General features: G+C 42.1%; 12 protein-coding genes across 19 annotated transcripts in view; 5 read left to right on the top strand and 7 right to left on the bottom strand.

The window, feature by feature from the left end:
- The window catches only part of rad51b (RAD51 paralog B), a 151,537-nt gene extending 97,750 nt beyond the window's left edge, over positions 1-53,787 (bottom strand). For 4 of the 5 annotated variants that reach the window (XM_079527030.1, XM_079527029.1, XM_079527028.1 and 1 more), the window contains exons 1-9: positions 53,599-53,787; positions 52,679-52,792; positions 52,235-52,339; positions 51,301-51,437; positions 50,332-50,451; positions 49,637-49,820; positions 40,616-40,658; positions 20,739-20,857; positions 13,570-13,648 (exon numbers count right to left, since the gene is read on the bottom strand). In XM_079527030.1, the coding sequence (XP_079383156.1) occupies positions 13,570-13,648; positions 20,739-20,857; positions 40,616-40,658; positions 49,637-49,820; positions 50,332-50,451; positions 51,301-51,437; positions 52,235-52,339; positions 52,679-52,792; positions 53,599-53,682 (985 nt within the window). In that variant the 5' untranslated portion in view covers positions 53,683-53,787. Of the gene's footprint in view, positions 1-12,002; positions 12,080-13,569; positions 13,649-20,738; positions 20,858-40,615; positions 40,659-49,636; positions 49,821-50,331; positions 50,452-51,300; positions 51,438-52,234; positions 52,340-52,678; positions 52,793-53,598 lie in introns of those variants that run through there. The other variant, XM_079527031.1, reaches the window with a different exon arrangement.
- Positions 53,788-58,163: 4,376 nt separating this feature from the next.
- Positions 58,164-70,903, top strand: crip2l (cysteine-rich protein 2-like). The gene is made up of 8 exons (XM_079525956.1): positions 58,164-58,280; positions 60,993-61,087; positions 62,745-62,802; positions 63,566-63,697; positions 63,998-64,066; positions 64,367-64,461; positions 67,508-67,565; positions 69,679-70,903. Exons 1-8 carry the CDS (start codon positions 58,238-58,240, stop codon positions 69,741-69,743), a joined length of 615 nt encoding a protein of 204 aa, XP_079382082.1. The 5' UTR covers positions 58,164-58,237; the 3' UTR covers positions 69,744-70,903.
- Positions 70,904-73,074: 2,171 nt separating this feature from the next.
- LOC306940767 (uncharacterized protein) lies at positions 73,075-79,246 on the top strand. Its single transcript, XM_079525954.1, has 2 exons — positions 73,075-73,872; positions 76,569-79,246. Exons 1-2 carry the CDS (start codon positions 73,429-73,431, stop codon positions 77,004-77,006), a joined length of 882 nt encoding a protein of 293 aa, XP_079382080.1. The 5' UTR covers positions 73,075-73,428; the 3' UTR covers positions 77,007-79,246.
- An 18,192-nt stretch (positions 79,247-97,438) lies between these two features.
- On the bottom strand, positions 97,439-120,294 carry zfand3 (zinc finger, AN1-type domain 3). The gene is made up of 6 exons (XM_079526937.1): positions 119,699-120,294; positions 114,159-114,199; positions 110,662-110,868; positions 110,173-110,238; positions 103,874-104,062; positions 97,439-101,586 (listed from the first exon to the last, which is right to left on the bottom strand). The coding sequence occupies exons 1-6, from the start codon at positions 119,764-119,766 to the stop codon at positions 101,432-101,434; spliced, it is 726 nt and encodes a 241-aa protein (XP_079383063.1). The 5' UTR covers positions 119,767-120,294; the 3' UTR covers positions 97,439-101,431.
- A 515-nt stretch (positions 120,295-120,809) lies between these two features.
- Positions 120,810-136,678, bottom strand: btbd9 (BTB (POZ) domain containing 9). 3 transcript variants are annotated; one of them, XM_079526227.1, is made up of 11 exons: positions 136,577-136,678; positions 134,315-134,539; positions 132,645-133,008; positions 130,953-131,220; positions 130,429-130,648; positions 129,432-129,551; positions 128,836-128,945; positions 128,261-128,450; positions 127,200-127,307; positions 125,279-125,357; positions 120,810-124,284 (listed from the first exon to the last, which is right to left on the bottom strand). In XM_079526227.1, the coding sequence occupies exons 2-11, from the start codon at positions 134,497-134,499 to the stop codon at positions 123,994-123,996; spliced, it is 1,935 nt and encodes a 644-aa protein (XP_079382353.1). In that variant the 5' UTR covers positions 134,500-134,539; positions 136,577-136,678; the 3' UTR covers positions 120,810-123,993. The 3 variants fall into 3 exon arrangements, with proteins under 3 accessions (XP_079382353.1, XP_079382352.1, XP_079382354.1); XM_079526226.1 differs by having other exon boundaries at positions 136,456-136,596; XM_079526228.1 differs by lacking the exon at positions 136,577-136,678 and adding an exon at positions 136,440-136,458.
- A 5,632-nt stretch (positions 136,679-142,310) lies between these two features.
- gpr63 (G protein-coupled receptor 63) lies at positions 142,311-147,704 on the bottom strand. The gene is made up of 2 exons (XM_079526692.1): positions 147,222-147,704; positions 142,311-144,087 (listed from the first exon to the last, which is right to left on the bottom strand). The coding sequence occupies exon 2, from the start codon at positions 143,968-143,970 to the stop codon at positions 142,672-142,674; it is 1,299 nt and encodes a 432-aa protein (XP_079382818.1). The 5' UTR covers positions 143,971-144,087; positions 147,222-147,704; the 3' UTR covers positions 142,311-142,671.
- Positions 147,705-148,770: 1,066 nt separating this feature from the next.
- ndufaf4 (NADH:ubiquinone oxidoreductase complex assembly factor 4) lies at positions 148,771-152,240 on the bottom strand. Its single transcript, XM_079526693.1, has 3 exons — positions 152,030-152,240; positions 151,796-151,890; positions 148,771-149,746 (listed from the first exon to the last, which is right to left on the bottom strand). The coding sequence occupies exons 1-3, from the start codon at positions 152,175-152,177 to the stop codon at positions 149,435-149,437; spliced, it is 555 nt and encodes a 184-aa protein (XP_079382819.1). The 5' UTR covers positions 152,178-152,240; the 3' UTR covers positions 148,771-149,434.
- Positions 152,241-153,141: 901 nt separating this feature from the next.
- dse (dermatan sulfate epimerase) lies at positions 153,142-176,760 on the bottom strand. Of its 2 annotated transcripts, none has more exons than XR_013792029.1 (7): positions 174,469-174,507; positions 173,649-173,899; positions 168,217-168,470; positions 161,531-161,770; positions 158,649-158,856; positions 155,049-157,903; positions 153,142-154,751 (listed from the first exon to the last, which is right to left on the bottom strand). XR_013792029.1 is itself a non-coding variant. In XM_079525770.1 (7 exons), exons 2-7 carry the CDS (start codon positions 174,670-174,672, stop codon positions 156,151-156,153), a joined length of 2,913 nt encoding a protein of 970 aa, XP_079381896.1. In that variant the 5' UTR covers positions 174,673-174,721; positions 176,596-176,760; the 3' UTR covers positions 154,846-156,150. The 2 variants fall into 2 exon arrangements, 1 of the variants encoding a protein (XP_079381896.1); XM_079525770.1 differs by lacking the exon at positions 153,142-154,751 and adding an exon at positions 176,596-176,760 and having other exon boundaries at positions 154,846-157,903; positions 173,649-173,902; positions 174,469-174,721.
- A 410-nt stretch (positions 176,761-177,170) lies between these two features.
- nt5dc1 (5'-nucleotidase domain containing 1) lies at positions 177,171-253,789 on the bottom strand. Its single transcript, XM_079525358.1, has 12 exons — positions 253,109-253,789; positions 252,128-252,219; positions 251,515-251,586; positions 251,111-251,220; positions 250,371-250,450; positions 249,590-249,671; positions 207,456-207,630; positions 199,951-200,048; positions 194,178-194,299; positions 185,631-185,804; positions 182,354-182,522; positions 177,171-179,409 (listed from the first exon to the last, which is right to left on the bottom strand). Exons 1-12 carry the CDS (start codon positions 253,199-253,201, stop codon positions 179,297-179,299), a joined length of 1,380 nt encoding a protein of 459 aa, XP_079381484.1. The 5' UTR covers positions 253,202-253,789; the 3' UTR covers positions 177,171-179,296.
- col10a1b (collagen, type X, alpha 1b) lies at positions 241,076-249,446 on the top strand. Its single transcript, XM_079525356.1, has 3 exons — positions 241,076-241,160; positions 241,987-242,113; positions 247,028-249,446. The coding sequence occupies exons 2-3, from the start codon at positions 242,002-242,004 to the stop codon at positions 248,881-248,883; spliced, it is 1,968 nt and encodes a 655-aa protein (XP_079381482.1). The 5' UTR covers positions 241,076-241,160; positions 241,987-242,001; the 3' UTR covers positions 248,884-249,446.
- A 201-nt stretch (positions 253,790-253,990) lies between the features above and the next one.
- frk (fyn-related Src family tyrosine kinase) lies at positions 253,991-268,877 on the top strand. The gene is made up of 8 exons (XM_079525357.1): positions 253,991-254,697; positions 258,297-258,418; positions 259,188-259,351; positions 260,032-260,200; positions 260,589-260,747; positions 264,495-264,676; positions 266,668-266,833; positions 267,178-268,877. The coding sequence occupies exons 1-8, from the start codon at positions 254,255-254,257 to the stop codon at positions 267,384-267,386; spliced, it is 1,614 nt and encodes a 537-aa protein (XP_079381483.1). The 5' UTR covers positions 253,991-254,254; the 3' UTR covers positions 267,387-268,877.
- An 18,076-nt stretch (positions 268,878-286,953) lies between these two features.
- The window catches only part of LOC306940771 (inter-alpha-trypsin inhibitor heavy chain H3-like), a 14,601-nt gene continuing 13,196 nt past the window's right edge, over positions 286,954-288,358 (top strand). The window contains exon 1 of the mRNA XM_079525958.1: positions 286,954-287,088. The gene's annotated coding sequence lies outside the window, so the exon portion shown is untranslated. The remainder of the gene's footprint in view (positions 287,089-288,358) is intronic.

Here is a 288,358-nt window from a genome sequence, read left to right as displayed (position 1 = left end):
ATTTGTGAGGGAATCAACATTTTAGGATGATTTTATGAATGCTATTTCTTTTAATTGCCATTTTAACGGAGATAAAGCCAAAAATATTTTCAGTGCATGACAGTGTGAATCGGGTTTAACTCTAGTCTAACCCAACCCCATGAACCTAATTTAAAACTAAACGCCTAATCCTAACTCCAACCTGAATCTTTTCCTAAATCCTTTTGAACCATTAAAACAACCATTTCTCTTGTGACGAGGACCCCCCCCCCCCCACGCGCACACACACACACACACACACACACACACACACACACACTGCTGCCGGTAATAGTTTGTCGTTAGTCTTAATGCTGTGCCCACTGAACAGGGCTGCCATTATACCACCATCCTCAGCACTGAGTCTGCGCACGCACGCACACGTGCACGCACGCACGCACATAACGCTCTCCTTTTCCTCTCTGCACATAACCAGACGGCCGTGTGTCTCTCTCTCTGTGTCGTTATGTCCCTCTCTCATCTGTTACACTCTCACTATATCTCCTACCTTGTCTCCCTCCCTATCCCTCGTGTCTCATTCTATTTCTCTCTCTAACCCCCTCCCCCTCCCCTCTCCCTCTTCTCTCATCAGCCTGAGGCCTCTATTTTTCCTCTCCATTGATTCTGTTTCTGTCTCCCTCTCTCATACACCCGTGGTTCTCAAACATGTTAATCTCAAGGACTCCCAAATTGACGTATGTACTTGACCACGGACCACCATCTGAAAAGATTTAGCGCCATGGATCCAATAAGAGAACATCTGCATTGCTACAATTTACTCAAAGTTAATCAAAAAGTGTTCAGTTTACGTCAAGATGTTGCATACATTTTCAAATAGACAATATTTGGACACATTTTGACAGATTTGGCTGGGGTCCCCCTGGAGCGCCCTCAAGGACCTCTGGGGGTCCCCAGGCCCACTTTGAGAACCTCTCTGTTGTTGAGCTGCTGACTTTTATGTTTCATCACAATAGCTCTGCCTTCCTCTCTCAGATGTATTAGTATTATTTATGGTGTCTGATTATGCTGATCATCTTGCATGTTTTGTTTCTAGATTATTGTCTCCACCAGGCCGAAGGCATGGGGAGAGAGTATGTTTTGCACTCCGTCCGTGTGTCCGTCCGTCCGTGTACAGCTAATCTCCGGCACCGTTAACCCGGTCGATGCCAAATTTTGCACACACTCCCTGGATGCCAACGATGAACCTCTGCCCCAAATTTTCCAGAACGGCCTGTTATAGCGCCACCAGGAGGCCAACTTTTGAAAAACACATTTTTTTAGATTACTCCTCCAGATTCTGTCCAAAAATCTCGCAAATCGTTACACACTATCTCTATAGTCATGTGTTCAAGACGGATCTGTCCGATATTTCATATTCCATCCTAATTGGCTAACATTGGCTTTCAAAGTTTGCAGGATTGGCCCGTTTTGAACAAAACGCCTCAAATCATGAACACAGCGTGCAATTTACGTGAAATCTTTCACAGACTTTCCTACTAGGCTGAGGGATATATCCCACCCTTTTCACATTGGCCTGTTATAGCACCACCAACAGGTGGATTTTTGCAAAACACATTTTTGGAACACAAGAAGAAATGGCACCCTTTTCACATTGGCCTATTATAGCGCCACCAGGAGGCCACAACCTGACCTGCCCTGGTGGAGACCTGTGCCCCGAGGGCCACTTTATCTAGTATGTTTTTATGTTGGGGACCACGGATGAAATTTGTGCATTGTTTGCTAAATCCTGTGTATTTACAATGCATTACATGTTTTGTTCATTATTACATCCATTCCAAATAAACAAATAAATTAAATGAACTGGAAAAATCTCTCTCTCAGCCCATGGTGACATAAGTGGCTGGACATTGGACCCAGTGATCGCTGGCAGACTTCCAGTTGGGTGAATGTGTCTCTCTCCGTCACGTTTAACAGCCGTGACACCGTGCTTCCTCGCTTGCTGGCCCACTCTGCAAATAGGAAGCACTGCTGCTTGACCTACTGTATGAGGAAGAGGTGCAAGAGGACGTGTGTGTGTGTGTATATATGTGTGTGTGTGTTAATTGAACAGCAGGGGTCTTCCAGAGGGAGGATGTGGTCTGCACTGTGTGTTTGTCGGCTGTCATGACTGGAAAGTTCACAGTGCACTGAGTACAAAGACCGGGGGGGTGCGCAAAAACACACACACACACACGCACGCACGCACGCACGCACGCACGCACGCGCGCGCGCGCACGCACGCACGCACACGCACACGCACGCACCCTTGGTGTTATTATGCCCATTTGTGACTCTGAGAGGGTACACATTCAATTTGGTTACATAAGTACCCTCTCAGAGTTAAACACTGAGGATTGCCTCTTGGCATGTGGACCAGCACAGCAGTGTTGAACACAGAGGTGTGGTCTGTGGAACAGCACAGCAGTGTTGGCCTAGAGGAGGAGGAGGAGTACAGGAGTACAGACGAGGAGAGGAAAGGACCGAGAAGGAATGACAGTGGCCAAGAGAGAGAGGAGCATTTTACATAATGTTCCGTGCACGCACGCACGTGTGTACGCCGGCGTGCACACACGCACGTGACCCACAGGGAGAGACAGCTAATCCCGGTTAACAGCTGGTGCCTGCAAGCCACATCACAGTGGTCATTACCAGGATGTGTTAAGGAACACTCAGTTTAAACCGGCATGAATAACCACTGGCCGACTGGCTGACTGACTGACAGACAGACACCACTGCTTGCGGTGGGCAGTGATTATCCAACCGTTTCTTTTCTGTATTTTTCTTTTCTTTTCTCTCACGAAAAACTACGAAACGATGGAGCTTGCAACAAAACAAAAAGAATCTCACTCATTTGTTTTTACACCTAAAGCCGATTCTGATTCTTGCACATATTAACGTGGAGTGAGCCAAAAGGAACGCTTCGGTCCATGGAAGAATGAAGGAACCACTTCATGGTCAGAGTTAAATTAACAACGGATTTTACACAGAACAACTTTGCAGACGGGGGCACACAAACAAACCGCCGAGGCATACACAGTACCTACTCATAACATAATAGGCTCGCATATGGCTCATAATGTGTGTCACATGACATGTCGTCTCGTCTTTCTTCACCGCGCGGTGCAACAAAGCTGAAATTCCTCAAAATTTAAATAAATAATTCCCCCCACCACTCCCCCACCCCATTAAACAACATACACACAACGCAAAATCCTCAATGTACATTCATCCCTTTGTAACTCTGAGAGGATGTAAATAAGTAACCAAATGGACCCGTTACATTTGCCCTCTCTCAGAGTTAAATTGACACCTTTGTGTGCCTCCTCGCCAGGCTGGATGACAAAACAACCACACCGAGTCCTCCTGGCGCCATTGTGGCGTCTGGGCACCGAAACACAGCTGGACTCGAGACAACATGTCGGCCAAACATGAAACTCCTTGGCGGCTCACATTTTGATAACGCTGGACCACACATTCAGCACTGCAGGAACAATTCACCCCTGGGACCTCACCATCCTCCATTGTGACCCAGTGCATTGTTAAATGTAACTTAGTTACCGGTACATTTGTATGTTATTTGCATGTTATTGGTCTGTTATGGTCATTCAGAGCTCTTCGTGTGTTTCTGGTAATATTATATATTGGCCACTCAATTGTTATGTCCGTGGTAAAAATTGAATTTTGTCTACCACAACTTTCAAGCCAACATGGCGACGACTCCTGCTCTGAGTCTAAACAATCACCGCAGCATCTCGTAGAGATGTGACTGGGGGCATGCGAGGCTTCCAACAGAGTAGCTGCATGACAATGTTGATTTGGTCGACTAAAACTATGACGAAAAACGTTCGCCGACTACCTTTTTTCACTGACGTAAACTAAATAAAACCCAAATAAAAACTAAGCTGATGACGACTAAAACTAAGACCAAATTTGACAATTTCCTCAAGAAAAAACTAGACTAAAATGTTAGGGAGGGACTATAGTGGAGAAGAGACACAGTTGAATTAAAAGACAAGTATCCTATATGTTAAAATGTCCTAATGGGATGGCGGGTGGGTGGACCATGGGTCAACAGCCATGTCATTATGACTCAGACATAACCATAAACAAACCCCATACGTCTGTGTCTGTCCCCAAAAGGGACACAGACAAAAGGGTACAACGGGTTCTCTTACAAAGCCCCCAACACGACTCCGACATATTGATCAGATCGGCGGTGCAACGTAGGTATACTCTAGATGTGAGGGCCACGTAGTAGCCCAAACTTCTAGCGTTTGACAATATCACAAATGTAATCATTTAATAAATAAATTACAACCACATTTCGAAAACTTTCAATTTGTGCGACGCAACGCATTATGAGGTTATAGATCAGCAATAATTTTTGGTATAACATATCGAACCCTAGTGATACGTAATGGTGTGTATATATATATACACATACACAATTACGTATCACTATATATATATATATATATATATATATATATATATATAAAGCACTCAAATCACAGTACAGCCAACCAAATATAGCTTTTTCTATTTCTGGTACAATTTAGGCATTTAGCAGACGCTCTTAATCCAGAGATATTTACAGTAAGCAAGAATAACATTAGTACCCCAATCTACATCATCAGTGCTCACTGCTCAGTGCTACATACTCTCAGAGACCCGTAAGGGTCCATTTGTACGCCTGGTGGTCGGTAGTTTGCTGTAGTAGAGCATGGCCAACTCTCCTTCGAATAAAGATAACAAACAAGCGATTGCATAAATCCATACATACTGTGCTGTACATACATTACATAAATTATGCATCAGAGGTGAGCCTGTATCAACCAGGCTGAGCAAACAGCCCAACTAGCTAACATACCTCAGCTGCTAGACTTTGCGGAGAATTACAGTGAGAACGTGCTGCCAGATCGAATCATGTTACATTGTTGTCAGTCAGCAAGGAGAAAATATGTGCGCACCACATTTTTGCATAAATCAGTGGAGATGGGGGTTCGTCACACACACACACACACACACACACACACACACACACACACACACACACACACACACACACACACACACACACACACACACACACACACACACACACACACACACACACACACACACACACACACACACACACACACACACACACACACACACACACACACACACACACACACACACACACACACACACACACACACACACACACAGGGCGGAGAAGCAGTCCTCAACACTGGGCCATCAAAACAGGTGTCCATTCAAGACACGCAGACGCGCGTATCTGCCTGAGAAAGCACCCGGTATCAAACTGCAGGTTTGAAACATCTCCGTTTTCAAACCCTTGCATTCCAGAGGTTTTGACATGTGTTTCGCGGTCACCTTGCGACGTCTTAATGAAAAGCAGAATGTGGACTCGCACTGCGAGGGGAGAAAAGAGGATTTTGAGGGAGAAAAGTGGGGAACACAGACTGAAGGAAGTGAAGTGAAGTGAAACTGAATCCTACAAACAAATCCTTTTGGTTTGGGACCACAACATGACGGTGCCAGCAGCAACGAGGCCTGGGAGTGATCTGTCAAGGAGATCAGGCTAGTCAAGTCAGTATTCCATCCTCTGTAATCCAGTTTCTAAATAATGTGTTTGCCTGGTTTTACAGAGATACATTTTTGCATATAAATTCCTCTGTTTTTAATATACTTATACTACTTTCTATGCAAGTTCTAAGAATATGAATATATGGTCGCCGTTAGGAGAAAAGCTTTACAACATTGTTCCAATAGATGTCACAAGATTTTCATTGGTCACACACACACACACACACACACACACACACACACACACACACACACACACACACACACACACACACACACACACACACACACACACACACACACACACACACACACACACACACACACACACACACACACACACACACACACACACACACACACACACACACACACACACGAATATGAATTATAATACAAGTCTTTACTTGCAGACTTACAAAAAACAACAACAACATATCTACGTTGTGCGATTGTAGTTTGAAGAATGAAAGTATGAAATAGGGCTGATGAACTACAGAGATCCAAGGTTTCTGCTCAGCAGCGACAATATACCCGAAGTTGATTAGAACAGTCTCACAACACTAGAACTATGAACCCATGTACAGAACTGCCAGCAGTCACCTCTCCCCTGCTTCCTTTTCAAACAACGGTTAACCCATCAAGACCCGAGGCCGCACCCTCCGTCGGTGTCACTAGACACAGGTTCTAAACCACCCTCCGTCGGTGTCACTAGACACAGGTTCTAAACCACCCTCCGTCGGTGTCACTAGACACAGGTTCTAAACCACCCTCCGTCGGTGTCACTAGACACAGGTTCTAAACCACCCTCCGTCGGTGTCACTAGACAGGTTCTAAACCACCCTCCGTCGGTGTCACTAGACACAGGTTCTAAACCACCCTCCGTCGGTGTCACTAGACACAGGTTCTAAACCACCCTCCGTCGGTGTCACTAGACACAGGTTCTAAACCACCCTCCGTCGGTGTCACTAGACACAGGTTCTAAACCACCCTCCGTCGGTGTCACTAGACACAGGTTCTAAACCACCCTCCGTCGGTGTCACTAGATACAGGTTCTAAACCACCCTCCGTCGGTGTCACTAGACACAGGTTCTAAACCACCCTCCGTCGGTGTCACTAGACACAGGTTCTAAACCACCCTCCGTCGGTGTCACTAGACACAGGTTCTAAACCACCCTCCGTCGGTGTCACTAGACACAGGTTCTAAACCACCCTCCGTCGGTGTCACTAGACACAGGTTCTAAACCAGGTGCATCAGGGGTTGTATAAGAATAAAAGTTAAGGGTTGGGATGATCGTAAAGAGGCGGCTTGCACCTTTTGTCTGGAGGTGTGACAGTGGCTGTGCTTTGATTTATACGGCTCTAGAGATAGCAGTGGTGGAAAAAGTGCTCACACTACTAGCAATACCATGTAAAAGCGCACACACACACACACACACACACACACACACACACACACACACACACACACACACACACACACACACACACACACACACACACACACACACACACACACACACACACACACACACACACACACACACATTCAATATCTTAATTAAGTCAAAGTGTTAAAATACAGAAAAGCAATCAGTATGCAGAATTCCCACAATTCAGAATCAAAATTGGACTAGTATTTATTAAGCCCTATTTTATAATAATGTAGGAGATTTTTGATTAGTAATTCAAATTGAATTTGTTCTTTATATTCTATAAACGTATAAACGGCCAATCGACATAAGCCCACGATGTGTTGACGTCACTGAACGTCCGTCCACCTCCATGAACGTGCTGCAGTTCCAGTTTTGGCCAGCAGGGTAGTGGCAGCTTCAACGTTGGACAGCCGTTCTGGGGGCTTGGTTTCGCCACACGACAGCGGCTAAAGACGAGGTACACAAGATAAGTTAAGCCTAAGTTGCTGACGCATCTCTTTGCACCAGCCCCACTGACAAAAAGGAGGCTATGGGTTATGTACGACGCGCCACCATGCTGGAGGGACGACAAACAAAAGGAGGCACTGTAACGTTATCGCTGCTTTCTCCGCGACGGGACAAAGGGTGATCAAATTATACTATAGATAGAGGGATGAAAAAGATCATGGGTTGAGGAGGACGACGAAGTGTTTAATCCTCACCCCAGGGCCTGCCCAAAGAAGAATGGTCTAGCTGGTCTCCATGTCATGGTCCCATTAATAGCCGAGTCACTGACGACCTCGCCTACAGAATGCAGAGAAATCACCCCAGCGTGGGAAAAAAATAACACAGCGAAACAAAATTATCTCCAGTCTCTACTGGAAAATCTATTTTCTTTGTCTTTTTCTTTTCCTTTTGGTGAGACAATGGGGTTTCCGCATCTCCCATAATGCAACAGATATTTGTGCCAGGTCGTGCTGCCTCAGTGACAAGATGGGGCAGAGCAGGGGGACTGAAATGGTGCGCCCCCCCCACCACCAGGAGTCCAGATGGACCCTCACGGGTGTGGCTTCAAATTGCTACACCAAAATATCACACTGATAATGACAAAATTATAGAAATGCTCACTGACATATGCGTGGTCCATTTGGTTCCCAACTAAAAACAAATAATTGCTGGGGACCCCCCTCAAGGATCCCTGGAGGTCCCCCACCTTGAGAACCACTGCGTTAGTATATTAGCTTGATCAACCGGTCAAATCTGTACCTCATTTTGTGTGAGAGACTAGTCTATCACGTAGCGCTTTTTCCCCCCGCATATTCAGATGGAAACATCATCCTGGAGCTCGCTCATGGAAAAGCACGGTCTGCTAAATATCAACCTGCCTGATGTGTTCATCCCACTGACACAATACAAATTAGCTTTACTTCATCATCATTGTCTTGTACAATATGGATTTCACTCAATACCAAAATTGCCCTCCTGCCAAATAAAGTACTGCTTTTGCCTGGCCTGTTTTCAAGTGCTGTACAAAGCTAGAGAAGACAGTCAGCCATGCAGTCTACAGTTTTATTGTATACCGTCTCATTTTGAGACCAAATTCATCTCTGTACATCCACACTCACTTCCATGGACCACGGCGACCATCTCAATAATCGCTTCAGTTCAGACTTTTGGTTGATTACCGGTACTTCTTTGTCTGACGTACAGCTGGATCAACATGGGGTCAGTGAGTCAGGATGTTATTAATAGTGCATAATTTTCAGGCCACTGTAAAATCATAGGCTGTCTTTGTTTTGTTTTTTGTGATTGATCTCTTTTCAACTCATGTGCAGCCTGTACCTGTTGACAGTTTTAGAGAGTACCGGTAGTCATATTACTATCATCATCTCACCACAGTGAGATACCAAACTATCCAAATGGAAACAAAACAAAACAAAAAGATGTTTATTGTGATTTTGGGTTGACTGTGTCCTTTTCCAAATGACGTCAACTGACATCGACGTTAGCCAAGACATGTTCTCAGCCCCGTGAGGTCTCTCTCTCTCTCAGGTTCGTCAGGGAGCATTGTATTCATCAGTATCCATATGGAAACATCACCTTGGAAGCCTCTCACGGAAAAGGACAGTCCACTGAATATTCCAGAACATCCAGTCGACTGGAGACGGGAAGGCAATGAAACAGGATCCTCTGCCTGCTCTTCTGTTGGCCAGGGATTATCAACTTTCTTTTATTTATTTCAAGGACCCCCAATTTAATGAGATTTCTGTCTTTGAGACGCAAAAGTAAAATGTAGTTATAAGAGTTATTTATATAATATATCGGTTACAGATTTATATTTGTAAACAGTGACTCATCGTCATAAATCTGCAACCCAATCCAGATTGGAATCACACCGGTTTGATCAAGTCTGAATAGCAACAAAGCCACAAAAAATGTTTTTGCAAATCAGATTTTGAACCACGTTCCTAGTTGGTTTGAAATGCTATTCTAATCAGTCTGGACACTCGGACAAAGATGCCTGATTTAAGCTTTGTTGTACAACGACGGCACGACACATTCTAAGCTTGTAGATCGGTTATTTTTGGACGATCCCGTTGTATGCCTATACGTCCTATACAGCCGCTGGTGCAGTGACAAAGATTGCCCTCCCCGCACAGTCTCCGGCCCCTGAACACGGTCAATTGTGCATGTATAGACGAATCCATGGAGCAGTGCCCTGTAGGCCAGGTGTTGCTAATCAGTGCTGTGGTGTAAAGCTGCGCTTAATGGAACACCGCAGCTATGGCCACGCCCAGGGAACCCCTCCGTGGATTCGTCTATAGACCACTGTTTCTCAACATGTGGGTGACAGTAGGATAGTAGGTGTACAGTATGTAGTGTGTGTGTGTGTGTGTGTGTGTGTGTGTGTGTGTGTGTGTGTACTAGAGTTCCCAAATTCTGCCCGAATCCGAACCCAATGTTTTCGGGCTTTTTATATAACAATAAAATGGTATATTATGAAGATGGTGCTGACTGGCGTTTCACTTTTACTCTGTGATAGTTCTCAAATTCTACCCAAACCAAATGTTTGCCTGGGCCGGGCCAGGTCTCGGGTCGGCTCAGTTACGGCCTTAAAGGACCACTTCACCACTTTTCAACCTATCTTCATATAATAGGTCCTCACTAATAATCATGATAAAATGGCCTGATTTTTTTCTACTCAGTCTGTGTCACATAGGAGGGCTGTGGGCAGTTTAGAAACAGTCCTCCAGTGACATCATCATTAGGCAGTTTTTTTTTAAACAAAAATGTTTAGATTTTCATTATCGTGAGAACGATGGCTTCCATTTTCGCATTGCAACTTTTCAGGACTAGAAAGCCTGCAGTTTCTATTAGTTTCTATTGTATTCCCCATCAATGATGTCACTGGAGGACATTTTCTGAACTGCCCACAGCCCTCCTATGAGACACAGACCGAGTAGAAAAAAATTGCGCCATTTTTTCATGATTATTAGTGAGGACCTATTATATGAAGATAGGTTGAAAAGTGGTGAAGTGGTCCTTTAATTTTCAGGCCCGTTGATAACTCTAGTCATCATCTAGTCTGTATGTGCGATGACAGAAGCCTGTGAAGAGCTGCTCTGGAGTTCTTGGGAGCCATTCCCAGAATTGTGTTTCTGTTGGAAATCGTAAATGTTTCAGAGCAATCTCAATGTACACTGTGCCTGCCAGTTTCACATGTAGAGCAGGATTCTTACAGCTTCATTCTTACACTTTGGTTCACACTGTGTCCCGATGCGTTGCGTGCTTGTAGATAGACTATTTCCACTATCATTGCTTTTAAAATATTTCTTAGAAACTAAATAGGGAAGCCAGGGTTAATTTGGCTAAAAGATCACCTGCTATTAGTAAGCATTAATAAAGCAGGAAAGCACATGCCTCCGTTTCTATTTTCTCACTTTGGTGTTTGTGGGATCAAGGGTAGAAGATTTGATGACAACTTCGTTTCTCACATTTCATCTGGAGGCGATATGCAGGCAGCTTGTGAACCTGGACTACGGTTCATACGAGAGATTCAAATAAACACCGCTGCTGTTTTGATAAATGTCTTTTTGAAGTGAAAATGACTATGGAACACGAGGCGGCTCAACCATTCTGCAGTTCCCATCAACACCTCCTTCGAGTTCGCTGCCAGGTATTGATAACGACGAGTGATTTTTACAGCACATGGTGAAATGGAAACCCCAAAAGTGTCCCACAATAATATTCCCAACGTCACTTAATTGAGACAAATCGGGTGTTCTAAACTGGCCGTCCCTCAGCCGCACTTTATTACCAGAAATGAATTATGAAACACAGAGCTCTCGTAATTTAGCTGTCCAAAGAAACCCAAATGCCAGATTTCAATTTTTTTTGGAAAGTACAATGACGAGGGTACACATGTGTGGGTAAACCACATGAACTGCAGTGTCCCTATTCCGGGGGCGAACATCTGGCAAAAACAGACGATTTCCAAGCTTATCACACGTCGAGATTCAACTCGTGAGCTGGGACATCGGCTAATTTCAGCAAAGACATTTGGTGTAGAGTGAAACAAGGAGGAGACAAAGTATATAGACCGCTGTGGGTGGGGGACCCCGGGCTACTAAGTATAATGTTTAATTAAGGGGAAGAAAGAGTGTATTAGAGATTAGAGCATGTACCACCCACCACCCCACAACCCCTTCAGCAGGCGTGACAACCGATGACGAGTAGTTAAGTGTGACACCCTGGCCGAGGGGATTGTTTTGGCTCGCTTGGTCTCTGGTTTCATTAAATGATTACATTACCATTCCCGCTCCCCTATCGAGCACACATTGTCTCCATTTGGGGCAGATTACGTAACGCTGGTAATTGGGGCTGTGGGACAGACTGTCCGCCCATTGAGTCAGGCAGCAGTTCACAGATGTCTTGATAGCGGCCTGTCAAGACATCTGTCCCTGCTATGGTCTCCTCAATTTGTCATATACAGCAGTGGTTCTAAAACGTGGGGTCCTTGAGGGGTTCCAGGGGGTTCCAGGGGTCCCCAGCTGTTTTCAGGAGGAATACAAGAAAATAATGTTTGGTAGTTAGGAACCAAATGGACTATTATGGGACTGTAATGCTGCGTCCACACCAGCAGATGCAAAAGATACAAAACTACACAGCATATTTGTAGCTTTGTATCTTTGTAGCTGAAGATGAAACTAGCTAAAGGCTTTGTTATCTGTTGTAGCTTTAGTAGCAGCTACAAATGTCGGATATATCTTTGTATCTTCATGTCGTTGAAAGTTTATAGATGCCATAATGCTATGGCATAATGCAGTGACATCATTGTCGAGTCCTTGGTATCCCTATCGTAGCTTTTCCACGTGTGTTTATCACCACGAGCTGTATTTTGTCACAATCACCTCGGTTTGCGCTAATGAAAGACTAAACAGGATTATAATTTCATGTCAACATTCAAACACAACTCACAACTATCAGAAAATGTAATCCAGGTAAAGTAATGGCATCAGTGAGTCCTGACTTGAAGTGACAGATGGGGGAGAGAGAGAGAGAGAGAGAGAGAGAGAGAGAGAGAGAGAGAGAGAGAGAGAGAGAGAGTATGTGTGTTAAAGCACCTTCACAAGATCCTGCATGCCTGGGAATTCGCTTATTGTTACTGCCTTCAGGATTATTTATGGGACTGCCTGGGAAGGCCAGGCTGGCAGAGTGCGCGGAGGGGAAAAATCGCTGTCACCACACAACCGCCTAACTGTATACGACGGGGGGGATTATCTCGGTCCCCTTCTCCTCAGTGTTCATTTAACACAGAGTGTACAAATGGACTGCGGGTTAATTTGGTCCCATTTGTACACTCTCTGTGTAACAGACCCGTAAAGGGCAGTCTGGACCCGGTGTTGAGAGAGATGCAACAACATACCTAACTAAAGTTCCTGCCCACCACAATAATGGAGCTTGCATTTAAAAACAAATTTCGCCCACTGATTTACTGAGAATGAAATATATAAAAAAAAAACCTGATTCTGATGGAGACTGGGGTTCGACTCCCCGATGGTGCATCCGGCTTGGCCGGGCGTTTCAATGAAAATGATCGGCCGCGTTGTTCACGGGAAGCCGTGTGGGGGAGGGGGATCTCTGATCATTACTTGTTGTGACTCCTACTGGAAAACTTGTTTCTGGATTTTGGGACTAGAAACCTTGCCACTCTATCGGCATAACAACTAAATTGGGAAATAAATACAGAAATCTAAAAAAAAAACACAACCGAAAAACTGGATTATCTCCGAGACTGAGCACAGTAGGCAAGTGGACGCCATTACACGACACGTGGGGTGAGGATGAGGTCAACCATATCACACAGTTGCATGATATTGGCCAAATAGACACGGACATGGACATGGAAAACAGTCTGCAGGGTTTGTTGGCAGGTCAGCTAGCTTATATAGCGTGTGTTATTATTCGCATTCTCCACGGTATGTAACACTAACACTAACACACTCACACACACATGCACGTCTGTGTGCTGGCCACTCACCACTTAGACAGATGCCCTGCTTCTCCACCGTGTAGTTCAGCACAGAACATGCAGCCACGGGTGACTTGGCTATCACTATCTGGAGAGAGAGAGAGAGAGACTTGACAACATTAGTATCTGCAATTATGCAGCCGATGTGTCCCAATTTTCGTTCAAACCAGAAGTCCCTATTTGGGCATGTATTAAAAGGTGAATATTCTCAACAGTATTTAAAAAACATCACAGCTGTGTGAACTGAGCAGTGCAACGATACATTTATTGTTATAGTTACGGTACTGTGCTCTGTATTGTAGTGTACTGTACTGTGCTTTGTACTGTACATTGATTATTTTTGAAAAAAAATCATCGAGAAATGACAGCGTTACCGCGTGGGGGTACGCGGAACATCCAGACCCCCAGGAACGCGCGCAGGGGGCCGGCCCAGTTCCGGCGAGCCTTCCCACTTCCGAAACGGTGGAGAAATGACAGAGTTACCGCGTGGGGGTCCCGGGAACATCCAGACCCCCAGGAACGCGCCCCTGGCGAGCCTTCCGGCGTCCGAAACGGCGTTACCGTGTTGCAGCTTGCAGCTCGGACACTTACAGTACACAGACATAGGGACAGTCAGTTACCATGTGGGGGTCCCCGGGGGGTCCCTGAAATATTCAGACCGCCAGGAACGCACCCAGGGCTTGTACTGTAATGTACTCAGTGCCACTTTACTCTGTGCGTGTGTGTACTCTATTGGCCATTTTAGATGTTGCAGCTGTCCGTGCACGCGCACACACACGCGCACACACACACACGCACAACTGCACGCACGCATGTATGTATAGACAATTACACATAGCTGCGTAATGGAGCGGAGGCACAGCTCAAAAATGACTGATCTACAAGCTCTGCTATTTTTGGAACATTTTTGACACAGAATATAAGCACTCCTCTTGCATTAGAGCTATGTTGACAAATCAATTGGTCTTATGAACCTTAATTTATCCATTTTGGGTTGGGCAATACTTACCCACCAGTTGAAGTATGCCTGGTGGGTGGTGATGGGTGGTTTCACTGTACAAGCCGATTGTACTTAGACATGGCTTAATCTTTGAGACAATAAACTAACCTGACCCCCCTCCCGAGTCAACGGCGGAAAGATGGTGAAATGGGGACGAGGATTTACGATTTTGTCACTATCAGGACATATACTGTAACTCGGACGGCGCTGAGTCGGTTGAAGGTAGCCTGGGGTCCACCTATGCTTTCTATGGCATAGGCAGCTCCGAGCAGGATCCGCCGGGAGAATCTAGACGCATGAGACTAATTAATTAGAGCGACAGAGAGAGAGAGGTGTGTGTACGTGTGTGCGTCAATTTAACAAAGGTGCAGACGATCAGAAATCAGCAGAGAGTGATCAACGTTTGCGCTACTCTATGCCGAATTGAAGTGGACTCGGACCCATACTTTTTTTTCCTCCCTGGAAATAAAAACGTCTGGGTTTCCGAGGCTAGTTGAAGGTGACTTCGCAACGTTCGGCACGGCAACTCGCTCGTAGTTCAAGTCACCTTCAGACGGCACGCCTCCGATAGTGAAACAGAGTGCACCATTTTCAATGTGACTGGTTTTCCAACCGTACTGTGACATATACACTGCTGAATGGTTGATTTTAGTATGTATTATCGTTGTTTGTACATCTCAAGCTCCGACGTACTTATTATTAAATAATTGCAGTGAGTTTGTGTTCGTAGTCACTCAGCAAAGGATTATAGAGGTTTGTACCTCTAGCATCGTCAGACTACTTTTATTCAAAACGGTCCACAGCACATTGCTTGCATATTGTGCAAATAAAACAATATAAATCACAAGTGGTGCATTGAGAGTCTGACCAATAATACACAATGTTTACATTGGCAGCTCCGTGGTGGTGTTTGGCTAGTTAGAAAACCTTGGAGATGCAAGAAATGCCTAAATTAACTTTGGCAAGGCACTGCGTTTGTTCGTTTGGTCCACATTCATTGCGTTCTCATTGACCCGCCCAAGCAGATATAAGTCTATAGTATGTTCCAGGCTTCAGGTTTTGGGTTCAAACTCGTGGCCTATCGCTGAACTGCTTCACTGACACTGCTAGGAGTGTCCCAAACCTGTCCATGTCCTGTCTTAAAGGATTCACTTTCAACTTTTCATAGTGAAAATAGCTAATCTACAATGAAGCTTTACAGTTGTGAACTTACAGTATATAATAGCTATTTTGGCTATTCGTCTTATGATGAAGTATGTAAGGCTTAAGTGATTGTGAACATAAACATAAAGATAATTTTACAGTGCTTACGCATCTGTTTTTTTAACAGTGCGGCTCATTTCTCATGAATGCATAATAGTGAATAAATGAATAAATAACTAATGATAATTACTTTAGGTTTAAGGTTCTGACCACCCAAAACTGAAACCAATAACAAAAAAATATTTTGTCAAATAGAAACTAAACCAACATGAGTGAAAACCCTGTCTCTCTATACATTGCAATTCAAATGTTAAGAACGTAACTTCAAAGTAAACCAAGTCAGACCACAAAACTCAAACAATCACGCCCCAGACTCGTTCGCCTGCAGTGTTTCTTTAGGTTTAAGTTGTTAAAAGGAAACGCAATTCACGCTTCACACACATGGAGACATGTCCATCACGGTAATGACATGTTATTGTGGCGGCTGCGGTTTTTCAAAACGCACGACACACACACACACACACACACACACACACACACACACACACACACACACACACACACACACACACACACACACACACACACACACACACACACACACACACACACACACACACACACACACACACACACACACACACACACACACACACACACACACACACACACACACACACACACACACACACACACACACACACAGTCCTTCAGCTCTGCATGCCTGTGAGAATCAACTGAGACTGCATTATTCACACCGGCCTAATTCAAGAGAGGGGTTGGGGGGGTGAGGTGGGGGGTAGCCAAAATAACTGATTACCGACCACAGGTAATCTAATCCACTGTGAAATAGCAGTTCGAGTTTATTTTTAACCAGAAATCAAGAAAACAGCAGACATCTGCAGCCCGTTAGGCCCTAAGTGGAGATAAATGCTTGGGTTCGGATTGCCCCCCCCCCCCCCCAAAAAGCAAGCCCATTAACCGGGCACTGTGGTTGTTTTTCTTAATCCAAGACCCCCGCCCGCTATCATTCCACACCACCACCATTTCAGCTTTAAATATTGCTTCAACATGTACTTAGTGCTTTGGAATGGTTTCTTAATAGCAGGCAAGGAGATGCTGGGCCTATAGCCAAAGAACTATCATGGAGACCCGTAGTGGGTCAAAGTGACAACTCAACCCTCCTCTAAGTGGAAAGGGGAGGGGGAACAGTCATTCTAGCACATTTCTCTTGATTCATAATCTAAGACGCCCCCCACCCACTGCAATTTAAACATGCTGACTGCTTCAACATGCAGTCTCTTGTGCCTGGGAATAGTAGTATAGCGAAAAAATAGACAACTTTGGCCAGAAAACCTCTAAGTGAGCGGCACATGTGACAGCCTATTGCAGTGGTTCTCAAACCTTTTCATGTGAGCGCCCTCACATTGATACATATGTAGTCTTGCTTATAGCAGGAAAGATATCCACATACTGGGAAAATCTAAAGTAAATGTATGGGTTTGAACAGTGGAGAAAACCAGCACCAACATTTGAAAACCAATCCTGATGTCGTAGCAATATGAAGGACCGCCCGAAGCACCGCTTCTGCAATGCGGTTATGTTTTGGGGACGGTTTTCGCCCATTCATTGAATTTAGACGCCACCAGAAGGAGAAAATCTATAATGGCCTGGCTATGTGAGACTACATACCACACCACAGGCCCCCATTTCATTAGATTTGATCTCAGGGACCCCTGAGATGACAGTTGCTGATTGGAGTGTGAAATGTATGATCAAAACAGTCATTTTTATATGATAAATGAACTTACAGTAAATCAAATATCAGCGAAATTAGACTACTTCCCACTTTGCTTGGGACCCACTTAAGGACCGATATGGGTCCCCGGACCCTGCTTTGAGAAACACTGGCCTGGTGCAACAGAGTTCACCTTGAAGTTCAAATCCGAGGTGGAAAAAACGATTCAGGCAAATTTCTCCTCATTGTTTTGACGTTAAGATTGTTGCAGCGTACCGTAAGCCTGTGATTGACCCAAGTTTTCCAAAACAATGAGTCACATGACTGATCTCCTCATTATTTCTGCACCGTTTATAGCTGTCTACTGTATGCAGGAACTCTGGCCATCCTGTTTTTGCCCCCAATTATTTCCTGTTCTTATGCTTTTGTTGGTGCCCACGCACCGCCAGCAATGCATTCTGTCTGCTTTAGATCATGAAAGGGCTTTGGAGTGCAGCATGACCTGAGAAAGAGCCGGAAAGGCATTGGTTGTGAGAAAGAAATGAAAGAAATAAAAAAAATAAAAAAAATACTAATAAAACAAAACAAAGGTGGCTTGTAAAAACATCTCACCTTCAAAGAAGCTTGACAACTATCATGTCAGGTTTTGGCCAAAACCACTTAAAGGTAGGGCAGCAGATAAAGGACAACAATATCAATTGTTTATATATAATTATTATGTGGACATTACTTGAAAATTATAAGTTCTGAAAAGGTGACATGTCATGTACAGTATGTACATAATGACATGGAGGGAGTTCAGATTGAAAATTGTTCTTTCATTTAAATTTCAGCTTGACGTCACTGTGAATGTAGGGTTTTTTGATTGATATGTTTATTGACAATGTTTACATGTACAGAAAAATGCACATAACCACTATCAAATGGATAAATGCATCAAATGGATAAATGCAAGAAGGCCAATGAATGTGTATGAGTGTATGAGTGAGCGTGTCCATGTGAGTGTTTTAGACTAGGTTAGTCCATTCATCAGTAAATCCCAGCAAGGGGCTTGTAGGAACATCGCACCTTGAAAGAAGCTTGAAAGCAATGAACAAAAAAGAAAGAAAAAATCCAGACAAGAAAGAAAAATACAAGCAGACACTCAATGACAGCAAGACTCAACAAGGGAACAACGTTGGACCAAAAGCACATTCATGAAGAGAAAGGGAAATCAAATCTGTAGCCAGTGATGCTAACCGACCAACATGGGCATGTTGGCATCTTTCAGAGGTTTGACGCAAATACTTTGCTGCCCCGCGGCACATCTGGTAAACGTATGCAAGCTGTGTGGTGCTGGCCATGGGCCAATATGCCACTCTAAAAGCTGTGAGTGATTTAATGGTTCTCCTAGAATCCGCGGAGAGAAACAGGTATACGGTATCCTACTGACCACTGCTCTACACTAAATCTCATTGTCGAAAATAAAGTCTGTGAGCTTGTAGCCTTGTAGAGCTGCTACTTCTGTCCAAAAATATTCACATATTTTTTTGAGTGGTGTAAACCACTCCTACAACTGGCTTTGTTAGTCTGTGCAGAAAAAATGAGCATGGTTGCTATGTTCACCCTGTTCACCCGGGTGTGATTTCATTACGTCAGACATGATTTTTGAGTGGTGTAAACCACTCCTACAACTGGCTTTGTTAGTCTGTGCAGAAAAAATGAGCATGGTTGCTATGTTCACCCTGTTCACCCGGGTGTGATTTAATTACGTCAGACATGATTTCATTACGTCAGACAGGCTTACACCTTACACCACTCAGTTCACACGGGTGTGATTTTTAATGTTCACCTATTATGACATGCTCACTGCTCAGTGTATGGATGCTAGGCTCATGTTTTTAACGTTTCAATTTACAATTTAGGCATTTAGCAGACACTCTCAATCCAGATAGTCCGGCAGATGGGGTGGGCGGGTGGGAAATTTGGTATATAGTCTTTTTGATTGGCCTAAAATATTGTCTATATACATACAATCATGAATCCACTTGCTGACCGGCTGTCGGTATTGGGTAATTTATTTTATAGGCCGGGGTTTCTTGTGACCCTACCATTAACATACTATGGCGGGCAAAAATGTCAAACTTTCCTTATGCTTTAAGTAATGACGTCATGACAAATGTGATGAGATCAGCACAAAATGTGATGAGGTCAGCACATTTGAGTGGCTACGGCTCATTTTAGAAGGAGTGTATTTTGTGCGAAACTAATGCTTGGAGTGTATTCAGAATTCCCCTAGTTTGACATGTCACATGCTACTTAAAGCATAAAGGAAGTTTGACATTTTTGCCTGCCATAGGATGTTAATGGTAGGGTCACAAGAAACCCCTATAAAAAAATCCTATCGAAGAATCTCCCATACCGTGGGCAGTATTATGTGTGTTTTAAGTACCAGGTCTTATTACTTAACTTAAGACCTGGAGGCGTGATCAATGCCATTTGGCTATTCTGAGTGGCCAAACAGCATTGACCACGCCTCCAGGTCTTAAGTTAAGTAATAAGACCTGGTACTTAAGACACGCATAATACTGCCCTGTACGTCAGAGGTTCATGGAGCTACTGTCACTGTTCCTATGATTAGGAAGACTCTGTAAAACCTGGTAGTCAGGTAACCATCGGGGGTTTCCCCTATGGTTGCCGTCTGGTTCCTTGAAGCTTCCTTTGTAATCTTCAGAGTGTGCCGCTCTCGCATTTCACTCCATGGCGGCTGGGTTTCAAGCGGGGTGACAATAGGCGCAACACTGGAGCATGCCCACTGAGCACGACTCTTCAGTTCAAGTGGGGTGTGAAGATGACTGCGTCTCACTGTGGCAAAGAGCAGCTCTCACTTAACGGAACTCAAGTAGAGTAACTTGAGTTCACTCAGCAACTGAGTTTCCTCTGTGGAAACATGTTTGACAAACAAAACCACCTTTGTCTCTCCGCTACAGTACAGTACATCTCCCTGTCTGCCTTCCTTGTTCTGCTTGCCTTTCTGTCTCTGCCCATCTCATGTCTCTCTCAACCCGCTCTTCGTACAAGTCTGTCCTTGTGGTACTCTCTTCCTTTATGTCTATTTTGTCTTTCTCTAGCACTGATCTCTCTCTCTAACACTAGAGCCAGGATTTGTCTGATCCCACGTTTGGAGAGTCCTAGACCACCAAGCCTGAGTGTTCACAATCCTGAGTGTTCATTTAAAGGTGTAAAAACGTTCCTCACCTGTCTCTGGTGAGAATCCAGATATTGGACGATGAGACGCGTGTTGACCGTGTGACTCCATGTGTTCCCAAGGGCTGCCGTCACAAACCCAGAATCCCCCTCTTCAGATGGGATGGAACCTGGAGGAAAAGACAGACAGCAGAGGAGGTGAGCAGTGGTATGAACCATGGATTCTCAAACTTTGATTTAGTATGCATTAGGGCCTAATGCATACCAAATTGGAGTAACCTTTTTGGCATGAACTGCCATGTTTTTATTTTCTTGATAGTCGGTGTGCCAGATATCAACATTAAAGTTTAATTATGACAACACACAGAAAAATCCAAGCAAGAAACTCTTTCTAGAATAAGTTACTCATTCACTTCCACTGCTCAAACCACTGTTCCTGTCGGGTGCAGGAAATCAAAGTGGTGAACACCCGGATGCCACGGGTAATTTTAAACCCGCCACGCATGTCAGGAGCCACGGGTGATTTTTAACCCGCAGCACAGGTGTTGTCAGACTAATGACTGTAGGACTGTTGGTATGTCTAACCAACGTATGCACCCCCTATAAATGGGGGTACATGCTCCCTAGGGGTACGTGAGAGAGAACCTGGAAATTACTTTTATGTTGTGTTATGTAAGTGACTAGCATAATATTATTGAATAGAAAGCAATACTTAGTTATTTGTCATTATGTGGTCTTATTCTGAAGATATTGACATAAAAACTGAACTCAGATGTTATGGCCACAGTTTAAAATAAATCTGCTCAGATTGCAACGCTTTCACTCCATTTCTTATTTGCAATGTTATATTCTTCAAAAAAGTGGGTTATCATTCATTCGTAGTATCATATGTTAGCTATGGTTTTATCTTGAAGCTTTCCAAGCAAAATGTTGTAGTTGGGTAAAAGGAGTGCTTGGATTCAGAAATCAGGCAAAGGCGGTATTGAGAACCACTGCTTTAACTCATGTAGCTCTGACTCTGCAACTTTCTGCTGAACAGTGCCGGGTCATGAGTGAACCAGTGTTGATTTTGACAGCAAATTTAGATTTTAGTTTTAGTCATAGTCTTAGTTTTCATTTAGTTTTAGTCACATTTTAGTCACCTGGAGCGTTTTAGCGTTAGTCTAGTTTTAGTCGACTAAATATCATAAGATTTTAGTCGACTAAATCTACAGTTGATTTAGTCGACTAAAATGTATTTTGGCAGGCCTTGATACCGTCGTAATGATTTTACACTTGCTGAAAACAGCCGATCTACAAGCTCACATGTGAGCTTGTAGGTCGGCTGTTTTACTTACACTGGATCTCTTCTCCACTAGTCCCTTCCTAACATTTTAATCTAGTTTTTATTTGTTGACGAAATTGTCAATATATTTAGTCTTAGGTTTAGTCATCATAGCTTAGTTTTCATTTAGTTTCCATTTACTTTTCGTTAGTGAAAAAAGGTAGTCGACTGACATTTTTCGTCATAGTTTTAGTCGACGAAATCAACACTGGAGTGAACACAGCCTGCATGGAGGCTCATCGCAGGGGTTCAAAGTCACCAAACAACACGTTACAGCTGTGTGAGTCCTGTATTGTCCCGCCAATTTTTAATGAGGCTTGACCGAAGCACAACACAGCATTAACTAGAGTGCTACAGCTGGCTAGCACCTGATACTCTTATCAGCTCTGACTGCCTCTGTGTGACTATGACCCCCGCAGTTCACATGACAACTATAAAAACCAAGTTACAAGTCCAACAAGGAGGAGACCATGCATGAGGTGTTTTTGCCATTATCTTTACATTTAAAGGGGAGGGTTCAGCATGAGCATGTGTGCATTTATTTAGTGTTGCTTGTTAACATTAATGTTCCATAGATGTAATTCATCATTGACAACATGTGAAGAACAAATCATGTGGATCTCAGCATCCACATGGAAATGGCGTGGCTTGGACTTCATGCTTCCAGCCTGTGGGTTATCACAAGCTGGAACCATGATGTGGTTCTCAAACTTAGGACCCTCCCTAACTCTCAGAGTTACAGACCTGTAAGGGTCCATTTGACACCGCCTCAAGGAATCCTGAGGGTCCCTGGACCCCACTTTGAGAACCAGTGATATATGACCATAGAGTATATATATAATAGAGACTGAACTGGCGCGAAGCTCCGCCCCCCCAGCTATTCATGTCAGTGGAAGTTGCTCAGTGGCGTTTTGAAGCACCCGGAAGACTGCCGGAAGTACCGTCTCAGAACGTCTACTTCCGCATTTGACCACCAAATTTTGGTGGTCAAATGCGGAAGTGCAACCGAGCGCTCAATGTTAAAGCCCAGCTGCACGGGGTTTCCCGGTCATGAATCCACGGGTCCGCCTGTAGTCCCTCCTCCTACCACTAGGGAGGAGAGCTTCAACGTTGGAAAGTCTGCCTGCCCCCTTGTATATGACATTGTGAGATGGAGGATGACTGATTTAAGCAGTCACACCTGGTCAAACTAGAACTGGACTCAGAGCTGGGTGTGGCTGCGCACCTGTTGTGCATGGACTTGATCAAGGCACAACAGGTTAAATCATCTGGAGTGGTTTTTGTGGAGTCATCTCCACAAAAACACTCAAGATAGCCTCTGTCCGGACAGTGGAGAGCTATCGCCTCTCCTGTGTAAAATGTCATGCGTTGTATTATTCCTTGCAGATGGAGGAATAAACGGTCTACTTAAGAAAGATGCCCTGTGTTGTGTCCTTCCTTGCCCTGGGGCAAGGAAGGACACAACACAGGGCATCTTTCTTTTTTTTTGTTTTACAATTTTATTTATACATTTTCAGGTTTAAAGACAAGAAAGTAGACCGTTGTGTCCTTCCTTGCCCCAGGACAAGGAAGGACACAACACAGGACAAGGAAGGACACAACCTGGGGCAAGGAAGGACACAACACAGGGCAGCTTTCTTAAGTAGACCGTTGTGTCCTTCCTTGCCCTGGGGCAAGGAAGGACACAACACAGGGCAGCTTTCTTAAGTAGACCGTTTATTCCTCCATGTGCAAGGAATAATACAACACATGACATTTTACACAGGAGAGGCGATAGCTCTCCACTGTCCGGACAGAGGCTACCGTATCTTGAGTGTTTTTGTGGAGATGACTGATTTAACCTGTTGTGCCTTGATCAAGTCCATGCACAACAGGTGCGCAGCCACACCCAGCTCTGAGTCCAGTTCTAGTTTGACTCAGGCCAGGTGTGACTGCTTAAATCAGTCATCCTCCATCTCACAGACATATCTATGATGTACAGTATGACCTTGGGCAAGGTTTCAGCGCAATCAGAGTCATTTGACTTTCATCATTATCACATTTTTTGATAAAAAGTTATTGTAGATATTTCAAAAAGTATTTTAAACCAGCCCAAATTGATTAAATCAACAAATTACCAGCTGCATTATTAGGTAGGAACCAAAATGCTCTAAGGCGAAACTATTGTGTTGTGAGGGTTTCTGAACTGTCCAAAGCTGTCCTTATATCAGAAATCCTTTTACCTAGAGATGGACTGACTTGGAAATTCTTCGCCAATACCAATACTTGGCCGATTTGTTATTAATCATTATCCCTATTGTGCCAGTTTAAGAAAAGCATCTTCATCATAAAGAATAACCTCATCACATTAACTTTTAATTGCACAAATTCGATCATACAGATTTTTAAACAAAATACAAATACAGATGACAGTTAAAAAGGCAAGTATCACCCGAAAACCGATGTACAGACGATAAATTGGTGCATCCCTACTTTTCCCTAACACAACCCCAGGGCTCTCACACTGAACGTGCCTGCCCTGGTCCTTCATGTTTTGTTTCGGGTTTTCTTTCGGTGTGCTAAGCAGGGATTGGCCTTCATCAGTGTGAGCATCAGCAACTCTCACTTCCTCTAAATATTTCCTGGGGAAACGTGCGTGTGCGCGAGGAGAATGGGGGGGGGGGGGGGGGGAGGGGGTTCATGTGACAGAAATGTCCCTGTGTGCACCAAACAAAAGCTGGACTCAAAAATTGTACTTAAGTACAGTACTCGAGTAAATGTACTTAGTTACTTTACACAACTGGTTGGAGGGAGAGAGAGAAAGAGAGAGAGGCAGCAGGATGGAGAGGCAGACTAAACAATCTGCATGTGTCTCCGACCTCCCTCTCGGTTCCCTGGAGGACGTGAGGTTGTTATCAGCATGCTGCTCCACCTCCAACACAAACACTGAACAAAACCCTGGCCACTGGCCTCCACCTCCTCTGCTCACCCCATCACCATCCAACTGCCGCTATCCTCCTTTCACCTTCCAGGTGTGGGGTGTCATCTTCACGTGATCAGTACTGTATACTGTTGTCACCTCTTTAAAAGGAAGCACAACGACGACGGCTGGGTATACACGTTTGTCCTTTGTTGTAATTTGTAAAGATATGGAGAAGAAATAAAAAAGTCATTTCACCCATCACTTTTGTAAATGATATTCGTCTAAGTCTGGATATCGCACCAGGAGTAAGAGTGGGTGGTAACAAAAAATTTATCCATCCACCTTTCACTCACACAGCTGATGCCAATGTTCACTTAACTCTCAGAGAAACTTTAATGTTTGCTTAGGGCACTAAAAGACGAAGTAAGAGCGGGCGACTGGGCACCCCTCACACGAGTGTGATTGTTTTTTACAATTAAAAACAAATATCCGGTGCTCGGCTGAGGCTGTGGTAAAGCAGTAAAAGCACACAACTCGGACAGGCCGAGTCGAATTAAGGTGACTTCCCAATGCATTTAAACAAATCAATGTGATTTGTTTTAAGTTAAGTTTAATCGACTACATCGATTAGACTGACTATTTTATACAACAGTGTCACGTAAAAATAGTTAAAATAACCGTATCTCAACGTGTTGCAAAACAATGAGCTTGTAGAGGTGCTTCATCCCTTGTCCTTCTACCTTCTATGAATACTAGGGGTGCACGATATGAAGTTATGACCGATATCCCATCTCCAATTATTTGCAGGGTCAAATCTGCCGATACCCACATATATTGTAAATATGTTATTTACTGTATACCCTGCAATCCTGAATAAACAAGACAGTGAACAAAAAATCTGACGATACCGATTTTGACAGTCACACAGTCGGCATTTTTATGGCCAATATGGCCGATTCCGATACCGATTATATTGTGCATCTCTTTTTTTTCTTTTTTTAAGTTTGTTTTTTGGCTTTTCTGCCTTTTATTGATAGATACAAGTGAATATTGACAGGAAAGAGGGAGAGAGACAGGGGGAGACATGCAGAAAAACTGGACCGGACTACGCAGTAGAATGAAAAGACAGGACCGAAAAGAGACAATGTAAACTACTGTATACTGCATACTGTTAGTGTATTTAAATTATCTACTATAGACCAATTATTTGTTTTAATACAAACATTGAGACTGTTTAATGTAATCAATTCCCAACAGATCCCCAAACATTGCTGTTTTGGGGAGCGTTGGTTTAAGTTCATTCAACCTCCTCTGTGTTTTGACTAGCGAGATGCTCCTAACAAGACAGACAAGCAACCGTGTCACGGATGCGACCGCTGTGAGCTTAAAGGTCTGCTATTCACGGCCGCTCTCTGCTTACGACACCTTCGCGGGATGGAGCATAAATTAGGCTTGATGGGCTGCAGCTGCACGAGCAGACTCTGCTGCCCCGTAATTTCCCCTGGTCTTATGACAGCGACTGTAGGTGGGGTTTTGATGACAACTGCATTGAATGTTGATGTCACTGAGCAGTATGGATGGGGATTGAGGGTTTTCTTTTTGTCTGTTTTTTCTTTACTTTTGTTCATAAGAAAAAAATCATGTATACTGTACCAATTGTATAATAATTTATAAAAAAAATATTATTTGACAAACAATGAATGGCTATTATTGTTTACACACCACAAAAACCAAGGATTACATATTTCATGAGCGAGAGATCACAGTAAACATCCTAAACATTCTTCCTCCATACTGGAAGAAAAATAGCAATTGAGGGTTTGATAGGATGCATTTTTAAACGTGAGGCTGCGACCACATTTACATTGCATCTTATGAGCAACAGGGTTCATGTGGTGCTGGCCTGTGCACAGATACTGGTCATTATCAGTGTGAGTAGAGTGTGACATCGTCTGATAAGGGGTCTATACACACTAGTGACACTACTAGATCTTATACTGTAGGTCAATGGCTCTTAAACGGTGTGCCGAGTCTTTGGGAGCACACATTTTTATTGCAGTATAGAGAAATGTATGTATGTACATTATTTCTTTAGTTACTTTACATAAACACATTAACTGGCGGGTATATTAATTAATTCTTCCGCCACTGCCGGTGTTTTTCAGTGAAGACCGCTATATTGTCCCACCGGGACATGAGACGTGAATCGGATGTAAACAAACGCTGTGCAAATTGATGGGAAATAGTCTTTTCTTTCACCTGGAAAATACATTTTGTAACCGCGATCATCAATTCTTTAGTTATGGGTCGTTGACCAAAAACTCAATCTGGGAAAAGAATCCAAGATAAATGCATTTTTCTAAATCTGATAACGTGGAGGCGAACGGCAGGCCAAATGTTCACCTCCGTTTCATTTCTGGTTGTATCCTTTGCTTAGCGACCTAGAACCATTCATACGTTGGCCAAGAGCACGATCTATCATAAACCATTGAAAAGACCACATGACTGAGATCTCTGTCAATGGCAGGGAATGTGTTCATACTGTATATCAGTACTTTGTGCACACTATATCCTCTTTTTCAACCTGAGTGATATGTGTTGTGTTGCATTGAGACAAGTTGTGAGCTTGTAGATCAACAATTTCTGATTATGTATTATAATATCTGAATATTATATACTTATTACAATATAATAAAAAAGGCTTATAGTGGTTACATTTTATTTGGCGTCAGTAAATAAAATAAAATGGTTCACAAAGCTATGAGAGTGATCATATTGCGTTATAGATTAGGCTGTTTTGCATGTATATGACTAGAGGTGTGCCTTGAGATGTTGGTGACCCTAAGCCTAGGGTACATTTTGAAAAGCATTGCACTAAGTCTAAGATATGATCATACTCGTATACTGTACAGCGGGTATATTGTCTTGGCACTTGCCCAGACCCTTATCCTCGTGGGTGGCTGCTGTGTTGTAATGTTGGTGATCTAATGTAAGCATAGAAGCTTACAGTATTCTGCTGTATACGCTCATTTCAAACAACTTTGGAAAAGATTGCAGGCTATCCTCCAACTTGTAAAAATGTAGTGCCAGTATAAAATGTTAAGACTTCTCAACACCCCGGCTTGAAGGCGCCCCGTCGACAGAATCGTATCTTGAGGCGGTGTTTTGTTTCTCTTTACGGAAAAAGGAATGGATAAAACAATATCGATGACATCTGATGAGCGCAATGGTTCTCAACGTTGTCCGGGGACCACGTGGGTAAAAAAACCCACGTGGAGCTTACAAATGGACCCGTATAAACATCTTATCAAATGAGGTGTCTGTCTACTAATGGATATCAAACTGGGGGTCCTTGAAATCAAAAAGTTTGAGAACCACTGATAGAACCCCCCCCTATCAATTTTGAAATCAAGGGAGCAACTTTGGAACGCATCTTGCCAATAGTTACATCATGGCAAGGTACACAACACAAATCTATACCTATTGGCATTGTGCTTTAACCACAAAACCCATGTGGTTGAGCGGAGTCCCGCAGGGCTCTATACTTCTATTTTCTGTTATTGAGGGGAAAGCTTTAGCTGAGAGTGGTTAACTGCGATTTTCACTCACAATAATTAATTAGCCCTTCACTAAATCCCACCCCAAAAAGCGATTGTCCAATGCCAACCCAAATAGTTTAGCAACGGTTGCTATGCAGGTCAAGCTTTCTTCACTGCTAACATGCCTATTGGACGAGATAATATCTTGTCCGGACGAGATAATATCTTGTACGGACGAGATAATATCTTCTCCGGACGAGATAATATCTTGTACGGACGAGATAATATCTTGTCCGGACGAGATATTATCTTGTACAGACGAGATATTATCTTGTACGGACAAGATAAAATATATTTTGATTGCATGGCCATTCAGGGGCTCCGTATGATCAAGAAGGGCATTCATTTTACGCAGAAAAAAAACACAAAAGGTGAAATATGGAGTAATGGAGATAAAACGTTTCTGCCCAGCAGAAACGATATACAGTATGATACTGTGTCCAAGGCTCGTGACATGTGCTGCAATGTTAATTTGCATAATATGACATCATGTTTAACCGCCCTTAACTGCAGTCCACATGTACAAGTTTACAAAATCTTCATCCATAATGGAGGGCTCTGTGACATGAATTAAGCCCGATTCATGCCTGGTTGCGCCAGAAAATAGGAGATCTACAAGCTCACAACGTGAGCTTGTAGAGCGTCTTATTTTTGGTATGAGACGCTGCACTGGCGTGCGACTAACAATAAATCAGGCGCTAGTGTAGTTAGGGGTTGACCACTGGATAGTTTTCTGAGCCCGGATGTGAATGTGTCGACTAATACCACATTGGCCTTTCCCTGCGTGTCATTTCATTTTGGTTTTCCGAGCATTTCTGGTGTTCCGAGGCTCTGACCTCTGGTTTTCTGGTCAGACTGGTAATCTAGCAGCTCAAGCTGCTCCTGCATTTGCACTCATTATAGCGTCACTCCAAAGAAGAGTGTCCGACTGAATGCCTGCAATGTGAAGGCCAAAAGTGTCAGAAACCTCATATCTCCACATTTCAATGTTACTTATATATTTTCGTAAACGAATGCCCTACTACTGTGTCATAGATGTGTCAGGCAAAATAGCAGGTCTACAAGCTCACAACACGATGTAGATGGCCCTTTTCGCCATTGTACATTCTTAATTTAAATGGTAATAAAAACGGAACGGTTTCGAACATACAAGGTTTCCACCCGACAGTGACAAAATGCAACTGGGGGAAAGAGGAAAAAGGCATCCTCAGTCATGCAGATAAAGCTGTGGGCAATGGAACAGTGTCACTGCGGGTGTGTGTGTGTGTGTGTGTTCTATACAGTGGCTCCCTTATCAGGGGTGGCGTACGGACAAGCGAAGGCCCGCGGGGGCTTGAATCACTGCAGTCTCTGTCACACGCAGTCAATGAAGGAGGGTTTTTCTCCGCAGACAAAGAGAGGCTGTCTGCAGAGCCTGTGACAGGTCGCACACCACTGGCCTCCTGCTCTCATTAAAAGCCCTACTAGGTCAAGGGGAAGGGGAGGGGGACAATGAGGGCAGTGGTGGAAAGTAGAAAGTACTTTTATTTAAGTACTCTACTGGAGTCGAATTTTGAGGTACTTTCTGCTTTCACTATTAAATTGTTTTATTATTTGTAGTTCTATTGTACTACGTACATCTCAGAGGGAAACATTTTCACTTGCTAGAATCATTTGACAGCTTTAATTATTTGTTATTTTGTCGATGTAGTGTATATTTTGGCTATTCAAAACAAAAAAGAGCTGATCTACAAGCTCACAAAGCACTCACGATGTGTCGCGATGCAACACGTTGAGAGCATGCAATTTTAGTCACGATTGACATTTTAGTTGACTTTAGTTGAGTTAATGTCATACATTATTGGCGATTTTAGGCACTGAACATACTGTAGGAACATATAAATAAATCATTTTCTATTTGGCTTTTAGGATTGCACAGTGCAGATATGACAAATAACATAACTATTACAATTAATTAAATTAATTTAATTTAATTTAAAAAAAAAATCTTCCCAAAATGAGTTAATAGCACAGGCAGACACTTCACATACTACAGCATGTCTGGAATACATGTCAGAGTTGAAATAGACATGTAAATATGAAATAAATGCTTAAACATGTAGCTAGGTATAAGACCACAGAAGTGAACCTTTCACGCCTGTTTTCTGCAACTCTATAAGCCATATCTCCAAAACTGGTGGGTCAAACTGAACAACCAATATGTCAATTTGAAGCTATGATTCCCTGCTTTCATATGACATGAAAAGAACGAAAATTCTAAAAAGGTCCAATGGCAGTCCCTCAGTCAAATGTGGTCACATATGACAGAGTGCTAACAAAGCGTGACAGATTAGCAGTCTATCCAGAAACAAACAAGGCGGTATCAAAGGGCGGTTGCATGCAGCTGTTTACAACTCAACCCTCAGACAAAGAGTCAATTATGTAGTTTAGTCTTTGCTACTCATTTTCTGGGTACTTCAAGGTCAGGTTTACATGCGATTGATTCTGCACTCCTGTTGGCATGTGTACATAATCCTTACAGTGGTTGTCTTCTTGCATCGTTGTTATTCTTGATCATTCCGAGTTGCGTGTTTACCTCCTATGTTTTGTCGACCTGTCCAATAAACCAAATATACAACCACAGACTACAGAGGAGGTGACCTGGAGGTATACATAGCTGTCCCATTTCAGCACCCTGCACTGCACGTTAGACACAGACAGAAAAACATAAATACACACACAAAACAATTGGAGAGCCTTGTTACTATACTTTTGCATCCCTATTCTGGGCAAGTCATAATAGGCGAACGCTCTGTGCACGAGCATAGCAGCAGATATACTGTACTGTATATGCATTATGCAATGGATGTTAGTCAAGGTTTGATCGATTGATTGATTGAATGTTTTATTTCACATTCTGTGAAAACAGCAGATCTACTAAACACGTCACAGCACGAGTTTGTAGAATGGCTATTTTTAACTAATTTATTTGGCATAGAGGGGGGAAGGGAGTGTACAGAGTATAGACTTCTGCGGGAAGTCTACTTACGTTTTGCGTGGATAAATTATATTAAACATTGTTAATTCTTTTTTAATGTCCAATAAATCAAATTAAGCTAGATTAGACAAGTCTAGACTAAAGTAAACTGAAATAAGCTAAACAAATCCAGCATGACCATATCCTAGCACTGACGCCTCAAGGCTTGGCTTTGCAAATAAGCAGCTGCAACTTTGCTACATCCATGCCCGGGTATTGGGCAATGGCTGATAAAGACGGCGCAAGTAAAAAACGTATGATATTGTCAGAGGTGGAGACCTTGTATTTAGATGCATTGTTTATTATTATTAACAAGAAATCTATTCAAAATGGTGTAAATAGCAATAGATCTGCTATTTTCAGTACATTTGTTGTTACACAATTTACGGGGGAGACAAAAAAGTATGATTATGGAGATACGAGGTTTCTGCTTGACAGCAACGATACAGTATGTGCTGCTGCCTACAATTAATCTGATTAATGTACGTCTGAGCATCTTGCACATTATCGTGATCTCACTCAGCCTAATACATTCTTAATGTAGTGTCAAGAAAAATGTCTTCAACCTTTACCGCAATCATTTATGTGAGAAACCAAAATGAGAAAATATGTGCTATTAATTATGATCCCCTCCTTGCAGCCCAGTGCTAGTACGTCCTCTGCAGTGGCGGCTGTGTTGTGATCGTCGCGATCGTGCTACGAGCTTGTAGATCTGTTATTTTTTGACAAATCATGAAAATGTGGCGCAAATCTTTGAATATATATTCTTTGCTTCTGTGGTACAAAACAATTCAGTTGGGGGTCGGTGGCCAAACATCATTTTGGGGGTCCTTGACATGAAAGAGTTTGAGCACCACTGATATAGAAACAGGTTTTTCAGAAACATCTGGCCTCAGGTCTTAATGGGTTAAGGACATGAACCCTAGCATCCCTATTCTTCAGAAACATCTGGCCTCAGGTCTTAATGGGTTAAGGACATGAACCCTAGCATCCCTATTCTGCTATAACAGGTGAAAGTAGACAAACATTATGTGAACACCAGACAAACCTTTGGTGAAAATAGGCAAATATTCTGGAGGGAAAAAACCACTCAAACAGGTTTGAGTGGTTAAAGGACCACTTCACCACTTTTCAACCTATCTTCATATAATAGGTCCTCACTAATAATCATGATAAAATGGCACAATTTTTTTCTACTCAGTCTGTGTCTCATAGGAGGGCTGTGGGCAGTTCAGAAACCCGTCCACCAGTGACATCATCATTAGGCACATATTTTTTTTACAAAAAAGCTAACCTGCAGTTTCTAGCTTGAATTCCCCATCGAATTAAAAACACCTTAAATATTTTAGTTATTTTATAGTTTGTCATTCACTCAATAGGGACCGCGCTCTCCCGTCACAAGTTGATGATGTTGATGAAACATGCTCTAACTAAAAAACAATTTAGTTAGCACATGTATTGTCTGTAATACTTCATAAGGTTAATAATATGAGCATCAAAATAATATTTTAAATACTTTTCATTAGCACATGCATGCATTTTACATTCCAAGGGGCTGGACCACACATGGACCCCATTTGGTTCTGCATCTTCCTATGTGACCTGCCACCTTCATGTCATCTCTTGAAAAATGACCACCATATAGGATTTGTGGTTGGCTCAGTTAAAGAGATGACCCAGAGGAATGTTCATGCCAAATTTCACACTTGTATCACCAAGTGAAATATCGTTCCCATTATCTGCTGTACTATAATGGGTTAATTGTAGAGCAGTGTGAGTGAGCACATCCTCTGCTCTTGCCTGTGCTGTGTTCTGCTGTGTTCTTCTAAGCCTGCAGTGTTGGCATGCCGTGCACTTGGCACTCCCACCGGCTATTGAGTTTTCACTAAATGAGGTCAGAGGCTGCTTGGTTTTTAGACCAGTGGTTCTCAACCTGTGGGCTGGGGCCCTGCTGGTGGGCTGTGAGGTTATTGTGAGTAAATAGCTACATAAGTACTACTGGGGTTAGGGTATAGATTAGGACTAAATGCATACTTTAGTCAAGTGCACTTATCTCCACACCTGCTAATAGCTCGCCTCTTTCATCAGGCTAATTGTCAGGCAGTCCAAGTGCTGAGTGCAACTAGAAATCCCCTGGTTTCTGCTACTCATTTCCTAATCCTAATGTGCTATACCTGCATACGTCTTACTATAATTTACACCCAGTTCTATCTTCTTTCTGTATCTGTCCTGTTTCATAACTGCTGTACTGCCATGACAATTGAATACCCCGCATGGGATTAATAAAGGTCTGTCTAACGCCAGGTTACAGAGTGAAACCTAGCATGCATCTGAACAACAAGCATCTAAATAACATTATTAGATTTACATAATGCTAGGCTATGAGTTATTTTTTAAATTCAGAGTGGCTTAAGCACTTAAAGCTGCTATAAGCAATATTATGTCGAAATTTTAATGACCTTTTTTTATTATTATTTTTATTCAGACAGCCAGCAATGAGTAAAATGCTCCCAAAAATGTCTCTGTGACACATCTATGGGCCACAATCTGAACATTCAAAGATGTTCCTAGAAGCTTCGTCATTGGTCGAAAAAAAACCCGGTCGAAATGACTAACCAATCAGGAAGTAGACAGGCAAATCGACCAATGGCAAAGCTTCTAGGAAAATCTTTGAATGCAGATTGTGGCCCCTAGATGAGTCACAGAGACTACATTTTTTGGGAGCGTTTTACCCATTGCTGGCTGTCTGAATACCAAAAAAAAGGGCTAATTCAAATTTCACATAATAATGCTTATAGCAGCTTTAAGCCCTGTTTTATAATTTGTCTATTTTTGAAACAAATTTAGAAAATGTTTGCCTATAATAACTGTGCCCAAAATAAGGGTGCCAGGGTTAATGTGGTTAAACTGCTTTAATTCCACAGACCATCCACATGAAAAGCAACAGTATAGTACACGCTGTTGCTCAATGTCAGGTCCAGGGTCCCCCAGGGGATCAAATGGACGCTCATGAGGGTGTACCAAGCCCCCAGTAAGGCTATCCAACGTTGAAGCTGCCACTACCTACTGGCGAAAAGTGGAACTGCAGCACGTTCATGGAGGTGGACGGACGTTCGTTCAGTGACGTCATGTGCGTAACGTGACGTCACTGGACCTCAAATTTGAGGTCCAGGCTTAACTTCTGCTCACTCGAGCCATTGAGTTATAATTGTTCTTCCGGCAGTATTCCGGGGGCTTCAAAACGCCACTGAGCAACTTCCATTGAAATGAATAGCGGGGGGCGGGGCTAACGCTCCGGTTCGGTCTCTATCCTTGTATTACTCTATGGGGTGAACACTGAACCACAGTGCAGAATGTTACTCTATGGGGTGTACACTGAACCACAGTGCAGAATGTTCGTTGGATCCTTTAGAGCAGTGGTTGTCAACCTTTTTCATATCAAGGCCCATTATTGTGTCAGCATTTGAGCCACGGACCACCATTTGATGAGATTTAGACTTAATGGCACAAAACTAAAGAATTTGTTATCGTTGGATAGGATTTTGTCCACAATTCTTGAAAATTAAGTAATGCCGATGTTTAACAATGATTTGTGGGTCCATTTGGTTTCATTTTACACTCTCAAAAGTTAAATAACTAATAAGAGTCCATTTGGTTACAAACTCTCCATCATTTAACTGGGGACCACATGGAACCCCCTCAAGGACCACTGGTGGTACCCGGACCATTGGTTGAAAACCACTGTTTTAGAGGTTGCAATAAGGTGGAAGTACTTACTATATATACACCTCATTATTATTATTATTATTATTATTATATACAATATATTTTTTACAAGTACTGTGTTTGAGGTACTAGCCAGTATCCAGACCAACCTTTTCTTTCAGACATATTATGACACTCATTGGGCCGATTCACTAAGGTGGACATAAATAACTGGTTAAATCATTAGTGAATCAGACCACTAACTAGCAATTGTTGTAAATGCCGGTACGTTCAAAATATTTCGGATTTCAGTTAGTGAATCGAATCCATTCCGTTTTGGGCCTCACCTGTCACACAATGTATTAGGTGACTTTCTTTTATTTCTTTATTTGACAAATAAAGTAACAAACCTAAGTGAACAATTAAAAAATGTTTTCAAAATGGAAAAATCACACCCGTGTGAAGTGAGTGGTGCAACTCCGTGTGGGGGTCCCCGGGGGGTCCCCAGAAGTTCCAGACCCACAGGCAGGGTGCGGTTCCGGCGAGCCGCCCCACGTCCGAAACGGTTGAAAAATTACAGAGTTACCGTGTGGGGGTCCCTCTACTGTACTGTCACTGTACTGTACTGGCACACCCAAAATCATCATATATATACAGTTAATATGTGCGTTTGTGTGTGTTAGCTTGCGCACAGGTGGTGAAAAACAACCATGCTATTTTCGTGCTCAGACCCACCCAGGCACACAGCCAGGCACCCAGCCAGGCAGCCACACACATAGCTTCGTAGCCACACACGTAGCTTTTTGCACCACTCAAAAAAAAACACCCTTTTAGGCCCTAAGAGTCTAAAAGCCCTTAGCTACACCCACCCAACCGGTAAAAAGGCACTTCTATATTGTTTCCATTGATCCCAACCATAACACAATCGATTATTAAAATAAACATGCTCTGAAAAAGCATGCAGTCATTTGACCACTTATCACAGCAGCCGTTAAGTGGACGGATGGGTGGGCCGTCAAAGAAGTTTGACCAACATTGCCTGCCTTAGAGCCCTGTGGTCTAACTGGGGGCTAAGAATTAAAAACATCAAATGTAACGTTGCGGCCTGGAAAGTGATCTATGACTTATATATATGATTTGGGCAATGCTTCAGCCTGATGAGAGCCCCAATGACATTATGTGAAAATAATAACACTAAGCTAGCTTACTGATCGATGCAGTCACACAGACTGACCTGACCCTCTTATACGTAGACAGATAGCCTCTGGTAGAGCCACACGTCTGTGATGCAAAAAAAATCAGTAGGGTTCATCCTTCGGGTAAGCATGACATAGTGTCATAGTAAATTGGACGGTGTTTTGACCAAAACGGTGTTTTGGTCAAATAGGCCTATCGTTGTATTAACTGTTGTACAACAGAGATCAATAACACAATTCATATTATATACAGTTAGTGGTACTACTAACCTAACTAAAGTCAGGTAGTAACTGAAGCCAGGACGACACACACAGACTGAGGCCCCATTCAGAGCCTCACCCAGTGTAACAACACAGGCTTGTCCTACTAAGTGACACAGGAGGCCCTGGGCAGCTCACTGAAGAAAAGCCCACAGACAGTGTGCAACCAAACAAGGCAACGTGAGACCTGGGCTACCCGGGGTGGAACAAAAACCAATACGCTGGGGGGACAAAGGGTAGAAGGGATGGGAGAAAGAGAGAGAGAGAGAGAGAGAGAGAGAGAGAGAGAGAGAGAGAGAGTGACAAAGAGTATAAGAGTCAGGAGGATGGAGGTAAACAGAGTCAAAGGGAAAGAGAGAGAGAGAGAGAAACAGAAACAGAGGGAGAGTGACAAAGAGTATAAGAGTCAGGAGGATGGAGGTAAACAGAGTCAAAGGGAAAGAGAGACAGAGAGAGAGGACGACAAAACGAGAGCATAAATAGACAGTTTTGGACATACAAGCGACCATACTGTGTGTTTTCTGTTACTGTTCAAGAAATGAGGGGAAAGAAGTGCCTGTGCTGCAATGCATCCAAGCCAGTTATTATTTAGTCACGTCAAGTAATTTTTAATACAGTACTATACCTTTGATTGGTTCAAACCTTATGAAACCTACAGTCACAAAAAAGTAAAAAATAGGTAGAGAAAATCTAGCTTTTGTGTGACACGACAAAATCTACGATATAATTTACAGGGGGGGAGGGCATACTGTAAAAACCTGAAATATGGAGATACAAGGTTTCTGCCTGACAGCAACAATATATAGACAGAGATAGAGAGGGGGGTGTTGCTGCCAGGGAGTGTATATGTGAATCTGATTACATAGAAGAATTGGATACACACCTCTATTGTCTAATACACTGTATGGTCCCTCTCTAACTGGGGGGGTGGGGGGGTCGAGAAAGACAGCAGGACCTCAGGGGAAATGTGGATTTAGAGGTGGAGACAGAGAATACGAGTGAAACGGGGAGAGAAAGGGTGAAAGTAGGATAAAAAAGAGACGTAGAACAAGGGAGCGAGTGTGTCTATTACATAACGTGTAGCGTGTTTGTTTTTATTCAAAGCGCGGTCCTGGTATAATGTTGTCCCAACATTCAGCGCCTCAGCCGCTCCACTGGGACAGCCCCAGACACACATACACAGACAGTAGATACTGAAAAGATACGGGAGATATCCACTGCCCACGGTGTCTGCTGAGAGAGTTCTTATCACGGGACTGTCAGCCACAAACTAGCATTTCAATGTTTTGGGTTTCCCTTTTTTTTTTTTTTTTTTTAACACCCAGCGGCTAGAATCAAAAGGTTTACCTGACATTATGAACCTTTTTGTCCTCTCTAGGCTCTGTGCGTAACTGTAGTCCCGGGTTTCCAGAAGGTGGCTTAACCCCATTGCGGTTCAGTTTCCCTTCATTAATTGGCTCAGCAAGCATATACACATCATTTTGCTTCCGGTTCAAATCTGCTGCCGACTCAGTGGCAAGCCAATCAAACTATGGAGATATGGAAAAATGAACCAGAACAGCAAACTGATTGTATTGCAAAATAGGGACAAAGATATATAAACGCCTCAATGTGTTATTCCAGTAACAGCAAGCTTTAGCCTCAACAATCCCATAAGTCACTGGTTCCCAAACTCTGGGTCGGGAACCATTTGTGGGTCGCGACACATACATTATTAAGGGTCCCTTTATTTTTTGTTTCCCACAGTTTGTTTTTAATTATTATCATTTCAAAACATTTTCAAAAAAGCAATAGATCTGCTATTTTCACTAGTTTGGGACCAGGGGAGATATCACATTTCTCTTTTGGTTCACAGGCTAAAAGTTTTGGAAACCACTGCTATAAGGTAATTAAGGTCAAATTTTGGATCTATCTGTCCACGTCAACAGGCTGAACTTCTTACCCGCCAACTCCCTGGAAGTGAGGTCGCTCTAGATAAAGATGCATGCCAGCGGAATGCCTAGACTGTCAAATAAACTGCATGGGCCATGTGCAATTGTGGGCCTTTAGGTCTCAATCTCAGAAGCATAATGATACAGTGCAATGTAGCTGTCATGGAAAACATGTATTAATAGTGAGGCACACAGTGAAATCCTCAGTGGTGTTTTATGTCAACCAAAATATAAACATGTAAATAGTAGAACATGCACACTGCACAGTTGTGCTTCCAGACGTAGGACAAGGGCAAAACCAGAAAGACTTGACCAAATGGGTAAATGTTTGAGGTCCCCGTGAGGAAATGGGTCATTTCCATGGCTAAGAAAGATTTTTAGAGCTACGTTTACAATTGGTAAAATATTCAGGTTGCCGTTACAGTAGGTTTTGGGGTTAGGGGTTGGCGTTGGGTTTAATGTTCTGTTATAGTTACAATGGCCAAACGGAACTGTAAAAAATGCATTTTAACAACAATTCGTTTTGACGTCCACACAGAGATATAGATAATGGAAAACATATACAGTACATGTAATAGTAACCTACACAGTAAATTCCTCAGTGTTCATTTATGCATTTGTTTTATGCAACTAAAATATAAACGTGTAAATGTGTGTGTGTATGTGTGTGTATATACAGTATATGAAATGAAATGATTATTATATTTACCCAGGGTATCTGGGCTAAGCTCAAGAACTTGTTTCCAGCCAGGCCCTGCTCATAGAACACATTTCATCGTAGTGGTTCAATGCCTTGTTCAAGGGCACTTCATTTTAACGTGTCGGACCGCTGATTCGAACTGGCGACCTTCCGGTATCAAGACCGCTCCGCAATCCGTTCGGCCACCGCTGCCACGAATATACACACACACACACACACACACACACACTACAGTAGTGCTTTCTAGACGCAAGACGAGTTACCCGCTCCTACGGTAGGTCTATCTATATTCCAAGAAGTCCCACGCCTGGGAATGTGAGGCAAAAATTCACCAGAATAACATGCGTGGTTTGTGGCCAAGTGGAGACGTGGGTTAAGTAAGATAACATGGAAAGCATTGTGCTGGTAGACCTCCCATCCTGGCTGTCCACAAAGATATTTTCTTTTTACTTAAGTAGAAATACTATTTTACTAGTAAAGGTACTGTATTAAAAAATGTGCCAGACCTTTAAAGAAAAATAGCCGATCTACAAGCTCACAACGCATTGCAAAGCGCTGGCTGTGAGCTTGTAGATTGTCTATTTTTGAATGTTGATTATAGTACTTTTTTTTAAAGATGTTTTGGGGGCTTTTTGCCTTTATTGTTAGTGGAAAGTGGAAACGAGGGGAGAAGAGCTGGGGCAAAGTTCATCAGGAATGGGACGGGAACGGGACTCGAACAGCGGTCACGCTGCATTAGGAGCCTAGGTGCCCGGAGTAAATGTAGTGTACTTAGTTACCATGGTTGGACGCTTTGCACTCTGGAGTTCTGCACTCACTTTGCAGAGAGGAAAGAGCGGACGCACGTCTCGCTTCCGTAGTTTTTTGATAGTGTAGGTTTGCTAGCACTTACTATGCCTTACATGCACGCAGGTTTGTGTATACAGTATATATATATATATATATATATATATATATATATATATATACATACATATACACACTGTATATATCCCAGTGGGTACGTCACAAGGATGTTTTGTTAAAAAATGTTATTCGTATAATTTTAATTTGTCAATCCATAACCTCAAACCTAACGCCAACCCCTAACCCCAACCTACCCTGAATATTTCACTAACTGTAAACTTAGCTCTAAAAATCTTTCCTAGCCATGAAAATGAACCATTTCCTCACAGGGACCTCAAAAATGTCCCCCATAAGGTCAAAGTCCTTGTGGTTTTACCATCCTTGTGGGGACTTTTGGTTCCCACGATGTGCGTAGTTAAACAAGAACACAGACGCAAACACAACTCACCTCGATCTCCGATATGCGTTGTGATCTGGTTGGTCAGGACCACCTGAGGAGAGGCAAAAAACAAACATATACAGTATTCACGGTGTGTGATGTAACCAGTCCTGCTGGGGGGGGGGGGGGGCAGAAGGGTGGCCAATAAATTTAGGGACAACAGTTAAGTCGTCGCTAAATTATTTAACCCAACCCAAGTCTGTCATCATCCCTCAATTACTTTACAGCTACAGTGACTTCACTTGCAACATGTGCCAAGTCCGTCTTCAACACCTGATCTGTTGCTTATGTCTGATTTGGTGTACCATGTCGTGCACCGAAAATAGCCCATCTGCAAACTCACAATTTGTTTTTGTTTTGAGCTTGTTTTGGGCTTGTACATTGTCTGTTTTCGCTGTGCGACACCGCCGCGCAACGAAGTATGAACCACCCTTTATTATGCCATGTTTTTAATATTGTGTCTGTGTGAGTTTTCTGTGTGTGTGAGTTGGCCTTGGTCACAAAGGCACGACTAGCAGTGTATGATAACAGTGTTTCCAGTAACAAGAGATAGTGTCCCAGTTTGCTTCACACGAATAAGCATAATGTAATCTTTTGTCAAAACGGCACACTTTGGTCTGAAAAATACGACGTATGCCAAAATAACCAGCCAGACAGCTAACTGAAGCAAGTTCATAAGTGATAAAGTTTCCCAGCGGGCCAGATACAATTCATTAAAATACAATAATACCATTCTATTATCCTGTCTTGTAAGCATTCAGAGAAACAACATTCGGTTTTGCATTCATTACATTTTTCTGGTTACGGTTGATTGTTCTACTTTTGATGGAAACACTGTCTGCTGCAGAGCTCTAACACGGCAGTTTTCAGTTATCCCATTAAAACCTGAGGCCGATTCTACCATCTTCTAAATCATTTTTCCGAAAAACGTATGTTGCTATATGAGTGGTGCTCAAACTTTTTAATGTTAAGGACCCCCAAATGAATATGTATATTTGGCCATGACACGTTGCAATGTGACATGTTGTGCGAGGTTGTACATCTGCTATGTTTGCAGAATGTTCACCCCAGAATAGGGTACTCTAGGGTTCATGTGGTTAACCACTATGCCATGCTGTGCCATCCTTTGGAGATTGTTTTTATGTGTTTCTATAAAAATGCCGTGTCTCAGGCTATTCAGGCTTATCTAGTACGATGTTTTTTCACCACAGTCCATAAAAACAGCAGATTTTTCAAAAGTGTAATCGTTGCTTAACTGACTTGTTCCAAGTATTTATCTTTACAACTTTTCAGAATGCATGTAAAACACATCTGGAGTGAATGGCACATTTCGTGTGGCTGCTTCGCCAGGTTCAGCCATTATGGTTACATAAGTGTCGTCACAAGCTCACAACGTCATCGTGAGCTTGTAAACCGGCTATTTTCAAATAGTTCAAGTATAATATTGACAAAGGGCAACGGCTAATTTTAAATGCTGGAAATTCTAATAATGTGGAAAACTGTACCAATGTTATAATGTCACATTCTCATAAACAATACATATATTATATTAATTCAGGAAATTGGTTTGAACGGCTACATTAAATGTGCCCCGCCCCCACATTTCCCATACTCAGAAGTCACTGAGTGGAAGAAGTCCAATGAAGTATAGGTTTAAGTGGTTAAGGACCTTACACACCAGGGGGCGTTGTTTTCAGGTCATTTTCAGGATGAATCTATATCATTACATGGCATGGTCTGCAGCCATTATTACACGTCCCGCACTGCCCCCTTACACTTGATGTGAGGCCCTGTGAGGCTCTGCCGTCCCATGAGGATGTCAGCTGTTGACCACTTAAACCCTGTACGTTGTCGAGTGGGGTCCCTCTATACTAGTGTATTGTCTGTTTTCACTCATTTACTGTGCATTAAATGCTGCTGAAAATTGCTGATCCACACGTTGCAGCGCGAATAGATCTGCTATTTTCCCCAGACGGATGCTGAGGTTTAAGTCATCTACAAGCTCACAACCATGTATAAATCAGGCATAATACATTCCTGTTGCAGTATCACAGTGGCAGATTCCTCTAGATGTTTTGAAATGATGAAACAAAACTCTTGGAGAACAAGACATGTTTTGTGCTGTTTCTCCTGGTAACACGCCTTGGCAGAACAGTATTGTTTTCGCACAAATATGCAGGTAAAACAATGCCAAACTCATATTTTGAGGGAATTTTGTGGTTGGTCATGCCAGTGCGCTGAGCTCATCGCATACATAATGTGCAGACAATGCATCTACACATAACTCATATTTTTGTCACAGTACATTTACACAGTGTTAACTAAGTAGATTTACTAATAAGTACTGTACTTGAGGTATTTGTACTTTACTTGAGTATTTCCAATACTTTTACTTCTACTCCACTACATTTCAGATCCAAATGTTTTACATTTACTCAAATATATTTATTTGAAAACTTTAGTTCCTAGTTTGTAGATTTTGATTATTATTTTTTAAACATACATTAACCACTTCAGCCCTATATACATTTCGGCCATTTGAAAATAGCCAGTCTATAAGCTCACAATGTGTTGCGATGCCGCGCATTGTGAGCTTGTAGATTGAATATTTAAAAAATATAGGGTTTAATTTAGAAAACAAATGTATTATTCTGTAATTCTGGACCACCTTGAACCTGAGAACTGCCTGGTACAACCTCAGTCTATACTGGGGAGGAGATCTGGGAAGCGAATGAGGGCTGCAGGGTATTTATGCAGTTACTGATGCACTTGCTATTAACTATGTAGCGCTTTGATTGATTGGTTGAAATATTTATTAACAGTTTGTATTGAGTTTGTGCTTGAAATGTACTGTAATTCTGCAAAGACTGTTAAATGTGAGTGGACGACCCAATTAAGCATTACACTTGTTTAAAGAGGGTCCACCATGTTCAATTCATCAAAACATTTAGAGACGTACAAATAGACACTTCTATATAGTCAAAGAACAGAACAGGAATTCATCATAAAGGAGGTAAAAAGGGAAAAGAAACATATACAGTGAGGGGAAAAAGGGGGGCGGTGGGGAGGGATTCAGACTTTACAGGGGCCAGTTTCGAATTGCAGCCGTCCGTAGGTGCCCTTTGAGAGCGGTTTTGAAGGAGTCAAGGGATTCGCATGTCTTAATGACTGTTGGTAGGGCGTTCCACATTTTGGTGGCATAGGAGCGAAAATAATTTAGTCCCTTGTTTTTGCCGAATCTGGGTTGTACATGGTTCGTTGCACTCCCTCTGGTGTTGTGGGTGTGGACTTCGTTAACATTAAGGAAGTATCTAGACAGGTACATGGGTATCTTGGTGGTGTACCGAATCTTGTGGACCAGACCCATTGCAAGATGCTGTACTCTGTCGTCTACCCTAAGCCATTCCAGCCTGTCAAAGTGGGCAGGGGTGAGGTGGGTTCCGGGGGGTGAGGCCAAGTAGGAGCCTGACCAGTTTGTTTTGGGAAGTCTGGAGCCTAGTTTTAAGGGCCTTTGAGGTGCTGTGGTACCAGGAGGTGCATGCATAGTCAAAGAAACGCAGTATTTGCCAGCATCCACCTCATGTTTGATGTGGTCGCTCAAATAGAGAACTGAATGTGTCAGTGGATTGGGATGTTCTGAAGCCAGATTGGAACTCGTACATTAATTTATTTGTGGCAAGATACTTTTCAACCTGTTCATAGACTATTTTTTACATCACTTTCGAGATGGAGCTTAGAATAGAAATAGGGCGGTAGTTGCCGGGGTCTAATTTACTCCCTTTCTTGTGCAAGGGGGTTACTTTGGCCAGTTTGAAATCTTGGGGGACCTGTCCCTGTTTGATGGAGAGGTTTACTATGTGGGTGATGATTGGAGCTATAGAGATGGCTGAGGGAATATTGTCACGGCCAGTGGCCTTGTGGGGTTGGAGGGCACTCAAAGTACCTCATCAGTTGTTACCATAACTAGTTTAAAATCGTCTTTACAAACACCTAGGTTTCTGTAGAAGGTTTTAATGTGCTCTACACCAAAGAGCCCAGAGTGGGAGGGCAGTTTGTTAACCAGAGTTGTTGCCATGTTTGTAAAGAAGATGTTCAAGTAGTTGGCCACATCAAGCTTGTCAGTGATGAGAGTGTCGTTCGATTTTATGTTTATGTTTGAAAACCTGGTTTTTAGTTTCTGACCGCAGCCTAGTTGATTGTTTAGTAGCTTCCGCTATTAACTTACTATTAACCTTACATAAGCCTTGCTACCCATGTACCCATAAAGCAGGAGGCCATCTTCTGTTTATGTAGGGGCTTGACGTGCAAATACATCATCCAGCCATTATGTACCCCTGGACATGATGCTATGTCGCAACCTTTGATGCGGAGTGCCAAGCAGGGAGGCATTAGGTCCCATTTTTGTAGTCTTCTTTGGTGTGGGCCGGCCTGGGAATCGAACGCTGGCCTCTCACACTAACCATAAGGCCACTGAGCTGGTTACCATTACCTTGGCTACTATTAACTATAAGAGCAGGGGTCCTGCACATGACAGACAGCAGAAGGTGGTATTTGTACTGGGCAGCTCCGAGGGGTGACTGCACGAGTGCACGCATGTTCACCCAACAAACCCTGCCTTGGATAAATAAAAGAGCACAGCTCTCTAAGGTTTCAAAGTCAGACAGGATGGTGAAACAGGGTATTAGCCCTGCAAAACTCTACTTAAGATAAATGTCTTTATTTACTTAAACCCTGAAAAAAAAAAGTGGGCCATGGCGAGTAACCTCCATCCCATTGTGTCCTTCTTGTCCGGGCACATTTCAAGATAGCGAAAGGCGGGAAAAAAAAGAAAAGACATGTTCTGGTCTGTTTGCTCTATCGAGTCAGAACAGCGCCCAGTCTAACCGCAAGCATCCATAATGTTAAAACAACACAAGTGCCGACACAGCACATTTTGGTCCTGAGCGCTGATCAGAAATCACACGGCAGATGATAGACAAAATGAAAAGAAAAGGGAAAAAAACACCCGGGGACATGGATAGGGCCTTTGGTTATGAAAGAGGGCTGAGAGAGATTATGGTGAACAAAAGCTCTGCGGTCGCCAAGCATCGCAAGTCTCCTGTTGCTACGTAACGCCAAGTACAGGCCTATGTAAGATGTGTACATAAAGCCAGACAAAGCCTGCTCTTTCCCTCAAGCTGAAAGGGTTTAAAGTGATGGCGTACTAACACCTTGATGGCAATAACAGCCTACACAGTAAAGTGTTAAAGCTGAAATTATTATTTGAATGAAATGACATCTTATTTCAACCAACCTGTATGGTAGAGTATGTTAATATACAATATAACCAGCACATAAGCAGTAGTATGCCTACTGTTCTATAAGTAGCACTGCCAGCTGATGCTCACAAGCGTAATATCTCCCCTGGCCAATTGCCTATTGAGTAGTAGAACTTTTACTACTTTAAATCTGAGTAAGATTAGATTTAGTTCCCACTGGTTTGTGGTATTTTTTGTCATTGTTCATTTGCACATACATTAAATGTATCCTCTATATTTTACCCATTTTAGGAGCAGTGGGCCCTATTAATGAAGCACCTGGGAGCATGGGGACACTTCAACATCTAGACTGGGCGACATGGCACTCCATGTCAGCGCCTCACCCTGGGTGAACATCCGTCTCCCCTCCCATGCCAGGTTAACTAAATAAACTGAAAAAATAAAAAATAAAACTGAGAGACCTGGGAGCTGACCACTGCAACTACATTCTTCCACACATGGCTGTCGGTGCAGCATTTTGTGCATCAAGTAGGGACACAGCTAAGGACATCTCTTCACTGAGGGAGAAGAGGAGTGTTTTGACAATCAGGAGGGGGTTGGAGGAGGAGGTGGCGCTATGCTTGAGAACCATTGGACTAAAGACTCAACATGGAGGCTGTCGACCATTCTGCTTTTATGTGGGGTCCCTGGTGAATCTGACGATTCTTCTCTACCGTTTTAATGTGAATGGCAGCTTTCACTTCAGAGGCAGAGGGATCTCAATGAACTGGTTTGTCAGCAGCATAATATTAATACAATATAAGCTCATATTAAAATTTGCTGTATAGTTTCAGAAACTATTAATTGCCATTATCACTTCATGTATATATACAGTGTGAATATGAATACACTCCATTGCTGCTGCACTGCAATTACACTTTAGTCATTTAGCATACACTTTTGCACTTGTATGTGTAACATTGTTGTTCTTTGTATTTGTTGTTCTGTGCAGCACTTTGGCCAACCTTGGTTGTTTAAACATACTTTATAAATCAAATTGACTTGACTCTTATCCAGAGCGCATAATCTCAATAAGCAGAGTAAGCATGAGCTCTAGTCAATAAACAATGAGGTAAACACACACAAGAGTGCAGAGAGAACAAAGTAGTGTCTCAAAGAAACTTGGACAGCAAGTAAACAATGAACCTAGCATCTGTCCAAACATGCTATCTAAATAGCATTCTTAACATTTGCAGCTGAGAAAAACAAATCTAAGAAACAGAAACATTAGAACACGCAAACCAAGATATATCTGCATAGTAAGTAAGCTAGCATCAAGAAGGGATATGAGAGTGCTATGTGCGGAAGTGCTATGGGGTGAGGTGGAGTCTGAAGAGGTGGGTCTTCAGACTACGGCAGAAGATTGGGAATGAGTCTGCAGTTATGACTGCAATGGGGAGATTATTCCACAGTTTAGGAGCCACTATCACTTATGTATACTTAAGTACATGTTTGACATGTGCTGCAAAGTCAGATGACTTACCGGGTAAGTGTCCATTTGCTTGTTCAAATGGATAAATAGGGCTACTTCACCCCTTTTTGCAACCAGATCTTATTTGAATGATGTTTAGGACACAATAAACACTTTCCTGGGGGTTTTATGTGTGAAATGTGTTTTTAGATATTTTAGTCATGAAATTTGTCATGAAATTGTGGTCTCACTTGTGTCCGGATAGCTCAGTCGGTAGAGCTCTAGCCTTTGGACCACAAGTTCATGGGTTCGATCCCGGGCACTGCCAACTCAGCAGCGTATGAGTAGCACGGCATGGTGCAGCAAGTCCTGCAGGAAGTACTGGGAGCTGATGGTAGGTGTGGCCATAGACATATATACATAGACGCCCCTTCCGGCTCTGAGGCGTGTGTCAAAATTGAAGGCACTATTTTCCCGACATTCCTTGCGAAGAATAGCGGAAGCAAAGCGGAAGCTTGTCAAGCTTCCGCGTGCGTAACATAAGTCCCGGAAAAGACGCGCTGTGATTGGCCAGTAGTCACTTGAGTGACAGCGAGAGACATGGAGGATTCACATGAGTGACGTCACTCGGGCAGCGACGCAGTCGCCTTCAGCAAATGCCTTCAGCACTTCTAAATAAGAAAGCTGCGGAGAACTGTTGCTTTGTGTTCACTCTTTTAATGTTTTCTGTTAGTAATCTAATCCCCCCTGGCTCTGATGTTGTATTGTTAATAACTTTGTTGTTTGTGTTTGTTTGTTTGTCTTGTTTTGTAATGTATATTGTCATGACTGTTATAAAGATTTGTTAAAAAAAAAAAGCCTTCAGCACTGCACTTCCGCCTTCATTGGGATACACGTCGCTCCAATGAACTGCAGCGGCAAATGAGGCGTCTATGTATATATGTCTATGGGTGTGGCGCTCCACCTCAGCAATCCATCTCCCAGCGGTCTAGAGCATTGTAACGGACTCCTGCGTGTTACCGGCTGATACCGACAAGAAGCCACTCCCGACCTACTTCTTACTTCCTTCCTGGACTACAAGTTTCACCTCCACACAGCCTCCCCCCTCCCCACAAGGAGCACCAAAGAAGTATGGTCATTGTAGGAATTCAGCAATCCAGTCAAACCCTAGCCATACACACGTTATGTTTCTGGCCATATGGTGCAAATTTCAAATTGTTATCTACTACAAATGCTATTAACATTGAGTGACTGCAGTTTCTTCCAGTGGTGAAATGTCCCTTTAACTGTGTAGAAATAATTACATCACACAAACCATTATCATCCATGACTCTGTCCCTGCTAGTCCTCTGCTTTATCATTATAATTCTTAGTGGACAATAGAGTAGACACAGCACCCAGACCAGACATATTGTTTATGGGTTACTGTTGGCATGGCCTTATATTAGCAGAGAGGATTTTAGTCCATCCGATATTCTTGTTAAGGCTATTCAATTGTGTAGTGTTCATCTGATTGATGTTTTACATTTTTACAACTCTCTGTAACAATGGGGAAGGTTTGTGTGACAACGCTGACATCTAGTGGTGAAAAGGTAGCACACCGCCTTACTGTGCTACACTATACTGCCCTACATTTTTGGAGACACTGGCTGTTCGAATTGCTAGGGTTGTTCCCTACTCCCTACTCCCCATAAGGGGATCCAGACTCAGTGGACTCTATAGTGATGATTTCGGACAATACTCGCTGTATGGGGAGCACTAGCCCTGACTGTCATGATGATTATCATGACAGTCATGGCGCAACTGCAGCCTGTTTTACGCAATCGCTACATTTACAGTCCAAACATGTATAGAAACATTCTGATTTCAAATATAAAGTACTCGCCACATGTGCCACGGGTGTTAGAAATTTGCTGGTACAGCAATTAGCATTGCTGCATTCCGCGTTGTTTAATAAAAAGCATTTTTGTCTTTTGTCTCGTCTTGCATATTAAAAAAAAAATCAAAAATAAAGAGTTAAAAAAAAAAAGCCTCAGCTTATAATATATTTACAGGTGCTATTTTCAGATAGTTTATTCGTCACGCTCGAGGAGTGTAATTCCTAAGCCAATAATTTGATGGCCGGCGGAAAGATGCTAATGTCTCCGTAGGATCTGTCTGGAATGTAACAAAAACTAAATAAATAAAAATATCCATAAACTCAAGGCTCCATGGGGTAATTGATAGAAAATAATGATTTTGACGATTTTGAATGATTTTTTGGGGGTGAACTACCCAAAACATGGTGAAAAAAAAGAAAGAAAAAAAACTGATGTTGCTTACCGGGATGTGGAACTCATGAGCCAGGTATTTGAGGGTGGAAGCCTCCTGGCCCAGCAGGTTGCTCCGCTGGGTGAGGTTCCCAGGAAGCGACGTGTCAAACTCCTTCCTCACTACCGAGGCCACAGAGTCCAGGATGATCAGACCTGATTTGGTGGAGATGATGTCCTCCTCCAGTCTCTCCACTCTGGATTAAGCACAACGTATACAAGACACATCAGAGTAGGTTGCCATCAGTGTGTGTACTTTATGTACTGTGCATAAGCATGGGCGCAGAATCAGATCCTGGGGGGGAACCAACCAATCAGAAAAATAAATGTTGTATTTTAAATATATATGCATGTGTGTGTTTTGTGATGATTTCTCAAGCATTTGAATTCATGGGACTGATTCACATATCACCCACTTGTATGTGGTCATGTTAATGTGTTTGTCGTTAAGCATGTAACGTCGGTTACATGTTGGTTTTTATACCAAATATAGAGACCTCTATGGGTGTCCCACTCCCCTCTAGAAATACTTTCTTGTATATTTTTGTAATGAGATCTGCGCCCCTATATATCATTGTATGTACTTTATATATAACAAAAGTATCAATGTTTATCTTTATGAATAAGGGTATCAGTAGTACATATCAGTGTTGGTGACCTCCAAAGAAAAAACTAGATAGTAAAGCATGTGGCTTCTATGTACAGTACCTGTTGAGAACATCCTGACAGGTGAGTTCCCTGAAGACGTGAACACGCCCAGCCATCTGCAGGACTTTCTCCCTGGAACAGAAGTAGTCTGGGAACCTGCTCTGGGCGATTTCCACCAACCTGGCATTACAAGGAAAACAGTACTAGTTAAAAGTGATTGGCAATAAAAAATATGTAGTTAAAATTGTATGCTCTAGTCTATATTGCGATAGTAATCATTGCTACAGAGTAGACCGACTAGTGTTTCTAAACAGGGGCAGTACGCCCCCCGAGGGGGAATTCAGAGAAGAACATCAGGGGTGCTGCGGAACTATATGCGCTTTTGTATTTTACAGTGCAATCATTAATAAGAATGCTTGTCGTTTGGTACCTGCAACAAATTAGAACCTTTTGATTGTTGTTGAAAACCTTAATAACTGAGTATGTATGCATTTACTTCCATACATTTGTACTGCTACTGCATCCTCAGTTTTGGATCAAGATGGCAAGAGGAAAATATCTAAGTGAATATGAATGAAATGAAAGAGATGTTTATTGGATCACAGATAGCAGCTTCAGTCACAAAGACTGTAAATTGTGGAGGTAAGTGCACCTTCAATAACCATGATGCTCGTGCATTAGTGCTGTATATATGTAACGAAAAAGAGCAACTATTCCTCAGGTGACTGCCACCATACATGAACATATTCAATGACTTTACCAGATATTCCATGACATGGAATATCTCGCGGCAGCGGTGACCGAACGGTTTGCGGAGCGGTCTTGATACCGGAAGGTCGCCAGTTCGTACCGGCCAGTCCCGGACCGGCACGTTAAAATTACCACCGCTGAAGTGCCCTTGAGCAAGGCATTGAACCACTACCATGAAATGTTCTATGAGCAGGGCCTGGCTGTAAACAAGTATCTGATGCTTAGTCCAGTTACCCTGGGTAAATATAGTAACTTTGCTTTGTAAGAACACAGGTGTACCTCTCTGCTGAAAAGGCAGACTCTGTGTCTATGTAGATCACTCCACTGTCAAGGCCTCCCATACTCTTCGGCAGAGTAGCCAGCACACTGAGCATCATACACAGCTGGGTTTTACCACATCCTGACGGACCAGCCACCTAGCAGTACACACACACACACACACACACACACACACACACACACACACACACACACACACACACACACACACACACACACACACACACACACACACACACACACACACACACACACACACACACACACACACACACACACACACACACACACACACACACACACACACACACACACACACACACACACACACACACACACACACACACACACACACACAAGTTTGTAAAAGTAATTATTGTCATTGATTACCCAGATAAACAACATTGATTTTAATAAAAAATAAAAATATGACGCGACAGGCTGTGAGCTTGTAGATTTGACCATTTTCACTATTCGTTGTACAACAAAGTATACAGGGCTTAATTAGTATTTTCACAATTTATTATGCAACAAAGTATATAGGGCTTAAAGGGGAAAACCACCCATTTTCAACATTTTACTATGTCATTAATATACCTTAGAGCTGTTGTGTGGAATAATAAAAAAGCCCCCCCATTCTGTGTTTCCTAGAACTGTTAAGTATGAAAAAAATCTTGTGCAAATTCCCATGTTTACGTATGTTGGCCGTGAATTTTTAATGACGTCTGCTCAAACTCACGTCTGCTCGGAGGCAGACTTACATGGGACCAAAGCTTGCGTAATGTGTATGTCATTAGATAATTAGATAATTCGATATGCTTCATGCAAAATCAATTACAATAGCACCAAACCTCAAATAAAATATGTACTGTTATGTGCCCAACATTTGTTAACACAAAATATGTTAAACAATCTATTGCTTGTAATGTTGTACCTCTGTAATTGTTCCCCGGGGGAGACCTCCGTGAAGACGTTTATCCAGCTCTGACAGTGAGGTAGAAAAACATGAATCACAGTTTTGCTTCCACAACTCCAAGGCCTAAAACAGAGAGACAAAAAATACATAATCAATATGTGTTGTCTTGTGACTTGCTGTAGCCTCACTATGACCTCACCCAACACTGTAGTTCAGGACTACAAATAGCGTTGCCATCTAGAATTATGGGTGCAAGGCAAATAAAGGTATTTTTGACTTATTTTCATTTTCAACGTGGTATCGCAAAGTTAGGTGCGGTATTGATGTTTCTACTAGTAAAACAGGTAAGATGATATTTGTCTGTGCAACAACTTTTACGACCAAGTCCTTGGACTGGTTTGGTGGATCACAGAAGCGTGGAGCTAGTATAGACTTGCTCGTCTGTGTGTGAAGGGGACAAACCGTGGTCACAGAGGGGGCACATTCTTTGCTGACTGACTGCAGTAACGCCAAGGCCTTGTCGTAGCTCAGTCCCGCCAGCCTCATCACCTCCAGCGGTGTGTGGGACAGCACTTCCTAAACACATCATCACAGGACAAACAGGTCACTCCAGGATCAGGCATCCTTGGGGGGGCTCAAGTTAATATTGCATCAAAATCAGTTTAATAATCACTTTAACCCTATATGCATCAGGGATTAAAAACAATATTGGGGAAAATTGTGGAATATCTTTGAAACATTGTACCAGCATTAAACCTTTCAATCAATTAAACATTATGGTCAGTGGCGATGGTAGTGTCACTAGTCATAGTAGCCTAGATAAATAATTAACCTAACATCTTATAACATTATTAACCTAACATTTATTTATATGCATTACAACATGGGCTGCATAGTTAATGAAGCCATGATGAATTGTAGAGACAGACAGTCACAGGAATAATAATAATACAACTTTATTCGTATGCAGCTGTTTTACAGAGCTTTTAAGATGTGCTCTTAATTGTAACCATGTTTTATTTTGTAAGAGGCAAACTAATGTTTGTTTATCTGTTCTGATTTGATGTTGAACTTGATTTGATGCTGTTTAATTTGAAAAATTAACCCTACGTAAAGTTCTGACATTCGGAAAAGTCAGTATATGGTGCTATTACGCCACCATTCTGGCGTTTCTACGACGACGGTTGACGCTATCTCAAGACTCAAGTTAATCTGATACAATCTGGGTAGGAGTAGAGCTACTAGCTATGGTAGGAGATAAAACCTTCGGGTTGCAACTTTAATTTAACTGTGATGATGAACCCGCATGAGTACACAACAGAGTTGTACATCCATACAAATCCCTTGACAGGGTTTGGTTTGTGCTAGTGCAGTAAACTTACCTTACAACTTTCTATTTGGTGGCGCTTGAAGCGCTCGCATATTTCGGGTGCTACACCTGTTCTTCTTAGTGTTTTACTTGCCATGACGCCAAAACTCTTATTTTAACTACCGGTAATCTTAAATTCTGGTACACGACGAAGCTGACATAAAGACATTGTATTTTGATTTTGTCTCTTCCTCATGCTGTTTTCGCGCATTGCATTGTGGTCAATGTAGTGTAGGTTTACATCAGGGTGGGTGGGTGACATTATGATTTAAAAAAACATTACAGGCAGTTAAGAGACACTTTTGGTTGCCATAATTGTTTTTTTTAATCACTTTTAGTTCTTATTTGACTATTTCTTGTTATTTGGTATTTTGTGAAAGTTATTTATTTTTGGATTTAATTACGTAATTTTCGGCCTCACGACCATATTATCATATAGGCCTACATACAGGTGTATGGTATCAAGTCAGCAAGGCTCACACAAGATTAATATGTATTGGTAGTTTGTTACACATATAGCTTGTAAGAAAGCCATGACTCGGAAATGGTTACAGTCTTCTACCACACCAACTACCCAATTGTCATACTTATGCACTGCTGACATTTTCTGGATCAGGGTCCACATCTCTTGCATTTTATGAGCATGTTTATTTTAATGATCAATCGATTGTTCTGGCTTGGATCAATTAACTATAGAGGGTATGCGCATGCTTAAAGTGAATGGCAAATCGAGTGGCAAAGCAACAGGCAAAGTGAGTTTAACATTGTTTAATGTTGTTTAATGCAATCAGATAGGACTTTTCTGTGTGGACATGGGCTGTCAAGGCCAGAAAGTAGTTTTTTGCCACTCAGTAGGCATTCCTGCATAACTTCCTGGTTTGATGATGATGTCACGCGCATACCCTCTATTGGTATCACAATGAAAACTCCTCTTTCAATATTGTAAAGAAAATATCACACTTGTGTGAAGTGAGGGGCACTTTTGGGGCACGCACAAACATGACATCACAGAGGGCAAGCACAAAAGCAAACCTAAAAGTTCCATCCTTCCAAAGCCAGGCGTTGGAGGGGCTGTAGCGCCCCTCAAAAATATACTGTGCAGTATTTTTATTTTTTTATATGAATGAATTCTCATTACAATTTTAGAGTTTTTGCAAGTATTTGGGGTCCCACTAGCAGTAGTTTGCATTGACCATAAAATCATGATCTCATACAAAGTTCCTGTCAGAGCAGCCTGTCACTGTATTTCACCTATTATTTTACAGAAACACCTCAGCCTTTGTACTACAAACATCCTACCTCGTTGACCAGGGTCTCCAAAAAGCCACTCATGGCAGGCGTCTTCCTGGTTTTTAGACAGCTGGTGGATGGAAATGAAGCTCCACCCATGCGGCATAATACCGCATCGGCCAGATTCCCGGAAACGCTTTCCCCCGCGGCATTCGGCATTCTGCCGTGTGGGTGGAGCTTCATTTCCATCCACCAGCTGTCTAAAAACCCGGAAGCGACGCCTGCCGCTCGCGACTTTTGTCATCTTCGTGACTCCACTGTCTGGAAGCAGTGTAAGTGTTTCTATTTAACAATGGGTAAGAATTTCAAATATGCTCAGATGTGTAAGAAATGGCATCAATAATCCAGATTCAGAAATGTCTCACCACTTGGGGCAGACCATATTGTGTTAATGTTAAAACATTCTGTAAAAGCTGTTAAGAAATTATTTAAATTACAAAGACAAGAATACAAATTGAAGTGGTGCACATTCTAGAATCCAACATGGTTGCCTGGAAAACCTTTTAAGTAGATTGAGGGGGAAAATATCTCCCCATCAGCGACTCATTGTTGGAGTCTGCCAAAACGAGGGACAGACCCAATCTAGTGATGTTTATTTTAAGATTAATGGATTCCCAGGCCCCCAGAGCTGCCTCCAGGGTAAAGAGTGCTACTGTGGAAAGAGTTCAACACGGATTCCATCTTTATTGGATGTGTTTATATGTGTTTATCTTATTATAAAATGATATATAGTCACCGACGGGCGGAAACCTTGTATGTCCAAAACCATTCAGGAAATGGAAAAAAATAACTTGTGTTCCAATAGATCCAATGTAGGCTACATAGAGTTATTATAGTCAAAGTTGTTAATATGGTTCATTTGTTATATATTCATTAAAAAAAACAGACACACTTAACACATGTATTTATTTGTCATAAATTGCACCAAAAAAATGCAACGTGTGTGTAATATTTGACAAAGAAGAACATTATATAAAAAAAAAAGAAACCTGGAGATACGAGGTTTCTCCCCGACAGCAACTATATGCACTGTAGCCCTTGGAGGTTTAATGTAGTACTGTTTGCAAAATCACAAATCTAATGTAATCTTGTTTACACAAGCCTTTTCTTTGTGAAGAAACAAGCCTTTTCTTCGTGAAGAACCTTGTCCATCCAACTGTTTAATTTCAGTACATTCAATTTCAAAGTCTTTTAACCATATAAGCCATATGTAGGCCTACTTTGTTGTCGGGGGTCACTCAAGGGTCTTTACTTGGACCCCTCCTCTTTCTTTTTTCCCTTCCCTAATTAAGACATTCCCAGAATAGGGATGCTAGGGCCCATGTGGTTAAACTCCGAGTCCATTGAGAGAGACCGTCATTTCTGATGGGGCCGAGTGCACAACACAGAATAAATAAATACAGCAGATAAGGAATAGGTCAATACGAAGCAACGAATCACAGTATAAATCAAACAAAACAAACACATGAAGATACACAGAAGTCTCTCATCTTGGACCGTAAACTGAGTAAGAGACGGGAGGAGTCCTATTTTAAGGTACTTTGTAGCAAGTTCCAGGAACATGCAACAAATAGAAAGGTGGTCTTGCCAAGCCAAATCACTCTTGCCTTGGAGATACTTTCACACACTTTTTCTATTTATGATACAATGAATTCCTTGGTTGTAATATGTACCAATTAAATAACTGCTACTGAAATTACAGAAAAGGCTACTGGAATTCATGACATGTGAAACACATTGAATGCATGCATGGTAGACCTTTGTTTCCCATAATAGGCGAACTGGCAAAAATAGCTGATCCACAAGCTCACAACTTTTGATATTGCAACGATTTGTGAGCTTATAGACCTGCTATTTTCAGTGAAAAGATTCCGTGTATGGAAAAAAGGAGAGGACCAAGTACAGACCTAGAGGACACCGGTCAATGAAGTATATAGGCTACAGCTACAGTGTTTAAGTGGTTAATAGTAAGTAACTAACTAACTAGTAAGTAGATATATGTCATATTGGATGGAACAATGCATGGACATGTGATGCTTGTTTTCTTTAGTAGTCACAGCCACAAAAGTTGTAAAACTACTGGAGTAATCTAAGATCAATCTCTTAGTTTGGTTTGTTTGCCTTTGCTATTTGCAAGTTGGTCTTTGTTTTTGTTCTTTTCTTTTCATGCACATTGCTTGTACGACGGTGGACATAATATTAGAGCCTTTAACTTAAAGCTGTGTTATGTGACTTTTGACTGTGTTCTGCTTTGTATAGACTAGAGAGAGACAGGAAAAGGAGATGGAACTCAGTCACAAAGATGATGAGATCATGTGGTCAGTGGGCACTAACTGGTTGATCCACTAGGTATCCCCTAATAAATCTGGTTTAATGGGAAGAATGTACAGTAGCCCGGACTGCCCCATGGGACCTGCAGAGTCTCACTTGACATTCCATGTGAAGCGTAGTGCTGTAACCTAACGACCGCAGCCAGGAAAACAAACAGAGACTTTCAATTCAGGAGACAGAGACGAGCTCGATGAATGTATGTCTGGGAGCAGACACCACTAGCATCCCGGATTAATCAGTGTTCCAAAATAGTGACACAGACACCTGTAACTATAACGCTGATAAACATCTCTAAATGTGAGGTATATTTATAGCTAAAATGTATTATAACAAAAGGTCATTCATTTGGCTGCTTCATTCAGTGGTAGAACTTAAGGTGTATATTTACTCAAATACTGTACTTTTTGAGCTACTTTTACTTTATACAAACAAATTCATTATACTTCTCAACATCTCAGAGGCAAAATAGGAGGGGGGGAGGGGTACTCCACTACAATTATTTGAAATCTTTATGCATCTGTAATTTGCAGGTTTAGATTTGTATTACAAAAGATTATTAATCCCATTAGACCATACTTTGGTTATTTGAAAATAGCAATAGAAGCTCACAATGCATCACACCACACCACGTAGCCTATATCTGCTATATTGACCATTTAAAAAATATTTTTGAAACAAATTGAGAAATGGAACATTGTGCCTAGAATCGTCGTTCTTTCCATCAGTGTTTATTACTTTGACCTAGCCTGGATCCAGCCCAAAGATCCCGCCCACTCTCTGAGTGGACTGAAAGCTACAGTCTGATAATCAGGCTAACTTTGACCTGCACCACGCAGATTTATACTAGCACCACACACCCATGTCCGTTTGCAAGAGATGATGTCACCGTGGAGGCGGGGTTATGTAAATCCAGGAGAATAACGCAAGGGAGGATGAGCTTTATTTCCACTACCTTAGGTGTGTCCGTGCTGCTGTCAATGATTTGAGAAGAAAGCAGAAATTCATATTTTCCTGGTTTTAATACATGGAACATGGCATCAAAATGTCCCAAATGCGACAAAACTGTCTATTTTGGTAAGTGTATGATTTTGTAACTGTTAAGATTGTATGGTATTTTATGGTACTGCTACCAGCATACCATGTCATATTATGTGATATAGATAGACAAAGAAGCGTGATTTTATTTTAACTGTTTGAATTGGGGATTTCACCAATAGCTATATCCCACCATAACTAAATGTATCACATTGTGATTTATGTATAGGTATTATTTCAGTAGGCTAGGACAGACCAATTCATAGCCTATGGTTCGATGTGGTTTTAATCAGGCAAATATATAGGTGCCGTATTTATTAATTATTGTTGCTTTTTTATGGACCCGAGAACCTGCAAATTATATCCCAGCCTGCGCAGCTGATCGCAGGTTTCGCATCTTGTATATATATAGCCTAGTGTTCGATATTCAAAGGGTTCAAAAATTCTGCGTTCAACGTTCAAGATTAACACGAGGATACGACACCAAATAATCATACAACACCGCAAATCGTCCACTCACAGCCACCACGTATAGGTGCATCCTCGGCCAAGCCATAGTGAGTTTACTATCTTTGGGTAAGCTTACAGTAAGCCAGTAAACGCAGGCTAGTGCTCTTGCATGCAAGGAGTTCACACAACATTATTATGTTGTGTGCGAAAAGGCTGACTGACTTGCTGACAGCAGTTTATAGCTTTTCATTTGGAGGCTGCAGGCAGCAGGCTCGATCGGGTGATATGAGTTTATGTTCTCACATAGCTAGACGAGCCCCCATGTTTCTGCATGCCAACGCCACGCCGCATTTGGTAATGAATAATTAATTGCCCTCACAAGCGTTATATGGATCGAATTGGTCCCATTAATTCCCCTTGAGGTCTCCTGATAACAATGGGATCACAATTTCAGCACTAACTGGCATGGACAGCTCCCATGAAGGAAGAAACCCCACCCTGAATGGAACATTTCTTACTGAATAATGAATATAGATCTATAATTCTAAGGGCGGGTCTCAGTGTTTTTTGTCTCTATTTACTTAGTAAGCCATGTTTGATGCACTCCCACATGTGCTATTTGTATTAGGATACTGTCTCTAGGGCTAGAAGACAAACATAATCTCTTTGAGCTCTTTAATGCAAAACTTGGACATTTAATTGTGTAGGCTAATTGTGCCTTTGTTGTTTGTAATGCATATCCAGGAGAAGAAACTAACTTAACATCTCAAAATCCCCTTTTTCATTTCAACAATCATTTAAATGGGACATTAGGGGAATTATTATAGCTTTGCTATTCAGATACACACATTTACCAATCTACATTAATACTTAGACTTTTACTGCAAAAATGTAAACTTAAATTCATAGAAACACTGTGAAGAGTTCAAGTGGCCTGACAATGGTCATGCTATCCTGGAATGATAGACTCCACAGAAAGAAGACTGTAGAGCAATAAAACTAATTCCTACATGGGAGAAGTAATGTAATTCAGAGGGGAGAGACTGAGACACGTGACTCTCTCCCCCTTGTGACATTCATCTTTTTAATTATTGTTTTGCTCCTGCTGTCAATCACATTATATTTGTCAGGTACAGTAGATCTTATTATGGATATTCAATAAGAGACAACCAGCATTGTGTTGAATCACGAGCCCCACAGAACAGTATACTCATGAACTCTTTATTGAGAAAAGAGAAATTGAATAGTCACAGCAGTCTAGTCATGGTGTAGTGAGCTGGGAGTCTGGACTGTGTGCAAGAGAAAAGGAGTAGGCGTAATCATCTCAATTCTATCTCTCACTTTCTATTTCTCTCTCTCTGTTTCTCTCTCACTTCATCACTCTCCATTGTACAGTATGCATGGCATGTCTATATGTCTGTGTGTACATCACACAACACACACTCAACTCGACCCTATATGGCTAACAAGTTCATTGTTTGCCAAGGCTGGCTTTGAATGTCACTCATCAGAATGCTGGGCAGTCCAATCTAAAGAGGAGGTCACATCTGGCTGTGCCAGTGAAGGGGTGTTGGGGGGAGGGTGGGTCCTTTACTGGGATATTTTTGGATGGGGTCACATACAAGGCTACAGATAACTGTCTGAGAGCCTCTCGTGCTAGATCATACTTTCCATGGTCATTCTCTTGAGTGAGGAAATTACATTCTCATATTCTTATGCATTGCACCACCCCTACCCTTTTACAAATATAAAGGTTACTGTACTCTACTAGCCTAGTTGGCAGGTTGACAACTACTATCATTTGAAGGTTCTGCTCTGTTTTAAAAATGTAGCTGGGTTCTTAATATAAGTGTTAAATAACTCCTTTCCCATCGCTGATGTGTTTGGTAAACAGAGCGTTTACAGTGGGGTTTAATACATTCTTTCTAATGTCTCATTTTATCCATTCAGGAGCGAGAACTCACACACAGGATACATGATGAAGTAGAATGTGCAGACAGAATTGGAACTGGAAGACAAAATAATTGTAGCTGATAAATGATCGTTGCAACGTTTTCTGCACTCTTGACTGGATAAAATTTGTATCCTGACCTGAAAATTGGAATATAGTTTTGACATTTTAACAAAAAGCCGGTTTGTTTGTTTTTTACAATTCACTTACACCCTCTTTAACAGGATTTTCAGCTCAAAGGGGCGTCTGTGTTTTAATCAAGGACACAAACCATGCTCTATGGAGCAGCCATACTAATCACTACTAGACTTTCCTGTTAATACCTGCTTGTTTTTTTCCCTCTTCCATAGCGGAGAAGGTGTCCTCTTTGGGGAAAGACTGGCACAAGTTCTGCCTGAAATGTGAGCGCTGTAATAAGACCCTAAATCCAGGGGGCCATGCAGAGGTAGGACAACCTGGAGAAAAGTCTGCATAGCACTGGAGGGCATTTCCAGGGCAGGGTGCAATGATGGTGGCTGGTGTTTATTTCCCTCTCTGTCCTCTATCCATCAGCGTATGACTTTGCTTATAGTTCAAGTACAGAACTGAAGAGTAAAGACTTGTCTGTAATGTGTTTTGTCAACTGTGGCGTTATTCTCTGCACAACATAGTTTAAGATGTTATGGTTGAGTCAGAGTGGGAAATAAACATCATCCATCAGCCAAAATAGTAATTAAAAAATATATATGGATGTTGCTTTTAGCTTTTATATTCTACCAGCCACTGTCATAACAAACCATTATTACTAGCCATGCACAACCTTGTGGCTGGATGTGTGGTCTGTATGTGTGCAGAATTTGTCAACAAGTTAATGTCACAAATGTCACAAAACATTACAGGTGTACAGTATAGTTAAGATTATAATCAAGGTCAGGTTTGAAAAACTACAGGGAGAAAGGATTCCGACCAAATAATCGGTTCAGAGGAGACTTTAATTTGAAGGTTACAGTGAAGATGGTTCTAAATAAATTTAAAAGGAAAATACACACTACATTTGAATAGCCATAAGCAGTTCCTCACACACCTCACACACAATCACCCATGGATAAGGAAAAACACTTATTTGACTCTGCTGAGATAAATGTGACGTCTGCCACTGCTCCAATTCTGGTCAAGTCATGCAGCTTGGATGACTTAACTGGTGAGTGAGTGATCCAGGAGCACACAAAGAGGCCTTTGTACATAGAGGGTCAACAGATACTGTCTAGCTGATACCATTTTATTTCTATTAGCATTGCTACATGATAACAAACGACCAGTAGACATTTCTCAGCAACTGTAATGCTAGCTTTTCGACTACTGGTACAGCTGATAACTGGTACCGTTAAAGCCGTGTTTGATTGACCACACATACAAAGAAATTGGTGCACTACGGCTACATGTAAGCCCATCCATGTTGCTGCTATGCGTTTAGTCCTTTGTAACTTTGCACCATTGAGCCAGCTCTTTGTTTCTCCAAATAACTTCAATTCAATTAAAATCAAGTTACCCTTGCACTGCTCCCATGAGTCACTCCTGCAGTCTCTACTCACTGCAGTCTTAATTAAGTTCACAGAAATGCTAAATGTGGGAAAAGAAGAAGAATTAGCTTTCTCACTCCCTTCATACACCACTAGTCAATGCAAGTTAAGATTGACCGGTCAACCCACTGAGGATAATACTCTCAGACAGACAGACAGACAGACAGACAGACCGACAGACAGACAGACAGACAGACAGACAGACAGACAGACAGAAGTTTATTTAATTTTATAGTACAGTAGGCTAAGACAATTCAATTCAAATGAGTTTTATTGGCATGAGAAAACATGTTTACATTACCAAAGAAAGTGTCAAAAGCATAATACAACTATTCAAGAACAAAATGAGTAAAGTATGTACAGTTGAAGAAACTTGCTTACAAAAATACTTCAAGTTCATTTGAAATACATGTATAAAGCTTTTTGAAACAAATAAGTTATTATCATGCTCTGGTTTTAATGTGGTTTCTATGCAGAAACTATGAATGAAAAATGTACTGGTAATGACTGCAGTGTTTATTTAACTCTGCCCTGCTTCTGCAGCACAGTGGGACGCCATACTGTCACAAGCCATGCTATGCTGCCCTCTATGGACCAAAAGGTATAGTTAACTTTCCACTTGTCAACTGTAAAAATATAATTTTGTTACTATTAACAACATATTACATATACAGTTATTGTATTATTATTATTGTATTATTTATAAAAAATCGCAGGGTCCCTATTCTGGGCATGTCATAATACAGTGCGTGACAGGGGAAATAAAAATGAGCAGATCTTCAACACGTCACAACATACTGGGTTTAAGTGGTTAAGAGTAAGACATGAGAGAGATGTCATCAGAAATTGCACAGTGATGGTTTCATTCCAAAATGCATCTGTTGAGGTAATAAAATGCTGCCAGAAGTTTTACACATAATCACAAACATCTATGATGTCTGCAAAGTTCCTAAGATGAATACAAAATGAAATAGTGATGTACATGTCCATAATCACGTTACGTGGTGAAGCGTCCCTGAGCAAGACTCCCCAGTTACTGTATTAATAGCAAACACTGCTCCTAATATTTGGGATGGGTGACAGATTTCATTTCACGCATGTGCAAGTGTTTAGTGACTAAATTAGAATGATTAATTATTTAAGACAAAAGCAACCTTTTGTAAGACACCTTCCGAAAAGCTGTACACTAACCATGTAAAGTGTGTGTGTGTGTGTGTGTGTGTGTGTGTGTGTGTGTGTGTGTGTGTGTGTGTGTGTGTGTGTGTGTGTGTGTGTGTGTGTGTGTGTGTGTGTGTGTGTGTGTGTGTGTGTGTGTGTGCGTGCGTGCGTGCGTGCGTGCGTGCGTGCGTGTGCGTGTGTTGTAGGCGTGAACATCGGGGGAGCCGGTTCATATGTCTATGACACTCCTGTCAATGAGGCCCCTGCCAGTGTTGCCACGGAGACAGATGCCAAGCCAGAGGAGGAGAGAAAAGCTCCCGTTCGGGGACCAGTGAAGGGTAAGAAACAAGACATCATAACATGTTTAAAAGTGTCTTGGGTACTTGAAATGTATTCTAGTATACATAAAGTAGTAGTATACATTATTATTGAGTATAGTAGAATCACAGTGTGATGTGTTGTGAGTTTGTATTATCTGCTGTTTTTGTATTCTTGGAAAAGTAATCTTGTAAACTAATTGAAAAGGTTTGAAATGATTTGCTTATAACCTAAGGTTAAGAAGCAAGAAGATTCATTAGCAAGGTTAAGAAGCAAGAAGATTCACTAGCAACATAATGCTGTTTTATGTTTCTCAAAAGCTGCAAGCTTTTCATCTTTTTCTGGAGGCCCCGATGTCTGTCCAAGATGCAACAAGACTGTATATTTTGGTAAGTATCGTAGTGTACCATCTGCATACACATGCATGCAAGTGTGTTCGTGCGTGCATTCTTTGCTGGAATATACAAAAGTACAATGACTAATTACATAGGTGACAGATTGTTGTTACCAAGGTCATGGTTATGTCTTCAGTAGAGTGTGTGTGTGTGTGTGTGTGTGTGTGTGTGTGTGTGTGTGTGTGTGTGTGTGTGTGTGTGTGTGTGTGTGTGTGTGTGTGTGTGTGTGTGTGTGTGTGTGTGTGTGTGTGTGTGTGTGTGTGTGTGTGCGCGCGTGTGCGTGTTTTTATGAAGCTGAGAAGGTGTCATCCCTGGGGAAGAACTGGCACCGGCCGTGTCTGCGCTGTGAGAGGTGCAGTAAGACTCTGGCTCCCGGCAGCCATGCCGAGGTGAGAACGTACTTTTCAAAAGATCTCAGTTTACATAGCGTATATAGAAGTGTCACAACAATGCATCACAATGTACACATGCCACCCCTGGGTATCAACAGTAAACACTATACTGGAACAGATGGAGGTTCCCACAGTACACCAAGAATAGGCTGTGAATAGGCTATAAAGATTATAATACAATGATGTGAGCATTCACACGGACGTTCTATAAACATGTTCAATGTAAGTGATCAGTGATGTGTTGAACATGATGCCCTGAAAATTTGGATCAATTTTGATTGGCTGTTAAGTTATGTTTTGGCTTATAACTCTTGAACCATAGGTTGTAAAATCAAAATTATTTTTGCCCTGGATTCCTTGGGTCATGACGCATCTCCCCATATAGGCCACGCCCATGTGTCAGGATAGATTTTCCGACATTTTGAATTTTCTTCAAAACACACTTTTATTTTCTGATTCTACAGATTTTGTCCGAATCTCACAGAAATCGGTACACATGATCTCTGGACCTATCGGACCGCGTTTCAATTTTTTCAGATTTTTTTCAGATTTTTTAAAAAAAAATTGTCCGTATCGTTCGGCCGTAATCGTCGTCCGAAGTTAGTGGGAGGGGCCTATTTTACAAAAAATGCCTAAAATCACGAACGGAATGTCCAATCCATCCCAAATTTGAATCAGATGTCGCGGGTGGTTTAATAAACCAAAAGCCAAAAGCGATTCCATTTTCATCCATAGGGGGCGCCGCAAATGCGAAAAATGTAACCGTTTCTTGCAGAAAAATGATTTTTGGGGGGATAAATCCCCTCCGAATTACTTACGCATGATCGCAGGGGTGACGCGACATTGTAATTGGCTGGCAATATCAGTAGGAGGGGCATATGTAAGCCACTGCGGCAACCACACTTTGCAATTTTTTTAAATTGCGGCCTTTCTAGTTTTGTTATAGTTGTGGTCTGGACTGGACATATCCATCCACAGTTACAATAACAATTATATATATATATATATATATTTTTGTATTGTTTATGGTGTATTATTGTGTATGTAAATTGTGTGAGTGTCTTGTAAGCCTGTGTGGGCTGGGCATCTTTTGATGTAGGACACTTTAATAAAAAAACTCTATCTATCTATACTTCACCATCAGACCTCATGAAGATAACTAATCTTAAGCCCAAACTGCACTAATGCAACTAGTTGCAACTCCTTGCAACAAAACAGTTTTAATGTCAACCACACTAATGCAACTAATTGCAACTGCCATTGGGGATAATTGTTGCAAGTAGTTGCTTCGCGAAACATTGGTGCTGTTTGGGTTTTACAATACACAGCATAAAAGCCTTTTTTGTATTGAGACTTAAGGGCAGTCAAGTTTATGTGTTTCAATATTTTTATTAAGCAGAAAAGACAAGACATGGACAATACATGAACTTATGACACCCCATGTGTCATAAGTATGACATACGACACATAAGTTCAACATACGACACTTAACCCATTCTGGGCTGGAACCCCCTTCTGTAACAGTTTTTTCTTTTTTTTCCTATTAAACACTTTGAGGTTCTCTGGGGGTTCAATAACAGGACAAAAACAAAAAGTATATGCAAATCATAAGATACCTATGCCAAGGGGGCATAGGGACAGAAAGTATATTCAGATCATAAGTACCTATTTACAGTTTCACACCAAATTGAGTATATTAGACATCACAATATAGCTGCCATCATCATCTTTTAGATTATGTAAGTCTGACCCCTATACCTCCACATTGGTATGTCGTCTAACTGGCCTCCTCGGTCATTCCAATACACATAACATTTGACCACTCATCCCCTATATGAGGCGCCAGAGGCAGCCATGCTTCAACGAATTCGGCCAGGTTGCCCCGTAGGACACATGAGAGTCTCTCCAATGGCATTAAGCGCAGCACTTTTTCAAACCATAATATAACACTAGGAGGGCTGTCATCTATCCATTTATGAAGGATTGACAGCCGAGCAGCATAGAGCAAGGCTCGTACTAGATGTTTGTTACTTTTAGTTAGTATGGTAATTATCTCTGCCCCTAATATGTAGTGAATTGGATCTAATGGTATTCTAATTCCGATCAGTTTCAGAATTTCATCTTGAATAGCTACCCAAAAGGGTCTGATTAGTGGGCATGTCCACATCATATGGCTGTGGGTACCTTGTCCACTTTTGCACCTAGGGCATATGGGAGAGCATAGGGGGTCAAATTTACTCCTAGTTACTGGGGAGATATGTAGTTTGTGTATTATTTTATACTGGGTTTCATAGGACTTATTTGAGCATGTTATTTTCTTTGCATTGAGTAGTATGTTACGCCATGACCCCTCATCTATTTGTACTTGGAGATGGTTTTCCCATGCTATTTTACTATTGTTAGTTGAGACTTTTTCCACCTGGAATAGGCTCTCGTAAAGAAAGCTGACTATCTTTTTGGGGAGAGTAGATGCTTTTATTAGGATGGATTCTACTTGGTTGGGGGTCGTGCACAGGCCAGTCCTATATTCTGGAACAGAGTTGATGTAGCTCCTTAGTTGTAGATAACGGAAGAATTGGGGTTGCTGTAAGTTAAATTCTGATTGAAGTTGTTGGAATGATTTTAGCACACCATCTTTGTACAGGTCTTTGATAGACAAGATGCCAGCATCTTTCCATACCCCAAAGCCTGCATCATGGCATGAATGTACAAAATCAGGATTTTTTGCTACCGGTGCCAAACAAGAAATATGGTTTGTTATGCCAAAATGTTTCCGTATTCTGTTCCATGTTTTTAAGGTATTTTTAACAATAAGATTGTCTTTTAGGCCAGGAAGTACATCAACATTCTTTATGAATATCAAGTCAGAAATAGAGACCGGATCACAACCATAGGCCTCTAAGTCTAGAAAGGTGGAAGTCAAGTTTAATGTCCTCGTGAGATAAACATATTTCCACTGTCATGTGCAGGTGATATAGAAATGTGAATACAGTAGCTTTACTACGAGAAATATAATACTTCTAATATTCTTCTTGTCTTGTAGCATGATGGACAGCCCTACTGTCACAAGCCCTGCTATGCCGTCCTATTTGGACCCAAAGGTATGTTATTATTCACTCATCGACCCTCCTTAAAACAACAATAAGTTTAAGAAATTATCTTATTTGTTATTTGTTAAGCTTCTAGCAAATTCATGCACACTGATAACAATGCAGTCTGACTACAATTCCATATTTCAACTTTTATTTGATTTAGTATATACCTCTGCACTAGTAGAGGGAACAGAGCAGCTTCTGATTTGTATTTCATCAATTGCAATTACGCACCTACACATCACATCATGCAACACAACACCTACACATCACATCATGCAACACAACACCTACACATCACATCATGCAACACAACACCTACACATCACATCATGCAACACAACACCTACACATCACATCATGCAACACAACACCTACACATCACATCATGCAACACAACACCTACACATCACATCATGCAACACAACACCTACACATCACATCATGCAACACAACACCTACACATCACATCATGCAACACAACACCTACACATCACATCATGCAACACAACACCTACACATCACATCATGCAACACAACACCTACACATCACATCATGCAACACAACATAACCTACACCTACACATCACATCATGCAACACAACATAATCTGCACATATGAAAGCACCACAATGAAAATATGTCACTGGCTTTTTTACATCTATCCTTTTGATAATGGTGTGACAATGTATGTCATTTTACATATGTTTTATTATCAATAGATATGTCAAAGTCATGACATTAGTATTTAAGCTGCTAAAATAACTACTCTATTTGTATAGGCCCACATTTACTGTACGTAGCAAAGGAAATAAAACAGTATCTTGATACCAATAGCATTTTCTTTTTTCGATTTACCTTACCATATTTCATTTAATATAATGCATAGTTATTTTGCCCTTCATTTAAGGGTGCTTTATTAAAGTCATGTAAATGTAACACAAAAGTAATATAACACATTACTTGGCACAGACGGTAATAATGTAACATATTACTTTTATTTGAAAGTAATAAGTAATATGTTACATTTTGAAAGTAACTTCCCCCACACTGTGTATACACGACACATGGTGTAAAAAGCACCATGACTGAATACCTCACTTCCAATCTCAGCCTTTCAGTATCTGCTAAATTGGATTACAGAAGCTGCAGCCTACAATGCAACATTGTCATGATATACTGTATAAGACAATGTGACAGATAGGCCTACAGAAGCAATAGCTTTTGATTTATTTTATTATTTTATTTGTATCAGGGACCATGTACAAAATACAATAATCTCAAGCAAAGAGAAACAATGCTTTGTACCAGATTTAGCTACTGTACTAATTTCCCTCTGTAGTCCCTGGGTAGGTAAACAGAAACAATAAGACACAAAACATTATCTCCACTCCAAGTGAACCAATAATTATAAAACTCAAAAAATCAAAACGGGCGGCTGTGGCTCAGGAGGTAGAGCAGGTCGTCCAATGATCCCTGGGTCGGCGGTTCGAATCCCGGCTCCTCCTGTCCACATGTCGAAGTGTCCTTGGGCAAGACACTGAACCCTACATTGCCTCCAATGAGTCGGTCGGTGTGAGCTCGCCACCATTGGTGTGTGCATTATTATTAAAACACCACCTACTGAATAACGTTACAAAATATTACAATTAATACTGACAAGACTGGTTACATAAAATCAATAATGTTGCATCAAGGGACAATCTTTACAGCTTTTCAGATTGACTAGGACTTTAGTTCATTCTTTGGTGACTTTAAAAGAAAAGGCAAATTGTGCAAACGAAGAGCCTCATTTAGAGATACACCAGTCACGTGAAGTAGACCTTGAAGTTCTGCTCTTTTGCTCAGAGCGAAGCTGAACAAAGCTCTTTAATGGTGGACTAAACGGTTGTCAGAATACGAAATTGAATTGTCAAAGCTTAACAGTTTAACAACAGTGATCTCCTGTCCACAGCATGCTTATGAAAAAGAGATACACTGTCAAATCCTTGTGTTGATTTAATCATTTGTAACTCTGAGAGGATACAAATGTAACGAAATGGTACATCTGTACACCGTTTTTTACTGTGTTAATTGATATAAATTATAATTCTTTGCATTGCAACTTCTTTCTCCATTTCAGGTGTGAATACTGGAGGCGTAGGCAGCTACATCTACGATGAGCCCGTTGTGGAGGCACAGCCCTGAACAGCAATTCTGCCAACTAGACTGACTCGTAAAAAAACAAGGGAGACCGTATAACTTGCTTCGCCGACGCCTCTGCCAATGTCTCATCTGTGGTGTTCTTCCTAGATATATAGGCCTCACCTTCACTTATTTATACTTTATGTTTTATGTCTGACTTCTGCACTGGCTGAGCAAGGATGCACATGTAACCAAAAGGATAAATGGTCAATTTGGTTATATCTGTACACTCTCCGAGTTTCAAATGCATAATAATAATAATAATAATACACTGAGGATGAAATAAACACTGAGGATTTTATTGCAAAGAAGTCATAGAACACAGACACACATGCTCTATAGAAACAGGGTTGATCGAAGTCTATCTCAAACCTTTCTGGCACAATGTAATATTTTATATTCATAATTTTAAAGTATGTTCAGACGTCTACAGTTAGTATGGATTCAAATTAATCTCTCGAGGTATGGATATTGATTTTATTGTTAGGACATACCCAAAGCATTACTTGTGTGTTGATAAATAAATGTCATGCGACACTTACAATTACAAAATACAATTCAATTGCATTTAGCAAATGTGCAACTACAAACAAATCCCTGATCATTTGAAAAGAACTTTGGAGAGCAATCCATTCAACCCACTGAGTGTGATTCTGAATTCTGATCCACCTGGCCTGATTCTCTTTGATTTGCCTTCTGCACACAGTGACACACATGATGAATTGATATACTATACTTTGATCACAGGGATGGATATTTAAATGTTTATGTTGAATTTGTATATTGTTTATAATATATTTTTGGTACCAAACAAATCTTTATACAGTAGAGTAGATCCTCCCTTGTGAAATAGACTTGCCTTTGAAGTATTCTTTCATTTTTATTTTTGTCATCTGCCAAATGAGTAGCCTTGTATGTGATGACTAGAGGAGGTATGGACGTTATGTAGTCAAATAACTTCAACTTATTGTCAGTATTTCATAGCCAGGTTTCATCCTGGGTCGGTGGGTCAAAAGAAAAGAATGATTGAGGAGACAATATGCACACAATAATACGTACACATATGATATTACCTTTGTTTATTATTAGTGAATGTTGTGTTTGATGACTCAAGGTCAGCTAAGAAAGAGTACAACTCATAATCAGATTTTCTACAATAAAGGTGTGGAACAAAACCTGATTTTCTATGTCTGATCTTTAAAACATTGTTTGAGATAGAATTAGTTTCATGATCCCTACCTAATCCAAACTATAAATCATTAAATTAAACATTAAATTCACTTTGTCACTCACTTTGCCACTCGATCTGCCATTCACTTAATACATTGGTATTTCATTTGAATAAATCCTGGCAAAGTAAAGAGTTCTACTCGACTGTAATAGAAAAGAAAATAGTAGACTGTAGCCTACCCGCCCCTTTTACAGGGGACGGGGCCATAAACAGGTTAGAGACTATCCCATAGCTCCGGGAGACGGTCGCGTCTATGGTCGCGCTGTGATTGGCATATTGGTTGCCAGGTAGCCTAATTACCAGCTAATTACCAAGACGAACAGCAGTTTGGAACTTTGGAGCAAGAGCATTTAGATATAGCCTATATGGAATGGTTTTACAGTCAGTTATGTTAAATATAACATTTTTAACAATGTTAAATATATTAGCTACAGCTATAGCTACATTGATAGTAAATAATAATACATCATAATAATAAATGTAATAAAAACACAATCCAATACATTTGTAGCCTTAGTATATCTATCTATCTATCTATCTATCTATCTATCTATCTATCTATCTATCTATCTATCTATAAATGCACCAAGCAAGTCTCTGTGTGTATGTCTGTACGTCTGTAATCCACGTAACTCGAGAACCGTTCGCCCTGCTGACTTCAAATTCGACACACGCGTTCCACACCACCACAGGGGGTGCAGTGCCCGGTGCCGAGTCGGTCGGACCCACCGTTGTCCAGAACCGCCCCAAAAAGGCCTCTGCCCGGGCTCTAGACAGGGCCTCTGCCCAGGTTCCATTGTGGAGCTGGCCTGTTCTGACATCACAAATATGTTCTGACATCTGCATAGACTCCATATTTGCGCATGCCTGACAAAGAACTCCATATATGGGAATAAAAGGTAAACATACATAATAACAGGGTGGGGCATGCATTTCCAACTTGCATCGTTCCAAGTACTGCACCACACGTACAGTACGTGTGTACCGTGTACGTCTGTAATCCACGTAACTCGACAACTGTTCCCCCCGTTCAAATTCTGTGCTGGGCTTTTGTGCTGGTTCTGACTAGCACAAAAGCCTCTGCCCGGGCTCTGGACCTGATCACCCTTACAGTATATCGCCATATATGGAGCTGGCCGAACGGATTGCGGAGCGGTCTTGATACCGGAAGGTCGCCAGTTCGAATCAGCGGTCCGACACGTTAAAATTACCACCGCTGAAGTGCCCTTGAGCAAGGCATTGAACCACTGAAATGTTCTATGAGCAGGGCCTGGCTGGAAACAAGTTATTGAGCTTAGCCCAGATACCCTGGGTAAATATAGTAACTTTGCTTTGCTTTGCCTGTTCTGACATCACAACACTTATTTGGGAATGCCTGACACAGAACTCCATATATAAAGGGATACAGAAATATCCATATACGGGCATATAAAGGGACACAGACATATGCTTGGAATGGGTACAACGGGTATTGCATAGGGCATAGATCTCCAACTTCCATCGTTACCGGAAATGCACCAAGTACGTACGTGTGTACGTCTGTAATCCACGTAACTCGAGAACCGTTCACCCCACTGACTTCAAATTTGACACACGCGTTCCACACCACCATAGGGAGTGCAGTGCCCGGTCAGTCGGATAGCCGGTTGTCCAGAACCAGCACAAAAGCCTCTGCCTGGACTCAGGACCTGATCACCCCTATCTCCATATATGGAGCTGGCCTGTTCTAACATCATATGCTGTTCTGACATCTGCACAGACTCCACATTTGGGCATGCCTGATAATGCGATAAAGAACTCCATATATGGGCATTTAAGGGACACAGACATAATAACTGGGTGGGGCATCCATTTCCAACTTGCATCGTTCCAACTAAGCAAGCATGCAGTGTCAGTGCCGCAGTGGCCAACGGCGCCGCTCTAGTTTTTTTTAAATTGTGTTTTTGATTTATTCATCTATTTAAATGTAGCCTATTTTTTATTTATTTAATTTATGTTTTTAACGTTAATTAATGGAAGATAAATAAAGTAGGCTACGTATAATCGACTAAGGTGGTTAGTTGTCTCCGTGATGGAGCTATAAAAGAGGTCTATCTCTCTCTCGCCATCAGCTGTTGCCTGCCAATCAACCGACAAATCCCAGGCAGCATATCCGTCCGTGCAGGCGCTGGGATGATAGCTAATGTTTTGCTGCTACGAGTAGGACGACAGCGTTTAATGCGCCATGGTCTGTAGTCTGCGTCTGTGAGATCAACAAACAATTTATCTACCGGGACGTCGAACACAATTTATCACCGCGACCACCCAATAGTAGAGCATTTCATAGTTTAAAAAAAAAGTCTCACTAGGGTGGAAAAAAAACGCCAAACCATCGATTCGACATTAGCTAACTGGCTAAACGAGTAGATAACTTCCGCCGTTTATTTGTCTTTGTATGTGTTTGACGTTTTAAAAGTCATGTTGGACGAACCGAACCACGACGACGCCGAGAACAAGCAGCCTCCCGCCGCGGTGTTCCTGAACGGAGACGGCCTGAATCATGTCGGTACTAAAACGGCAACAACAACAAGACAGGCGATGAAGAAGAAAGGTGGGAAGAAACTTCGTCAGACGACGACGTGTTGTCCTCCGCGACTCCAGCATCTCCTTCATCATCACCATCATCATCACAACCACCATCATCAACACAACAGCGTCCAGACGAGGTCTGCACGGAACCCCCACCACCCCCCATACAGCAACCATAACAACAACAACAACAATACCGTCTCGGGCGGCACCATAGCAGCGTTGTGCAGTACCAGGGCCACCACAGTGCAGTGTCTGCAGACCAACACCGAACCAGCTTCACAGCCAGCTGCTGCTCCTCATCACCTCAAGTTGGGAAACAACAAGAAAGAGGTAGCCTACAGCATGTTCTACCGTAGCCCCTTTTTGAACCCTGAGGGTACCGAAAGGGGCAAGTTCTACCTGTATCTGTGAGGCTCAACCCTTTTGTGAACCAATACAAACCGTTAATAAAACGACGAAATAAATAATTCTTAACGTAAATAAATAAACACAAATGAATAAATAAGAATTAATTTAATAAAGACAATAAAGACAAAGCCAACTCGAGTTGTGACAAATCATGACAACAAACACCCAAGAAAACACCCACAAAGTGTTATTTCTTGTGTTAATTATTTGTTCGGAACGAAAAATGGTGTTGTCATGATTTGTCACAACTCGAGTTGGCTTTGTATGAGGCTCAAAAGGTCTTTAAATAAATACTTTTTGAAATGTCTGAGGAAAATTAACGGGGAATCATTTCCTGGGCCCTGGTAGGGGGCGGGACTGCGACGCTCTATAGAATATTACAAATATTCTAACAGTCCTCCAACTCCAATTTGTTTTTCTTTTAGTCTAATACACCAGTTCTGTGAGGTCTCGATACATGTTAGTAAACAACAGTGCCACTTGCGGATGAACATGCCTGGCAATTAATTCAAGGACCATTGCACTGTTTTAATAAGTGTAAATTAGAGCACTTATTGCTTACATAGTAAAGAGATTGGACACAAGGACCCTCTTCCCTGTCATTATATGGTCTTTAATATCCTTTGTGATATAGAACACTATTTAAAAATCACACCTGTGTGAAGTGAGGGGCGCTCTTATCATCTTACAACATCAATTACAACATGATGTTTGTTTAAGCAACGGGTGCTAATGTTTAAGTCAATGAAGATTTATCTTCATTGTCTATGGCGTTTTCTTAAAGGACCACTTCACCACTTTTCAACCTATCTTCATATAATAGGTCCTCACTAATAATCATGAAAAAATGGCACGATTTTTTTCTACTCAGTCTGTGTCTCATAGGAGGGCTGTGGGCAGTTTAGAAACCGTCTTCCAGTGACATCATCATTAGGCAGATTTTCTTTTAAACAAGATTTTTTTTTACAAAAATGTTTAGATTTTCATTATCGTGAGAACGATGGCTTCCATTTTCGCATTGCAACTCAGGACTAGAAAGCCTGCAGTTTCTATTAGCTTGTATTCCCCATCGATGATGTCACTGGAAGACGGTTTCTGAACTGCCCACAGCCCTCCTATGAGACACAGACCGAGTAGAAAGAAATTGTGCCATTTTTTTTCATGATTATTAGTGAGGACCTATTATATGAAGATAGGTTGAGAAGTGGTCCTTTAAACATTGTTGAAAAACAAACATTAAAGCCATATGAGGGGAAAAATAACACTGAAGTGAGAGGCGCTAATATATTGAAGTCTAACTCCTGATTTAATAGGTGATGTAATGGTGATGTAAAACAAACATTCAATTATCTTTATTGTTAATGGCATTTAATGACTAATGTTTGTTTTAGGGAGTGACAAGATGACGTAAATTTTCCCTTCATTGTCGAGGCGTTTTTTAAAACAAACATTGAACTTATAACAAACATTAAACCTGTATATAGGAGCCCCTCAAAAAACACAAGTGAGGAGCGCTCTTATCGTACATCATATTGTAAAACAAAAAATCACACCTGTGTGAACTGAGTGGTGTAAGGTATTATATAGCCTGATCAGCTGTGTTCTGACTTAATGAAATCAGCATCAACCAATCAGCATCAACCATGCTCATTTTTTTTGCACAGACAGACAAGACAGACAGACAGACAAACAAAGCCAGTTGTAGGAGTGGTTTACACCACTCAAAAATCACACCTGTGTGAAGTGAGGGGCGCTAATATATTAAAGTCTAACTCATGTTGATTAGGTGAAAACAAACGGTGCAAACACAAACATTAAACGCCATTAACAATAAAGAGACAATATGACAAATTTTCCCTTCATTGTCGATGTTTTTACAAAACAAACATTGAACTACAAACATTAAACCTGTGTATAGGGGCTGGCGCCCCTCAAAAATATGAAAATAAATGAATTATTTATTAATGAATTACTGTAGTTGTCATGAATTCAACTAGACAGCCTCCGAGTCCTGATGCAATTATGATATAAAGATTGGTCTTCTGTATCGTCACTTTTAATTTATCACCAACAAGAATTAGAGGTATAGTTGTATACAAGATATCAATGTTTTCATTGATATCAATATGTCATCATGACATAACATGTCTATTTGCTCTAATTGTCTTGCTTCATTGTCAATGGGAATTGTAGGACAAAAATAGCCGATTTTCTCGTCCACATATGACGTAAATTCTCCATTGTCAATGGGAATTTAATGTTTGTAAGACTAACATCAACACTAATAGAGGGTATGCGCATGCATAAAGTGAATGGCAAATCGAGTGGCAAAGTGAGTTTAACGTTGTTTAATGCAATTATATTGGACTTTTCTGTTTGGATGTATGGCCTATCAAGGCCAGAAATTAGTTTTTTGGCTCTCAGTAGGTGTTCCCGCATAACTTCCTGGTTTGATGATGATGTCACGTGCATACTCTCTATAGCTGAATATAGGAGGGGCTAGCGCCCCTCAAAAATCAGAATTCTACCTAAATAACTGTCTACAGGCTACAGTCATTGCCTTTATGTTTTGGTATGAATTTCAGCTTGAACTGATTTTTATTTTTGTGTTTCTCTAGCTGATGAAATCAAAAGCTGTGAGATGTGAGCGGGTGGTCACGCCGCCAGGTGTGAAACATGACCACCACATATCGCAAAATCGGAACTCCCGGAGCCATAGGAGCAAGCACAGCCCAACCGCCCCCAGCAGTGCTCACTCTGTGAAGAGAAAAGATGCCAGCAATCCACAGAAGCTGCCTTACTCAACCCCGAAGACACCCCTCCGCTCAACAGACAATGTTAAGATAGAGGAGATATCCCCCACTGGTCATGTGAACCAAGAAGAAGGCGAGAAGATTTATGCTGGAGCCAAATTCAGCGAGCCCCCCTCGCCAAGTGTCCTGCCTAAACCGCCCAGTCACTGGGTTGGTGAAAACACCTCGCAAAACGGAGACCGGAGCCGAGAGCAAATGACTGTTCACTTAAAGTCTCTGCTAAAGGTCGAGGGTAAAGCATAAATGCAGTCTGACATGAGTGATATTCAGTCATATTCTGCATACTTGTTTAAAGCTGAAATGACCTAGTGAAAACTGTCCAAATTTATATCTGACAATTGGCAAAAAAAAAAGTCTGAATTTATTTTAACTGTAGTATATTTATGTGACAATTGGCAAAAAAAAATCTGAATGAAGTTTTAAACTATGGTATCGATCTGACAATATTGGTTAAAAAAAAGTCAGAAATTTGAATGTATGGAAATTAGATTTATCCTATAACTTACTGCAATAGAATGAAGTTTTATTACTATAGCAATTTTTCCTCATGATGCAAAGAAAGTAATTTAACCACCTGCCTTTGTAAACACATCTTGTAGATGCAGTGTCAGCATTGCAGAAGGTGTCGGTGACCTACTATGCCAACCATCACATTGTCACAACCAGCCTTTATATGTCCCTTTTGTTTTTGAAAGGGAACCCATCAGCAAGTGAGAATTTCAAAGTGACTAAAAGAAGGTTGGTTCACTTGGTTGGCAGGAATGTTGAAGATTGTATGTTGCCAGTAGAAATGAGTGTCTCCAATTTATGTTTACATTTAGCAGTGTGATGCATTAACTTTCATTACATATTGTTTTGAGAAAACGGCCTTGTGTTGAATCAGTTTTGTTTTTTTACTGAACTCGTGTAAATGTACATAGTATATTGTAGACCTAGGCCTATGTGTATATTTTCCATGTTTTAACTGAGATTCTAGTTTTGTTACTGAAGCTAATCAAAATGTTCCCCGTGAAATGGAGGCACTTTCTTACAGTTCCTTTAAATGGGTCGTAGTATCCAACGGGGCACATTGAATGTAAGAAGCATTTTCTTACAGATTTGCACAAGACATTTAAAACAACACAGGCATGGCAGGAAGCTAGCTTTAGCTTTTTCCTCCACCAGTCACTTTAACAATTGTACCAGTGAAGGAAGATTTTGGAATAGAAAAGGACTTCTAAACCATGGCTGGTTACCTGCCAAAGTGGATAGTGTTGAGTAGACAAACCTACCAGCTACAACTAAATGTACCAGCATGTGGCTGGTGATTTCCTCACCCTGAAAGTGGATGCTCATTTGTATTGTAGACCAGGATTCGGTGAGCCTTAGGTAGACTGATTTTAAGGCCTATGCAGTGAAGGCCAAATAACCTTCAGGGAGACCTGTGAAAGGTCTAGATTAGAATGACAATGTGAAAGTCTGAAAATCAAGGATTCTTTCATTCTCCATCACGATAACTGCTGCAAGACACCTGGCATTTGAGACCGAGTGCTATTTCCTTTCTTCTTAAGCACTTATAAGCCTGATTTACACAATTCAAAAAAGGACGATCTACAAGCTCACAAGAAACGTGAGCACATTGTGAGCTTAAAGATCTGCTTTTTTTTTGTTGGAAAAAAAGTTGTTGAAGAAATCTTGGAATGATTTTTGGTATAATGACATGCCCAGGGAAAAGTGCAAGTGTTTAACTTTGCAGCACTGATGTTTGTGTGTCTATATACTTTTTTCCAGGCTATATTTTCATTTCACTTACCTCTACCGTTAAGTTTAATGTAAAGCACTGATATGTTGTTTACCAAATACTGTATGTGAGTTTGTATTTTTCATAGTTTCATGGAGGATCTTGTCATTAGGGCTTTTCATATTGTGTTTTGCATTACCCTAGTATGGGCTGCAAAAGTATTTGGAAAAACACTAATTTGCAATTTCTCAATTGCAAGGTGCTCCATTTTCTTCAGGGAAGACAAATGTTCTCAACAGCCATTCTCAAGGGTATTCTAATGTGCAAAATCGTTAGACTACAAAACAAGTTGGAGAAATTATTCAAAAGTATTCAAACAACAAATTATATTTTCCCTTCTTGTCCACATTGGTAAGTACAGAAAAATGTGTGTAAAATCTGTCCATGTTTTTCTTCAATATACAGCATTCAACAGAATATCAGATGAGCAGCATAAGAGTTGGTCATTATTGTGCAGTCCTCCTAACCCAAAGTGAACAATGTACAGTGTGAAAGGCTCTATTACAGTATTCCATGTCTTATATCATGGAGGCTGTGATGTGGCCAAGATTTGGGGAATTGTATTGTAGGAAAGAATTGTCATTTTATTGCAGTATTTTAAAAATGATTTCTTTTCAGATATGTCAACACTCTCACGCCACAATTAGAAAAATGTTTGGTTTTAAGAGTTGAATCTAAATTGAATAAATATTGGTTATCCCTACTTTTCTTGCCTCTTTGGTTTATTGATTAATATTCAAAGTGGTTACTTGTGTTTTACAGTTACATTTCATCTAGTGTTTTAGAGGGAATATATGCACTCCATAGAGCTGACTAGAGAAAAGTAATTTTTTATTAAAAGAATAACCATTCAAAGCATATAGTTACAACTACAAGGTGCTGAAACCACAACATAAAACAAGAGAAATAAAACTTTAAACTTAACAAAGACATCCTAGTTGTGGGTTACATGTTTTATGTTTATCTTGGCAGGCCATTATATATGACCCATTTATTTATATTGACCTGTTCTCCACAGTAAAATGAATTATAAAAAGTGTGAATGGCGTTTCTAGGTGAAAGTGATTTTTTGATGTGCCAATATCTGCCATTGAGCCCAATTATAAATTCCTCAAATTTGAAAGTACTATATTTCTAAAACTATGAAACATTTCAAATTTCAAACATTTCATTTTCAGGCAAACATGTCCACCATAAGATGAACCTAAATAGGTTTGAATGGGGCTTCTAGGTGTAAGTATGTATGACTAGTAGCATGCCAAAGTTTGTGCTATTGCCATTGAGAATGCATTGGGCGTTTAAGTTAAATAACTCATAAACTACAACACATTTCAAAGTAAAAAGTTCCAGCATGTGATCTCCACAGTAAGCTGAATTATAAAAAGTGTGAATGGCGTTTCTAGGTGAAAGTGCTTTTTTGATGTGCCAATATCTGCCATTGGGGCCATTATAAATTCCTCAAATTTGAAAGCACTATATTTCTAAAACTATGAAACATTTCAAAGATTCTTTTTCAGGCAAACATGTCCACCATAAGATGAACCTAAATAGGTTTGAATGGGGTTTCTAGGTGTAAGTATGTAGGACTAGTAGCATGCCAACGTTTGTGCTATTGCCATTGAGAATGCATTGGGCGGAAGAGGCGACGGCAGACCTGGCGAGGCGGTTGAAGTGATCAAGAGAGACCAACGACGCTCTGGGAGAGGATCAGGAGGTGTGCGTGGCAGACGGCGGGGGGAGCTCGCCCACCGCGGGCCAGCGGGGCTCCAGGATACATAGAGAGGCTGCAAGTTTTCAGACGTGAAGATACAGACTAATCTCTTTTACTTTCGAAGGGATACAAAAAGGGAAGGGGGGGGGGGGGGGGTATATTGATGCAATTGAAACGATAAGTGTGTGTGTCACTATTATATCACTGAAATTGAATTGATAATCTGGGGGAATGAATGGGTTTCAACACACTATGACTTGAAATAATGTGGGATTAAATATGTGCAATGTTATATCACGGAAAGTTAACTGATAAGCTAGGGTTGGGGGGGTTATTTTCTACTAGACGCAACAATGCTGCATTTGTTGATACGATCGAGACGTACTACTATGCAAGACCTTTCTTTCATATAGCTGTCATCAGGGTTGAGGGCCCTCTAGCACAAGCAGGTGAATAGAGGTTATCCCTTAGTTAGGAGGTTGGGCAGTGGAAGGGTTCCACTGCTGGAACTCAGGTTTACAATGTTTTTTGACCATTTATGGTATTATTATTGTGTGTGTATTTTGCTTTTTCTGCCCACTATTTCTTCCTTTTCTCCTGAAATGTACACTCTGAAGTGATATTGCCCTGTTGCCCCTGTTAAGTGTTGACTTGATGCCATATGTAGTCCATCTGAAGAAAGCGAGGATTATACAGAGACATAGGAGATGGAGTCACTTGGAGGGGGCATGAGGGGGGGAGGGAGGGAAGAGGGGTGAAAAAAAAATCCTGTGAATTGCACTTGTGTCCTATGTATAAATATAAATGCTGTCTATACTGTACTGCTTTTTCCAAATAAAATAAATATTGTAAAAAAAAAAGAGAGAGAATGCATTGGGCGTTTAAGTTAAATAACTCAGAAACTACAAAACATTTCAAAGTAAAAAGTTCCAGCATGTGTCTCCACAGTAAACTGAATTATAAAAAGTGTGAATGGCGTTTCTAGGTGAAAGTGCTTTTTTGATGTGTCAATATCTGCCAGTGAGCCCCATTATAAATTCCTCAAATTTGAAAGCACTATATTTCTAAAACTATGAAACATTTCAAAGATTCCTTTTCAGGCAAACATGTCCACCATAAGATGAACCTAAATAGGTTTGAATGGGGTTTCTAGGTGTAAGTGTAGGACTAGTAGCATGCCAAAGTTTGTGCTATTGCCATTGAGAATGCATTGGGCGTTGAAGTTAAATAACTCAGAAACTACAAAACATTTAAAAGTAAAAGGTTACAGCATGTGTGCCCACAGTAAACTGAATTATAAAAAGTGTGAATGGAGTTTCTAGGTGAAAGTGATTTTTTGATGTGCCAAAATCTGCCATTGACCCCCATTCTGAATTTCTCAAATTTGAAAGCACTATATTTCTAAAACTATGAAACATTTCAAAGATTCATTTTCAGGCAAACATGTCCACTGTAAGATGAACCTAAATAGGTTTGAATGGGATTTCTAGGTGTAAGTATGTAGGACTAGTAGCATGCCAAAGTTTGTGTTATTGCCATTGAGAATGCATTGGGCGTTTAAGTTAAATAACTCAGAAACTACAAAACATTTCAAAGTCAAAAGTTCCAGCATGTCTCCACAGTAAACTGAATTATAAAAATCACACCTGTGTGAACTGAGTGGTGAAAGGTCTTATATAGCCTGATCAGCTGTGGTCACTGACGTAATGTCTCATTCCGGCCAATCACAATGCACCATGCTCATTTTTTGACGCACAGACAGACAGACAGACAGACAGACTAACAAAGCCAGTTGTAGGAGTGGTTTACACCACTCAAAAAGTGTGAATGGAGTTTCTAGGTGAAAGTGATTTTTTTGACATGGCAAAATCTGCCATTGACCCCCATTCTGAATTTCACTATATTTCTAAAACTATGAAACATTCCAAAGATTCATTTCCAGGCAAACATGTCCACTGTAAGATGAACCTAAATAGGTTTGAATGGGATTTCTAGTGTAAGTATGTAGGACTAGTAGCATGCCAAAGGTTGTGCTATTGCCATTGAGAATGCATTGGACGTTAAATAACTCAGAAACTACAAAACATTTAAAAGTAAAAGGTTCCAGCATGTGTCTCCACACACAGTAAGCTGAATTATAGAAAGTGTGAATAGAGTCGAGACACCCCGGCTCTCACCACATCACGACATGTTAGTTAGTGGCATGAGGATTGAACCTGCATGCCACAGGACGATGCACAAACTTTGACATCATTTTCTTTACCAACTGCACCATCACTACCTTAGCATGATTTCCTAGCGCTTTTATCTTTTTCTTTCTTCAAAGTAAAGTTTCAGAGTAAATAAAGTAAAGTAGGATTTGAACCTACAACATCTGATTAATGTGAACAGCCACTTAACACACTGAGCTACCAGGCTCTCTGTGTTCAGTGTTCTGTCATGGTTTCTCCTCTGAATTATCTGATTAACATCCACGATATGACTGACATTTTTATGTACATTTTTGTTGAGTTGTGCAAACCACTCCAACAACCAGCTTTGTCTGTATGTTCGTGTACCTGTCCACTCAAAAAATCACACCCGTGTGAACTGAGTGGTGTAAGGTTTTATATAGCATGATGAGCTGTGGTCTGACGTAATGTCTGACGTAATGAAATCACACCCGGATGTGATTTCAAAACTGGCTGTTTTTGTGCAGAGAAAATGACCACGGTTGCTACGGTCATCCAGTTCACCCGGGTGTGATTTAATTACGTCAGAAATTATTTTGAACATAGCAACCATGGTCATTTTTTTCTGCACACAAAAGCCAGTTGTAGGAGTGGTTTACACCACTCAAAAAGGAGCATGGTTGCTATGGTTAGTGTGTGACGTCACTGCACCACTCAGTTCACACGGGTGTGATTTTTATTTAGATATGTTGTTACATGTTCAAGGCAAGCCCAAGTAATCACTTAAAAAACATGCAAATGAGCTGGAGGCTTGATGCTGTTCCTAAATTTACTCAAAGACCTCAGTGCACTGCCACTCATATTCACACTCATATTCACACTGATCAATGGTTATTTCTAGGGATGTTAATAGTTAACCGTTAATCGATTGATCACCGTTAAGAAATTATTCAATTAAACTTAATAGTTTACAACAAATGGCAAATTCTGCTGTGCACTTTTAATTAAATTTAATCTCATACAAAGATGCCATTGCGTGGCCCTGTATCTCAAATGGTCAAATAAATATTTGATTAAGGAATATAATATGCCATTTGTATTATTTTTGTACATCATCAAAATGTTTGATGATGTACAAAATACAAAATTTATGATAGGCATTGTTTGTTGTTTTTTTTTACGCCGCTTGGTTAATCGATCAATAAGGTTATCAAAACATAATCAATGATCAATTAATGAATTAATGGATAATTCCCATCCCTAGTTATTTCCTTTGTAAAGTGACAGATTTCAGTAGTCCCATCCAGTTCTTCTTTTCCTTCCCCCCAACAGAACTGCATTTATATGGGAACTTCTTCCATACAATTCCATTGAATTACTGTAAGTAGTACATGTACCCAATACACCCAATGAGGATGAGGATGGTGTTGTATGTGGGGCCCAGTAACAGCTTAATAATACCCAACCACAACATTGTGTGCACCAGTGTTCTTTTGCTGGCCAGAGTGCGGAGGCTAAGCCTGGGCATGTGGGGGGCCTCCAGGGTGTGCGTGGTCAACGGGCTCTTCCTGGGCTTGACGGACAGGCAGTGACGGCACAGACGGCCCAGACGGCTTTCATTGACCATCTTAGATATTACGGAAAACCATTGGACCAGCAGGGCACTCTCATAACTCCTAACTGGCTGGTCGTCTGGGTCTCCCTGGTATTCGATCATCTCAAACCTCCGTAGTCCACTGATGATCTGTCTCCTGCCCAGGTCAGTGAGGATGGGTCCTGTCTTTCCATATTTACAGTCTACGTGAACGTGATCAAATAGTTGAGAAGACATGCATGCCCCGCATCCGTGAAAAACTGTTGTCTGAGCACGAATTAACACTTGATAGAACTGTCACTTTAGTCAGAACAATGGAAACGGCTATGGCTGATGCCAAGACGTTTATGGAAGCTGAAACGAGTCATGTTAATGCAGTGTACAGACAAGGAAATAGGATGTCTGGAACTCAAAGCCCCAGGAGGCAAAGGGAGGACAGACGAAGTGGAACCAGTCAGTGTTACAGATGTGGGTCATCAAGTCACATTGCTAATGATCAGTCTTGCCCAGCAAAGAATTCCAAATGCAACACATGTGGAAAAATAGGTAATTTTTCTCGAGTTTGCAGATCTGCTACAACTACATCAGTGAATGAAGTTGAACTGCCAGAGGTGTCAACAACAGAAAACCTGTTAGAGGGAAACTAATTGGAAATTTCACTCTCGCCACACCAAAATCCCAAATCTATAACAGTGAAATGCTAGTTGACACTGGGTCTGGTGCTTCAATAATTCCAAAAGAGATATATATGGAGCACTTCAAGAAGAGCAAACTCAGCCCACCTACAGTACAGCTGCAGACATACTCAAAGCATAAACTACCAGTACTTGGACGCCTTGAAACTACAGTCACTTACCAAAATAGGAGTGCTACCGGGTTTTTCAATGTTGTCGAGTCCGGCACACCTCTGATTGGGCTGGACTTGTGTGAAGCCCTTAACATTGAGATAAAAGGAGGACGTTTGGTGGAACCGCCACCTATAATGGACTGTGCAGTGATCTCCCAACCAGAACCTCTACTCTCACCCATGGATCGAAAGGTGGAAGAAGGAATTGGACATGCTAAGAACTTTGTGCATAAAGTGCAAATCCGCTCAGATGTGAAACCTGTCCAGCAAAAGCTTCGCCAGTCTGCCACTTTCAGTACGTGAGGCTGTCACAAAAGAACTGAATGAACTGGAAGAACAGGGAATCATTGAGAAAATTGATTCGTCTGAGTGGGTGTCCCCTATTGTTGTTACCAGTAGAAAAAATGGAAAGATCCGCATGTGTGTGGATATGAGGGAACCTAACAAGGCAGTGGTGCCTGACAGCCATCCCTTACCACTGATTGAAGACTTGCTGTCAGAGCTGCGTGGTTCTGTAATGTTTTCCACCTTGGACCTGAAAAGTGCATACCATCAGCTGGAACTGCACAAGGAGAGCAAAGGGCTTACTGCTTTCATTACACATATACCAGTACTGCAGGGTGCCTTATGGACTAAGTTCTGCTCCTGCTGCATTTCAGAAAATGATGAAAACAATTCTCAGTGGATTACAAGGCGTACAGTGCTACTTAGATGATGTTGCCATCTATGGATCCTCACCTGCCTCCCATGACACCAACCTGCAGGCTGTTCTACACCGCATTCAGGATGCAGGTTTGAAACTGAATACAGAAAAATGCCTTTTCCGCCAGACTAAACTGGACTTCCTGGGTTTCACCTGGCGGTTTGGAGCCTAATGATTCCCATGTCACAGCAATACTGAATGCACCTGCGCCTGTTGATGCAGCTTCCCTGCGTTCATTCCTGGGTCTCAGCGCTTGGTATAGTAAGTTCATGCCCAACTATGCCAGCGTGGTTGAACCTATGAGAGCCCTGCTGCGAAAGAACACTGAATTCACCTGGACTGATGCAGCGCAAAGGGGTTTTGAACAAGTTAAAGGCATGATTGCTAACGGACCTGCACTGAAACTGTTCGACCCAAATAAACGCACAGTGGTCTCAACCGATGCTTCTGATTATGGGCTTGGGGCTGTCCTGACACAAGTGAACAATGCTGGAGTAGAGGAGACTGTTGCTTTCGCCTCCCGTAGCCTAAGTGACGCTGAAAAGAAATACTCAATTGTGGAAAAAGAGGCCCTGGCTTGTGTATGGGCTGCTGAAAAGTGGCGTGTGTGGCTCTGGGGGAGGAAGTTCTTGCTACGCACGGACCACCAAGCGCTGACTACGCTCCTGACCACAAAAGGGAATAACCGGGCTGGTCTTCGCATAGCCAGGTGGTCTGCTCGTCTCATGGAGTTTGATTATGACGTCCAGTACAGGCCTGGATCACAGAATAATGTTGCTGACTGCTTGTCCAGGCTACCACTTCCTGGAACTGACATGGACTACACAGAGAGAGTGGAGTCAGTTGCAGCAATAATGACAGACACCGATGCAATTTCTATGGAAGATTTCAAAGCTGCATGCCACACCTGCCCTGTGTTTACCAAACTCTGCGCACAAATTCCCAAGCCATGGCCGGGGAGAAAGACTGCTGTTGACCCCGACTTACAGCCTTACTACATGATCCGTAATGAACTGTCGATAGTGGATGACTGTATTGTCAGAGGTACTTACCGCCTTGTTGTACCAGAGTCCCTGCAGAAACACTTAATTGATATTGCTCACGAGACCCATCAGGGAATTGTCCGCACAAAGCAACGTCTGAGAGAACTTTATTGGTGGCCTAAAATGGACGGACAGGTGGAAGCTCTCATCAAGTCATGCACTACATGTAGGCAAAATGATAAGTCGGCTGTGACCCACAGGCACAATGCCCCGCTGCATCCTGTTCCATTACCTACAGCTGCCTGGGAAAAGGTTGCCATTGACATTGTTGGACCCTTTGAAAATGCACAGAGAGACTGCAGGTTTGCAATTACACTGGTGGATTACTACAGCAAATGGCCAGAAGTTGCTTTTGTCACACACGTCGACACTGCGATGATTATCCAGTTCCTGACAGCAATCTTTTCACGTGAAGGAAATGTGCGGGAAATTGTGAGCGACAATGGTTCTCAATTTACCTCTGCTGAGTTCAAGGACTTTCTCAAACAAAGAGAAATTGTGCACCTGAGAGCATCTGTGTACTATCCCCGTGCTAATGGAGAAGTTGAACGGTTCAACAGGGTGCTGAAAGACTGTCTGCAAACTGCTTCAATACAAGGCATACCCTGGAAGTCATTCATACGATCCTTCCTTATGGATTACAGAGCAACCCCGCACGCAACCACTGGAGTCAGTCCATCATACCTACTCCATGGAAGACACATGAGAACAAAACTACAGATCCTGGATGTCATTCCTTCCACAGTGCATGAAGGTGCTGTAAGAGAGAGGGTGAAAGACAAACAGGAGAAAGTTAAACAGTACACAGATGTGCGGAGAAGTGCAAAACACCAGCACTTTCACCCTGGAGATCAGGTTCGAGTCAGGAAGCCATGGAGAGTTGAAAAGGGGGAACAAAAGTTCACAGCACCCCAGACTGTGGTGAGACAGAAGAGTCCCCACACGTACCTGCTGGACGATGGGAGGACCTGGAATGCATCACACCTGTCTGTGCTACCAGTGTTGGACACGGGAATGGATATGGACAGAAGACTGCAGAATCCCCAGCCGGAGATCAATGCCCGCCTAGGGACTGATGGACAATGCAGACCCCGTCTAGGGACTGATGGACAATGCAGACCTTCCAGGGATAAGAATGCTCCTGCCTGGACCAAAGACTATGTTCTGGACTAGACCTCAGGGGTTGGAACTTGCTTAGATAGGCTAAGGACTGTGTTTTTAAAAAAAAGAAAAGAGAAAAGGAAAAAATGATTGTATGCATCTTTACATTTTGGTTGACTACTACTATTTGTTTGTCTGTTTTCATGCATGGGTTGGTAAATTGGTTGCCAGCTAGTACAAAGCTAATACAGGATTATTTGCCTGCTGTGAATTGAATAGGCTACAGTGTTATGCAAGAAGTCATTGAGAACATTTTGTTTTGTGTTGTTATTAAGCTTTGCCTTTATTGAAAAGGGGAGATGTTGTGTTCAGATTATGTTTGGCATCCACCCACTAGAGGGTGGTAGCGTGGTGTGGGTAAGAAAAGAAGGAAGGCAGGTTGTATCCGCTGTTATGCATGTGGAGAGAGAAGTAAACAGACCGGTCTCCTAAATACTTGTCCCTGTGATTTATTTATGCACTAACTTAACAAATAGAGCGTTGCAGTCCCGCCCCCTCGAGAGACCCAGAAAATAAATCCACAATTGGTCCAAAATATTGTGTTTGTTGTCATGATTTGTCACGACTCGAGGTGGCTTCGTACGATGCTTAAAAGGTCTTTAAATACTTATTGAAATGTCTATGGGAAAAATGCATTGGGATTCATTTCCTGGGCCTGGCGTCGTCATGAAAGGGGGCAGGACTGCGACGCTCTATTGGGCCCTACCTGACCTTTATCCAGTAACTCAAATGACGGGTCATTCCCACCATCTGCTGCTATAGATTTATCTCTCTAGACTACAGTATCCTATACACTACAGCGTTCGATCAGCCTGCCTGCTCCTTCATTGCTTTGCCTGTCTGCTTCTCTTTGTACATCTTACAGGAAGTATATAGCTGTCCTCTGTTAGAACATAAATCATAATTTGGAAACTTTGACATGATTATATAGCGGATAGTGATGGAGCAAAAACTAGAAAATGCAATGCTGAGGTATAGAGGTCAATGACCTCTGAAGGGACTAGAGATCAGATATACGGTGTGATAAAACCTGTAATGTAGATTATTATGCTGAAAACCTTCATATCATAACATGCAGTGAATCATGTTTTATCCAATAGATTCAGATGCATAATACATGCATAAACTTTCCTTAATGATTATATCTTGTTTCAGTATTTATTTATGATGTATTTTCTTATGGTTATTAAGGTTATTGTAGTGGTCAATTTGTATTGGGGTGGGGTGGGGAGGGGTTGAGGGGCGCGAGACATGGCCAAAGCATTTCTGGGGGTCCCCAGCCCAAAACGTTGAGACCCTCATGATCTACTGGACCACAGGCTCTATTGTGTCCTCCATGCGCTTCTACAAATTAAGTTGTTTCAACGCAGGTTCAGGAGTAGAGAGACCACCCTCTGCTTATCTCGATCACTCCCATTCTCTATCACCTTATTACACCTGTGTTCCTAGTCCCACAGCCAATCACGTAACAATCACCACAGTATAAATACACCCGATGTTGCAATCGCATCACTTACCTGTTTGATTCTGCTTCGTGCCAGCAAAATCCCCCACAATCACCACAGTATAAATACACCCGATGTCGCAATCGCATCACTTACCTGTTTGATTCTGCTTCGTGCCAGCAAAATCCCCCACAATCACCACAGTATAAATACACCCGATGTCGCAATCGCATCACTTACCTGTTTGATTCTGCTTCGTGCCAGCAAAATCCCCCCCCCTACCCAACAAACCACCTTCATCTAGCTTTGCCCTTCTCTCTCTCTCCTTCTCCTAGGAGCCCGACTGACTGCTCGAGCAGAGCTACGGCAGTCGTCAGGCTCCCGAGACTACACGGTACACGCCCCCACCCTGAGTCTCGCACCACCTCATGCTCCTCATCAATACACATACATGTCACTTTAGCAGGTGTGGTCTCTTATTAGTGAAAGAGAAATATAAGACTAACATATGATCGATCACTTTCATTCTATAATCTTGGTGACCTCAGTAATAATGGCATGTAGTCTCTAGTTGGCCGTTTCAATATCTTGGCACTAGGATATTTGTGCCCACATGACTGGCTGACCTCTTTGCACATGAAGTGAAGTGTATCCCTGCATTTACCCATCCTAACTACCAACCGGAGACCTTCACTTTCCCAGACGGCATCTTTACTGTTTTTCAGTTCAGTTATGGTCCCCATTATACATTACATTTGATTTAATTCATTATACTACCATTTAACAGCACAGTGATTTCTTGTTGGGATATTAACGTGAATAAATTAACTACGACTCAAAAACTTGGTTTTATATTTAATGATAGAGAAAAAACAGAAATCTTTTAACTATATACAATATATACATACAAAAATGATTACAAATGTACTGATTCACATGACATTTGAAACAAAATGATTGAGAATTGAAATTGATTATTACAAATTAATTGATTTACTGCAAAAAAACAACAAAAAAACATTACTGATGTACACTCGCTCTATGCGGTCTCGGAGAGCCCACTCGGCTCCTCCACTCGACTCCACTTTCCTCCTCGATGGAGCAGTTTAACAATCGGAACGTTAACCATTTCCGGGTCAAGCTGGAATGACCCCGAGTGATCGAGTGGGAGTGAGCGAGTGGCCGAGATTTTGGGTATTGGAATTTGGCTAAAGACAAATTGACAGCAGCCATCCTGGCTCACATTGCCAGGGAAGACCACATCTACACGACCCTCCTCCTGTGCTCTTTTCACCGCTTCAGAATCACCATCTTGCTCAGTAGGAGTCACAACTGGGGCCTCCGGACCCTTCAAGCGGCGGATACCATGAACGCCATCTGCCGAAAAGATTGTCAGTGAACAAGATTATTCACAACAAGTAGCTTGCATAATCCAGTGGTTTTCAAAGTGGGGCACATAGAGGTCCCCAGAAAAAATATGTAATATGATAATATAGCATCACAATTAGTTTAACCACTTTAATCCATACAATTTGGATCCATTATCCATTCACACACACTCAGAGATACAGTATATGAACACTGGGGATTTTACAATTGTAGAGTGTAGATTGGGATCCCATAAATAAAATTAAGAATCAGGCTCAGTGATGCCAGGGTTGTTGTGCTAATAGATGTGCTGCTCAGCGTGTTCAGGTCCTGGTACTTTGTGTGGATAAAATATGCTCTTTTCTCTGATCAAGCTCTGATTTAACTCAACAGAAACCATTGCCTAACAAAACAACACTACTCTGCACTGATGTCAGGTCCTATTATAATGATTATGTCCATATTTGTCCATACATACTTCACAGACAACAAATGAACAAATGAGACCAAATAGAAACACACTATCAGATTTCAATTAACTTTTTTCTTCTCCACAAGAGTCCACAGTATAGAATGGGATCGCAGATATAATAAATAAGAGGGGCCCGTGAAATTGAAAAGGTTTTGGAATTTCTGGAGATCAGGATAATTGCATTAGCTAAGCTTAACATTCTACTACTACTACTTACCACCATCTGTGGCTGTAGAATCCAACCAGAGTTCCTTTATTGTAGTTTCCAAACTTTCCACTGAAGATTGGAACAGAATATCAATCCATGCTGCTCGTATCCTCTTGGAGGGGTGTTTCTCTGAACTTGTCAAAGTACGTTTCTCACAACTATTGGCAGCAGTGGAGTAGGAGTCTAGCAGCTTCTCTTCCTCCTGCAATGAGTGGATGTCTCTGGTGGTGAATGATGGGACTGTCTGGTCAAAGGTTAATGAACTGGTAAGTGTTTGGTGGTAGTCTTGGTGGTAGTCCTTCAGACAGAGGTCATCAGCATCGTCTGCAGAAAAGATGTCAATAAGTAAGCATATTAACAGGCAGCTTGCCCCGTGATGCCAGCCGGGTTCCAATTATAAGAGAATGATTTCACTTTTCAAGTAAATACAAGTATGTGAGGGATACAACGTGAGTAGTACTGGTATCATTCTCTTTCACTATAGAAGACCTCAGCCTAAGGTCTTCTATAGTGAAAGAAAATGACAGGGAGCTGACAGGACACAGATGCTCACCTAGATGAAGGAGGAATTCCTCTGTCATGAGACAGTCAGAATACTGGTTGCTCTTCTGAGTGCAGGCGCCGTATTCAGGCAGCTGACGAAATGGCTCCCATTCTGCGCACCACATTGGACTGCTGCATGCCACTGCTCCACGTCCTTTGTCACTATAGAAGACAGGAAACGAGAAGGCACAAAACATTATTAAGAGCACTAAGAAGAAATATATAATAAAAGGACATTTGAATACAATTTTAAAGAGTTAAGAAAGAGAATCTAAATTATAAAATATGAAAATACGAGAATATACTCACAGTGCAGATTGCAGAATGGGGCTTGAACTTGAAGCACAGTGTGTTACATATTGATCCTCTTCTGGAGAGAAGAGTGTCTCATCTAAGTCCTGGTGCAACACAGCATCAACAGGTGAGCTATGGGGGGGAAACAACAAGGCACAAAACATTAACATTAAGACTGACTAATAACCTGTAAAGTTGTGTCCTTTTGGTTTTTTGATTGATTAACTGTGAGTGGACGACCCAATTAAGCATTACACTTGTTTACAAGAGGGTCCACCATGTTCAATTCATCAAAACATTTAGAGACGTAACCGGTAACTATCATTACCCCCATGGAACCCCCTCAATGACCCCTGGGGGTCCCCAGAACCAATCTTGAGAACCACTGGTCAACAGATTCAATAGTGCACAGTCTGCACACAATTAGTGCAAAACCATAAAAATAGGATTGATATTTAATTGACACTTAAGTCAAGATAGTCAAAAGGGCAGTGCACTCTTTCTCCTTTTTTCAAGAATGTTATTATAATAAAAATAGCAATTCTGTTATTTGTGTAATGTGTAGGCTATACTGCCTACAAGTATGTATTTATTATAAAGAGGGCTTCACTTAATTGTGACAGGAGGAAGACGGAGGAGTGGAGGCAGGGGGCTTGGATTACTGACTGCGCACAGTGCGCAGGCATGAGCAGAGAGAAGTGAACGGTGGGGTGGTTGTTTATACCGCTGGCTGGCCTCTGGTTTGCGGCGCACCAAATGAGCTTCAGTTCATATGCTAAATGTTTTATAAATCAATCGGATTATCACACGATATCTGATTCAGCTATCGTGTGACTGCAACATGACGAAAACAGTTGCACAGTTGCACTGAGCCATCTCGTTAAACCCAGCTGGCTGCGATGAAATGAATAACCTAATCATTAGGCCAGCTAATCAACGTCATATAGTCACCAACCGTTCCATATAATTCTGTAGTGTATGATGACCACGCAATGTTACAGTCCACTGCAGGCTACAGGCTATTTGATTTACAAAATGATTAGTATTATAACCGCCGTCCCTCAGTGCGGCGGCGCTCCTCGTTATATGTGCCCGATTTAAAATAACAGATCTCTAAGCTGTCGAGACACGCCATGAGCGGGTGCGTGGATGGTTTGTAAACTTTGTAGGCTATGTTTGTTCTTTTGGACACCGAAAATGAAATGAAATCTATATTTACCCAGGGTATCTGGGCTAAGCTCAAGAACTTGTTTCCAGCCAGGCCCTGCTCATAGAACACATTTCATCGTAGTGGTTGATGCCTTGTTCAAGGGCATTTCAGCGGTGGTAATTTGAACGTGTCGGACGGCTGATTCGAACTGGGAACCTTCCGGTATCTAGACCGTGCCGCAACGGGGACGATACTTGGGGTCTTGGACATAGCTGCTTCACTTCAGAGGAAACTAAGGGGAGCTACTCACCACCACTGGAAATGGAATCCATTAGAATGATATGGAAATGGTACATTAACAGTCTAACGTGAGCTACATAAATCCTTTATTTCGGCGATAAGTCCATTGAACTCCTTTCTCACTCTCACACAGACACACACTGAACCACTGACGGCGCACGCCGCTGCGCTGGCCATGCATTAAAGTGGCGTTCTTTTTTCTTTTTCTTTTTCGGGCTTCATCGGGCTTCGGGCCTAACATTATGGAAATCTTTAGGGTCGGGCCGAGCTTCGGGCTGAACCAGTTAGGGCCGGGCCGTGCCGGGCCTCAAATTTCGGGCCCGATGAGAACTCTAGCGTGAGGGGGCATGACGACTATAAAAACATTTCGTCTCTGAATTAAAGCATCAATTGGTGGTTCCATTTATAGGCTAATAAATCAATAATTTAGTACTTCATATTTGGTGCCCTAAGCATTAGAGCACTGTACTATGTACGGCTCATTATTCTCGACATTTCTGTCTCTTATTTGGGTCCTATAGGTTTACCTGAAGGCCGCAGCAGAAACGAGTCTGTCTGCATCAACCGTTGCTCAGTTTCTCGACATTTTAAATAATTCCAGTTTAGGCGCAAACAAAACATTACAGTGAAGTGACTCGACTGTTGCTTGTTTAGACGATTAGGAGGGACGATTCCAAATTAACATCGTTATATTTGAATCTACAGGCAGCTGAATTCACCGTTAACATATGGCGGCACACGTTCATACGTCTTCCGTCGATGAATTGGCAAATGATCGCACATCCTGATCCAATCCAACTGCACCAAAAAAAGATAGTTTACTTTTTAAACACATTTGCAGAAACATAAAACACGCCATCGTCGGTAGACCTACTACTTACAGCACAACATGCAGAACGGTGCTGCTCACAATGGCTCCCTCGTCCTCCTCCTCCTCAAAAAAATTAAGGACAAGGTCATGTTTGTAGACTGTAGTTTCCTTCATCGTCTCCTCCTCCTCATTCTCCAGGATTTCCATGGGAACTTGTAGAATCTCAGTTACTGCGAAAAGCTCAAAAGGCGACTGGTAACGGTCAGTGTTGCAGAAGTGCGTCATGTTGAAGTGCATCTCTAGAGCGCAGCGAACAGAGTGAACTGCTGCCAACTTAAAACAACACTCTCTTCGCGGCAGCGCACGAGATCACACGGTGCTCGCGTTGTGATTGGCTGAGAGGAGCCGTCTGCGCAGAGTATCGCGATGACGTCATTCAACTCGCTCTGATCACGTCGGCTGTTGATTGTTTGGAGCTGTTTCGCTCAACTTGAAATGTTACGTTAAACCCAGAGTAATATAGTAAGAGAGAGCAATGTTTGGAACTATAGCCCATAGCACCCGCTTTGCGGCTAGATCAAAGCGTGTCGCTACTCTCCTACTCTACACTCTGGTTAGCCCCATATGTGCCCTCTCCCTACGCTCATTCTGTAGCTCCGAGATGAGGTCACACACAGGGCCCCTCCCACCCCGTTCAGAAACGGCGCATGTTTCCACAATTCCACGATTCTTACCTTTTCTAAACAATTAATCAAAAACGTGAAGTGGTGTGAAGGGTTTACACTAATTCAACGTCAACAACGGCAAAAAAAAATCCAACTTTAAACGGTTACGAGCTTTACAGTGGTTGGTTTAGTCAGCCGCTTCCATGTTTATCAAGGGATTTGTGCGTGTGCGCGTGCATGTCGACGTCATTCAACTCGCTCTGATCACGTCGGCTGTTGAATGGTTGGTGCTGTTTCGCTCAATTTGAAATGTTACGTTAAACCCAGAGTAATATAGTAAGAGAGAGCAATGTTTGGAACTATAGCCCATAGCACCCGCTTTGCGGCGAGATCAAAGCGTGTCACTACTCTCCTACTCTACACTCTGGTTAAACCAAACCACTGCCAGTGGTTGGTTTTCTATCTTTTCAAGGACGGTGGACCCCCACATTTGACCGCAAACGCAAACCCAATCTGAAAACATTTAGTGCTGAGATTGACGCGCGTGTGTGAGTATACGCGTAAACGCGCGCTGAAAAGCCTGGTGCAGGGCCAGATGGCTCAAGGCGAAGACTCTGACGTAGTTCACCCGGCGGCCATCTTGCTCAAATCTCGCTCAAATCTTGACGGATTTACAAACGGGTTGGTTTACTACAAACGTTGTCAACGTGGCTATGATTCAGGATGCTTATCTGCTTAAACCGTTTGAAAATCGGTTGAAAATTGAGCACGTTATGGTTATTTAAAAGTACATGCATTTTTGATTGATTGAAAAATGTATTAACAGTTTGCAGAATTACAGTACATTTCAAGCACAAACTCAATACAAAGGCTGTTAACTGTGAGTGGACGACCCAATTAAGCATTACACTTGTTTCCAATAGGGTTCACGATGTTCAAATCATCAAAAACATTTAGAGACGTACAAATAGACACTTCTATATAGACAAAGGACAGAACAGGAATTCATCATAAAGGAGGTAAAAAGGGAAAAGAAACATATACAGTGAGGGGAAAAAAGGGGTGGGCGGTGGGGGGGATTCACGTTCAGCTCCGTTCATGTTTTTGTTTTCCTTGGAGGAGCTGCGTTGGGTCCCCAAGTCGGCTCCGTGGCCGTACCTTGGCTGTGTGGCCGTGACCGACCATAGACACAATGTTGTCGCTCTCCATTGGCCAGAGCGCGGGTGAGCCATCTAGCTTTCTTATATATATCATATATATATGGGCAGGGCCACCGACATACAACTACAATAACTACAACTGCTACAAGATCTGCCTCACAATCACTTCACACTGCCACTAGGTTTTAAAGTGACGCACGCGCGCACACACACACGCGCGCGCGCACACACACACACACACACACTCTCGCTCTCTCTCTCTTTATCTCACCTAAAATAATTTGAAAATAATTTGTTTGGTGTGTAAACAAAGAAAAGATTAAGATGAAATAATGGAGATCACTTACAGAACCATCAAAGCCACACACACACACACACACACTCTCTCTCTCTCTCTTTATCTCATCTTCTTTTTTGAATGCAGATGAGATGATTCATTGATTGATTTCTACGTCCATGATTAGACATGGTAACGCCCCGCCTGCCTCTGGCGAGGCGAGGAAATAAATAAATAATACAAGAGAATGACAGCTTGGCACGCGCGACAGTAACTTTTATTTTTTGTATTAGAGGCAAACTAATATTGTTTATGCCGCTGGCCAGATCTCATGGACACGCAGTCACGCACACATGAACACAAAGAGTTTTAGTACAGTTCTTACTACAGTAATCTAATCTTCCTAGTTGCCTTTCTTCCTGTCAAGTGTAGCTGATATTGTTGTACAGTAAATGTTCTACTTTAATTATTATTATGGGGTGGGGTGGGGGAGGCAGAACTTGCTCATGCATTCATTAGGCTTCAGTATTCCAAAGACTTCATTCACATTGTACACCTTCAAATGTGTGTACTTGTCTCATTGTTTAATGTACGTCTATGCTGCAACCCAATTTGCCCTTCGGGGACACTAAATAAACTTGAACCTTGAACCTTGTCTTTAAATACAGTATCAAACAGGGTTAAAAAGCAGATCAACGTGAGTGAGCTTGTGGAGCTGCTATTTTACCTATTTTCTTTGCATGTATAAAATAACTCTATTTGATATATATTTTTAAATATATATTTTTTAAATGTCCTCACCTATTCAATTAAATAAAAAAGTTATAGAATAACTATAGATATTTGCAGCCCTAGTAGGTAAGACATAAGTATGGTCTCTTTTGCAACTATTCCACCGTTGCATTGCATCAGTATGTTAAAAGCTTGATAGTGTTAATAGTGAGACACTACATAAAATAAAATAAAATTACACGCATCACATCCTTTAATCCAGTTTATTTGTCCTCAGGAGAAAATGGAACAGGATAAAATAAAAAGAAAATAGGACAGAATTATGTTTTTTTTAATACACTTAACTAAATAATACAGCTATGCTAGGTGTAAGTAACTCAAACCGATATGAGGTTAAATAATCATTTTCTTTTAAAATTGTAACGTACAGAAAAGATGTTCCATTTCTTATTAGCAATCAAAATGGGGATCAGGGGTTGTTCATTTTCTCCAATCCTTTCAAAATAAGAACCAGGCCGAAATAGCTCCACACTTGAAACGAAACTCCCTTTGTCCCTCACTGGAGAAGAGAGTGGTGAAGAGAGGGGGGGGGGCGTTTATATTTACAGAAAATAGCAGATCTACATGCTCACAACGAAACTTGTAGATCTGCTATGACTATAAATTCAGCCTGATGTGTGCACAGAGCAGGAAATACCTTCTCATCTACAGAGCACAATGTACGGTTAACTCCCTGCGACCTTCAGTACTCTCAGCCTGCCAAGCACATACATACGCGTTAGCAACAATAAGAAGCCTACTACCAATTACATTTGTACACTTCATACTTGGATTTTGTTACACTCATGTTAAAACACACTTTCCCGGCCCAAAAAAAGAAAAGAATAAGACTTCTGAATAAAAGGAAGTTTACCTGTTAAAGTGAGCATGAGATTAATTTACCAGCCACACTTTAATTTACATTAACATTTCAGCAGTTAGCTGGAGGTAATGTCATACTCTGTGTGCATGATATTTAGCATAGTTGAACAGTATGAGCGATTCAATGGCGCGACAACACAATCCACTCTGTAGGTTACATTATTGCAAAAACTCATTTTCCCCATAAACAACAAAAACACTATCTCATCTCCCCTTTAATGACTTTTTAGCACTCTGAAATCTGTATCTCAAAAGACTAAAGCCTCCATCATTACATTGTCTGACCTGCTATGAGGGCTGAAAGGAGGAAAACTACAACAGTACCTTTCTTCAACAACTCTGAAATGTACGATGCATCTAAAATAGCAAATATTTTGCATCTAAGGAAATCATCAACTTTTCCTGAATAACAAAGTCAAATATTTATGAAATACCCCATTAACCAACTGAGCCCTATATACTTTGTCTTATGATGAATAGGAACATTAGCCAATCTACCCACTTTCACCGTGGCATCCCTACTTTGGGCACTTTTAAAAAAAAGACAATCTGAAACATTCCGGCATTTAATTTTCTGCCATTTCTGAGCATTTTTTAAACATTACAAAATATTTTGGATTTTCTTTTAAAAATGTGCTCAAAATATGGACACCAAGGTGAAAGTGGTTAAGAGTAGATGTTCGTTGATATATAGGAACTGAACAATATGCACAGTACAAAGTATAGGAGGGTGTCACGCTGTGTAGGTGCATAGAGAAATAAGCAAGAAACAATGGCTACGGAAAAAAAGAGAACAGCACTCAATTCAGCCAACAGTCTCACTAATATTTGAAATTGTCTCAGTGGACTGGGTAGAAGAGAGGTGGAAAATGGACAGCTGCATGTTAGCTTTTTAAAATAATTTGTTTGGTAAATAAAGAAAAGATTAAGATAAGAAATAATGGAGATCACTTAATCTCTACCCAGTACCCACAGAGCCAACAAAGCCTTAGCTATACAGCCCCCCCTGGTGGACAGCTGAGTTATTTGTGACAGTTCAAACTTAATTATAAATGGTGACAATCTCCCAGTAAAGCTAGAAACCAGAAACACAACTGTGAATCTGTGAGGTCATCAGAGTTGCCCAATATATACAGCCAAAAGACCTGTTACTTGTTACTTTTTAGAACAAAAAAAATCCTCCAAAGGGGTGTCGCTTATCTGGTAAACAAAACAAAAATCTCTTTAACGCATGTTATGTCATGCCTCAATACTAACATCGCAAATTTGAGGTTGGGACAAACTTCTTTTTTGTTTCTGGCTTCGTGGGACAGCAGTGAATCTGCACTAATAACTTATATCCTAACAAATGTACTTGTGTTCCTTCCCAAAGGTAAAATATCCACCGTTTTCAAAACAAAATGACACCTTCTTACACAGGCATAGCTACAGTACTTACCATTACACTAAATAATGGAACTTTTCTTTAATTAGTCAATTAAATTCCCTGCCATGCCAAATGTTTACTAATTTTCACAAAGAGGGTCGTCTATTTGTTGAAATATCTGCAAAAGTCAGATAAAAATCTTTTGTTTAAAAAAATAATAGATATTTACCGTTTTGGGCAACAACTCATAACGTATATTCTCTTGTACTCCTGAGAAAATGTCATTAGTGTAATGAAAATGAGGCCGACACCTCCCTTTAAGTCAAGTAGAGAACAATGCACAGTAAAATCCTCAGTGTTCATTTATCCAAGGACCCTTATGGGTCTATTTGCATAAACCCGAGGATTTTTACAGTGTAAACTTAACAGGGTGGAACAGGGTGGTCTGCCACGGGCACATGCCAAATGACAGCACGTCATTATTTTGTACACCCTCTAGTCCAGTCACTGGTGGGGAGTTGGACCAAAAAGTGTGTCTTGAGATGCTCTTGCCAGGTCGCAGACAAATAATAACTTTAACAGAGGAGTTATTGTGCTATTCTTAGCACGCCAAGTCCTGATTTTCCTGGTTTGTTCTCACAGGTGTGAGACCAGCTGCAAACAGCTTCTCCAAAAAGATAAAGGAAACCCAGATCTACTTAACATTAAACATGCCAATACTAAATCAAAAGACTTAATACCACTACACAGTAAAACTCTGAGAGCTTACAGATGTAACCTTACAGGTCCATTTGGATAATTTCGTATGCTTTCATAGTTAAAGAAACACTGAATTTGTCTGTGTACCGTTATCGCATTAACAAATGGCGCACTGCTCACAACCTGAATACACTCACATGACCGTGCAAAATCCAAACCACTAGGTTGAGATGGGACCACAACAGGGCGATACAATAAGGTTAACAGTTTTGATAGTCACAGGAAAACAGCTAGTCAATTTAGTAGTTTCCTGTAATCGGCCACTTAACCATGCACTCATCTCATAGAAAAAAAAGAATGCGGGGCTAACAGAGAAGATACACACCCCTCTTAAATTAATGACAACCTGAGGTTTGGTAATGGAATTCACCACATCCACAAAGTGATGTGGGGGGGGGGGGGGAAGTCTGCTAACCATAGATCTAGAGCGAAACGGTTGACGGTTCAGTGTCTGTTTTCGGTAACTTTTCTATAGTGATACAAGGAGTGTGAGCAAAGAAGAGGAATTTGCTGCGGTGGCTTCGCTCTGCAACAGATTGTGACCGACCGATCCTTCTCCACACAGAGTCCTCTTTGATGAGTGGCTGTGTTAATGCTGTGTGGTGTGTGTATTCATGTGTATACGACAGTGCGGCTCCACAGACTAGTAGCCACAAGGGTCCCTGCTCCAAACCCACACCCCCTGAGAGTGGTGTTGTCCACAGTTATGGTCCAAACAGCATTCCTGGTCAGGGTATCAAGACTTCAAAACAAGGACTGGGTCACACTCAGATCCAGAATTATAGGGTAAAAAAATGCAGGCTATTGCGATCATGCTTCCTCCCTTCACCAACCCTAAGTCCTCTGCCCCCCTTCCTTCCCTCTTTACTCCCTTCTCCAACATTTTAAGTGCCTCGTCTTTCTGATTGGATGGCTGGCTGGCCGGCAGGGGTGAAATTGCCCAGTGGTTCTCAAACTGCGGTCCAGGGACCCACATGGGGTCTTTGAGGTGATGTGGGTCTGTTACTCAAGAGTGTACAAATGGAACGGAGTGTCCATTTGTACACCGTCAGAGTAAGGATTTTATACTGTAGACTGGGGTCCCAGAGATCAAACTGGTATCAAATGGGGGTCCATGGCCTAATGCATATCAAACTGGAGAGGGATGCTTGAAATTAAAACGTTTGAGAACCACTGACACAGCCCGATCAGGAGCACTCCTCGCCGATGCGTTGGCACGAACGGCCCACCTTGCGGTCGAGCTTCACCATCTTGAGCACGGCCTCCTGGCGCCCGCGGCCCAGGTGGTCGAACATGCAGTCGTGCTGTTCCGGGAGACGGTGGAGCATGCAGAACACGTAGCCTGGAGGACGAACGAGGAAAGGAGAGGAGAGAGAGAGATGTGATCAACATGGAATACAGTTAATAGAAATCTCTGAGCGAGACTGTCTGCACAGGCTTTTTGTGGATTCAAAGGGAAGATATTTGGTGAAGAGGATAAAAGGGGCGGACTAGGTATACGATGTTGTCGATGGTCTGCAAGCAGAAACGGCAGAGTTCCCTGACAGAACTATCTGAATTTTAATCTTAATTAAAACAATAACACCACCAGAGGCAGTGCTTCATCATGGTTATTGGCACGGCTGTGCTGCGACATGGGCACAATGTGAGGTAGTGGCATTGCCCTGCAGAGCCGTGCCAATAACCACAATAAAGCACGATCTCCAGTCTTTTATTGGTTTTATACAACAGCACACTGGCACTGTCACTTCAGCATACAGTGCACAGTGATGTTTGATATCTGCTGCTAAAGAACCTGTTCCAAGAGACCATACACACAGCGGTCAGTTTCTATATCTGCAGCTATTATGCTGCCATTTAAGCATACACATAAAACTTTGTTTTATTTTATACCTGCTGGATCAGTTTCTATAGCTGCACAAGAAGCATTTATGCATTGCCATTTACATTGGGACTCATTTCTTTTCCTTTCCTTCCCTGGGCCAGGGAGAGGTCCAATGCGGCCCTCGAGATTATTTTCAAAAAGGAAACAACGCTGCTACTCCCCCACCCCCACCTGTCCCGCTAATGGCCCTGCTGTAGAAGGCTTTGTCTCTGCCCAGGTGCGGAATGTTGTCACTGATGGGCTCGTTAACAGTCTATTATAGTTGAGTTGTTGTGGATTACTCTCCTCACACTCTGATACAGCAGGACATGGAGAGGCTAACCATAGTTGTTACAGTTTAAATTCCCTTACCAAGTGAGGAATATAATCTATTTACACACAATAGAGCGTCGCAGTCCCGCCCCCTACCCTGGACCAGGAAATGATTATCCGTTCATTTTCCTCATAGACATTTCAGAAAGTATTTATTTAAAGACGTTTACGCCGCGGACAAAGCCAACTCGAGTCGTGACAAATAATTAGAAAGAAGAAAAAAACGGCAGGTTACAACACTTTTTTTGTTGTTTTTCTTCTTTGTAATTATTTGTTTGGTCCAAAATATTGTTTGTGTTGTCATGAGTTGTCACGACTCGAGTTGGCTTTGTCCGCGGCGTAACCGTCTTTAAATAAATACTTTAAGAAATGTCTATGGGAAAAATGCATTGGGATTCATTTCCTGGTCCATGGTAGGGACTGCGACGCTCTATAGTCAAAGCAAAGAGTTGCAAAGTGTCAGATTTCATGATGGCTACATGTCAATTTGCCATTTTGGATATTTTTGATAAAATAATGATTGCATTTTTAACTTTTTTCGAGTGGTTTATTGGGTCTTTTTTCCACCTCTCATACCAAATGTCTTGTAGCCTACAACTGTAATAGAAATAAAGTAAATTTATGTCAATAAACAGTAGAAAACCAAGCCAAGTGACAACTGTGTAAGTCAACGCACGTGAGTTGCAACTGGCCGCGGCCCTCATCAAGTCACCTTTCGCGCAATGTGGCCCTTGCCCCAAAATGAGTTTGACACCCCTGCTCTAGACACAATCTTCAAATGCTTTTGGCCAACAGTGAGTACATCAGTGCTGAAAAGCCGCAGAAAATAAATGAAATGTTCTGCCTATACTCACTAATCTTTTGCCTTAGCAGTTTCGTAAAAAGGTCCTACATTAATCAAATTCGTCAAAGCCCATCTAGCTTGCTGTTTAATAGAAATGGAAAAATGTTGATTTTAAAGATATTAAAATATTTCTGTGAACCAAACAGATGGCTTCCTGTGTAGAACTTTTACGGGGCATAATTGTAGACGAAGATTGTGGACTACTTGTCTGGCTTGAGAGACTAGCACTGCACTGACAGGTTCCAAATTAAAGGAAAACAATAAATAAACGAGAGTAGAAACATAATGAATGCAGATGCATCCATACATGTGGCCTGCACAAGACAATTAAGCAATTAACATTGCTTAATGCTTCTTCCTACTCCTTTTGAATAGTTTTTTTTTATTTTGGTACAGATTATGAATTATTTGCTTATTTGTTTTTAAAATTGCTTTATTCAAAATAAACATTTAAATCAATCAATGAAAGCAAGTTTGTTATTGTGACACAGATGGCAGAAGATTAATTTACGTGTTTTGATAGGAACAGTGACTAAAGTGATACGTGATAAAGTGATTTTGATCTTATGAGAGATATGAAGTACTGACCACAGCGACAGGAGCCCAGCTCTTGCTGTACCAGCTCTAGTTTGGTTTGGCAGCGGTAGCAGCGTCTGCGATTTTTCTGTTTGGGCCCCGAACCTCCAGGGGCCCCCTCCTGGCTCCCCGCCACCTCATCTTCTTCTTCTTCCGCCCGCGGCCGTTTCTCCGGAGATGCCTCGCTCTCTGGCCCTGAGGCTGAAAAAATAGAAAGCAAAGACGTCAGAGAAGATGAAATTGTGATATGTGTGGTCTATAGCTTGACAGATGAACAAACTTATTTTGGAAAAGAAAAAGGAAAGGCAGAACTCAAAAGTGAGGTACAACTACAATTTATAGATTCTCGCATGAGGAATCTGGGAAAGATGTATAGAGTCAGACAAATATATCGGCAATTATCTGTCTCTTTTTATGACATCGGTATGGTCAAGGGCTGATGACGTTTCAGTTTTACCACAAATTGCTACCACCCCAGGCGAGAACGTGGCGCCAGTGCACGAGAAATCCGTGAAAAACCAAAGAAGAAGAGCAGCCCTCTGACTAAACCAAGGTATATTAAATGGAGGTAAAGTCACCAACGTCATTTTCGCTATCACGCAATTCCAGACGGCAGATTCGTCGCACCATGGGAGCTAAACTGCACCCGGAAGTTCGGCAGAATGCACTGGAGTCAATGAGAGCAGCTCATGAACAAACACTATTTCTGAATGACTGAGATCTTTTGTAAAGCAATCGCTTATAAATAACAGAAGACATGTAACACATTATTGTCTGCTGTGTTGCGTTTCGATGTGTACACTGTGTAATTTTATAGAGGTATCTAAAGAGCAAAAAGTAAGTTTCTGAACGTGCCAAGTATCGCAAGACTGTCCACCGTTTCCTGTCTGGCAGCCAAATCTCTGTGCACTCTGTGCACATCGAAAAGCAAGTGATTAGAAAACAACCTGTGATAAGTCTTCTTTTATATGCCTGAACCGATTATATGACACAGGTCTCAATGGTTCATAAATAATGTTTGTTATGAGCTGGTCAAGCTTGCTCCATTCACTGCTTCGTATTCATGTAACTTCCGGTGCGAGATTTGGCTCCAATTAAAGTGTCATGGCGCAGCACTGTCACGTGACCATGTCACTTCCTTCTCCAATCTTCCTTGGACTAACCAAGGAAGCTTTCAGAAGGAAAGGGAATGGTCACGTGACTGGGCTGCGCCATGACACTTTCATGGACACTTTCATGGGAGCCAAAAACTCACGCCGGAAGTTCAATGAATACATGGCAGTGAATGGAGCCGGCTGGACCAGCTCATAACAAACATAAATGCTGAACAATTGAGACCTTTGTCATATAAATCGGCTCAAGGAATATAAAAGAAGACATATCACAGGTTGTATTCTAATCACTTGCTTTTCGATGTGCACATAGTGCACAGTATATAATTTTATTTGAGAATCTAAACAGCAGCAGGTATCCTTTCTGGCTCAGAGGTATCACAAGATTTGACTGACAGACAGGAAACGATGGGAAGTCTCGCGATACTTGGTACGTTCAGAAAGGTGCTTTGTGCTCTTTAGACACCATACCTCTATAAAATTACACAGTGTACACATCAAAAAGCAACACAGCAGACAATAATGTGTTACATGCCTTCTGTACTTATTTTCCAGAAGCAATTACTTTACAAAAGGTCTGTTATTCAGAAATAGTGTTTGTTCATGAGCTGGTCACTGAGCTCTCATTGACTCCAGTGCATTCTGCCGAACTTCCGGGTGTAGTTTGGCTCCCATGAAAGCATCCATGAAAGTGTCATGGATCATGTCACGTGACCATGTAATTTCCTTCTCTAAGCTTCCTTGTGACTAACCAGGAAGTGTAGCCGTGCTAGCTGGTGTTGGGAGAGATATATGGGAGAGGGGTAACCTCACATCACCAGGCTTTCCACCTCGGAGGAAAGCCTGGGCTGTGTTACAAAATTGTCGTGTGAACCGGTCTGGAGCAGATGATATCGCTACGTCATGTTGTAGTATTGTTTTGTAGTCATCAGGCAGTAAAAATCAATCGGATTTATTTTTCTTTTACATGAGTTGGGCGTGTTATAATGTAGTAGATTCTGGAAAAGCATTCCAGCAGACAGCAGACTGCATGCACATCACGTGCACGTCGGATGCAAAATAAATAAATAAAAACCAAAATATATATATATTTTTAATCCAATTTTAATAGAATCTCGTAATCTCGTTTTGGCAGAGTAGCTATTCACGAGATTTTCACTTTTCAGCACTGAGTGGGTTAATTGTAAATTGTAAATACAGTTTGTGTTTACCTATCAAAAGGTTATTTGCTAAATGTTCTCAAATAGTAACTTAACTCCATCTCTACCGGTGTTTGTCCGCCCCCCCATCGCGGTACAAAGGCACAAATTAAATCCGAAATGTGGATGGCAGAAAATCCACCAGGGACAGTGATTCTAGTCGGATTTATGGAGGTTTGAAAATCCTCCCTTCCACTGGTTTGCACTGTGAATATATTTGCAATCCCATAGCTGGAACGGTGGGGCGTTGCTATAGGAACCGGACCAATGTTAACCCTTAGAAGATGAAAGACGCCAATTGGCGTCTTCATCAGAATTCCGTAAATGATCAATGACGCCAATTGGCGTCTTCACAGTTTTTGATGAATCTAAACATATTAATATGCTCCGAAGCGCTGTTTAAATTCCTGAGCTTATATTCCAACTACATTACCCAGAAAACCCGTGTCACGTGACACACGTGTACGTGTTGCCATTGGAAGCTGGTCCCACCCCCTGTAAACAGTGGGGGCAGAGGGAGTCTTCATAGTTATCATTGTTTTGCCTGTTTGCCGTCTCGCCCGAGCGATTTTCTAGCAGAAAAAGTTGAAAGCAGTACTATTTATTTGAGCGAGTTTTGTGGTAGTAGTATTGATCCATACGCGTCCCAGTCGCCTTCTCCAGGCGGAGTAGCCCTGGTCCAGTGCTTACAGCGAGACTCGCTGCTCCCTCCCTCCTTTTTTCATTGTCTCCCCATCGTCGTCCGATGAGCTATACCGGGAAACCATTGAAGAAGACGATCGGATCAACCCGGAATGTTTTGAGGTAATCTTATTGTAGAAAATGCCCTTCTATAGTGATCAGAAATCATAAGATGATCGCTACAAATAGATGCTTGGATAATTACTACTACTAGTCAGATCATGACGCCAGAATGACTCACCACGATGGCCCCCAGCCATTAGCCAGCACCGAAGGTGCTGGCTAATGGTGTTGGTCGGTGCATTGGTGCTGGCTAAGGGCTGGAGGGGGGGTTGGTGTCGATTGGTTGGTTGGTGCAGTACAAATGTATCGTAGCAGGCATGCACGCATGGCAGTACAAGTATTTTATATTGTAGCGTGCCTTATAGGCGATCTGATCTTTAGAGTAATGTTCGCTCCTTTTATTTACTGTCTACAAAGACGGAGAACAAACATGCATCGTTTACTGAAGCAACGCGTGGTTATGATGACGTTGCTACAAGGATCGGAGGGGGGACGGGGAGTGAAGCTAACAGTAGCGTATTATATAAGATCTGTATGACGTTTCATTGACGTCTGAGCTTGCATGATAATTGCATTCATTGTATATTGTATACAATCATGATTGTACATTGTTTAGTGTGTCTCCGTGTGATGATGATGATGACGATGATGTCAGATAGCCTACGTCCCCCCCCCCCCCAACTGGCTATTGGCCGGGCTGACTACAGCTAAATGTTTATTTTTTATATATTTAGAACTGGCATCAGATGAGGAGGATGATGATGATGATGATGATGATGATGATGATGAAGACGAAGAGTCAAGACTGCGATGGAGTTCTCCGACACTGAACCGGATATGATATGATATGATATGATATAGTACTTTATTGTCAGTTCACACTGAAATTTGTCTTGCGACACAGCAGCCAAGTATGCAGAACACATATACGTACACACATTTGACATAACACAAAGAACAAGACAATTTACATACATAAAGACATGAAGACAAGAGCAATGTCCACCGCTTAGATTATCCTGTGGCTACTACGACTCCTGATTAAGCCTCAAGGTCGACTGGTGGACAAAGGACCTCTTTAGTCTGACCTTTTTGTATGCTGGTACACCATATCTCCTTCCTGAAGGTAGCAACCTATATTCTCCATACAACACATGCTTAGTATTAGAGGTGATATTCCTTGCTAACCTTAGGATGCTGTTATCATACGTGGATGTATAAAGTTTCTGAAGTTGTTGTCCAACAATCTTTGAACAAATGTTCAGTTGTTGCAGCATTTGTGACTTTAGGGCTGCAGACAAACATCCATACCAGGTGGTACTACAGTACTGAAGAACACTCATAATAACAGAAGTGAAAAACAAAAGAAGAATCCGTCTACTAGCACCGAAGGATCTTAGACGGCGAAGGAAGTAGATTCTTTGCTTTGTTTTCTTACACACTGAATCAATCTGATCGTGCCATGACAATAGATGGTCTATTACTACTCCTAGGTATTTGTACGAACATACCTGGTTGATCGGTTCACCATGAATAGTAATGGGGGATCTGTGTATCTCTGGTGGTGTACCAAAAACAATCTCTTCTGTGCATTCATTCATTCATGCATTCATTCATTTCAGTTGTTGTTTTTTTTAAATTTAGCCTACACACACACACACCGTCAAGAACAACTGGAATGCAGTGGTTTGGGGACACTGGGGAGTTTGGGGACAACTGTTTTGTATGTAGGCCTATTTATTTTCTGTAATATTTATTATAATTGTATTATGTTAGTCATAAAAAATAAAAGACAAGCTTTTACAATGAGTTAGACCTGTCATGGCTATTTTGTTCACTAGTCTGAGGTTTATGGTTTGACTAAGCGAGTTTCAACTGTGATTTACTCTGTAACGGTAGATGGTAAGAACCCAATTTTTTTGTTATAATACAGTATACATTCAAGTCTATATTTTGATACATATCATGGGCACAAAGTCATATCAAAACAATGTCCTTGGATGAGTTTTTTATCAAAACTGTTTCTTCACAACAGGTTTTTGAGATACATGCATGAATAGACACGGTACTGGTAAGACTATGTAAACATGGTATATATCAAAATGTGCGTTAGAATGTCTAATTTTACCCCAAAAAAGAATTGAGTTTATATGATGTTCCATTTCAGAGCTAGGGGGACTTTTAGCTGGATAGGTCAGATTGATCATGACTGACCATGCTATTTATAGATGGCAAAATATCTACAGTGGTACATGTGAGAAACTTTTTATTTTATTTTAATTGAACTAGACAACTCACCCTTTAAAATGAGATATTGCATGGCTATGTACGCCCAGCAGAAAAAAAGTTATTTAGAAAATAAAACTTCAACCGGTCATAACTTTTTTTGTTGTCCTAGAAACACTACCCAGTGTAAATGCAGGCTCTTTTAAATGGCTTCCAACACCACAACTAAACATTTTATCAACTCAGTTCATTTTTTTCCTGGAAGCAGACAAGCCAAGCTTTCTCTGAAGGTCTTTCGTTGTCACACATTCACAGCAGAGAATTTTCAATAAATCATTCAAAAACGCCATTCTGCCATAGAGAAGTCTAAAAACTATATAGAAATCCATGAAACTCTCAAAGAGTTAAAAGCTTCCGTAAGCATCAACCATTATATAGACGGAGTATACGTTGGGGTACGTATATATACGGACCTGGGATATGAACCCACCTAGCGTCGAAGTACGTAGATATACGGAAAAAAATAGTTAATAGAAACCTTTTTGGCCAAATATCTGTGAAACCATCCGCAATAGGCAGTCTAGGAATCTCGGAAATCAGGATTGGACCCAAGAATCTGGCATTGTTCGACCTCTAAAGGGCTGGGCAAGACCTACTCTGTTGATTGTCTAAACAAGTGATGGAAAAATGAAGACAACTTCCAGGGAGAGTTCACGCGCAGGAAGCCCCGCCTTTCTAGACACGGTCTGCCTTAGGTCGAGGCCAGGCTTTTCTCTTTGCAGACGAGTAAGGCGCGATTCATACTCCTATTTTAGAGCCGAATAAAAGTCGGTTCAGCGCTGTATAGCCTACAATGTGACGTCATTTGAGGTTCGGGGGGGCGGGTACCGTCCTTAAGTCGGCTCTTCGGTGCTACTGAAAAATTCTGACGAGCCGAAATCATTTCGGCACTACAGCGCCGAAACAACGGTAAAATAGGAGTATGAATCGGCCCCAAGGCTGGGAACAAGGCTACTAAAGAGCACAGTACCTGAGTCACGGGGGCGCTTTGTGGGTGTGCAGAGCGTTCCTTGGGCCGTTTCTGTACATGATACGCCTGTGGAAAATTATATTTGAAAGGTCATACAATTTATAGAGTTAACTTATATTCAAACAGTCATTCAGTTACAGTACATCGTTTGGAAACTTAAATAGACAGCTTTCTTTTCATTAATTCTATTATCTCTCCACCGTAAGAGTGATTGAACATTTAAAGTAGTCTCTTGGCATAGTACCATTAGTAGACTTGCAAGTCTCTCTCTAGAAACTGAAGATATCCTATAGCTTTCCGTGTTAACTTAATTTTACACTGTAACACTGAGTTATAGACCTAATAGGGTCCATTTGGTATCAATTCTTTAACTGGGGAGTGGGGACCCCCTGAAACCCCCTCAAGGACACCTTGGGGTCCCCAGGGTTACATGTTGAAAACCAGTGCCATAGAAAACAAGACATAAGAAGAGTGATAGCCCCATCTTACCTTCCCTTGTGCTGGGCAACGAGGGAGAGGGGTTCTCAGTCGATGGCACCTCCAAGGTGGCGGCTGAGGAGGACGACGATGAAGAGGACAGGGATTGGCTACCACTACTGCTGTTCATGTCGCTACTGAAGACAGGAGACTGGCTGCTCGCAGTGCTTTGGATGGCATTGGAGCTGCACTCCTCCTCTGGCTGCTTCTTCTCAATGTCTGGGGCCAAGAGAAGCACGTTGAATCAAAATAAGAATGTATAAAGCCTGATTGAAACGCTGTGTCACTTGCCGACAAGAACTGAGCTTCAAGCTAACAGCTAGCTCTTAGCTTAAAGTGCAAGACCACTTTGGTAGAGGTTTGGTTTGTGTAGTTACCTTGCCATGATGTAACTCCAAATGTAGATAAGAAATCAAAATAATTGCTCCAGTGATTAGAAATTGATCGTTCAAAATATGCTCCTCATTGACTTGCATTGTACACTGAAACAGCTCTCAAAGTCACTCTTTTAGTATGTAAACAAACAAAGTTGATTCAGACAATATAGAACATCACCAAAACTCGTTTTGTTTTTGTATTAAAAAAATTAACTTCCTGTTGATTTTACTATTTGAAGATCTGGATCCGGATTCACGGATCCGGTCCGGGTATTCTTCCTAATAAAAATGGCGAAATCAAAAGGAAGTTAATTTTTTTTATAAAAAAATAAAACAGTGCGAGTTGTGGTGATGTTTGTATATTGTCTGAATCAACTTTGTGTTTGTTTACGTACTAAAAGAGTGACTTTAAGAGCCGTTTCAGTGTACAATATAAGTTAACGAGGAGCATATTTTGAATTTCTAATCACTGGAGCAAATATCTTTTATTTCTTGTCCACATTTGGAGTTACATCATGGCAAGGTAACTACTAGCCGGGGGTCCACAGGCCCAAAAGCAAGGAATAGAGTTTAACCTGTGATGTCATGCCGTACTTTTTATTTGTGTTTTTTCTATTCATTTGGTCATTAGGGTCCACAGAGTGAGAGGCCTGCTCTGCCGGAAACACAGCAAAAAAAAGTTATGGCCATTTTTGTATACCACACCATAGACAACCTATAAAAGGAAACATTGTCCTAATTTCATTATGCTTTAAGTAGCATGTGACATGTCAAACTAGGGGGTTTTCATGATTCTGAATTAATTCCAAGCAATTAGTTTTACACGAAAAACACTCCTTTGGCTAAAAACAGCCATAGCCACTGACCTCAGCACATTTGTGCTGACCTCATCACATTTGTGATGATGGCTAAGGCCGTTTTTAGCCCAAGGAGTGTTTTTCGTGCAAAACTAATGCTTATGGATTCAGAATCATGAAAACCCCCTAGTTTGACACGTCACATGCTACTTAAAGCATGTTGCCTATATTGTGGTATACAAAAATGCCCATAACTTTTTTTTCGCGATTTTCCGGCAGAGCAGGCCTCTCATTATGTGGACCCTAATAACCAAATGAATAGAAAAAACACAAATAAAAAGTACGGAATGACATCACAGGTCCTCTCAAATTTTGGGCCCGTGGCTCCCCGACTATACACAAACCAAACCTCTACCAAAGTAATAAAAACATCTGGGTTTCCGAGGCTACTGCCAAAGTGGTCTTACTCTTTAAGGATTAAAGCTGCAATCCACAACTCTGTTTAAGTGGATAAAATACCTACAAATAAAGCACTGCATGTTCATTTACTTGCTCCATGGAGAAATTTTGATTATGTGGTCACTGGCCAGGGGAGGACCACTACTGGATGCAAAGTGTTATTACAGGAAGCTCAAAATTTAGTTTATCCCCTGCCAAGGCACAGCCAAGTTGTGGCGCTTGTGTGAGGGACCCAGGTTTGCATCCTGGAGAGGAAATGAAGGCTACAGATTGCAGGTTTAACCACAATCACTGTGATGTCTCCATTTTGGTCAGGTCATAGTCAAATTATTAAAAAAAAAATTGAATAGGGCTTAAAGGGGTTAAGCAAGACATACAGAGAGCACACAATCGGAGACAATAGCCGACTTCATACTAACATTTTGAGAAGCAGCTCAGTGAACATGATGACCTAGTGAAACATCAGTAATAATAAAAGAATGCAGATTTTGTGACCGAGGTATGAGAGTGCACTTGTCAGTGACTAAATATAGGAGAACAAGTAACCCAGAAAAGCTAGGGATATTTTCCCAGGGTTACTCAATGGCTAGGATTTGACACTGCCATGACAGTGTGGTAAAATGTGTGTAGAGTGTGGCACAAGTACTCCCACGTTTGAAGGTTCCTTGCCTAACGAACACTGAGCGAGCTGTTCTGAATGGGCAGAGCTTTTTAATATTCAATCATGCATTGCCAAAGACAATTTACAGACTATTTAGAATGTATTGTAAGGTGTGCTCAGAGATTATTATTATTTTTCTTTTTTAAGAAGAGAGTTTCGGCCTCTGGGGACTTCATCAGGTGTACTTGAATACACCAGACACACTTCAAAACTGGTGTGGTTCACACTTCTTCCGAAGCTGGAGGGCTCGATGGAACTATGCACTGGACAGCCTAATTTTCAGCTTTACCCTCTCCTCCAGACACTAGTGTAGTCTAACCCATTTCTGCTGGGCCTCTGCACTCATGTGCATTGAGTCTATTCTGAGCACTGGAGCTGTCTGTGATGGAAAACTCACAGGAGATACGTTGTGGGGTCTTCATTGTCTCTGGACACCATGACTGCCAGGGTTCAAGAACAAACTCAACTGAACCCTCACAATCTGGATACAGTTTGTTATATTTATTAGAAGTACACAGCATCCTCAAGTGGTAATATTTAACTCAAGAGTGTGTACATTTTAACCGCATCACCCCAATCACAGCATGAAGGTCAATTGAATTCATGATGTTTTGTGCAACTTGAAATGAAAATGGTAGGTGTAGGACATTTGCAGAGAGTAGCGAGCATCAAATGTTGCATACTCTGATTGGTTGGGAAGACAAAGCAAGCTTCACTACCAGAGAGATGCAGGAGACTGTACAGTACATTCACTTACTTTTATAATGTAACATTCACTTTAATATTTGGTTTGCGACGATGTTGGCGAGTTGCTCAAAACTTGTGAGGCTCGATGCAACGTGATCATGTTCAACAATTGTTGTGGCAAGCATAAACGGTTGGCTGTTGACTTCATTGACACTCACTGAAGTAACTGTAGCATGAAGCACTGAGCTTCATAATGAATTGTGTCCCTTGCTTTCAGGGAGGAAATGTGGGCCTCCATGACTCTTGATTTCCTGATGATTATTAATGTCACATCAACAGTGTCACTGAGGAGATATTCTGTTGGCAATGTTTACTCTAAAACAAGAGTGAATAGTTTGTGCCTTTGGCACTCAGCATCTCTATAGCTAGTTTGCATTCTTAGCATTCCACTTTGAAACTCGCTGGTACAGTCAGTTTGCACTTGTCCTGTGGCTTCTTAAATGTTGTCAAGAATAAGCAACAACTTACCGGCATAACACTTGGAGCAGAGGTTCATGGTTTTGCTAGAGCTGAAGAATGAGAGAGAGAGAAAAAAAAAGGTTAGAAACATGGAACGGCATAGATTGATTGATTGTCAAGTTACTTGCTCCAAGAAGACTCTCAGTTTTCAGGGTCACCCAGGGGTCTACACTTGGGCCCCTCCGTTTTCCCTCCTCTACAAATATCTTTGCCAAAAATAGCAGATGTACAAGCTTGTAGATGTATTTTTTTCAGAATGTATACCACATGTTCACCTATTAAGTATACATGCCTAAAATAGAGCTGCATGGGTTCATGTGGTTAAAGGTCCCACATTATAAAAAACGCCTTTTCAGTGCTCACTGTGAAGGCATTAAAACTACAGTACATCTCCCAGCTAGACCGGGAGACATGGCATTAACACTACATCTCCCAGGGGCGAACCCAGGACAAAGCAGAAGTAGGCTACATCTCCTAGGTGTGTAGGTGTCTTGGGGTCTCTTACGACTTCCCTGAAGAAGGAATGTCTAGGGAGCTCTGCTCATCCTGTTGCTACTCCTGACCCAGATAACAATATACAAATGAGTATGTGAACAGGATGGAAATTTTCCCCATTTACCATTTTGTTTTTATGTCAGAAATAATGATGCCACTACTTGACTCCAACAACACAGGGTTGTTATGTTGCCACTCAGAGTAGTTTAACTACACACAGGATAGTTACATCAGATGGGCTGGGTAATTAAACAAGAAAATATATTGAAGCCGATATGAGAACCAAAATCCGACTTAATCTTGCTCATATAGGTTACTCAAATATATACATACTGTACTATGATGATATATACATCATGTAATATATATATCTTTATTATCATTATTATTATTATAATAATAATAATGACCGTAAGAGGCGGCTGTTCATAGCTACTGTGGCGTCAGTACTGCTGTATGGGGCCGAGACATGGGCCCTCACAGTACAACAGGAAAAAGCCCTGAATGGAGTCTACACAAGAATGTTATGAATGGCACTAGGTGTCACATGGACGGACCGCATCAGAAATGTGGACCTCTATGGGGGACTACCACAGGTCACGGACAAAGTCAGAGAGAGAAGGACGAGGCTGGCAGGGCACGGCGTCAGGCACCCAGAACTTGAGGAAAGTAAATCGACTCTATGGGAGCCAACCCAGGGCAAAGCCAGGAGGGGAAAGAAGCGTACTACTACCACCTATGTAGACGTGCTGCGGCGCGACAGCTTGGCTGACAACACTGCAGATCTCAAGAACCTGATGTTGGATAGGAAATTGTGGAGGGCAGCGATCCAGGAATCCTGAGTTGGTGTTGGCTAGACCTCACTCTCGCAGTAACTAACTAATTATAATGAACTGAATCAATTAGTCTGATTAACCACTTAACTCTGTATTACACCTTGTTATACAATGTAATGGTGGTGGGCAAAAAAGCTTGGCTATATTTCCTCTTTTATTAATCGTTTATGAATTGTAGTCGAGGCACAAGTTTGGAATAATTGTAATAATTGTGATATTGATTTTGTCACATTGCCACATCTTGTGATGTTTTGTCTCGAATCTCGGCCCATTTCTGGTGCCACAGCATTTGGGTCGGTGTGATGGCTACGGGTACTGTGAGGGAAATAAATAAGAGGGCAGTGGGATGATGGATGAAGGCCAAAAAAAGTGAGTGGCATTGCAGGTGACACAGGTTACTTATGAACTACATTATCACCGTGAGGAATGTTTAACTGGTAAATATGGCAGTGTTCTTTATCTCAACTCACTGTCAAATGCTTAACTGTGTATGTACACTCTGCTGGCCAATGAGCTGCTGGATTAGTACGGTTGGTTAAGTGTATCAGTCAGAGGAATTACAGCAGTAATTTTATGGCTAAGACACCTTCTTCACCACACAGAATTTCCCAGCTCTGTGATTTGAACATGCAACCCTTTGCAAAAAAACAAGGTTTCTGCCCGATGGCAACGATATCCATGATATGGAAATAGGTTTCCATTCGTTATTCTTTTTGCTCAGACTCGATAAAACCGGATTGAATTCTGGATAGGCCAATTTTTTTATTTGGGCTGCCAGTCTGAACAACAGTGTTGCTTGATACTTCATGTGAGGGCCTGTTGTGCCATGTGTAACTACACAATGTGACGTTGATATCTCTACACCACTGCCACTCAGATAAATTCCTGGAAGTGGATACCATTATCCAATTTGGATAAGAAACTGTTAAGCTTGTAAATGCATGACAAGGTGCTAGGAGAGAATAGTTTAACCACACACACACGCACAGCTACCGACATCTCGGATTGAAATTGAATTGACAACATATTTTGCAAGTTAGCCGTTGCATCGTGCCATATTGTAGGGCAGAACACATGAGAATAATACGGATGGATCACTCTTTGTGTTAATGGTCTCGTATTAGAAAAGATTCGTAAATTTAGCTCCAAACATAATACGCATGCTCCAGCATCCTGCTTTACAAAGGACTGCCACTGAGGTCTGATAGCTACAATAACAACATATGGAAATCAGGTACTGCAGATTACTCCATAGTTTGTTTTAAAGTGGTAAGAGTTCTTCCAAATTGAGTCGCTGCTGCTGCTACCTGCATGTACTGTATATCTGTGAAGACATGTTGCATTGCACTGAAATTCCCATTTAATAAAAATATAGGCCTATGACAAAGCGAATACATTTGATCTCACCGCAAAAATGTGTACGGTATTCAGTTTCCATTCATTACCCCCCTTTCTATAATAACAATTATTATTGTAATAAAAGTACAAAAACTATTTTTCTAGCATTATATAAAAATGCCTATTAAATGTTACAAAATCCAGATGATGGGACCCTTTGTGTACTAAAATAAATGAGAATGATACAATTCAGGTATTTCCTTTAGTCTAAAATATCTGAATAACATTTTGAAAATAAGTCTTGCTTCAATTTTCCAGAGGTAGGTCCAGTCCCCACCTTCTGGACCTCTCGTCCACACTAACGGCAACACAATGCATCAGCCCGGCTGTTTCTGTCAGCCGTGAGCCCTGTCAATAGCTCCGAGACTGCAGCTCCATAGGCCTTTCATCATACCATTGTATCTATATATGTCTGACCAAATACACTAAACATAGGGACGGCCATAGGGTCAGGTACGTGGACAACTGGACAGGGACAGGTACGTCGACACAGGGACATTGCTGTTCCTTGGAGTGGTTGCACCACTCAAAAAGAAAAGAAGAAGCGCTTTGTGGTTTAAAAGTTCTATACCTTTGAGGTAAGAAGGTGGCGAACTTTAAAGAGGATCCAAGGCAGCTCTGTGCAATTGAGGTAGAAAAATCCTTTATTTCATTTATAATTTAAAAAAAACAAGGATTTAAAAAAAAAAACTCAGGGTCAACTGACTACCCATTTTCGGGTACTGCTGATGTTGAGAACCAAAACCACTTGAACCCTAGTATCCATACTATTGGCATGTCATAATAGGTGAACATTTGGCAAATATACTGTAGGTCTACAAGCTGAAGATACGTTTGTGAGCTTGTAGATACGGCTAATTTGGGAAAAGATATTTTGTGTAGAAGGAAAAATGGAGGGGACCAAGTATATTACCTGTATGCTACAGGGGGAGGCCGGTCAATGAAATATATAGGAGCTACCGTATGAAGACATGACCAAAACAGGGATGTCAGGCTAATAATTATAAGACCAATGCATTGTCCAACGTGGGGTTTGCATAGTCAACACTTCCTGCCCTGGTGGTTATAGCTTTAACACTCATTATCATTAAATGATATCATCTCCTGGTAGGCCTAAAGCATGGACTTTGGATAATGTCCTTACATGTGTATGTGGGAATGTACTTAAAGCACTGAAGACATGTTTTGTCCAACTATTACACAAACATACATGGCCAACCTAGCCGAACATAATCCTGGTATAATAATGATTTGCAACACTATTTGTGTTTACAGCTGAGTCATTGGTTCAATCTAATGCTATCCAGACTGGTAAATATAACTACAAGGGAGAACACTAAACACAGACAGTAATAGTATTATATAGAATTAATTTCCCTGAATAATCCTTTCCTAGCATCTGGTACATCAATAGGCCAGTTAGGCCTAGAAATGTAAGTCCAGTAAAATGATATTTCCAAATCAAATATACCCTAGTATGTGTGCTGCCAAATGGTTTCTAAGAAGGTGTGCATATGTAAACCAGCCACTGGTTGAATGAAGGCAGCTAATAACTCAAATGTTAAAATAGATTTGTCAGAGTTGGATTAGTAGCAACAACACAAACATATCAAAAGGAAAACAAAAACTGTAAAATGGTGTTGAAGTTACTATTTGTATTCTATGTTAGGGGGTAGAATATGGGGGACACAGGTGTTATTTCTGAGACCATAACCATGCTGCCATTTGCGTCACCTGACATTGACAGGTGTGTGACAGATCGGCGTTCCCTACCCGAACAGAACGATTCGAGGCTGTATGTTTTTAGGAGACAAAATAAATTCGTCATGTCATAAGGCGGATCGATTAATGCGTCGACTGTTGACAAAAATCTCGGCATTTCTCAAGTATAGCACAGCCAAATGTTTGCTATTGCCACGGCTTGACATTAATAGTGGATTTACATCCGGTATGTAAAAGACATCGACCACTTGACAAGAAATAATGCATTAGTGACACAAAACAACTCAAATGAAGCCCGGAACACCGACATTTCGGTATATATTAACGCGTTTCTTTACCAAAATATGTACATTATTTTGTCTCAGCCATGGTTGTTTTTCGGTCGACAAGTGACTCGGGAGGGGGTGGGGGTGAATTTAAAAGGAACCTGGCGACAATAAATCATCTCCAATCTTTGGATACGTCACCTCCTGATAAGCAAGCTTGAAAACACACAAACAACGTCAACATTAGACGTTTCATATCCACACTAAACGGACAGCAGCAGTTTGGTACAGTTAAAATACAGTAGATAGTATTTCCAAAGCCAACACAAAAAGGTATTAACTTCCCAACCCCCACTCGGCCTCTCTGCACAACAGAACAACAACAATGGGGCTTTGGTAAAGGCTACTAAACGCCGTGAGGATATTATTTTTTAACAGTTTAGCACGTTTTATAACGTCAACCGTGCCTGTTTTTACACCACAATGAAAACAATAACACTTGTTTCGAACGCTTACATAGACGATTGTGTTCTGTTTGAGTTGAAAGGTGCAGTCACTCTGGGTGTGCTAAGCGGCTAAAATGATCCCCCACCCTGATGAAAACTCCACGAGAAAATGTTTTAACATTATCAAATTCAAACAGCCCCACCACCCAAAAAAGTAAAGAACTACCGGTCTACAAGCCCACAATTCGTCGCGATGTGACCTGTTGTGGATTTGTAGATCGGCTATTATTTTAAATGGGCTTAAATGACCATCACGGGTCCCGTTTGAAAACATTGTCACAACACGTTAACGATCATAAAAACCCCGTAATGTTGGTTTTTCTTACCCCCAGAATCCACAGGGACATCGGGGTGGTAGACTGGATGCTTCGCTGCGTTCACTCGTATCTCCCATGACTGAAAACAAAACGATCCTTCCCTTTACGCGAGGCTGGAGGATGTGTCCTGGGCCTGTATGCAGGCAGTGTATGTTTGTATGGAGCTCCTTTCAGTCTCAACGGAGCCGTAGTTTGAAACAAATAGATAACAGTGATAAAAGATCCTCTCCGTTTCAGAAGTCCCTCAACAATAAAGCAACAAAGCCACGCCAAGAACCGAGGAGACGACTCGCGTCGTCGTCGAAGGACTCCAAATCACGATCGGTCTTTAAAAGCGGGTTTAAAATAATAAATAAATGGATTGATCATTCGTTCAACCGTCCGTCCTCTCACGGTACTCAATGGGATCAGCTGGACGCTTCGACGTTTACGACTACGAGCACTGTATGAGGGGAGGGGGATCTGTAACTCCCAAACTGCTATCCGATGTTAAAACGCCGAGAAAGAAAGTAACAATGTAATGTAACGAGTACGTTAGATAAACGTGGGAGAGAAAGAATCGATAGTGTCGAATCTTCCCTTGAATACCTTCAAAGGAAAAAAATATATAATACAATTGGCTTCCCTGTTTAGGACCTCCCCATTCACACGTCGCCGTATGGGTGGTCCTAAATGTCAATAATAATGACCAGTAGCCTAAGTTGTAAATAGTACCATATTTCTCCCTGGAAATAAAAACGTATGGGTTTCCGAGGCTATATTTACCCTGGCCTGGCGTCCTTATGGGGGAAATTAAATGATTATTATTTTTTTCTTCCCGAAAACAGCTGATCTAAAATCTCACAACACCATAAAATAGAGCTTAAGTCGTTATTGGCGAATGGGAAGCTGTATCCTACAGCAATACAATTTATTTGCGACGATTACTCACAAAGGACTGTGTAGGTCTTCACTGGCACTGCTGAAACGCTTCTTGTTGATTCTAAAATGTTGTAATTTACTGGGCAGTTTTTAGCATGATGAAAATGAAAATCTTAATAAAAAACAATTGTTTACTAATGCATTGCAATAAGGCCTTTTACTGTAGCAAGATAATTTCCCCGAACCAGTAACAATACAAACCCAGCATCAAATTTATATTTAAAAATTTAAACATTTGCAGTAAACAGGGAATCTATGAAATCACAGCAAAATGTAGAGGCAATTCATCGAGCATAATTACACGCTGGCATTGCCCAAAAATCTTGCCGTTTGTATCACTGCTCTAAGTACAATGTATTTAAAATAGCAGAAGTAGATACATCACCAATGTTTAGTGCTTACTAGACATTCTCAAATATAACAGAGGACAGAAGGGTAACATATCTCAGCTGTATGTTAAATGGCAGTGAATAAAACAGGTAAACTCCAGGGGCTGTCAAATGGTTTCACACTGGTAGCCAAATTCCACTTCACATCAAAGTCAGGGCCCATTAAATAACACATTGTCTTTTGAAATATCTTTGTCTGCAACCTTGTAAAAATGTGTAGGCTATTGATTTAGGCCACCCAATGAACATGAATAACCAATGACAACAGTTGCTTTATCGTATTATGAACAGGCTACACAAACAGGCAGGAGGCCGTCAAACAAGAAAATAAAATGTTAATGGTCAAAACTATTTTCTACAACTAAGTAGAAAATCTCAAATCCAGCTCTCTGATTCAAATGGAACAAATCAAGCAAGGACTTGCCAACTAATGAATTTAGTAAAATGTTGAGGGGAAGATACTAGCTTTCAACAACTCAGAGTGCAACATCAGAACAGAGAAAATGTCAAAAGAAAACAGGAAAGATACTACATTCCTAATAGCTTAAAACAAAGATCCCCCCCCAAAAAAATATACAACTTTGCAATGGTTTTATCCCAGTGTATTAACCTACAAATTAACTTATGAAAAGTATTGCAAGTACACAAGTGCTTGAATAAAAATCACCCCAATAGCCTATGTAATGTAAGGGTACAAAAATCACACATGTGTGAAGTGAGGGGCGCTAATATATTAAAGTGATGTAATGGTGATATAAAACAAACGGTGCCAACACAAACATTAAACGCCATTAACAATAAAGAGACAATATGACGTAATAAGTTACATTATGACATTTTCCCTTCATTGTCAATGGCGTTTACAAAACAAACATAAGAGGACAAGAGATAAGTATACAAACATAATAGCTTTTTAGTTTTACTTGCATTACACCATTCAGTATTTTTTAACAATACAACAGTATTGTATGCATAAAATACTTAACCATAAAGTAACAGGTGAATACACTGGAATAAGGACACTGTAAATTACCATCATATCCCAACTACCTACCACACAGACTCAATGGACAATTTACGTAGATTTGATAGAAAGAGTATTTCAGTTTTTAAATTAGTGTGGTAATGTACTAAAAGAGAACAGTTCCAAAATCCAGCACTCCTGCATTGTTCTTCGGTGCCAGAGGACCATAAGTATTATCATCGTTTCAGTATACGGTCACTGTCGGGCAGAAGCCTTGCACCACCATATTCTCATGTTTTTTTCATAAATGAATTAAGAGATAATAGCCGAATATTTACTATTTTTGAACATTTTGAAAAAAAATAATCTATATTTTTTTGAAAATGTTTGCTTATAAATATCTAACAATTGAAAAGTATTAACAGGATCCATTGGAATACAGGTCACCCCCCTTTCCTGAACAGTCACTTTTTGGACATGGTTTCCACCAGACAGTGACGATTTGAGTAAAATAAAGTGACAGTTGCGTATCAGTCTAATAATCCATCCTCTTTTCCTTAATCTCAAGTGCATAAATAATTTGGTCCGTTCTCCACAACTGAAATTAAACACTAATCATAATCATCAATCATACTACACTTCTATGTGCTAATTAATTTTCCAAAATCAATTGTGCTAAGCTACTCAAGTGTTTAGTAGTTCTAAATTAAGACAATTAAATATTGATTTTAGTTTTGCTTGAGGCATGAATTGAAAGTATCAAAAAGTCAAGCATACCATTTTAAGGACCACAGATTGGATTTTTGGTCAGGAAAGACTGTTGAATACTGAATAATTTTAGGTGCATATAACACAAATAACATTGTGTGTTTGCATAAAAATATCATGGGATACACAAGTCAAACAGCTTCAGCAAATATTTTGTTCTGTGGTCCAATCTTTGGCGGTATGCCCATATTGCTGTGTACCTCATCTTTGTACAAGCAACATAAATTCCTCTTTTGTACTAACCGTAAGTTTTGATAAGTGAAAATGTCAGTGCTGTAGCACTGCCAGCTACTGTAACGTCTTCACAAAAACATGTATGAACAAATTCTGCCCCACAAAGCAAAGGAGCATTAACTGTGTGAATAGTGACTTAGAAAAATTACCTTAAAGTTCATCTCCTGTCCTGCCAGAAGTGTGGTCGGTACAGAAGTGGTTTGTATCAGTTACTGGTACAATTTGTCCAGTTATGAAATCGAAACACTAATCAAAAGAATGGACATTTAAAAATTCACAAAAATAGTTACTGCTATTTGTCTTTGTAGGGTGGAATCAACCAAACAATGTATTCCCTTCATTCGGTTTAAATTCTGGCGGGACTGGAACCCCACAGTAAAATCCTGAGTGTTTATTTAACCACTTAAACCCTATATACTTAGCTGACCGAAGTCCTCCAAGGGTCTATACTAGGCCCCCTCTGTTTTCCCCCTCTGCAATAAATATCTTCGCCAAAAATAGTTGATCTACAAGCTCAATATGGGGTTGACCATGGGTCTGACTTTGAGACTTTCTATTGGAGTTCTAACTGACTGGAGCATGGCATGTTCTGTGTAGATTGTACAGTTGTATGAATAGTGCTGCTTGCTTATCGAGGGTAAGGTCCTTAGAGACCGCTTTCAAACTGTGATCCGGCATTTGCAGACACAGAATAATGTGTTGTGACGCAGTGTGAGCTTGTAGATCTGCTATTTTCTAAGGTATCAAGTGTGTACAAATTACACTTGTAGAAGTTACAAGTGGATAAATTCACACTGAGCATTCTACCTTGTACATGATGCTATACTACGGATACAGTATTGTCGATGGTCGCGCTGCAAACGAGATCTGTGGATTATTGCAATGACACAAATACCTAGCAGCATCTTCGCAGTGCTATTGGAGGGGAGTGGGAGTGACAGTGGGGGGGCAAGGCTGTGCAAAACTTTAATGGTCTGAGTTCTCTCCCACACCTTCGAACCGAGGAGAGACGTGGAAGAGGATTTCTCTCAGTGGTCGTTGTGGAGTTGCAAGGGGGATGAGGAAGAGGACGAGGACGAGGAAGGCTGGGAAGGCTGGGAGGGCTGGGAAGGCTGGGAAGGCTGGGAAGGCTGGGAAGGCTGGGAGGGCTGGGAGGGCTGAGAGGAGGGGTGCAGGTTGTGTGTGCGTGGAGGCCGCGGCGGCCGAGGATGTGGGGAGGAGGAGGAAGAGCCGGCCTCTGGAGTATCCCGGCCTGGACTCCCCTCGGTGACCTCGACGTCCAGCTGGGCCGGACACTCAAAGTGGACACAATGGAACACCTGCGACAAGGAGCAAAGACAGAGTGAGACACCATTTAAATATACACTTAAACTGATATTTATTGTCTCCACCAGCCGAAGGCATGGGGAGAGTATGTTTTGTACTCCGTCCGCCCATCCGTGTGTGTGTCCGTCCGTCTGTGTGTGTACAGCTAATCTCAGACACCGTTAACCTGTACAGAATATCTTGACAGGAAGTAGGAATGTCTATGAGGATTTTTATTAAACTAAAACTTTACAGATTGAAAGAGTATAATTCAAGCTTTCTGTATACAGCTCCATTGTTGGTGAGTTTCCATCCATCCATCTTCAACCGCTTATCCGTAGTCGGGTCGCGGGGGCAACAGCTCCACCAGAGTGCTCCAGACTTCCCTCTCCAGAGCAACATTAGTGACTTCCTCCTGGGGGATTCCGAGTCGATGTATTTCCTCCAACTGCGCCTTGGTCTGCCCCGGGGTCTCCTCCCAGTGGGACGTGCGTCGAGGACCTCCCTAGGGAGGCGCCCGAGAGGCATCCTAACCAGATGCCGAACCACCTCAGCTGACTCCTTTCCAGGCGAAGGAGTTGGTGAATTTGACGTTGTTTAATACAATTAGATAGGACTTTTCTGTTTGGATGAATGGGATGTCCATGGGAAGTTGCACCTAGTTAGCACCTTGCTGGCAAGATGGCCGCAGTTTGAATATTGTCAATTGCCATCAAATGCGTAAGAAGAAATGGCACCCTTTTCACATTGGCCTATTATAGCGCCACCAGGAGGCCACAATAACATGACCTGGCCTGGTGAAGACCTGTGCCCCGAGGGGCACTTTTTCTAGTTTATTTTTTAACCCTATTCAAAATGTAACAAAAATAGCCAATCGACAACTGTGACAAATGTGAGCTTGTCGATCAACTATTTTTAAAGACATGCCCAAATTAGGGACGCCAGGTTGAAATGTGACCAATATTTTGGTCAGGCTCTACATCGATGACTCCCAAACAGCAGTCTCACCTCGTTTGCAGTGTTGTGAGTCCCCACAATACGGATGAAGGAGGCTGGCTGCTTGTCAAACTTGAGGGTCTGCCATGATCTGTGAGGGAGGGCCAGTAAAGAAAAACAGTTGACACAATCAGGGGGCTTTTTCATGCCTTTATCAATAGTGAAGTAAGTCAGACAAGAAACGGGGAGCGAAATGAGAAATGAGAGAAATGAGCCACGCAGCAAAGGCCGGTGGGATTTGGACTCAAACACACAACATGGGTGCCCAGAGCCCAGCGATCCAGGCCTGTTGCGTTTCCTTTTCTGCTAAGCAATAAGCTTTATGTGTTGACTATTTTCATTAGGTGAAATTTACACAAGACAAAATGGATTCCGTGATTCCAAAATGGACTTCCGTGACAGAGGATATGATGGAAGCCGTTGAACATTTTGAGTCTGTCTTGAGACACTAGTCTTGATCTAAACTCGTGTCACCAGGCTTTCCACCTCGGCGGTTCACACAAAATTTCTGTGTGAACCGGTCTGGAGCGGATGATATCTGTGCATCATGTTGTAGTCATTGTTTTGTAGTCATTAGGCAGGAACATCAATCTGGAACTTCCTTTCCCTCAAACCGGAGGCATAACAATGAAAGCGTGACTCGTTCTCTTGTGTTATGAGAAAACTCGGTTGGAGGGAAAGGAAGTTCAAGATTGATGGTTCCTGCCTGATGACTACAAAACAATGACTACATCATGACATAATGATATTATCCGCTCCCAACCGGATCATAAACGCGAAAAGGAATACTGCCCAGGCTAGTCTTATAAAATAAAATACCTCAAAGCAGTTGTCCTCAAAACCACACCTCCAGTCGCTGTCATAAGAACGGGAGGTGCGCTCATGATCACGGCAGCAGAGCCTATTTGTGCACGGCTGCACGCGCACCTGCAGCCCATCAAGTATAATTTATGCTTCGTCCCGCGATGGTATCGCGCACGCAGACCTCTACGCTCACAACAGTGGCATCCGCAACGCGATGTGAGCTTGTACATCAGCTGTTCTCTGCATGCAATACTGTTGCGCAATTAAGTATAAATGTCTCCTAGGGTGCATCTGTTGAAACTAGGGTGCATCTCATGAAACAGTCACCCGTGCGACCAGTCTCAATGTTTGTAAACAAATAATTGGTCTATATCTTGCGCCACCCCTTACCCCTAAACTTATTTGCCGTTTTTTACTATTTTGAAAAACCTTTTAAAATAGTTAAAATAGCTGATCTACAAGCTCACAACGTGTCGATGTAGAAAGATCGTTTAGTTGAGCTATTTTAAATTGTTTTTCAAAATAGTAAAAAATGGCAAATAAGTTTAGGGATAAGGGGTAAGGGGGGCACAAGATAGGGTCCAGGATCTCTGGAATTTTGATAGTCTGTATCGTTCGGCCGTAATCGGCTTCCAAAGTTAGTGAAAAAAATGCCACAAATCATGAACAGAATGTCCAATCCACCCAACATTTAATAACATGCCAGGGTGGTTGAATCAACAGAGCCAAAAGCAATTCCATTTTCATCCATAGGGGGCGCCGCAAATGCGAAAAACTTAAATGTTTGTTGCTAAAACATGATTTTTGGGGGATAAATCCATAGACATATAAACGTAGACGCCTCTTCCGGCTCTGGGGCGTCTGTATATCAACGGAAGGAACATGGAGGCGATATTGGCAATCTTTCCCGAGATTCCTTGCGAAGCATAGCGGAAGCAAAACGGAAGAACGGAAGGGGGGGGGGGGGGGGCGTTCGGTATGCCAATCAGATGCACGACTCCCTCTTCTTGGAAGATGAATAATGAATAGTGATGATTATTATTATGGTAAAGGTACACAGAAATATTGTGCCAGTAGAAAACGTTAACGACACCAAGAAGTGTCAGGATTCGGAGTACTTCAGTCTTACCGACATGCCGCCTTGGTGCGGTCCACCACCTTAGTCCACTGCTGCTGGTTGGTGGAGACTTCGATGTAGTAACTATAGGAGCGCTCGTCACAGTCCCAAAGTAGCAGCCTGCCCGGGTGAAGAAGAGATGAGAGCTATTTGACTGTCATATAGGACAAATCCTTTAATGGCTGAAACTTTATCTTCACATCATTTTCACACCTGAAATTAGAGTGCGTTTACACATTTTCCAATGAGTTTGATATTTGATATTTAATACCAAATATGCCAGACAGTGCCCCCCAGTGCCTCCCCAGACAGTGCCCCCCCAGTATACCCCCAGTGCCTCCCCAGACAGTGCCCCCCAGTGCCTCCCCAGACAGTGCCCCCCCAGACTGTGCCCCCCCAGTGTCCCCCCAATGCCTCCCCAGACAGTGCCCCCCCCCCCCCCCCCCTTAGTAAAAAACTAAGACTAAAAAAGCAAGACTAAGACTAAACCACTAAGACTAAAAGACTAAATCAAAATATGCTGAAAGAATTAACACTGCCTAGCCGTCAGCATCCATATAGTGTTTAGGCGATCTATCTATAAATGCACCATGTCTGTCTGTACGTACGTGTGTACGGCTGTAATGCATGTAACTCGAGAACCGTTCACCCCACAGACTTCAAATTCGACACACGTTCCACACCCCCACAGGGAGTGCAGTGCTCGGTGTCGAGTCCGTTGGACACACGGTTGTCAAGAAACTGCCACAAAAGGCCTCTGCCCGGGCTCTGGACATGGCCCCTGCCCAGGCTCCATATATGAAGCTGGCCTGTTCTGACAACACTCCATATTTGGGCATGTCTGACTCCATATGTCTATATGTACGGATATGTAGATGGGTGGAACAGGTACTCTGACACGGTACAACGGGTATTGCATAGCCGGGTGGGGAATGGATCTCCGTTACTGACTCAGTGCTCTACAGCCGGGCGCCAGTCTAGTAATACAAAATTATAGAGAGCATTTCTAGATACTCATCAAGATGCGTAAATAAATGGGGATTTTTGGGATAATAATGACAAGCTTCCTGTACCTTAGCGAGCCTATAGTGTAGGGTTGTGCCAGTTGGATGACGATGGCCCCGGATCCCAGCTGGTGGCAGGTGTAGCCCGAGTCCCAGTCATAGTTGCGCGTGTCTCCGTTCAGCAGTGCGTTCCTGCTGCGGCTCACCCCTTCAATCACACTGGAACAGGCTGTGATGGTCGCCACATTCTCACCGGGCACTGTGGGAACAAACAGCAAGGCTCATTATTACCATTGCGTGTTCATTTTGTAGACAGTACTATAACAAAAGAATGTTCATCAACTACCTATTTTCTCAGACAAAAACAAAATAAAAACAAAATAAAAACTAAGCTATGATGACTAAAACTAGGGATGCGATTGAAAGTATGCACATCTACTATATATGCACATCTAAGTGTCTCTTAGCAAGATATGTAAGAAGACAAAAGTACAAGAAATACCCCAAAAGAGTAGGGACAACAATTATTATTATAATAAAGTGGTTAAAGCTATGAAGGATTTAAAAAAAGTTGTATTGATGGGTAAAAAATAAAATAAATTAAGATAACAGATAAATGTGACACTCCTGATCTTATTACGCACCTAGAAGGCCATTTTCAAGTGTAAATGGGCGGTTGGTGAACATGCATTCAAAAGCCACAAGGTGGAAGACTTTGTTGACCGTGTTGTGTGTTCCCACGATGCGAACGTACCTAAAGTAAGACAAGAGCAGGATACATGACACTGTGGCAAGTAAACATTGTAAAATTATGATATGGGTGATAAAACTATTCATACTGAAATGTAAAGGATAATTTTACTCCAATTACACTTCCTGGACGAGTCAAACACAAAGGATCGCTTTGCCCACTCAACTGAGAATCTATTGCCAGCAAAGTGAACCTGCTTTGTGTTACCTTTTGCACAACAGAAAAGTGAAGCTTTTAGTATGCTTCAAATTCACACTGTTGTCATGCTTCAAATGACATCACAATAATACAGTATATAATATGAAGAGCAGTTGAGACGAAGAACCATCTAAATCCATAATAATTATCCATAATGTATAAATTATGGATAAGGGGGTCAGGTCAGATTTTCCCCTTTTCGTGGGAGGTGTCAGAATAAATTATAGACTTAGATTAGATTATTTAATTGTAGGGAGAGAAATGAGAAAGAAAAGCTAAATTGAGGTTTACCTGCACACACGAGGTGTGAAGTACAGGTTCTGCCAGGAGCGACACAGGAACTTTGCGTGGTCCACCACTCTCACCCAGTCCAGCTCATCCATGGACACTTCAAGGTAGTAAGAGTAGGACCTGGACATCATTTACACACAGACACAGTCAGGGGTACTCTCACTTTTCTCTTTTTTTAAACATGAAAGGTTAACATATATATATATATATATATATAAACCAGATTTTGACATTTTTACCCGAGCGCAAATTATTATTTGTCTTGTGTTCATTAGCAGGCAATCACCGTGCGAGTTAAAAGTTTTCTTGATAACATTTGTGTAGGTGCATGTTGATCTATCTGATCACCATGTCATGTCTTGAGAAACTAATCATGTCATTGAAATAAAATCACTGGTGCACACAAGACAAGACATTGATTGTCTCTAGTACATTTTTTGTACTGCTACAATTTGGTCAGGTAACAGGTTGTGTACGAGGATACAGTGTATGCACACACAAACAACATAGTATGGAGTTGCATGCCAAGTTGATGTTTGCTTTTACATGATCTCAGATGATGATGTAATTTGCAGGCAATATAGAGTCTAGGGACATTACAGTACTACCAGTGGAAGAGTTATTCTGGAGCGCTGTAACCATGTCTGATCTGAACTGACCACTATTTGATAGGTTCAGTTTCTGCCATATTGCATTTACCTGTCCATGCTTCAAATACATTCAAAGTTGGAACTTGGAACCAATTCACATCTAAAATTAAATATAGTGATTGATGTAATATAGATATTGTTTTTCTTCCTTTGGTTTTAAGAAACTCTTCCTCTCTGATTTTAACAAATCTACCTGCTGCTCTGCTGACAAACGGTACACCCTAAGCAGGGAAAGTAAAGGTTTGATGGAGAAACTAGATTAGAGAATTTGCTCTGCAGGGTCAAATAGGAAAAAACCTTAACATCGGAAACTGAACAGCGATAGAGTAGAATAAACAGTTTCTCACCGGCTATCTCTGTCCCATAGCAGGAGTCTGATGTGGTTGATGATGGAGGACTGGCCCAGTTTGATCTGGATGCCAGCCCGCCCGTCATCCTCTATGGGGTGTCTGGAGAATCCATGGTCCAGATCATAGTTCTGCGTGTCTCCATCCAACAGAGCTGACTTTAGCTCCCCCTTCACCACCTGGGCTCCATACTTCATGGTGGCTATGTTCTCCTCTGGGACTGAAAATAATACATCATGTAAATGCAATCATGTAGAATAGATGGAAATAGCTATATGTCAGCAGCTATACAATATCTACATAGATATTAAATCCAGAAGGTAATATATTTAAATTTATTTATTTATTTAAATATAATTAAACCGTTTTATGGTCATGGTAGCTTCCGCTTCACAAATGACCAGATCTGCTCCTCAGATCTTCAGTAGCCAAAGAACCTGGGTTACCTTCCGTAACATACCGTTTTGTTGTGATGACGTGATAAAAACACTGAACCACGGGTACTTAGCCAATAATAAACTCACTTAGCATGCCGCGGTAGTTGAGGTCCATGTCACGGCTCTCAGAGCGTGCCTTGATGGCGTCCAGCAGGTGGTCGGGGCTCAGCAGACCTGAGGGTCGAACAACGTTCAGCATCTCAGTCAGGCTCATCAAAGGCAGACGCACCGCCGACATCACTTCCTGTGTGTCGGTGCCTTCCCCGTGCTGCCTGCACCAACGGCACAGTGCCTGAAAGATCTCCTTCTCGCTGGACGCAAAAGAGTCCCTCTTCACCATTGTCAGCAGGGCAATCTGTAGACATAAAGATGACAGAGTAAGCTAAATAAAAATCACTTAATGGAGACATTTTAATTCAAACCTTACAGTATATTCTAGAATAAAAATACCAATGATGTCCCAGACAATTCAAAGTGGTGTGTAGCCTGCAGTTTCATGGGGGTTAGAAGAATGCATAGAAACTTTCTTCAGTAGAAAACTTAGAGTTTAGCAGTAGTAGCAACATATCAGTTAAGGGCCCATTCACACCTGTAATTTTATTTGGTGTTCACACTGACTAGACGTTGTCAACCGCACCAAATGTCACGCAGTTGAAACGGTAGCTCAGAATTTCTACCACAATGAGAAAAATGCATTTGATTATTTAATTGTATTATATTATTTATAGCATTGTGTTTTTGAGGGGCGCTAGCTTCTCCTATGCCCAGCTCAAATTGTGATTGGCCAGGATGAGATGATGTACGATGATAAGAGCGTCCCTCACTTCATACGGGTGTGTTTTTGAGGGGCGATAGCGTCTCCCATGTCCAGCTTTTAGTGTAAAATTGAATGGACAATTTTGAGTGTCCGTGTAAACACAAACGTAACACAAACATTGAAGACTACGGTGTGCAAATTGAACTGAACTGATTGAATGAGATGATGTACGATTTAATTGTCCATATTATTGAGTGGTGCAAACCACTCCAATAACCAGCTTTGTCTGTATCTATGTGTCTTTGTATGTGTGTACCTGTACGTGGGGCCACGTACAGGTGAGCATGGTTGCTATGGTTAGTGTGTGACGTCACTGCACCACTCAGTTCACACAGGTGTGATTTTTAATTACTCACCAACACAGTGTTTCCACGATATGCATTATTGTATGTTGGGCCACCACACAATCCTGACCAGCCACCACAGTATGATTTTTAGTAGGCGGCCACGAATAGGCCAAAAAAAAAGGCAAATAACCACTAGAGTGCAAAAGACCGAAAGCTTCTGGCTAGGGGAAACACTGCAACATGTTCTTGTTATCCATGATATTGCGGATTGAGATGTTAACTTCAGGGTTTGAAAGTCTGCCCAGTCTTTCACTTCTTGTGGACCATACAGCAAATGTATTGGCCACTTCGTCGTATGACAGGCCATTGCGCTCAGAAAATAGCAGATCTACAAGCTCACAGTACGTCGAGGACACAACGCACTGTGCTCTTCACACTTGCCCAAACGAAGCACACTTTCCAACAATACACTCCAGGGTTCGTTTTAATCGCAGTAAAACATACTGGTGTGAATGTGCCCTATGTCTTAATGTGACACTGGCACGATTTTGAAATTCCATGGCCCCATGAGTCTGATGCTCTTCCGCTAGACACTGCTTAATTGTGACATCACTAACGAATCTATGGTATCTTCATATACTTTTCTAGTCTATATTAAGGAATCCCATCTCTTACCTTGGACAGCGTGAGGAAACCGTCCGAATTCAGCACCTCTGGGGCGTGTCTATCCATGTAGGCACAGCAGGCAGTACTAAGCGCACTCAGGGAGTAGAGGCTTGCCACGTCGAACACCAAGCACACGTTGTTGGTGTGCAAGACGGTGCGCAGGAACTCTGAGGTAGAGTCCTCCAGCGGCTGCAGACCATAGCGGTGCGCCAGGCCCAGGAAGTCCAAGAGAACCTCCTCACGGGCAGAGCTGAGGCTGGCGCGGCCTGTGTAAAGGTAGTGGAGGAGCATGGAGAAGGCCTCTGTACGTGTCTCCTCCAGACACACCTCAGCCTGGGGCAGAGATTCTTTCATACCACCATACAGCAGAGCCCTGGGGAAGAAATAAGCAGAACCGTGGTTTACAATTTAGGCCTTTAGCAGATGCTCTTAATCCAATTTTTAAGGAAGATTCTGTTACAGTACTGTACCAAGTAAAGTATTGCACTGTATAAATACGTATAAGTACTGCATAAATCTGAGTTGTAATGTAATGAATTATGTAATGTAAACATGCTGTAAATTAAATTGTGAAATGGTGTCTTATAAACCCATGAGGGTTGGGCACATTGTGTGCAGGACACGAAAATAAATAATCAATCAAAATCAAATATTGCATCCCCGGAGGGTGACATGATTGCGTCTAACTAGGATGCAGGCTAGCATTTGCATCACTAAAAATGCTATAAGTTACATGAGTATAGCTTTTGCCTACAACTGTAAGGTTGTCGAGGCTAGTGCAAGTGCTACAGGCTAAGATAGTCTGAAGAGGTGAGTTTTCAGACTACTACGGAAGATTGGAAGTGAGTCTGCAGTTCTGATTGCAATGGGAAGTTCATTCCATAGTTTTGGAGCCAGAAGGGAGAACAGTCTGGGGTGTGTGGAGTGTTCGTTTACATCACATACACTAAAGAAATCATGAAAAGGGAAGCTACTCTAATGCAGAATGCCTTCTGCAGAAGATTGCTGTCTGACATTGCTTTGTGACAAAGAACTAGTAGTTTGAATTTTCTGTGTGTTACATGTACAGTATGGTGACAGCCTTCAAGTGTGCTTTTTGAACATTGCACTGCTTAATAGCACTTGTGTTGCTTGCTGTTCCGCTTTGTCCAAACAGTACTTAAGTGCCATTATGTCTGGTTTTCAGCTTTCAAATTGAAATATTGTTTTCTTTTGTTCACAGGGACTTTACATACTCCTGTTTCCATGCCTCTCCAGTTTCCATGCATTTACTTAAGAGGATTCACAATCATGATGTAAGAATAATACCTGCATTTTACTCAATTTGCAGAAACAGAAAATAAATAATTCAAGTATGTATTGATATACACTCCCAAGACAGCTCTGTGCAACTGTCTTGGGATACAAAAGGTCCATTTTACACACTGTTGAAGGCAAATGGACCTTTATCATGGACATGCAACTCCGAGATTGTGCAAATGGAGGATTTGTATAACTGGAAAGTAATGGAAATGAGGAAATACTAGCCATAGGTAAATACAACCATGTGAAAAGGACATACATTGTGTGCTGGCCATTTCCATTCTATTATTGAGAATTTGAGCGGTGCACATCAAAGACTTTCGTCTAATATGGAGTGTTGCGTGCTTTCTGCTTTACAGACATTTCTCTCAGTATACCTGAAGTAATGACAGCGAGCAGCTAGGATGACCCGATGCGCCGGGAAGCGCTTCCCCTCCACAATGAAGGTGACGTCGCTGTACTCCTCACCGGGGACCAGGGCACCCAGCTGCTCCGACAGCAGGTGGATGTGGTCGATCTCAGACACGGAGGCCAGGGGACGCAAGGGATGACTGTTACTCATGATCACAGGTCACAAGGCGGGGACGCCACCACAGTCACATCTGACATGGGACAAAAGTCAAACATTAAAGGTTAAATCAATGTGTCAAGTGGTTCTCCAAATGGGGCCCTTAGATTAGTTAATAGTTAGATAGATATTCATTCCGAGGGGAAACAATTCATCATTGCAGCACTGAAGTAAGCCTGAAACAAACAAAGTACAGATAAGTAGAAACACTAGTAACACAAAGGGTAACAAAATAATATACGTAAATGCAGTAAAGATTACTTAACATTGAACCTGGCTTTCTAAACGTGGGCTGATAAGGTGTATTAGTGTATGGGCCACCAATGGAGGTGTTAATGTACAGAGAATCAACAGTATTTTACCAGTACATATTGAATCAACAATACTACAGTGTTAGAACGAGGCCAATATATGTGCCCACATATTTTGAGGGCCTCCTATATACAGGTTTAATGCTTGTTTTTAATTCAATGTTTGTTTTAAAAACGCCATCGACAATGAGGGGAAAATTTACTCTTGTCCTAACAAACATTAAATGCACCCCTCACTTCACACAGGTGTGATTTTTGTGTATACATTTGAAAGAAGTTTCAAAGTAGCAGAAATAGCTCATCTACAAGTATTGTAGTGAGCTTATATGTAGTGGTCTTATAAAGTATATGGCCTGTTTTGGCAATAGTACATTCACATTGTTCATTGATTATTGGTACTGGTCATTGTTAGTCCTTTCTTTGTATGTTTTACGTTATTTGTCATATCTGCCCTGTGCAATTTCAGTTTTTAACACCTATAAGTGCAAACAGAAATGCATTATTTTTAAAGATCCCAAGTTTCAATGGCAAAAACAAATTATTTGTATGACAATTAATCGTCAACTAAACTGCCATTCGTGACCCCTATAGCTACGAACTGGTAGAACAGCCATTGAAGCACAACACACATTGAAGCTGAGCTTCCTCATGCTGAACAGCTAGCACTAACCCTTTTTGTAGAAGGCCTCAAAGTTGAGTCAAGATTAGCGTGTTCACATGAACACCACCACCTAGTCCTGAATGGCTGTCTGATATTCCATACATTGCACCGTGTACTCCATATACACTGCCAAGTGCCATAGTACACATTGTTGGAGGAGGGATTAATCTTGGTGGCATTCTAATGTCTAGTCTAGTCACTCTAGTGCAGCACCATGTGTACTCACCTAAAACTAAATTGATGCGACTTGGAGTCCGTTTTGGACTGATCATTTGGTATTTAAGTTTCCACAGACCACCTTCACACTAGTATGTTATGGCATGACAATCACAGCAGCACTCTCGACACTTGTAAACTAACTTCCAATGAACACATGCTTGTACCCATGGCACAGTTAATGCCGTGGGGTAATTGTAATCACGCATGTCAATTTGTGTGCATAAAACGTGCATACTATGTGCTCATACACTTTGCGTGTTCTACTGCAGCTTTACAGAATAAATGCAATGTTATGAATGGATTATCAGCTACTCTAGGGCTACTGAACAGCCAGATAGATTCTCGATGGGATTCCAGCTAGGAAACGAGGAACAGTTTAACTTTATACAAACCACAGAGACAATAAGGCCATGTGTGTTAATATTGGTCTAGACAGAGATTACTGAAGCAAGCTAAACGTTAAATACCACCTGCTGGTCACACTGGCCGGCTAATGTTAGCCACAAGGCTAACAACTGTTAGCTATAGGTTAACATGCAGAACAAGCACGGGCAGTAGGTTAAATGGACTAACCTATATACAGTAGATTACATAAATAAAACGGGGTCGTATCTTTCACTCAGAGCACATTTAAAACCATCAACCAGGCCAGAACACGAACGTAACGATGACAGAGAATGAAAAGAATGCAGTGCATTTTTAAACCAGGATATAAGGGGATGTTTACAACCACACACACACACCGTCACAAACACTAACCCGACAACAACACCGGGTATCCTTCCTTTATTCCCCTTGTTGTATTCTATACCAAACGACGTTCGCTTGACGTTCTCCCGTGTTAGTCGTGTATGATGTTATATGTAGGCCAAAAACTCACAGAAAAGTGGTCAAATTCAGTCGTAGTTAAGGTTAAAGCTGAAGCACCAGCAAGCTGATAATTCCAGCATCACACCAGCGGATACGGAAGTGGGTAGCTAGCTAGATTAATTTAATGACGAAATAAAAGTCTCGTAGAAACTTTTATTTTGGCAGTAAAAAAACAAAACAAATTGGGTCCATTTGGTTCCATTTTGCAGCGAATGTTTGCCCATAATGGTGAACGTTAGCCTATTATAAAATGCCCAGAATGTGGACGATAGGGTTAGGGATTTAGCAGTGCAAGTAAGAATACTATAGTAGAGTAGTCTTACGTCTATTACTAAGTTACTAGACAGACAGATCAGCTACAGCTGAGCTACATTACGAGTCGAGTAGCTAAAGGAAGGAGTATTAAGAGACAACATTCAGCCACTAGATGTCGCACTTTGACAACACCTCTGTTACAGCTTGTTATTTCCCCAACACTTCTGTAATCATGTTATTATCAGCAATATTACAATATTCAACAAGAATCATAAATAGTACCAAAATATTTTTATTTATAGAACGCAGGGAGAAGACAGCAGGTTAGCAAAAACATTAAACGTTTTACAAAAACTAATGTATGAATTCCAATCTGGCTTCAGAACATCCCATTCCAATATATATATATATATATATATATATATATATATATATATATATTAATCTAATATATTAGACGCCTAAGGGCGAGAAGCAACCTTGCCCTTTGCACGCATCCGCCTCGTTGATGGCAGACTGCTGTCATGGGGGGGGGGTCAGTTCAACATGGAATTAATTCTGTACTGGCCATATAAGGAGCATGTCTTGAGTGTACAGGGTTTGATGAGGTCAGATCAACATATGGAATGTCAGAACAGGTCAGCTCCATATATCGAGATCCAAGGATGGCAGTGGGGGTAGTGTATTGAGTGTACACGTTTTGATGAGGGCCCAGGTAGGGCCGGGCCTTAATTTTCGGGCCTGTTGAGAACTCTTGTTTTCGCCGGCTGCCGGGCACGGCTGCACTAATAACTTTGGAGCGGGCCTGTCTAGAGTTTGAATGGACAGTGAAGGAGACATCGAAGAGGAATAATGGGTGGGGAAGGATCAACATGTGGAATGTCAGAACCGGTCAGCACCATATATGGAGATCTAAGGGTTTGAGATCTGAGGTCAGTTGTAGAGCTGCTGACGCTATCTGCATCGAGTGATCTCATTGGTACATAGAAATAGATTTACTGGAGATTCTGACTTTCAATTGTACATACATTTTGTTTTTGCTTTGGCAATGTAAACGTATGTTTTCTCATGCCAATAAAGCCCTTGAAATTTTGAATTGTATTTTCTACTTCATACATGAAGCCTAAATTAATGAAGTATTTCTACTTAATGTATGAAGCAAGTATTTCAACTTCAGAGTGCATAAATTAGGCATTACTTCACCGGCCCATGATGAGGCCCAATGGGCCATGTGAAACATTTGGAGTGGAGGTTCCCTGGCCTTAGTGGCCTGCAGAGTGTGTGTGTGTGTGTGTGTGTGTGTGTGTGTGTGTGTGTGTGTGTGTGTGTGTGTGTGTGTGTGTGTGGCTCCAAAACTATGGAATGCACTTCCCATCACAGTCAGAACTGCAGCCTCACTCCCAATCTTCCGCCGCAGTCTGAAAACCCACCTCTTCAGACTCCACCATGGCCCGTAGCACTTGCCCTAGCCTAGCCCCTTAGATAGCACATTATGTAGACTTAGATAGTATTTTAAACAGACTTATAGCTTGTTACGTAGACAGCTCTAGAATTGCACTTTATGTAGTCATAGCACTTTATAGTACACATGTATAATATATTATATAGTATAGTATGTATAGTTTACATAGATACTCCACTGTTACGTTCTTAGTTTACGCATGATTCATGATAACTACTTTTTATATATGTGATGTATGCCATGCTTTTGTTATTGCTTAATGTAAATCGCTCTGGATTAAGAGCGTCTGCTAAATGCCTAAATTGTGTGTGTGTGTGTGTGTGTGTGTGTGTGTGTGTGTGTGTGTGTGTGTGTGTGTGTGTGTGTGTGTGTGTGTGTGTGTGTGTGTGTGTGTGCACGCAAGGTTTCACACAGCAATCTTCGTTCATGATTTGTGGCATTTCATAAAAAACGAACAATCATTTGGAAGGCAATCATAGCCAATTGGAATGATAAAGATAGGTTTAGTTATTAGTGGTGCTTGGAGCCATTTCTAGTAAAGCTGTGAGACTTTACTACTAGACAAACTTGACAACGTTTACAAGGAAACGCTCCAAGCTTCTTGTACTAGGCAAATAGATCTCTGCCCCACCCCCCCCCCCTAGTTGAGGAGAATCAGACCCCACAGATAGCCAAACGAGGCATGATTTATATTTTGTTTTCAATTTCAAACGATTGCTATAGCTAAAAGAGCTCACATCAGTCTATGAATGAAAGACACCCGGCAGTAACGGCCCAATAGAGCAACTCGGTCTGAGTGAGCAGTAGCCTTGATTGTGACCATAGGTCGCAGATTACTATGACAACCTGCAAATCTGTCGATCTGTCAGTCAGTCACACCTCCATATACGGTTGTCAGTCCATCACGCCTCGTGACATCAGGCCTCATATGGTTGTCAGTCCACGCCTCGTCACACGTCATGCCAGATGCCACCATATATAGCCGTCAGTCATCACGCCTTGTGACACGTCACGTCTCATATATGGCTGTCTCCATATATGAAGATCACGCCACATACCTCATCAAACCCTGGATAGCCATACATAGAGAAAACTGGATCATCACCTAGATCTGCATATCTGGAAACCCTGTACACTAAGACACTGCCCCCGCTGCCACCCTTAGATCTCCATATATGAAGCTGACCTGTTCTGACATTCCATTATGTTGATCTGACCTCATCAAACCCTGTACACTCAAGACACGCTCCATATATGGCCAGTACAGAATTCATTCCATACTGTATGTTGATCTGACCCCCCATTTCAGAGCGCCAGCGCTCGCCCAGCAGTATGCTGTCACCCAGGCGGATGCGTGCACAAGACTGTCATATATTATATGACAGTTATATCATTATTCATTATGACCGACAACCGTCTCTTGTGATCCAAGTGAGCAGATATACAAGCCATTGATATCCCATAGGAATCAGGCATTAGGAAAAAGGGAAAGAAATACTCTACAGTACCCGCACAGACATCAAGTGCCCATGCCCCATACAAAATACATGTCCACATGTATGAAATCATTGTACAGTACTCTTGCTGATAGACCTGAGCCTGATGTGGCTACTGGCTATACCACGTGTCATGTGGAGGCGGACAGTGTCTGGACCCTAGAAGAGGCGGCTGAGTAAATTCCACATTGAGTATGTGTAACATCGTCATACACATGTGCACATGATCCAGGCTGCACATTGCCATGGGAACAAGCATCGTTCCACTTGAGGCCACATTCTATGCTCTACGCTCCCGCCCCCTGTATTCCACTGAGCTCTCTGGGTTTGGATCTAAAATAAGTCTGTATTACATTAACAAACGTTTTTTGTTATTAGGTTTAATCTCTATATGTTCTGATGCCCAGTAACAAGGGTCTCCCTGTCTCTCCAGCTCTTAAATAAACAGAAAAACAAATACAAATCTGATGGGTGGTCAAATTTCAGCCGATCAGGGGAGAGTACCCATTCATCATTTTATTTTATAGAAAGGGAACGTAATCTCATGTCACACCTTTGTAATAGCTGAACTGAAACCCTCACAAGATGTCCAACACCGATGGATGGGGTTTTCTGTTTTCTAAAGCCCAAACCTTGCAACTCTTTGGGACAATACCGTTTTAAGGCCAACCACACCGATGCAACTCATTGCAACTCTTTAAACCGGTTTTCTCCCAAGGAGTTGCAACTGGTGTGGTTTGGGCTTAGAAAGCTGGAGAACCATGCACAAGTAATATCAGAAAGTTATTTTTTATTTAACACAAATTTTAACAAAAGCATAGGCCTATTACATATCACCTGTGTGCTGTGGTGTTGAAAGCATCTGGTTAAGAGTCAAAAACAACCCTGCAACTGTAAATTGGACACTCTCTCTCTCTCTCTCTCTCCTGAGACATCTGCAAGTTCCTGTTGCTTAGTAATAGTGTTCAGTAGTGTGATTAAAGTGAACTTCAAAGCTCCATGCTCTCTCATTAGTCACTGCTGGCTGAATAATGAGTCCCAGGGAGGAAGCTGATTAAGAACGCCATCCTCCATGTTCACTGGGCTGTACATAATCACATCCTAAAGCGCTGGTGCTTCTCAACCTGTGGCGGGCAGTGAGGATATTGTAAGTGGCCCCCCCAAATCATTTTCAAAAAGCAATTATGGGGGCCTGTCCTAAAGCACAGAGCTTAATATAACCAACTTGTGGCTATCCGCATCAGTGTTGGAAAGTAATGAAGTATGTTCACGGTACATTTACTTTACTTGAGTAGGCCATTCACATTTTCTTGTAACAAAGTAATTTTGTAACCTTTCTTCACTACTTTGATCTGCATAGAACTGGCTGATGGAAGGCAGTCCTAAATCAACCTAGTGACATTTCCTAGCTAGGCACAAATTTAGAGGTTTAAAATGTTCATCGACCATGTTCAGCAACCTTGTCTGCTTTGCTTTCATGTTCTGTGTGTCCTAAGAGATTTACTTCTCTTTGATGAGCTACTAAGGCTATTAAAAAGGTGTGCCTTTGAAATAGAGAATTTCAATTAAGATCTTTAAATCAACTAGGCAAAATAATTCTAAGTCGTTGGCTGCTAATGGAGTTGCATTTCTTCACCTGTCTATAACGGCAGTGTTGGGTGGAACCCTTTATTTAGAATTTGTTTTTTCCCTTAATTTGTATAAAGATAAATGCTATTTTCCGACTTCATGTCTCTCTGTGGTTCCATCGTATATACTTTAAACGTTTAAAATGTAATTTTCACTGTTTTTGAAAGTCTTTGCCCCACGACCAAAATAGCGATGCTATGTTTAAAGTGGTTAACCAAAGAAAAGTAACTAAATCTCATAACATTGGAATATGTTTTTCTTTTTTACATTTCATGAACATTAAACAGTTTTGGACATACAGTACAATGACAGGTTGTTGATTGTTCAATGCAATCAGTGGCAGATTACTAAACCTTATCCAAGACCTAGGCAGACTTAAGGCAAACAATCTTATGGACTAAACTCTTAAATGCATAATGTAGAACGTGGAACTACTCAGCGGAGATGATAGGAACTTGAGTCCCAGAATGGAAAGGCTACACCCTGGTGACACATAGATGGGGATAATTAATGATAGGCTTTCATAAAAACAACACAAACATAACACCTCATAATGTAGAAATTAGTGTGGTAATGCACTAGACTACATTCTACTGCATTTCTAGTGACTACAATTAATTGTAACAATAAAAAAAGATATAATCATAATCAAGTGTGTGTAATATTGGCATACACTTAACTAAAATAAGACATGCAATTTTTTTTACATGCAGCCACAACAATATAAATATAATTGTATCATTTCCACACACACACACACACACACACGCACACGCACACGCACACGCACACGCACACGCACACACGCACACACGCACGCGCGATGCCATACAAAAAGAGTAACCCTGAAAGAAAAACCTAAAGGAACAAACCACAAAAGAATAAAGACACTTTAGACAGCATTAACAATGTAAGAAATATCTAATCCTTTTATTACATTCAACAGAAATACAGTACACTGAAATTGCACATATTCACCAGATATAGCAGCATTCTGACTGGCAAGTAGACTAATCAATAGGCACAAAAAATAATTAAATAAGAAACACATGTTCAAATGTGTTCTGGTGGCCATTTTCTGGACATTCAAATTTCACTGAAGCAGTTAATTTACACACCTGGTAAAACAGATTCTACGTGGCTAAAAACATACCTTTCGCTGCCCGTGACTCATGGTTTTACCGGCAAGAGCAGACTGGATGAAAGGTCAAAAAAGCAATGGCAGTGAAGAGGGCTCATGTCAGTGATTCGCTGTGTCCAGTGCTAAACCACAGAGCGATGCTCGCCACACACGTACATGGCACTCGGCTGGATGCGCCGCTTCGTGTTACCTGGCAGCTGAGGAAGGAACTTGAAGTATTTGGGCATCAAGTCGAGGCAGGCGTCGCGGAACTTCTTGATCCGCCAGTAGTAGATGAGGGGGTTGAGGGCCGACTTGAGGTAGCACAACCAGAGGAGCCAGGTGCTGATTTGGAAAAAGGTGTCCCTGCGGTAGAAGTCACTGCTGAACGTGCTCACCAGGCTGTATGCAGCGAAGGGCGCCCAGCACACCGTGAACACGGAGAAGAGGATGAGGATGGTGGTGAAGGCACGCGTCTTGAAGCTCATGTCTATGTTCATCTGGAAGGGCCTCTGCAGGCTCATCAGTCCCAGTTTGCTGGCCTGGCTCAGGCAGATGCTGTCCGAGTGGCTGTGGATGCGGATAGCGTTGTGGCGGATGGTGTTCAGTATCCCCATGAAGGTGTACAGCATGACCATGAAGGGCGTAAAGAAGAAAACCAGCATCAGGATCAACACGTAGGCGTGGTAACCCCTCTCTTCACTAAAACCGAACACACACTGCGGGGCTCTGGACGGGATCTGAAGGGAGGGACAACCGATGGACAGCGGGAAGGAGAAAACAAACGAGAGTCCCCAGGTTATCACGATGAGCACCTTGGCTCTGTGCGGGCTCAGCTTGTCTTGTTTCTGCACGATGATGAGGAAACGGTCAATGCTGATTATGAGCAGGATGGCCACGCCCTCCATCACAAAGAGCCAGAAGAGCATCGCCGACACACGGCAGAACACGTCCCCGAAGATCCAGTGCGTGGTCACCACGGTGACCAGGGCGAAGGGCATGTTGAGGACGGCCAGCATCATGTCGGCGAACGCCAGGCTGGCGAGCAGGATGTTGATGGCCGAGCGCATGGCCGACCTCTGGTACACCATCAGGCACACCACCACATTCCCCAGGAGGGCCACCAATAGGATAACAACCATGACTGCACAGAAGAACACCTGGAGCGGCAGGCTGACGCCGTGCTGCACACTCCCAGGAGTGACTTCCGCCACAGGTGTGAGATGCTCCAGTGGTACCCGGTAGCCATGGGAGGAATTTGCCACAGAGTTCTGGGTGGAGATGTTTACCAAGGAAATGTCCTCCATGGCCCCTGCAGCCGTTAAGCCCTCCGGGAGATGCGGGCGATCGGAGAAGTTCAGCAGCCCCGTGATGAGGCAGCAGAGGCTGGCGTTGATCTCCCCTCCTGCCTTGGGTAGGGGAAGGGCAGTGGAGTGGACCATTCTTCCCCAGCCTGGAGGTTGGACATTGTCGACTGGGTGTTCTCAGCCTAGACACAACACCTCCATTGTCTTGGACGCTTTGGCCACACACGCGCGCATCTTCACAGATCTGAAAGCCTGAAGAAACAAGAACAGATAAGGCATGATAAAGGTATTAGAGTAACATACATAATAACATGTCTCCTGTAAATTCTATCTCCCTTTGCCCCCCCAACACTCAACTCCTTAATAATGATGAGAATCAATATATCAATGAATGGGCATTGTATGAAGGAGATCAGAAGAGATTATATAATATTCTTCCCATCAAAATCTCATTAGTGTTGTAATGAATGAGACAGTGAGCACATAACTCAAAGAGTTGGATAAAAAGGAAAGGGAAGAAAGTGTACGCCTATGGCCATGCCTACAACTCCCCAAATTACCTCAAATAACTATAATCTCTCTCTAAAATGAGAAGGAATCTACAATCATAAAGTTGAATGTCACATTACGTTTTACCTCACAGCCTGTTCGGACAGAATGAGTGAAGCATATATGTAATTCTCCCATGCATAATTGTGGTTAGCAATGTGATAAAGAATGACACTAAAAGTGTTTTGACATATTTTACGTTTTGACATCTACCACGGATGAGTTAGTGTATGGTTTAGATTAACATAATAAAGGAGCTAGTAGTACACTCCCCCCACCAACGCCAATATGGGAATTTATTATACTGTTTATTTAAAAATCACACTTGTGTGTGAAGTGAGGGGCGCCCACTGTGGCACTATATACGTTGTGTTGTAGTGCTACTTTTAGAAGTGGGGGGATGCCCCATAAGATACAAGCCTGCACACGTGCACGTGCGCAGATAAAGCATGCAGAGTTGCAGACGTGTATATCCTGTTTAGAAATACAATGCTTAATTGTATCCATAAAAGTAAATGATGTATTTTTGCCCCAAAATAATTTTAGGCGTGAGAGAAGTGGCCGCTGGGGGGATGCCGCCCCTATTGTATATAAAACGAAATGAGACATATAAGATGTATTTATACTGGCCACATGACGTCTCATGTCGTCAATGTTTGTTTAACTGCTGCCCTAAACAAACATTAAAAGCTGCCGTGGCTGGCATTCGATTTTTGTTAAAAGTGCTCTAACAAACATTAAAAGTCCATCGACTTGGCAGTCATACTGTATGAGGCAATTTCAAAAGCCAGGCATCCGAGGTGCTAGAACCCCTCAAAAAAGGTAGTGTATTATAACTAGTAGACTGTTGTGAAAAAGCACATGCCTAAGACGATTAATCCATAAATATGTCTGTATGGCTGTTTTACTTCCTGCAGACCCTGTCACTAACCAACATCCAGTGCTCAACCAGGAACAACTCAATACAGCAATAAAAAGAAAACCCTTATCGCTTGTATAAACATTGGGCGCTGTTATTTCAGGACAGCTGGTATAATTTACAATGGCTGAGCAGCATGTCAAATAATAAAATATGTTTACCATTGCTTTTCTGCACAACACAAAGGTTTTGAAAGAGTCCTTTGAGGCCAGCTCATCCTTTATAAATGATACATTTTGTATCATTTATACATGTACTTTCCCCCTAAATCTGTTACTTTAATTTATGTTAAAGTTAAATCACAATAAGGCTGTGGCAAGTGATCAAAGGCTTGAGTGTCACAATTACCCACAGCTTTATTAAGCAGGACCTTGTAAATGAGAACAAATGTGAAAACAGAGCTTCTAGAGAAGACATTTTGTCATGGGTGCAGCAGAGCAAAAAAAAATGTACTATTAGTATTGAACACTGTTCCACACCAGGGAAGGTAATAGACAGTAGTGAGTACAATGCTTGCTGCTCTTTGCAGACAGTGACCTCAAAATATTAAAATAGCTCCTTCAACCTCTGAGCAATCAAGTACACTTGCAGCGAAATGGATGCTAGGATACTAAGGGTTCTCGAAGACTGTGGATAACTCAAGTATAGACATGGCAGCACAATCTGTCAAGATGGAAAATTGCAAAGAAACCAATTAAATAAAACATTTTCAGCCACATGGCCTTGAATTCAAATAAATTGTGAACTCTAAAAGGGTTCCGTCTTTAAGTCAATACTAGCTTGTTGGTGAGAACAGCTAGTGGCATTAATAACGTGCCAAAAATGATGTAGTTATGGCTATTTCAAGTAGCTTCAAATCTTTACAACATGTCTGAAAAGTGAAAACATGTAAAGACACAATTTGTGATTGATTTATGATGCTAACTCATCATCATTTGACACAAATCTAGAACCAGAAGACTTGAACCATCCTGTTGTGCCAATGCTGCAAAGCTGTCATGAGTGAACTTCTGCCCACCATTAAGACCTAGCTGGCATCACAAAAAAAGAGGCCAACATTCATCCATGTCCAAGGAACCACAAAACATACTTGTTTATGAGTGTGTGCTGTATTAAACAATACAATCATTCTTAAACCTTATGTGAAATTAATTAATTATGCAGACTTAAAAACATTGTTTTTGTTTATGGCCTTGCTGCACTGGCATTTGCGCCCTCAAAAAGGGACATTTCCCCTAAAATGATGACATTCCAGCCTTCTTCATAGAGAACGTGGTAATGTGCATCAGCACGAGCAGCAGCAGCATGCAACAGCAACACGCAAACCTCTACGCTTTAGCTCCAGCGTAGATGAGGTCCCAAATGGAGCTAGTTTTGGCTGTGATTACAGCCTGTCACAAAAAAACACCCATTCAACAGTTGTTTCACAGCGGGATGTCATTTTTATCACCCTGTTTGTTTTGACTGCAGACGAGACAGTGAGTGGACACCCGTATGAAGGCTATGAATGAACAAGTCAGTCACGTCAGTGGCTTCAAATGTGCGATAAAATAAAAAATAATATAATATTCCAATGTGAATTGGCCCATGCATTGTAAAATATCTGCGTTGTTTTTGCATGTTGTGTTTTTTTGTAATAATTTGCTATAAGACGTTGGAATAGTTTAAAAAAAATACATTTCAAACAGTCGTGATTAATGTGCGTAAGATAATAGTTATTGATAATTGTTGATGCTTTTTCCTCGCATTGTGATTTTCTACCAAATGCTTGAGAGGGGGAGGATACCCACTGGCCCAAGCCCACAGAGACTTCACATCTCTATGGATATGACAACGTCATTGTTGTTGGACAACAATGCATTTACACACTCCAATATATCGATCGCAAGTTATTGACTTGAAATGACTCCATTATTACCTTCATTCTCACACACGACACGAAGCAGCTGCTATCCAGATGAATCGGTTCAAGTGTCTGTCTCAGCCCTTATGGTTCATCTCGTCTCCCTCTTTGTGGTCGAGAACTCGAGGCATGTGGTGGTGGTCGGGTGGATCGTTGATCTCACGCAATAATAACTAAGTTACCTGTTCTTCGCTCAAAATCTGCAGATAAATATAGAGACGACAGTGCGACAATGGGCGATGTTCCTCCCACACAACTGGAAACCGGGAAGAGAAATCGGCACATTACTCTCGCTTCACTCTCGCTTTTGTTACCACTGGAGCCAGAAAAATAGATTGTTTTACCCTCCGCGTGCGTTTCGCCCCAAATACATCACACCGTCTGCTCAATTTATTAACGTGAACATATTGATATTAATTCACCGTTCCCCTCCGTAGTTAGTCACTGATGAGAGCAGTCGCCCCTCCAATGAGATGTTCGGATGCAACATATATCAGCCTTATTAATAATACACTACACTTACAAACTACAATGTCTCTTTGGTTGTCCATGGAAACTGACACCTCCACCAGCCAATAGTTTGGACAGGAACGGCTCTTCAGATACGCCCCTTTACGTCCTCCAATAGAAATGTCCAAATGTGTAATAAGGGGAGTGGGTTTAAGTCGAATGAAAGGGGTTTGGGTTTTTGCGCACGTGCGGGAGGAACAAAAATCAAAAATCTAACAAACATGTACAATAGGTTATAGGTTTTATCGGAATCTCTTAATATGCATACCGTTACAGAACTGGTTCTCAGACTTTTACATTTTTGTAACTCCCCAGAAGCAGATCACAGTGAACTGTGAAGCGACAATTTAAGAACGTTTTAGACATGTTTAATAGGCTACTTCAAAAAGAAAAAGATGAAAAAATAAACAAACTTACTATACTATATACAAACTGGTAAATAGACCAAATTGTCAAATACCGGTGATAAAAGAGGCAACATATTTTTAAATAGAGGCTTTGTGAGCTTATGCCATTTTCACAACATTTATCTGTGAAGCCAAAATGTAATGCCTCAACTCCCTCATTCCAAGTGCTTGTCACGGTGTGTGTGTGTGTGTGGGGGGGGGGGGGGGGGGGGGGGGGTCCCCAGTCAAATGTGATCTCATTTTGGGGCATCACATTCACAGCCTTAAAAGGTTGAGAACCAACCACTGAGTATTGAAACCACTAGTAGCCTATATGAAACCTAGAGTCCATATTTTGGGTATTTCAAAAATCACACCCGTGTGAAGTGAGTGGTGCAACTCCGTGTGGGGGTTCCCAGACCCACAGGGACGCACCCAGGGTGCCGGCCCGGTTCCGGCGAGCCGCCCCGCATTCGAAACGGTTCAAGTATCCAACATAGGAGTGGCATTACTGTCCGAGACTCAGTTTATATTGCAGCAATAACAATACAATCTCCACAACATGAGGACCTACACATTAAAGACAAAAGCAGTTGCATTTCATTTTAACTAATCTCATGCTGAAAAACAGACATGGTGAACCACCTGAAATTATGTGGGAAACGATGGCTAAAATAAAAGTTTATTGTGTGCGTATATGCAGCAAATTAAGGCAATTACCATAAGACAATTGTTACAGTCTTAAAAGTCACCACACCTACGTAGATGCAGTGTGTCGGGGCAGCTTAGCAAACACCGTAGAGCTCAATACTAATCACTGCGCATTTTTTGGAGACCTGTAAATGAATCTACGTATTCAGTTATAGAATATCTTGACTAGAATGAACGTAGAACGTAACTGGATATCAATTACATCCTCCAATGTGGTCTTCTTTTATCAAGGATATCACATGTGATATACCATGGTAAAAGAAGACCAAATGTTTAGGACAATAGCATTGGTCAGAGCAAACTGGAACTGGTGTAATATGGTTTCATCAAATACAATTTTCCATTTAGGAATTTATCCAGAGCAACTTAGCCTATATGTAAAATCATAGTAAGCATGAGCCCTAGAGTCAAACTATTTACATAATAAATAAATCATAACAATTTGACTGATGAACAACAACATGTCCTATTGCTCAATGTATGCTCCATCGTACGGCTGTGTCACACACCGAAAATAGAATCTACAAGCTCACAACGTCCCAAATCAGCAATGTGTTGCAAGCTTGTACAGTAAGATCGGCCATTTTCGGCATAAGACACCGCCATATGACGGAGTATAAATCAGGCTTTAACTTCACCCTTTAACTGCTTCACTTTTTCCGTCTTTGGTGGGATGATTTTCACATCAAAGGGGATGAAGAACTTCAGAAGGGCTTTTGTGTCTTTCATGGTAAGGGTATACTCCTGTGCAATCTTTTCAGGGGTCCATGTTTGTGGCTCCCGCTTGTGACTTGCAAGGGCTCTGAGAGCCTCCACAATGGACAGTTTGCCTTTAGGAACGTCTGTAATGTCAACAAGGCCGTAAAGGTCCCCGGGTAAGCTGTACTTCAGTGCTCTGCGCTCTTCTTTCTGTTCCGTTAGTTGCTTTGGTGACTGTGAAGAAACAGTGGTGACTATTAAAAAGTGCAATAAGTGAGTGATAACATTGCTTTGTTACAATTAGTGTTAAATAGCTCTATATATTCTGATAATCATGTAGCGCCGGCCGGGAGGCGAACCCGGAACCTCGTATCAGTAAGCCGCGTACCCCCCACCTGGAAGCACGTCCACGGTCCACATGCACCAGCCAGGAGCTAGGCTCGACTGACTGGGAGGGACCTCCACCCCAGGCAGGGTACATGCTGTCGACTACGCTCAACGGTGCTAGTTTGTGTCGCAGGGGATACAGAACCCATCCCACAGCTGCCACCAATGTAGCACTGGCCGGGAGGCGATCCCGGAACCTCGTATCAGTAAGCCGCGTACGTTACCAACCGACTAAAGAGCCATGGCCCGATAGGCAAGTAGTAACGCAGCCACCTATAGCCTACAGTCGTCGTCCCCACCTGGAAGCACGTCCACGTGCACCAGCCAGGAGCTAGGCTCGACTGACTGGGGGGGACCTCCATCCCAGGCAGGGTACATGCCAGTGTCGACTACGCTCAACGGTGCTAGTTTGTGTCGCAGGGGATACAGAACCCATCCCACCGGGAGTGGAACCCGGAACCTCGTATCAGTAAGCCGCGTACGTTACCAATCGACTAAAGAGCCATGGCCCGATAGGCAAGTAGTAACGCAGCCACCTATAGCATACAATCATAGCTACATAGTTTATTCTATAGTGTTCTCCTAATCTCTACCAGCCTGCAGCCACAGCCACGGTCTACAGTTTCAAAACGCAACTAGATTCCATTGATAATATCCCGCATCTGGAGTTGCAGTACATCAGATCACAGAAAAGTCTGATCTGACAGTATAGTTATACAACATAAAACTCACCAACATTGCAGCTGTACGACAGAAAGCTTGTATTATCCTCTTTGTATCTGCCAATGTTTTGTCTCATAAAAATATATATGATACTTTGTCGATAAATTCCATGCAAGTGATAATCTTTCTAAGTGTCTGAGTTTGGAAGCACTCGTTGAAGATCACTCACCGGTCCGTCCTGCATACTGCGTATGACCCGTTTTGAAATTGCACATGGCAACAGGACGTTATTGAAAACGAACACTTCCAAACTCCAACATTTAAAAAATAAAAATTATCACCTGCACAGAATGTATTGACAGAAAGTAAAGTACAGAAAGACAAAGTAACATGTTGTCTATGGTGGATTTTTATGAAACAAAGTGGTGATTTAACATTGTTTAATATACAGATCAAACTATTCTGTTAAGATGAATGGATGGGCTGTCAAGGGTTGGTATTGCAACTCTAGATTCCAGATTAAAACAAAAAACAAAAAAAACACAGCCATGGTGAATCATCATACATCATCTCGTTCTGGCCAATCACAATTTGCGTTCTCACTTTTGTCTTCAATGTTTGTGTTTACACACTTTTGTCTTTTTTGCTTTTTGAAGGGCTAGCGCCACTCAAAAATCTATCTATCTATTGCTTGCTTGCAGCAAGATCAGATCTAGTGTAAGAAAGAAAAAAGTAATGTAGCAATAAACACATTGTAAAATACTTTGTTACATATGGAGGTGTAGGGCAGTAAGAGTATAATGTACAACAATACAATGGAAAAGTAAAAGCACCTCAAAAACGTATGAATGACCTGTGTTTTAGTTAATGTAAGGACAATCCTTCCCATTGCTTAGAGTTTTGGTGGCAAACAAAGTTGATTGTAAAAGAGCAGATGATTACCATTATAAGCAACCAAGGCCACTCTGAGCTGTGGCATTATCCCAGATACAGTCCACACACACACACACACACACACACACACACACACACACACACACACAGTAACCCAGGGAAGCTCACTGTTATATTGAGAGATGTTTATGATACTGTGGTCATTGTTCACGTTTATTGTAATTCAGTTATAATAATAAAGTACACAGGAGGTGTTAATAAACCATTCACACATATGCTGCTGATATGGATTATATGATTCCAATCCATACTGCATCACATCAACCAACCCAATCTGACCTCTGTTTCTGGATCTTTCGACTCCACGTACACAGACTGCAGGAGCGACAGAAGAGGGGCGTTCTTTTGGTGGATTGTATCAGTTACCCCCAGAACTGCAAGAAAACACCAGGTTTGACAAAATGCTGAATGTTTCACACGAGTCTGACATGAACTTGAAGTCGCTGAATGTGGATGGGAATAATAACCCGAGCTGACCCCATGCAGTAAGACATGACCAGAGAAGACACTCACCTTCAGGACTGCTCTCAACCTCGGGTGGAATGTTGACCTGGTGTCGTGGTGCTGGTTCTGGCTTCTGCTTGGATATTTCACGGTGTACCCGGTTTTCGAGATTAAAATTCCTAAACACTCGCGATACGCGTGCTCCCATATTTGACATCTTACATTACACAGAACTCATAGCCAAACCAAACTGCACGAACAATAAAGGTTGTATGTACAAAATGCATACGGCAAGCGAGAGGGTCCAGACGGAGCCAAACTTTTATCTTACAGCGACGCCTTGCGTTTGGAGGACATATAATCATGTGCAGATCGCAGGGCGATGATTGACAGGCAAAGTGAAAGTGCCATCTGCAAAATAAGGTGTTTTTCCATTGCATCTGAAGAAGCTTTAGATTAGAACCAGAGAGAAAAACAGCTGGCATGGCATACTGGAGTGGATTTTTCTCTTAAAACCTTTTAATACAGTTTTGAAGGACCATGACCATGACCAAAGACTTTAAATGTTGTTAAAATAATGTAATTATATCTGTTTTATAAATCTGTTTGTCTGTTTCCTTACATACTTTTTTAAAATTTGTTTTTATTTCACGTTTGCTTTTGGCTATTTTCTCACACCAATAAAGCCTATTATTTGAGCATATGTAGCCAGCAGATGGCAGCATTGTGCTAATGTGGGGCAAGTATGAGGCAGGGCCATTCTATCAGTCACATTCTATCATTGTGGTTCTAATCCAGTTCTCAAACTTTTATTGTATTGTTTGTTATTTAAATGACCCCCATAACTCTCACAGACCATTTAGAAACTACTCAATGAACCCTGAGGGTCACTGGACGTCTGGACCTCACTTTGAGAACCAGTTTTATACAGTTAATTATAAGATCTTGGGTCTCAGGCACTGGCTTGTGTCAGGTTTGGCACCAAAATATGAAATTATATTATTCTTAATTTCTTACTTATTCCAGCCATAATTTAGCATGGAGGATCCCCTGGACCCCACTCTGAGAACCAATTTACCATTCCTGAATTGCAATTGTTACAATATGAATGGTGGTGAAGAAGAAAGAAAGCTAAAAGAAAGAAAGAAAGAAAGAAAACAACACCAACATGCTGTAAAAAATGAGTTTATTCAGTTAAAGACAATTGTGTCTGTCTGGAATGTTGTGTTGATTTGTTGGCCAAAGTTCTACCAGGTTCAAAATATTGTGCCACAATCAGGATTTATGTTCTCTGTTTATTGCATTATGACTTGGAAGGTAATCTTGCTTATTTATTTTTCATGTTTGTACTATGAAACTCTGAATCATACAGTATGCCACCTGTCAAAATTATTGATCTATTATAATTAGCTTACATTCAAAATATTGATGCAAGTGTGAATGAATGAGGAGTTAAATGTACAAAACATTTTAGCCAAATGTTACACGCTCAGAGTAAAATTCACACTGAGGACTTGTAGTATTTGTGCTACAATGTTAAATATTGGCAGAAGAAAAACAAAGAGCAATACAAAATACACTTATGATGACTAGTGAATGACTACTGAGCAGTGCTTGAGAAACATAAGCCTACAGGTTTACCTTCATGGGCTATATTTTATCTGAGGTAAATATGGCCACATAGGCTACACAGTAATTTATTATCCATTTGTAATCTTGAGACTGCATAAATATACAAATAACTTTATTTTGTACAGTCTCAGAGTTAAAGTAATGGTGAGGATTTGCCTGTGTAAAGATACCATCTTATCACAAACTGTTTCAAGAGTGGCTACAAATGGAATGAATGGTCAATGATGGTGTTTCCATCATAATCACTGATAAGTAGGCCTACTCCAAATATTCCATGGCAGGTTCTCTCTCTAGTTCACACATCCACTAACACAATGATAGTCTCACGTAGACAGACAATTGGAGATCTCCGTCTACGATACTGTCTGGTGATATCTAAATTCAATACAAAAAATTCAAAAATAAATAAAATATCTCAAAATATTTAATGGAAAGGTTAAATTCTGGTTGAAATCAAACCAAAGCTGTGAACACTAATATGTTAGGCCCGTTTTAAAACATTAACATCACTGCTTTCATGACTGTAATTTGGGAATGTTATTGCTTTTGTACTTGTTTAGATTAGAGCTTCATACATGTGCTTTTGGTAATTGATATTATTGTATAGAAAGGCCTAAACAGGGATTGGGGTCGCAAATTAGCCTCAGCTATAAACCGGACCATATCATCAACACCTGCCCCTTATACAGACCACCCTCAGAAGCCAGCCTCTTTGACCTGGGACCAGAGATGTGGGCGTGGCTCCACGACACCGAGTTGGACCAGGACCTCTGACGTTAAACGAAAGAAGAAGCTATAAACCCCATATACAATGCCCATTTCAAGATGTTATAACTTGCTACATTGTTTTTTGTATTGTCCCTGTCAAATAAACATGTAAATAAAATAAAATAAATCACACTCGTTTCGTGTGAAGTGAGGGGAGCTCTTATCATGATACATCATCACATTCCGGCCAATCACAATTGGTGTCTTAAATTTTATCCTCAATACATACTTTGCTCAGCCAATCAAATCATCTCAATTCTGTGCTCAGCCAATCAAATCATGATCGCTATGATTCACACAAACACACAAAGCTGGGCATAGGCGGGGCTAGCACCCCTCAAAAATGTAGTTCCTAGAATAGCTGAGCGAAAGTCAGCTAAGAAACCTACACCTGCTGCTTTGGAAACCAATCTTTGAAGTCTTTGCAACAGTTCTGCAATGCAGTCATTTCTTAATTCTGAGGATTTCTTCCACCCTGTTTCAGCCACTACATTGAATTCATACAGGAGTATACTGGTATGTCACCATATCAGTATTTGATCAAATTGTTGCTCTGGCTTGTTTGCACGTAGGCCTACATAACTATTTCTATCAGTTTTCACAAAGTTACAATATGACTTATCTCTGTTTACATATTTCTTTATTCCCTTTTAATTGTACATACTTTTTTATTGTTTTATTATTTCACATTTGCTTTGGCTGTTTTGAGCATATGTAGCCAGCAGATGGTAGCATTGTGCTAATGTGGGGCAAGTGGGACAGGGCCATTCTATCAGTGAACATTATCATTGTGGTTCTAATCCAGTGGTTCTCAAACCCTTTTCAATATTTCTTTATTTCAAGGAACCACATAACTCTCAGAGTTACAGACCTTGCAATGGTCTATTTAAGACCCACCAAATTAACCCAGAGGGTCCCTGGATCCCACTTTGAGAACCACATAATCTATGGTTAATAAGATCTTGGGTCTCAGGCCTACATTGAATTTATACAGGAGCATGTCAACAGATGTATCAGTACACTAGGCAGAGATCTTTGATCGTCTGGCTACGTGAGACTAGCAAAATGATGATGCACATATATGTATTCATTTTAATAAAAAAATGTTTTAAAAAAAGCACAACCACAAAAATATATTTTGCTTTCATATATATATATACAGTATATGTATATACATTTCTACTTTACTCCTAAGAACTATATAGACATCTCAAGTACAGACGGATGGAGACAACAGAGGCATTTTAGTGGCTAACCGTAAGATCGTTTGACATTAAGGCAGGACACCTCAACACTGTACAGGACACACTTCAGACACGCAAATTCTACAGCTCCACAGAAGCTTATTACATCAGAGGTGGTCTGGTTTCTTATAGGCCATTCATCAATTCCTATTTGGAATCAATATTTTCTTTTTTCCTGGACACACATTTTAATAGGTAGATTTTGGCTCAGACTGAGGTGTATGGTTCTTTTCATCCATGATTGACCATATTCACACAGCCGGCCATTTTCCACTCTTTGGCGGGATTCATTCTCCTGATTGGATAAAATTGCTATCCTGACCTGAAAATGAGTTTCCTGTTGACTAAATAACTGGAGAGATGGCGGAGACCCAAAACAATGCTCAGAGCTGTGAGTCGCGCCGGATAAAAGCGCATGCTAAACGTCTAAATTGTAAATCGTAACCAAGTGTGACGTAAGAGACAAATGGCTGCCATGTGAATATGGTCAGTGAATGATATTGTCAACGGATGATCCCCTCGTTAGTTACACGCTGTCGCACAACGTCAGCACTGTGTGTGAGAGCAGGATGAATAGAGGTACAGTAAGATGAAACTGTCAATGAGGAGGACGCCATAGAAACACCTTTGGGTGTGGAGGCTCCGTGCCCTCTGGAAGCGTGTCAGCAACACAGCCAGTAGCAGGAAGAACGTGGCTATGTTCAGGATGAGGAACAGTCTAATGTAGGAGGCGGTGCTTGACGGGCCCTCGCTCCCAGCGGTGGCTACCATGTGGACCTCCTTGAATTTGCGGCCCTTGACGAAACCCCCCTTTCTGTTTTTGCGGCCGTCGGCGTAATCCAAAAACGCCCGGGAGTCTCCATCTCCCGCCTCCTCCGGGTTCTCGTCGTAAACGCGCTTCGTAGTCCTCTGCCTCTCCTTCTTCTCGCTCGCCTCTATCTGTGCAAAAATGTCAGGCATGCTCTCCGAGAGCTTCTCCCCGAGGTTCACCTTCTTGCCGCCTTTGCCCCTGCCCTGCTTCTTCGACATGGTGAACATCTTCTCAATGATTTCCTCCGTCTTCCGCTTGTCCGAGAACTGGAGCAGGCGTTCCGCGGTCTTGCGGAAGCTGGCCGAGTTGAGCACGCGGCCCAGGATGTGTCTCTCCATCTGCTGGAAGACGGGCTTGGCGTGCCCGAGGTTGTCCTCCACCACGTTGACGTATTCCTCCACCTCCTCGGGGGATCCGTCCGCCGCCGCGGTCCCGGGTTTCTCGAACACAACCTTCTTCTCGTCCACCAGGACCATGGCGAACAGAGGTTTGCTGGTGACCTCGCCAGTCAGCAGGTAGATGGTGTAGGTGTGGTCCTTGGTGGCCAGGTAAATGTCCACTCTCTGGTTGTCGCCACGTAGGCTGAAGCTCTGCACGTCCACCCCTGGCCCGAAAAAGATGTATGCCGCCCTGGTGTGAGGGAATCTTAGTGGCATGGTCACATTCACGTAGTTGGATCCGTTGTACGGGTACCCACGAGGGTAGTTCCAGTACCCCAGCACTCCTTTGTCACTGAAGCCTGTGTCGTCCATCCAGAACATTTTATAAGGGTCTTTGCCGTGTAAGACGAACGCCCCGTGTACGCCGTCCACCTTGGCGTCCTGGAACGGCAACTCGGTGTTGTGAAAAAAAGCACTCATGGCCCTGGTGGGACTGTCCGCGTCCAGCTGTATGTGGTCGACCAGCAGCAGCAGCTGGGGGTGGAGGAGCAAAAGGTTCCTCTGAAAGCTCTTAATCTTCAGGTCGGGACTGTAGGCGGACTGTCCCTCGCCTCGCACGAACACCATCCCCTGTCTCTCCATGGCAGCCTCCACCCGGCCCTGGGTGTCGGCCGCCAGGCCCACCTTGTACTTGAGCCACTTGGAATCACAGGCCTCCGTGACCTGGCCGGCCCAAGGCCTGAAGCAGCTTCCAGAGGCGGTCGGGCCAAACAACACGCCATTGTTCAAGAAAGTGTATTTGGGTCCGTAGAGCGCCTCCGTGATGAAAGGCACGCCGTTGGGTGCAAAAGTGAAAGTGTTCTGGTCCGGGTGCTCGTGTCCCGCGTTGAAGTTTCTCCACCCTTTGATCCAGTCTTTATACTTGTTCCGATGAACGATGTCGAAAATGGCGCGTCCTCCGAGCTTCCCCGACTTGAAGGAGAGGAAGGAGTGGTTGGTGTCGGCGGGTAAAGCACTCCCATAGGTGACCACTCCCCAGTCTTCAAAGTGGTGCAGTCGAGGTGTTCCAAAATCTGGGGGAGGCTTTGCGATCAGGCCTGGGTCATACCTACAGACGATAGTGATGGGGTGAGTTCATAATTTAATTTTAAATAAACCACACACACACACACACACACACACACACACACACACACACACACACACACACACACACACACACACACACACACACACACACACACACACACACACACACACACACACACACACACACACACACACATGATTGTCTTATTATATTTGACTTGCCCATTGATGAGCTCAAGCTCATCAATGCTGAAAATAGCAGATCTACAAGCTCACAACGTTGTGAGCGTGTAGCTATTTTCACAATATTTATCTGTGGAACCAAGTCAACTCCATGTAATGCCTCAACTCCTACATTCCATGTGCTTGTCAGGGTGGGGGGTCCCCAGGGTGGGGGGTCCCCAGGGTGGGGGGTCCCCAGTTTACAGGAGAATTTCCGGGGTATCCGCTTTCTTACAGTAATATGACGATAATATATAAAACCCCCACTTAATTAGATAACGCGACAATTATTATCTATCTTATTTTAAATCTGTCATCCATGATGTCGCTTATAAGTCCACAGAGGTTTGTCCCAAATGGGCTTCCGTCTAAGGCTAGCAAACGTTAGGGGCCTCCTCCCTGCTCAGAGCGCTAGAGGACTTTATCTTTAATATTTTTGCCTCTACCAGTGGTTAACGGATATATTATCGTAATATTACGGTAAGAAAACGGCTACCACGGAATTCTCCTTTAAATATGTTTATTTTGGGAGGCTGCCTTACCATATGAACTCCGTGTGGAGTGTACACCACCTCTGGCCTTTCCCCGCCTGCCCCGGCCCCTCTGTCACCCTGTTCTGGTGGATGAGGTCCGCTAGCCAGTTCCCACTGCCGTTCCTCATCACATAGCGGTCCAGGAAGACCAGCTGACTCTCTGGTCCATAGAACCAGTTGTAGTTGGAATCAGCGATGGCTACGGTCCTCTGGAACCCTGGAGAGAGGTTAGAGGTCCATGTAGATTATTTTACACTTTAAACACAGCGAGAGAGGGGAACATCAATAGCGGCTATTCATAAGGGTTTGTTGGAGTAATACTTGACATTGTTATGTCAAATGTCAGATAAACATTACTTGACAGCTCACATGTTGATGTAAGGATTGGTATTTAAGCTGATAAGATCAAATGTGACGAAAATCACTGAACATGTAATACTAATACTATAATAAGATGTTGACACTTTCTGTGTAGAATGACATTAACCCAGTAAGACCTGATAATGTCTTACTTACTTAATGTCTGAAAACTGTATGTTGCTTATCAGTGGTTCTCAAAACCGTTTCATGTCAAGGACCCACAAAACTATATGTATTTGGCCGTGGACGCCCGTCACGCCCAACTCAAAATATGTTGTTCCATGGAACCCCAGAAGCAAGGATTTGAGTAATATAAAAATAGTTTGTTTAAAAAATATATATACTAAGAATGGGCCAGGCATTTACTGTATTTACAAACAGTATACCATGCAAACGTTGAATAGAGGAAAGAAGCGCTGCCGTGGTCCTTTGTGAACTGAAAACAGGTGCTCGTTGGCGAGGGTTCAAACATGAAAAGATAAAAAAGGGGTCCAAGGTACTCTGTTCCAGTCAAGTGGAAAAAAAGCCTTTATTTGTATGGCATGGCAAAGATGTAAAAAATGGATCAACGCGTTTCGGCTACAAGCCTTCGTCAGGGTCCCAAGTATATCATGCACTTTCTAATCATCTATGAGTACGCAAGTTCATTCAAGTTTCTTGCACTCTAGACTAGACAATTCAATTCTTACAAAATCTTTGAAGAAATGTGAAAATGTCTATGAAGAAATGAGACTAGTGTCTAGACAATGGATTAAATGCTAATTGCTAAAATTGTCATATTGCTTCCTCTTTGCAATAAAGTATTATCTCTGCGGGTCTGGAATTTCTTTCTTTGAATACAGTTATGAAACCATTTTCCAATGTTCTGATCTCTATGCACGCACGCACGCACGCACGCACGCACGCACGCACGCACGCACGCACGCACGCACGCACGCACGCACGCACACACGCACGCACACACACACACACACACACACACACACTTTTCTAATGTGACTTTTGAGGTTAGATATAGGACAATCTGGGGTGCCCCTCCACTAAACCCCCTCTGCCCTTGTCCTCCCCCTGACCTTCAGGCAGGTTCCCCAGGACAGGACAGCCAGCCCGGAGACAAATGGCAGAGACCACCACTGGGTCTCCCAGTGCAATCTTTGAATGGCATCCAAGAAATGTAATGACTGCACGCATGCATGCCCCATGTCAGGGCAAGCAGCAGGATAATTTACTCTCTTAATAGGGTGCGCTAAGGTGATTTTCACGCCCAATCTAACTCGGCCAATGGTTAACTTTGGCATGTAGTGGTGTGCTCTAAATTCTCTTCACAGCCATTCATAGCTAAGTCAACACTTTCTCACAGATTGTTGACTCTGGTTATATTTGTCTGCCAAAAATATATCTCTTTCGATCAAAAATGTATAACTCTGTGACATTTTAAATTTCACAACAGATCTGTCAAACTCATTTCATAATTTCTTGACGTGGAAATAAGAGTATCTGGCCATAGCAGATGAGGTGGTTCTATATATTTTCACAACATGGTTCTGCAGGAGGCTAGGCTAGCCATCTATGAGAGAGTTCTGTGTGTGTGTGTGTGTGTGTGTGTGTGTGTGTGTGTGTGTGTGTGTGTGTGTGTGTGTGTGTGTGTGTGTGTGTGTGTGTGTGTGTGTGTGTGTGTGTGTGTGTGTGTGCGTGTGTGTGTGTGCGTACATGCGCACATACATGCGTACATGCATGCGCATGCATGCATGTACGCTCAAGACACAAGCTCAAGACACAAAGACACACATGCAAGCACGCACGCACGCAGGCACGCATGTATGTACGTACATGCATGCGTACATACTGTACATGCGTGCGTGCGTGCTTGCATGTGTGTCTTTGTGTCTTGAGCTAATCTCACAAACCGCTTGAACGGCATACTTTGTATGCACACTGCCAGTAGGATATAGAAGTACATCCACTAGTATTTTTTCACCTGTGTTTTGAAATATTTTACTTTCATTCATGGGAGTCAATGGAGCTCCGATCAGGCTGAAACCTTGCCCAAATTTGGAGTAGACGAGACAACTGATGTCATAGATAGATGACTCATGTTATGTATGTCACAGGCTGGCCACGTAGTCCCAAAATAGTTGTTCTCAAGGCAGGGTCCGGTCACGGTGCCCACCAGGGTTCCAAATGGACCTGTACAGGTCCGTAGCTTTGAGAGTGTACAGTGTACAATATATTGGGGTATCAAATAGGGGTCCGTAGCTTAATGCCTATCAAACTGGGATTCCTTGAAATGACAAAATGTTGAGAATCACTGTCCTAGATGCATATTGGAACCACACTAATCCCATGATTCCATTAGTTTTTGGGGGGCAGCTAGCCCCTCCAACGCCTGGTTTTCGGTCATGTGGCAGCCAAGTCTATGGCTTTTTTAAATGTTTGTATAGAGCACTTTTTGCCTGGTAATGTTTGTTTAGAGCACTTTATACAAACATTACCAGGCGCCCCTTCACACGAGTGTGATCTTTTTCTGGTACCTGGCAGGATGGTCCTGTACAGGAAGGCGAAGTGCTTGAGGAGCCAGGGGTGGTCAAAGTGGCCGATGGAGAAGTGGCGTTGAGCCAGGAACATGTACTGGAACAGGGAGCGCGTGGTGTATGTCCCGTATGCCACGCCCTCGTACAGCGAGCCGTCCGTCACGTCCTGCAGCAGAACCATGGACTTCTCCATGATGGCGAGCACTTGCTTGGTCCACAGGTAGGCCTCCTGCAGGTAGCCTGGAACACAAGACACACCCCCATTTAGACCTGAGGGACATTCCAGAGTAGTATAAAAGAGAGTAATGACACTCCCGTTGACTCTCATTGTAACAATGGAATGCGGAAGTGCTCATTCTATCTCAATGGAATAGTTCCAGCCATAGGAGCAATGTTTGGAACTATCGCCCATAGGCACCCGCTTTGTGGCGAGATCAAAGCGTGTCACCACTCTCTTATTACATTACTCTGGGCCATTCTACAAATGCCTTCTAAATCCTAACAGTCCCCCCCCCCCCCCCCCCAAGATGATATGTATTTGGTAGCCGACTCCCATCTCAAACTAGGGACCACCACCCTGACTTAGAATGAACACAATTTCACAATGTTTGAATAGCCAAAGTATAAAATATGGCTAGAATGACACGGTTTGAATGGGTTAAAATGAATGTCATACAGTAACACAATACACATACTGAGGCCCCTAGTATTGCAGCACGATAAGTACAATCTTTCAAGAGGCTTGAGAGGAAGTAATGCAATGCAAGGTCTCTTTCACTTGGAGTTACGGTGTGAGCAAATCCTTACTAATCTAGGTATTTATAAGGCCCTTGCTAGCAAAGAGGATTAGTAAGATCTCGGTTTTGTGTGAAAATGTGTATTAGTGTGGGTTTTTGGTACAGTGTTGTTTGTGTGTAACTTTTGAGTTTCATTGATGTCTGTTTCCTGGACAAAAGAGTCTCAAAAGGTCTACCTGGTTAAAAACCAAAATAGCAACAAACAACTATTTGCTGTTATTTTTGGTCTGTTAGCTAAGGAAAACTTTGAACAACTCCTTTCCATGTGCTATGTAGCCCTGGCTGATGGAAAGTGTGATGACTGCTGTAGTGTATAGTACTAAGCAGTGTGTGTCCTCTCCCTCTGCCCTGACTCTCTCTCTCTGTTTCTCACTGGATCACACACACAGTTTACTATGAGAACAAGTGACCGCCACATAAACACTCCGGCCACACTTCATTGAGGAATCCCGGTGCCATCAATGGTGGCACCGGCACCCTCCCATCATGCATCTGAACACGGCCACTGTAAACAGTCAAATTGTCAGTGTTAATTCAACCACTTTCAATCTGATATCCCTATTTGGGGATTTTGGGCGAAAGCTTGCAATTTATATATATATATATATATATATATATATATATATATATATATATATATATATATATATATGAGATATCGATTCTGGGCTGGCAAGTGTCATTCTCCTACTCTCTCTGTCAATCAAGACTTAAAAATGAACTGAGTGGTGCAAATCCCCCCCCCCCCTCTCTGTCCCTCTCTGTCTCTCTCTCTCTCTCTCATTAGCAGGCAACATGCAGCACTATCTCTCTCTCTCCGTTTCTGGCACAACAGCGCCACTTTTGGTACTCGTTGGTACTGGTCACAAACACACAAACATAGTTGAACACGGACATTGCTGTTCGTTGGAGTGGTTGCACCACTCAAAAATGCCCCTAAAAATAGCACATCGACAAGCTTGTAAACTGACTGTAAAATAGGGCCTAACTGGTTAACTCTGACATTGTCTCGCATCAATTCTTTTACACTCTCAGAGTTCAATTAACACTTTTTTTTTAGGATTTTACTGTGTAGCGGTCTGCGCCAGTGTTTGGTTTGCGCTCTGGGACTCCCAGTGCCCGACACAGAGCAGGTATTTACTAGTGTCAAACAAGAACCGCTGACATACAAAGAGCAGCATTTTACACAAACAGCGCTTGTGTGGCACGCTTGTGGCACTCACACTGCAGTTCCTCACTGAAAAGAAACACAGTCGCAGAGACCTTTCTGGTCATTTCCTCTTTATTTATAAGAGATAAGCCTGTAAGTACTAGTACAATAAGGAGGGTTGCATTTGCTGAGATGGATGGGGGGGGGGGGTCTGGGCACCGGTGGGAATATGTTTTATCCCTGCTTCTGGTCTGAGTTGTTTGTCGCGATTGCTTTATATCTCAGAAGTATGATATTTGTCGAAAATCAGTGACTTTCTATGTCTCAGAAGTTGTCTCAGAAGTTAATTAGTAGTTAGTTAGTAGCGCAAAAGCTCTATGTAAGGAATAAACCCAAGTACAAAAAGTAGGAGTGTTATTATACTACTACTACTCGTGTACATCTGTGAACACCACTCTCAGCCATCACAGATGCTCTAGGAAACTGCTTACATGTTGTATTTACCTAACTCAGCTGATGCTGTTTGATCCACTGACTTCCCTCAATCACCAACATACCAAGTAACCACTTTGTAATGAGCACACGGATACACGTCGCCCACACTAAACGGAAAACGGCATACCAGACACCCTGCGTCACGTATGCTACATTAACAGTACGGTCTCAGCTCTAATTTCCTCTGTTCTCTCCACAGGCCTAATGATGTGGCTAGTTTCCCTAATGACTAACAGAGGGGATAATACTGCTGTCACACTGAGGCAGGCCTTCTAAGAACCTTCTCCCATGCTGCTTATACAGGGTGCCGCCTTTTGGAGACCCTTAACTCCCATCAGCACACATTAGCAGTCAGCACTTTGAGCGTAAAGGTACTGAGGCCTTCCAAATGACTCCTCAGAACACTGCTCTACCCCCGGGAGTCCAGAGGAATGTGAAAGGTCAGGAGGATTTTGTGTTTTCCACTAAAGCTCCTCTCCTCTTTTGCCTTCTGTCTCAAGTTTGGTCACGGATCAAAATGAGACATACCAAGATTTGTCGACCACTAGACTAGCTCGTTTGTAGAGCAAGCTTACTGTAGTAAACACGCTCGCATTTGCCCTCCATAAATGTATAAGCTTTACCAACTAACTTGCAGAATATAGTGTTGTGAAAATAGAAGATCTACAAGCACACATGCGATGCGTCACTTTGTTAGCTTGTACATTGGCTATTTTTGCCACATGACACCATCGTATGATTATCTGCTTATGTTACTAAGGCTTGAAATTACAGCACCTTCATTTCTGTAACTGCAGTAGGCTACAATTATTGGAAGCAAAATATATGGTAACTTAAGCAGCAAAGACAAATCTTCCTTCTATATGAATCATGTTTTTCAAGCTGTAACCAAATCTATTTTGCTTACTGACAATTTACACCCTAATTACAGAATGAGAAAACTATCATCAAAACTCTCTGTGATCACAGAAACAGCATGCAAAATGTCTACTTAATATGCACCTTACACACATGCTGCAGTTAATAACATGCTGCAGAATAATATTCCTTGTGCTCTATCAATGAAATAAAGGTTATGATGAATCACTTACACAAAAACAATCTCTAAATCACTCAACCACTTGAACCCTAAAAAAGTAATCATTTTACTCTGCGTCCAGAAATAAAGTATTGGCACTTCTGGGCACTTCTATTCTGGACATTTGATAATAGGTGAACATTCAGTAAAAATGAGAGATCTACAAGCTCGCAAAGTGTCATGTCATGACTCATGATGCAACGTGTATATCTGCGAACCGTGCAAAGTGATTTGGTGGGAAAAAGGAGTGGACTTACCGGTCAATACAAGAATATGGTTTACAATAAAGGGCTTAATAACATCTCAAGTCTCTGTCAAGTGAATCATAATGATAATAAACAGGCTAGTCCTGTTTATTATTTTTTTATGGTTATTTTTGTCAGTGTGGGTGGTCAATGGGCTGATGTGACAGCGCAAGGAGTCAGGGTCAACGACAGATGAACTCAGGGGTGAAAGGCACACAGTTATGTCCAATTAATGGCTCGACGAGAGCCTGACTGAAGCCAGATTTCTGGGTCCAATGCCATTTGGTCCTAGACCACCGATTACCCATGTTTTTAATATTTTGTAAAAAAAATATTTGATTTGAAAACAATTCCATTTGACAAATGAATAAAACATAAATAAACTGGACTGAATTTGACCAATTTTGACCTATTCCAAAAATTAGCCAAGCTCAAGACATGAACCTCTTGAAGCAGTCTACCACAGTTTCCGTACCGGTGACGGCTTTCACACTCAATATCACTGCATTTTATATGAAAAACTGGGCTGGCCTTCTCTTGCCATTCATAGAGCTTTATTTATTAATAAGGCCCTGTGTGGTACGTAGAATATTAGTCTTCAAGAGACAAGAAGATGGCCGCACGCACTGATCGAGTAGCCAAAGTGCCAATACTTTATTTCTGGACGCAGAGTAAAATTATTACTTTTTGGGTGTCTTTAAAAAGGGAGCTTGCTTTCAATGGTCTTCCCTGAATAAATAAAGGTCAATAAAAAAAAGATTGGTTCAAATGTAGACACAACGGCTGCATTAATTGCCAATAGTGTTATTACGGTCAGGCTCTACTGCACACAGCTATGTCCAATTAGAGCGGCCGCCACATACACAGCCACCACCTGCATCTGGAATGCAATTATCCTTTTAAGCTTATCTAGTTATCTGATCCTCTCTCTCCTAGTCTCCTTCCTTGTGGGGATTTCCATGAACTGAAGCCATATAGTCACACTTTGCTACATGATACAGTATGTACAGTAATATAATAACCACTTAAAGCTGTAATCCACCACATTTAGTCTGTATGGTAGAGTATGTTAATACAATATAACCAGTACAACTGTGGTAGTTAGATGTGGTCTCCCTGTTCTTCGATTGAGAAATCTATATGCTGTGGGATTGCATGAATATCAAATTGCCCTGTGCATACATTGCCCTGTGCCCTGTGCATAAACATAACCCTAATGAATTAAAGTCTACTATGTTACCCAGTCATAAATGTCTACGGTGAAAGATAACTGCTGAAGAAGCCACAGTTCTGAAATGAAGCCACTGTTTATTCTATATTTGAGCTTTATGTGGCAAACGTCCATCTATTCACGTCTCAGCAGAATAATATTTATGCGTAATGTCATACCCTGGCAAGAGAAACTAATGATAATAGTGCAGGCGAGTGACTTGCAGTTAAACCTCCAACAGTGTTAACCATTTAAACACTATATATATTTCATTAACCGGGGGTCCCCTTGAGGTCTATACTTGGTCTACTCTTTTTTCCCTCCATGTACCAATTATCTTTGTCGAAAATAGCCAAGCTCACCATGTGTTGCGTTGCTATTTATTTCACCAAATGTTCACCTATTTTAGCAGAATGTTCACCTACAATATCATGACATGCCCTGAACAGGGACATTCATGTGCTTAGACATGCCTAAGAGATGCATAACTATTGCTGCTAAACTAAGTAATGTTTTGTAGCACTTGTGAATAAGTCACAAAATCTTTGAAGAAGCGATTTGTCACTCCCGTTCACCATAAAACGATCATTCCGGCATGATGCAGTCTAATAAAAAAGCATGCATTTCCAACAAATAGAACCTGGCAAGAACTGGCCACACAACAATGTCCCTTTTCCAGGTAACCAAGACATTAATGGGCTGGAACAAACTCAGTTTTTCCCTTGGCTTGAGAGACAAACAAGTTGAAATGAACCAAGGGAAAAACAGAGGGTGAGCCATAACTCTCCCCGAGTGTGCAGTCCAGTCTGGAACCTTCACGTTGTTCCTCTGTCCTCAACCCTCCACAAAGAACAGCACAGCGATCCCCCAAAGGCCAGCTGTCCTTCAGCTCACGTCAACCTGGGTCTTTTGTACTCAAAGTTAAATCCCACCAGTAAACAAACCAAGCTGTGCTGGCGATCACCTCCACATGGCCTGTTCCCCCGCCCCTCACACAAACTATTTCCATCAGGATATTGATGTAAAACAAAAGAAAGAAAAAGGAAAAGGAGCTACGGCATTTCGAATAAACAGGAAATAATCATTGGCGCCTGCAGTATTGCAGTCCGACGCCTCTCAAAAAGGAAATGCTGGAGTTAAAAATAGACACAGACAAAAAAAAGAAAATAAATAAATGCTTTAAAATCATGCGTCTCAGCTGGATAAACAATTACCAAGGATCAATATAAGGTAGACCAAAAGCCATGGGAGATAACCACAGGCAGACTGAACCTAAATCCTTAAGTCCCGTAAGACTGAAGGCTTACTAGTTGCATAACCATCTTTCATTCTGAGATATACTTAACCATTCACTGAAAATGCAAGGAAGCAGAGATTGTGATCAACAACAGCTCTCTGACACAAGTGTTAACCACTTAAAGGAGTAGTTCACCCCAAAAAATACTTATATTCTATCAATTACACAGCCTTCTATGAAGCCTTGAATTCATGGAGATTTTAAAAATAGCCAATAGTGCATCGCCTATTTTTTCAGAATGTTCACCTATTTTCACCAAATGTTTGCCAATAGGCATGTCATAATAATGACATGCTCAGAATATGGACACTAGGGTTCATATGGTTAAAAAGAGGAGCAGGTAACAAAAGAAGAACAAGTGCTTATTTCATTATTTAGTTCACTTAATTGTCATTGCACGGCGCTAGCACCCACCTTGAGTCATGTACACCAGGCTGCCAGTCAAGAGAGCCACACAGTTGGTGGGCTGGTGATTATGCAGGTACTGGAACCCCCAGCCACGTGTGTAGGACTTCTCGTACATGAGGCGCGATGCGTTGCCAATCACCTGGAGGAAGCGTTCCTGTTGACCCTTGTTAAGGTACTCGTACAGGAAGTCATAGGCCGTCGCGAACCCAACTAAAGAATGTGCCAAGGGAACTTCATCCCAGGGAGCGTCTTTGACCAACCTGAAAGAGAAGGAGGGCAGTTGGATCAATACAAACGAAGATTTCATTCAATTTAATTATGATAACCAAGATTGTAGAATTAAACTGATATCTCAATATATAGAGAATGTGGTATGAATATAAAATATAAAATGGACATATGGAGTAACATTAAGTAAGAAGTAATAATCAGCACAGGAACAGCAGAACAAAATAAAGCTATTCAACAATTTGCCCGTAACATGCTGGACAATATCACGTCACGAAAAACTACTGCTGATAAACCTAAAGTCCAGTCCACACCAATGCAACTCCTTGCAACATTGCAACCATTATCCCCAACCGGAAACAGCAGTTGCAGGGAGTTGCATCGGTCTGGCCTTAAAATAGTTTTGTTGCAAGGTGTTGCTAGTGACTAGTTGGTGTGGTCTGGCCATAACGCTTTAACATGTCTGTTCCCTTTGGTACAAAAACACAGACGCTAACTAAGTAGCATTTAAACCATGCATTTATTAAATCTACACCAAGTCCTGCTGTTTAAAGAGCCATACAAAATTGTAGCTGGTGCAATATGCGGCATGTAAGAATGCTGACTTCCTTGTATTTTTGCAAGTGCAAACTGTTGTAAAGCAATAAACGGTTGTTTGTTGAAGGCTTTGAAGGTAATTATACAGAAATTAACTTCAGATGTGATGATGAGGCATCTAAAGGCTGTGTTTAAATAGCCATAAGTACCCTGGCCTTTACGTCTCATCTCACCTCTAACTGTTATTCCCCGCACTACATCACGTTTTGTTGTACACAAATACAAATCAAGGTGCAGCCTAATGTGCAAACTGTGCTTACACATACATATGTAGACTCTGTGCTTTCTCCTGCTAATGCCTTGTGAGTTATGATGTAAATACTAATTAAGCTCAAATATGTAGACTACTTTACATGCAGACTTCAGCCAACTTCAATCCAATTGATGTTGCTATTCATGATATTAATATGTTTAGCACTGACAGTTATTTTATCACTACTACATTATATTATGATATGATCCCTGATTTACTATCATCCCTGATGATGTCATAGTGATGTCACGAGACCTATGTCATGAGACCTGGGCACAATATATGGAGGCTTTCCCCATGTATGGGGATTTTGAGTGACAGGGCTTATTTTGAGTGACAAAAAATGCACAATTCTAATTGAGATTAAGTATGTTAACTATAATTACATTTACAGTCTCAATTCCAAACTTTCCCTGCTAACTGCCACCTTCCTTCCTTTGCATTTAACAGCACCAATAAAGATACGCTCCTTGATGTAGCCAACGTGTCATTTCCATATGTCAACAAGCTGGGTGGTTCATTTGAAATTATCAAAGGGGATAAAAAGAATCCTTACATTTTCCCCTATCCACCCACAAAACGTCACACCACCTTAGATGCCAGACGTTGGTTGCTACATTCATCTCGTATGCACTGGAAAAGCAAGTCTGAGGTGAAATTCCATGTCACTGCAGCAGTGTATCATGAATTATGCCAAAGCACACACAATCTCACTTCTGTGTGTTTACACAGGAACTGTGTAAAAAAATGAACTGGGGACCTAGAATGCCACAAACTGGAGTTTTCCCCGTCGGAATATGGTTACGCTCCACAAGTTGTCGGAGACATAATTTAAGGTCAGGGATACCACAGCAGCCTGAGTCCTGGAGCCACTATGGAGGAACCGTGCAAGGTTCAGTGACCATAATAAAAGTGTGGTGAAGGAGAGAAGTCACAGCGTGTTCTTTAAGACGTGAAAACACATGCTCAGTGGCTTCTCATTCCTCAGCTGTGGGGCAGACGTTGATATTGTGGAAAAAATGGTCTTGTAAATGGTGCTAATACCATGGTGTCTACAGTAGGCTATGTAAACCCAGAGAAATAATCCTTTGGGAAAAAAAGTCCCTCTTAAAAGGGTGAAGGTTGCAGAACTGGGGAGTAAAACAGAGTTGGTGGAGTAAAACTCTCCGGAATTAGCTGCAGCTTTTAATAGCTGTGTGTCAGTGACCCCCTCAAGCATGATTTCTTTAGCATGAGAATGTGCATGTTATAGAAGCCTTTAAGGCTGTAACAGACAAAGTCAGGATGGACAAAGGAATGTGATCCTGTGATCCGATTTTTAGTCACTTGGCCGAATGTCCACCTATTTTCGACAAATTCCCAGAATAGGGACGCTAGGATTCATGTTGTAAAAGTATCTCTTTGTTATTGCTATTGCTGCTACAATGTGGAACGAGGAACCAAAACCATATAATTTTACTCGTGTATGAGATGCACCAATAGAAATCTTGAATCTGTGCGAGCACTGCACACTCTCTAGAGATACAGTGCAAACATGATAGCTTTTAACTAAGACGAGTCTTGATCTTAGATTTCTAGTTTAGACACTTGCATGGTATGTGACATAACTTCAGGCCCTGCTGCAAGAGATCAAAGCTGTGCATTGTGGGATATGCTATACTTGTTTTCCCATGGTTTTTAATGTTTGCTTGTGTCATTGTTGTTCTCTTTTAGATCTCACTATAAAGGAAATGAGACAGAGCACTTTCAGAAGATGATGACCATGGTGGTTCTTGGGGAAACAATACCAAGTCTCTCACACACACGCACGCACGCACGCACGCACGCACGCACGCACGCACGCGCAAACACACACACACACACACACACACACACACACACACACACACACACACACACACACACACACACACACACACACACACACACAGTCATGCATGTCTGTGATGGGCAGCTGGAAATATTCTGCATCTAGAGTCTCGATCTTAGATTTCTAGTGTAGACAGTCCCGTGACTTAACTACAGGCCCCACAGCAAGAGATCAAAGCTGTGTTTCATGCTTGTGATATTCTATTTTGGCTGTTTAAGAGGGGGTTGAAGTTCTATCAGTCCTCTGAAGAGTTGTTGGACGTTTCTCACACTTATATCTTTTGTCAGATTCGGACTCTGACTGGCGTCCTGGCATAACTGCTAGCTTCCGCTACACTGTCCTGTATCGAAAAGTTCACAGGTTCGACCCTAAAGCTGCCAAATGTGAACATACCAGCATTCATCACTGTCAAACGGTCCTCCAGAGCCACTTTCTCATGTGTTCTAAGACACATGAAAGGACCCCCGGGGGTCCTTGGGAGGGTTCCAGGGGCCCCCGGCTAAATGATTGATAGTTAGGAAACACATGGAAACTTAAGGGTCTGTAACTCAGAGACTGTACTGTAATTACAAATGTCACCAAATGCACCCTTATTGTGTAGTCTCTGAGTTAAAGGTAGTACGGTAAGGTAAGTGATATTCCTTAGTTAAAATAAGTGTTAAATAACTACATGATAGTAGTGTTTGTTCAGTTATTTTTATCCAATCAGGACAGAGAACTCATGCAGGATAGAGGATACACAAGTGTAATTGGAAGTGATGACACAAGAAATAAACGGACAACAAATGGAACTGGAACAATATAAAATTGAAGCTGATAAATGGGTACTACTGATCTCTCCCGAGAGACCTGTGAGAGTACCCACAGGTTTTCTGTTTTTTAAAAGGACTGGGAGGACCCCTGTTCTTGAACAAACACTATAGATAGCGTACTATCAGAATATAGTGCTTTAACATTTTAACAATAAACTTTTTGTTTTTACAAAACAAATCCCCTTACCCTATACCTTTAAATGAACACGAGATTTGACTGTGTAGCTTGAGATCTGTAACTTAATCCATATCAAACTGGGGGCCGCCTTGAAATGAAAATGGTTGAGAATCACTGCCCTCTAAGCAGTCGCACAGCTTAACACCGAAAACGTAAAATGCTAATATAATGACATTAGCCGCCAGAGTCCTCTGGGATCCCTCCCTGGTCAGATAAACTGTGGTCGCAAACCCCAGATGGGCGCCATCACAGAGCCGTGAGCCACTCCAGCTCACATCTGAACATTTCATTTCCTTTTAACAGGGTCATGTTCAGGAATGAATTTGAACAGCTGTTATACATATTTCCTGGACCACAGGCCCGACGGACCACAATGCGCTACCCATGCCCCTCCCCTTCACTCTTGTGCTGCAGCAGTCACACAGAAAAATGATAATGCATTGAAAGGCACAGCGATTGGCTAGGAGGACGGATCGACATTGGATAGCCAGTGGATGAACATGTGCGTAGGAGGGCCGCTGATATCAGAGAGTTCCATCTTTAGGCCTCATTACAATTTCTAATATTCATTGTGATGAGAAAAACATATGGCCATTTTTTCCACACCTGAGAGTGATAATATGGAAAATACATCAACTGAAAAATAAACTTCTTGGAAAGGATGCTTAATATTAAAGACGAGCGGATATAAAGGAAGTTTGCAAGCTGACGCCTATGCATACTGAACCACTTAAGCACTAGACAGTACACTTTCATAGTGCCGTATGACAAAGAGCAAAAATAGTCCGTTTACAAGCTCACATATGTGAGAGACAGCAAGAATTGCTCTTCTAGAAGCTAACATATGCATGCTGGTCAGGGGATCTTTTTTGAAAATCCTATTTTGAAATGTACAGGTTGAAAATGGTCAAGATTTTGAACTGTTGCTAAATGGCCTTTATGGATGGATGGATAAATTAATGAATGAATGAACGAATGAATGAATGAATGAATGAATGAATGAATGAATGAATGAATGAATGAATGAATGAATGAATCCACATGCACGAGTATCTGGAGAGGATTCAGAATGAGCTGTCGTAGACGGAACACGGAAAGTGTTTTGTTGTACTAGTGCTTCCAGTACTTCTATAGAAGGACACTCGTGTGCAGTGCATAAAGACCCATTTTGTTTCTTAGTTAAAAATTAGCCGGGCCCAGCCAGCGTGTTTTCTGGTATAGAAGGGCGGGTGCCGGCTGGATCTGCCTGTGGATCCTATTGGTTCACTGATCTGAGCACCCGCCCTCTCCTCCCCTCCCCTCCCCTCCGCCTTTAGAAAACAGCTGAGAACACTGACGTCACCAAAATTTGGAGCGGCGCTCCTCTGCACTGTAGTTCACTCCCACTCCTAGACCAGGAAATGTGGCTCGTTTGCCCAGGCTTTTCGTTTTCTTGTGAAAAACTAAACGCCTGCGGTCTCCGAGGCTAGTTGAAAATAAATGACAATTTTGAAAATGTACCAACTAGGCTGAGCCGCCATCCTCTCCATGTAGTCCCGGGCGAGGTCCAGCGCCCCGGCGCGGTGCGGATACAGCAGGCAAAACATGGACAGCACCCCCAGGTTGTTGCCGTACACCTCGTTCCAGCGGGCGCTGAACTCGATGGGGCTCCAGGGGGGCAGGTACTCCTCGGGGCGCTCCAGCATGGTCTCGCCGGCTTCACGGATCCTCCGGGCCATGTCCCGGTGCGTCCCGGCCGCCGCCGCCTGCAGCTCCTTCACGTAGGGGGGTTGTCACAGTTATTACATAATGATCATCTAGTCGCAATTATTTTCGATAATCGCAATTATTTTGTCATAATCGTGTCCATGTTGAAAAATGTTCATACATTTAAAAAATAACAGATCTACAAGCTTACAACTTTTTTTTTTTAAATAGCGGAAATAGCTAATCTACAAGCTTACAACGTGTCAGCTTGTAGATCAGCTATATTCGCTATTTTTTTTACATTTATAAAAATGGCAGTAATTTCTTTGTATATTTCAGTTATCTGGCCATCCGTAACCCCTCTCTTTTCTTCCCTGTCTTGTATTTCTTGGAAAAAATGACACGATGGGAGCTATGCACAAAAACTAATTTCACCCACTTTTTTACTGTGATGTGACAATAAAAATTCTGATTCTGATCTGTTATCTGAAGCCTAAAAGCCAAAATAAATGTAATTTCTATTCATAATGTTCCAATTTCCAACGCCAAAAGCACAATGAAACCGTTAAATCGCAGTCATTTGTGTGACAATATTAACCGGCGCCCTAAAATGTGTAACGGTGACAGTCCTTACCTCCACGTCCGCCGGGCCGAAGTACAGCATGGGGTGTTGGCCGTCGTAGTTCCCTCCCATGAAGGGGATGCCCCCGCTGGGGTCCACCTCCTCCTCCTCCCCCCCCACCGCCGCCGTGGCTGCCGCCGCCCCCCGCGGCAGCAGCAGGGGCCACAGCAGCGTTATGAAGAACACCGTGGGAGCCCCGCGGGTGTGGGTCCTCATAGTAACATCAGAAGGGAGGGGACCGTGGCATCACCCAAAAACAGCTCAGCTGGAGGAGGAGGGATGGGGGGGGGGGGGGGGGGATTTGAGTAAGCCGGCCCATATTCTCCACAGCGTTTTTCTTACAAAGAGCCGCATTCCTAGAATAATTAGATACAGCTGTAGTCCTGATCATTTCTGACTTTACCCCTATACAGTTTACTGAGCACTGAGCAGCACAAACATGAGAACTTCAAATCACAGAAAAGTCTCCAATATAGCAGGCCAGGCACTCAGGCAGCATCTTGTACTGTACTGCAGCTCTGCCAGCGGACTGACTTATACAGCTCATGATGATGATGATTTATATTGTAAATCTTCATCACATTACATTTTCTATTGTTACCAAGGAGTGTGTGTTTAGCCAAATGTACATTCTGCTTATCTCCCTTCATGTACTATCTTTCTGTAGCCTATAATATATATTCTATGGCATCAACTAAATGTCCAAATACATATCTTGGCAACTATGATACTACATTACTGCCTGCTCTGTTTTTGACCAAACAGACTGTCTTGCCTTGCACACCCAGATGGCCAGACATATATTGTTGTCCTCAGCACCGTGGGGGTAATAAATGGCCCATTACTAAAGTAACATTAGTCTGGTCTGCTAAGTTATTGGAGACAGTCTTTAAAAGAAAATGCTGTGCTTTACAGAAAGACAAGAGCTAACCTTCATCACCACTCCGAACACAAGAGTAAATTCCATGACCTTAGTGGAGTTCTTGGCAATTGCGTGGTGGAAAACCATTTGGTAGTGATTTAAAAGTTGTCTAGACTGAAGTCCATTTTTATGGTATGAGCTGTCTGTCCTGGGTTTATTGTGTAACTTTTGATTAATGCCGGATAAACAAGAGCAATCTCATCTCAGGAAATCATCTATTACTTTCAGACCAAAGGTTGACTTGATGCTGACATTTGACCTTCTGAGGCAAGACATTCCTGCCTGAGGGCACTGTGGTGCACAGGAGGATAGTGGACCTTTGGCCAGAAAGAGCTGGTCAGGAAAACGTACAGAGCTCATGTATGAGTTGGCCTGCAGAGACTGTAGTAGCAGCAGCAGCCCAGCAGCCCATATAGGCTGCCCCCATTTTTCACACACTGAGCCCATAACTGCTTCTGAGAGTGGGATGGTTCATAGCCTATACTTTCCGTTGAATAACGCAGTCACGAAGACAACCTATTGCCCTTGTGTTCACTAAATCAACAAAAATAGAAACAATACAAACAAATACAGGAGTAGCCTAGATAATTTAGATCAGCTGCACTTCTGGGGGGCTAATGCAAGGCCCCCAGAATGACAGTATGATCCACACTGCAGGCACAGGCCTCATTTTCGACCACGGATGGGTATAATATTAAAACACTTACTGTAAGCCTATCATTTTAACTGTGAAAACGGTCTCGTAGTGAGCAGTGGGCTGACCTAAATAGCGTTTTCCATGTCAACCACCAAACGGTTTTACTGGTACCAGTGCCACTACTACCCACATAACATATGGCACACAAGCGCGCACACACACACACACACACACACACACACACACACACACACACACACCTACTGTACTGTTGTGCTGCACTGCGGGTGCCCGAGTCCTGTCTGCCCATCGCTCGCGCTTGGCACGGTGGCACCGAATCTTGGGTCAGACTTTTTTTTAATTATTTTTTAATAAAAGCGGTTTAGGACTTTCTTTTCTCATTTCTTGTTAGACCAACACATTACGCAGTCAGCTGTCGCTAGACGTTTAAGACGTTTGTTCTCTTTGCCAATTACCGACTATCGATCAGCTGAATACATGCACAAAAGCAGCCTTGTTCTTGTCTATCACGAAAGGCGTAACGCAATGAAGGAGTAAAACATATATCCGTTTGCTTTACCTGTCAAAACCGGCAGTCACGAATTGGTATTCCAGTCGTCACACGACGAGTCATTTCTGCGCTCCACAAAAGTAACTTTTGCAACTTATATCGGGAATATATAATATATTGAAAAACGTCTTTCTTTTTTTGAAGGAGCGAAACGAAGTTTCAGTGCGCAGGAAAAGAATGTGAGTGTGGAGTGAGCGTCATGCTGGCGAATGAGGAGGGGCAGAAGGGGAAAGTGGCTTAAAGGAGACCTAATAAATTAAGTGGCTGCCCTCCCACAAGCTTCCCAGGTACTCCTTCTAAAAGCAGTGAGCAGTCAGTGGACTGGTTCTCAAACCTTTACATTTCAAGGACGCCACTTAACTCTGACAGTATGGAACCAAATGAACCCGTATGCTATACTATTACTGAGAGTTACAGACTTGTATGAAAGGGTAAATTTAAAAACCCCATCATGGAACCTGTGCTTGGACCCCACTTTGAGAACCACTGCCTTAAAGGCAATGTGCTGCATTACCTTTAAACTTTGCTGTAGTTCACAGCAGGTGATATGGGTGAAGAAAAGATATCAGTAATTGCAGAGGATCAACTGTGTAACAAAAATCATAGAACATTTTATTTCATTGACAGTACTTCAACACTAGGAACACGTAATTCAACTTTCCCTGTGTTTTCAATAACTTAAGACCACTAATGAATTGAACATAAGGCAAATGTGCATGTAAGTTTCCAGATCAGATGAGAAAAGTACATTTTGAATAACCATGACTTCAGAGCCAATGAGCCATCCTCTCATCTAAATTATTTTCTGCTTAATGTCAAATTACTTATGAACTTATACGACATGGCTCCTCTGGCGCAACTTGTCTATGCACACCAACTAAATAACCATTCACAAGTCAGTTAAAACCTCAAACTGGTACAGCATTATGAAGCATGAGTAGTAGGCCTAGTCCATTTTTTTAAGTCACTCAAAAGAGCACATTGCAACTTTGCATCAAAAATAATACAGAACATCAAGCATAGTCTTCATCAAACCATTACTATCAATAGTTTTCCCAAACTGGTGGGATAGTTTTGTGTTTTTATGACAGCCAACACAGAACAGTAATTGTGGCATTCTTCAGCGACAATGACCTGAAATAACACTTTCCACAAAATTGACACTGAAAACAATTAGATCTTGAACACCATATTCAAGTCACTAAAAACACATATGGTGAAATAAAATGTAAGAAAATACAAAATAAAAACAAAGAGAGAGAGAGAGAGAGAGAGAGAAAGAGAAAACCCCTGATAACACACAACAGTGCAATAATACTTGTTTACAAATACTGACAAATACCATTTGCACAGGGAAGAGAAGTTTCTTGTAATGAGTTGAGTTGCGGTTACATCTTGAGGGGATAAAACAGATGATGGAAATACTGTGAACATTTCCGACAAAATGTTTTGTAGAGTATCCTTACACTTATGAACATCAAACCAGAAACCTGTGCAGCACAAATGGACGTGTATTTAAAATTTAAATGGGGTCAACTGGTTAGGTCTCTAAGGTACATAAGATGGGATGGGGGAGGGTCCTCACATAAAACAATAAGACCACTACATTGTTTTTGTTTATCAATATATGCCAACACTCACACACACGCATATTTTGGCAAGTAATTATTTCCACATATTACAGTACAATAAACCACAGAACAACGTAGAAGATGTTGGCGTTATTACTGAGAGATACATTCACATGGTTTCTCCAGATGGGAAGATGGTTCACAGTAAAGTCTTCAGTGTTCATTTAACACTGCTACCGTCAGGCAAGGTGATGCCGAACCAACGGACTAAAGCCTAATTTGTGCTCTGTCGTGCGACAGTGTCGCGCGCTGAGCGTGGCCGAGAGCAGAGCTACAAGCTCACAACACGTCACCTCCGCAACATGTTGTGAGCTTGTAGGTCAGCTATTCTCTGTATGTGACACCAGTGTGCAACAAATAAAAGTATGAATCAGGCTTAAGGGGCTTTGTCTACACGCACATCTTTTTTTTCCTGAGCGCAGCGTGTGCTTTTAATTGGCACTGAGCGCCTATTCTGCTTGCCGAGAGCTGAATTATTTTCAACACAGGCATTTGGATGTGCATTTAGGTGAGTACCTTGCATTTTATGCTGGGGGGGGGGGGGGGGGGGGGAGAAATGCCTCGTGGACACTAATGGGATGGTTTCCACAAACCAGGCCTCAGGCTGCTGAACAGGCTCTGAGTCAGGTTGTCATGTCAATAATAACGTGTTATTACACTGGCAATATAATCACTTTATTTACTGTGCAATGTGTGTGTGTGTGTGTGTGTGTGTGTGTGCGCGCGCGCGCGAGCGTGTGCGAGTGTGTGTGTGTGTGTGTGGGGGGGGGGGGGGTATTTTCTGGCCCCTAAGAGAGGTAAATTTACTTTTACTGGTCCACTCAGCAGATGGCTGCTCAGATGGCTCAGAGCTGAAACCATGGCTTGAGTGGTTAAATGAACACTGCAGATTTTACTTTGCTCCTGTGCTCCACAGATGGGGAGGGATCAGCTGTGTGTGTGTGTGTGTGTGTGTGTGTGTGTGTGTGTGTGTGTGTGTGTGTGTGTGTGTGTGTGTGTGTGTGTGTGTGTGTGAAGACTACAGGGCAAAAATGGAGGCACATTCCTCTCCTGAGGCAGACGAGTGAGGGGGGGCGTCTTTAGGACAGAGTCTGGCACCTCTTCAACAGGGAATCTGGAGGTCTGGGGTAGTAACCGGTGGTGCAAGGCTTGTCGGGAGAAAACCTGGGGAACTTGTAGTCCAGAGGGAGAGCTGAAATGAGAATAAAATCACTATTACAATGTTTGCTTATCCAAAGGGGCTTACAAAGTGAATTGTCTGCATTTCAAGGGCTGGGCAATACTGACCAAATCAATTAATTTTTTTTTTACCAAAATACCTCAATATCAATATTGTGATGATAATAGCCCATCTTTTTTGTTTCCAAAAATAAATTCAAACTGTAGCCACATTTCAAACTCACACAATAATATATATGGTAAAAATAAAGATTTGTTCATTTACAATGTAAATTGGGGGCCCTGGGGGACCCAGGTCAACAGTGTACAGTAGGGTTCACTGAACTAAAGTTGTAAATAAAAACAATTGCACCAAAGTATGCAAAATCATGTAATCAGAAGTGATGTTTTGCTGGTCTCGGATCAGTAATACATTATAACATTCAATATACAGGCTGGTTCGGTGCTGTACCACTGCTGAACAACCACTGAGCTGTGTTTATACTGAATCGGGACTTTTATGGAAGCCTGTTGTACATAATCAATAAAATACCACTACAGTTAATTCACAGTAACTATCCACAGTGTCTGGGAGTGGCCCATTGCTCAACTGTTTTTCCCCTCTCGTCTGGAAAATGACTGCAGCTCTGCCAAACCAAACCCTCCAAAGAGAGGGAAACAAAGTTTAAAGAAGCATTTTTGTAATATGAAAGAAGGGACAGAAGTTTGTCTCGAAGGCTTAAATAAAACTTTTCCGCTCAATCGGGTTTGTTTTTCAGTTCAACAGTGGATGGCACTGATAGTGATTTTCCCTCGTACTGTTTTTTTGCGGTGTAGTATTAGTGATGAAGGTTAATAGTACGTTGCAAAATGCCAGAGCTTGTAGAATGTGTGTTGGGGGGGGGGGGGGGGGGGGGGGGGGATAAGGGATCAGAAAAACAGTGCCCTTTTGCTCTGCTGTCCTCCATGTCTGCAAAGTTGTCATTGATTCTACTACTACAATTTGAATTGTATTGTTATTATGTTGTATTTCATTTTATAGAATGGATTGTAATTATGTAATTTCACGTGCTTAATCTTATAGAATGTATTGTAATGTATTTATTTATTTTTTGTATGCATTTTATATGGACCCCAGGAAGACTAGCTGTCTCCCCGGCAGCTAATGGGGATCCATTCAATAAACAATAAACTACTACTACTACTACTAAGCCAAGTACCCCAGTTTGATACAATCTCTTATCTATGGTACCCTAATCTGCACTCAAAGTAGTCTAACACATGTAAGGTGGTTCCTAACAATCAATAATTTAGCTGAGATCGCCTGGTGGTCCACGGACCCCACATTGAGATGCAGTGTGCTATTGCACACCAAGCATGGCAAACTAAGCACATGAGCACACCTTGGCTAACTTTAACGATGTCTGATGAATAGCCATCGAAATCTTGACTACATCTGAATATTGTCAGAGTAATTAATACCGTAGGCCCCCATAACTCATAAATAATGATTACAGACCCTTAAGGGTCCATGTGGAACCTCTTCAAGGAACCCTGACAGTCCCTGGGCCACACTTTGAGAATGAGTGGTCTATATTGGTCTTTATGTGTTGATGTATTGAATACACAAAACCACAATGGAAACAAGCCCTCAGGGTGTTTTGTGTTATCCTTTTAGCATTATTGTATAACTGTACCTCTGCACCTTTTGCAAACTGTTAATAAAGTATTCAATAAATCAACAGGCCGGTTGACCCCAAGGGAACTACTAGCCCCAGCTTCAGTTTTCACTCCAGAAGAACTGAAAGGCCCGTCAACATTGCTACTTTGTTGTGGGTTTGGTGATCTTCTAATGCAGCTGAGGAAGACTTTTTATCCCACAAATTCCCCATACACTTACTGTATGTTATTGTTACTGCTGAAACACAATCATTTTCAAATCCTATCCTATCTTTAGCTGTCCCACATGAAAGCCAAGGAAATCAAACACTAGCCAGGTCTGGTCAAGTAAGACGGATGGATGGATATTGGATACCATCTGCGAGTCTAGCAGTCTATAAGATGGTCGGTATGTTTGTCTGCCTGCATGTGCACCCGGAACCAATATTGAAAAACCGCTGAACCGATCAACGCCAAATTTCTTGTGCATATTGCAAGTAGACCACACAAGTACTACCTTATTTTTGTCAACACATTTTATACTTTTTAAAACGTATTGGCCAGGTCTCAATCAGGCAAAAGTAAAATAAAACATACATTTCATAATGGATGTCAAAGGGGCTCTGATCTGGCTGAAACCATGCCCATATTTGGAGTCATACTGTACTCCACAGATACAGTATGTCATAGATGACAAGAGTGACGTCACAGGCTGGCCAGATGAAGGCTGAGATCCTCATCATCATTGGAGCCACACCGTTCCCATATGGATCCTGAGATTCAAATGAGTGTTTTGTTGTTTTAACACTGGCCCAATGTGTTTTGAGGGAACATTGGCAAAAAACATATGTACACGTACTGTACATATGTGACTATTTATTTCACGTTTCCTAGTGGTGGTTGCAATTTTGGGGGCTGTGGTCTGGTGACCCATCATTGCTCATTGCAAGCCTGTAGTCTTGTTGTAGTCTATAAGAGAAACACTTAGTTGGTCGTTAATCAAGACATGCAAGAATGTGATGAGGCCCAGTGAAAAAGCTCCCACCCCCTATTATCAAATTGCAATTAAAATCATTTATACTGGAGATTTCAACCATGCCTTTTAGATAAGACTACACTGTTAAATAGTATTAATTTATCCATTTTGAAGTCAGAGAGTGTAAGAGTGTACAAATGGAAAGAAATGGACCCTTAAATGTCCATTTGGTTCAATTGTACATATGATATATATATATTCCTATATATATATATCATTGATGATTTTACTGTATGTTTTGTTGGTTTTCTTCCAATGTGGACCCAGTCTTGTCCAACATTACCTGCTATGTGTTCCACACTAGGGATGGCCATAGTGCTGTATTTGTGGATGCATTGGCCGCACCAGGTGATCTTCTGGGTATCCTCATCGGCTCCACTGCCCTTGAGGACGTCAACGAAGTAAGACCCCCACTGCTTGGACACATCCGAGGGCGCCTTCATCCCCATGTCCTGTTAAAGAGGAGTTAACCATTTTAAACCCTATACTTAGTAAATTGGACATGAGTTGCCTCTATACTTGGTGCACTCCTTTTCGCTCTACACCACATTTCTTTGCCAAAAATAGGCAATCTACAAACTCTGAACGCATCGCATTGTTATGCGTTGTGATCTTCTAATAGAAGATCGTCTAATTTTGCTCCGTCCAGATTAGAGATGCTGGGGTTCAAGTGGTAAACAATAGTGGATGTGAGCTGCCCTCCATCCTGGACTGTTACGCTAATCAGAGAATAGACACACTAACAGAGATGCGAGCACAACTCCAGTGAGTCACACAAACGATATATATATTTAAAAAAACGTTATGGGTGCAGTGTAAACCTTTTGCAAAGAAAATGCCATTTTTGCAAATAAAATAAGAAGTACCTGAATGGACAGAACGTGGGTGGTGGCCATAATTCTTTACATAATCAGAGAATACTGCCATCTCCCTGGACTATTTCAGATAATACCGCAAATATTTGTAAGACAAATGAATCGTCAACTAATTACTAAAATGTCATGATCGTGACAAGTTGACAACTGACAACCCTATTTACTGTGTACTGTAACTGGGCTGGAGATTACTTCCCAGACAAGTTTGGTCCTGAAGACAACCCCACTATGAACTCCTATGGAATTACTGTATGAGGTAACCCCCAACTGCCTTCGTCACAAAAAAAGCTCTGAGGATGACATTTAATTACGCAGAATTCAAATCGCTCCTATTTCCCAGAAATACCCAATCGTATTGCTTCATTGTAAATGATGAGTCGGTATGAGTCAGTTCAAAAATAATGTTGCTGTCCTTAAACCCCTGCTGCATCAATGTGCATTTTTTATTTATTTTCTTCATTTTACTGTGATTTACAATATTGCTTAGTTTTTATTTGCTTTTAACCTGAATGTAACCTGAATATTTATTTTATCCCCTATCCCTTTCTCCCTCAAGAGGAGTTGCCATTTGTCAAGCCAAAGTCGTAAATAAAAATGTGTTCTTTATCGTCTGTATTACTAAATAAAGATTATATAAAATAAAAACTTCCTTCATCATAAAAAAAAGTTGAAAGTCTGTAAAGAATATTCTTTCTCAGAAATAACCAATTGTGTTACATGTAATTGTGACTAATGAGGCAGTTATTCTTTCTAGATTGTGTGTTGATGAGCACAGCACTTGTGAAAAACAGGATGTGGTGTATTAAACTGTGCTAAGCATGCAGAATTGCAGATATGCTATCAGCGTAAGGAAGCAACACAGAGATTTAACCACTTATGCCCTATATACTTCATTGACCGGAGTACCCCAGGGCTCTATAGTAGCCCCCCTAATTGTTTCCCCTCTACACTTAAAACTAACTAAAAGTGGATCTACAAGCTCAAAGGTGACATTTAGTATATTTGGGGGTCAAAGTGGTTAAAGAAGAGATTTATTGCAATGGATTTAGTGCTGTCCAAACATTTGGCGAGATAACCACACCACACACCACACTAGACAACAGGCCTTAACTCTTTTAAACTGTACGACATTACAGTAAAACAAAGTTACAGTGTATCAGCCAAAAACAATATAAAATGAGTTTCATTAACATCTGACAGATTTTGCCTCAGTGAATACTGAAACCCCAGGGATTTTAAGCCTAATACGGTGGCGGCAGTGGCTCAGGGGTAGAGTGACCAGATGGGAACCGCAATGTTCCCAGTTCGAACCCGGGCTCCCCCAGAGTTAGTGTCAAAGAGTCCTTGAGCAAGACTCTGAACCCCTAATTGCTCCCGATGTGCAGGTTGGTGCCTTGCATGGTTTCCTCCGGCATCGGTGTGTGAATGTGTGTGTGAATGGGTGAATGTAATGCACAATCTCTGTAAAGCGCCTTGGATAAAGGCGCTATATAAATTTACCATTTACCATACTTAGTTGCATGCCAGTGTCGTACTGCGTAAATAACAGATCTACAAGCTCACAGCGTTCTGCTATTTGCTCTAAGTATAGTATAAATCAGACTTCAGTGTGGAGAGTGAGACATAATATGTGTAACAGAAATACGATTACTGTCGTGTAGTCAAAATCAGAACAGAAATTTAGCTCAACACGGTTATCCTCTGTAGTCGTTATGGTTACTTACGGTAATAATCTGCTATAACCCACTACACAGCTACAGCCTGTAGTGGGTCTCATGTCGCTACCAAAACTACTCTCTTCATAGCACCCACACACACACACACACACACACACACACACACACACACACACACACACACACACACACACACACACACACACACACACACACACACACACACACACACACACACACACACACACACACACACACACACACACACACACACACACACACACACAAATCTTCACAAGCCTAATCTGTCAGATACCCTGACTCGTGTGTGTGTGTATGTGTGTGTGTGTGTGTGTGCGCGCGTAACACACATCCTGTAGCGTGGCACTGTCACAGAGCGGCGACTGTGCAAGAACTGCAGCTTTCAACAGGCCAGAGCCTGCTTGTTGAAGGAGAGGGCAGCACTGGGCAGTATTACTGTACATCCTTGTTGAGATCATTTCATTAGAGTTCCACCAACATTATACATGGCCCAGCTTTCGGTGTAGTGAAGACCTGAACTGATTCAAACATTGACAAGCAATAAATAAGAGGAGCTTTTTGTTATTACCAGCGTGCACTGTGCAGATTCTATTTCATTTTTGTTGTATTGCTGTTTGTCCTGCCCCCATGTGTACAGTATGTGTGTGCGTGGGGGGGGGGGGGGGGGGGGAGGGGGTATCAAAGCAGAGGCAATGGCATGAATCCCTACTAGCTATGGATCGCCTCCATCCCCCTCCCTACTAGCTATGGATCGCCTCCATCCCCCCCAGCAAATCGAACTCTGCATACTGTGCACACTGCAGCACACGTGTACACATGCAAAGACACAGTCTACAAAGGGTATGTTGGTGGCTCTCAGCCAAGGCATGGGGGTAGGGAGGTTCGTAGGGGCAGGCAGGGGGGGGGGGGGGGGGGTGCAATGGTGGGTGAGCGCACTAAACGGAAACAGCTGCTTGTGTGAACTTACCTCAAACTTTCCCTTCTTTTCCAGCGGCTCAACTTGGGCCTCATTGGACTTCGCCGCGTCGCTCTTCGGGACGCCCTCTCCCTCCATTTCCTCCACAACCATCACGGTCTCCCACTTGCCGAAGCTGCTGGCGGGGAACATGTCTGACCGCATGCTATCACCAAAGTACACTACCTGGAGGGGAAGGGGGGGGGGGGGGGGGTGGTGGGGGGGGTGCATTAACAGCTGCACATACTGGAATCAGCTCAATCGTTCAGACCCAGGGGTTCCTAAACGTTTTCAGCTCGAGACCCAGAAGAGAAAACGTCTAACCGGAACCCAAAGTTATAAAAATACATTACGAATTAAACCACTTTCGACTTTCAAAACAAAAAAGGTGAAAATAGCTGATATACATGCTCACAACACATCATATCACCACACATTGTGAGCTTGTAGATCTGCTATTTCTGACAATATATTTTTAAAGTCTTAAATTTGTTTTCTGAAAATCTTTTCTTTCTTTTCATAAAATAAATACATATTTACTGATGACCCATAATTACGGGTCCACGATCCAAAATGGGACACTATGTTTAAAAAAACAACAACTTTTAGATCATCACTGATTTGCCAAGTTAGACTCAACACCCGTTCAGGACGGAACCCCTTTTGGTGTTTTAACCCCTCTGGACGGGAACCCCTTTTGGTGTTTTAACCCTTCTGGACGGGAACCCCTTTTGGGGTTCTGTACAGTATTAAACAAATTACAAAAAATTGATGCTGTATATAAATATTTGACGTTTTTCAGAAAACTTAGGTCAGGATTTAGAAGGCGTTTTTAGTCCTAAATGGGTTAAGTGATGTGATAAAGTATCAGTCTAATGGTTACTTTCCCTGAAATACACTGGAGGGGTGAAACTATGTCATTTTCACTTCTTTTGAAGAGACTGTTATTCTATGCAGGGTTTTAAGCAACCCACAGAAAGAAATAACTTACACTAGGGACCCTAAACAGAATGTTATCCAATGGAATTCCTGTATTTCTATTGTTGTATATGTTTTACTTTTTTTTTTATCAGATGACATCAGGGTCCCCTGCCACCACTTTGGGAAGAACTGCTCTGATTTGTCTACTTAGTGTCAGTGCAACAATACAATTGGAGTTGGACTGAATTCCTTTCTGCAGAGCACTTGGTGGTAGTCGAATTCAATAAAACCAACATATGTTGCCCAAAGGCGAACTAGACCAGACAAGATGAGCCTGCAAAACTCATCATGACTTCTTTGACCATCGTATTTCCTTTGTCTTCAATGTCTGGAAAGAAAAACAAGTTGAGACAGGCCTTAACGGAACAGCATTCCATTGACAGCAAGGGGCGCAGTACTTAGAGCTTTTAATTCTCATTTTGACAACAGTTACTGTATGTATGTATCTACACCAGTCAAACAGGAGAGAAAATACTGAAGAATAGAAATGTGAGATTAGGACATTGAAATGAAAACCAGACAGAATTCAACTGAACAAAGCTTTAAATTATTTTAATAAAAAAATAGGGCTTTCCAGTATTTAAAGGTAGTAAATATGGCATAGCCTATTTTGGGACGGATATTAAATTTAAGATGCAGTTTGCACTTTGTTGAGCATTGTTAGTCGAGTGAGACCCATAAATGAAAGCCATATGTTTTAAGTGCATCACTATTGTACTTTCTCTGGCTACAGCACAAATCCTGGTGCCCCCCCCTCCTCCTCCACAACCCCCCCCCCCCCACACAAAAAAAGAACATCTTTAAAACCCATAAATCTTCCATGCTCTGCCTTCCACTTATGTAACTTTTGCTTAGCTAGGCTGCTCTATCAGATGAACGGTAGCTATCAACACCAACGAGATAACACAGCTGAACACACATTCACCACATGTGGCATTTCTCATCGAACCTCATCTTTAAAGGCACCAGCCCTAAACATTAAAAGTTCTTAGTTCCAATAATAATAATAAAATCACACCCGTGTGAACTGAGTGGTGTAAGGTTTTATATAGCATGATCAGCTGTGGTCTGACGTAATGTCTGACGTAATTTAAAGATCTTTGGCTAGGTAGGGTCGTCTTCTGATGTGATGATTTGTGACCATGAAGTTGATTCAGCTGGAGTTTTTGTCCGATGTGAGGTATTATATAAGGTAAGGTATTATATAGCCTGATCAGCTCTGATCTGACGTAATGAAATCACACCCGGATGTGATTTCACAACTGGCTTTTTTTTGTGCAGAAAAAATGAGCATGGTTGCTACGGTCATCCAGTTCACCCGGGTGTGATTTAATTACGTCAGAAATTATTTTGAACATAGCAACCATGCTCATTTTTTTCTGCACACAAAAGCCAGTTGTAGGAGTGGTTTACACCACTCAAAAATGATATATGCATGGATAGAAAAAGCTGGGTCCTCATTCATGAAAATGTTCTTGGAGTTTTGTTTAATCATAAAACAATTACCCATAATATATACATACGTGGGAATATACTGAAGACAAAAAAAATACATTGTGAATGGTCATAACCTAACCCTTTTGTCTTAGAATGTTCTTTTTATTTCTTTTTTTTTTTTACATCTTTAAAGGGGGCTCCTGGTTTAATGAACCCATATGCTAATAATGACAGAATGACCATAAAAGGAGTGTCCATCATGCATTCAGGCATTTGGGTAGGTCACTCAACCCAGTAAAATCCTCAGTGTTAATTTATCAATTAGTAACTTCTACCTGTACATTTGTACACTCTCTCGAGTTACATTACCACTCAGGGTTTCACAGTGCAGTTTATCCCCTTCACGTTGGACCCTTGTGGTGCACATACAGCCAGGTCCTCCATACATCAACAAACAGCCCGGGCTACAGGCAGCGAGGTGGGCCAGCAGGGAAGAGCCTTCAGGCATCACATTTCCAGCTGGACCTATTCCATGTTTTTAAAAGAACCGCCCTCCTGTGGAACTCTTGCCCTATTCTTAAAATGGCAATAGAGAGGATCCATCGCCGGTGCTTGCCATGTCGATCTAACAATTTCAAGGTAAACTGTACAGCTGCACTTGTTTTAAATTTCTCTGGATTAAGGTATGAATGTAAAAACATATTTCCCCCCCCAGAACTAGCCACAGCTGTGCACTATAACCGAGGGAAAAAAGCAAAGAAAAAAGCTAGGCTGTTCACTCAGTACGCCAACCATTGTTCATTGGCCTCTGCAGCCAGCGGCATGGGATCAGTATGATAAATATTTACAAGGGCCCGGCATTCCAACACAGAGGCAAAATATCATAGAAGGTGCTTTCACAGGAATGAGACACAGTTCCGCTGACCGGAATGACACTCTACATGTCAATGGAGCCTGGAATGCTAATCTTGTGATTTTTGGGCAGATGGCTCTTTCTCTATAATTTTCCCATCTTTGTCCCAACTGACAACAGATCATTATGTGACCATCATTCTGTCACAGTCACACAAGATGACACACCACACACTTCCTAAATGAAGGTCTTGTATATATAATGTCTCACTCAATGAGACATTGTATTCCACTGTACAGTATAGCCTACTGGTGTAGTGCAATGAACACTGCATGTCATCATCAATGAGGTTCTTAGCCAGCTACGAGTACAGTAGTTCACACCAACACGTACTGTAGCTTTCATAATATAAAGGCTTGTGTCCACTGATATGAGGCCTGTTTAGTGTTTACCAAATGAAGCACTTTATATGCAAAACCTTTCAGAAAAATTAAAAGGTTAAAAAAAAATTAAGTGATCTGACGTGGTGGGTCTCTCCATAGATATATATAAACTCTAGATAGCTCACCCGCGCTGTTGGCCAATGGAGAGCGACGTCGTTACGTGGCGGCCATCTTACCTCGGGACACATAACATTGTGTCTATGGGGCATGTACTCTTAAATGACCATAACTTGCTCAATTTTCAACCGATTTTCAAACGGTTTGGTTTGTTATAAACGTCAGAGACGTCCGCATACTTATATGCTTTTATACGACGTTCATATAAAAAACATAAATTAAGCAGATAAGCGTCCTGAATCATAGCCACGTTGACAACGTTTGTAATAAACCAACCCGTTTGTAAATCCGTCAAGATTTGAGCGAGTTATGACTGTTTCTGTTTGAGCTGCCATTGAACATACTGTACTGTAGCCCCGAAGTAAGATGGCTGCCGGGTGAACGACGTCAGAAACTCCGCCTTGAGCCATCTAGTGTTTATATATATCTATGGGTCTCTCTGCTAGTGAGAGCACTGAGCATGTAGAGCAATTTTTCGCTATATATATATAGCGATTTTTTATATTCATGTTACATTATCATTAAAATCGTAGTGTTTTGCCAATTATTTAGGGGCCCACTTGCAATAACCTCACGGCCCTAAGGTTTAGAATCACTGGGTTGAACAACGCATTAAGCTGTGCAGTGTGCTTGGAGGTGAAGTGGGTCTTCATGTCAAGAGCATGACCCAGTGTCTTGTTATCATCACCATGTCACTCACAGCAGAGATTCCAGAAAGTGGTCCCCAGGTCAACAGGGAGACAGGGCGGGGGCCCTCAGAAGGCAAAGGCTTCTTAATGAGACCATTGTGTTCCACTGTGTGGGGTTTGAGCTACAGAGAGTGGAGGGCTGCAAACGACACATCTGAAAGGAAACGTTCACGGAGATAAGGACTTCAAGAACCCTAGCTTCCCTATTCTGCATATTCAGCAAAGAAAATTGCCGATTTACAAGCTCCCGTCATGTCGCAAATTGGCACGTTGTGAGATTGTAGATTGGCAACTGTGTGGTGTACAGGGAAATATTAGAGTCTCTAGTATACAGTAGATCCCTGGGGGATCCCAGTCAAGTAAGTATATATAGGGTTTATGTGGTTAAGCCAGGGCTTCTCGGTTTTGATACTGGAGGACACAGGGGACCTCTGCTTATTCACGTTTAATCAGGAAACAATAAAATCTGCAAATCTGGGGTAACTCCAAGTTTGTTTGTTTTTTAATCGGAATACATTGCAAAATACTAGAAAATCAATGTAAAGGAGCTTAAATACTAGAATATCAACGTAAAGGAGCTTGCACACTACTGCGTTTTTCGGATTAGGTCCTTGCAGATTGGTGCGGACCCGGAATTTGCTCTGATATTCAGGTCCGTAAATGCAGCAGTCTGTAAACACCTTCAATTCTTAAATGCTAAATGTGCAGCACTTAAACATGTGATGTTGAGGATATCCTTTCTAGTAGGCGAGTACCGAGTAACGTTTTCCTCTCCTCAACCAAATTTTCCTCCTCTCAAAATAAATACACATATACTTAAATCTGAGTTATTCTACCCATCTTCTCAGTTCTGGCCTTTATCTCTTGTATTGACACTCTTGTTATGTATAAATATTTGGAACAAACAATGGTAATAAGTTAACCCTTGTATTCCAGACTATTTGCATGTGATGATGGTGGTCTGGGAATGGAAGCTAGGCTAGACTGGACATTAATTACTTTTTGGTAAATTATTCAGCTACATGTCTTATGTCTAGAATGCAAAATGTAATGTCACTACAAATATAACTATACAATATTAGAGGGAGGAAAGGCATCTATAGAGGGTGTGACATTGCGTGACATCATCATCATACCAGGAAGTTATGCGGGAAGGCCTACTGAGTGGCAAAAAACTACTTTCTGGTCTTGACAGCCCATACATCCAAAAGAAAAGTCCTATTTGATTGCAAGAAATTACTTTAAACAACATTAAATTCCCTTTGTCACTCACTTTGCCACTCGATTTGCCACTCGATCTGCCATTCACTTTATGCATGCGCATACCCTCTATTGGGCCACGGTATCAAAATGGGGAAGAAAAATATATATGATCAAGAAAACGCTTCTAATATCAAAACATAATTGATAGAAAAATCACTACGGAAATAATTGATAGCTGCAACCCTAATCACATAGATTTTGGACAGCACTCGCATTTGAGCCAGTGAATCTCGTACATGATCGCATCCCGTCACCCGGCTCACCTCGGCTGTGACCCCGGTTGGACAGGACTTGAAGTGGGTGGGTGTACTCTTCCCCTGAATGGCTCTATTCAGCCCACCTGTGGTAAGCCATGTCAGGTGAAAGTGGAGAGAACTCTAAACACAGAGCGCCTCAAGTCACCCCGGAGGAGCTACTCAAAAGCAGCCGTAAGTGCAGGTTGACACTTGCATTCCGCGAGAGCGTTCTCCACGTGGCTGAGGGGGAACAGACAGGGCATTGAGCCCCCGAGCCAGGGTGAGTGAGAGGGAAGAGGGGGAGAGATCTGAGGACGTGGATGAATGATGACGAGTGCTCCATCTATTGCCGTGTTTGGGGTGGGTGGGTTAAAGCAACGTAACTCTCCCTTGTGCCATTGAGTTTCTCCACTTTTATATCTGAGCAGATTCCAGACCAAAACCGTTCCGCTACGCTACGCACAGTAAAATAAATTAAGAGACACGAGCAGTTTTTGTGACACTTTTACAACTCTGGACGGAAAGAGAAGAAAAGTCACCATTCTTGTGGTTTTCGTTCATATTTCTTCCATGTAGAAAATTGGCTGTGTAGAAAGTGATCACACTAGGGAAGGCTGTGTATATTGGCAGCATGCAGTACTGCCTTTAAAGGTCAGAGTTCATGACTGATGTGTAGTTTTCATATTATCACAAATTCTACTTTCTTTTTAAATATAGTTTCATGACTCGCAAAACTACTGACCAATTGTAAGACAGTCAGTCAGTCTGGATATCTCAAATGCATGGATTTGGACAAACCTCTGTGGAAAGATTGGTCATGGGGCAAAGGAGATGGAACTTGTCATGATGTTTGACCAAACAAGGATGTGGTTAAATGATCACTTCTGAAAGGATTATGTACAGTACCACCACGAAACGTTGAGGAAAGGTTTGTCATGAGATGGAGCAAAGGAGAACTTTTCACACTGATTGGTGGTCATCCTACTGTACCCGAGCCTCCTCTGGTTTTCAAATGTTTCCAAAGGGGTGTTGAGCCCCAGGCTATGCCTACTTACTATCTTTCATAATTAATAATGCTGTCCTATATTTTTCACATATAGTAATTTAATAAATACAATATTATTCTTTTTTAAACCTGTGACGAAGCACATTATAATGCCTTAATGCACAGAGGGCGATTGTTACAAACCATTGATTAAATATCAAAAATATGAAATTGACCTTTTTTTATCAAAAGTGGGCGCAGCAGTGTGGATAGCACTGCAACAATTTAACCGCATAAACCTTAGCTTCCCCATTCTGGGCATGTCATAATGGGCAAAATAGACCCAAATTTAACAGAAACAGATGCATACTTGGTAGAAATATAGACAACATTCTACAAAATAGCTGATCTACAAGCTCACGTGTCACGACTTGATGCATTATGACTTTGTGAGCGTGAAGGTCAGCTATAGCATTGCAGTGGATAAGCGTGGACCAGAGGAAGAGTAGCTAAGCATCCTGAATAAACAATAAACAGTTTCTAGTTGTTGATGTTATTGTTGCACAGACAGGCGGTTACAATGGGTATAGCAGGTATTGCATAAGAGGGTGTGGCATTCCTTATTTTCATTGTTCCCAACCTGCATCGTTATTCGTTCATCAAGTAGGCCGGTGGCCAGCGGGAAAGAGTTGGGCACTAGTTTAATAAAATAATAGTTAAATAACCAATCTGTATTTTGGAAATGTCATTATAGGCGAAAAGTGTCAAGTGTCAGCAACAAAATAACGCTTAAGTGGTAAATTGATTCATTGATATAAAATCATTTTAATAAAAGAGTGTATTAACAATCATATTATGGACTTAATAAACCCACTTCATAATATAATGCTGATTATGTTTATGAAGGCGATGATGAGGGGGAGGAGGGATTGATTTCTATTTAGTATTATTGTAATAACAGATCTTGCTATAAGAATGGACCTGGTCTTGAAGTCCCAGCAGGCAGCCTGCTGGCACTCGGCATGCCTTGTCAACAGCAGTGCCAGGAGGCTGCAGGACGTGTGCCTGCCTCCCTCACCCTGGTGTGAATCTGACCCAAGATGATTGATCGCAAAGCTCTCATCTGTGCCAGAAATGAGTGCCTGAATCAACCACAAAGCAAAGATACATTCTTGTAGAGGCAGTTATGTTGTCACCCATTTCAGTGCGATAGCTACTATAATAACTGAAAATGTTTCCTGGACTTTCTTGTCTACTGTACATTGCTAACAGGACATTGTTTCCAAAATTAAGCTTTGATCTCTTTTCAGCCATTGGAATGGTCACTCTGGTTTATACATCATTCACTAATCTCACGATTGCTGCAGCATTTATGGAGGCATTAAATAAAGACTGTAGTACCCATTGTCCATGGAACATTTTAGTTAGAATAGCTCAACACTAACGTTCCCATACCATGACGTCTGGCTTTCGCCTCAACGAAAGCCCAGCATGTGCTTTTCTCATTTCCGCACAATACCCTTTGAGCGAGGGACGGACGAAGACCTTACTGTACCTCGGGCTCGGGTTTGCCGGTCATGGTCTTGAGCAGCTCATGGAGGTGGGGCCAGTTGCCCTGCGAGTACCAGCCCGGCTTCTCCAGGGACGGCAGACCCTCGCTCTCCTCCACATCGTTCACTGCCGGGGCGAAGACAGAGAAAACAAACCGCATGGTCAGCCACACACACAGCAAGCTGCTACTGGAAGAGAGGACAAGAGCAGACGTGACCGCATGCTCTTTGGCACCCAGACATTCAACCGCCTCCTTTCACTTAACCTCGCGCCACCACAGAACTAACCAGCACATCCCACAAGAAAATACAACAGGAGCAGATACAGTAGGATCATTTGGGTGATACGTTTATAATAGACCACATTGTTATACGTATATATTATATGAATATCGTCAGAACTTATTTTTTTCCTTTTCCTTAATGGTTTTGGAAAGTACAAGGTTTCTGCCCAGCAGCAACCATATATATCTGTATGGGTCTATGTCTGTGGGTTTATGTGAGGTGTGTGGTGGTCTTGAATTACCTAAAGTGTCAAAGAGGGAGGGAAGCCTAATTATAGCTGCTTCTCCGGCTCTGTTAGAGCTTGTTAACATGTTTATTAATGCCGTCCATGTAGAGTAAATCACAGCGATGGACTGTGCCCACTTCAGGCCCAGCATCATACAGTACCTGCCATCATGTCCGCCTTCACCTGTTACAGGCAACGTTATACGTCACTTAGTCAAGCAAAACAAAAGATATTTAGTTTGGACAATTGCCTACCTGCAAGAGAGACATATGCAGTGTCTGTGTGTGTGTGTGTGTGTGTGTGTGTGTGTGTGTGTGTGTGTGTGTGTGTGTGTGTGCGTGTGTGTCTGTTCTGTATGGGACTAGGATGAAATTATCCTCTTGTTGTCATTACTCATGCACAGTAAAAGTATCACTCTATTGAACAGCGTAATAGGAGCATCATTTGGCAAAGGTTTGCTCGCACCAAAAGTACAAAGCTCACCCCAACAGTACAAAGCTATCATCGCAAGCAGTACCAGCTAAATTGACAGCCCTTAGTTGAGAATGTATATTTACGGAAGCACAACAAGTTGTTGATTTTGGCTACTGCATGACCTTCACATGTTGTCTTGTATTGGGCCATTATGTAGGAAGCCTGCAACTCCCTCCATGTTTGAAGTGTGGCATTGCTCATTCTGGACAGAAGAAGTGAAGAGTGGTGTTCAGGACTGATTGGCACTCGAGAGCAGCGGCAGCAGGAGGCAGACAGAGAAGAAAGCATCCTCCACTTGCATTTGAGAAAATGACAGACACTTTCTACCCGGTGTTCCTATTTTGAGCATTAAAATAAATGTTTTCCAAGAAACAGTCTAGTCCGCAACAGGTTACAATGAGGGTTATCACAGCATGCTATAAATATTGTGACAGAAGGGAGTGAAGGAACAGTGCTGGAGCGCGCACACACACACGCACGCACGCACGCAAAAGACAACTCCCTGAGCACGTCATTTCCGCCAAAGTCCTTATGTGTAAATACAAGATAAGGACATCAACTGCAGGACATCGCAGGCTGCTTTGCTGCCCTCCTACACACACACGCATGTGTATTGATGTATTAATGCTGTAAAGTGCACAGAGACCCCTTGGGGTGATTTTGTACTATAAATAAAATGAACTGAACTGAACTGAACTGAACTGAACTGAACTGAACTGAACTGAACCACACACACACACACACACACACACACACACACACACACACACACACACACACACACACACACACACACACACACACACACACACACACACACACACACACACACACACACACACACACACACACACACACAGCTATTGGGAAACTGGAGCTTGCAAGATAGAGGAATGTTTTTGATAACTTGACATGATCCCAGTAGGGAAACGGGTTCTCTGCATTTGATCCATCCTAAATATTATGAGCAGAGGGTTGCCACCTACGGCCATTCTGGAAGCAGTTAGGGGTTCAGTGTTTTGCTCAAGGACACTTTGACACAAATTCAGGAGAAGCCAAGGACAGGAACCCGGAACCTTTACCTCCCAAGTCACTGCCGCAAGTGAATGTTACAGTATGTGGTCTCTTCATGTTGAGCTTCTGAAAGGATGTTGAAAACACCTTTTAAAATGTGTAGAGCTGCAACACTGTAACCAAATTAGGTCTGCAAGCATGAGGCCAATATTTAGAGAGCGCTGGCATCATCTGAAACGAAATGACCGTATTGGAACAACTAACACAAGGCTGCAGTGTGTTATGCTGTTTAGATCTATACACCAGGAACTAATGAGCTAAATACCTTTTCTCTGATGCAGAGATTAAAATAGGGTGCATTTTGCATCCCAAAACGCAGTTTATAGTTAAGGGACGCAATAAAACAACGACCTCTGCATCCACGGGATGCACTACTGTACTGTTTTTTTATTCTAGTTTATTTTGCTAGCTTTAGTTATAATAATCATTTCTGTTTTCTACATGAAAAGAACCACATTATAACCATATAAAATGAAATGGGAGTTAAATGCTGCAATTTGTAAAAAATGGCAAAATATGACTCCTAACGTCGTTGAAGTGGGACTCATAAAATGTCCCTGGGACTCATCTAAAAGACCATCCCTGCATCCCAGGACTCATTACATTGAAAACCTATTTACATCACTGCTGATGAGATAATAAGATAAGATAAACCTTTATTGATCCCCGGGGGGGAATTCAGGTGTCATGGCCTCCTCAAACGTCATGTCCCCTCCCGCTCCCTCAGGTCTGGTGACGCAAACCTCCTTGATGTCCCCAAAACCAAACTCCGTACGTGGGGTGACAGAGCTTTTGCCTTTGCTGCCCCAACCCTGTGGAATTCCCTCCCTAAGGCACTCAGAGATGCCCCCACCCTCCAAAATTTCAAAACCGCCCTCAAGACCCACCTCTTCCATATTACCTTCCCTAGCTAACCCTTCTCACTGTCTTTCTTTTTAATGTTTTTAGCTTTTAGTGTTTTTCCTTTTTCTAATAAAGTTGTTTTTATTTTGTTGTTACCTCTGTAAAGCCCCCCCCATGTAAAGCGTCTTTGGGTACTCAGAAAAGCGCTATATAAGTTTGAGATATTATTATTATTATTATTTATGGCAGCAACAGCAGTAAGAGTACTGAAACGCAAGAGAGGTACAGGTAAGAGCTGGAGTCAAGCAAAGAATAAAAAAACTAAAAAGAAGAAATAAGACTTGATTATGACAGTACTACACATGTGCATGCCACTGGGTCTATGAAAGAATTAGTTAACATACTGTACTGTATCTACTATCTACAGTCTATCAATACATGCATAATGCACACTGTACGTGTTCATCAACAGGTGAATATGAATGCCTATACATCTATCACCAATGAATATATGGATGAATATCATTTTGCGGTCAACAATCAATATATAAATGTGTAGAAGTTGAGTATAAGTCTCAAAACAGTAAAGCGTTATCTGTCATGGTTCTGTACTCTGTAGTGTTCTTCAAGCATGTCAAAGCTGAGGGCAGGTAATCTTGAAAAGAACAGAAAAGGATCTCAACCACATCAATCAGTCAACAACATAACAGTCAAGCATGAGCTTGTAGATCCGTCATTGTTAGGCAAAGAGATTTGGTGTAGAGAACAAAAGGAGTTGACCAAGTATGCATAGACCCCTAGGGGACAATGGTCAACAAGTATGCATAGACCCCTAGGGGACATTGGTCAACAAGTATGCATAGACAGGGGACACTGGTCACCAAAGTAGATCAGCTACAGTATTTTCGGCAAAGAGATTTGGTTTAGAGGGAAAAAAGAGTTGACCGAGAAAAGACCTCTGGGGGACTCTGGTAGACAAAGTATAATATACTTTGGGTTTAAATGGTTAAGCTCTAAAATGGGTTTAAAATGGTTAAGCTCTAAAATGGGGTTCAAGCGTGGTTGTGGAGCCTGATGGATGCTAGCACAGAAGACTACATAATACTACCAGTATAGTACTTGGCAGGTACTGCACAAACTTAAACAATCCTGTGGGTTTGTCTATCAACCGGCAGTTCAAGCAATAATACTATAACACTCTGTAGATCCTGCAGCTTACATAATCCCAAAGCACACATTCTGAACTGCAAGCTAGACCTATATCCCGTGGTGATAATTTTATCAGTAGCCTTATAAATCAACACTCTCTTGATGATGAGAGAGACTCTTCACTCACCCCAATCACATACAAGTGTCAGAACGGGCGTGCTCAATGAGCTAACATCATTGCATTACTCAGCAACATTGAGAAGAATAACAACTCTGGGAGTGGAAAAAGTAAGTAATGTTCTCAAATACAAAAGGAGTGGCTACTACTCTACACACGCCAGAGGAAGAGTAAAGTCCTGGTTTTATTTCGGCCAACGTGGCAAGATGGAGGGGGAGCAAGAGAGAGAGAGAAATATTTTGGAGACTGGATCACTGTGTCTTCACACTTAACGAATCCCACTAGTGTTATTCCTGGCAGCAACAAAGACCAGATGAGGAGAACTGGAGAGCATTCCAGTGTGCTGCCACTGCTAGAGCACACCTTGAATACCAGGGATTCTCAACCTTTTTGATTTTCAAGGACCCCAGTTTGATATCCATTAGGCTGCGGACGCCCATTTGATACATTTCTTCTTTTGAATATGTGGGACCCCGATCTATACACTGTAAAATCCTCAGTGTCAATTTAAATCTGGCATCTGGCAGTCAAACATTTGTCAAAAATAACTGATCTACAAGCTCACTATTTTATAGGTTCCAGCTCAGTGGCCTTGTGGTTAGAGTGTCCGCCTTGAAACTGGGAGGTAGGGGTTCGATCCCTGGCCGGGTAATACCAAAGACTGTAAAAATGCCTCCCTGCTTGGCACTCAGCATCAAGGGTTGGATTGGGGGGTTACATCAACTACAAATGATTCCGGAGTGTGGCGCGGCTGCGGTTCACCGCTGCAATGGGTCAAATGCAGAGAACAAATTTGGCATACAGCAATGTATGTCACAAATAGTTGGATGTTAACCTTTTTTTTCAGTGTTAATAATAACGGACACACACACACACGCGCACACACACACGAACGGACGGAGTGCAAAACATACTCTCTCCCCATGCCTTCGGTGGAGACAATAACATAGCAGGACGGCTGAGTTAACCACTTAAACCATAGATAATATTATGTTTTCATCAGGTGTCTGTACTTGCCCCCTCCCTTTTCCCCCTCTTTGCCTAAAATACACAAGCTCACATCGCATCATGTTGTGATGTGTTGAGTGCTTGTAGATCCTCTATTTTCGCTGAATGTTGGCCAATTTTTTACCAAACGTACGCCTATTTAGGACATGCCCAGAAAAGAGACAAAGGGGTTCATTTGTTGAATCTTTGCAAATTTGACACACAATTTATAGCACCTCTTTGGTTTGAATATTGGCTAAATTCCTCACACCTGTAACTGATAAAATGCCATGCCAAGTTGCCAACCAATCACACGGTAGCACACAGCTCTGGGCAGCTCAGTTAAGAGGTAAAGACGGACTCACCGTGACCTAGTTCTGAAGGGTCTAAAGGCATATTTAGTTTTCGGTGAAGAGATGACCACTGAACCGGTGGTTAGTAAAAACAGAGAGATGTGTTGTGTGCAGTGACCACCGCAACGTGACGTCATGTTGTAGTTTTCGGTGGTCACCTCTTCACCGAAAACTGGACTATGAATAGGCATTGAGACGGACGGACTCACCTAGGGTTCTGAAGGGTCTCTGCTGAGGAACCAGGGAGAAAAAGCCAGGCTTGAGGGCGTTTGTGATGATGATGTCAAAGAGCTCCTCAAAGTCCTTTCTGAAACGACAAATATAGCAGAACTAGGTTCAGTTCAGTGCTAACCACTTATAATAAAGCCTCATATACTTTGTTACACGACACATTGCAAAAACAAATATGGCCAAAATGGGAGGCCACTGATAATGTGGTTGAAGCAGTGGTTCTCAAAGTGGGATGCAGGAACCCCCAGTGGTCCTTGAAGGGGTTCCACGGGGTAGCATAAGGAGGGACAGTTTAATTAGAAGTTAGCTAAATGAGCGTATGTATAAGAAGGACTATACAGTATATAGTATACAGTTGGCTACACTCTGTTTGGGTGGACTGATTCATTTCCTTTGCTTTCCCAACATGTTTGAGAACCACAGAGTTAAAGGACACCGCTTGGACAGCGCCCAGATGCCCTTAGTAAACTACTTATAGAAGCTAAACATTGTGTTTAATGAGGTGAGTAGAGACGGTAGAGAGGGGTTGAGGTAGGGAATGCAAGAGGCATAATAACGGTAACATTTTGAGATAGCTGCAGCACACCCATAGCAGGCCTACACAGTACAATAACTATCATAGCAGGCCTACACAGTAAAATAACTATCAAATTGATCAATTTGGTTCTCAGAGTTAAACTAACATAGTGAGGATTATACAGTGTACGTGGTAGGTGAGTAACAGAATGCAGATGTCTGACGTTGCATTACGTCTGCTCTTGTGGTGCCCATCTGTCGTCACCATGTGCAGGGAATTAATCATTTTCCTTCCCCTTTTTCGTTTTTTTATGACTACACTGTAGCTACACTGCTACACTGTAAACTTGTTAGTATTAATGAAAAGCAAAATGTCACTTTGGTACAGGTTTGTGTTTCAATGTGATTGAGGTTTGTGTTAATGAATTCAGTACAAAACTAGAAAAAGTGCCCTTCCGGGCACAGGTCTCCACCAGGAGGATAGGAGTGTGTGTGATGTTTGGCAAAATGTTTAGGAGGATGTTTTTTTGTATTTGTTTTTGCAACAATTTGCTTCATTTTGTTGAGGAAATGCAGAGCCAGATCACTCATAGCATCTCTGAGGATAGAATTCTGGATGAGCAAGACATGTGCAGCATTTTGTACAAAACGGGCCACTCCTGAAAACTTTGGAAGGCAATCTTAGCCAATCAGTGTACAATCTGAGAAATCCAACAGACTCGTCTTGATCACATGACTACAGAGATCATGTGTACCGATTGCCATTTCTTCATACGCCTTTGATGGCAATTGGATGATTTGAGGCATTTTGTCCAAAAATGTGTTTTGCAAAAATCAACCTGTTGGTGGCGCTATAACAGGCCAATGTGAAAAGGGTGGGATATATTCCTCAGCCTAGTAAGAAAATGTGTGAAAGATTTCACGTAAATTGCATGCTGCGTTCATGATTTGAGGCTATTGTTCAAAACGGGGCAATCTTGCAAACTGTGAAAGCCAATTATAGCCAATTAGGATGGAATATGAAATATCAGACAGATCCGACTTGAGCACATGACCATAGAGATACTGTGTAACGATTTGTGAGATTTTTGGACAGAATCTGGAGGAGTAATATCAAAAAATGTGTTTTACAAAAGTCGGCCTCCTGGTGGCGCTATAAAAGGCAGATGCGGAAAATGCAGGTCAAAGGTTTGTCCTTGGCCTCTAGGGAGTGTGCATGCAACGTTTCACGCAGATCTGTGCAGTTTTAGGTAAAAAATGTGAAAAGCTGCCTCATGGTGGCGCTATAACAGGCCGTTCTGGAAAATGTGGGGCAGAGGTTCATCGTTGGCATCCAGGGAGTGTGTGTGCAAAGTTTGGCATCGACCGGGTTAACGGTGCCGGAGATTAGCTGTACACAGACGGACGGAAGGAAGGACGGACGGACGGACACACGGACGGAGTGCAAAACATACTCTCTCCCCATGCCTTCGGCCTGGTGGAGACAATGACCCAAATGGACAATAGGCTTTTTTGGATTCATCCTTTTATCAGACCTTTTATATTGTACTTCCCTGTGCTTGTCTATGCAAACTATTAATACAGTATTTAATCAATCATCTTGCCATGATGTAACCAAAATTAATATTGGTGAGATATTTTCAATAGGTGCTCTATTGAGCACCTTACAGTATATAAACTATATATATATATATATATATATATATATATACACACACAAACTGTATATATAGTGTAGGTGGGTTTTGTTATACCTTGCAACGTAAGTGAATGGGAAGGCTATTTTAGATTATCACACTTTAATCAATGGAGCAACTATTGAAAATATTGCCAATATTTGGAGTTACATCATGGTTAGCCTCGGTACCCAGGCTTTTATTTTCGTTCCCCTTGAGACCAGAAACCACACAGGCTGGGCCAGGCTAAGGAAAGGTAGACACACATACAACACATACAAACCTCTACCAAATTGCCAATTTCCTTTATCTCCGAGTGTGTACAAATGTCAATTTTGTTCAATTTGTACACCCACAGTTACAAATTGATAAATCACTGTGTATGTAAGTAGATAACTGCTATGAATGTAGAGACCTAAAAATCTATCAAAGTCAAGTAGGAAGAATCATAAATCTTCAACTCAACAAAACAAAGCAAACGCGTTGGCTTGAGGGAAGGAAAGGATGCCAAGTCATGTTATCTGATGACTTTGCTTTAACCACTTAAACCCTCTAGACATAAGGCCCTTTCAGACGGACAGCGAGTGACGCAGACGTTCTCGCCTGGATCAGCGATGTGTCTGCTCATGACGGACACGGGACGCGTAACGTAAGAATAAAGCTCACCACAATCCAGGTCTAGTTGCCCGTAGGCGTGTGCACAAACGAGCATGTGCACGCCATTGTCACGGGACCGTGCACGCCCGTGAAAATGCGCTCGCGTAATCGACCCGCAGAAATAGCAGACCTACAGCACAAGCTCACAACACGTCCCGTTGCGACACTTTGTGATCTTGTAGATTGGCTAACTCTGGCAAATGTTCCCTCCAAGAATTGGGCGTACTAGGGTTCAAGTGTGCACATCCAAGTCCATTGCATCAGTTTTTAAAGGTATGCTTCTGGACCACTTCTCATTCAATCAAAACATGTTCAGGTCTTCATTCAATGGATGCGGTATCAAACATTAGGCAACACGCTCCATCTTGTAATAAATCTGGACATTAGGACAGCAGCCGTACAGCATCCGTAGAGGAGTGTTGGCTGGAAGAGGCTTGTTAGACAGCTCTGGCTTTGGTACGTTACTTCTGACAGATGACTGTCACTGGCCCCCAGCCTGCTCAGCACACTGAGAGGACCGGAGCAGAGGGAAGCCTCCACTCTGATCTCACTCTCAAAACGGCAGAAGGGACAGTACAGGACAAAACAAAACAATGTATTTTGTTCACCCGTGTCGTCAAGAGCTACCCAGTGAACTGGATGTGAGGCCCTATTGACCCAACACCACATGTGCGCAGACACACGTGTATGCGTGTTTGTTCTTTGTTTCGGTATAACACGTCCTTGGGGCATTTAGTAGTAGTAGTGGTAGTAGTAGTATTGAGAGTATGCGCATGCTTAAAGTGAATGGCACATCGAGTGGCAAATCGAGTGGCAAAGCAACATGCAAAGTGAGTTTAACATTGTTAAACATGCAATCAGATAGGACTTTTCTGTGTGGATGTATGGGCTGTCAAAGCCAGAAAGTAGTTTTTTGCCACTCAGTAGGCCTTCCTGCATAACTTCCTGGTTTGATGATGATGTCACGCGCATACCCTCTATTAGTAGTAGTAGTAATAGTAGTAGCAGTAGTACATTAGTAGTAGTAGTAGTAGTAGTAGTAATAGTAGTACAGTAGTAGTAGTAGTAGTAGTACTAGTAGTAGTACTTAAACTGTATGTCCCAGCACAAGTGGCACAAAGTAATAGTACTGTACTGTACATTCACTGTGGGCTCATTAGGACTATTTATTTATATATTTATTTTGGCTTTATTATTATTTCTTTAATTATTTCTTTCCAGGGAACTGAGAAAATGGAGGGCCAGCAGTAGGGAACATATTGACTTTGTCAATTTTAATGTCAATGTCTTGTTGTTGTGTGGTTAATGCCATGTTATTATGTTATGTGTGGACTCCAGTGACAATAATACAGGAAATGGTAGAGTACTCTTTCATAAAAACATTCAAGGGTGAGGTGCTGAGACATGTACTGTAGTCAAGATCAAGAGAGATCTAATCAAGGGGGGTTATTTTTGTCACTCACTCACACAGGTGGGACAAGGAGAGGAATGCTGGTGGGACATTACATGTTCCACAAAGACTGTGTTAATAATACAATAATAATCACACCAGAATAGGTACAAAAACCTCTTTATTCGGCTGACAACGTTTTGATCCTGTTGTGGGACTTCATCAGGTCATGTGAAGATCGAAATGCCTGCTAAAGGTAGAAGAGCAGGTATGGTAAAAAAAAAAAAAAAAACTCTTAATGGAATCTTTAGTAGCAATGGAGAATAATCGTTGAATACAATTAGCACAGAAGGCTGAAATATACATAAATTTCACTTATCTATGTACATTTGTACAAGTAACATTTTGAGCAGCTGTTCACAATTCTGTCAGATTGAATGCCGTTTGTGTTTTAATTTGTACTATACTGAATCCTGAGTGTTTTTCGCCTGAGGCTGGGTGACGAAGCCTCAGACTCTAAGCTTCCTGGCTATGGGGACAGACATTTAAGAAAAAACAATAGCCCGTCATGCAGGAGCCTCATATAAGCAAGCTGGTCCTCCTTCTAGGAACAAAGCGCCCTTGTGCCCAAAGCCACAAGCCGGCAAGATTCAGCCCGCCTCAATTTCCTCTTGGTGGCTATCACAACATAAATCTGCATCGGCTGACCTTGTAAACACGGCCATATACGCTGATGCAGCTGGGCTCTCTGACGTGACGTGGCATGTCCTTGGGAGGTGATACATGCTGCGGGGTGAAAGGTCGATGGGAGGGGAGGGGGAGGCCAGGGGAAACAGCGGGAGGGAACAGGAGGAGAGGGAGGCCAACAACAGTATGACCAGGTGGCGCGCTGTTTGACAGGAAATGGCTAAGGGTGGGGGGTGTGGCGGGGGTCTGGGCCACAGACATCCCATGAGACTGTACTCTGGCAGCCAGAGCCAGCGACCCACCGCTGGGCCCCGCCGCCGCAGAGAGCACACCACCATGTGGAGCATGAGGTCTGCCTGCTGCAGAAGCAGTGCTACGTAATGTTAAATACTTAACCCCTTAAGGGGGTTAAGGAGGCTCATTCTACAGATGCCTTCTTCTAAAGCAGTAGTATCTCACACTATCAAGGTTTTTTAAAAATGTTCAGAAATAGCAGTACAAGCATGTATATCTGCTATTTTTGAGTGGTGTAAACCACTCCTACAACTGGCTTTGTTAGTTTACGTGTCTGTCTGTTTGTCTGTCTGTCTGTTCGTACCAAAAAATGAGCATGGTTGCTATGGTCACCCAGTTCACACGGGTGTGATTTCATTACGTCAGACATTACGTCAGACCACAGCTGATCAGTCTATATAAGACACCACTCAGTTCACACGGGTGTGATTTTTTGAGTATCCAAGGCAAAAAAATCTAAATGACACAGATGCTTTCCTGGTTTTAATTGGTTAAGCCCAGGCTAATACAGGGATTCAACAACCAGGAATTTGCTTAATTGACCAAAACATTAAATTATCATCCAAGCCATAGTTGTGCATCAACAAACATAATTATGTGGAAGACTAGAGCATAACACAACAACATAATATTAGAAAAATACGCACACTTATGTGTGATGATGACTAACAGCACAGTAATCACGCACCAAAACACGCTGCAACCGCAACATCACCGGCTTGCTTCCAACGTCGCACATATCGCTGTTCGATTGAGTGTGTAACAGGGTTTAGACAGGAATAATAAGCCCTAACCACAGAGTGTACACTGCATAGCATTGCCGTCGGCTGTATTATCATGAATTAAGGCCCTACTTCATATTATTATTGTTTTACGTGGTCAAGTCTGTCTGTGGGTTTTGTAACTACTAACCAATGTTAGAATTAACAAGAGCTACACCACCAGGTTCTTTTCACCATTTCCTGAAAAGTAACGGTTCTGGACAACAAGGTTTCCACCCGACAGTGACGAAAGCGTCGGGGAGAGCAGTTAGTATACAGACCACCCCTCTCCTCCAGGTCAACTCAAAGTCACAGCAGGCCAATAAGAAAGCTGCAGACAGCCCCGCTAGGACAGAAATACCTTCTGCACACTTTAACCTACATAGCGTTTGCTGTTTAAGCCGGGCTAGGGTAGGAAATAACAGGTACCCGTGCATGGCGTTGACAGGCCGGCCTGTTGTTTGGGCGAGCTGAACTGGCGGTGCGAGAGGTGTGTAGCGTGTGTGTGCTACGATGCTGCTAACTCAAGGCAGACGAGTGAACTGGTGGGGGGTTTGACCGAAAGGAATGACTGATGGCATGTGAGAGCTCCAAGGAATGTTGGGAGTCGAAGGGGCGGGGAGGTGGGGAAGGGATGCAGGCCTGCACTGTACTAAGACTGTCTGCATGTGGTACGCTGTCCTAAATGAAAATTTCCAGACCGCTACATTATAATAAATCCTGTGTGTGTGTGAGTCTTTCATGGTAAGCAAAGTTAAATATCAAACCAGGCCTTCCTGCTTCAGTCAAAGCGGTAGCAGTCGCTTTATATATTCTATCGTTAAAAAATGAAAATTCTTCATTTCAGGAAGTACATCACGTCCCTCTTTCCCCACCGAATCACCCTCATCTTTTCCCCCCAGTATTCCCTATTGATTTATAGACTAATGATTTAAATACACAATCATAGAATAATTTATATACTAATGGTGTTTCCATATTATTATGATCAAAACTTTAATAAACAGTCTAGCAGTTAATTTTAATGTGGGTGAACCGGAGAGGGAAGCGGCATTGAATATCAAAAGTAAAGTAAAGTAATTCACAGCCAGGATGCTATATAGCCATAAGAGGGAGAAAACACGCGGAGTAGACATAGTGAGAAGTTGCACTTGTACGTCTATCTGGATGTGTGATTTATAATGTGTAACTTTGTCACATTTAAGCCTTGTGGCAGACACTCTTTCCCAACATCGTGCAATGTGCACAACATTTGAGTCGGTTCTGGCCTGGGTTCACTCATCACCCCAGAGTATGGGACGCTGTGTCCTAGGGTGTGTTAACACCATCCGAGTGGTTTCTCTGTTCACTCTTTCCCAGAGTATGGGATGGCCGTTGTGTCGCAGGGTGTGTTAACATCATTTGAGTGGGTTCTGGGTTCACTCATTCCCAGGGTGTGCAGTGCATCATGCGAGCGGGGTTATGGGTTCAGTGTCTTGCGGCTGCGCTCTGGTCAGACTCACCCCAGGATGTGGTCGCAGATGAGCCTGCAGTAGTCGCTGTGAGAACTGGTGATGAGCAGCAGGACCTTCCCGGCGCTCTTCATGCTGCGCAGCCAGCTCTTCACTGATTCGGAGCAGGGCTGCAGGTACCGGCCGGGGTCCCTCTTCACGCTGGGGAAGTAGGTCCCTGTGTCGTCTGTGGGAACGAGACACACAGGCAACATTATGTATAGGGTTAATTCATCTATAATCATGTTACATCATTTTCCAATGATTATTCGGTTGTCCAGTGTTTTTTATACATTTTTCAAACAAGGACAAAAAAAGACAGATAACACAAAATAATCTACAAGAAGTGATGTGCTATGAGCCTGTATATCTGCTATTCTTGAAATTGGGATGTAAACATTTTAAACTTTTATAAAACTAAAACTACATTAAAAAATATTTTACAGCCTCAGAATGTTTTTATTATGATAATATAATTATATTATATACATGTATTATTCTATATCATCTTGACTCTTATCGTATTGTAACTCCTTGTATCAATAGCCATGTCAGTTATATTTGGAAGAGACTAGATTTTAAGGCAGACAAATAGGGATCAAGCAATAGTGTTCCAAAAGAGAATTCCATTCTGCAAGCCTGAGTGAACTCACAATGATTCTAAAACGACAGGATGAGATTAGTTCTCAAATCGAACCCAAAACAGGCCTTCCGAGTGCACCAAAACGAATAATAAACAAAGGGTTTGTAGACATCAAAGGACACATGCTCTCCATTTTTCCATCTCCATCAACAAGATGTTAGAGAGAGTGAGTCAAGCGTGATCAATGGCGGTTCCAGGATATTTCCCATAAGCAGCTTTGCGTATGTTAAGGCAGTCATATGGTGGACAGGCCTACTGTAAGTGGATGCTGGCATATAGGATGTACGAGACAGAGTTCCACCACACCACATATAGGATGTACGAGACAGAGTTCCACCACACCACCAGACAGCCAGCCAAGTGCCTTTCATCACAGCAGAACCATACTGCAGAGCTCGGCATGCTCAAGCCGGAGTTAGACTTATTTGTGTGCCAGTGTGAGGCAAGAAAAATAGCAGCTCCACAAGCTCACGACGCTGCAACGAGTTGTGAGCTTGTAGATCTGCTATTGTTGTTGCCTGACAGTGACACCGGTACGCAATTTCTAACTCGGGGATGTAGGCCAACTCTGGAAGATCTATCAACTCTGGTTCACCATGTGGTGGAAAGGCACAAAACACCATAAACAATGAGACTCACATCTCTCGGGAAACACAAGATCCAGTGTTCACCACAACACAAGAAAAACCTAGAATCATATTCCAGGAGCATGCATGCTTCAATTTCTCCATCTCAACTTTTGACTTGTTTTTTCTGTAAAGTCACTTACAAAAAAATGATTGGTAGTTGCTGGTCGATGTTTTTTTGGGGCTTGATTCTAAAGTGTACAGTAGTTGCTTATTTGGGCTTGCTTCCACATTTCTTTACATCAAGGAACCCCAGATTAATATGTAATTGTCCACAGACATCCATCTGAACATATTTTGTGCCTTTTTTTATTAAAATGTTTAAAAAATATTCAAAATATATCGATTTATTCTCAATGTGTTTTTAAATAACAGATGTACAACCTCGCAATGTGTCGCTGTGAGCTTGTAGATCAGCAATTTTTGTGGTCGTTTTCATAGACCTGACCTGGCAAAACTGACAACACAGCAAGAGAAAAGAGGAACTTATGCACACACAAACACAAAGACTTATGGGTTATAAGAAAAAGGTGGATAAAGAAAAGGATTGCAAACTCTGAAAAACGTTATATATTTAGATACAATAATTTATTTAGAGTATCGTCTTCACATAATGGGGAAGCACCACTATACTCTGCATTCTACACTGCCCATCGGTAGATATAACACACTGGCCGTTGCACCCATGGAGTACAGCTGACGCTCAAGTGATACCGTCAGTTTGTTGATAACAGACCGACAAATATGTAAATATTAACATTAACACGGCTAGCAATGCATCATGGCATTGCAAGACCCGAGATTCAAAGCCGGATCTCCCGCATGGAAACCAAGCATCTACCGCTCGGTCAAGAGGGAACCCCCCGCCTTGACCACAGTTGATATTAGGCTTTTGGGCTTCAAGCTGAGCTACTCTGCTACGAGAAACCTGATCCGGGTCACGACACCAATATAACACCCAAGTTTCGAACCTGGTTCTCCCGGGTGGGAAACCAAACATCTACCACTAAGCCAACAGTGAATCCATCCTTGGCCAGGGGAGATAATATTATACTTTTGAGCTTCAGGTTGAGCTGCTCTTCTACACAAGGGAATATAAAAGCTACTATAGATTTTTACACCGACTATCTAAAAAGACACAATTTGGGTGGGAAATCTGGGACCTGGGGGTCAAGTATGTGTACCCCATAAGTATTATTTCCTCTGTTTTCCTTCACCCCCTGCTGAGTCTCAGAAATCTGTCTGTAGGGACAGTATAGGGGGTAAAGGGCACCTTGGGGTCATGAATCCCACTTCCGCAGCACTGGAGATGGGTTGCCCGCGCATATATCTATTCTACGTCCGAGCATAGACATGGTAACGCGCCGCCTGCCTCTGATTGGCCTACCGACACTGCCCGTCTTGCCTGTCCTCCGAGATGCAAGGGTACTCCGTGGTGGGAAATAGGAAAAAGTACAAGAGAATGGCAACACGCAACAGTAACTTGTAACTTTTGTAGAAGAGGCAAACTAATATTGTTTGTGCCGTTTGCTTTGATTGAATAATTGATTGAACACTTATGTACTATGATTTGATTTGGCTGTTATAAATGAAAGTGTTAGTGTATAGTAAACTATACTAAAAAAGATAAAGATCAAGGGAAAAGAGACCTTTTTACAGTACAATAATGTTTAAAGTTTACACATGTATACAAATAAACAGGCCAACAGCATAAACAATATTAGTTTGCCTCTTCTACAAAAATAAAAGTTACTGTCGCGCGTGCCAAGCTCTTGTATTATATCGTACTTGTATTATTTATTTCCCACCACGGAGAGTAACCTCGCGGCAGACTATCCAGCATGTATCTTCCACCTCGGAGGAAACTCTGGTAAGGCTGGCAGTGTCTGTAGGCCAATCAGAGGCAGGCCGGGCGTTACCATGTCTATGCTCGGACGTAGAAAAGATATACGCGTTGCCCGCTCTTCAAAGGCCTCCTCAAGCTGCTTTTTCCTACATCCTGTGAGACAGAGCCTCACAAAGCACTGCAGCAAGCAGCCCAGACTGACTGCATGGAGCTATATATGGTGCACGTCAGATCTTTGTTACACAACCCCCAGTTCATCACAGAACATGCCTCTTGGGCTGATGTTCCCAGCAATGCTTCGTGAATCTGAAAAACCTATGACAAATCTGTGTGTGTGTGTGTGTGTGTGTGTGTGTGTGTGTGTGTGTGTGTGTGTGTGTGTGTGTGTGTGTGTGTGTGTGTGTGTGTGTGTGCGCGTTGTGCTGCATACTGCATACTGTGTGAATATAAAAGAATAAAAGTGCCTTAAACCAAATGACATGTCCGTGAGTGCTGTTATTCTCTCCTTAGAGAATTTCTTGTAAAGGAGGATGATTGGGACCAACGGTTATCGAGGACAACAAATCTCTGCATCTGTCTGTGTCCCATTTAATGGCCATATACTGTAGTGTAGATTGATCTCTGTATCTCTCTGTCTGTCTCTTTTATGCCCATGTATGGAGATCACTGATGTCATCTATGACAGCGGATATTTCATAATCAGACGGGCATGCATTCCCAGAGCGCATCGGTCTAGAAATCCAAATGAACAAAGCCAGTTGATGCTTCCATGGGATTTTGAATCACAATACAGCTGCTATTTTGTGATTATTATGGGGAAATTGTGTGACAATTGATGAAATGCTGAAAGGTGTCAATGTGTGAAGAATTTGCATGCAAGGCAAGGTGCTACCACTTTATTACTCTTGATTTGACATTTTTGGGCTCCTCATTTAAATTCCCCCATAATACATTCTCTTCCACTAAGTGATTACAAAAATCATTGGCTTCTCAGCACTTCTGATGATGAGATGCACAGACTGAATATTAAACAGGCCCCTGGTATCCAAGGATGCCAGAGATGAACCTCTGCCCCAAGTTTTTCCCATTGGCCTGTTATAGCACCACCAGGAGGCCGCTTTATGCTAAACACATTTTTTGACAGTACACCTACAGATTTTGTCCAAACTTCACACAAATTGGTACACACTCTTTTTAAAGCCATTACACGAAACGGGTCTTTCAGATAATTCAGACTCCGTCCTGATTGGCTACGATTGGCTTCCAAAGTTCGCAGGACTGCTCCGTTTCCAACAAAATGACGCAAATCATGAACACATTGATTTCCGTGACCTTTTGCGCGCACATTCCCAATAGGCAGAGGAAGAAATGCCGCTTGAAAATGTTCAACTCAGCGTCATGGTGGCGCTATAACTGGCCCATTCGTGTTTTTACCTATAACTGCACCGATCTGTGTAAAACCTTGTATGCACACTCCTTAGAGGCTTTTAGAGGCCAAGGAAAATCTTTGCCTGGGATTTTTCACATCTACTCTTTATAGCGCCACCAGGAGGCCGTCATATGTAAAACACATTTTATTATAGTACTCCTTTTATCCAAATTTCACGCAAATTGGTACACATGATCTCTATAGTCTTATGATCACGACGGGTTTGTTCTCATATTCCATCCTGATTGGCTAAGATTGGCTTCAAATGTTTTCAGGAATGGCCCGTTTTGTACAAAGTGCCGCAAATCATCAACGCAGTGTCTGATTGTGGGGAAACTGTGCACGCATATTCCCACTAGGCTGAGGAAGAAATGCCACTTGACATTTTCAAAATCAGCCTGATTGTGGTGCTATAAAAGGCCCAGTCGCGTCTTTACATCATCACCCTCCTCACAGAAGGAGAGGGAGGAGATAGAAAGAGAGAAATAAGACAAGGAGGATAGAGGGAGAAAGAAACCTTCTGAAAGATGCAGAGAAAGAGAGATTCAGAAAGTCAGACAAAGATTGAAACTGACCGATATAAAAATAGACAGATAACTGTATGTTGTCTCCTTTAAGAGCTGGAGTTCTGTTCAGAGACCTCTCCTGATCCGAGATCATGGACTCTAGTCCTGCTACTCATCCGAAACACACTGTGTAATTACAGTTCATCTTTACAGCTGCAATCCATAACTTTTATGTTCTACTTGGGATTCGATCTCCAGTCTTCCACACACGAGACCACATATCTACCCCTCAGTGAAATCCACACTTGTCCGGGGGCGATATTAAGATTATGACATTCAGACAGTACTACTCGTCAGTCAGTAACTGTCCTACTAGCAGGGTCTACATTTCTCAATCGAAGTGTAGGGAGACCACTTCCAACTCCTAATGGGCTAGTTATATTGGATTAACAAACTCTACCATACAGACTGGTTAGTAACATTTTATTTGTTAAAATCTTTCTCCCAATATATCATCTTTCTTTATGAAAGATGATATATTTTATAATGATGATAATGATTTTATGCATACACCTGGCAGCAGAAAAGCCTTGGAAAGCTATCATACTGTTCCTCATAGGCAGGCATTCACATACTGTAGTCTGAGAATGAGAATGTGAAACATTTGAGCATGCTGCCCTCATGTGGTACAGTGAGTAAGTTACGTGAGGTAGGAAACAAAGATATGGCTTCCTCTGACAGTACTGCATTCTTACCAGCAGATGACGGCAAACACAAGGACAAATAAACACAGGTTCAAAAGTGGGATTCTGATTTAATCCAAAGCAACGAGTAAGCAGTTGAAAAGGTTCAAAAGTTAGGGGATGAAAGGGATGGTTTTCTAAATGTCCAGGGCTTACATTCAAACTTGCACTCTCCACAGGTCATTTCAAGTCAAGTTAACCACTTAAAAGATTTCACCCATTTTCTACCTATCTTCATATGGTAATGCTCATTATAATAATGGTACCATTTCTGTCTACTTTGTGTCTCAGAGTAGGGCTTTGGACCGTTCAGAGACGCACCTACCAGTGACATCATCGATGGGGAATCCAAGTTAATAGAATCTGCCGGCTTTATATTCCTTGAAAGTTAGCATGCTTTAATGGAAGCCATTATTCTCACGTTGATTTTTAATGTTTTTAACTGCCTAACGATGAAGTCACTGGTAGGTGGGTTTCCACATCTCTCCTATGAGACAGAGTAGAAAAAAAGAGCAGTGAGGACCAATTATATGAAGGTAGGTTGAAAATGGGTGAAGATGTTTAAGCTGTATTCAACCATTTTCAAAAAATAGCCGATCTACAAACTCACAATGCAGCAAAAGTGATGTGGCCTTGTGGTTAGAGTGTCCGCCCTGAAACTGGGAGGTTGGGGGTTCGATCCCCGGCCGGGTCATACCAAAGACTGTAAAAATGGGACCCAATGCCTCCCTGCTTGGCACTCAGCATCAATAGGTTGGAGAGATCAGGGCTGAACTATAACGCTAAAACTATGATCTTAAATATGTCTGTAAACTATTGCAGTGGTCCAAAGACATATATGAGACTACTCCTCAAGACTACCCTCGAGTTAAGCGTGCCTTTTCTTGACGGACCTGATCAACAGAGAAGCATAGACTAACGCCGTCAAGAATAAAGCAAAGTTACTTGATGAAGTTACTGATGAATTGAAAATGGAGGATCCCAATGCAAAAGGCCGTAGTGCTATTTTGGGTCTTAGCAGACCTTGTATTGAACTGTGCTTGAACTGTACCAACCATCCAACCATCTTCAACTGTAGTCGGTTCGCAGGGACAACAAATCCACCAGAGGGCTCCAGCAACTTCATTCTGCGGGGCCCCCCGAATCATAATTCCTCCATCTCATCCTTCTTCTGCCCGGGGGTCTCCTTCCAGTGGGGCGTGCATCGAGGACCTCCCTAGGGAGACGCTCGAGAGGCATCCTAACCAGATGCCCGAACCACCTAAGCTGACTCCTTTCCAAGTGAAGAAGCAGCAACTCTACTCCGAGTCTCTCTTACGTGACTGAACTTCTCACGCTATCTCTAAGGGAGATGCCAGCCACCCGTCTGAGAAAACTAATTTCAGCCGCTTGGACCCACACTCCATGACTGTAGGTGAGAGTAGGAAGGAACGCTTTCCTGTACATTGTTCTACAAACTGTTAATAACATTTTTAATCAATCAATCAATCAATCAATCAATCAATCAATCACTTGATTCGGCAGCAAAGTAAATACAGTTTTATGGTCTACCTTTCATTGGTGTGTGTGAACTGTGATGAACAATGTTTCAAACATTATATTCCCAAAAATCTATATCCACTGAACACGTATATGCACTTGTATTGAGCCGCATTCACCGGATGCGGATGGCATCCACCATCCAACATAATTCTACCCTCCCCCTAATGACTACTAGAAGGCAGCGAGCGCTCTGTGGATTTGGTATCCTGGATCAGCACCAGGATACCCATATGCGCGTGCGTCCCATAGGGTCCCATTAAAAGTAGGATCGTCTTTGGCTGTTATCTCTGAAAAATGCGACGCTGTCCGCTGTGATGATGATCCATCTGAGGTTCAGATGTGATTTGTGATTTTTTTTTATCACATCGCGATCGATGCTAATGCTAACATTAGCCTTTTCTTTTTCTCTCAGTCTGAGAGGCTGGGAGACCGGATGTAAATGAGTAGTAATCCAGTCATGTCTGTTGGCTGAAGCTAATTACCTCCAATGACCACTAGGCGGCAGTCAGTGCAGTTAGCGGCAGAATTAAAAATAATAAGCGAATATAACCAATTGTAGATCGTCTATTTGCGCTGTGCAACATGCTTCCATAAAAGACAAGCTGGCTTCTATGCAATCCTAACCACTAAGGTATACTATTGGACCAACATGTCAATTATTTTAAAATATAGTGGGCAATCTGGGCATTCTAAATCAACTGAGATGTTTCAATATTTCCACAGAAATGGAAACTAAATCAGTTATGCAATATACATAATTAATTAATTGGGCAGCCTCATTAGAGACCCAGGCCAACATTATAGAAAATTGTGAAAAAAATCTCACTTGAAAGGGGTAAAAATACAGTATAAGAATCAAACAAGAATCAAGAGGGTGTACTTGCATGTGTGGCGCGTGCGCGTGCGTGTGCGCGTGCGCGTGCGTGTGCGTGTCAAAACATTTTCACATACAATGACATTCCCAGAATAGGGAAGGCCAGGTTGACAGTGGTTAAGTGCCACAGTGATTTTCAACTCAGTGGCTTGCCAGTTACAGGGAGGAAAGGGCCTGGTCGCCTGGCATGCGGGCTAGCTGGACGCTTGCCCAGCCTGTGAGAACAAACGTCGACCCAACACAGCCAATCTCACACACATCAAAGAGGCCCTGACAGGAAAACACAAATCAACAGTTGCAGTTGCAAATTAGGGCAGAGCACGGGAGCGTTTCACAAACAGCCACACCAAACCAGCACATTCATTTTCACCCAGCTCATCAGGGGGACATATACAGGTCGTCAAAACAGAAGCAAACAAAAGCTATGTGTGTTTATGACATTCCTAATTATGGTTAATCAGCTAAAATGATCTCATAAGTAACATGAAGCGGATCTTAAAAGGAACACTATAATTGCGTTTTCTCTCCAGACAAACTGTTGCGAGTGTGGGCTATTTTTCCATGCACCTGTGTGAACCATGTGTGAGAAGACAGCCATCAGAGAGAGAGAGCCATCACGCCTGTGGATTTGTCATTTTTAGCCAACTGGCCACAAAATGCGACGTGTCCCGTATGTCACGTTTTTTTTTAAAATGTCGTTGGTCGATGACAGACGTGGAGAGTCTTCATTTTGGTGGCTAGTGAAAACAATAATGCTATGGTTCGATAAAACCCTATATGGACGGGGAGCATTTTAATAGACTGGCTCACCCGAGCCTCTTCCTATAGCATTGTGTTTAGTGTCAACATGTAGTGAAGCAATAAAGATTTACGTGGGATAGTGGCTTTTATAGCTTTTTGCTCGGGTTATGTCACAAGGACACAGTATGTTCTTTTTGCTTTGCTTGTTTCAATGTAGCATCAACATCATACTGTACTCAATGTGACCATGGTACTGCTCCTTCTTTTGTGTGTGTGTGTGTGTGTGTGTGTGTGTGTGGGGGGGGGGGGGGGGGACTATCCACCACTAAGTTGAGGCACCAGTAGGAATCAGATATTACTCAATTATAAACCAGACACAGTTTCTTGAGCCTTTCAAGTCAGGTGTCTCAACCATAACTACACACCCATAAGCATCTGGTTCTGTCCAAAGAAAATACTTGTGCTGTTTCATACCATATACACACCAACATTGCTTAAGAGTAAAGGGACAGTGAGATACAAAGAGAACAATGGATGCACAGAAAGAAAGGTATGGTGGTTTTGGTGCACACACACACATACAGTCTGTGTGACAGACACTGACGCCAGTTGCATAGTCACTATCCCGTTAGCTAAAGTGAGGACATTGCAATCTGTCATTATATAAAAACCATCGCTATATTTAGCCGAGATATCTTAGGAAAAGGAGAGTTGGGAGGATCTGTACTTCAGGATCTGATCCCAAGCGTAGCATATCTTTAAAGTGATGTTGAACTACAGTAGAACCTTGGGCTGTGCAGCTACCTGGCCATGATATACTACTGTAAGTTCAAAAGTTGTCAATTATCTTCATCTGTTGATCCCGTCCCGTGCTCCATGTGAAAGGAGCGGAGAATCTCGTACATTGAGACCTGAGACCAGATTCTACAAATATTTTCTAAATCTATATCAGTGGTTCTCAAACGATTTCATGTCAAGGACCCCAAACATTATATGAAATTGGCCACCGACCCCCATAGGAAAATATTTTGTTCCTGGGACCCACCAGAAGCAAAGGTATGAGTTAAAAACATTCACTGTGAAAGAATATATTCAAAGATTGCGCCACATTTCAAGATTAAAAAAAAATAGCAGATCTACAAGCTCATAGTGCGGCACAGAGTGCCGCTGCCACGCTATGAGCTTGTAGATCTGCTATTTTTCAATAGCCTTCAATAGCTAGTATTTATAAAGTATAAAATAATGGTTAAAGTGGTTAAAAGCTAAAGTGACACAGATGCGTTCCAGGTCAAAGGGTTAAAAATCACACTTTTAGTGCATAGATGCAAACGATGCAGATTCTGCCAATATCTCTAATGTCAATGTAAACACAACACACAAGTAACGGTGATGATGATGCTCACATACTGTATGTTTACCAGTAGGTGAAATGGGCAAAACTAAATTAATATGGGACTATTGTTTTCTAGTACATTGGAACAATCTGCTTTGTGTTCATTTAGTTGCTAAAAGTGTAATACCTGTTTTTGCTATGCATGAGAGTAAATGGAGAGAGATTCCAGCTCAACACCGCTCAATCTGCACTACTGTACCTTCTCCAAGTATCATACCATTATTGGAAAGTTGTATTAAAACAACTGTCGAAAGTATACAAATAGCTTTGGAAGGTAAAAATAGTCGTGCCATTAAGTCAGATTAAAGATTATAGTTTATTACTGTGTAGCACTTCATGCATCACAGTTAAATTGGGCTTCCTTATTTAAATGCATTTGCCTTTAAGTCCTCAAATTGTAACTAACAAGGCTGAAATGTGCTGACTCGTGGGGTAACAATGAAAAAAAACTGTGGCAAGTCAAGCCAGGTTTGTTTAATCATAGGGGGGCGTGGCACTTATGGCAATAAATCACACTTCTGTCTCAAGATGCAATCTCCGCAAACAATGGCTTACCATCTGCCACGGGGGCAAGCTGGGCTCAGAGTTTATCTGCATCTGCAGGAGTCGTGGCAGTGGATGTACACTACACTACGGCCTGTGGGATGTGAGGAATTCATTTCCCACATTTCACAAGCTGAAAATATACGTGTATATGCACTAAGGAGTGCATACCTCTCAATCAAGGAACCTCAACACTGCCAAAACTCAACTGTGTATGGTCAGAATTTTCAATAAAGATCGTCTTTCTTATACCTGTGGTGTGCGGACTCCATCCAATACCTACTGAAGTTTTAGCCCAGCACCCAGCCTGTCGATGTGCGTATTCTACGTCCGCTCATGGATAGAAGAGTCACATATACATTATTATGTGCTGTACTACAGACAGGTGACGAATTAAATAACTGAGAGGAGAAACAGAACGACTGCATCTGCTACCATACAACACTTGAACACTGAACTGACTAGTGTTTCAATAGGAACACTTGACATCTGTATTTAGATCTATGGGAAAGCAATTAGGGTCGGAGATTGTGTACTGTCAAGCAAGAACAGTACATCAACAACTACATAGAGAGGGATATTATAGTAGGGTTGGAGAGCATAAACCCCTCATTACAAAGATGAATGCACTTTTGAGTTCATGGTGTACAGACCATAGCCACTGGTCTGTGGAAAAACGTGAGATGGTCAGATGAGTCATCCTTTACCATATTCTTAGTACATGAGTGCATGCATGTGTGGCGTCCACCAAGAAAACGACACAAATGCTTGACCCCTACTGTATGGGTTATGCTGTGGGGACATTTCCCTGCCAGGATTTGGGTCCACTTAGTGGGAAGGATCCCTGCAAATCAATACAAAGTCAAGTTTCTACCCTGATGGGAGTGGTGCAGTGGTCTCATCCTGATGGGCTCCATCCACAGGGCATAATAGGTCATTGGATGGTTTGATGAGTATGAAATATAATATGGCCTTCGCTGTCACCAGATCTCAACCCAATTTTACACCTTCATTATACTGGGAGGTTTTATACATGCATGATGACAGCACTCTCTACTACCATCATCAAAACAACAGGGAATATCTTGTTAGAATGGTGTTTTATCAGAGCCTTGTGCAATTTATGTCAAGGCACAATGAAACTGTTCTGGTGGCCCCTGGCCCAACACAAACAAGTCTTTTGTCACCCGTTGATGGGTATGTATGTATGTATGTATGTATGTATGTATGTATGTATGTATGTATGTATGTATGTATGTATATTTTAAATATAACAACCTCACAAATTAAGTACTTTGCCTCACACCCACAGTGAGAGTGCGGGTGCACTATTAAAGTTTCATTAAGTAGGGGTAGTAACCGCAGCTGGTGGCACTAACTTGAATTGAACCGTCCTTGTTTAACAGCTACTTTCATTTGAGTACAAATGTTGCACACTTTGCAAGTATTGTTTTAGATATCACAATCCTTTCAACGCCTCATCCCTCATGATTACAAATGTTTTAAGTCAGAGAAAGATAGACAGTTGTAAAAAGTAGTGTTTCAAGTCAACATTACCATTCAGGTATATATTGTATATGGGTGTTTTAGTTGACTTTTCTTGCTTTAATAGTTATTTGTTTCGTTTTGTAATGTGTCTTTGAGTAGGCTATCTATATTAGAGCTCGATAAGATTGACGTATTATTATTATTACATTATTTTTTACAGTGGAGGTTGGACTTCCACATACTGGTCCTGCTATTCACAGCCCTCCATGTGAGCATTTCCTTCCTATCTAAAGTCTTGCTCTTGCTCTCAGTTCACCCCAGCCATGAGCCCAGAAGGTATTAGAAGTTAGAACTTAAGTCATCATGACTTATTTCCGCACAGTGCCTCCTGTTGTAGTTAGAGGTGGAAGGTCCTGGAGGATGTTGTAGACTGTGATAATAACCATGGTTTTCTTGGCATTTAGCCCAAGACCAACCTCGGCACACTCTGGTCAAGAGCTCCTGTGCCTGCTCCACATGGTCAGATAGCAAGCAGATGTCAACCACAAACTCATGTGAAAAATTACCCTCTGAAAATAGCAGATTGCGATGCAACGCGCTGTGAGCATTATGTAGATCGGCTATTTGCGACAAAGTATAAATGGGACTTGATTTTCAATGAGAGGGAAGTAGGGAGCAATAACCGGCAGCATGGCAAGCGGGGCAGTAAACAGGTTTATTACCGTTAAAGTATCTTCTTCATGCTGGCCTCACACACCACTGCCCAGTACCCACCAGTCTGCCTCACACACCACTGCCCAGTACCCAGTGCCTCACACACCACTGCCCAGTACCCAGTGCCTCACACACCACTGCCCAGTACCCAGTGCCCACCAGTCTGCCTCACACACCACTGCCCAGTACCCAGTGCCCACCAGTCTGCCTCACACACCACTGCCCAGTACCCAGTGCCCACCAGTCTGCCTCACACACCACTGCCCAGTACCCAGTGCCCACCAGTCTGCCTCACACACCACTGCCCAGTACCCAGTGCCCACCAGTCTGCCTCACACACCACTGCCCAGTACCCAGTGCCCACCAGTCTGCTCACCAGTTGAATCATCGTTAACTTTACACACTATACAGTTGTGGGCATATTCATGACAAAATTGAGCCATCAGTGGCAGACGGCATAACAATGTTCCGTTTGTTACAGGACTATTAAAAATGCAGAATGCATTACTTGCACTCTGTGATTTCATTCATAGAACTTTATAAGCAATTATAATGTAGTTCCGTGGACATTTTATGAGAGTGCCTTTGCGTGGCAAAATGGTGTGAGAAGGGGTGTATTGTTAAACGTTGTCTACATGATACATTTAGAAATCCTTGTGTAGCTCAGGAGGGAGACGGTCAGGATTATGAGTTCCACTTCCACTGGTTCCACTTCCACTGAGGCCACCAAACAACACCCACGCAATTCCTCATCTATTCCTATCCTTTTTATTTTGGCTTCCCTCATCTCAAAGACCGGATAGTAATTGAATATCGTGTCTAAAAAGGTGCTGTAAGAGCAGTTACAGTTCACCACAAAATTGAGCCCTATGCCTGTCAACTATCAACCTTTAGTGATGATGACAGTGCTGTCTTTAACTCTGTCGATTCGAATGTGACTTTGACAGACAGTGTGCAGCCCTGGCGGCATCATTGTAATACTGCTTTGTATTATTTAATCAAAAATGTGCTCACTTCCTTAACCCATTTTGACCTGCGATAAGATTCTAAAAATGTCTTCTACATCCTGACAGTTTTCTGAAAAAGCTATGTTTCTATGTCAGTGGTTCTTCGATTTTTCAAAAAATAGCAGACCTACAAGCTCGTAGCGCGCCACTCGGTGGCGCGCTATGACCCAGTACCCAGTGCCCACCAGTCTGCCTCACACACCACTGCCCAGTACCCAGTGCCCACCAGTCTGCCTCACACACCACTGCCCAGTACCCAGTGCCCACCAGTCTGCCTCACACACCACTGCCCAGTACCCAGTGCCCACCAGTCTGCTCACCAGTTGAATCATCGTTAACTTTACACACTATACAGTTGTGGGCATATTCATGACAAAATTGAGCCATCAGTGGCAGACGGCATAACAATGTTCCGTTTGTTACAGGACTATTAAAAATGCAGAATGCATTACTTGCACTCTGTGATTTCATTCATAGAACTTTATAAGCAATTATAATGTAGTTCCGTGGACATTTTATGAGAGTGCCTTTGCGTGGCAAAATGGTGTGAGAAGGGGTGTATTGTTAAACGTTGTCTACATGATACATTTAGAAATCCTTGTGTAGCTCAGGAGGGAGACGGTCAGGATTATGAGTTCCACTTCCACTGGTTCCACTTCCACTGAGGCCACCAAACAACACCCACGCAATTCCTCATCTATTCCTATCCTTTTTATTTTGGCTTCCCTCATCTCAAAGACCGGATAGTAATTGAATATCGTGTCTAAAAAGGTGCTGTAAGAGCAGTTACAGTTCACCACAAAATTGAGCCCTATGCCTGTCAACTATCAACCTTTAGTGATGATGACAGTGCTGTCTTTAAAAAAACAAACGTGATTTAATAAAACCAGCTGAAGCATCAGAACAGAAGTGGTTCTGGGCTGTTTTGTACTGGGCAGTATGTACTCCAACTGTTATTGTTGCGTGCAAAACAGAAGCTTAGCTTATCTAAGCGCAAACACAGATCAAGGCGCAAACACAAATCAGGACATAATTTAGAACGACAGACATAACAGTGTACATACCCACCCTGAAGAATGATGGCTTGCCTGGAAAATATACACACAAGAACACATTTCTTAACGCTGAAGCGTTTATAGGCCTCCTCGACACTTTCAAACAAAAACAAATTGGTTCATTAAGGGGCTTACGTTTCGAATAAGTCATCTAAGGTTTGAAAATAAGACTAAAAGTGATCCGGGGTGAGCCAAGATTAAGAGTGAGGTTTTTGTTCACCGTCACGTTTTGAATTTCATTTGTTGACAATTACTTGCAATGAGCCTCCCCTCAGAGACCCAAAGTAGAGACAACAGGACTGAAGGGTCTGTAAACTGCCCATTTCCTCAATACAATACAAAGCATGCTGGGAACAGACACGTACAGCAAATCATATTCGCATACTGTACTGTACAAGTTGTTATCGTCCACAGGCTCAGAGTATAAACGGGTGGACCTGTTTATTTAGGAAACGCTATTCTACAGTATATTGACTTGAATTGTACAAATGTTGCATACACACTCCTGCCCAACACTGCGTCACATGTCACCAACTGTCTGATAATCGTGAGCCATATAAAGGCTGAATAATTGCATGATCTGCTAGTTTCGCCATTTTCAAACATTTTGACGTGTGTTAAATGGAAAATGTTTGTGCACACACACACATGTCAAGTAAAATACAACAGTGTCCCAAAGTGTGTCCTAGTACTGTACATTACGTCTACTGTATCCCAGTAAGTATCCCTTGCACGTCTCATAAAGAGAAGGCCGCAAATTTAAAGTAACATTATGTGGTGTAGTGGGAGCATTTGATGCATGCATCAAATTAACCCAACACTTTCCAGACTCATAAGTGTGCATGTGTCATGGATGACTTCATAGTCTCACTTGTCATCTAATAAAGCTGCATACTGTATAAACATGGCTACTGTTGCTATGTCAACATATATGGTCACTATCACACCTCTCAATACAAAAAAGGTAATAGAAAAAAAGAAATAAAATGTTTATATCAAAAAAATGGGATAAAACCACACAATATAAGTGGATAAATGTACATGTTCATCTCAAGTGCATATGGGCTAGGCTAGGGTGTCTCTCAGTGTTCAAAATGGTGCCATAGATGACTGCATTGTTGTCTTTAATTTGAAAGCGAGATTACAGGTTCTACCATCTCAATCTGGTTTCCAGGCAATCATGCTCCTCTCCGTATTCATCATGGCTATGAACAAATAGCTTAAACCATGTCCCACATCTTAAATGTTTGCCATGTATAAAGGGGCCTCTACATACTGTAAGTAGGCATGACAGAATAGTTGAGAGTTGGCACTTTGTTTGTGCCAACTGCTGTGGACATTTTAAATAAGAAAATGTTGAAATAGTTCCACCACCAAATCCCCACAGCCCATGATCACTGTTGCTGTGTTATGTGAATACATTTTATATAGTATTTTAATGTATTTGTGTATCTTATGTAATGTTTTTATTGTTGTAAACTGACTGCCGGTGTGCCAAAGACAAATTTCCATTTTATGTAAATTTAATGGACAATAAAGTTATCTTATCTTATATCTTATATCAAAAGATATCACTTCTATGTGTATAAGCATACTACTGAGAAGCCGAACATGTTCAGTTCCCCCATTATGCTGTATAAGCATACTACTGAGAAGCCGAACATGTTCAGTTCCCCCATTATGCTGTATAAGCATACTACTAAAGCCGAACATGTTCAGTTCCCCCATTATGCTGTATAAGCATACTACTAAAGCCGAACATGTTCAGTTCCCCCATTATGCTGTATAAGCATACTACTAAAGCCGAACATGTTCAGTTCCCCCATTATGCTGTATAAGCATACTACTAAAGCCGAACATGTTCAGTTCCCCCATTATGCTGTATAAGCATACTACTGAGAAGCCGAACATGTTCAGTTCCCCCATTATGCTGTATAAGCATACTACTGAGAAGCCGAACATGTTCAGTTCCCCCATTATGCTGTATAAGCATACTACTGAGAAGCCGAACATGTTCAGTTCCCCCATTATGCTGTATAAGCATACTACTGTGAAGCCGAACATGTTCAGTTCCCCCATTATGCTGTATAAGCATACTACTGAGAAGCCGAACATGTTCAGTTCCCCCATTATGCTGTATAAGCATACTACTGTGAAGCCGAACATGTTCAGCCGGTGATGATTCTGTGTTCTCTAGCTGAGCTAACACCCCTGATGTCGTTGTAACTGAAAACCATAGGGAGGTGTTCATTCTCGAGGTTGGCTGTACTTTTGACTACAGCTTGGAGGACGCCTTTCTAACCTAAGTGCTGAAATATCAACAGCTAGAGCAGACCATCTCACAGTTAGGCTACAGGTCGCGTCTGTAAACGGCACCAATTGGAAGCATAGGATTAGGAGACGATTAATTATACAAAACTGTCAGCGCTTGTACACAAGCTGTTCTCTGCTGTAATTCCTCTGAGTTCTCGTCTGAACACTAGGGCTGGACTGGGTCAAAAAAAATCATCCCTGACATATTTGGCCCAAAAACATATATTAAAGCAATGGGGGCGGCCCATTCATTCACTGCCCACTGAACATACCGTGGCCAGTCCAGGCCTGATAATCACCAACGAGTTTGCAAAGCAGTGCTTCGAACGATGATGTCATGTTGTCCTGTTTAACTTTCAATGTGATATATCCATGCCGATCGTGTTTACTGTACGTTTACAACTTAATGTGCCGGCGATAGTGTCATCCTCTTTCAAGAGGGGTCGAGCAGAGGAGGAAAGGCCTTCTTGCTCTCTGCTTCCCAGGGGTCTTTTGCTGTCCTCGACACAACGCAAGCAATTGCTTGCGTCTCGAGATGGATCACGTAACTGACGTGACACAAGGGGAGAAATTTTTGTGTCAAGGACCCCCAAAAATACATTTATTAGGCCACGGACCCCCCATTTGAAAACATATGCCAGTGACCCCGATAAGGGAGGATTTTTACGGCTCTAGAAGTTTTTCCGAATCATATTAATTTCATGGACCCAGTTTCACACGCATTATGCTACGGACCCCCGATTTAATGGCATTTCTATCTCTGGTACCCCAATTTATATTGTAAAACCACTGTTAATTTAACTCTGAGAGTTAAAATTTAACTCTGAGAGTTAAATTAACTCTCTGATTTACAGACACATAAGGGTCCATTTGTTTCCTAACTAACTCTAGCTAGGTACCCCCTGGAACTCCCTCAAGTACCCCTAGGGGTCCCCGAACCCCACTTTGGGAACCCATGCTTTAGACGACGGATGTCATATAGCAGTAGTATTAAACCTTTAGCATATACTGTATGTCCATTAAATTCCGCATTTGAGCCACGGACAACCATTTGGTGTGATTTAGCCTTTCAGAGGCAAACATTGATCAAAAATAAAATAACATTATTCTACCGTTGCCAACTGTGTAGACTTCTTGTAAACTAAGTAATAAAGATGTTTAACAATAATAAACTCTTGAGAGTGTAAAATGAAACCATAAGTGTCCATTTGGTTTCAATGTACACTCTCAAGAGTAAAAGATCTATAAGGGTCCATTTGGTTACCAACTCTCCAAAACAAAATCATATCTGCCAGCGCAGAAAGACAAAGCACAGCAGTTCTTCAGAATTTATGGCAGAATGTGTGAAACAAAGATAGTTTTGCCTGTCTTGTCTATTTTGAGTATGCGTTTCCCTTTATAGCTCCCTGTAGACATACAGTACCTCATTTGAGACAATAAAGTCTCTTCTGAGATGTGAAGAAAAATTGCAGGCAGGAGGAGCAGCCGCCGTTGCTGAATATTACATGTTAGCTCCAGACACAGAAAAAAATAAGAAAAAAAGATGGCCACTGAGAAATTACACTGCTGGGTTACAGGTTGACAGTGGTGAGTTAAAGCCAAGCAGTGTGACTGTAATTGTCCCACATTAGTTAGAAAATGTCACTTTGTCTTGTTTTTGGATGGTTTAGAAGAGATTTGAGTCTGTTAAAAAGAGGGGCTGCAAGAAGAGAATCAACACAAAAAGACAACCACAGCTCTGTGGTTTGCTACGCCAATAAAACAAACCTCAGTCCGAAATAAAGATAGCCTATCAGAAATATGCAGCAAAGGAGAAATTATTTTGTATAGCAGTTGAAAAACAGACCTGGCAGTCACAATTCCATAGTGGACACTGAGGTAAAGGACGTGGTGGGTTTGGCGAGAGCATTCTGGTATTTTTTGCATCTTAATACCATGTTTGAAATGAAATTGCTGACTTAAAGCCTTCTTTTAGTTTTGCAGGATTACCATCGAAACCAAAGCACATTTTCTTATTTAAGCCTTTACCAAGAATGTCCCCCATGTCACTGGTGAAATTAAGCATTAATGTTCTACTGCTCCCCTTCTCATCCATGTAGTAAAACATTGACACACTCAGTGACTTCAAAGTGAACCACAGTTGCACATATGCGTACGGCATGGGTAGTTAAATTGCTGTGATGTTTGTTTCTGGGACGATGGCATTGGTTACCATTTTTTGGGCCAGTGAAACAAATTTGGTAACTCAGTTGTTAATATTTCTCAATCTTTCATTAGTTATCAGCGGTGGCAGCGGTGGCCGAACGGATTGCGGAGCGGTCTTGATACCGGAAGGTCGCCAGTTCGAATCAGCGGTCCGACACGTTAAAATTACCACCGCTGAAGTGCCCTTGAACAAGGCATTAAACCACTACGATGAAATGTTCTATGAGAAGGGCCTGGCTGGAAACAAGTTCTTGAGCTTAGCCCAGATACCCTGGGTAAATATAGTAATCATTTCATTTCATTTCATTTCATCATCTTTGGTAAGATTTGGGTCCGTATTATTATCAAGTCCCAGAGTACAAATGTGATTGTACAAATTCACAAATGTGGTTGTACTTTTAGGCGCATGTTGTTTCTTATCAAGGTGAAGTTGGCTGCAGTTGCCGAAACCAAACAAGTTTGCTGTGGATTAAATTGTTTTTTACTCGATGTGGCTCTTTTGTCACCTGGATCATCACCCTCTGACGTTCTTTGACATTGTCTGAGATGTCATAATTTCTTGCAACACAGTGGAAAAAGTGTGTGCTATCTCTCTCCGTTATTTAATTGCCATCTGGTTCCGTTTGTAGTCCCTCAGAGAGGGATTATAGACATTTGCTTTTATTTCCCCATAATTGTATTGTCGTTTATCACTTTTTATTATGCTCTGCTGCTACAAAGACCAAGAAGCCGAACAAAAAAATGATTTGTACTCTCCTGTACCTGTACAGAAGACATAAAAATGAAGAACCTTCGCATTGAGGTCTCTGCAGTGATGTTCGGCTAGTTAGAATTATGTTGGAGCTGCAAGACCAAAGTATTGGACATTCAAGCGTTATAGCTTTTCACGTAGAATATTTTGACATATATTGTCAAGTGGAGAGTTTGGCCTAAGGATGACGATAGAGAAAAGGCCACGGGGCATGGGGTCACCAATATCAGTAGATGTCATCCTCTGGGGATCCCCATCCTCTGGGGATCCTCTGGGGATCATGAAGGTGCACAGAAAATGCCATAGCAATCCACTCAGTATTAAGATATCTAAAGTGGAAGAGGAAGACGTCATCGTGATTTCCTTTTTATGTGTTTTATGTCAGGAAACCGCGACATCCTTCATACTCCAAAGAGAACTCATACTGTATGCCTCGCTGAAAGTGGTTGCAGGACGTTTCATAACTACCTCTTATGTACTCCTGTCTCCTACCCTGAGGTAGGAGTATTTCTAAAACTTTCATCACAATTCATCACAGTTACTCTGAGATGCTTGATATACCGTATATACGGGCCCCGAGTTGTGGTTGAAAGGTTGCTGGTTTGTATTCTCGGACCTGCTCAGAAAATGTGGAGGATTGAGAATGAATGAGAAAAACCTCCCTCCCTCAACAGCCACAATTAAGGTGCCCTTGACCTGCTGTAAACCCCCGACTGCTGCCAGCAGCGCTATTCAGTGGCCACTGCCGTGTTGGAACTCTGCGGTACAGTATGTCTGTACTGGCCACCTCCCAGGTGTGTGAAACACACCATTCATAGCTCAGACAACTTTCTGTGGGTAAATAAAGGTTAAAGAAAAGGTTGATCATAGGTCAGTTCAGACACACCAATTTTAGACTTTCCTTTAAAAAGCTGCATGATTTGTGCCCACACAAATGCAGACAAAATGTTCAGCAATTGAACAGTGCTTGCTTTCAACTAGGAGAGTGTGGCTTTGAAGCCCTCAGAATAATTATGAGCCGTTAACAGCACTTCATTACTATGTAATGCACAATATGGAATGTGACATATGGTTCTGAAGGTCTGATCGTTGCTAAAGATAAGAATAATGGCCTACTGGAGATGGCTGATTTAGAGTTATTTGCGACCGTAGTTTTTTTTTTTTTAGTTGGTCGCAGATTACTATGAAAACCTGCGATTTCGTGTCTCCGTCAGTCACGCCACCATATATGGCCGTAAGTCCCTCACGCCTCATGACATGTCACGGCCACCATATATGGCCGATTGGCCATCAGTCCCTCACGCTTTGTGACATGCTCCATATATGGCCGTCTCCATATATGAAGATCACAACACTGACCTCATCAAACCCTGGATAACCATACATGGATAAGACTGGATCATCACCTAGATCTGCATACTGTATATGCAGATCTAACATTATTCTACCGTTGCTAACTGTGTAGAGTACTTCTTGTAAACTAAGTAATACAGATGTTTAACAATAATAAACTCTTGAGAGTGTAAAATGAAACCAAATGGAACCATAAGTGTCCATTTGGTTTCAATGTACACTCTCAAGGGTAAAAGATCTATAAGGGTCCATTTGGTTACCAACTCTCCAAAACAAAATCATATCTGCCAGCGCAGAAAGACAAAGCACAGCAGTTCTTCAGAATGTATGGCAGAATGTGTGAAACAAAGATAGTTTTGCCTGTCTTGTCTATTTTGAGTATGCGTTTCCCTTTATAGCTCCCTGTAGACATACAGTACCTCATTTGAGATAATATACTCACTCCCCATGCCTTCGGCCTGGTGGAGACAACAAGGCTCCACAAGAAACACAATTTGTACACAAATAAAACTAAAATGTGCTACATTTGTGTATGTTGCTACTTGAAGATAAGAATAATTATGGCCTACTGGAGATGGGTGATAATAACTCTTCTAAAACGCAAACAACTGAAACAAAATCTTCATGTGATAAACCTGTATAGGGCTTTTACAATTTGAGACGTCTTATAAGATCTTTAAAGGATTTAAAATTGTTAGGCTTACAAGCCATTCTGGCCCAAGACCATCTCAAACAATAACCTCATCAACATCACCCAACAAGATGACATGGATTGGCCATGTCCTCAGACTGGACATAAACGCGATCCCAAGAGTCGCATTACACTGGATCCCAGAAGGCAAAAGAAAGAAAGGTCGGCCTAAAATGACATGGCGTAGGACGATAGAGAAGGAGCTCCAGCAATAACATCAGAGCTGGGTGACCATAGAGAAGATGGCCAAAGACAGATGCAAGTGGAGAAACTTTGTTGCTGCCCTATGCACTAGCCGGCATAATGTAGACTGGCATGGCCAGACTACTATCACTGAGTAGATATTAGTCTGTAACTTCGGTGTGGAAGATTTATTTCCAAGGGGTGGTTACAAACAGATTCAATAACGTCACAGCAAAAAAAGGTGTCACTGTGAATAGTGGGCTCTGATTGGTCACCCACAAGTCTGGGGTGAGCGAAATGTAATTCAAATTGAGGAGTGCCAGACCAATCTCCCCAGGATTTATTTTTCCTGTGGCAGATTCGTCTGGATTCCAGGCTAGGAGTAATGGGTATTGGGGATAAGTAAGTAAGGCTTACAAGAGCCCCTATTTTGTTCAAGGTTGTATTGACTTAGGGGGTGCCATTGTACTAGGGTTGCAGTCTGTTCCCCATGTTTTTCTGCTGTGTTTACCTTCTGAAATAGTGCAGCATGTTGCAAGTTCTACCGTTCTTCTACGACTGAGAGGATGGCCAGTACTTCACCTACGGTAACGTAGGTAAAATGTTTTCATGGGTGACGGCTGATACATTCTTCTGCTGCAAGTTTGCGCACCATTTGTGCAGTGACAGCAGTGATGTCATGGTGATTTTTTTTTCTGGTACCACGGAACGTCACGCGCACACGCACACGCGTGCATGTGCGCATCGCGGCATGCACACAGAACAGCTGCATAGCCTAAGCCTATTGTTAAATAGTGTATGAGAGTTTTAGACACACAAAAACAAAAGTAGACTTAAAATAGTCAGACAAACATCTATACTGCACACTAGCGAAACTAAAAAGTTTGCTTTGGACGAATGAATCTGTTCTTTGATGGAGGAGGAGGCATTCTTCTTGGAAGAATGCCATGTGAAAATAGAGGGGGGGGGGGGGGGGGTGACATTAAACCTAGACCACTGGGTACTTGGTGCGTCTAGGAAAGTCTGGTGAGTGGTGACGCTGACACAAGGTTGGTGCGTCTTCTCTTGAATCTTCTAGGGGGACGTGTTCTAGCGTACACGCACGTTCACCGTTAATTCCGTTTCCACTTCATAAGATGATTTTTGATATTGTTCACTGCAGCATCCTATCTGCAGCCGTCCACTGAAGTGAAGACATGTTAAGAATGAGTAGATGTATCTGATACACTTATTATACAACTCTAATCTCATTCAGGGTCAGCATCCTATAGTCCTAACATCTGTAAAACCAAAAGCTGTTGGACATGCGATGTGCCCATTTTGTGAAGAAATGGGCACTTGTGTCACTTCACGACACAAGTTACAACTAGGACGCACAGGCCACAAGACATATTTAATAACATTGGTAAGCAAATAAATCAAAACTGGTGTTTAAATATAAAACACAGATGATTCAAAATGTTGTGACGTGTGCTCATTAAGTAGCGGCGCAAACATGTGTGCCGTGTGAACACAACGGATATGAAATCCTGTTTAATCCAACTATAGTCTGGGAATGATAATAGCATCTAAATAATAGCTTTTACTTACATGCATAAGCAAGTCTGTTTACTATCTGTGCATCAGCTGTGCTCAAACTCACAGCAGAGGTAGTTAACCCATTCATGAGATAATTCAGGGCTTGCTCTTGATTCAGTTCCTCTGAGCGACGCAGGGCTTTTCTTTGAGAAGGAGAGCCACGTGCTTCTGAACTTTCCCTAAGTGCATTCTCCGTGCTAAGAATGGTAGCTCGGGGAGCCTTCCCAAAACCGACAAAAACAACAGCAGACCTGAGAGCAGCGAGAGGAGCCTAGCAGGGGAAGTCAGCAAGGATTTAACATGAAGGCCACCCGGGCTGATGCACTAGTTTTTTTCAGCTTTAGCAATAACACCCTTTCAGTCCAATGTTGATGTAATTAGGTGATATGAGGAGTATCTTTAACATGCAATGTACATGAAAAGGTGCATTAAGGAAAGTGTGGCTTGGTAATGTACATACAAAATATATCTCAAATGTTTTATATTTTTCTATATATACATTCATTTTAGTATAGTATAAAACCAAACAATATGTGTTGCTGTAGAGTAAGTGTAAAGTTGGCTGTGCTCATTAATTATGAGTTCCTGAGTTTGAAAGCCCTGTGCAAATAAAAGATGAGAAAGTCCTACAACCTATCTCAAACCCTCACCCTAACCCTAACCTTCCACGGGGCAGCACACACAAACCTAACCTTAACCCTCTCCCAACCCTTAACACACCCCTCACCAACCTTAATCAGGTCGTTTTAACGCACCCCTCACCAACCTTACGTCTAACCAATGACTAGTCTAAACTAGGTATGCACCCCGAGAAAGAACAGAACAAATTGGTTTAAGGGATAGTTCACCCCCAAAATGACTTTTTTTTGTCTATCGATTACTCACCCAATGGAGCCTTGAATACATGGATATGTTTGTTTTTGTCAAATTCCTAAGCCTATCATTTGAGGAAGTTCTCCATAGGGAACAAAGGAGTCTCTTTGTGTCTCCATAGGAAACCACTGCTGGTCATCAAAATATTGGCAAAGACAAAAACATATCCATGAATTCAAGTCTCCATGGGGTGAGTAACCGAAAGAAAAAGGATTGAACTATCCCTTTAAGGGTTTAAGTGATGAAAAATACATTTATAGGCGTTCCTTAAATCAAATCCCACAACAGAAAAAAGTTGACTTTGTAAGCTGCCATTTCAGGTTTCTAGGTGAAGTGTAGGAGCCAAAGAGTGCTTTAGGTTTTTCAAAATAGTAAAAAATGGTAATTAAGTTTATGGATATAGCTAAACTTGGTGTAGAGGTAAAACAGGAGCAGACCTACACTAGTATAGAGCCATGGAGGACCTTTATCTTGTTTAAATGGTTCACCTCTGGGATTCAATTCTGTCTTGAAATTAATGCAATTACTACTGGCACAGTAACACCTTCAGAGATGTGCTACATTCAATCTAGTGGGATTTTGTGTTGTTTTTTTATTTGGTGGGGGCGGTTTGTGAAGGGGTTAATTTGATACAAATACATTTGAAAAGGTTTACAGACTAGGATGTTTACAATCCGCATGGCCATAATAGCTGGGCTCCTCATGCCATCATAATTATTTTGAGAGTGGTAAACATTGGCGCTTCCTTCAAAAAAACACAAACATAACTGTTTAAGACGTCTCGGTTTGGCTTCTCACACCTTACTTGCCACAAACCTCCCCACGCAACATCCACAGGAGAGAATTCAGAGGCAGATTCCAAGCCTTCCATCCACTGCGTTCCACCACCCACCAGAAAAAATAGCAGACCTACAAGTTCATAGCGCGCCACTCGGTGGCGCGCTATGAGCTTGTAGATCTGCTATTTTTCAATAGCTAAATTATAACATAATGTTTAAAACACCAAAAGGGGTTCCCCCCCAAAATGGGTGGGTCCAGAAGATGTATGGATACAGTAGGGACATTTGTAATAGTGGAAAAACAGAAAGTGGAGAATCGTGGCTTAATCAAGGGGTACTACTGATAAAACTATAGTAATCAAGCTGTTGCATTCTGGTGGACTGTGAAATCATACAGTTTATATAAATTACCAGGACCTTAGCAAAGCTTATACGAGATGCAGCTGGATTCATGGCAAGCATTAGGCCTAAGTGAGGGGTTGGGACAACGTGGGAGCCTTTAAATTGAGCCTGCAGAGCGTACAGAATGTTGCAGCATTTGCTTGTCACGTAAGTCAAACCAGCCAAACAGGATGCCCGCTGACACCTCAACTTAGTAATATACTGTAAACACAACAATATGTTTTTAATGAATATGTCAATAAGCTTCCTTTGCTGAAATATATTGCCAATATTTATCTACATCACAATACAAAATATAGTAGTTGGACAAATAAATACAATGTATTTGTAGGGCTATTCCTTCTAAACATTGATGACTTATCCTTCTCCTCTAACCAGAATGCAGACACTGTGGTGTTCGTCAGCTATGGCCCAGCTCACAAGCACTCCACTTGCCTCCAAACCACAGAATATCCATCAGTGCTCTGGCTATGATCTGGGCTTATTTCCCCACCTTCAATGTATTTAAATATTGTACAGTTAATATAAAACTCCGTTATTCAGGCAGGTCGAGCTTCTAGTTTAAATAATAATCAAGCACATTCATTGTGAAAGATATTGGTTACCTGAGGGTGTGGGAGGCATAGTAAAATGAAAAAGAATGGTCATTGCAGCACATTCTGTGCTATGTCCTGCCTTTATTAAGGCAATTTACTTCAAATGAGCCCATTACCAGGTCCTAAAAACAAACCTAAAATGAGAGTGAAATCTGATTTGGATTCAGCGCCTGTGACCTAAATTCCCCTTTCTCACAAACTCAACATCTCTGCAATGTCTTAATGACTTGGGCGATATTTTTATTTGTCAAGATGCCAAATGTCCAACAGGCTACAGATTGGGGTGTTTTGGTTGCTATTCTGAAATGTAAGTTCGCCTCAGGTCGGTCAGATTTCCGACCGTGATTTTTGTTTTCGGGTCCCTATAATTGTACCCACATTCAGCCAGGAGGTCCAACATCAATCCTTCCATTCATAAAGCTGCAAGTGCCTCTTAGTGGCATATTGGGTTTATTAAAACGTTAAATCTAGGCCCCGGTCACATCCAAGCTCTAACGGCTCTATCTTTAGCACCCACTTTCCAGTCTTCCCACTGGGCCTAGTCACATCAACCTGCAATTATTTTCCCTCTTCTCTCCCAGCTATCATGGCATCCTCTGTTTCCTGGGAGTTAAATGTAGACACGAGACAAAACAAAGTGACAAGGTTTTCCTTTCTGATGTCTCAGGAGTCCGTGATGAATCAGATGAAAGAGAGTGTGTGAGAGAGAGAGAGAGAGAGGGGGGGGGGGGGGGGGGGGGGCTATTTCTCCCACTCAATAGTTCGGCCAAAGCTGGGTACCAAAACCTAAAAATCTACAAGCTCACTACATGTGTCACAATGTGACACGTTGTGCAGAGATTATAGAGAAACTAATGATATTCAGGCAGTACTACATGTCAGCCTGGTATCCTGCCCGACACCAGGTTCTAATTCTCTCAGTGGAAGAACAAACCATTGAGAAAATGCCACACATAAAGATGTAACAGCACCGGACCGGGACAGCACCGGACCGGGACAGCACCTCCCGATACCCCACCTGCAACCACTGCAGATGTGCTTCTTGATTCTATTACAATGTAATAACTAGTAGTTATATTGTAATAGAATCAAGAAATTAAGGTTTATTTCTATTAACATATACAGTACAAACAATATTAACATTCTCTAGCGTACAGATTGGTTCATTAAAATAAGTTCCAGGTTGCAGGTTTAACAATTTAAAAAACGGATGCTGTGTAGAGGAATGATAGATGTACTGTGCTCGTGTACATGCATTGTGTAGTTTTTGTACTAAAGATTTCCATTTCAAAATGTTGCATTCTAATTTTGCATTATTATATATTAATTAAGTGAAAATGTCCCTACTACAGTATATGTGTTCATGAAAGTGCCAATTGTACAAAGCATTCGTTTCATACCAAGTTACAACTTGAACGTATGAGGGACATTTTAAAGTTTCTACAATGTTTGATTCTGTATTGACACAGCCATTTTCAATAGGAGAATAAAAGGACTAATACCTGGAAATCAGGCCATTGCCTTAGAATAGGCAGTGTGAAAGTTACAGTCCTGTAACACTTTTAATGGCATTCTGCTGACGCATTTGAAATGCGTTCTCCTCTGACATGTATATTATAAGGGCACCCAACTGTCGTCTGCCACACTCCACGAGGCCTTTCCAGGATGCGGGATGCACAATTAGGTGACCATTTGCATTAAATCACAGAGTGCCCAAATTTAGATTAAGGAGGATTTCATCTTGACACACTGTGAAAAATGAAAAAGCAGGAACAGAATCTGACATCCAAATGGTAGTGCCACAGTGTGGTCACTGTTGCTTTCATGGCACGATGCAATGGAGTGCCTGTGGAGCTTAAAAAGCTGTTTAAGTGTTGGTGACTCCACCCCTGCCCCACAGCTCTGTCATTTTACCAGAAGCGTTTGCCAAAGATGCCCGAGGCTTAACAAGCTTTCTTCCGTGGCCTCAACTTAGAAAGTTGAAATGATATGCCAAGGAAGGGTATCGCGGTTTTACCCAAAACCATAGATACATTATGTTGTGCCCTAAATAGACCATACCCCATCATCACATAACGATGGATGATCAGATTGCGTTAATGATGGCGATAAGACCAAAATAAGAGAAAGAGACCCATTTTGAAGTCCAATATCCTCGAGCTAATGGTATATTTTTTATAGTGTGTGAAGGATTGAGCAAGAATGTTCAACCACTAATTATTTCTGCTACACTCTATAGTTTCAGCAAAGACCTACAAACCCATAAAATTTAACCCAATGCTTTTGAGGTGTGCTGATGCACCCCGGATAAAGCATGCCTCACTCAGAGAAGTTTCAGACCAAATCTAACTGTGTAACTACAAGCCTCTCAGTACAGGAAAACATACTGTAAAATGCTCTGTTATATTTTAGTAACAACCGTTGAATAATCTTTCACTCACCAATTTGTCCGGTGATAAGATCAAACCTGAAGGTCCGTATGAAGAAATAAACGAATCCTCTCGTAGAAAAGTGTTTTTTTAACACTGAATCTAATACAGGCTTAAAGCAATAATACAAACATATCTTACCATTTCTGGTAAGACAGACAAGAGACCTCCAATATCATGTGCCTGTCACAGACATAGACAAAATATCCCCCGACAATTATTTAACCAAGATACAGGCTTGCCAAGAATTCTTGATTGAATGATAAATTGGTCAATATTTCTCAAATGCTGTGTCCTGCACGGTCATAGACAAAATATCCCCAGACAATGATTTAAGCAAAAGACAGGCTTGCCAGAATTTTTGGTTTCCATGCTAAGAGCTGACAGAATTCTCTGTTTATTTAACTAGATTCTGGACATGCCAAGATTCTAGTCCAGCAAAATTCAATATCGCTCAGTTCGCCCCCCGCAACTTCGCTGCAGTCAGGTCACCAAGAGGAATTAATTGGAGAGATCTACAATGGGAGAAGCTCTTGTACAAAGCTATGTCTATCACCCGGCTAAAGGGAGAAAACAAGTGACACCTCACACAAGCCCCCCCCCCCCCCCCCTCCCGAACAGAATTAAACAGCAGTATACAATGTTGACTATATGGGTTTTTTCCCCCTAAAGGTTAAACATTTAGCTGATTGTTTTGCTAATGGTAAATGGTGCATTTTATATAGGGCCTTTATCCAAGGCGCTTTACATAGATTGTGCATTACATTCACCCATGCACACACCGATGCCGGAGGAAACCATGAAAGTCACCAACCTGCACATCGGGAGCATTTAGGGGTTCAGGGTCTTGCTCAAGGACACATTGACACTAACACATAACCGTGACCAAACCCTACAGGATGAAAATATCCTACAAAAGCATAATCTTAACAATACTTTGTTAATTTACTAGGGTTTTACTAAGAAAACACAGTTAGCTGCTGAGCTACGAAGCCATTGCTGAACAATCATGAGATTCCCTGCATGTCTGCCATCATTGCCATGACACAATACACTGACTGCATCGTCAAATCACAACATAAGATAATGAAACATAATATAATAGATCTGAATATCTGAAATACTGTATGGTGCAATTTGGTGATCAAAGTTCAAGGACACTGAGGTCACCTGCCAATAAATCCAACTAAATGGTAAGTGGTATAGAGTGTCGCAGTCCCGCCCCTTACCATGGACCAGGAAATGAATCCCAATGCATTTTTCCCATAGACATTTCGTAAAGTATTTATTTAAAGACCTTTTAAGCGTCGTACGAAGCCAACTCGAGTCGTGACAAATCATGACAACACACACAATATTTTGGACCAAACAAATAATTACATAGAAGAAAAACAACAAAAAAAGTGTTGTAACCTGCCGTTTTTTTTCTTCTTTCTAATTATTTTTTCGGCCCCAAAAATTGCGTTTGTTGTCATGATTTGTCACGACTCGAGTTGGCTTTGTCCGCGGCGTAAACGTCTTTAAATAAATACTTTCTGAAATGTCTATGAGGAAAATGAACGGAGAATCATTTCCTGGTCCATGGTAGAGGGCGGGCCTGCGACGCTCTATAGCACCTTTATCCAAGGCGCTTTACATTCACCTTATGGTGGAGGAAACCATGCAAGGAGCAATTAGGGGTTCAGCGCCTTGCTCAAGGACACCGTCTTCGACACCAACTCTGGGGGAGCCCGGGATCGAACTGGGAACCTTCCGGTTCCCAAGTGGCAACTCTACCCCTGAGCTCAACTATGCACACCTCTATAGGTTATCAGTGTGCAATGAATACAGTATACAGCTGTATGCAGTTATGGTATAGGGCTTTTCCCATGTTCTAAATTTGGGTAGTACCGGATCCTACTATTGTGGCTGTGTGTGTCACTCACTTTGGAGAAGTAGTTAGTCAGGTATGAGGCCCCTTTGACTATCTTAAATACAATGCTCACAGACAGACAGACTCACAGGAGCGAAAACACAATGTCCCCCTCCCGGCTGTTCCAGCCTGGCAGAGATAACGATCTCATTTTACAACTATACCATAAACTAAAATAAATGATGTTTCTCAAAATATTGGTGGTGAGAAATAAATAGACAATGCAGTAATAGAATCTTGATTCATATTTGATCATGTTTTACATTCAAATCAGTGGCCTAACAATTCCCAAGCCAGTTGAGCTCAAAACCCCACCCACATCGCTGTGATACTCTGCTCTGCTCTCCACTCAATTCGATGTCCCACCTTCCTATCCTGTGTCACTTAGAAGTCTGTGTCACTCACGAAATGCCATTTCAGCTCGACTTTAAGTATAGCCCTGATGAAGACCGTATAGGTTGAAATATGTCGGTTCAATACAGTTTTCCTCCTTTTAACATTAAAGGAGCATTCAGTGATTTGAGTGATTTGGAAAACCACCCAGTCCGCCCCGGTAACAAAATGTGCACATGCACGCTCTACAGTGGGGGGAAGTGCAACAGGCCAACAGCATGTGCACCAAGGCCCGCCCCCACTCGATCATGATCGGAGGAAGGCCCGTCTCATCCTGATTGGATGAAGGCTTTGCCACCCGCCACCAAAACTGAAACTAGGGTTTTTTGACCCCAGGGGCTCACTGGGGACATGGTCAGCACACTCTATAGCAGGGTTCCCCAATAGGCGAAATGGCCCGCGGAGCGCCCCCTGGCGGCCCGCGGAAGAATAAAAAAAAAAAGATATAAATGGCATTAAATGGGGGTCAGTAGCCTATGCATGTCAAACTGGGCATCCTTTTCAAATGGGGTCCTGCCCTGAAAATGAATTTTCAGGGCAAGACCTCGACCTCACGCGTGCAGACTCGGCCCCCAGCCTGGTACCCTAGTCAAAATATGGCCCTCGAGGAAAATTAATTGGGGAACCCTGCTCTATAGTAAGGAGGATTATCCAGAAAAAAAGAAAAAATAAGTGATATTTAGATTAAGTCAAATCACTGAATATACCTTTAAGTGTGCCCGGATCTCCTCTTTGTTCTATATCGACTTTAAGTATAGTTGCACCGTGGGAAGGAGAATTTTGTGCCTGCATTCTACCCAAATGTACCAAGTCAAGGGACATTAACCAGCAACCAACAACAGCCCCAGCCTCATTCGTCTATCCATTTGGTTACCAGGAACCTAGAGGACTGACATGCAGCATCAAATGCAACAGGTCTGAGACCAGAAACTACACTCTGCCCCCTGGTGTTTTGGTCTTGTACTTCCTAGTGCATGACATGCTTCACATAATAGTTGCGAGCATGCATAAATGCTAAGGTTATTATAAGGAATTTCTAGTGTTACTTCAATCACTTCAAACGCAATTGTGTGAAATATTGGAAAATGCCACTTAACAGATTTCTGTAGCACATGATTATGTTGCTAAGAAAACTTCAGACAAAGATTTGTGCCCACACAATCAGACCCTTACTCTCATCCTTTTGCATATTATTTTGACATCTTACTTATGATCCATAAATGGGGTCAGAAATACAACCAATAATTGAAAAAGAAATATATACTGTAGGTGTTCTTAAAAGCTTTCTGAAAATATTGCGTGTCCCGAAAAAGACACAGAAATGCCAGTAGGGACATTTTAATGTACCTGTACTGAGAGAGACATCAGACTGAAGAAAAACACAGACAGACCAATTCTGTCTTTATTTTTCCAGGAATACACTCTGCAAACAGACAAACTTTAGCTCTTTAGATGGCGAATCCTCTAAAGGCCAGTAAAAGTACATTTGTTTGAGCAGTTAAAAAAACCCAAATCCAAGCAGAGGGAGGAAACTAAAAACACTAATTTACCCCTCTGACTCAATGTACACAGTGATTAAGATGTCAACCGCATGACAGAAAAGTTAATAACTTGAACAATCTGCACAGCAACACACCACAGTTTACACTAAAAGGCTGTAAAATCCAACCGAAACATAAACGAGACCCACCAAACATAACGCATCTTTTTTAAATGTCCCTCAGCCCTGCTATACATAAACACATAGGGTGAGAGAGAAAGCCCTGCTATACATAAACACATAGGGTGAGAGGGAAAGTCAGCGAGAAAGGGGGGTGGGGGGGGGGAGAAGGATAAAACGAAGGCGGAGTCAAAAGAGAGCACCATCATCCTAAAGTGACATGCCTTCTGAGGACATGGCACCAGTCATTAAAGATGACATCACAGCAGGGAGGACCTTCCACATACTATTGTAGACCCTACATGATGCTGGAGACTGACTCAGTATAAATACTTGAGCCCAATGCCCTGGGAAGCAGCAGCAGCCGACTCCACACAAAAGGATATAAGAGCACCGAACCGGGACAGCACCTCCCGACCCCCACCATTCTTTGGAGCATAATCGTAACGGTAAGGTGTGCTTTCATATTATCCCTAGCATTGCCCTTTTTGCCCTCCATGGCGGGCCTTCCTCTGCTGTTAGACGTGCATGGGCCTGGGCTTGCATGCATCTTGAGTCTAAACAGGTGCACAGTCAAATCTGGAAATTGACTTTTATGGGTGCATTTCTATTTCTACACTCACAAGAGTTAAATTGAATGTTGATGCAAAGCTTTCTTCTCCCAAGGCGAGAGAACAGCTCGGCACTAATGGCTGGCTTTGAATTCAAACCTGGTGTCAATCTACTGACTTGAAGCCAATCATCAGCAAGTGTCTGGCTGGTACCGAAAGCCACCTGCTGCTCTGGATGAATGTAGTGAGACATGTTCTAAAGCATAGTCAACTAAATAAAAATATACAAAAAGTATTTCCTTTTCAAGGTTACAATTGAAAGAGATTTTGAGGCCCTTGGGAAATACACAAGTAGACGTGATTCAGCTCAAAATCTATTGTTAGGATTTGTGTTTCTGCGTCAATTAAGCCATGGTCACAGTTGGGTTGCTTTAGGCTAACCTTAAACATGGTAGCTCAATTCACTTAGGAATTAGAGCACCGGTGACACAGGAGATAGTTACAGTGTTAAAGAGCTGCAAAGCCAATCACTTTCAATGGGTATTTACATGGTATATTATTAAGTATACAACGTTTTTTTCATTATCGTTTAACAGCAAAGATGGGGAGTATTGAGGAAGCTATCAGAATCAGAATAAAATGTATTGTGACATCACAGGAATACAGGTGTAAAGAAGCTCCATCATCAATAAGCTATTGTTCTGAATGGATTTTGTTTTTGCAGGTTTAGCTTCAGAAGATGGATCTGAGAGTAACGAGTATTCTCCTAGTCCTCCTTGCTTTGGCAGAGGCAACCCCCTACCATAAAGTACAAAAGACCCCCTACCACCCCCACCAGGTTAAGAGCCATGGTAAGTTGCACATCTACTTCTGTCCTTGCATTGACAATTTATAATGTAAAGACCTGACCTTTTAGGTACCGAAATATGTAAAATATGTACCAATGTTCAGTGTTGAGATGGCTCAATGAATAATAATGCCACTATTACAGCACTAATTCAGTTATCCATACTTTTTGGTGTTCAGTATCAAAACAAAATGGGGCAGCGATGGCCTAAATGTTAGAAGAGTGTGCTTGTGACTAGGAGATTGCCGGTTTAGTCCCCCAGACAGGCAGGGAAATTCTGGTCTGGGAAGTAACTGAGTAACACTCGCCCATACCTCAATACCCAGGCACTTCACCCCAACTGCTCCAGTACAGCTAGTCAGAGTCCAACCGTACAACTGTACAGCTGTGGTTGCACTGGGTAGCTCCCAGGTGTGAAATGTCTGTAGCTAAGTGAGCATGAAGCTGAAAAAGAGCATTTGTGCTCAGCAAAATAAAGGTTTTTAAAATAAGGATAGAAATACAAGTGGTAGGCTTAGGCTGATACTAAGTTAACTCACACAATATTTTATTTTAAATACATAAAACTCCATAATTTTGTCCATGAAGAGAATACAGTGCATTTCCTCGGATCGGATTCTAAACTCAATTCTAGCCGCATACTGTTGGGCAAAAACAAAAAGTGTGATCACACGTGGTCACATCACAAAGCCTTCCAAACGAGTGAGATTTATAGCAACAATTCAAACAATTATGAGTTTGCTTTCAAGTCTTTTTTAGGACAATGACCTTAACAACTGATCATACCATTAAGCAGCTTTTAAAATATCGGACAACCTGAAAACCGTTAAAGACACACACAGCGCCCGACTGGCTAAAATGTTCTCTAAATGTTGCTGATGAGTAAACTTCTCTCTCTTTCTAAAACTACTGTAAATTAGTTAAAAGTGTAAAACCACTACTACAACTGTACTGGGCAGGACCTGGCCAGTATAACTGTATGAACACGTCATTTGCATTTACATTTATATGAAAATAAATAAATAAAATGCCACAATTCAACATTAACGGCATTCAGCATAAATAGGTGAACATTTGGTGAAAATAGCTGATCTACAAGCTCACATTTTGCGTTCGGCTATTGTCAATGAATATATTTGGTGTAGAGGGAAAAAAGGAGCGGGCCAAGGACAGACCCCTGGAATAGTGGAATTATAGTTTGACCGCTTACAGTACATCCTATACTTAGTTGACAGGGGACTGTATATGTAGTAGTAGGCCCCCTCCTGTTTTCACTCTAGCCAATCTACAAGCTCACAACGTGTGTCATTGCATGGCATCGTGAACTTGTATATCTGCTATTTTCGTTGAATGTTCACCCCATAATAGTATCACTATGGTTCAAGTGGTTAAAAGAGTAGTTCACCCCCAAAATGAACTACTCACCCCATGGAAACTTGAATTCATGGATATATGTATATTTTTGTCACATTCAAGCCAATCATTTGATTACCTGCTGTGTTTCCGGTAGGAGACTCTTTGTGTCTCCTACTGGAACCGCTGCTGGTTGTCAATAATTGAACAAAAACTAAAAGATATCCATGAATTCAAGTTTCCATTGGGTGAGTATTCAATAGAATTGTTTTTGGGGGTGAACTGTCCCTTTAAGTGATTAATCAATAAAAACCTTTTAGTTACAAAACAACAACACTAATGACAATAAAGATGCAGCTGGCACTGCCGTGTAACTCATCTTTCTTTCAAGGCTGGGATCAAATAAACGGTCATAAAAGAGAGTATACTGTATGTGACCCCTGGATAAATACAGAAATAGGCATAACCATCACTTCTGCACACTTCACAAAAAAGCCCTGAAGCAGTGTTCACAACATAATTGCTTAGTTGACATCTAACACTGTAAATACGTCAATGACTTGTGGTCAAATTTAAATTCAGATCCCCACAATGCAATGACTTTACTTGGGGAGCAAACAATTGAAAATTAATTTCAGCAGTTCTGCTTTTCAGAGGCTTTGATGTGGTTTTAATGGCCGTGGGCTTCAACATAAAAATAGAAGCCTTTCCACTCAACAATGAGCACTCAGATTTGGAAAACCTTCCAAAACAGATGTCATAACCACGTCGCAGTGGGCACACCCAAACAAACCACGTTCGTGGCGTTAAATCTTTGAACACAAACACAATTTGAACGCATAAAATAAAATAAAATGAATTACGAAAGAAAGTTTCTCACGCATTCCATGACAAATGTATGACTAGCCAAATAAATCAAAATGTCCCATAGCTCACTATAACTTTGATAATCTACTGTAAGTGAGGTTATATTTTTCTGATGCAGGAGACCGTAAAACCAACCTAGAAAACAAGCTGGCCAGAAAGTGGGAGTAAAGTGGATAAAGTGAGGACTGTGAAAGAGAAATATTTCAACAATGGACATTGGTGCGGCACGTTGACACATAAGCAGACTGCTGTACAGTACAAACAGTTCTGTCACGGTTCAATTACTGGTTAGGCCACCATGCTAACCGCGGCCAGTATCATCACCTCCAGTTTGAGGTTTTCCTGGATGCCAAAAAGTGCAGTTCTGGACCAATTCTTCATTCGTGGTTTCAAACACATTTTTATGTGGCTTTCAAATTATAGCTATTTCAATCCATTTTACGCTCAAGCCACTATTGCAAAAGAGCTCATACACATTCACATTTCCTTTCATAATATATTTGGATATGTCAACAAACTGTTTCATCAAGAAGATTTTTTTTACAGCACCTACTATCCTTGAAAGGCTATCCAATTTATTTGTAGGTATACAGCAGTTGTGTAAACTTTAAAATGGGAACTCTGCCATGAAAAATATCAGAATATGCAAACTATCTGGAAAATACTTAATTGTATCACACTTTGCTTCTGCTGCATAGAACACAGTCAACAGATAATATGAGAATACACTGACTGTCTCTACTCCCTAGTGAGTCTGTTTTGGTGCTTTTGTATTCACAACATTGTTGTTAGATACAGGTTAACAATTCAAGTAACTGATGGATGGAAGGATGTATTTTGGATATATAAAAAAACATTACAATAATTAAATCAAGTGTTGGTATCGCCTCTCTCCTGATAAGGTTTGCACAGTGGCCAGCAATAGCAAAACATGGTTGTAGGGCATCTAATTATTTAGCAGGAAGTGGTCAAATTAGATTTCCGCATTCACAAAAAAAAAGAAAAAAGAAACTAAGTCTACATTTTTTGTTCACAGAGAAGATGCTTCCCTTTGGTTAAAATTAGGTTAAAGTAATAATAGGGCAGACGGCTGTAATATATTGCCTGAGCCACAGCACAATATCTAATTTGTGATCAAATTCTATTCTGGTCCACATACAGTACTGTGGATACTGTATCCTCATATGACATTAAGTGGCAGAAAATGGCTCAAGTTGATGTCAACATCCTGCAGACCACTAACCATACATCCACTGCCATGGGCTGCACCAGCAAATTAAAGGGTATATGCCATATATGGTGTCGCGTGGCCGAAATCAAACAAGAATACACAGGAGCTGGGGTTACTGAGTTTCCCACGAGGCAGAGTGGGTCTTAGTGGGAAACATCCCCTCAGACCACTGGCCTTGTCGAGACTACCCTGGGAAGAAAAAAGAAACAAGTGTCCCCACAACCCCTCCCTGTAATCACAGGGAGCAGTGTCCTCTGGGTTTTAAATCAGGTTGTGGTCGCATGGATCAGAATACCAACCGTGGTGTTAGTCGAGCACTAAAAAGCCATCTGAGGAGTCATTTAGAGAAAAACACAAGAAAGACAAAATGATGTGGAGATAAATAGTGAAACGGTAAACCTTTTCAGTTCAGATTAATGCTTGTATGTCTGCCTTAACGTTCCGTGAGAATAACTGGCCTGATCAATGTCGCAACAAGTGAGGCATGACAGACTGGTAAAGTCAATATACACAGAAAATGGTGCACATGTACTGTATAAGATCCATGTGCTATTTCCCATCTTTTTACAGTACAGCACCAATGAGCATCATACATGAAACACTGTGAAACACTGTTTCATGTATGAACACATTGTTTAAGTAAACCTGTTTTTAGTTTTGCTTTGTTACACAGTACTTCAGGTACAAGAAAATAGCGCGCCACCGAGTGGCGCGCTACGAGCTTGTAGGTCTGCTATTTTTTTTAAATCGTGAAAATATTTATTTCAGAAAACTGGAGGATTTAGAAGGATTTTTTTAAATTTTGAGGTCAGGCCTAAATGGGTCAAATGATAAGGGACAATATCGGTGGCACCCAACTGTAATTGGTCCTCACTAGTGCTCATTAAGAGATGGCACAACTTCCGTCTACTCACTCAGCATCTCATGGCGGGCTATGGAAAGTTTAGAAACCTGCCAATCAATGGGGATTCCAAGCGACAGCCTCTCTATTTGGCAGGCAGGTTTCGGAACTGTCCACAGCCCTCCTGTGAGGGAGACACAGAAATGGTGACATCTTATAATGAGCGTTAGTGTGGACCAATTATATGAACATATGGTTGAAAGTGTGTGAAGTGTTCCTTTAAACTATTTTCACCCTTGTGTCCCTATTTTGGGCATGTCATTATATAGTTTTCAAAAACCTTTTTTATGTTTTTAATAGCAGATCTACAAGCTCAAATGTGACACATTGTGAGTTTGTAGATTTTTTTAAAGGTATTTTTAATAGAGCTTAAGTGGTTAAATAGTTTTAATATCAGAGATGAAGACTGGTGAATATTTGACCCTAGACATGACACATAATGGTCGCCCGAACCTGACACCTTCACTATAATTAATTGTAATCCATAGTTGTTACTTGCATTATGCTACAATATAACATATGCTATAACATATGCTACAATATAACAATATTTGTCAATTTCCCAGCCGTTGCAGGTGAGCAAGGACCTGCAGGTGCCCCCGGTGAACCTGGACAAATGGGACCAGCTGGCCCTCCTGGAAAGAGCGGAATGGGACACACTGGACCACAAGGCCCACAGGGAGCTGCTGGAGCCCCCGGCTACTCCACAGCTGGCAAACCTGGTACCCCAGGTGCCCCTGGCAAATCAGGAGCCAATGGTCTGCCCGGTCCCGGAGGCGCACATGGCGCAACTGGAGCAATGGGACACAAAGGTGTCTCAGGTGCTCCTGGAATCCCCGGACCTGCCGGGTATTCAAGCGTTGGCAAATCCGGCCCACATGGCCTTCCTGGAGCAAATGGAGCCAGAGGAGAGGCTGGCCTGAAGGGACACCCTGGAATTCCTGGAATTCCCGGCGCCAAGGGAGCAACAGGACACGGCATCCCCGGGGCTCAGGGACCCCAAGGCCCACACGGCCCAGTGGGTCCATCTGGAATGCCTGGCAAATCTGGAATTGGTAAGTCCGGTGCCAACGGATATCCTGGTGAACCCGGAAAGGCTGGTACCCCTGGCAGAGATGGTGCCTCTGGCGCATCAGGTATGTCTGGACCAAAGGGCCACACTGGAGCTCCCGGTGTTGGAGCACCAGGAAAGTCAGGTCAGAATGGTACTCCAGGTATGCCTGGACATATGGGACCTAAGGGTCCTCAGGGTCCTGCTGGTCAGCCTGGATCCCCTGGCATGCCAGGCGTTGGCAAGCCAGGTATACCTGGAATGCCAGGTGACAGAGGAGCTGTCGGTACCTCAGGAACCACCGGTCAGAAGGGAGAGCCAGGCCCAACTGGTTACACAGGTGCACCAGGTGCTACTGGTCCTATTGGCCCAGCTGGACCACAGGGAGCCAGAGGATTCCAGGGAGAGGCAGGCCCAATGGGACTTAAGGGCGACACTGGCATGGTAGGAGCACCAGGGCCTAAGGGCACCAAGGGTGATCAGGGACATCAGGGATTCACAGGAAAACCAGGTATCCCAGGAGCAAATGGTGGTACTGGAGCTACTGGCCACACTGGCCCTCAGGGCCCCAAGGGTGAGATGGGCCCCCACGGTGCTTCAGGTATCCCAGGCGCTATGGGTCAGGTAGGGCCAAAGGGCCACACCGGACACCCCGGAGCTCACGGACCTTCTGGGTCGAACGGACTTCCAGGTGGCATTGGACCTGTCGGATCTCCAGGCATTTCCGGTCCCTCTGGTCTGAAGGGCCACCCAGGACCTCCCGGCGCACCTGGCCCCTCTGGCATGACCGCTAAGGGAGTTTCTGGTCCACAGGGTCCACCTGGAAATCCAGGAGGCAGAGGTAATGACGGTCACCCCGGCCCTGTTGGTCCTCCCGGCGCCCCCGGGGCCCCCGGCGAGATGATCTATCACCACGAGAAGGCCATGCCCATCAAATCCCATGAGATTATGATGCCCCATGAGATGATGAAGGCCCCCATGTCTGCCTTCAGCGCTGTGCTGACGAGGGCTTACCCCCCAGCTGGAGCCCCTATTGCGTTCAGCCAGATTCTGTACAATGGTGAGAACCATTATGATGCTCACAGCGGCGTCTTCACTTGCCAGATCCCTGGCCTCTACTACTTTGCCTACCACATGCATGTCAATGGCGCCAATGCTCTGGTGGCCCTCTACAAGAATGAAGAGCCCATGATGTTCACCTACGACGAATACAACAAGGGCTTCCTGGACCAGATGTCAGGCAGCGCTGTGCTCATGCTGCACGCCCACGACAGGGTCTTCGTTCAGGTACCCGACGAGGAGAGCAATGGAATCTTTGCTGCAGACAACGTTCACTGCTCTTTCTCTGGGTTCTTGATTGCCTCAACGTGATTTCACAAATCCAAAATTACACCTCAAAACCATACCAAATTCAAGAACTACTCGGAGAATTAGTCCAGTTTACAAAAATACCATTGACATTGTAGAATGAAGAAATTTTTGTTGTAATTTCAACAAGCTCATCTGCCTCAATCACATTTTTTACATGCAAAAGGAAAGATTTTAAAATTGCCAAAACAATGTATTGGTAAAGACCTTTACGGGGGGTTGAAATAAATTAAAGATGTACGATTCATTGTTCATATTTCCCGGTGCGTGTCTGCCAGTGCAATTTTATGAAACAATATTGGAAGATAGAAGTGGTGCTCTACAACTGCCTGTAACATTTACAGCAAATCTTATCTTTTTTGTGTGTCTGTTAATGTCTCTTGTTGTAATATACATCATCACACTTGTTGTATTAAAATATGTCAATAAAACCAAAACATTTTAACAAGTACTGTGATTAACAAAAAACGGGATAAGGAATTCAAAGTTTATTTTGTCAAAATCCCATTGGCTGTATTATTGAACAAAACAAAGAATAAATTTATAGTTCAAAAAGTGAGAAACAATGTGTTGTGTTTTCTGTGCATTTGTGTATTTTGTGCGCTCTGTATACTGCCCGATTTCAACTATGGACCTGAATGTGGCTATCACAAAACCATTCTCAAGTGAAAAACAAAACAAACAGAAAAACAAAACAAATTCCACATACCTTTAAATGCAGATGTGTTGTAATTATGGTCAATGGCAGCAACCATGTCTTTCCAAAAGTTTGAATTCACCTCATTTCCACGCTGTTCACAAAAACATGCAGGCATTTTTTAAGGGAGAAAAGAAAACGGTAAACTTCAAAATGTATTCCAGTCACCTATTGAATTATCATATACGCAGGTGGAAGTACTGTATTTAAGTACAATTTTGAGGGATTTTTAACTTTACTGGAGTATTTCCAATTTTCAGGATATTACTTCTACTCCACTCTCAGAGGCAAATACTATACTTTTACCCACTACAATTATTTGAAATGTAGTTACTAGTTACTTTGTAGATTTTGATTATAAAACATTTCAGCCCTATATAGAATTTGGCCATTTGAAAATAGCCAATAACAGAATTGTATACATTTGAAACCTTTACTAATTTTGTACAATTTTGAATTCCGTACTAGAGTATTTCTACATTAGCAGTATTTATAGAGAGATGACTTCCGCACACCCGGCAGGTAATTTGGAGCAGGTGCGATGATGACGAGGCATACAATGTAGAAAGGAGGGACACCCGCACACTGCCACTTGCTAGGTTCAGAGCATTTATTATTAAAAGCAACGTTTCGGTTTGAAGCCTGAGGAAGACCGAAACGTCTTAATAATAAATGCAAGTGGCAGTGTGCGGGTGTCCCTCCTTTCTACATACATTGCAGTATTGAAATGTGCGTGCTTTCTCCACCACTGCATGTGTATGTAATAGTATTAAATAATCACATTAGATTTTACCTTGTGCAACATGTCCACCACCCTTCCACAGAGAAGAGCCCCAGGTAGATCAAAATAGTTGTCGTAGTAATAGTACTTTGCTGCAGAAGAAAATAACATTTTGTCAATGCTCAACTTAGTGCATTGAACAGCACAGCAAGCATATCACTCAAATTCAGTACATCATACAAGTGCATCATAATAATGTTCAGAAATATTTACTATGATGATATATATATATATATATATATATATATATATATATATATATATGTGTGTGTGTGTGTGTGTGTGTGTGTGTGTGTGTGTGTGTGTGTGTGTGAGAGAATTTGACACACGGACTCTTTTCTAAATCCTTTATTTAACAACTGCCATAAGTATTTAAGTATTACATTTAATTTATTTTAAAAATAAAAATAATAAAAGAGATAGAACATAGCCAATGTACAAGCATTTTGTTGTTTACATTGTGTGACGTGTATTACAGTATACTACATTGACCTACATCAATTAAATTGCCATTGTAATGATTGTAATTCATCCATGGTGCTCTTACACTATACAGCAGGGGTTCTCAACGTTTTTGTCCGGGGACCCCCGAAAATGCTTTGGCAACGTCTCGGGATAGAAAATATTTCTATTGGGCATTAAGGAATCCTTCCATAACCTGTATTATCCACAAAACCGCCAACAGCACAAAACCTCATAAAATACATTAAAATAAGGTCATGAATGAACAATCTTGCATGGGAACACCATACCGGATCTGGTAAAGGAGGTATTGAGGCTGTCGAAGTGCTTCCATTCCCTTTTAGGACCATAGTGTTTGATAATATCTTCTGTGCTGAGGTCAGTAGTCCCATTTGTTGCCCTAATGAAACAGAGAAACACATGTTCATTCATTGTTCAGTAATCCCATTTTGAAATACTATCAGAAAAAGAAATACGTGATAACTAAAGTCAAATAAAAAAGTATATGAATGTTTAGTTTTAATGAAAAACAAAATGTACACGTTTATTGAGTCATGGTAAATTATATGCAGCGAGGCCCACCAGACCAGAGCCTAAAGAGTACCAATTCAACATTAAATGAAACTTATAGAAGTACTCATTTATGCACATTTTATACAGTATTACTTATTTGACAGCAGTGCTCTGGCTTTACCGTAAGACGGTTCCATCTTCAGCCAACTTCACCAGGTTTCCATCCTCAAGATCCACAACTAGCCCTTTGAAACTGGATATGAAAATGAGCAATAGGTATTTTAGCACCAGTAAATGTGATGAGTGACACCCACATGCTGACTGTCAGCGTCAGCTCATACACAGCATGGAATGATCAATATTATAAATCACAATGGATGGACATTTAGATGTACTTGCTATAGCCCAGCTAAATAGTAAACATAAAAAGTATACAGAAGATATACCAGATCATGCAGCAGTGTTTAGGCACTGCATTCAAGCCTGACATATTTATTTCTTCATTAAGTATAAAGAAGTATAAACTTTTTTCCCCACAGCACTTACCAATAATATTTCCTTATTGAACTAATGATTTCTTTCTTTGATGATTGTCAGACTCACTGTATTTCAGGAATAATGCCCTTTTTTCAAACATTGTAAGAGCTGATTCTGATTGGTCTACAAAGCATTTCCAGAAGCAAGGTCGCATGATCCTCTATGCGTTTAGTTTAGTTTATTAGTTCATTATATGCAATAGAAAAATGCGGTGCACAGAAGCTCTGTGAATCTGCTACTGAGTGACGATGACTCACCAAAAATCCCAGGTTGCAGGTGTTAAATTGAGGAGGTCCTTGTCATAGTCTCTGTGATCCACCAGGAAACTGGCAAAGCTCTCATAGATTAGCTGCAAACAAAGAAGTCAAGTCAGTTGACAGCCCAGAAAGAATCCAATGACACTGGGTATACTATACAGTATACAGGTCCAATTTGTACTGTTTTAACAACAACTGATGGTCCAGTGTAAAATAAATTACTACATAATTGCAAGAAGCACCACTGGTTGACAGACCACACCATAATTACTATGTAATACTGTTGTTACAGACAGTAACACTGAGCTTGGCTGACACAATTACTAGCATATTGTAACAACATATTAGGTTGTTATTTACAGTTAACACTGCCTGGCTGGCACATCAATGTCTGCCAAATCAATACACTCCAAAGCTGTCGTGTAGGACTAGGCCTATTACAGAAATATAACACACTATGCATGCATGACACTATGCTTAATGTGATTTTGAACCATTGAATGAAAGTCACACGTCTGTCAGTTCTACGAGGGGATATTGCATTTGCGATCCTTGCATTTGCAAACACAAATCAAAGTGCACTATTATGACAGATGTACATCCACTGTCATCCAGGCCTCGAAAGCAAGTTAAAACACATTATGATGATGATGATCATCATCAGCAGCAGCACCATCTCCGATGTTGAACCTGTGAGTGAGTCACGCAGAGCGACTGCAGCTGCAGCAGCATCCAACATGCATACGTTACATAGGCTACATACTGTACGTTACATCCTCACATCCACGAGACAATATTCATCACAAATCGGTTGCTGAACAGATGAACCGCGGCTTTTCCACGTGGGCGCCACATTATTATAAACACAATGTGAGGCGATTGGGAATCGTGAAAACCGACATTATATCAACTCTGACGGTCATCATTATTGTCACCATGGATGATGATGCTCGCGCTAGCTTGCACGAGCTACACACTCACCCTGGAGGTCTCCTTCAGATGGTACCGGCAGAGCGTGTGGTCCAAGTCAAAGCCGATCACATCGCAGTCTGAAAGGCTGAAGTATTCGCTCATTGTAGCAAACCGGAGGACAATCAATCAATCGATCAGTAACGTGTACTACACACAAGTTGCACGCGCCTCCTGCACACACAGCAGCGCCACTGTCTGATCTGTCAATGTCAATGACGACAGGGATCTGCGGCGTCTAAAGCATCTGCCCCTCTCCCGGTAGCACGTAGCACTCGGCTTTACTTTTATAAATGAAAATGGGGTTTCCCCGGGCGGAACGGTTTCTAGAAGTCAACACCCAACGTTCATTCAATGCGATATGTCAATAAGTTGTCCATAATATGCAGCTGAAGTTTAGCTAAGGCTGGTATCGCCAGGAGAAGGCGACAGAGAGGCGACAGGCTTCCGGGTGTGTGTGCACAGTGCATGTGTGTGTGTTGGAAAAAACCGTACGGGACCACGTAGAAGCGCAACATGAATGTGGTGCGCAGCGCGGCACATTTCTCCATTTTTACGCCCACTTCAGAATAACATCGGTAAACTACGAGTTCAGAGTTCAGACAGAACACAGAATAGAGATTTCAACAAGTAACAACTCAAACAAAATAGAAAACACTCGCTGACGCTAGGCGTGAATGTTGGCTCCAGGCTACTTATATTGTGTTATTTACCGGTGCTTTTCTTTGTACACAGGCCTAGCACATTATTGCCAGTATTTGTTTTTTTTATTAAATGGTCAAATCTAAGCCGTATATTTGACGGTCGTTGTGCGAAAGCAGGGCTCCTGGAGTGTCCCTCACCAGAGTCACCACACCATTCATGATATGCATGAGCCAGTCTGGGTGGAGTGGAGGTTCTTTCGACAACAGGTGAAGAAGGAGCACACAGAGCAGGCAGCAGGTGCAGGTGATTGACCAATGGAGCGCTGAACTATAAACCTATAAACGCGTCCAACGAGCTGGAGGGCAATAAATCACGTCTTCTGACTATCTTTTATGACTTGGGAAGTATTTCTTTGCCTCTGACTTCAACTTATTGGTCCAAAGACCACAGCGGCTGACAGGGCAGACTGGGCAGTCCAGAGCCACTTCACAGCAACCAAGGTAAACTAGTATCATGGACCATAAGGGCGTCCCTGATCGCTTCAGAGTGATTTCCACCATGGAGATTCGAGAACAGTGCGGTTTGTGTTGCACGCGTTTTTTAAGTTGTTTCAAGAAGCCAAAGCCCGAAGGCACTGATACTGACGGTGGGAAGAGAAAACACATCGAGCCGTTGGTGATCGAAAATCCTGCAACAACGGACCCCAATCCCGGCCGCATCACTTTACCGAAACTCCCGGGGCTGGACAACGTGAATTGTGTTTACATTGCTCTGTATGACTACACCGCTCGAACCGAGGAGGACTTGAGCTTTAATGCCGGGGATAAACTGGAAGCTCTGGACAAAAGTAATGGGGACTGGTGGTATGCGAAAGCACTCACCGGAATTTCTGCCTCGAAGAAAGGTTATATTCCTGCCAATTATGTGGCCCCCGTGGAGAGTATTGACGCCGAGCCGTAAGTATAGGCCTACACTAGACTAGCACACTGTATCGCCCTTATTGTTGCCCCCCCCCCCCCCCCCCCTGGCCCCACTGTTGCTTGAAAATAATTAATATTTTGTATTTGAGATACAGGCAATAATTAAGATTATCAAAATAAATTCAGCACACGACAGGACATTTTTGTATGAATTAGAATTATAAAACATTTTGGTGGCACTGCTGCTAATTTCTTTCCTGTGCAAAATATATTATTGCATTAACTTTTAGACTCAGTTTGTAATGGTCAACATTCATGTTTCAAATGAATGGGTTGCGAGTACATTTTGGCCTATTTATATCCATATTCTGACCTATTTTTTTTTTCTCCAAACATTCCTTTAAATCAATTGTTTTGTTTGTTGATCCTGTGGGAGTGCCACTTGTCATACCTGAGTTGTCAGTGTTGGGTTAAAGTGGTTAATCATTGTCTATGACTATGTCCAGGAAGTATAGCTACAGTATCATAGGCTAGGTTAATAATTCTGGTATACCGTTGCGTTCAGATCATCAGAAAAGCATTAATATGCTTCAGATGGCATTTAATGGGTAACCACATCTAGCTAGCATCAAATTGCTAGATGTGGATAGACAAACTGGTTGTTCAAGGTGGTTGTACTTGTACCACTAAACAGAGAGGGTGACATAATCATAGCAGGCCTACATCACCATGGCCACAAACATGCTGCTGAATGGGTTTCTTGTGAGAAGTTCAGTTCTCAGTGTGTTTTGTGAAAGGGTTTTAATTATGCATATCTTCAATTTATAAACATAAGTAATTGTTACAGAAATGTATTATTACTAGTCCTTACCTGTTGTGAGATATTGCCTCCCCATAAAAATCTTTAATTGCCGTTCATTTTAACTATAATATATTTGTGTGTTTTTTTTTTAATGAATAAAAACAGCACTATAACATGAAAGTATTTGTACAAATGCATGGTAGGGAAATATGTTCATGGCTAGGACCACAACATTTGCCCACAGGCCCCCATTTGAAAAGTATGAAGGCCCCCCAGTTTGACATGCACCACAGAAACTATGTACAGTTGCACAGATACTCCCAAATGTATTTTGTGAGTCGCACAGATGAAGTTATAGGTGCATTTGCGTCCAAAATGTGCACAATTCTGATCTCTGGCTTGAGAAAACTGATGGCTTTTGCAACCTGTGATGTTGTGAGCTTGTAGATTAGCTGTTTTCGCCGGAGCGCGCACTTTATCTCCCCAAAAGCATGTTTTTCCAACAAACGTTTGAAATTTCCGCATTTGCGGCGTCCCCTATGGCTGAAAATGGAATTGCTTTGGGCTCTCCGTTGATTAAACCACCCACGACATGTGAATTAAATTTGGGGTGGATTGGATTGGATTGGATTTGTGTCATTTTTTTGTGTTGTGACTGTAGCTCTGACGGTTTCTGAGAGAAAAATACTTGATGTGAGTTTTCACATTTTCCCATGTAAGTGGATGGGTAATTTTAATGCACTAATAAATTCATTATTAATCATTAATGTGTGAAATCGAAAAAAGGGCGATTGGTGCAGGCAGTGAAGAGCTACAGAAGTGTTTCTGACAGACACACATTCAGACAGACATTTGGTTAATTATAGTATGAGATATGATTATGGGAGAGTGGGCAAACCATCTCTGTACTTTTAAGAAGATGGGCAATGGGCAAGATGCAATCCTTTACCAGTTGGGATACATGTGTTCCCAGAGAGGAGGAGCCAGCCACCATAATAACCAACTACATTACAAAAGAGAATTTCAGGAGGAGAGTAAACTCGATTTGTGCAGGCATGTTATGTATGGATTATTTTTATCCCAGTTATACCCAAAAGGAAAGCCATGTCAAATAATAGCCAATAGCCATGGACAGTCATGTTCCAGGGCTAGTCAAATACTGGAATCATGTTAAATAAGTTCAACAAATATAGCCTACTGTTGTAAAGTACATGCCTGGAAGGCTGGCATGCCATGGCATTTTCATCAAGCATCTTTATAAGAAACCTCTTTCATTCCAGCTGTAAGCTAGTTCTTCCTGTTCTTTTCATATGTTGTAGGAAACACTTCCACAGTTTCTTTCATTCACTTACAGTACCTGATTAGCGTGTTTTGTGACAAGGTAGAGAGTGCTTTGAGTCATCATGAATGAATGACCAGTCCGATGATCTTAATCACTGATTAACCTTAACAGAGTCTGATCAGACTGCTTTTGTTCTAGAGAGTGTTTTAATCCTTTAAAACCCAAAAAGAAATGCATAGGCTAGATGTGTTCATAATCATAACACATTTCAAGGCACAATGTTTCTCTGTAGAATATTTGGTTTTTTTTAAGCGTTTTTTATTATACATTATACACAGGGTATGTTCACTGAGCATAGATTATCTTTTTCAGCAAAGCCCTGTTTCACACTCACACAGATGCATGCATTCACACCTGGGAGGTTCCCAGTACAACCACACAGTCTCACCTAATACTTCGGTAGACTCGAATGTGAATGGGCGGAGAATTTGGATTCTTGCATATTTAATTTGCTGCGGTTTGCCTTCACACTGGCTGTGTCAGGCGCAGCAAGGAAACGTAGCAGGGAATTTGATCAATTTCAGAAAGCGTGTGTGTGTGTGTGTGTGTGTGTGTGTGTGTGACCATTGATGATCCGATCACAATTATTATGCATATGCCATGTTAGCTATACAGTTTATAGATCATGCTGAGCTAAACATGTGTTTTAATTTTGAAGTATTTATATTTAAACAAGATGAAGAAAGTCTCCACTCTCCACTCGGATCCCCACACAGTGACAGCCCTCCATGTTTACACACGACAGACAGACAGAATATTCTGTACACTGCAGTGTTTTTTCCTTAAGCAATAGATTAATGTGCTCGTCCTCATATTTCGATGAGGGCTTAATTCGGTCTCCTTATTTGACCACGTCACATGATAACGGGACATCTTTGCACTGCATAAAATTAATATCCCTTCTCCGTCTCCAACTGTGTTTAGCTCCTTATCCGCCACATGATAGTTTGCTTAATTTCCTTTATTTGCTACGGATTGCATTCCCACCTGCACCGAATCGAAATCAAGTGCGATTGGAAGTGAAGCGAAACCCCCGTTTTTGGGCGGAGTAGAATGCGGTTCTTTGCTGCGCATTAGGATTCGAATGAGCCTTCACACCTGCCAAACGAAGCGAACTTTCGGACAATGCGCAGCAGGATTGTGCTGTCACCTTTAGTGTTTCACAAATTCACACTGAGCAGCTCCACTGAGGCAATTTTGGGTCAAGTGCCTTGATCAAGGGCACTTCAATGGCAGAGAATGTTTATTCTTCTGACAGTTTTCAGAACATTCAGAACAACATTTTTCATACTCCAGGCAGAGTGGCAGACTTATAGATCACAAAATAGCTATTCATAACAAAGCATGTCCAAGAGGGGGCTTCATCAATACAATATGATGGTATTAACCTTGGACCTTCCTATCCAAGAGACACTTGATTAAAGCTAAAGCGACCATATAGTCAAATGATGACCATGTGGTATATTTATCTGCTTTCTTTGTGATTTTCAGATGGTATTTTGCTGACACAAAGAGACTCGATGCAGAGAAGCTGTTGTTAGCTGGAGAAAACGAGCATGGAGCCTTTCTCATCAGAAACTGTGAAAGTCAGAAAGGGGACCTCTCTCTCTCAGGTAATCTCATCTCCTGTTGACAACAAGCTATACCATGTTAGGTGACATCTTTCCCTTCTTCTCTGAAACCATGCAATCAACCTCCTGGACTTTAGCATCAACAATAAAAAACGAAGTCATGTTGCACCTCGCCCATTCCTGTGCCAAGTTCCTGATAAAGGCTTAAAGCAGGAACTGGATACACTAAACACATGTTTCCTCATTACATTCCTAGAACAATCCCAGCTTTGCTCAAGCGAACCTGACTGAAAGTGATTGATCATTCAAGGTCAACGACTTAAGCATGCTCCAATAAAAGCAGCATAACTTTATCTTGGTCTGGATCAATCTCTTCGTTCACCGTATCAGAGGACCTTGGTGTAATTCATACATTAAACCCAGTGAAGGACCACCTGCTCATTTGAAATGCCACTGAGTTCATTAAGCAGCTAATAACCCCATGTTACATCAGTGATGATAATAATGAATTTTATTTGTATTGCACTTTTCATTCACAGGGAATCTCGGAGTGCTACATGGTTAAAAACATATAATCAATCACAGAAGGTTAAAAACAGGGTTATCAAAAAATAATCGAGTGCAAAAACAATTTAACATGAGTAATGAGCCCAAGTGTCGTAGATGTACTGTATATTATTTATCAAATTTAATAAACATGTATTGTCTTAGATGTACGTCTGTACTGTATATGATTGATCAAATTTAATAAACTATTATTGAAATAAAATGTAATGCCAGCTACAGTAACCTTCTGCATGTTCTCTTTTAGTGTTGGATAGAGGGAAGGTGAAGCACTACAAACTCAGAAAAACAGAGACTGGCCGTTATTTTGTGTCCAAGACTAAAAGCTTTGAAACACTGCGGGAGTTTGTGGACCACTACACCAGGCAGGATGATGGGCTTTGTGTGCGTCTGACCGAACCATGCAAAAAGGTGAAACATTGATTCTGTATGCATAATGGCCTAAAAGCTATGAATGGTTTCCTCAGTTGGGTTGTCAATTTGTATGCTGGTGGTAGAGGAACAACACTATTGTCAAAAGAAATGATGCATTGCATATGATATAATTATTGTCTATACCTGTACTTTCATCTAATGTTAACTTACAATATAATTGTAGTTCATAAAATAATACTGTTTTTAACCACTTAAACCCTATACACTTCATTGACCTGAGTCCCCCATCAGCCTAGATACTAGGCCCATTCCTTTTCCCCCTCTGCACCGAATCTCTTTGTAGAAAATGGCCGATCTACAAACTCAAAATGTGTCGCAACACAGCGCGTTGAGCTTGTAGATCTCCTATGTTCACCCCAGAATAGGGACACTAGGGTTCTTTATCATTGATTTAAAAAATAAAATCAGACCCGTCTGAAGAGCGTGTGCGTGGCGTGCATGTGTGTGTGCGTGCATGTGTGTCTCTGTGGCTGTGCAACAGTGACACTTGGTGGTGAACTAACGCTATTTCCGTGCTTGGACAGACCCAGGGACCCAGCCAGGGACAGACACAGGACACATAGCTGTCTCTATAGGAGTGGTTGCACCACTCAAAAAAAACTGTATTAGCTGGAAAAGTTGATTTGATTTAGTCTCTTGTGACTGGCTCTTTGTAGATCGAGGCCCCACAGACTCATGGTCTGTCCTACAATACAGTAGACCATTGGGAGATTGAGCGGAATTCCATCAGACTGTTGAAGAAGCTGGGAGCGGGTCAGTTTGGAGAAGTCTACGAAGGCCTGTGGAATGACACCACAGCAGTGGCAGTGAAGACACTCAAACCTGGTAAATAAAACTGTTGTTTTTGTTTTGCAGATTTGGAACACCATTATAAAACAAGGTTTACATGTAATAAAACAAATATCCAGTAATGGCTATTCCCCCTTCAGAGAACACAACATTTTAAATATTAACTAACAATGTGCAGTAATGGCAGAAACTTGTGGGAAACTATAAACTCTCTCCTTATTACAGTTCAAAAGGACATGGTCTCTTGGCTCATCAATTAATAGCCTGTTAAGAGTTTTGTGTTAGAGTATTCTAATTTAATTTAATTCTCAGTTAATTGTCTGCAGTGCTAATGCAGGAGAGAAGCCCGATGGGGTTCTTTAATGACTTCAACTAATGTGATTGAATACTGATTTATAAAACTATTAACTGACACTCTTCCCAGGTACCATGGATGCTCAGGACTTCCTCAGGGAGGCCCAGATCATGAAGAAGCTGCGTCACCCCAAGTTGATCCAGCTGTACGCCGTGTGCACCGTGGAGGAACCCATCTACATCATCACAGAGCTCATGAGTAATGGCAGCCTGCTGGACTACCTCCAGAGTAAGCCATCATTTTAAGGTTCAATTTGCTGAGGGGATGGGGGATCCATGCTGCTGCTTTTTGATATCGTGTCCGATCCAAGGGGCCAGTGAGGCTATTCAACGTTGAAGCTCTGGGCCCTAGTGGTAGGAGGAGGGACTACAGGCGGACCCGTGTATTCATGACCGGGAAACCCCGTGCAGCTGGGCTTTAACATGTAGGACCATCACTCCCTACGTCACCCCGGACCTCAAATTTGAGGTCCGGAGGAGGGACTTCCGGCAGTCTTCCGGGTGCTTCAAAACGCCACTGAGCAACTTCCACTGACATGAATAGCTGGGGGGGCGGAGCTTCGCGCCAGTTCAGTCTCTATCCTTTTATATACTCTATGGTCCGATCCTGTGTCTAGGTGAGACGTGACCTTTGACACAATCAATAGAGTGGGGAGAAAAAATACAACCAACCCAATTGTATAAGTTATATTGACATACTGTACTATACAGATTGGACAATTAATTTACCGTATGGTGGACTAAATAAGTCTTTTTCGTGATCCCATAGCGCCAGGAACGTCTCTTTGACATGTTTTTGAGCTTTGTATTAATTCATAATCATCTCGGCAATAAAGTGGGGCTCTCGGGCGCTAGGCAACGCTCGGCTCAGTGTGTTTTGTCCTCCCAAAGATGGCGGCCTGCACACAATGCTGGGGACACCAACCTTTTTATAGCCGTTTTTCTCTGAATTACGGCTCAGATTGAGCTGGATTGAACAACGCGCCGATGTTGGCGGCTCAATACTTAATCCCAGTTACCGCGCAGTTAAAATATGAATGCTTCTTAAGACTCTTAAATAGATGGTGATCACATTTGATTAGCTTTAGCCGATTGTCGCTAATTCTTTTTGGGGGACCGGAAACGGTCTTGTTTTCCAAGTGAACTAGAACAAGAGTCTATGGTGGCGGTAGCCGACAGCGCCCCGGGGTTTTAGTGGCGGGCAATGAGTTGAGTTGAAAATCAGTCAGTCAATCTCTCTTTGATCTGCAAAATTGCTGGTCAGACAGTGTTCTTGCCATATGAGGATCAGAGTCCTCCGCTGCTATTGTTCAGATTTTAGACATCAGGGAAGTTGATGTTTATGGGATTTCATTTTTTCTTTTTTTATCCATGCAAATGTTTTAATCCATGCAGAGTTTAGAAACAAAAGTAGGGAAGCAAAAGCACCTTTTTCAAATTAATAATTCTTGTTCAGTTTGAAGTGAAATGGCAGATCAAAGTCTGAGTCAGTAAGCGATCTTACTGATGTCTTCCTACTCGTTTGCAGAATGTGTCTGCTTCTGAGAAGGAGGGATTTGCTAGAGTCAGCTTACTTTTATCTCATATCCTTGGGTTGGTACACTACAGTATGACAGGTTGAAACCTAGTCATGGAAAAGTCAGAGTGCAACATCTCTCATTCACAACAGATTAGTCAGACTCGCCCAACAAAATGCCATCTCTTGTCTGTTTGCGTTTTCGTGTTTGTTTGTGAACGTGTATGCATCCTTGTTTTTCTGCATTCTTGAGGAGTCCTCAGGAATTCCAAATTGTCAACATTTTTCAGGCACTCACTAATACCACAGGGAGGTATTTTAGTTTTTGGACCCAAGTTTAGGGTTTTGGTTAGAAGTATTAGTAGTATCGTAAGGCTAAGTTAGTGCGTGTGTGCGTGCATGCGTGTGCGCCAGTGTGTGCGTGTTCAACTGGCGCTGGGTGGGTGGGCGAGCTAGAAACAGACAGAGAGCAGCACCTCAAACAATAGCACTGTCCTCCTGATTGTTAGCGTTTGTATAGGGTTGATTATAAGGTGTTCCAGTTCAAGCTTCATAGACAACAACATAATAACATGCATCACCGACCAAAGAATACTCCTCCTCACACCTATAACATAACATAAGAGATCCAGGCAAAGCAGGTGAAGTTCCCCATCGATATTCTCTCATGCAGAATCAGTGGTCAAAATGGTGATAATAAATGTTCAGGCTCAATGTATCACTTTTACTTCATTAGGGGTACAACAATACAACTTATCAATTTAACCGATTACATATAAATAAATCACACCTGTGTGAAGTGAGGGGCGCTCTATCATCGTACATCATCCATTCATTGTCAATAGGAACTTTGTGTAGGACAAAAATAGCTGATTTGCTCGTCTACATATGACGTAAGACGAAAATCTACACTATAGCTGAATATAGGAGGGGCTAGCGCCCCTCAAAAATGAAATGGTGAAAAAATAGCAAATCTACAAGCTCACAATGATGCAACACTTTTTGAGATTGTAGATCGCCACAATAAATTATAAAATGGGGCTTAAGTGGTTAATCAGACTAATCAATTTAGTCGATATAAAAATCAATTGAAATGTTTTGCATTGATTCAATTTGAAAAGAAGCGATAGTTGCAGCCTATACTTATCAGCCCTTTTCTGTGTCTGACTCTGATATATGTGACCTTTTGTTTTTTTGATGGGCGCTAGCCCCTCCTAGATACAGCTTTTCGTCACAACACGTGTCACATTTGCCATTGACAATGAAAGGAGAATTTACGTCATATGTAGACGAGCAAATCCACTTTTCTAAACACGGTGCAACGGGATATATATATATATATATATACATTGAATATCTTTTTTAACAGTGTATCATGGTTAAAAGATAACATAAGTTGACATTAATTCATGAGGAAGTATATTATTTTTTTTGGATGAGCACCACTCACTTCACAGTTCACACAGGTGTGATTTAAAAAAAAAATATATATATATATATATATATATATATATATATATATATATATTTTTTTACCACATCTGTTAGATTCACCTCCCATGAGTAATGGCGTTGCGGCAGTATGACAGATGTTGTGTCACTACCAGTCAGACGGATGGTCAGTCTGAGAAGCGCTCATGTTCAATTGATGTCTGTGGCCTTGAGTTGGCTTAGTGCTGTATGCCCTCTGGCTCATGACAAGGACTTGGTCAACGTCACGCAGAGGCTAGCTAGCCTTTAACATGTACAGAGTACAGACAGGGTGACAAATTAAAGGAAATGCCTGAATAATTGAGTGGAGAATCGTAAGAAATGCAGATGCTTCCATACAGGTGTTCTGCATGATACAATTAAGCACTTATCCCATCATGCTTTGTGGCAAGTATAAAAATGGTCAACGGGCAGAGATTGTCTATGGGTTCGATATTGGGGACAGATGGCACGAGCTTCAGTCACAAAAACTAGTGTTTCAAATGGAACAGTGACTTGAAGTGACATGCATCTGCATATCGGAAAGACATCGGAAAGTATGGTTGGAAATTTTGGTTGAAATGACCGTGATGTGCATGCATTAATGCTATACCTATGGAAAACCAGGAGGAACTCTCTCAGGTGACTTGAGAGAATGTCAATGCGACAACTACATGAGGGATGTTATAGTCGGGTTGCAGTGCATAAACCCTTCATTACAAAGACGAATGCACATTTGATCGTTCAGTGGCCCAATTAAACCATAGGCACTGGTCTACGAGTTGTGGGGGGGAAATGTGATATGGTCACATGAGTCCTCCCCCCCCCCCCCCCCCCCCTATCATGTGGGGACCCCCCTGGGGGAAGATAACCACTACTCTAGAGTCTAGAAGACAATTTACATTGTTTTTTCCTTTTAATTTGTCAGTCATCTGTGTACGTACATTATACTGTACAATAATCATGTTAATTCTCTCCCTGTCTCTGCAGAGGACCAGGGTGCCAAGCTGGGTGTGTCTGATCAGATTGAGATTGCTGCTCAGGTGGCAGCCGGCATGGCCTTCCTAGAGCTCCAGAACTACATCCACAGAGACCTGGCAGCCAGGAATGTGCTGGTGGGAGACAACAACGTCTGCAAAGTGGCTGACTTCGGCCTTGCCAGGGTTTTCATGGTGAGTTTCTTTTTAAAGATTTGTTTTGCAGCTTTTATACTTAAAAAAAAAAAAAGTATTTATAGGATGTAGTCTTGACAGGAGATGGGGAGTGACATGCAGCAAATGTCGTCATGGGTTTATATTTTGCAGCCTAGGTGCCTGGACCGGTACGCCAGCGGCGTATGGGTGCCAGAGCCACAGCGCTCCGCATAGCGGACACAGGTGTCTTTCGCTGGCCGGTGCTTTAGAACAGGGCTGGGAACAGACCGGACGACAGGCAGGACGGCCGCAGCATATTTCTGAACAAACTATTCATTGTATTCGATCAATAGATCACAGACTATGTGCAAATTATTCAATACTGAACAACTATGTGACGTAGTAATTAATATTGTATATACAGCCTCTTTGTTGTAGCTGTGTCCACTCTGCCGGCTTACACCACCGGGAGACCAGAGTCCTGCATGGGTCACCTGTGATTATTATTTCAAAATACAAACCAGACCTGCCCCGCACGTCAAATTATGGACCCGTTGTCTGCCCCGTTACCCGTTCGTATCACCGCTCGCTATCTTTGACTATAAGTTACATAAGTGCCGTTGTTTGGGCGGAAACAGTGTGCTCTTATTATCACAATAACATTTTACCCACCCGCGTTTAGTTCAGTACTGTCCGTCCCTGTGAACTTCTAAAAGTATATGCGGGTACCTGTTGCAGGAGACTCACCAGAACGCAAAAAAGATAAACTCATTATAACTGTTTATGGCTCTGCCTGCTCTGTTGGTGTAAATAAGAGATTTGATAGGGTATATTTTATATACACCCATTTAAAAGAAATAAAGGAGCATCGGAAAGGGTTCATCCTGTCTCCTTTACTCACCACTGTCACCAGCCATGAAGAATCTGTGCATGTGCATGTTCGCTGTATCCGCTCTGCCTGCTCTGTTGGAGTAATGAAGAGATTCGATGGGACATATTACTGTATATATGTTTTATATATACAGATTTACAAATAAAATCGTGTCAAATCCTGTCTCCCTTACTCAGGTTCATGTTACAACCTGGTATCCTAGTCACACACATGACATAGGTCATTTGTTCTTGTTTTGTTTGTTTTACCCAAACTCCATATAGTAGTTAACCATATGACCCTAGCGTCCCTATTCTGGGGTGAAGTTTTGGCAAAAACATCAGATCTATAAGCTCACAAGGCATTGCAACTCCTTTTGAGCATGTAGATCAGCTATGTTTGCAGAAGAACGTGGAGGGAAAAACGTAGGGGACCTAGTATAGACCCCTGGGGTACACCAGTCAACAAAGTAGCCTACTGTATGTAGAGTTCACCACTTTTCTTCATATAATCGGTAATAAAATAGCCAAAAAGAAATCTACTCATTCTGTGTCTCATAGGAGGGCTGTGGGAAGTTCAGAAACGTGTCCACCAGTGACATCATCGATGGGGAATCCAAGCTAATAGAAAAGACAGGCTTTCTATTCCTGAAAAGTTGGCAATGCGAAAATGGAAGTCATTGTATTTTCTTTAAATCTTGTTTAAAAAGAAATCTGCCTACGATGATGTCACTGGGGGACGGGTTTCTGTCCACAGCCCTCCTGTGATACACAGAACGAGTAGAAAAGAATTGTGGTAATTTATCATGAACATTAGTGAGGACCAATTATATAAGAAAATTATATAAGATATAAGATGTATAAGAAAAAGTGGTGAAGTTTTTAAGTAGTTACATAAGTAATATTTTTGAATATCAACAATGTATATAGGGTTTAAAGCTACACTACATAAATGCTTTACTGAATAAAAGCTTTTATTTGCTCTTTTACTGAGGCATTTAGATCTGTGGTCTGGCAGGACCTTTACTGGTTATCAGACTCGGATCGGTGGTAAACATTCCAGCACTTGCGTTGGGAGACCCGGGATCAGATCCACAAATATTGCAGTTTTAAGCCATTAAACAAGTAAATATCTGCCTTGTTTTGTGGGGGGGGTTTAGATGGAGAGTGACAATGTGTATGAAGCCAGAGAAGGAACCAAATTCCCTGTGAAGTGGACTGCTCCGGAGGCCTTCCTGGACAGCAAGTTCTCCATTAAATCTGATGTGTGGTCCTTTGGTATCTTGCTGTATGAGATTGTGACTTTTGGCAAGATGCCGTATCCAAGTAAGAGCTTTGTAATCAATCACCTTAATACATTTAAGTATTAATCATATTTTGTGGAATGTGGATTTATTTTTTATATACATTTAAATGTGCACTTTTATGAATTTACCAAATTAAAACCAGGAAAGCATCTTTGTCATTTTAGATTTTTGTTGACTATTCAAAAATAGCAGATCTACAAGCTCACAGCCCATAACTTGTGCCGCGCGGCGAGCTTGTACATCTGCTATTTTTTTTTAAATCTTGAAATTGTGAGAACTGATTTTAGAAGGCATTAGTAGACTCTGTCTCATGTCTTAATGGATTAAGTTATCATGTTGCAATTGTTGTTCTTCTCCATCCAGCCATGACCAACCAGCAGGTGGTGCAGAGGTTGCCAGGGGGCTACAGGATGCCCTGTCCCCCTCACTGCCCCAAAGTCATGTATGAGATCATGACGGACTGCTGGAAGGCCAACGAGCAGGACAGACCCACGTTTGAGACACTCCAGTGGAAGTTAGAGGACTTCTTTGACCTGGACGTGACATCCTATGATGATGCCAACCGTTACTAGTGCAGCCCGCCCGCTCCAGGTTGACATTTTGAACATGGAAAACAAACCGAACAGACTCTCGCTTTTGAAAAACAATGGGCAGTTGAAACCACACACTCTCTCTCTGCCATGCGACATGAACAACACCATGAAATCAATCCATCATCATTGATGATTTATATCTCCAGTAATGCAGCTCACAGTGATTCAAGCCGCATAAATGCCTTTCATTTGCCACTGTACTGTACCTGATCGAATTATAGTCAAAAGAAGATCCTATTGTGTAAATTATTTTCCATTGTAGGGGAGCATACTGTATGACTAACAGGGCATGGCAACAGTTATTTGCAACAGCTCTTCTGCTTTTGTTTGCCAACTTAAATGCACTTTGAATCAGATGACAGAGTGTGAAAAGTCTATTGGTCTCGACGAGACGTCTCTCTCCGAGGGCTTCTTGTAGCCTTGCCGCCTGGACTCTTACCGTAACAGCTTGCTCTCAGGTGAGCTGGAATGCTGCTGTCTTATCTAATCCTGATGAACAGGTTCTGCGTGCGTGCGCTCGGCATAGCGTGCATACTTTCCACTGGTGGGCCGCCAGGCTTTCATCAGGGAAGGCACCTGTGAGTCATGTTCATTTACGGCCTCAATCTGTTGTGTGCGTGTGCGTGTGCGTGTGCTCTGTCGGAAGGTGACCGACCACTGTCGGAAATAAAACATTTTCATTGAGATCACTAGAACTAAATAATGTGTATTTGCTGTCATACTTGTAGCTGGACTTCTCCATCAGACATGTTGCTCAAGTGGAATAAGCTTGTTTCAGTGAGAACCACCCTTAGATGCTGTTTAGATGGGTGTAACAACACAATGCATTTACACAGTAAAATCCTCAGTGTTGGTGTACAAATGTTACCAAATAGACCTGCAAGTGTAAATTTGAATACATTTGTACACCGAGTTATTATGTACCTGTTTTTGGGTCTACTCTCTTTACCTATTGTGTTGTTACACCCATAGTATTATGAAGATTATCATTGATTACAGAATAACATTAAGTACGCTACTTGACATAACAAGTGACGCCTTATGCCCAATTTATACTTTGTCATTTGATCGTGTCATGCCAAATATAGCCGATCTACAAGCTGTGGTTCGATGACTGAATGTTAAGAGAATTGGTTGACGGTGATCTGAGCCTACAGTATGTTCATCTGGATCTCTCAGTGTTTGTCTATGATCTTATGCCAAGTCTTATGGAGGAACCTTTGACCTAATAATAAGGAAATAATAAGGAAAAGTTGCAGAACATTATTCCACCTAATTTCTTAATGTTGTTAAATAATTTTGTGTAATGTTTTTTTTTTTTAATGTTTGAACAAAATCTTATTAATTGTACAATGTTGCCATTATTTGGTATTTTGAAGTGTTCGTGTAAGCTCATACAGTTTGATTGTTTTAACAAGGATTACATTTTATCTTTGATGTACAAACGATTAAATGGATTTATGTTTAGTATGATTTTGTGATCTATCATTTTGTGTGTGTGTGTGTTTGTGCATTTCTATTTTTACCTTGGAATGTGTCAAGGAATTCCCAAAAGGCCATAGCAAACCTGTATGCTTTTTTAAATTAGATTAAAATGTAACTTCCCAAAGTGGCCACATAGTGGTGCTGATACACTCCTGCTTAAACTCATGTCACACTGTTGCACCCTTGTCGTCTTTTGAAATGAAACAATTCTCAAGATGGCAAACTCTTTTAATCTTCCTTAAATTCAACAAGTAATCTATGACAGTTTTATCCATAACCTTTTATGCTGGCAGGACTAATTGGTGAATGACAACAGAGCCCATGCTGAAATCCCTGCCAGTTTGCATTGCTTTTATATAAATAGTACTTAAGTACTATCACTTTGTCAAACAAGGCTGTGTATTATTTAATTTCCTTTAAATGAGGTCCCAGAATTAGTTGTCAACATTTGCCTATCAATCATGTAATAAGCTTAGGTGGCTCTGGTTTCAAATGGTCTTATTTTGGAGTGAAACTCACTAACAGCCTGCAGACAGTCATCTCTTGCTAAGCTTGTGGTTTGGCTCAAGCTCAGCAACCCTGTCTAAATTTGGGGATTATCTACCCTGCCCTACAAAGATGAACAGCAGGAGGAACTACTTTGTGTGTTTTGAATGTTAAGGGTTCTAGTATTTACAGCGAACAAAAAACGACACAAATGAGATCAATACACTCCACTTCTACAATAAATTACTATTACTTTTTATGCATTTCTCAGACACTTAACCAGAGCGACTTACAAAGGGAATCAGTAAATGGTATGAACCCTGAATAGGCCTACTGTGCAGGAGGATGCTAAACGCACACCAGCCTTAGTAGTGGTGCCAGCTCACGGCAGAAACATCTATTCTACAGAGTTAAGTCTTAAAAAGACAAAAGAGTGGCCGCACACACTGATAGCCAAAGTGCCGATTATTTATTAGGATGCAGAGTAGGAACCAACGTTTCGGTAGTACAACTGCCTTCTTCAGGGTATGAACCCTGAATAAACAACACTTGTAGATTCCAGGTTTAAGGGTTTTACAGGGTTTAAGTGGTTATCACTATCCATGAGTTGAGGTGAATGGGTCTCCTTGACCAATTGGACTTGAAACTTGAAAACAAACGGAAACTTGAAAACCTATAGCAGTTGTGGCATGGCATTATACTTAATAGTTGCATGCCAGTATCACCCATTCACTCACCAGAAATAGTCACACTGTGACGCATTGAGCTTGTCTGCTATATCTTTTTTACTGTTGCATGACTAGCTCTGGTCCATAGCCCTAATATAATGCACTTGCTTTGCTGCCGTTGCATTAAGACTCTGCCACTCTTTGCTTCTAGCCCTCGCATGAAATGCAGACCAGCCTCTCCTCTGTAGCGTAAATATAAAAAACGTTTTCGCTAGGGATGCACGATTAATCGGTAGCATAATCGGAATTGGCCATATCGGCCATAAAAATGCCATATCGGTATCGGATCGGTCTCAAAATAATACAGATTATTTAATCGGTTTTCACCAGCGAAACTCACTTGGAAAATAGTATAGGCTATGTATTGATTGATTAAATACTTTATTAAAACACAATCCCTGCCGCCATTAATTAATCCCTCGATTGCGTATTGCCATGGTTTAATCACGCGTGACACTTACTTTGAAGAGCCAAATATCCGTATCGCATTTTTACTATGAAACCATTCCGTGTGTGTTGACGAAGCTGGTGCTCGTTCTCTCGGTCGGTGGTGGAAAAAGTGGACCGCGAGTATCACAGCGCCTGCTACAGGCCGTTGAAAACGCTTGTCTGGGACAAAGCGTCCTCTGCAATGTCGCTTCTGTGAGATAAAGCCGTCTGAAAACAGAGCCGGCAATGTTAGTGGATGCGCGCGCATTTTCAAAATGGCCGCGCCCATTGTGTCAGAAGCATAACAAAGCTAACGGACGGTAGATTTCGATACGATCGTATTAAAACATGCATTAATGAATACATCGCTGTTAAAACGGCTTTTCCGTTTGTGGCAGGCTACAAGATTCTACGTTTTAAAATTCCTATGTTCCTGGCGGGTAAACGATTAACAGGCTTTGGGCCAAGCCCCTATAGGGCCTAGGCTTGTATCCATTGTGGTCCTCTGTATAATATCGGAATGGGTCAGAATCGGTATCGGCAGATGTGACCCTGCAAATAATCGGAGATCGGATATCGGTCATAATTTCATAATCGTGCACCCCTAGTTTTCGCTACTCACCAATACAAAGGCGGCTTGTGAAATTAGAAAGCCTACTTTCCTTAGTGGACACACTCTGAGCCCCCCACCACACGGATAAAATGTACTTTTTGGCCAGAAAGGGATAATATTTCCACCGGAAAAAAGTTATTTTCTACGTGTGGTGGGGGGCTCAGAGTGCGTCCACTAAGGAAAGTAGGCTTTCTAATTACACAACCCGTCTTTGTATTGGTGAGTAGCGAAAACGTTTTTTATATTTACGCTACAGAGGAGAGGCAGGTCTGCATTTATGCGAGCATAGGAAGAGAACAGTCCCATAGCTCTAATGAAGGTATTAGAGCTATGGACCAGAGCTAGTGCATGACTAAGTATAAGTCTCTCTTTTATCACCTCTCCCCAAGCATTCTGTGGAGTTCCACACAATCCACAGTACTTGAGCGTCAAATATTATCACCTCGTCATATCATGTCCAGACAGTCCCCGTTATGGAATGAAGGACAGTCTGGTGGTGATGTGAAAGGCGGACACTCATGCATACTGCATAAAGCAATATTGTGTTCTGGTGAGAAAATACGGGACATCATACAGTCTTTCTTGGTCCATATAGTAATCTCCATCCTCCCTTGAAATAGCATTGTGAAGAGCAGGGGTTCAACAAGGGGCTGGTGCTGTGTAAGGTGTTTTATTATAACCATATTTGTCAAAATCATATGCTGCCAATGGATTCCAGTTGCCATTACTAGGCCAACTGGTTTACAGTAAGGGGGGGGACGATGACTTGATGACAGTTCTTATACTATAGGAAGCACAACATTCTTGGTGTGTCTTAATCCAGCAGCAAAACACAAAACACTTCCTGATAAGCTATTTGCATAATTTGGATAATGAATCATTGAGCTTAAGGTTGCACTGCAAAATAATCAATCTTCTCTTTTAGTATTTCAGAAATGTGCAAGGCTGCAGAACTACCTAGGAAAGCACCTGTCTGTTTCCATTAAAAGGTGTATTTTTCCCCATTTACCATGATGCTTCACAATAACAGAGCGTTTTATAAGGTATCCCTGTAAAAACAAAACACGGCAGATTCACCCGTGCTCATAAATTACAAGCAGACAACTGGTGATTGCTTCTCAAAGGGAAAAGGAGTGGATGAGACAGGTTTAGTGAGAATTATTCAAATGAATTGCTCTTGTTAGCATAAAGAAAGGGTTTTTTGAAAAGACATGGGCCGTCTAGAATGGGATGGGTAATTCTTTTTTCCAGCCATTTCCAACATATTTATGTGTGCTGTGTTAATCCCTCCCCTCCATTCACTGGGACATGTTGAACGTCGCCAACGTGCATATTCCTTGTGCGCTTGTATTGTACAAGACTGTTTGGTTTTCTATCATGAAGAATCCATTTTAGAGACAAACTGGATTTAAATTAAAATCCACTTTCATGGTATAAAAATGGAAAGGGTTTATCAGCGTGATAAGGCAGTGGTTTGGCTTTTTACTTTTGTTTACTCATATAGGCTACTGCACTCTCAACAGTAATATGAAGTGAAGAGACAACATTCTGATTCTAGGCATGTTATCTCCTTGATGTAAATTACTTGTGTACAGTCAATTATTTGTTATGCTGTAACCAACCAATTACATAACTAAGCATAACAACCGGTTATTTTGTAGATGTAGTTTACTCCTTTAGTCATTATTGATTGGATTCAAATTATACACCAGTCGATTAGTCTTGCCACTCCAGCTAGAAGCTGCACTATAATTGGCACAAAGCGACGGAAATCCTCCTGGCTACACTGATACCTTGCAGCTTGCCCAAACCACTTGACATCAAAGCTTGGCAGGCAGATAATTTCATTCCAAAATTAGATTTCGGAACACACTGTAATTCTTTCATTTGTTCGTACAGCTCCTCCAAGTTGGCCTGCTGCAAGCGACTGTAGCTGGCGTGAGTCTCTTAGTAATCACATTCTCACTCTTTTCTTTGAGATCAATCAGTCACTTAGAAATCTTATCTGTGAACGCCACAGTGCATCAGAGGCAAACTGCCTAAAAAGAAGAGACAATCGCACTCCCTCTGTCTTCCTCCAAGGCCTGGCCTTTCCTTATCAGTGAGAGCAAAAAGGTAGGAATGGGCTATTTCACAAACTGTGCAGAACAGGCTACAGCCGAGCAGCAAATTGTGTGCGAATGGTATGCTTGGAAATAGGTGTTCTATCATAAAAAGCAAAGAACTGGTATCCTTTGTAAAGCAATACCCCTCTCTGCAGGATTTACAGAGGATTTGTGTCATTGTGGCTTTAGTTTCCACTGATATTACAATGGTAACTGAATTGTGCAATATGTAATTAAGACGCTATTCCTTAACTTTTGTTGTTCTGGTGAGCGACCCACTACCCTAATGATTCTAGAACAAAGACTCTAGAACATTTTCCCAAATGTGACAGCAAGTCAGCAACACGAACAAACACTGACGGAGTCAAGCTGTCCCCTTGATCTTAGACCCCAACATCTCACATCATCTTACACTAAAACCTTGTTTCATCCTGCAGGAAGCAATATTGGAGAAATCAGAGGTGGTGTTGACATATAGAGCAGATGATGACCCAATCGTGCTCTGCAATGATATCAGCTCCCCTCCTGGTGAATGTGTACTCAGCAAATGTGCCGGTCGATATCTAATCTGGTTTACTCGTACAGATATGGCTTAGTTGACCGTGTCCAAGATGACTGTGTGGATGGATTAGTTATACCACAGAAAAATCTCATGTAACAGGCTTGAAAATAAGAAATAAGGATGCGGTATGTATTCATATCAATTGATGAAGCAAGTTCACTGATCTCAAGGGTTTTAGACTGTCCTTTTTGAACAACTTTTAACCATTTTCATCGTGGCATCCCTATAGCGACTATAGCGTGCTTGCAGATCGGCTATTTTAGCTGTTTGTCATGTGATGAAGTATAGAACTTAAGTGTTTTTTTTGTTTGTTTTTTAACTTTTTTTATTTTAAAAATTTCGTTTTTGGCTTTTCTGCCTTTGTTGATAGTATCAAGTGAAGATGGACACGAACAAGGGAGAGAAGGGGAGAGATGCAGCAAAGGTCGTCATGTACGGGACTCGAACACGCGGCACGTTGTCAGGCCAAAGCCTATACAGTACTTGAGGCATACGCCTGGACCACTGGCCCCTATGTACTGTACATGTACAACAACTCTGAGAAGACCATTATTGTAAGTGTGACAAAGATAAATGATGCATAATAATTTCAAGGTTGTGTTTAATTCACCTTCATCAGTGGGACCCCTTATCCCTGCATGGGCCAACCTGTGGGGACCACCCCCCGCTGGATGATGTGAAGATGAGCACCGTCCTTTATAGAGATGGTTTGGCGTGAGGAAGGCAAGGCGGAATGTAATTATATTTGTGGTGTGGGGTCAGGGCAGGTTCAGGAAGACTCTGCTGGGGAGGGAGCATGCGGCTGAGTTGGGCGACATGATGGATGGCGTCTCTCCCTAGCCCACTCACATTGATCCTGCCAACCCTAATGGCCATGCAGGGAGAGGAAGGGTGGTGGGAGGCGGGGGATGTGAGGTAGGGACAGGATGGGAGCGTCCTCCCAGAGACGGATGACCCTAACCCGGCCGAGAGAGTCCTGGGAGTGAGCCTCCCCCCTTCTTCTTTCCGGTGCCCCCCTAACCATCACATCTTCATCAACGCATCGATTTGCCGGACGGCGATAAACGCTTCGCCACGGTGGCCTCGTGAAGGTGATTGTGTTACAGTTAAGCCTGATTTATACGCTGTCGTACGGTACCAGTGTCATGTGCCGGAATTAGCCGATTTACAAACTTACAACAACACATTGCTTTTTGTGATCATGTAAATGGTCTATTTTCTGCATAAAACATCGTCTTACCTACGACGGAGCACGAATGAGGCATTGAGGGAGTGGACCAGACCAGTTGTGTTGTAGCCTTCATTAGTACAGCCCAGCGCCCACGGTGGCCCATGACCTCTGAATTAGAGCCTCTCTAATTTAATCATCCCTTGCTCTGTATGGGGGGGGGGGGGGGGGGGGGGGGGGGGCATGACAGAGCAGAGAAGGTGCTGCAAAGTGAATAAAACTGACACCATGACACGTTAAAAACTTTAAGGTTCAAGTCCCCCCCCCCCCCCCCCACACACACACACACACAGGATTATTGTCTCCACCAGGCCGAAGGCATGGGGAGAGAGTATAGGCATGGGGAGAGAGTATGTTTTGCACTCCGTCCGTCCGTCCGTGTGTCCGTCCGTCCGTCCGTGTGTCCGTCCGTCCGTCCGTCCGTGTGTCCGTCCGTCTGTGAACAGCTAATCTCCGGCACCGTTAACCCGGTCGATGCCAACTTTTGCACACACACTCCCTGGATGCCAACGATGAACCTCTGCCCCAAAATTTCCAGAACGGCCTGTTATAGCGCCACCAGGATGCCGCTTTGTGCAAAACAAGTTTTTGGACAGTACACCTACAGATTTTGTCCAAACATCACGCAAATTGGTACACAGTCTCTCTAGAGCCATTCAACGAAACGGGTCTTTCAGATTTCTCACACTCCATCCTGATTGGCTAAGATTGGCTTCCAAAGTTTGCAAGAGTGCTCAGTTTCAAACAAAATGCTGCAAATCATGAACACATCGTGTGATTTCCGTGAAATTGTGCACGCACATTCCCACTAGGCCGAGGAAGAAATGCCACATGAACATTTTCAACTCAGCCTCATGGTGGCGCTATAACTGGCCGAAAAGTGTTTTTACCTCTAACTGCACGGATCTGTGGATAACTTTGTATGCCAACTCCCTAGAGGCCAAGGAAAAACCTTTGCCTGGAATTTTTCACATCTGCTCTTTTTATAGCGCCACCAGGAGGCCGACATATGTAAAACACATTTTCTAATATTACTCCTTCAGATTTTATCCACATTTCACGCAAATCGGTACACATGCTCTCCATAGTCATGTGATCAAGACGGGTTTGTTTGATTTCTCATAATCCACCCTCATTGGCTACGATTGGCTTCTAAACTTTTCAGGAGTAGCCCGCTTTGTACCCGTTTTGTACAAATCGCCACAACTACTCAACGCAGCGTCCGATTGTGGTGAAACTGTGCATGCATATTCCCACTAGGCTTTGGAAGAAATGCCACTTGACCATTTTAAAATCAGCCTCATGGTGGCGCTACAACAGGCCAAGCTGCGACACACACACACACACACACACACACACGTACGTTTATATTGCTCCTAAACATTTTGCCAAACATCACACACACACTCCTATCCTCCTGGTGGAGACCTGTGCCCAGAAGGGCACTTTTTCTAGTTCAATTATGTTTCCTTTCCCCAAATTAGGCCAATTATCACTCCCTGTGCACATTTCTGTGTTGACTAAAACACATACAAAACTAGAAAAAGTGCCCTTCTGGGCACAGGTCTCCACCAGGAGGATAGGAGTGTGTGTGATGTGTGGCAAAATGTCTAGGAGCAATATAAACGTGTGTGTGTGTGTGTGTGTGTCTGTGTGTGTGTGTGTGTGTGTGTGTGAGACGCGGCTTGGCCTGTTGTAGCGCCACCATGAGGCTGATTTGAAAACTGTCAAGTGGCATTTCTTCCAAAGCCTAGTGGGAATATGCATGCACAGTTTCACCACAATCGGACGCTGCGTTGAGTAGTTGTGGCGATTTGTACAAAACGGGTACAAAGCGGGCTACTCCTGAAAAGTTTAGAAGCCAATCGTAGGCTGGATTATGAGAAATCAAACAAACCCGTCTTGATCACATGACTATGGAGAGCATGTGTACCGATTTGCATGAAATTTGGATAAAATCTGAAGGAGTAATATTAGAAAATGTGTTTTACATATGTCGGCCTCCTGGTGGCGCTATAAAGAGCAGATGTGAAAAATTCCAGGCAAAGGTTTTTCCTTGGCCTCTAGGGAGTTGGCATACAAAGTTATCCACAGATCCGTGCAGTTAGAGGTAAAAACACTTTTCGGCCAGTTATAGCGCCACCATGAGGCTGAGTTGAAAATGTTCATGTGGCATTTCTTCCTCTGCCTAGTGGGAATGTGCGTGCACAATTTCACAGAAATCACACAATGTGTTCATGATTTGCAGCATTTTGTTTGAAACTGAGCACTCCTGCGAACTTTGGAAGCCAATTTTAGCCAATCAGGATGGAGTCTGAGAAATCTGAAAGACCCGTTTCGTTGAATGGCTCTAGAGAGACTGTGTACCAATTTGCGTGATGTTTGGACAAAATCTGTAGGTGTACTGTCCAAAAACTTGTTTTGCACAAAGCGGCCTCCTGGTGGCGCTATAACAGGCCGTTCTGGAAATTATGGGGCAGAGGTTCATCGTTGGCATCCAGGGAGTGTGTGTGCAAAATTTGGCATCGACCGGGTTAACGGTGCCGGAGATTAGCTGTTCACAGACGGAAGGACGGACGGACACACACACGGACACACACACACACACACGGACACACGGACGGACGGACGGAGTGCAAAACATACTCTCTCCCCATGCCTTCGGCCTGGTGGAGACAAAAAGGCTTCTGAGAATCTATATCTGTGCAATCAGGATAAACATAGGACAGGGCATTTGTTACACATGTCATGTACACACAGGTTATCTGTATACAGTTGAGCACTAACATTGGACAACCTGATGATTGTTGTGGTCAATGACAGCTTCAACCAATTGGACATCTGGAGTAACATCAAAGACATGTTCAGGGGAGAACTGGCAGGATGATCAAAGGCCACAAAGGGAGATCGACTGTGACTCTGCGTTGCATCTGTGTTCTGTAGTTGGGGACTGGAGTCTGTCTGGAGCTTCCATTAACTATATTATCTATATTAGGTGTATGTCTCTATCATTTGTTGATTGATGCATGCATTATGCAGACCATCTGATATTGGCATTGACACATGGAACAAAACTAAGTAGCCATTGCTAAGTGATTTAATGTGAAGTTCTTAAAGATTCATGCTCGGATTGACTAATGTAGACAGAGAGGTATTAAGCCCAAGGTTTAATTACATTCCTTTTTTTTCTTCCTCTTCTCTTTTTTCCTCCCATTTTTTAAACCAATTCTGACCCCACACAGGATCCATCTCTATTTAAACATTTAGTACATCCATTCCATTCATTCACATCCTCAATTAAAGATCCAATAAATCTATGCATGCTAGTTAGAATTGTATTAGCCGATATATGTGTGTCATTACATTTCTTATCCAAAAAAGAAAAGACACATGTTGGCTTGAAAAAAAAGAAAAAAGGGAAGAAAAAAAAACATCTCCGGTTGACATTCTGGTTAAACGGGGCCAATGACATTGTGTCTTGTGAAGCTGTGAGGTGTAATTTGTTCAGACTTGATGACACCAGCTCTGGAAACCAAGTCAAGCTGTTGCCTCGGTGTGTGACAATGGCCACCTGCTCCATCTGTAGGCAGCCGGACCCAACGGGCCCAATGGAAGGCTCTGGAGAGGTCATAGCCTGTTGAGTATGAAACATCTCCAAAAATGTAGTGTCTCCTTTAATTCAGTTGTAGCATTTGGTAATAAGACGTAATGTCCAGGGTGAAGGCCGTGGTGGTCAATTTGTATGGTTTAGACTTTTAGAGGCCATAGTGTTGGGCGCAGCTAGCAACAACAAATTGAACTCTTAACCAGCTTCTTCCCCTCTCCTCTCTCGTCCTCATTGTCACGCAGAGCTATGGTTGTGAAGGGGGCTAAATTATCCAGGATCCCACTGTGTCACCATATGCTTCAGCCATTTGATCAGAGGCTCACATCGAGGAGCAGTCTGTTTCAAATGGATTCATTAGATCAAAGGCAAAGTATTTCAGATGCATTTAGAAAGAAAGGCAGGCATACTCTACACAAAAGTATAGATAGAAGTCAAATGAGGGCAAGATTAAACCAAGAGTGGGCCTTCATTCACACATTTTGGGAATTTAAAATCCTAACCACTCAACCATCAACCCACTCCTTAATTAAAATTAAGGAGTGGGTTCACCTGTGTGAACTGAGCAGTGCAACTATACATTTATTGTTATAGTTACTGTACTCTAGTCTACTGTGCTCTGTACTGTATTGTAGTGTACTGTGCAGGGGTCCCGGGAACTCGCCGTTACCATGTGGGGGTCTCCGGGGGGTCCGTGTGGGGGTCCCTGGGGGGTCCCTGGAACATCCAGAGCCCCAGGAACGGCCCAGGGCTCATACTGTAGTGTACTCTGTGCCACTTTACTCTGTGCTGTACTGTACTGGCCACTTTAGGTGTTGCAGCTTTCCGTGCTCACTGCTCAGACATACAAACAGACACAGAGACAGACATACGGACGGACGGACACACATACCTCCGTAATGGAGCGGAGGCACCGCTCAAAAATCCAGCTCTTCATTTCTGAATAGGCTGTAAAATAATTGAATAATGTATGAAATCTAAAATGCAGTGGTGTAGTCTTACTAGTCTATAGCGGTTAGACAGACCACCACAAAACTACAAGGTAATTCCAAGAATTGCAAATGAGTCCATAGTCATGTGGTATGCATGGTATGTCCTTAATTGAAACTCTGAACCTCAGCCTGCTACCTCTTGAGAACAGTGTAAGCAAAATTGGTTAGGGCTTAGGGGTTACACTGTGGATTTTGGTAGAATTGATTTAATTCCCAGAAGGTTGTATTGTTACAGGACTCTATAAAGCACCAATCAGTCGCTAGCAATTTGAAAAATGAACTTGATAACAGATGCTGATCAGCCGGTTGTGTTTCTCGTGGAAATTAAATGCCTGAACAACAGCCAGAAATGTCCCTTTTCACCTTTGGACAATAAAGCATCCGCCTCGGCAAGTACTCCCTGACATTGGCACAGATGTTCAAGTCTATCAAACGGCGCTCAAGGACTATCCTGACCATTGGGCAAAGCTGGCCAAGAAAGCACTTGGATTTTCTAATCTCGCTTTGAATAAAAGGAGGTGCCCTTCAACTTCAACGTCGTCTCATTTTTCATTTGCTTGAATGAGCAGCATGTGACAGTGTCACAGTGAAGCGTGATACTTTGTCATATGACAGACGGTGTTGCACGGTGAACGTGATATGTCCGCCTGTCCAGCCATTCCAGCCCCTGTCCACCCCCTTCTGTCCAGCCTGTTCAGCCCCTTTGATTTAGGCCATATTTATGCCAGTGCCTTACCTAATATCTCTAAACTTTTTTTGCCTATTTTTACTATTTTATTTAAAAGTGTTCAACTAGCCGATCTACATCGACACGCTGTGAGCGTGTAGACTGGCTTTGAACTATTCAAAAATGTTGTTCAAAATCAGACCCGTCTGAACTGAGCGGTGCAGTGTGTGTGTGTGTGTGTGTGTGTGTGTGTGTGTGTGTGTGTGTGTGTGTGTGTGTGTGTGTGTGTGTGTGTGTGTGTGTGTGTGTGTGTGTGCGTGCTGCAGTGGTCAATGGGTGAGTGCTTAGTGTGAAGGGCCCAGCATCTTCAGGGGTCAATAGGTCGTAACTGGTCAATAGGTCCTACTCTAAACAGAAAGACACAGACACTCAGACAGACAGATACAGGGACACACACAGCCATTAGGAGCGCAAAACAGGCAAAGACGTTTAGGGATAAGGGGTATAAGGCCCACTGGTGAAAGTATGGCCATGAAGTCTTCAAATTACATATTGTTTATTTGACTAGAACATAGAGGGAGTGAAATAAGCTACAGTGGGAAGTATCTCAGTACATGTAGGCCTACAGTGCAGAGATACTGAGATAATAGACTCACAAAGAATAAATAAAATAACAATCTATTCAAACTGCATGAGCTTCGTGAACACAACACACAACCAAGGCTATATGGAACTACGGTAAGGAAATGTTCTATGCCCCATTGATGCACTGGGAGGCAAACTGGACAAGCGTATGGATAAACAATATTTCTTAATGATTGCGACCTTTATCAGACAAATGGGTCAGGAAAATAAAAGAAGACATATCACACATTTTCTGAGCTTTTGTTTATCGATGTGTTGTGGTATTTAAAGAGCACATAGTACGTTTCTGACTGGGCAGTATGGGCTATCATCATGAGGATTGGTTGACAGGATGTCACAAACTGTCTTTCCATGGCAGGCAGCCCACCCAGCTCTCATTGACTTCAATTCATACAGTCCATCAAAAGCCCGGCTCCAGTTTGCCGGATGCGAAGAAAGTGGCATTCATGTTTCTTTATTTACATACATATTGACACAACAAGGACACAATGAAAGCTTATTTATGACATCAATCTCTCTTGGATGTTTCTAATCGCCAGTGAGTAGAGTGACTACATTAAGTGTGTCCACTCAGTAGTAGTCCTCTCAAAAAAGATGATTAGAAATCCTTAGGCAGTATTTTTCTCATTCATGTTAAGTTCTCTCTTTTGTGTTTTGAACCAATACAGTTTTCACTTTAATATTAAATAAGATATTTTTTGCTCTTCTAGCTGCAAGGGTCTATAGTCTATGTACTGTATGTATGTACGGTATGTTCATTTTTGAGAATATAGCTATTGAATGTATTGAAGAAAACATCTAATTTGTAATGTCCTGAAATTGATTTTATTGTGTCATCTTTGAAGTGATGTAAATAAAGAAACTAAACAATAGAGTCTATTATGCCACAGACCAACGTTTTCCCATTTCATAAAACATTGAGAATTATTAATATATTCCCTGCTCTCTAACAACGATAACTTCCCATGCCGTAACTATATGATTAGATGGCTTTGACTTAATTCATTTGTCTGCATAAAGTCTAGTCAGCAATAATGGCTTGCATGGACATGGCGCACGCATCTCCCAAAAACCACAGCAGAGAATATTCTTCACAACCTGTCCCAAATCCCCTTAATGCTATCAATCCTGCTTTTCCTCATTCCACTTCATTGTCTCTTTATTTCGGCACTTTCCTGCATGGGGAAGTTTGATTGATTTGGTTTTCAAGGCTGGGAGACAGGGAAGTTGGGGGGCTAGGCAAAGTGTTTGGGAGCATCGCATAAACCCTGACACAGACAAATGACTCGGCAAGCGCAGATGAATCATTTGACTTTGGGAAAGAAATCGCAATGGTTTCCTCTCAGACAAGTGGCCTCGTCATGCCTTTTCTCTGGTCTGATAATGTGGTGACATGCACATCTGTTCTCCTTTGTCCCATATTACTTAGCAGGGGTCTTCTACATCTACACGGTGAGCGTGCTAAACTCATAGGGTCTGGGAAGTCATTTGAAAGTGGGGGATGTTGTTATTGTTGTTCCTGGAGTGGTGGCACTGGTTCCCTCACGTCTACTGATAAATTGCTACATCTTGAAGGAAGTTGGTAGATTAAATTCAGTTTGTGTGTATGCGCGTGCGCGTGTGTGTGTGCGTGCGCGTGTCGTGTGTGTGTGTGTGTGTGTGTGTGTGAGAATGAATGAAAGCGAGGGATGAATATAGATACAGTAGATACTGTCCAAGGGAGAGAGAAACGATACCCAGGGTCATGACCTCTTTGCTGTTTGCCGTCTCTGTATTTTTCTTTTTTTAAATCTCAGGCAGAAAACTGAATTAAGCTATCATAGTAAATAATACTTTGGTTTGGAAAGTAAAATGAAATCACAAAGAAAAACACTTTAACTGAATGTCAAATTAAATATAGCGATACAAAAATAATAGTAGAACTTAACTTAACTTAAACTCACACCCCTTTTATCCTTGATTAAATAATTACTTGATGACTTAAAAATCAGCAATGGATGTCTTGGGCCGGTTTAGTGGTCCAGGCACCTTGGCTGGTAATCCAACATGACAGTGTGTTGCGGGTTCGAGTCACGATCCCGACAAACTTTGCTGTGTGTCTTCCCCCCATCTCTCTCCCCGTTTCCTGTCTACCTACTGTTCAACTATCAATAAAGGCAAAAAATATCTTAAAAAATAAATAGGCAATGGACAATTTGTAAAGGACCACCCATCTGTTTGTGCTATTAAGCTGAAAGTGGACGCTGTTCCAGTGTTACATTTGTTGCGCATATGGGATTAATTGTAACGGCACATGCACCATAAATGTAACAACGCTAAAAAACGCCATTAAACATATCATTTGTTTGATTGATTCAGTTGTACAATGTTATATAACCCTAAACTAATTTAGAATACACTCTGTAACTGAAAGACAGCTGACTGAACACAATACTGGCCAATATGTCAAATATGTAAATATTACATGTTATGATATGGCATGGCGTGTGTTACAACTGAACAAAAGCAAGGGCTCGCAACTCACTTTGTAATCCACTCCAGGTAAGTTTATTCACAATCACAGCAGGCAGGACATACAACGTTTCGACCCGTATTGGTCTTTCTCAAATGTTTTTATTATACTTGAGAAAGACCAATACATATAGTTTAGGGCTCTCCCCTACACTATACACCATTAGTATACACCAAATGTATTCACTGAAAATAGCAAAATTACAAGCTCATAACGAGTCACAACAACGCAATGCACACCCCAGAAGCTATACATTTCATCTGGTTTAAACATTTTGTGTACTTGACGCAACGTCCAAAAATTAAGACTTAATACTTGACTTTGGCTCATTGACTTTCTTGAAGTTGAGACTTTACTATGTAATACATTGAGACCTACACCATACTTAAAGCTAATTTACTGGCAAAGTGGTGATGTGCTGATACCTCCACCATCATGATCATTAACCGGAATGTTAAATACTCTTTTGGCAAACAGTTACATAGTGTAGTGTGTCTTCTTATAGAAAACATGGCACTGACTAAAATTGTGTGCAGATTAGATATAGGGAGCTGAGAGAGAACACTGTGGGATGGAGACTTGGGGGCAATTACCAGCACTGACACCATTCTGTGTGTTGATCCTGAGCTGGGTTTTTCATAGAAAAGTCCTGCAGGCAACATCCAGCCCTCCCTCGCTAATCCTCTGCAAGATTTCCATTTTTAATTAAGTTCATTTATTTTTGTTACAACTGCTTGAACATTTCAACTGTGTCTGTGTCCCCCCCCCCCCCCCCCCCTCCTGTAACTATTGAAAGTGGCTTAGCTCGATGTATTTCAAATAATCAGTGGTACAGGCCAGGGGCTTTGGGGCTTTAGGGCTTATGCCAAAAGATGGATGAAGTCATTTCTGACCCCTCCCCTGATACTAACTACAATACAGGACAATTAGGACAGAACAGTATAGCACTGGCTTCATGTCCCATACCAAAGAAACCATAACTCATGGTCTTTCCTGAGCTTCAGCAGTCACAATATGAATCCTTTCATACCAGAGTTTAGCTAGTTTGGTTAAATAAACAGACTTTGATGCGTTTATCGCTTGCAATGAACGCTTGTATGATTGCTTTAGCCTGCTGTAAAGCCACATTGCACTTTGCAAAAGTAATTTTTCTTTAACAGTCACCATGGTCCTGCTGGCTTCGGTTATGTGTAAACAGACATGAGGATTTCTTTCTAATGGTCTGATATATATTTTAACCTACCGGTACCTAAATACTCTATTCTTAGTAAATGGACCTGTGTTATTTACTGTACTCTGTACTGTACTGATTATTCCTTCCACACCAAATTTCTACTGTAGAGCTACTTTGTAGTAGATCTGCTGTTTTTGCCAAAATGTTCTCCCCAGAATATGGATGCTGGGGTTCAAGTGTTGAATGCATGGTTGAACCAAGATATCTTCTACAGGTGAGGAAAATCATGCGTACATGGTCACATGTGTGGATGGGCTTATAGGTGTGAGAATGTTCTGCACATGTGTGCATAATCTGGTCCACTGTTTGTCAGTCTGTCCGACGGACGGACGGACGGACGGACGGACGGACGGACGGACGGACGGACGGACGGACGGACGGACGGACGGACGGACGGACAGACAGACAGACAGACAGACAGACAGACAGACAGACAGACAGACAGACAGACAGACAGACAGACAGACAGACAGACAGGAGAAGAAGGAAGATAATTTGTTTTGTTTAGTTTACTATTGTAAAATAGAGTTTATGGCTCAATTCCCATCACCGCCCTCAAGGCCTGAGCCCTGCACCCTCATTAATTGTGACCGAAGGTCACAGTTAACTATGGAATCGTGCATTTCCCGTCAGTGTGTCGGGCACCATCAGTGTGTTGGTCAGGCACCATATATGGTGCCCAGGTCTCGTGACATCATGTGAGTGACATCATCAGGAATGGAGATGTGGAGACCCTGATGTCATAGTAAATTAGTTAAGCCCATATATGGAGATCCCTGATGTCATCAATATTGGCCAGGAACTGCATCTGACCTCAAACATATATATGTCAGAACCTGTTCTGACATTCCATATGTTGATCCTTCTCCATCCATCCTTCCTCTTCGATGTCTCCCTTTTGACTTTTTTTGTCCATTCAAATTTCAAACTCTAGACGTGCAGCCGGGCCCGTGTCTAGCAGCCGGACAAAACTAGAGTTCTCAACAGGCCCGAAAATTAAGGCCCGGCCCTACCTGGACCCTCATCAAACCCTGTAGTGTACAGTTGTATACACTCAAGAGAATGTCCCCGCTACAACCCTTAGATCTCCATATACTGTATGGAGCTGACCTGTTCTGACATTCCATATGTTGATCAAACCCTGTACACTCAAAACATGCTCCTTATATGGCCAGTACAGAATTCATTCCATGTTGATCTGACCCCCCATGCCAAAGCGCCAGCGTTCGCCCAGCAGTCTGCCATCAACAAGGCGGATGCGTGCACGCGACCTCGCCCTTTAGGGTCGAGGTCGCTTCTCGCCCTCAGGCGTCTTACTGGTTGATGACTTAAGGTGACGTCAGCTAGAGAGGCTGCAAGGGTTCCAAATTGTAGTGAAAGGAATGGAACAGCAATTTGAAGATGCCATTCGTGACAATTTACATCACTTTTAAAACGTACTGTCCTTACAGTCATGTAGTGATTCGTTTAAACATATACAGAGGTATTACCGAAAAGGTGTAGGCTGAAGCTGAGGCTTTATTATTATGCCTATACCCTATTTGAAGAGTAACTTTATTGGTTACAAAACAAAACCACATTTCCAGAGATTAGTTCGACAAATTGATTACAGCAGATTTTAGCATGAGACAAACCAAGAATACAGAGATATGCAATCACATACACCCATGCATGCATATAAAATTCATGTAGGCTACCTGTTTTCATGTCCATCTCTGCTTGGCCTATTAATACATGTAATATTGTTGATCATTAATATGTATGCTTTAGTATAAGATTATGTTTCATTTTATGCTCATTTCTCATATGTTTCCCTTATTTTAACAGTGAGAAAGCACTATTGTTTGTTGACATTCTTAACGGCGATTCATAAATTATTTGCATTCCTAAATAACTTACGTTTGGAGGATTCCCCGATCATTCCCCTGGCTGAACCTTCTTCAGAGATCAATAGCACCCAGGCCAGCTGCAGCCTCACCGCTCCCTCATCACCTCCCTCACGCTCCCTCATCACCGCTCATGGACCACGGCTCGTCTGCTCGTCTGCAGCTGGGTGGAGAAGTCCCGAGCAGCGCACCCGCCCGTTACTCAGAGGGCGCGTTCGCACTCGTCTATTAGTTTGCGTTGCACAGTACGCTCTGTGCGGCTGTGCGCTATTTCCGAACGCGCCCAGAGATCGCCGAAATCCCGTGACTTCACATGAGACTGGGAAACCGAAAGAAAAACAGAAACGTTTGTAAGATGGATGCTGTATGCGGATGCCAACCGCTGTAAAACAACGAACAAAAAAAGAGAAACAGTTGTGCAGACCTGCCGTCCTGATAGGCCCCTATTGTTTTTTAGTTTTAGTTCCAGTTTCAGTGGGTTACTTGTGTGCGTTATTGAACTAAAGTAAGTGCACTTTGTTGTTCAGTTGAGTTTATTGCTGATGTATTGTAATCATGCATTTGTTATTAACTTAGGTGAATCCATTTTGCTGTAACATTTACAACACTGCTAATACAAGCATGCAGAGATTTGTAGCCTATTCTGAAATGTTTGTTATGTAGCCTATATCTTCATGTTGTAGCCTATAAATCAGAATTAAGCCTGGTTCCAGCTAGCCCCTTTCAGGACCCTTGGTTACCTTTTCTGAATTTTGTACGGCGGTACCCTAGGGTCCCTGATCGGTTATTCCACTCTCCATAGGACGCAGATTTACATACTCTCTGTTCACGGAGAGTCGTGCCGCCGCTTGAGTGTTGGTGAGATGTTTCAAAGATGCATAACACAGCTATAGGAGTTCCACCACTGGTCGTATGGAACTTCTGTATAGGCCAAATGTATAGCCTCGGCCCTCGGTCCTCTAATAGAAGAGTTACGAGAGGTGGCAGAAACCGAGCGCTGTTCATGCTGCCTGAACTGAGCCAAGCTGGAGTTGGAAATACATTGTTTTCAACGAGGGCGGCGCAAACAAGAGCTATTTTAAGCATGTGTGCAACTGCAAAATGACAACTGTTTTGTATTGTACAACAGTATTGTACAGTAACAACTAAAGTATCTTTAATGTTTATGTTGTACTATTAGACCTACTATAAAACTATTTAAAATAAAGGGATTTAAGATCATTAAAGCTGGGCTGTTGCCTGAGTCCAATGCATTTCTGCCTACTTCCGGTCCAGGACTTGGCCCAGTTGGTTGTCCCCATAGATATTAAAAAAATAGATGCCTCATTGGGCTTTACAGTTCGTTGGAGCCATATGTGTGCAAGAGGGGGCGGAAGTGTGGAAGGCACGTTCCGTCACGCTGTCACTAAAGTGAATACTGGCCAATCACAGCGCATCTTTTCCGGGACTTATCAGACCTGAACATGTACGCTCATGCTTCCGCGGGGCTTCGCAAAGGAATCTCGGGAATGTTTTGCCCTCCCTTTAGCACATACGCCCCAGAGCCGGAAAGGGCGTCTACGTTTATATGTCTATGGTTGTCCCCACGCTATGGCCCAATCCCAATTGCCTCCCTCAAGCGCTGAGCCCTCATTGACTTTAGTGACGTCAGCTGTAAGTGCTTGAGGGTGAGAGGCTGCAAGGGCTCCAAATTGTTGTGAAAGGAATGAGACAGCACTTTGAAGATGAGTCCGCCCGCCATTCATGACACTTTGCATCACTTTATAAAAACTGTC

This window comes from Electrona antarctica (assembly GCF_951216825.1).
Source record: "Electrona antarctica genome assembly, chromosome: 17".
Lineage (NCBI taxonomy): Eukaryota > Metazoa > Chordata > Actinopteri > Myctophiformes > Myctophidae > Electrona > Electrona antarctica.
The sequence above is the reverse complement of the archived record's forward strand: the minus strand, read 5'-3'. Positions and strand labels throughout refer to the sequence as shown.

Excerpts from the sequence above, each read along its gene's own strand:
- LOC306940767 (XM_079525954.1), top strand. The coding sequence starts at position 73,429 with ATGTTGGACGAACCGAACCACGACGACGCCGAGAACAAGCAGCCTCCC. Across the intron at positions 73,873-76,568 it reads TGGGAAACAACAAGAAAGAG|CTGATGAAATCAAAAGCTGT; the intron begins GTAGCCTACAGC and ends GTGTTTCTCTAG.
- btbd9 (XM_079526227.1), bottom strand. The coding sequence starts at position 134,499 with ATGAGTAACAGTCATCCCTTGCGTCCCCTGGCCTCCGTGTCTGAGATC. Across the intron at positions 128,946-129,431 it reads TTCACACCTCGTGTGTGCAG|GTACGTTCGCATCGTGGGAA; the intron begins GTAAACCTCAAT and ends GTCTTACTTTAG. Across the intron at positions 125,358-127,199 it reads CGCACCAAGGCGGCATGTCG|ATCATGGCAGACCCTCAAGT; the intron begins GTAAGACTGAAG and ends CCTCCCTCACAG.
- ndufaf4 (XM_079526693.1), bottom strand. The coding sequence starts at position 152,177 with ATGTCAAATATGGGAGCACGCGTATCGCGAGTGTTTAGGAATTTTAAT. Across the intron at positions 151,891-152,029 it reads GGTTGAGAGCAGTCCTGAAG|TTCTGGGGGTAACTGATACA; the intron begins GTGAGTGTCTTC and ends GTTTTCTTGCAG. Across the intron at positions 149,747-151,795 it reads CGAAAGATCCAGAAACAGAG|TCACCAAAGCAACTAACGGA; the intron begins GTCAGATTGGGT and ends GTTTCTTCACAG.
- crip2l (XM_079525956.1), top strand. The coding sequence starts at position 58,238 with ATGGCATCAAAATGTCCCAAATGCGACAAAACTGTCTATTTTG. Across the intron at positions 58,281-60,992 it reads CGACAAAACTGTCTATTTTG|CGGAGAAGGTGTCCTCTTTG; the intron begins GTAAGTGTATGA and ends CCTCTTCCATAG. Across the intron at positions 64,067-64,366 it reads CAACAAGACTGTATATTTTG|CTGAGAAGGTGTCATCCCTG; the intron begins GTAAGTATCGTA and ends GTTTTTATGAAG.
- col10a1b (XM_079525356.1), top strand. The coding sequence starts at position 242,002 with ATGGATCTGAGAGTAACGAGTATTCTCCTAGTCCTCCTTGCTTTGGCA. Across the intron at positions 242,114-247,027 it reads CCACCAGGTTAAGAGCCATG|CCGTTGCAGGTGAGCAAGGA; the intron begins GTAAGTTGCACA and ends TCAATTTCCCAG.
- nt5dc1 (XM_079525358.1), bottom strand. The coding sequence starts at position 253,201 with ATGAGCGAATACTTCAGCCTTTCAGACTGCGATGTGATCGGCTTTGAC. Across the intron at positions 249,672-250,370 it reads TGGTGGACATGTTGCACAAG|CGTGGAAATGAGGTGAATTC; the intron begins GTAAAATCTAAT and ends TTTTGTGAACAG. Across the intron at positions 182,523-185,630 it reads AAAAGAAGGGAAAGTTTGAG|GACATGGGGATGAAGGCGCC; the intron begins GTAAGTTCACAC and ends CCTCTTTAACAG.
- zfand3 (XM_079526937.1), bottom strand. The coding sequence starts at position 119,766 with ATGGGAGATACGAGTGAACGCAGCGAAGCATCCAGTCTACCACCCCGA. Across the intron at positions 104,063-110,172 it reads AAAGCGCCCCCGTGACTCAG|CCTCAGGGCCAGAGAGCGAG; the intron begins GTACTGTGCTCT and ends CTATTTTTTCAG. Across the intron at positions 101,587-103,873 it reads GCTGGGCTCCTGTCGCTGTG|GCTACGTGTTCTGCATGCTC; the intron begins GTCAGTACTTCA and ends TTCGTCCTCCAG.
- gpr63 (XM_079526692.1), bottom strand. The coding sequence starts at position 143,970 with ATGGTCCACTCCACTGCCCTTCCCCTACCCAAGGCAGGAGGGGAGATC.
- frk (XM_079525357.1), top strand. The coding sequence starts at position 254,255 with ATGGACCATAAGGGCGTCCCTGATCGCTTCAGAGTGATTTCCACCATG. Across the intron at positions 259,352-260,031 it reads TGACCGAACCATGCAAAAAG|ATCGAGGCCCCACAGACTCA; the intron begins GTGAAACATTGA and ends GGCTCTTTGTAG. Across the intron at positions 264,677-266,667 it reads GCCTTGCCAGGGTTTTCATG|ATGGAGAGTGACAATGTGTA; the intron begins GTGAGTTTCTTT and ends GGGGGGGTTTAG.
- dse (XM_079525770.1), bottom strand. The coding sequence starts at position 174,672 with ATGAGGACCCACACCCGCGGGGCTCCCACGGTGTTCTTCATAACGCTG. Across the intron at positions 168,471-173,648 it reads ATGGCGGCTCAGCCTAGTTG|GTTGGTCAAAGACGCTCCCT; the intron begins GTACATTTTCAA and ends CTTCTCTTTCAG. Across the intron at positions 158,857-161,530 it reads GTACAGGACCATCCTGCCAG|GGTTCCAGAGGACCGTAGCC; the intron begins GTACCAGAAAAA and ends ACCTCTCTCCAG.